The 288,358-nt window shown below is 37.2% G+C and overlaps 1 protein-coding gene across 5 annotated transcripts; it reads left to right on the top strand.

Moving 5' to 3' along the window:
• The first annotated feature begins 10,556 nt into the window (after positions 1-10,556).
• GABRB2 (gamma-aminobutyric acid type A receptor subunit beta2) lies at positions 10,557-150,526 on the top strand. 5 transcript variants are annotated; one of them, XM_053956774.1, is made up of 12 exons: positions 10,557-10,700; positions 10,854-10,972; positions 11,758-11,990; positions 12,117-12,208; positions 13,073-13,140; positions 58,026-58,246; positions 87,668-87,750; positions 128,185-128,322; positions 129,501-129,653; positions 132,689-132,933; positions 146,106-146,156; positions 149,940-150,526. In XM_053956774.1, exons 3-12 carry the CDS (start codon positions 11,914-11,916, stop codon positions 150,285-150,287), a joined length of 1,476 nt encoding a protein of 491 aa, XP_053812749.1. In that variant the 5' UTR covers positions 10,557-10,700; positions 10,854-10,972; positions 11,758-11,913; the 3' UTR covers positions 150,288-150,526. The 5 variants fall into 5 exon arrangements, with proteins under 5 accessions (XP_053812749.1, XP_053812748.1, XP_053812751.1 ...); XM_053956773.1 differs by having other exon boundaries at positions 10,557-10,972; XM_053956776.1 differs by lacking the exon at positions 146,106-146,156 and having other exon boundaries at positions 10,557-10,972.
• The last annotated feature ends 137,832 nt before the right edge of the window (positions 150,527-288,358 follow it).

The raw sequence follows: 288,358 nt of genomic DNA on the forward strand, positions 1-288,358 counted from the left end.
TTTGATATTGTAAAAAAAATATATATCACATAATGTGTGGTCTTATGACTGTATCTATTTCCCAGCCTGTTTCTTGAATAACATTGAAAATTTATGCACACTTTAATTATTATTTCTGCCCATTGGACCCCTTGGATGCTAGTTCATAGAACTGGTTTTAAAACTACTTTCCAGCACAGTTTGTAATTAGGATGTCAGTGACTGCAAAAGTTCAGATAAAACAGGACAAAATATTCTGGGATTCATGGCTGGGCAAAGGGATGCTAAGCACTAGAACATTTTAGTATCCCCAAATCCAGCCAGTTCTCAGGAAAATTCAGGTTCCTGAGTTACTGGGAAAAGCATTCCTACTCATTTTAAGTTTAGGAAGCAAACAGACAACAGACAAGTTGAAATTTGTGTTTTTAAAACCCACCATGAAGATATGTAGAACTTGCAGATGTGCAGCTATTTTAAGTAATTTTAAGAAAGCTGTTCAAAGTACTGAAACAAATCACTGGTTTCTAATCAACTGCTACCTCTTCAATTCTCAAAGAGTTTCTAAAAGTGATTACTAATATTTCAACTCTTGAATTTCTAATCTCAGTTACCACCTGTAGATGCTATTTTATTACTACTTTTACTTTCATCCAGCCTTAATTCCTCCTTTTTCATCTTTATTCTTTTTTATAACACACACACACACACACATACACCTTAAAATGTATTAATATATCTTGAATTTTATATGACTCAATTCTTCTTCCATTATCCTTTATATTCCCATCTCCTCTTAATTAGTGGTTCCTTATTCTATGACTATTTGGAGGGCTTTTAAAAGTCTCTTTTTAAGAACAAAGTTTCCTACTCAATTTGTTGTACTACTTTATGGAACAGCACTGACAATTAAGACCATAAATGTAAATTTTAGTATATTATTTAAAATCTGTGTTTTACCAGCAGCTTATTTGAACTCCTTAGCCTTCCTCTAGAATTTTCTTCTTGAAAATTTACTAATTTTTTTTATATTCACATTTAGGCTAATCTCAAAACAGTTGATGGTTTCCCTGTATCTGTCATGCTTTCTTTATATTTATAATAACTCTTGTTATTATAAATACAATCGTAATCTTATACATATAATGTTATTATAAATATTATCTCTGCATGATCTCAACCAGATAAATACACCTGATATGTTTCATGCACCAAGGTTTTCAAGCTCTGTTTTTCAGGACCTTGTCGAAACCATAATTTGGAAAGAGTAGATTATTCCAGATTTTGGAAGTATTTACCTTTTTCCAGAATTCACTGATCGCTTTCATAAGGGTGTTTTCTCTTTGAGTGGTTGGTTTGGTGATGTGGCAGGTTTGCTTGCTTGCTGGTTTGTTTTGATAAGGGAAAAACCTATTCTTTAGGAATTGTATGTTTTTAATGTATCAGGATCAATCTGCCAAGAATCAGCAAGTTGCCTTGTGAGTGTAGTGACACAGAGGAACATATTTAGAAGGCATATGGTAGAGAAAGCAGGGTGTGCTGCACCCTGGGAGATCTCTTCCTATTTTCCTGAGGTACTTCACTGACTAGAGCACATGCATATGGGGCTCTCTTGAATGTGTATTAATTGAATAAGAGATGATTTCCTAATGATGAATTCTATGCTCATTTAGTTTCTTTCTTGTTTACAAAAATAACACCCTTGAACAGTCAGTATACAGTAATTGCTGGTCTCCCCAAGAGAATTAAATAACATGCTTTTGTTAATCATTATGCAGTTGTTTTGTGCATAACATACAACTTCCAACTGAAGTAAAGCAAAGAAAAAGCCAGAAGACATGATATAGGTGTATGTTCTCTCTCTATATATAAATAGAGAAGACATAATTAAGATATGACAACATGGAATGAATGTATATGTTCACGGCCAGTTGCCTGGTGTCTTGTTTTCAAGCACATTGACACCTTCACACAAGGGCAAAAAGCATCTTTCTGCAGGGTTTTCTCTAGTGCAGTTACACGAAGACCAAATGAGCTGTTTGGGCTGGTGTGTGTTTCAAATGCCAGCAGTGTCTGCAGCATCGCAGGGCTGAGCGTGGCCTGCAAGTGCTTTCTGAGGAACCTGACTAATTAGTGCATGCTGAGCTTCATGCTGCTAGAGCTGAGCTCCTGATACCCAGGCTAAATATAATTCCACAAGAAGCCCTCCAAGGATACAGTAGTGGAGATGTGTGTTTTGAAAGGTACAAAATGCAGAGGCAATGCACTGCTTCAGTCTTCTTATTATACCCACTACTTGCAGACTTTTTGATATCTGTATCTTTGGGAATGCCTCAAAAGCTGCTTTCTACTTCAGTGCTGTATATGGGTTTCTCATATTCACTTTATATCTAAAGAGCAAAGTAAAATGACTGTCTCACTAAAAGATCTCTGGGGGTACTGACACCCCACATGCATTCTGCTAAGCTTCCAAAGCTTTTACTGCATTTAGTTCTTATTTTTGGCAACCATATTGAAATTATAGCCTCCTAGGCAGCCATTGTTAGGAATCTTACTTGCTGCCATAATCTGAGTTTCATTGATAAAAAGTGGCTTCAAGGCCAACTTTATATTTAAACCTACTCTGTTCATTGCATTTTTGTTGATTATACCAGTTTTCAGAGCTTTCCCCTGACTTTCTAACAGCATGGTGTCCAGGCTGCTTCCTATGGACTTTAGTTCTCTATTCTTTTTACTTCATTGTCTTTTGAAATGCTATAGCCTACTCATTTAAAAATAATTTGGCTCCTCAATTCCAGTGTTGCAAAGTACTGCTTAGTTTGGTCTCACAAAACATGTCAAATTTAATTACATTAAGTTTTTTTCTCTAGCAGGTCAATCATACTTACAGGAATTATTTCAGAAAGTTACTTAAGGCAAAGTCAAGAATAGCCTTTTCTCTTTTATGCTTCAGACCTAGCTCTTCCAAGATGCAATTGTTTGTTACTTTCAAAATTGTCTTTCCAATTTATACTGTGATATATTTGGTATGATAGTTGTCCTAACAAACTTTGTTAGAGGCTGTTCTAATCTCTGTGAAAACCAGCAAATACTCTCAACTGTACAAATATTCTCCAGCTTGGATCATGTTGTAGTAGAGTATGGACATTTCTAGATTCTGACAGAAGACTGACATATACAATATTGTTTACTTAGAAATCATTCTAAAATGGCCCAAGGAAGACCATCTTATTCTAAGAGTTATCTCTCAAGAGCACAGAAACAGAAATTTCATGGACCAGTCCAGTGCCCATCTAGTGAAGGAAAAAAGGGCAGCATTATTGGGGTGGGGAGGACAGACAGTTGCACTTCTCGTGTCACATTGACACTGAACCATCTTCAGACAATAGAACTTGGTGTGACCTCCAAAATATTGCCCTGCTGGATTGTGTACATATAGGCAGAGTCACTGCCATCAGGGCAATGCAAAGTGCTGCAGGTAACATTAATAAACAACCTTTAACTTGTAACTTGTATTTTTCTTTTCAGAATTTTCTTTTCAGAATGTCTAACTTTGTATATACAATATGCACACACTATGTATTCCCATATGTTTACATGGACACTGATTTTCTTCAGAAACCTGTTTATGTATTTGTGTCTCTTGTTATTGGCTGAAAATATTTATCTTGTCATGTTTTCGAAGAACAAACTTTGTCCTAAGCCTTTTGAAGCATACCAAAATCTTCTGATGTTTTCAGATGTTGTTACTTGCATACTTCTTGTACTAATGCATATATTTCAAAAGGATTTATTATACTGTTCTGATATAGGCTTTAGGCATGAGAATTTGAAAATCCTTTTATTGGAAGAAAGGGTTACTAGTGAGGATATTCTAACCCATGACACTGCAGTGCTTGCATTACAAGCAACTGTTGTTGCAACAATTGTTCTTGCAAATAAATTTATTATGAGAATGTTTGAGGGAGAAGGAAATGGAAGGTAGTTGTTTATTTTTTTCCTCAAAACCAAGTTTGAAGTGAAGGAATGGTGAAAGAATAATTTTGATTGCAGAGGGAGAATAAATTAGAATCATAATAAACTTTTATATTTTAATGACCTTAAGAAAAACAAGGGCAATTCTTGAAGAATTATTTGTAGCAGTAATGGCCAAATCTCCTATAGCCTGTTCCCCTGTGGAGCTGTGGACTCACAGCACCACTAGAAAACTAATGGATTCAGAAAAAAAACAAAAAAATTGCAACTGAATGACAGCAACATCCATCACCCTTACCCTGAAAAGAGAACTCTTACCCATAGCCCCAACAGAAAGTTGTGACAGTGTCAACTGAATCTCTGACTTAATGTAAAACCTTAAAATAGGGAGTAATACTGGGAAGATGGCCAAGCTCAAACCAGAAAAAATTTAAACTGGACTTAAAATCTAGGAAACTAGAGAAGAAAGTGTTTAACGCATAAGTTCTTAACATGTTCAAGTGATTCTTGATGCCTTATAGTGATGCAAATTATCTGTATTTATAAAGTATAACTGGAGAAATTAAAAGGTATTTGAAAGAAAAGTCGAGCTCTTTTTGAGCTTGAATACTGAGGCGAAATGGGTGTGCAAGTAATTCATGTATAGAGTTAGGATTATCGAGATTTGTTGTGAAATTTGCATAAAGCATACTTAGTTGTTCATAGTGAGCTAAACAGAGGTGTGTCACCAAAATTAGGGTAAATATATAAATAAAGAGGCATAATTATTTTACTCTGCAGAGAAGGTGTTTCCCTTAACTCTATTTTTAGATTGTTTTTTGGTGGGTATGGGTGTGTGGATTTGGGGTTTTTTTTGTAATGATGTAAAACCTGTAGAGTTGCTCCTGATTTACACTGGCAAGAAATGTCCAAAGTTGCCATGGTGAGAGATAAAACGCAAAACAGCGCTTTGAATTTGCTGTGTAACAACATCAAGTATGGGTATTACTCAGCTGCTTTTGCCACATACGAGAATAAATTTACAAAGTTAATACCTTGATTAGTATGACTACCCAGAGCTGCTTCCAGTGACAGATTCTTGCTCTGACTGGTTCATTCACAGCTCTTCCGAGTGGCTCTGAAGACAGTTTTGTCACCCTGTTTAAGATTTCCCTGAACTGCCCATGTCTGGCAAAGCAATCAATAGGAGTTGTTGAAGTGACCTTATGGTTGGCTTGTGTGGAATCAATACAAAATGTCCCTAGGCATTCGAAGGGAGGTCACACAAAACAAATTCATCAAGGCTTCACACCCTCTGTGAGCCCCCATCACTGCTGGAGGACTGAGCATACCTGTGCCTTCGACATCTCTAATAAGACATCTAGTTTGAAAGACTAAGGACCTTAGAGGATCTAAGACGTCCTCTAGTTTGAAAGCTGTAGCCTCAAAAAGTATAACCTGAGGATGTTTTCGTTTCCATCTAGTACTTCATTAGATAAAAATTAAAAAGTATTTTTAATTTCCCTGTAAATGTGGTAGAGACTAGGTTGGTAAAAGATTGAATAATCATGTCTGTTGGGTGTCTTACAGTTTTTAAACACTTAGTGCTTTTTATGATGGGCCTTGATGTTGTTGCTCTTGACTTGAATGTGGATTTTGCCATTAATTTCAGTAGGGGTTGTCTTGGGTGCTGAGGCACTGTTGTGCTTCCTCTCCCTCACCTGTGAACCTGGCATGGTAATATTGTACAAACTTGTCTCAATGACATCTTCCAGATCACAGCTGTTTGTAAACTACCAAGTCTGACCACAAAATGGGATGGGTGGAGAGAATGAAAGACAACTCTCTGCAGTAACACTGAAATATTTTAAAGAGAGATCCTTGAATGCAAAGTGGTAAATTTGCAGTATTCCTAAACCGACAGTATTCCTAGAGGTTTTTGCTGTGTATAGCTTCTCGAAACGGATTATTCCACAGTAAGTTTTGTGATTGGTTTGAGTGTTTTGTTTTTTATTTTTTTTCCCTGTCCTGGCATTCTGAATTTTCCCAGGATTATCATAAAGTCCTCTAGACCTGAGTTCCAGCACAGGTAGGTGCCTTGCCATCTTCACTGGCTCCCAGCCTGTCTCCATGCTATACCCTTTAGGCAACAATACTCCTTCTGTAGAGGATAATGCAGCTCTTTAAAAACACTCTCAACTCAGCAAAACTGGATTGCTGCTGAACAGGAACCTCTCTCAGTGAAATGTCTACCTTTTAATATCTGGAAACAGAGGCAGACCCCAGGTAAAGCAAGTATTGATTCCATGAAACATAACAGGTTTCTGCAATCTGCTTTCAGGCTGAATCTTACACAAACATCACGAAGGAGATTTAAACACAGAGTGACATAATCTTGGTGCACGTTTTTTCTGTCTTTTAAGCGTTTTACTATCCTTACCCTATGCAATCACTCGTTCTGCCTTGCCCTGCCTTCCTATCAAAGGATATGGATGCTGCAGATATTTCTTAGCTAAGTGCCAATGTAGCTAAAATGAAGGAATTAAAAAATTTCTCTTTATATAGCTGTTACACTAATTTATTCCACCACCTTGAAGGAAATAGGGCAGCTTTTTGGTGATTTCATGATTTGATAATAGGACTTCAGTTCTCAATCCATTGTAATTCTCAGTGCCTGACACTTTGTGTTTTGTTACAGTCCCCACTGAGTTGCTTCCAACTGTCTGCAATCAAAGCACTTGGGGATGTTTTGCACAACCCTTTACTTGCCTTTTTTTTTTAAACCTGTAATTCAATTTAATATTAAAAGACTTTCTTCAATATACACTTAAGTTCTGCTGATCTCAAACTACACTAAAGATTTTTGTTTAAAGATATAGCAGGTCCTTGACTCATAAAATACTGCCTGGCTCAAGAACTGGGGTGAGGTCTTACCTGCAGTGTCTTTAACCCTGTGGAGGTGCGTGTAGTGAGTTACAGAATGAAAAAATATGAGCTCCAACATCTAAAGTCCCACAGAATTATGCAAACTGAGATGAGATTATTATTTGCCCCTCCCATTTGCTCTTTACAGTTAAGTGACAGTCATGCTTGTATCAAGTGTTACTTGTTTCCTGAGCAACTTATTGGACTAATTTTCTGTACAATACTGAGAAATTAATATTTTTTAAGGGCCAAGAGCAGTATAACTGGAAAGTCTTACAAAATTGCTTTTGTCAACAAATCTAATGGTTTGGATTCTTTTAGATACACAGTAGTCGAAGCTGATGTGAATCCCAGAAAATTGTGGCTATGAAAAAGTGAATTCTATTGCCCATGAAAAGCAGAATCAAGACACTTGCATTAATATTTTTTCTATGTATGTGATGCAATAGGCATCTTCATGCTGACATGCTGATTGCTAATGGGATGGTGTATGGTGACACACTGGATCTGAAGACCTACAGTGAAAGTAAAGAGACCAAGATAAAGTATATTGAAACCTCGTTCAGGAAATTTCTACTACAGTTGACTATATTGTGTTGTCTTTCACATGAATTCATAGCTTTACAGGATTTGGAAATTGAAATCATGCATCAAAATAGTTTCTTATTAACCTTCTTCTGTTAATTAGAGAATTAAATGTTATCTGATACTCGGAAACAACTTTCACCTGCATATTTCTGATACTGCTGCATCTTATCCAAATGCTAAAAAATTCAGGAAACATCACTTTGACAGAACACAAGAGCCTGTTGAGGTGCAGTGAAAAGAATTTTTTTTTCTTAAGTGGGATTTTGCACTTGTTAGTCACACCATTTGTGATACAGGGCTACTGTTCTTGGGCTACCATCAATCAGCATCTCTTCTGTCTTGACTGACTTGAGTGACTGGATCTCTTGAGAACCTATTGTGAGACTCTTACTCCATCTGAAAGTTTATTTTGCATAACGAACACATTCACAGCAACCCATTTGAAAACTTTTTAGAGTTCTTAGTACATGGACTGGGATATTACTTGTGGTGACAGGAAAATAATGCTGTAGCCAAGGGTTGACAAGATGAATAAGTATGATGCTACTTTATTGCCCATTTCTTGCATAGTACCACACTCTGCTCATCAAGGACTGTGTGCCGTTATTTAAGAGTATTTCAGTTTTGAGGGGTATTTTTTTTCCATCTTGAAAGCTAAGAATCAAAATACTCTGCAACTGCTATTTAAAATAGGATCCTCTTTGCTGGCTTCTCTTGTGAGATTACAGTACTTGTAGTCTAATTGAGATATTTTTAGAACCAGAAGCACCCAGCTGGGAACCAGGTTGTTTGCCCATTGTAAGACACCCAAAATCTTAGCAATCCTTAAACATGCCACAAGAACAGTTCTGCATTTTGCCAGTACTGGTGTTCACACCAGTTATTTCCTCTACTTTTCAATCAAACACACAGACACAAGTGAGAAAAAGAGGGAAACCATTTATTTGACAAGTTGCTTAAAATAAATGGGAGATTTTGAAGGTGATAAGAAATTTTAACTGGCAGAGATAGACCACAACCCCATAGTCAGAGAAAAAGTGGTATTGTCAAAAGTGTAAAGCAAAGCATGAACACATTTGTAAAAGGAAAAGTGTTGTATGACTTTGCACACAGTCAATATATAATGATGAAACCCCTGCCCCATAGGCTTGTCTGGGCACACAGAGCCTGCAGGGTTGCTAAGACAATATTACTCCTATAGACACATTTAGACAGTGGTATATTTACAGCTAGCAAAAATAATGAGTTATGCAGATCAACCCAAACATGGCTCAATGGAACCTTTAAGTGTCCAAAACCCAAGGATATATATTAATTTTCCACACATAATGCACCATGATATCCACATATATTGAATTTGTTTGAGATATGTTCAATTCCTTTTTGCTAGGATAGCCGTACTGAGAGTAGGTTTCACTACACACGGCACTGGGGTACTCTGGGCCTGGAACAAGTGTTCTCTGACTATCAGTGCATACACCAGATCAGATACATTTTGGCATTGCTTGAATTCTTAATATGAAAATCAAAAATTCTTGTCATTCCAGCACCAAATATTACCAGCCTTCCAGCATCAGGTTCATATTGACATCTGGTTATATTCAGGTGTGGCAAATACATTTCTGTGGTGTGATGGCAATTAATAGCAGAGACTCAGAAAGAGCTCAGGAGTGTCAGATGTGCTCCCAAGTTAGCACTTGCAGGTGAATTTCACAGTGCAGGATTAACGTGTTTTATCTTGAGACCTCCTGGTCTTATCATATTATTGCAGAAAGTAAAAAAAAAAAAAAAAAAAAAAAAAAAAAAAAAAAAGGAAAAGTGCCTATTATACATCTAAAGTCAAATGATTCACTGCACAGCATATCCACCATCTTCCTTTCAGGGTTATACTTCAAGAGGTTTGGCAGTGAAACAGCCTGGCTGTGTGAGAACAGAAACCTCCGCTGGCGAACAGGGAGAGTGGCTCTGTAAAATCAGCCACGGAACGAAAAGCTGAAAAATGGGGTGGGGGCCGTGGGTGTTCTGATTTTAAAAATGCTTAAACGTTCTTTAACTTAGTTGTTTGGGGTTTTTTTTCTATTGAATACATAAACGAGAAATTTATCACCCACACAATCTTGTCTGTTTCAGCAGGAAAAGTGTGTTTTCTCTCTCTGTGCAATTCCAACTCTTACAAATGGGAAAAGGTAGTGAAAATGCCTTGACGAATTGACCCCAGCCCCACAAAGGATGGCTAGTTTGTTTCTGGGAGGAAAAACCGAGCAGCTACTTACTTGAGCCGAAAGGCACAGCGCGGCGGTTGGAGGCACCGCCAGGGCGGGAGCGGGGCACGCTTTGCTCCCCGCGCTGGGAGCAGCGCCAGGCTGGCTCTGGCAGGACGGGCGGCGGGGGAGGCCCCGCTCCCGCGGCAGGTGGATGCTGCGGAGCTCGGCGCGGGGCTTCCCCGCTCCCGAGCGCTCCGGCCAAGGTAGCTGTCGGTCTGTATTAAATGGCTGCCTGCTTTTCGGGGCTGCCGGCTGCTTCACGGTTTGGCTGTTTATTTTTTTTTTTTTTTTTAGCAGCTCCGCCGTCTCTCGGGGGCAGCTCCCCGCCCTCCACCCCGCCGCTTCTCTAGGTGAGGCTTTCATCCCACCGCCTCGCCGTCCGCCCCCACCTCAGCCCTTCCTCCCCTCGCCCTTGCCGGGGAGCCGCCGCCGCCTCTTCTCTCCGAGCATCCCCCCGGGCCCGCACCCCTCCTGACTCTCCTGCTCCCGGGCCAGGGTGCGCCTGGATGTGGGCTGGGGCCGGCCCGGCCCGGCCGTGCGAGGCGAATCGCGGCTCTCCCGGGGAGCAGGAGGCGGTGGCCGGTCCGGGGGCTGCGGGGTAGGGCAGGGCAGGGCAGGGCAGGAGCTCCGGAGCGCCTCAGCCCCGCGCCGGGGACCGCGCCGTGCCGGGGAGCGAGCGGCTCTCCAGCCCGCCTCGATCTCTGTGCAACACCTTCAGCCTTGTCCCTCCCCCACCACCCGCCGTTTTTTCTTTTTTTTTTTTCTTTCCTTTTCCTTCTCCTTTTTTTTTTTTTCTTTTCCTTTTTTTTTCTTTTTTTTTTTTTTTTTCCCGCTCCTCCACTCTCCTGCAGCGAGTTAAATGTTAAATATTTCTTTTGTTAATTGACGCTCAAAGTGTTCCCAATCCCTTTCCCGCACCGCCCGGGCCGACCGAGGACGTGTGCACGCCCAGATCCGCTCGGTGAAGCAGCACAGATCCGCGGGGCCGAGCGGGTATGTGCGTGAGGAGGAGGAGGAGGTGGTGTAAAAGGAGCGACGGGCACAAAGCAGATTTGAGAGGAATAATTTAACTCCGGTGTTTGTTGTTTTTCATGGGTTTGTTTTTTCCCTTCTCTCTTTCTCCTTTCTATCTCGTTTTCTGCTCAGGATTTAAATGTCACTCAAAGCATCCCCAGATCAGCTTTCCGCTCGTCTCCGGTTTCTTCCGAGGCATTAATTGGATCACACGCTGCATTTGAAGAGCCCTGGGTGTTTTACCCGCTAAGGTAAGTGGGCTTATGCACCTACATGGGGTCTGGATGGTCACTGAAAGCCTTTCAGGGTGGTGTTTGTCGTCCCCTTGGTCCCCCTCCCCCAGCTCCGTGGGCAGGTTTCGTTCTACCTGAAGAACTCGCATCCCCGGGTTAAACGTCGGTCGATATAGGGAAAATGCGCCGGGGGGCAGCGGGGTCGCGGGGGCCCCGCGCCCGCCCCTCAGGCACCAGCCAGTGACCAGCGGGAGCCGGCGGTCGCAGCCGGCGACCCCCTCAGTTCCCAGCGCCTCTGCTCCGGGAATAGCGCCTGGCATCACAGTAAGGAAAGAAACAGCCTAATCCCCTCTTACAAGAAACTATTCGTCATCATTTTTTTTTTCCTCCGTGAGAAATATTGTAGGCGCTCATCTCCCTCCTCCCCCACCGCCCGCCCCCGTTGCCAGCGCCGGCTCCTTTTGCCCGCACCTCTCCTCGCTTCAGGCGGTTCTTTCCAGGGACTAAAAAGTTAAGCTGCCCCCTCTCTCCCCCCACCTGCCCCCATACGTACGCAGTGCATTCTCCTTTTTAACTATTCTCCCTGTGCCTAATCCGAGTCCGTCCAGCCCCCCCAACGCTTAAACTAGGTTGCAAAGCCGCTGTACCCTGCAACTCCTAAAACTTCTCTTCTTGCTGTGATTTATATTCTATAATAACAAAAAGGACAACAAAAATATACTGGATCCTCCTGTGGATTACTTTTTTTTTCTTTTTTAAATAATGCATTTCCTTCTTCCCCTTTAATTTTTTTTTTTTCCAAGGAAATTTGCTCCATCTCCAGCAGCAACCACTGCTCCTTTTGATGTTGTGGTACGCCGTGCGCATGCGCTTCACATTAGAATTACTGCACTGGCCAGAATAAGTTGGATCTCTTCTTCTCTTCACTGAAACCCTAAATCATATCAAAAGCTAAAGGGATGCTGAGAGTCCGGAAAAAGGGTTACTTTGGGATTTGGTCATTCCCTTTAATAATAGCTGCGGTGTGTGCACAGAGGTAAGTGATTAAGGTATCTCTTTTCCTTTACTTTGAATTGCAGGGCATGCTACTGCTGAGAGAAATGTACAGCTGGGGGCTGAGAAATCAGAAATAATACAGTATTATTCTTTCTTTTTTCTTTAGTGTCAATGACCCTAGCAATATGTCACTGGTGAAAGAGACCGTGGATAGACTGCTGAAGGGCTATGATATTCGCTTGAGGCCAGATTTTGGAGGTAATTTGACTGCTTTTGCATAAGAGAGGTTGCATATCCGGGCTGGGTGCGTTGTGTATGGGGGCGGTTTCAAACGTCTTGTGGGTGCTGTTGCTTTGGGGGGTGTGCATGTTGCCATTTCCTGTAGCTGATCCGAAGTTAAGACCATTGTTTCTCAATTTTCTTAGCAAAGGATGCTCTTAATGCGATCACTTAAATTACTTGGATATTCGTAATCGGTCCCTCATTCTGTGCGTGTGTGAGATGATACTTTACTAACCTGTAATTAAACCCTTGTTTGACTGGTTTTATCGAGATGCAAATCTCTCTTAAATTCACCCATCATTTGCTCCTTGCAGCCTAATGTGCCTGTGATCACAGTTACTATTTTCGAGTACAAGATGTGCCGTTAAGTGATACAAAAATGTCATTTAACCCCCTGCGTGCTCCCACTTCCAACTAGTTTGTTTATTTCGGACGCGTTCTCTGTGGGTGGCCCTGTCCCCCCCATCCCTCCCTCGGGGCTCGGTGCCCGCCGTCCCCGGGGCGCGGTGCTGAGCGTGCCGCGGGGCTGTGGCGGCCGCGGAGGCCGGCGCAGGGGCGCGGAGCGGGCGCGCCGGTGCCGGCACGTGTGCGCTGTTACATAAAGCACCGCCGCGGCCGCGGCCCGGGCAGCGAGCGGTCCCGCGGGCGCGGTGGGACCCGGCTGGGGAGGGCTTGGGGGGGGGGGGGGGAAGAGGTGGGGAGCACTTTCTGCCTCCCTCCTGACTTTCTGCTCGTGTTTAAGCGCTGTTCCATATGCACGCTGTGTTCGCCCTGCTAACTCTGGAAAGAACGAGTTAAGTTCTTCGAGATCACATTGCGGACCATCTTGTTGGTTTGCAGGTCCCCCAGTGGCTGTTGGCATGAACATAGACATTGCCAGTATAGATATGGTCTCGGAAGTCAATATGGTGAGTACTTAGGGTTTGGGGCTGCTTGTTCTCTGAGGGGGTGGCTGCCGCTTCCCCCCGCCCCTGCCAAGGCGGAGCGGTGCCCGCGGGCGTGCGGGGACCCGGCGCGGCCTCCTGCCCCGGGGAGGCGCCGGGGCGGGGCACAGCGGCTGGTCGGGGGTCGGCGGGGGGTCGGGGGCGGCCTTCCCCCGGTGCCGGCGGCGGATCCCGGGCGGGGAGCGGCGGCTCCCGGGCGGGGAGCGGCGGCGCGGAGCGGGGCCGCGCGGGGCCGCTCCTGCGGCAGCCCCGGGGGCGCGCCCGCCCTCAGCGCCTTCCCGCGAGCAACGGCGCCCCCTGCCGGCCGCGCGCGCGCACCGCACCCGCGCCCCGCGCAGCCGCCGCGCCGTGAGCTGAGCGCGGTCAGCGCTTCCCGCTGCCCTTCTTGTGTGCCTTGCTGGAAAAAACCATCAGGCGTTGTCTCTTAGCCGCGCACTTTCGATTAAAAACAAAAAAAAAAAAGAGGTTTTTGCTTCTATGTGTGTTCAAAACTTACCTTTTTTTTTTCCCCCTAGCCTGACATTGTTTTGGATGGTGATGAAAGAGTCGATGATTTTAGAAGTTTAACTTTTCCAGGATGTTTGTCTCTCTTGCCTAAGTACTTGCAACTGACTGTGCTCAAATGCTGAACTTGTTCAGAACGTAGTAATTTGACGTGTTTCTTTCTGTGTTTTACTTACATCCCCTGGGAGACTAATGAGGTGTGGAGAAAATTGGACAAGTCTGATTCATACTTTAGAAAAAGCTGTTCTTGACTTCGATGAAACTTTACTAACATTTAGGTTTATTATTTGGAAATGTCTGGGGTCAAGTTTTGAAGTTTTTATCATAATTTCAATGTTAATTGGTTAAGCACATGGAATTTGGCCTAACACTCATAGGGGCTTATAAAGAATGACAAAAGACACCAAAACATAGTAGCACATGATACAAAAGTGATGCAAAATAAATGTGATTTTGTCAGGTATTTGTGAATGGAAGTTTGTTGCTCAAAGCAAACTTTCCAGTATTCTTGAAGAGGTTTCAAGTAATACAAATGTGATTTTTGGGCTGTTGCTGTAACTGTTAACCATGCATTTGAAAATAACGCTAGCAAAGCTATCAGTTGTTTTAATATCATTGTACTACTAAAATATTTAATTCCTCAGTGTCATGCTTGGGTTCTCAGAGATGTTGCACTGCATGAATTGGCAAACATTTGTTCTCAAACTGAGTGACTTGTGTGATGTACAGGAGTTTTTTTCTATAATGTAAAATAAAGCCCTTGGCCTAATTTGAGGATAACATTACAGGTGATTTTACTGTGAGATAGGGAGGTGTTGGTGACAGAGAGATTGATGCTGGTCTTTTTCAAGATACCAGGAAATCTGAATAATTTCACCTTCTGAAACAATACTTCTGGAAAATTCTAAGTGGCTAAAAGGGGCTTCCAAACTTCGTATCACTAAACTTGTTATCTAGTGTTCTACTACCAGGAGCTTTAAGTACAGAGGAAGAAAAGTACATTGTATTATAAACCTCTTGGTTTTCATTGAGAGAACTGTGGGTAGGAGTAAAGGGGACACTGAGTTGTTTCTTAGCCAGCCCTGAGCAGTGAGGGAAGGATTAGGGTTCCTTGTTGGGGCTGCAATCTACCAGGTCAGTGTTATATCCTCCCATCCCCTCAGAACTGGAAAGTTGATGTGAAAAAATGGTAAAAAATCTTCTGAATCTTTTCTTTGTTTCTTTAAATGGTGTCTAGACATTGGGTCTCCAATTAAAGGTGATATCATATCAGAATACTGTGATCTGATACTTACAGCATAACTATATAAGGCACTATTATTTTTAGTATTCTGTAGTCAGTTTATTGTGTTTCTATAATGAAATGTTTGACCTTTCTGAAAAAAAGTCTTTTCAGACTATCCACAGAACTCAGAGGAGGGACTGCATATACAATTTTGTCCTACTAATTTGCCTAAAGCATTAAGAGTCTTTACTCTGAGAAGCCACCTTTTTCTTAAACCTAGGTAATCATGTTACATAATTTTTTTTCACTTAAAGTTTCAAAAGAGATACCAAACCAAAATTATAATCTACTTAATTGCAAAATGTAACACTTGATTTTACAATGCTCTGTATAACATAGCAAGTCCTAATATACCCTGAATATAACCTGAAATGAATGAGGAGAGAGACATACAAGGAAACAGCAAAATAATTAGAATGCAAGGCCTTGGCTTTTTTGCTTGCAAATTCACCAGAATTTGGAGTAGAAACCAGGAGGAACACCATGGAGTGCCAGCTGATGCAAAGCCTTCTGAGATAACAAGAGACACAGAAAGAATCTTTTGGATTTAAGGACCTGTCTTTTTCTAAGCATGGCCTTGCTGTGGCTTTGTTTGTAGTCATGGCAAACACTACTGTCTTTAGATAAAGGCAGATCATTGCCTGGACTCATGTACCAACATTATTGGGATCAAACTTCTGCCTTGGGAGAAAGGCTAAATAGTCATAGTGATTCAGCTTGAGATAATTTCTATTAATTTTAATGTTTATTTATTTTAAAATTACATTTCTTTCTCAGTCTTGATATATTGCAGCTACCACATAAACTTGTGCCACCCTGCAGGGAGAATGTTTATGTCACTTGAGTGTCATGAAGTAAACAATGAACATGGATTATGAATGAACATAATGAACATCATGAATCATCCTGTTGAATAGGATAATTTAGACTTGTTCTTATAGAAAGTAAAAGTATGTTAAGGATGTTCAAGAATATTATTGTTGACTTTGAATTCTTAAAGAGGTGATAAGTACTTGCATCATAAAGAACTCAGAGTGTATAAGGCTTTACAGGTGCCTTATAATTATTTCTTTTATGCAACAGAGCTGAAACTGTGAGATGTTTACCTTAGGTAGTCAGAAACTTGAACTAGCATTTGTCTGAGTTTACAGAAATAGTTTCAAAGTACTGGTACTTTGTTCCATAATTTGTTCCAGCTCTGGGGAATGCACATGAGAAAAGTGAGAACTTAAAGTTTTTGTGGTTATCAACAAATATCATGACTATTTGGACTAATTTTTTGTGTTCTGCAAAAAAGAAATATACAGCAGGTATTTTATGTGATACAGGAATGATTATGGCTAATTCCACTCACCACCAGGTTCTGCAATATTGTTGAGTTTATCCTTTATTGTAGTTATATTATAGATTTCCTTAGGGGTTCTCTTACTCAGGTGACAATGGAGAATAAAGATGGAGACCTGTGAAGGCTACTTAAATGGTTTTCCTGGCCTAATGAATTTGATGTTATGTAAGATTAGCTATGGTGCAGCGAGTCTAATGCAATGTTCACATTTCCACATTTTCGTCTCAGTTAATTTTTGGAATAGACCCCTTGAAAATGTAGCAATGAAGACTATTCTCCATTCTAATTTTCTCCCTTTTTCTCCCAACTAGTCCCCCATAAACTCTTTGTAAAAATTGTTACAGGTTCATTAAGAAGTACAGAAATAAATTTTCTTCCCTAGCCACTCCTGAAGATTCTGCATAACATGTTGTGCATTTTATCTATCTAGATAAGACATGAGGATTTCTATGGATAATGGTCATGTGTTAGTTTTCAGTGTCTTGACTTATTCCCTATTAAATAGGTCAACATTTCCTTCTTTTTTTTTTTTTTTTTTTTTTTTTTTTCCCTTGGTCCGTGGCTATTCTGGGATTCTGGTACAGAATGTCTTGAAAAGAGAGAGAAATATTCTGTAGCTACAGATTTTACTCAGGAACTATATGCTTGCTGAGATTGGGTTGTATACATGTCCTGGGGTGGCTCTATCATCCACTATCACTATTGTCTGTTTTTTTTGTCTAGATATAAGTATAATTAAATATAACTATTCACACTGTGGGTCATTGGGGTCTGCAGAGAGGAATCTGAAGCGTTTATTTAATTCCCTGTGTTTGCTTGCCTAGTGTGCAGGTTTTGGCAGATGGAGTCAGTAGTGTGTGTGGAGTTAGAGATGATATATTGGTTTGTCTTAGTGGGGCCATTACCGTTGATTGAGAGCATAATCCTTCCATCAAGTGGGAGCTGGAGAAACAAAGGAGCTGTTACCATCTATCAGGGAAAGGTTTATTTCTTAGTGTGTGCCAAGTTTTACATAGCAGAGCCTAATAGCTTCAAAGCTCTAAGAAGGAAAAAAAAAAGCTTTTTATTTTTTCTAATATTATATTTCACTTCTGTATTTGAGACAATAAGTATAATACTCATCAAAATATTCTCAGAAATGTGCAGGCATAGCTGTAATTTGCTGGTAGACCTCTGATTTTTAGTTGCTTTTGATAATGGAAGCCCACTACTGGTTTACTTAAAATATCTCCTTTTTCTTGAGGTATTTTCAGTAGGGGACATTAACAAAGCTCAAGGTTTAGATTATGAAATAGGTTTAGATAATGAAAACCGAAGCTGCGTTGCTGCCTCTCAAGTAGCAGCAATTATCTTTATGTGTGTAAAGGGAATAGATAGCTTGTGATATAAAAACAAATGGGGATTAAGTGGTAAGAAAATAGGGTGGAGCTGTTCCATACCCCAAAACTTCATGGAAAAGTCCTAATAGAGAAAAAACAAAAAGAGGAAAAATCGTCCTATATACACTGGTGTAGAAAGAGATGAGGAAAATAGTCATTAAAATGGTTTCTGTCAGCAATATCTTATTTTTTAAATCCTTCCTAGTTGTTTATGTTGCTAATCATATTCTATAGAGAAGAGAAAGGAGAGAACAGGGCTGAAAATGCATTGAAAATGAAATATTGGAATATTGAGAAGGTGCTGCTTTGCTAAATACTTCTGCTGCCAGAGACAGTTGGTTTTATTAGTTTCTCTGTGTCATGAGTGCATATGTTTCTTCACATAAAACTGCATTTCTCAGCAGACAGTTTGAATTTGGCTCCTGTCAAATTATTGTGCTTATGCATTACTGACTCATACTGAAATGTGTCTACAGAGACTTCTGTGAATGCAGAGCAGGTGATGTAGATCTTAGAAGTGAGAACTTCTTTTTACTGAAAACCTTGTTTCACCTTTTCCTTCAGTTAAACATCACAGGACATTTTTGAACTGAACTAAATTACATTAGTATGGATTTCCAGTTTTTGTTATTACATGCCTCTAATTCAGGCATTTTCCTTTCTTAGCTTGCAGGTATGTGAAAATTAATAAGAGCTCCTATATCAAAATAAAATATTTATTCTTGAGGACTAAAATGAGTCTTCCTATTGACACTCCACGTGTGGATTAAAGTTTTCATGCTGGTTTTGCTAGAATATATGTAGCCACAGCATGAAAAGATTCATCTAGAACATATATGCAGGAATATAGTGAGTTTGTAACTGCTTTTACAAGATAGTTCACAAGTAATAAATTATTATGTATATTTATATATATTATGTGTATCTATGTTATACATCTCTAGAAGGATGATATAATTCTCATTTTTCTTTAAGGTCAATATAAATGGTTTGTTAATTGGATTGCTCTTTCAGGGTGCTATAGTGTTGCAAGAAGTTAATCAGTAGAAAAATCTTCTTCTTTGGTTGTTGGTGGTGATTTTTCAGTGATCACTCTCTTCTGCAGACCAGGGGATGGTTGTTAGTAATTTAAAGAGATTGCCTTGGAGGTGATTTGTACTACTGAATTAATAATTATTGTCTTCTGGGTTTTTTTTTTTTGTTAATTTTGTTTTTTCCTTTAAGAAAGCTCTGATCTATAAATATTGAAGTGTTTTGGCTCTTGCCACAGAAGAAAAGATAAATTTATCTTTAATGTATTTTATGGGCAGTGTCTTGGTGCTAATGCGTGGGAATGAACATGAAGTGCACTTGTTAGCTCCTGCTATAGGCTGCTTTATTTCATAACTCCTCTATTGAAAATCACATAAAATCTTTATAGATGAGCTGTGTAGTAGAATAAAAGATTTTTATGTTGTACTCTACAAACTTGTTACAAGTTTAAGCTGTTCCAATGGTTGTATTTGTGCTCCTTAGTGACTCCAAAGTCTGTCAGTGCATCATGACTAAATCCTTATTATTCATTCCTCCCTTTCTTATCTTCATACATCATACAGCCCTCTGCAAGGTTTATATTAGAACCTTTAGTATTCAGTCATGTTGAAGTACAGTCTTGTAATCCAGATTCCTAGTAGACTTCCAGTGGTTAATGCTGTAGTTCTCTGCTAGTGCTTGTAAGAATTAAGTAAGCAAGGTTCAGTCCCCTCATTTCAAAGGATGGTGCTCATCCACAAGGTCATTTTTGTAAGTCCCCTTTTAAGACATGAAGACGGTATCTTGATTGTCTTTAGAGGTGATAACTTCAGAAATAGTCACATTTCTGGAGTTATTAAAACTGAAAAATTTGCTATTGTGAGTGGATGCAATCTGTCTGTACCCGTTCCATACAATGTATGAATTATAGGCATTAACAAATGATGTCAGTTACGGGTTTGCACAAAGAAAACCAGAACAGAATCAGCCTTTGTGCTCTACTGTAATTACCCTAACTTGTACAGGGATTCCCACCCTGCTCCCATTTCTTGACAGAGATGCTGTGTGCAGTGGATGGATAACAGCCAGGACAGCACAAGCCCTGCAGGAACAGTGACATAGGGCATATTTACAGTTTCAGTCTTGCCTGACTGAAGGCCAGGGAAGTAGCAGTGCTCTCACTTCACAGCTTTTCCCTACAAAAATCTTTGAATGCAAATTTCCTGGCTAAGTATTTTCAAATTAGTTGAACAATGCAAAGATCCTCCCAAGACTTGGAATCGCACCAAGTGCATGTAACATTTTTTGTGAGTTTTTCCAATAAGGGTGTAATTAATTCCACATAAAAACTAGAAGTTCTGTTCTAAATAAGAAAACACTTCATATTCAGGAAATTGACATATATGCAACTGACTATGTAGATCATATTCAGTGTAGTTTATCACAGGCCAGATAAAGCATTGAGAGTGTGAGCTCTTCCACTGTCCCCAGACTTGAAAAAACAGGGGGACTGTGCTATTTCTGTCTATTTTGAGCTTCTTTTTGCATAACTCCATCAAAGCTAGGCCTATTAATTTTTATTCTGTAAATACTGACAGAGGGATTCATTTGTTAGTTTTCAAGTAATAAGATTTTAAGTGTGTGGGGAGAAAAGCAACCCTTCTGAGAGATGCATTTTGCAACTCAAGTGTGTGCTGTTATAGTAAATATGTCATTTCTGAGTCTTTCCACTGATTTTTCCTACATACAAACCACTGATTCTTCGTGATTGTGCTGAAAGACAAACTCAACTTTATAAATTTTGAACAAGTAGAAAAAAATTTTTGAAAGCTTGGCCTTGGACAGGAGCAGTATATTAAATTACCCTAATGAAAGCCTTACTTAAAAAATTCAGCTATTTGAAGTGGAAAGTCCTTGTTCCAGTGTCTGCTCTCTGGACTGTTTATTCTTTCTTTTTTTCTTTAATGAACAGGAATTTCTATTAACCAAACAAATCTGCAACAATGCATTAAACCCCAGAATTTTCCTTCACAATTGGGTGTCCTTATTACTGCTCTTGACTGTCTCTTTCCATGGCCATGTTTTGCATCCCTTGCTGCAGGGCAGCCTGGCTGTAGGGAACTTCCACTCCAGATGGATTGTTAGCCCATGGTGCTTGGGAGTGGAAGAGTTCAGGTGTCAGGGGACCAGAAAAACAGGCCTTGCATGTCATTAATTAACCCATGAAAGGCTGACAACACACCCCTTGCCTTCTCTGTCACTGAAAATGGTTTTGAACGAGAGTAGCCATGACTTTCTGTTACATTAGACATTACCTAAGCACACTGGTTTTGTCTATATTTGCATGAGATTTAAATATTGTCAGCCTGTCTGAATAGGCCTCAGTAGGAACCACATGCCTGCTCACTCTTCCTGAGTCGATGTGCAGTACAGATCTTTGTGAACTGGGAAAGCTAAATCATCAAATGGCAGAAACTTGTGAATGTAATATTTTTCAGGGATTAGTCACCACAATTTCCTTGAACAGTTGGTTTGGGCAAAAGGCCCTAATGTGCAAAATGCTCGAAGTGTTGTTTATTTTTAGATACAGCCCTTGGAGAGAAGTTGTTATTAGGTGTAGAGTTGAGTAAAGGTCATGCTAAGCCCAACTGAGATGAGACGGTCTTCCAGAAATGCGTGTGGATATTCATATATCTGGGATGTCTCAGAATGGTGACTTGTGGTTTAGATTTCAGAAGTCTTTCTCATTCTATTTCTTGCATTACATACAGCTGTGAAGTAGCCAGAAGTTCCTACTGTTTTCAAGGAACTGAAGGCATCTATTTCTCAGTGAGAACCAGCTATTAAAATGTAGTAATTAAGTACTGGAAAAGATACTAAAGCCTTTTTAAAAACCATTCACTACCATGGATGCAGAAGCCTTTGGAAAATCTGATCCTAATTTCTATTGTAAATTAATTTAATTTTTTTTTTCCCATGGAAGTTTGAACTGTTTTTTAATAATTGGAAGAGATTCTTTCTTCTTGACTGCCTAAAATTAGTGTTCAGACTTTTTAAATTTTCTGTATATACCTTTAAAAATCAATTTTGTTTAAAAAAGGAGACACATTACTGCAACCACAGCAAAAGTAGTGAAATACTGTTAATTCCTTTTGGTCAGTAAGGGTGAATGTGTTGTCATTTGCATAACAGTTATCACCCAATAGTCCAGAAATTGCTATGGTCTACTTTCTAATCCTTACTTGTTTCTTTTATAAGTGTATTTTTGAGTTAATAGACCCTGCAGCTCCAAAGAACTTATAGAATATTGAGGAATTTTTTTCCTCTCCAAAGGAGTGGTGACCCAATAGACTCTGCTGGCTCTCTCAGGTGTGTCAGAATAAGAGTGTTAATCCATGTTTGATGAGATGTGCACCAAAGAAGGCATAAAATTTAAATGGAAGAAAAATAGTTTGAAGGTCCAGTAGATTGAATTCATAAATTAAATAATTTAGGAGTGTAACTGTTTCATTATTCCTTATTAGGAAATTATTTATTCTTTTAGATAATATGCAGGGAAGAAAGAAATAGGATTAAACAAATATGTATGTCTTTTACATACGAAAAGGAACATTTTTCTACTAATTCCATCATTGCTTCTCTAATCATGCAGGTCCAGAAATTACCGAAGACTTTTAATCAGCCTGAAATCTTCCTAAAACTTATGTGACTGTTCAATCTGTTTTACTTTCCAGTTGCTCTTTTCACTGATGTTTGCAATGTGAGATACATAATAGAATTAACAATGTAAGTTTGTATCTTGTAGTAAATGCTACCTTTGTTTGCTCTAAATAAAATGCTCAACAACCTCAATAAATAGGAAAATTAGGTAAAATTACTCTCTTAATTCTGAAAGAAACCTTTTCAAAGGTGTGGGATAATTTACTGAATAATGCATAGCTGAGACCCTTCATATTGAGATTCAGCTAAAAGTATATTATTATAGCTGACATATAAATCCTCAAAAAATAGATTTGTAATGGAAATTCCAGGGGACTTATAATCATTCTTGTTAGCATAAATGCCTGGAAATAAATACAGTTTTCATTAATCTACTATTATGTGACACAAGTGACCAGTTACAGAGAAATCTATAATAATTCTACTTAGCTGGCTGCATTCAAATCTACTGTTAAAAGTACCCACCTCTGTGCATAGGCTTTGCAGAATGCTTTTGTGAGCTCAGGTCCCACGTGAGCCTTGTTTTGAAGTCTTAAAATGTGTAAATGTGATGCTGATTTTTCCACAGAGGCTATTTCTGCATGGGTTTCACAGATTTGTGGGCACTTGAGTGACTTGAAATGCAATACAAGATGATTCTTATAATGCCTCAGCCACTAAGTGTAAATGGGACTGGGTAATAGTCTCCAAAAATGTTGCTGTGCAGTAGGTGCTCTTCTGAAGTGAGTAGATGTTACTGGTGGTTTTAATTGGCTGGAAAGTCATAAATAAAACCTTGCTGGCAATTTTAATTTAAGGATATTTAAAACCCAGTTAGTCCAATCATAGGAAGAGTACACTTTTTTTTACTCTTGGTCCTGAGTTTGTGCTATAACCAAATGCATTTCTGAGGCAGCATTAGGAGGTTCGTGTGGTTCCTACCAGGGCCAAACTTTGCCTCTTGTTAAATGGGAGACATCACTTGACATCAAAATCTTTCTGGCACTGTTTTTTCACTTTCAGTAAAATGAATAAAAATGAACTTTTTAAAATCATAGAATCATCTGGGGTAAGCTAGATGGTAGTGCAAAGTCTAGAGTAGAATTAAATTTTGATTAATTTTTTTTATTGCATTGATTTTTTGTTAATGCAAAGGTGCATGAACTTTTGATAAAGCATACAGGAGTTTAGGATAGATACCTATATCCCAGTAATATGCTGTCTGGATAACAGTTTTGTTTATTGATGAAGGCAGCAATTATTTAGTAAAGATTGAGAATATGAGATTTCAATCAAAATTGCTGCTTTTGGATATGTAAAGGGCTTGTTTTAATCAACATCTCAATTGTTTCATTAAGGAAGTATTTTATATTTTATGTAACTTAAATTACCTCTTGAGTTAAACTTTTTGAAAACAAAGCATGTGTATATGTGTTTTCTTGTTGAGTAATTCAAATAAGCTGAAATGCAGTCATGAAGTTCTTTGTATTGTACTTTAACTAGAGTGCAAACCTTTCCTGGTCATAGCTGATCTGTTTCTCCACTGCTTGATCTTGTTCATCCTGTTTGTTTTTCCTTAATTTCTGCCAGCTTGGCCTGGTTCTGCAGTGCCTGTCTCCCCCTCTTCCCCTTGCATGTGTGTGTAAGAGATCCCAGTCATTCACACACCTGGGTCTCTTATTTCATTCTGGCTGATGGAGTAAAATGATGCTCTGTTTGAGCATCGGTGTAAGCATGTTTATAAACAAAACCAGTGGAGTTGTAGTGTGTAAATGTCTGACCATCAGCCTCAGTCTACCTGGCACTACCCTTGATCATGGCTCTGGCTGCAGCTGTGATGACAACCTGAAAAGGGAGTTCTGGGTGTTCTGCCCTCACATCCTCCTTTGGTGAGGACACACCCAGAAGACAGAAGCATATGTTTGGGGTTAGGCTTGTTAAGTGTTTTGCTGAGCTGTGTCCTTTGGATCATCCTGACTGCAGAGTGGAGGTGGATGTAGGGCGAGTTTTCTGTTGTCACCAATGGCAATGTCATAAACAGGATTATGTCTGCAGTTGTAAGTAGCAGATTAGACAACCATCAAGACAGAAAATTTGTTTTCCAGCAAATATTCCAAGTGATAAAGAACCTTAGGAGAAAAAGATAAAATGTGATATATAGGCAGAGTTGTTTCTATGCAGAATATTTTTTCCAAATTTCCCTGGAGGGATCTGCTGTTCTCTGAGTATCCAAGAAGTTCATTGTGCTTCTGATCAGCTTCCCACACTTTCTCACCCACACTACTTTGCTGTGTCATCTTAATGTCATTTTTAAACACTAACAAAAGTATATTGTTTATAATGCAGAAACAAAAATCTTGAGAGGGGAAAGAATGCCTTTTGCATGCTATTTTAGCAGATCAAAGCTGACTCATGAGTAGCAAATATGAAGTAATTAATGTATTTAAAATTCACAATTCCTGAGTTGCAAATTTAAGAAGTGTTTTGATTATAGTCATCAGATTCCATAGACTTTTTAAAATATGATTAGTATTGTTTTTAGAAAGTTTACCTTGCTGCAGAGTATTGCATTTAGAATATAGAGGAGTTTAGCAATTTGTAAAGCTAGGTATAAATGGTGCTTTAAATAATCGGCTGTGCTGAATGAAACAGTGTCCAGGTACACTGAAGACCCAAGTGGGAAGATGGAAAAACTCTTTCTCTGGGGAAAAAATGCTGTTATCATTTAATCTGGTTGGCATGGGAAGTTTTAACCTTTGTAATTTACTGCTTTTTTGATGGCCTGAACTTCCTATAAATACAGGAACATGTCACTGACACCATTGCAGGCAAGCACTCCTGCATGTTTTTATTTGCACCAAAACTAAAAATCTTCAAAATTAGTCAGTTTGCACCACATAGTCAATTTGCAAGGTGAAACAGTAGTTCTTGAGAGGTCAGTAAAACTTCAACCAGTTTCTTCTGGGGAAAAAAGGAGGAAGGTGTTGATTTGGGAGTGAGAGCTTTGTCTTGCTGGCCCAATGTCACAAATGTCTTAAAGAACAGAAAAATAATCCAATTGCACATGGAATCACTGGCAATATATGAATAGCAGTGGAAGAAAAATTATTTGTATATCAAATATTATCAGTAGAATTGCTTAATTTAAGACTTAATTCAATTTTTGTAAAAGTTGACTTCAGCTTTTGACTTTTGCTTGACGGGATTGTGGACTTCCTCTTGTATCAATAAGAGCTTCCAAACTATGGATAATGAAAAGCTGCAGTTTCTTTTTATTTTGAAGTAGCAGGCACCAAGCTGTGGTAATGACCCCTTTGTAAAAATGACAAAGAACTCTTGCTTGAAGGAGATGAACTGCAATTTTTGTCTCAAGTGGGAACTAATAATCCAGCTCCCATGCTATCTGAAAGATTCCCCAAAAGATTTATTTTTAAGTGTCTCTAAAAGCTTCTACAAAAAGCAAGAGAAACATTGTGGGGCTGTCACTAAATGCAGTATTTTATTGTAAACTTTTTTCTAAATCTCACTGCTGAGAAAAGCATTTCTAGAACCAGTGGTAGTGTAGTGCAGATGGCAAACTTTCCACTGTGGAAATATCTCCTTCTAGAGAGGCCAAGTTTTATCTCACCTGGGGTTTTTCTTCTGTATATAAAAGCAAACAAATCAAAACAACAAATTCAGGGAAAAAACCCCACACGACACTTACTTTTCAGAAAACTTAGAACACAGGTAAGTCTATAATTTACAATAGTAAAATGGCTGGAGTTATATATTTTTATGGGCAAAATTTTACTGGGCTATGTTAGTTTATTTTTATCTTCTGTCTCTGCTTTTGTAGCTGTACTCCTCATATTAAGAGAACTTGAGTCTTAGACGCATTGTCATAAAAAACAGTGGTGTGAAAGAGAAATAAGTTTTTAATTCCTCCTGTCTGAAGACCTCAAAGTAATTTTTTATCAATTTGAGCATTGGAACTCTCTCTTGAGTTAGACCAATGTTACAGGAATTTGTTGTTTCCCAGTTTCAAGTGCACCCATTTCAAATCTCTTGTACTAAATTACTGGTTGACCTTCTAAAGCTGGACAAGGTGAGAGAGGGCAGTGGGTTTTTGTTTACTTTCAATTTGTCCTTACATCTACCTAAAGAAAGAACGGGAGAGAGAATGAAGCTATTTGATTACTTTGTGAATGGGCATTCGCTATAATGTCTCTTAGCTTTTATCAATTACAGTAAAAAAGGCACCCCCAGCTGGGAAGAAATGCTGATATCTGGCTCCAGATCAGAAGGCTGAAGGATAGCTTTATTAAAACTATACTATATGACATTTATATACTATTTAAAGAGAGACTGTCCTAGTCTACATATTTACTTCTTACTTACCCATCAGCAATTAACAAACTCATGATTCTCTGCTGAGAGTCTGAGCCACAGCTGGATCCGATTGGTCACTGAACCCAAACAACCTTCACCAGAATCCAACCCAGCAATCACTGCAGGTAAACAATCTCCATACCACATTCCACATGGGGAAAACAAAGGAGCAGAGATAAAGATTGTTTTCTCTTTTTCTCTCTGTGCTTCTCCTGAGAGACAGAATTCTGTCTCTCTGTCCAGAGAATGTGAATGTCACAATCAATAGGATGACAATCATTGCTTATCATTATCTTACCGTATGATGAAAACTTAAAAAATCTTGGGGAAAAAACCATGTGGATTTCAGAAAGACCTCTCCATCCTTCTGAACTGAATCCTATTTCATGGAATTATCTTGTTTGCTAGACTTCTAGCAGTATGACTGTTACCCATCCAGTAGTTGTAACTTATGTGAGAGCTGATTTTTCTCAGATAGTGGAGCTTGACTATCCTATGTGCCTGGGCTTCCAAAATGCTACTTGTATATTTTTATGTGCTATGGAACAATGGTGCTGTTCCCTCTATTACCTCTGTGCACCCTGACACAGGATTTTGCACAAATGGCTACATTATCAACAAAGCTTCAATTTCACAGTTGCAAACCTTAAAACGTGGTTAGTGACCTTAGAAAATTTTCCCATCCTTCAGCCCCTTTTTCTTCCAAAATTATTTATTACTAATTCACAGCTGGAATTTACATAGATTATGAAGGTAATGATCATAATCATGAAGGTAAGAACAGTTGCCACATTGCTTCTGTCTCAAACAAAGTCTTCACCAGCAGAAATTAAATTGCTATGTTGGGCTATTTGCCCTCATGTTTTCTAAATATAACTCAACAGCAGTCTTGTTCCTGAAGCCATCTGCATTAATATGTGTAGAGAAAATAAAATATTATATTAGTCATTTATTTTTTAAGTGAGCAAAACTCGACAAAAATGAAAATAATTTCATAAGGAAATGCCCTTTTAAGCAAAGACAGGATTATTAATGAGCTACAGCAAAGAGGTTTTGTAATACTAGTGATTGTGCTTCTCTCCTGTTTATAGGACCCAACTGTGGAAGTACTTTCAAAATATTATTTTAAGACCTAATTTTGAGAGAGCAGTAATTATTCACCTTGCTCTTAGGGATTTTCACTTCCCCTTTTTTCAGTCTAAAGCATTGTCTCTTAGGAAAAGGGTAATGATTTCTCTGAAGGTGAACCACAGTAGCAGACAGGAGGAGGTTTTAAGTGAACAGGTGGAACTCAGCTAAGCCAATTGTTCCAGCATATCAACAGTATCAGTTTTCCAAAATCACTATTCAAAAATAGTCCTTTAACTAGGCACAGGCAAAATAAAATAACCAGTATTTCTGCTTCTAATGATTAAGCATAATCAAATTTTCTCACTGTTGAGGCCTGCAAAGGTATTCCAGTGAGGGCAGTCATTTAAAAGTAGCATTCTTTTAGTTACTATCACTCAAATTTTGTAGGTTACTATTCAGTATTCCTCTCTTCTACTGAGAAAGGTTATGCTGTCATTACATTGCAAACCAAAACTGTGGACTGCAGTTCTCCCAGGAATTCTGCCTGACAGTGACACACAAAATCCTCAGGATTATATCTCTTTGGCTGGTGCTCTGTTGCTGTTATTACTTTGCAGTTCTTTATTTCTGTGTGATTTTTTTCTGATTTTTGGGTCCATCTTACCTATTATCTTTCTTTTCTGAATTAAGGTGTGGCAATAGCATAAGGAGATTCATGGTTAAGAATTGGGAGAAAGTTTTAGTTTTCTTACTTTTGGTGTTTTTTTACTTTGTGTGGGGTTTTTCTGTTTTGTGTTTTGGTTAAGTTTTTGGTTTTGGTTTCTTTTTTTTGCTTGTTTTGTTGTTGTTGGTTTTTGTTTTGTTTTTTTAACCCAAGTATTTTTTTGGAGGTACTTTTAGTGTATGTAATAATGGGAAACCTTTCGTCATCATGCTACAGTAGAGGAGGTTTGGCTTATGAAATGCCTTCTTCTTTAGGCATCTGTTGTCAGCAGCTTTCTCTGGGGGCTATTAGTTTTGGCTGCATATGCCTCTTTTTTTGATTAAAACTTATTTTTGTTCAGATATCAACTTGAGAGCTGTAACCATCTTCAGAATGGATATAAGACCTTTAGCTTTATGTGTGTTTATCCATAAATTTCAACTGGGTTATTTTAAAAGATTTGAAATGGTTTCTGCATTGACTGCATTTAAAAAGTCATCACTTACTAGTGACATACACGCAGTAGTAATTGAGCTGGAACATTTGTATGTTTGGAAGTAATCACTCTAAAATATCATTGAGTACCAGCTCCAGATAAATACTGCCTTTTCCCTTTATGACCCTTCTAATGCACCCTTTTATCTTTTCATGTAGATAAAGTTTATTTTCATTTTTATCAACGGCATGCTGTGCATGCTATTCCTTTTCCTCTTGCTTCTTCATAAATGCTCCTTTAGTGGAATGTCAGTGTGTGCCTAGAGAAGGAAAAATGTCTGGAATACAGCATGCAATTCTCTGGGCTGATAAAATAATCTGAGGGCAATTTTAGTGCCTCATCTATTGGATCATCTGGACACTGTTGCAGGGTTCCTCTCAGTTCTGTAAAAAAATATAAAATTTCTTGGGTTATTGGAACTGAACCTGAGTTTCCTTTAGCCATATTTCTGCTTTGAATCCTTGAGCTTGAAAGGCAAATTAAATGTCTTGTTAACATTAAATGGCTGATGATGAAGTTTTGTCCTGGTGCTTGGCTGTCTGTAGCACAGAGGGAATCACTAATGTAATGCATGTTTCCTTAACTAAAACGTAGTGACAGCAGCACCTTGGTTAGAGGTTGCTCTGAGTGTTCCACAGTCTGTTTCACAGAAGGGATGACTATGTACTAAATACTACTAACAGATGATTGTTTGTTGACAGTTTCCCCAGATACTGTTAGCCCCTTTTTTTAAACAGCTGGTTTCAAATTTTTCCCTAACACCTTCCAATCCTCTATTGCTGAATGAAAACAGTGCAAGAAAAAAGAAGGAAGATAAGAGCATTAGGAAAGAATGTGAAAAGCACTTCTGTATTACTGTGACTATCCAGTGCTTTGAGAATTTTAATGGAGTACCCATTCATACTGCCTGTAAGAAAACAAATCCAGCACCAGGGGATGTGAGAACATCTGGAGTGCAAGCCAAGTATCTAGGTCAGCAAATGACAGTTAAGTTATTGCTTTTAAATGGTACAAGTTAAGGATAGACAGTGGTTGAGCCTTAGTTCTGCAGGATTATCCCAAAGTCGTGCTTTTTTATTGTTCTTCAGTGATTTAATTTATCTTTCAAGTTGCTGGGAGAACATAATTTTCAGCTTCAGCAGCTTTCCACATGCCATTATTCTATGGCCAAGGTAATTTCATTGATCTTGTTATTAACGTGGATCAGAAAGTGTGATTGCAATGGACTTTGTCACAGGGGAGCAACACATCCTGAGAGACACTTGGAATAAAGAATAATGTGTCTTTGATGTCTGTGTGCTGTTTCTCCAAAGAGGAGAGCTTTTCTTTATATTTTCATAAAATTCTAAATATTTTAAGTGTTTAAGTCCTGTGACATAGGCTTTAGTGCAGCCTGAGGTTATTCTCATGCTGGTAGAGGTCAAGTTTGAGTGGCCTTGAAGATGTGTTCTGTGTATGGGAGGACTTTATTGTGCCCTGGGTTCCCATACTTTCTAATATGTGTAAGTGTATTAGGTTGTATAAAAAATGGTGATGTGAATGGGGAATTCAGTAGAGTAATAATGGACATGTAAAAGTAGTTTTACCAATATGTCAGTCTTTGCTGTCAATATTCTACAGTTGTACAATGCCATGTTATTTTTAGCAGATTGTCTGGAGTTAATGTACTTTTAAAAATTGAAATGAATATGTGTGAAATGAATGTGGTTGCCTTCAGCAGAATCTTACCTGTTCTTCTTTAAGTATATTGAAAAGTGCATTGGTCTTATCTCAGTCTTATCCTCCAAACAGAAAATACAGTTGGACTTTAAAAATAATTCTAGTTTGGGTTTGAGGGCACTTGAATCATACACACATACACTACAAGCAGCCTTTAGAGTCATTACATTCTGATGGAGAAAGAATACATGTAGGAACATGGATAAGAAAACTGGAAATACAAAATTTAACTTAGAACTGTGCACTGTAGCTGTTCTTACATTGGGGAGTACCTTATTTTATGTAGAATTTTATTTATGACTAGGCATTTTTCAGAGTAAGCATCAAGATAGCAAGATACAACATGTATGCCTTATTCCTGTCTAACACATTTATAATCCATAGCATTTTCACTTAGCTGAGAAATGTGTTTCTTTGAATGCTTTCTGCCCCAGCTGATTATCTCTGTTAACTGCAATGTAAAAAAGCTGGCATAGCTTTGTATCTTTGTGTAAGCATGTTTTGTACTCTGTAGAAAGCAAAGCAGGAAACAGATCAGCAGTGGGGCTGTGCTCTGCTTACCTAAAACACAGCTTATTCTTTATGTATTCCTAAATTCTTATAAAGAAGTCTCTTGAAAAATTTATTAATTTTTGTAACAGAAAATAAAGAAAGAAAGAAAGAAAAGAAAGAATGCATAGAACAAGCTAAAATTAGTAAACAGCTAATGGCCTGCTTGTTGTTCAGGGCTATGTGCAGCTGACAAGTGATGTGCTGGCAGACTGCAGCCAATTTGCATTAAAAGTCCACACGGGGTGGAAGCAATCTGCAACTTCTCATGTGGGAAAGCACAGGTGAGCAGTGCCAGGACCTGAGGGGATGGCCTGGAGCTGTGTCAGGGGAGGTGTGGCCTGGATAACAGGAAAAGACTCTTCACCCAGAGGGTGGCTGAGCACTGAACAGGCTCCCCATGGAGGAGGTCACAGCACCAGCCTGACAGAGCTTAAGGAGTGTTTGGACAACACTCAGGCACAGAGTGTGACTCTTGGGGTGTCTTGTGCAGGGTCAGGAGTTGGATTTTGGTGATCTTTGTGGGTCCCTTTTAATCCAGAATATTCTGTTATTCTGTAAAGGAAATTTTTGGTTTATGTATTGTGAAAGCCTCAGAATAACATATATAAAAATCTCCAGAAAAATTCTTGCACTCCAAACCTCTTCTGGCACTTTGGAGTTGTCACATAATTCCAGATCTATACTCCTGATGAAATTGTCACTTTTACTGAGAACAGACTTGTTGTCATCAAACTGTGCTTTAAGCTCTGTGGGGCTGTTTTCAGGGACCAAGAGCTGTGTAGCATCCTTATGGCATGTGCTGGAGCTGATGGCAATTGGGCTTCCTGGGCTCCCCAGGAATTACTTCTTATCTCTCAGCTCTCAATTGGAGATTGAAAGTAATGATGAAAGGCAGAAGTCTGTACTATATTAGAAATCGTCACCTCTGGTTTTGGGCACACACTCCAAACTAGTGTTTGCAATGCAATTAAAAGTCACTGTCATTTCAGAGGACCTTAATTATATGAAAAGTGTGGCTCAAGAAAGCTTCAGTATCTCAGTAATTGAGTTTGGATTTAAAGTTTAAAAAAAAAGTCTAAGTGAAGTGAGTCACATAAAACCAGCAGGCTCTTAGTGATGGATGGTTCCTCTAGACTACAGCTGCATGCCTTAATCCCCTCCTCAGCAGCAGTGTGGACTGGTTCCATTCCATAAATAGTCCTCCTGGTAGAAAATTTTGCCTTTATTTCCACACTTCATTTGCATAATATCTCAGTGGAAATGTTTTCAGTTGAGATAAGAATGAAAACATTGGAGTCTGAAAACTGTGAAACACACATTTTAGAGAAGAAGCCATTAGCTTTCATGTTGTCAGCTTTTCTTAGCTGATGTTTAGTAGTCAGAAAAGTGCTTTGTTTCTTAATTCTGCTTTTAATTTTTATGACAGGAAGTCAAGTGAACCAAGAGCTAAAGAAGTGAATGAAGTTTAACAAAATAAACTCGAATTAGCAATATCATTTTGTTGCTGTGTGCAATGTATAACTGATTCATGATGTGATGAGAGTAAGGACTGATCTCAGTTTTGTCTGCAATCACTATGAATTAATAACTGATCTTACTGGCCATATCACCTGTGTTACCTTTCTGTCCTCAACATTTTATTTTATCTGGACATTTTGGAGATGAGGAATTTTTTTCAGTGTTGAATGTGGATCTGTTCCCTTTTTGGGAAATTCCACCTTTTCCTCTTTGGTCACGTGTTTAGTTTATAAATTGGGAGGTATATAGGAGGAATTAAGTGCTCTAAACCAAGGTTCAGGTTCTTCATTTGTTCTTGCTCACCCTTAGCTAACCTTTGTAAAAAAGAGAGAGTTGGATTTTGCTTTGAGCTTCTGGCATACTCTCCTTCTGAAGGTCACCTGCATTTGCTCCCCCACCCTTCTGTGTGGGCTTGTGACCTGACAGCTGCTGCCTCCTGTTTGCAGGGAATTCACTTTCTGGAATATTCCCCATTTCTTACTCATGACTTCTCATACCCTTTAGTAGAGCGATTGTTGAGGATTTTCTGATGGGAAATGAGAGCTGTGGTTTCATGAGCACATGTCTGTTCAAGATTGCAACATCCTTAGAAGCAGGTGAGTGGTGACACAGGTATCTGTGTCAGAACCACACAGAGTGTGAGGGTTTCTTCTTTTGAAGTGTGTTATTCTCATCTACCTGCCATATTCTGAACCTTATTGCATAAAATGCGTGTTGAGACAAAAGACAAAATGTTGATTTTAAAATGTAAGGTACCTCTGCTTTCTACAGAGGGAAACAGTCATTTCTGGAGCATTCTGCTGTGCATATAATTGCATGTGTTCCTGTTGGTGAATTTGCATTTTAATTCAGAAGCACTACAATAAGAAAGAAGTCATCTGGCCAGTGCTGAAAAGTGCAAAATGACACCAAGGAGGTTCGTTTAGAGAGCGATTTGAGTGAGGGAGTCAGGCCTATTTTAGAAGGTGCATATAGGTACTTAACTGAGGACCACAACACGAGGAGGCCAAGCAGGTGGCCTGTGAGGAGTCAAACAAACCTGATGACTCAGGTGGAAAAAGCTATGTATAATTGAAAAGCACAGCATTTCTGGTTTTTGAGGTCAAAGTCTGTGAAGATGCAGCTTTGGAACTTTGAACAGTTGAATGGTGTGATATGCAATGGGCATTTTGAGGCATAGACCATTCTCTTGTTATGTATTTGGCCCAGTCCACGCCTACTGGGGCTTTAATTTGCAGTGAGTTTTAGAGTACTATCCACAGGCAATAACATTTGCACAATAACATTTGTGCACTTACTGCTGTCACACTAAGATTCTGAGGCAAGTGGACTTGGGAAAAGGCATGACTGTAAACTCGTATGGATAAAGCCATTAATTACCAGCAGATTTATTTTCAGAGCTATTATTATACATCACAATTTAACCTGTAACACTGAGCAGTTTAAACAGACACTGAAACATCTCTATACAGTCATTAGTAAAAGCAGCAGGGATACAAAGAGGCATTACATTGCTAGAAGGTAGGAGGTAGGGAATGCAAGACACCTTGCTGTAAGACTCCCAGTGGCTATATGGAAATGAGTGCACCTATATAGGAACACACTTCAGGAGGTGTGAAACAAAAAAAAAAGATAGCTTGAACAAGAACAAAGAAGATATTTAATGGAGCCTTTTGGTTAGGGGATGAAGAATTATTATCGAGGAAGAAAATAGTAATTTTTCAGAGTTCCTGCAGTAGAGGAAGAACACAACTATGTGAAATTGGTATTAAAAAAAATCAGCCTTTAATGATGTTGCCCAAGTGAAATCAATGACAGAAGATTTATTCAAGTTTATGTACCATTTGTTTTCACTTTCTTAAAACCTATAATAGTTTATATTTCACAATAGGTTTTATTTTTTGGATGTGTGGGAGTAATATTTTTTGCCTAGCCCAAAGCTGGGTAGTTTGGCAGTTTTAGCTCTGGTCTGTCCATATTTGCAGAGAAAGGGATACATTTTTTGCAACTATTTACTTTCTTCTCACTGTAATATTCTTTGTTGTCTCATGATAAATCTTCAGGCAGACAAAGCTGCTGCTCATCTGGAGGAACATTGAGATTAGAAATTTTAGTGGAATCAATATGCTTCTTCCATGCTTTCAGAAGTATTAAAAAGCATTGAATAGCAGTAGTTACAAATCCAAAGCCTCAGATAAAAGTAAATTAATTTTTCACCTCAGTAACAATAAAGATGCTGGCTTTTCTTTGTTTTTGTTTCCCTCCTTTCTGCATCATCCTCCCTTCCTCACTCATTCAACAAGGTGAGGAACTTGTAATCTTACCTGCATCCCTGGGAATGTTCTATGGTGGAAATAATCACAGTTGGGAAAATCTATTCTGTTCAGAGTTTTATTACTTTTTTTTTTTTTTTAAAGAAGAGTAATTTATGTATTAAATGCTATGAAGTGGCTTTTGGGAGGTCTTACTTATAGGCAGGAGGTTCAGAAAGACAAATACCCTGTCGAACCAAAGCAGCACGCATTAGCCACACAAGAATGGTCAAGATAAAGGAGTCTGGACCTCAAGAGCTACTTCGGCACCATTTTTAAGGGGCTTGGGGTTCTGGTTTTTGGGTTTTTTGTTTTTCAATTGACTGACTTCTGAGAGCATTTGCAGTTATATTATCCAGGGTAAAAATTAGGTGATTGGAGAGTTGTTTAGCTTCAAGGGAGGATTCATGTGAGCATCTGTTATTTAGAGATTTGTGTTGCCATGCTATGCTTCTGTTAGAGGAGACATTAAGTGAAAGACTGTTACTTACAGTTACAGGTAAAAGATTTTTTGATCACTATTTTTCTGTAAATACTTGTTTCAGAATTTGGTTTTGCATTGTTCAAGAGATAATTTTCTTTCAAAGTCTACTTTTAAGCATATTACGAAAGTAAATGACATTTTTAAAATTACTAAGAATACTGCAGGACTCTTCCCTATTCACCCCTGTAGATTCTCAGTGGCCAAATTATCACAAATATGCTGTACATTAATTTCACACCTAATTTGAAGCAGGAGGAATCTGAGCAGTTTTATGTACTCTGAAAAATGCATCTGTATTGTGGGGGAATGATCCAAAATGATCAGAGGAAAAAAGGGAAATGTCTGTGGTCTAAGAGCAATTTTAGCAGGGGGAAGGCATTTGAGTTGGTGACGCTGCAGTACCTGTGTTTAAGGGTCTTTTCTGTTCATTTTCCTGCTCTGTTTCACACTGAAAAGTTCAATGGTATTGAGTTTAAGATTAAAGGAGCTTATTTATGACTACATAAATGTGGTCACCAATTTCTTTTCATATGACCTTTTCTGACTTTTTTCCCCCCTTAGATATGTGGTAATCCCCAAGTTTTTACACTTGGAGTTTTTCACAGTATCTCATTAATTTCTATTACCATGTTTTGAAATTAAAACTTGGCATTGTCTCTGCACCCTTTGTGACTATTGCATATTGCTATTATGGGATTTCTTTCTGTAGTATTCCAGTAATATCACTTAAACATTTCTGCAGCAATGGCAGGTCTTAAGTTATTATTTTCAGAAGTGCTTTAGACTTTTTGAAGTACGTGAGACAGAAAAATGAAAGAAAGGTGTTACATTACATTTTTAGAAAAATGAGCAAATTGTGTTCTCATCAAAGCTCTCTTCTTATGAAGAAGAAATATGAGTGAGAAAATAAATTTGGTAATCGTTGCCGTGTAGTCATGTCTAAGTGTGGTCATGCAGCAGTAATATTATTATACATCTCTGAAAAAGAGAGTTTTCTTTGGCTCTCAGTATTCATGTATTTAGTATCAGCAAAATTTCTGGTTTGGTCTTATATGCACAATGATTTTTTTTTTAAATGAGACTGACCTGAAAGGATAAGTGTATTTTATGGATAGATGATACTCTGAACCATCTGAAATGGTTTGGTAAGATCCATAGGAGGTGCTTTTAGCACATAGTAGAATCTATTTAGCTCTGACATTAGAAATGCAGTATTATCTGAAGACGGGTCAGCTTTTTATGAGGAAAAAATTACCAAGAAAAATTGCATGCAATGTTCTGGAAACAAAAAAGATAGATAGACAATGGTTTTGCAATTGAAAATAGCTGCTACCAGCTGTTTTATAGATTGGTCACTGGGGCTTTAATGAGAGATAATTAACTTGACCTTACATAAGGTAAATTATGCTTTTACTCTTTGGGTGCTATGAATGAAAAGCCCTTAGGAACACATAGAATGAACTGTAGGATCAATTTTTAAGTCTGTCTGGTGTTGTTTACTTTAGCTGCCACATTACCTTATGCCACAGGGAGTATAATAAAGGAAATAACCATCCTTTATTCATACAAGCAAAACCACAAACATGCAGCATGTGCAATTTTAGTTTACCTCTAGAACGTTAGTGGAATCTTGGTGTGTGCTGAGATAAATTTAAGTATTGATAGATTTCTGGTCAAATTCTAGCAAATTTTGGCATGTCCACGTCATATTATGTACTTAATACACTTCCCCTAGCGGGGAAATATAGTGAACTTACAGAATGCCTTAACTGGTTTCTTCCTGATCGCAGAAGTTTGTAGTAGAAGCTGAGGTTTAATGACCAAATCACCAGATGAACATTAGACCATAAAACAAGGTTTGCATAAAAAGAGAAGAGGATAAAAATGTCCTGGGCCTAATCTGCTCTCCCAGATTAAAAAAAATAAAGAAAACTTAAACATTATCAAGTCTGTATGCTTTGGAGTTCCTTGAGAGGACCATTTCAAGATTTTTTGTCACATTGCCTTCACAGTACCACTTCATTGTCTGAACTGGATGGGTGCTGATGACATAAGTTGCCTCTGAATAACTGATTAATAGGAATGATTTTACTTGTGACAGATTTGGCGCTTTCACTTATTGTGTAAGCTCCCTGAGAAATTACTCATAATTGAAATGCAAACAGAAAGACAAAAATAATGCAATAGAGTTCTGTGCAATATAATGGAGCTTGAAGTTCCTAACAGGAAGAATTGAAGCTATACAGTACCACGTAATTCTAAACATGAGATCTATGGTAGTTGATTAGAGGTAGCTGGATGACAATTGTACCAAAAAGAATGAACTATTGGAAGCAAGCTTATAAAAATCAACACTTTCGTGAAGTTTATAATGCTGCACTTTTCTATCAATTGCTGAAATTAACATGATTATCATTAGAACAGTCTTATTTTTCCTTCCCATGACTGTCTGTATATGTGTTTTGCTGTGAATATGCATGTGATTTAAGCTCCCAAATTTCAAGATATTTTTAGTTGTTAAAATGTGAAACAGAGCTTTTGTGCCTTTGTTCTCAAGTGCCTGGTGTCTGAGTTATAGTCAAGTTTAATTTTTTTCTCTATTCAGCTGGAGCACGGGGGAATCCTTGCTTTAATTAGTAAATTACTTTTCAGTTATGTTTTTACACAACCAATCATGGTTGAGTTTGCATTGCACTGTGGTGCTTATCTACTCTGTCAAGTTTGTGTTAGGAAACCAGCTCACCAGCTGTTAGGGAAGAAAAGCAGCCAGTTGGCAGTTCTTTCTGAAACCTGGAGGTGCTTATTCAGAACTGAAATACTGGTCTGGGAACTGGTGCACAGAAAGTCTCGGCTTCTTCAGCTCACAGCTCCTGATTGTGTGACACTGCTAAGCCTCTTGGCCCAGCTGCCCTGCCAGCCCACAGGCCACTGTGTGTGTCACAAGAGATGCTGCTGCCCCCTCGTTTGTGTGCCAGGAGCCAGCAGTGGCAGCAGCACTGGACAGACCTTCTTCAGCAGCAGTCATTTGTGCAAGGAGAGTCAAGTGCCTCTGCTGTCACTGAGGTCTTGTCTTATGTGGCTCTGGAATCCCTGATGGGTTTCCATTTTCATATGAAGAGTCTTTGAACTATCTTTAAATATGGAATAAGTGCTTCTGTCTTCAACAGCACTATCCAGCTGTTGCTCTCCCTGCTTGCCCGTGCTCTGTGTGTTTTAGGATGGCTCTTGATGAGCTGACACTGGCTGCAGTTGCTCTTTCTACCTACTGCTGCTTAGTAAGATCCTTGGGCAGGCACCAAGGCAATCACCAACAAGCCCTGCCATCACAATTCTCTCTTCTTTTGCACCAGGCTTCTCCACAGCCCATCCCAAATCTCTGTCCACCTAAAGAAATTGGAAAGCATTTCTGCAGGTACAGCTGCTTCATGGACGTGTAAAGCCTCGCTCCAGTCGTCTGCTTTGTCCTTAGGTGAAGAAGGGTTGCAGGACCTTATCAAGGAGTTGCTTGTTCATCTTGGTGTAAAATTCAGAAAACAAACATTTTTAAAGTAGTGATGGATTCACGCTTCTGAGACTGAACAAATCTGAGTTATGAGTGCTTTGAGGCCCCTCCTGTGCAGGACTGAGGAATGAACAACAACTTGAAGGCAAGAGCAATCTCCTTTCTTTAGATATTCAGAATCCTGGAAATATGATGTCCACTTGCCCTCCATGCCCTCTTTTTGGCATCTAGAATACCTCACTTGGAAGGCTGAAAGGATGCAAACTCTTCATGCTGCTGGTATAAATCCAAGTTTTTATGCGCTAGCAAATGGTTGCAAACCCCAGTAGGAGGGTGTACCTCTCCTGTAAGGTTAAAATATTTCTCCATTTTGTTTCTAGTTGTTCTGCTAAGCTGTACTATAAGGTAGGGCAAGTCTTGGGTTCTCTATGTGCCAAATGGCCATAAAAATATAAATGTAATGTTATTGAAGACTTGGCTGATGATTATGTGCTGGGATTAAATGTTGCAAATGCTGCAGATTCTGTAGGTGGTCAGTTCAAATACTGCAATTTTAGAGCAGCACTTTTGAGCAACTGTTGCTGTGTCACAGTACAGGTATCAGATCAAATGATTGAGTCAACGTACCCTATTCAGTGTAGTAGAAATGCCATTTGTACTAGAATATTATCATTGGAATAATGTCCCGTGCTTTGCAAATGTCTTTGCTGTGCCTTGGCATTTAATAGCAGCAGGAGACCATTATCCTCTAACAATGCACTATTTCATTGACATTATCTCTTAAGTAACACATATTGCACAAAGAAATTTTCCAGGTGTGTTTCCTTCTATACAGAACACAAAGTGTTTATGGTAGTTCGTGCAGCTAATTTCTGTTGATCTGCTTTATCCCTTCATTGCAATACGTTTGTGTTAAGACTTTCTTAAGGTATCAACAAATGGAGAAGGAAATTTTTTATGATGCTTTTAGAGAAATGTGTGTGGGATCTTAAAGCTTTAATTAGAAAGCCTTGCAGCTAACCTTCTACTTTTTTGAAAGCTTTTGCATTATGATACATGGTTGTCTGGTTCTGTTGGTCCTTTTCTGTTTTGGTTTTTTTTTTTTTTGGACTTCAGCCTTGGTAACAGCGAGGCTTTGGCAGAGATGTCACTCCTCACTGCATGAGGTCAGAGTTATGCCATGTGTTATGACACCAGCCTTCCACTTTCTGCAGTAATTTTCTTGCCTGTTTATTTCTCTTTTTCACCAAACTTAAAGTGATTGGTGCAAAATAATCTGCTAGATTTGGAAATCTAAAAAAAAAAAAAAAAAAAAAAAAGGAGAGAATGAACTTCTCAGCCCATTCTATGGCTGAAATTATATTTGTATCTGGAGATGTCTGTAGAATGACCTATATTCTCAAACACCACAATTTGTAATTTGTGCTCATCTATTCCTGTATTTGCCTCGTTGCAATTTTTCTTCCTTGAATGTGCAAATATGTGGTTTATTTTTGTGGAACTAATATTGCTAATGTCCTGTCACTATCAGGTTTTTCCCAGATGTGGAGTACCCTTAGCTAGTTGCAGATAACTTTGCTTGGCTTAATAAAATTATATCTTTAAAGAATAGCCATGCAGAACAGGAGGTGCTAGGACTGCAATAGATGCAGTAAAATCCACCAGTGAAAGATTGGAAGCAGTCTGTCAATTGGAGGTACCAAAGTGATTTCTTAAAACTTTACTATGTCCATGTTTAAGCTTGTTGTTCATGTGTAGCAATAGCACCTCTTGCTTTTAGGTGTGATGTTTGATTCTTCTTCATCAGACATAAAGCAAGGTGGGGGTTTTATGTGTTTTAACTGACATTTTGAAACTTGCTGTTTGCGATGCTTTAGATTGTTGCTGTTCCAGACTTTGTATTCTGTGCACTAGTCTGGAAAATTTCCTCAATTTTCTCATACCAATTTTGCCTTTGTAATGTGGGATATTGTGATCTAGGTTTCAATAACCTGTTTATATAGTCATTGAAATCTCATTTTATGGAAAGACAGAAAAAAAGACAAGAAATTATGTAGACAAATGGATCATTGCAAGAAAAAATAATAAACAAAATATGAACAACTAATTAAAATGAATGCATAGAAACATCCAAACATCAGTCCCTAGCCCCTATTAACTGTTAACAAAATATTGAAAATTACCTGTTTAATTGAAATTCTCAATGAACCCTTCCACATGTGACACGATTAACTTATTTTATAAATATCTATGCATAGCAATATACCTGTGAGTGATTGAGAAAGTGACCTGGAGGAGGATGTCCTGTGAAGAGACGGCAGCACTCAGCTGTATATTATAAACCAAAAGATTCTTAGATGAATTAAGATGTGCTTTACAGCATTATTGGGTCCAGATATAATTTGGATCTGGGTTTCAGAATGATTACTGCTGACACCAGAATGGACAGGCACCAACTCTGCTGCTAAAGACCACAACAACCCACTTGTGTCTTGGTCTGCACCAGCCAGCAAGGCTGGTGCTGCACTGCCTTGAGACAATCTGCTCATGTCAAAGACAACTCTTGACTGCACCATCAAAGTGCTGGCCCATTTACTCTGAACAAAGCCATCATCTGTATGGTACTGCATTTTTCATTATATAGTATTAGGAGAACAATGAAAAGAAATTAATCTGTGTATTTTTAATCGGCTACTTTAAGTATTTAGCTGTAGGTGAAAATGCTCAATATATGTCAAGTTATATGCACCCATGTGGATAAGATAATCAGCTTTCCTGTCAATTTTTGTTTAGAAGTTGTAGATGGAGACATAAAAATAGTGTTTTCTTGGGGCTGTTGCAACAAGGTGTGGTAACTTCACCACGAGTCTCATGCACTTACATGCCACCTATTTTTTTTCACACATTCTGTTGAGCTGACCTTAGAAAGTCCATTACTATTTAGTGACATTATAAAGTGATCTTAAAACTGCAAATTAATAGAATTGCTGTGATCTACAATGCTTCTGATAGTGCTGTCAGTTCTTGAGGTAGAACTTTAAGACACAAGCCACTGAAGTTCAGGATAAAATAATAAGTTTTGACTTTTTTCTTCTTTTTTAGTTTATTTCCTTTTCTCTTTTTGATTAGGGATCACAATTGAAATAATTTACTGCTGATTATATGATGGCACATTGTCCTAAGCAGAACATTTTCCATAAGCATTTGTTTTATAAGTAATTTTAACTTATGTCAAATACTTATGAATCATCCTCTTATCACTTACAAAAAAGAACTTTTAGTCTTCCATCTGTTTCTTCTTAATTTTCAGCTTTATTATACACACAATTACAATTTTCATCTTCTAAAAAATTCACTACACAGTTCATTTCCCACAGAAGATAAATGAATAAAATTTTGTTTTCTTTAATGTTAGCCTGTCTGTTTTCTATGCTTGGCTAGCAGCCAAGGAATATTGGATTTCAACACTCAGGTTTAAAAATGTGACTTTTAGTGTTAATAATAGATAGTATATGTGGATATTGTGTAAATTGTCCAGTGGTTGGAATCTGAATTCTCTTTTACCCCTTCATTTTTGTTTTCTGTTTAATTCTAGGCAGAATGGTTAATTACACTGAACTAAGATGAATGCTAAAAATTGCTATTGTGCTACAAATAAGCTTGAAGTAATGAATAGACTGAGGTTTCCCTTTTAACTAGGAATTTCCTGTGAGATTGTGCTGTTCTTGAACATAGAAGTTAAAAAATAACTTATAAATAGCAGCTTTTCCCAGCTCACTCACTGTAGTTGTACTGTCATGTTCTAAAGTCATGAAAACCCCTATGTTGTGGTACTAAAGTGTCATGATATCCTTCAGAATGATACTGAGTAATTTAGTACTTCTGTCTGTTTTGTTGTAACTTCATCTGGGTAGAAGAAGAGGTTAAATTTTAATTAAATACATATGATGTGATCATAAATGTTGAGGTCTGTGATGTGGAGGGCTACATTTTTGATTAAATCATCCAAAGAGTTATTTACAATTATACATTTCTATATAGCAGAGTGCAAAGATAATTTTTTTTTCTGGCTAAGAAAAATTAGAGATTTTTAATTCCATTTGGCTCAAAGGAATCACACTCATATAAGGATTTAGAATAAACTTAGATTAGGGAATAAAAAAGATATTTACTGTTTATTTAACTGATGAATGGATACATTTTTTACAAAGTATGCAACGCAAATTAAAATATAAATTAAAAGCAAGTGAAATAAAGTTACTAGAAATGGAATAAAATACAAAAAGGCTTTTCTTGCACCCTGATCTGGAGAAATAAGGATCCAGATAAAACCCAGGAATCAAACAGAATCTAATGAAGAATCCATTTTTAAGTGGCTCACATGTATCTCCAGAAGCTCAGAGAAGCTCAGAATTGGCACTTGTGCAATTTTGTGCATCAAAAATCCATGGAAGTTTTGTTTGGGTTTTTTTTCCAAAGCCCTATACTGAAGTGAATCCATGTTTTCACTAGGTACAGGATTAGGAAGCTTTGTGCCTAAAATCTCTGATCCTGCATGAAACTGAGAGAGAGATCTGGTTTTGCCTGTGAATTTGTCTGGTTCGTTTTGTTTGGTTCCAGGGGTGGTTTGTTGTTTTTTTTTGTTTGTTTGTTTGTTTTTTGTTTGTTTTCTTTGTTTTTTTTTTTTTTTTGAAGACACTTCACAGTATTGATTTGATAAAGTACTCTTTTGTAAAGCCCCAGATTGTATGCTTACTTTTAAGCATTTTGCATTTTCCTCACAAAAGGTGTTTTCATGAAGTATTGACTGTATTTACTTTCTGTTTGTGCAAATTTTGCTATAATTAATTTTAGGTATTTTTTCCTGTTTAATCTAAAGAGTCTTTAATTCTCCAGGCTCAGAGAGCATCTCTAGCTGTAAATATTCCTCGCTGAATAGCTCAAACAAGCAGACACTAAATTCATGTTTCAGTGAGTTCCTAAATAATTGTGTGAGAGAGCGCATGCATTCCAAGTGTAATTCGTTAATTGTGAGCTGCTGTAGATAATCATGTTATGCCTTAGGCCAGCTGAGGTCTAGCTTGACTTTTTGAACACTGCAGAGATGAGGAGATAATTTGAGAGGAGTACTTAATTGTAATATTTGGTGACATTAATCACAAGTTGTCTAATAGAAGAAATGAAGCAATTAATTTAGGGTGTGCTTGTCTCAAACCACTCATGGAATAGCCCAGGTTGGGAAGGACCTCGAAAGATCATATGTTCTTCCTTATATTTCCTGTTCTTGCCTCATCACACCCACTGAGGGGAAAAAAAAAAAAAAAAAAAAACCACCACCAAACAAACAAAAATCCTGCCAAATTGTGCACCAGTTTTCTAGATAAGACCATGAGTTAGAATCTGTGTCTGGGCAATATTTTCATTAGTGAAATCACTGCTAATACAACATAACTCCAAGCATCTGCAACATCCTGCCATGTTCAGGAGGAGACCTTTGGTACAGGTAATGAAGAAATGTTTCATTGAGTAACACAGCAAAAAACAAACAGTAAAAAATTTGCATTGATTTAAATCGGAACTTGAAACCAAGTTAAATGCAAATAAGTGCCAATAAATGAGCTACTTGGAGTAGAATCAGTAAAGACATTTTTGGGAGGAGTGTATAAGTTCTGAAATGCTGTTTGGAATGAATAGCTACTGTTTGTTTGAGGATTTTTGTTTAACTTTAGGATTGACTTAGGTACTGGGATAATAGAGCCATGAGAAAACATAAATACCTGTTTATAGGAAGATCTATTCAATAGGATTTTCAAAATCCTTTATGAGTTTATGATTCAAATTTGTGTTTGAAAACATGATTTATTCTCATAATGTTTTTTTATATTTTAAGTCAAAACAAAAAAAAAAGTTTTATTCATGCAAACTATTTTTAGTCTTTGTGTTGATTTAATTCACATCCATATGTCCTCTCTTTGTACTTAAAATGATTTTTAGGCATTTGGGAAGAAAGAATATTGTTACAAGAGTATAATGATTCCTTTTTTTAAGATCTGCAACCCTTACCTAATCTACTCTGTTACTTATTAAAATGAACTGAGATATAACAATTATTTCAGGAAAGCACTACAAACAACAGAGAGAACTGTGGGTAGAATTCCCATATACCAGTCTCATTTGCCAAACAAAGTTTCTGATAAATTTGTACCTTTAATTTATATACCCTTATGTATGGAACTCTTGTCTCAAAATAATTGTACAGCTATTCTCTCATCAAGAACAGAGCACAGCATATGGGGCAGTACTTACCAATTTACTTTTTTAAAAATTATTCTGAGCTGTGTTTCCTTTCTTTTCTAATTATTTCACAGCAAAGAAAGTTTCAAGCTTCCTAGTGGATGGTTATGGATTAGCTGGAAACAAAAACATTCAAAAACCCCAAGCCCTGCCTGTAAAAATAGAGAAGGGCTTCTTATCTGTGGTGCTGGTATCAAATTTGAGTTCTATTGTGTTTGCTTATAAATGTGGATCTGAACGCTTCCTCGTTTGCCCTGTGACTTTCTGGGAAAGACAATGATCAGAATTCAAGAATAGAGTGTTGATAAGCAAAGCCCAGTAGGTAAAAAAAAAATGTAACGTGTTATGCTGGGATGTTAGTGCTTACTTTCTTTCTTAAATACTTAATACTTTTTTAAATGCTCTCTTTCAAAATACTTAATGGGAGGGAGGAAAATGAAGAAGAGAAAGAGATAACTGACACTGGCGAGACACCCTTTCTGACAAGTGCACTACTTAGGAATTCACTTCTTAAAATAAAACAAAATCATTCTTAATGGGAAAATTTTATAGAGCTTCTCTTTCCTTTGGATGTGATGGAGAATGCATCTCAAAGAAGAGTTTCTTTAAAAAAAATCCTATATTTCAAGTAGTGTGTAGCAACATAAGAATATGTTGTAAAAGTACTTTCGTGACTCTTGAGACAGGAAGCATGCTGTTATTTGAAAAGAATAGATGTGTCATCAATCAAACCAGTGAACTGCTATATAAGTGCATTTCATGCATGAATTAACCAGCTACTAGCCAGCAGATATCAAATCGATGTGTGCTGCTGCCCAGCTAATATGGAATGTGCTCAAGCAGAAATACTATATCCAGCACATGAGGTCATGGCTATGAATATTTGAGCTACTGGAGGTTTTGCTTGTCTAGCACCTGCTAAAGCCCTGCACTTACTGCTGTGGCTCTGCACTTATTTACTATGATCTAATAATTTGAGAGAAAAAGCAAAGCACTTCAGCTAATGTCATTTTGAACCTATTGTGACTAACATGTTTAACAAAATCTTTATTGTGAAGGTAGAAAATCCAGTGTAACAAATTCATCAGGACTGATGAAGCTGCCAGGAGATGAGTCATTGTTTTCAGGACAATCTCAGTGGAATCATATCAGAGCTTTTTGATTACTTTTGTGTCTTTGTATGTGTGTTTGATTTGTTTTTTTTTATTTTAATTTCTCTCCAGAATTCCAATAGTAGGACTGCAAAATACGTTTGACATCTATTGACCATTGGAGGGAAAGGGAAATAATGGTTCTGTCATAAATGGGGATTGAAATTCTTTTGCCAGGTCACCTTATGAATGAAAACATGTTTTGTGTAAGCTTTAAGGAATGTTTGATGATTAGTTTCTCCTGCAAATTTAGTGTTTGTTTCTGATCCATGGATTAGTTGATTTCCATATATTTATCAAATTTTTGAGAGTTTTTACTGTAAGAATCGACAGGTTTTTAGTTGGAATATGTTCTTAGACTTCTTTATAACAGAGCACATTGACTTGGTTAATTTTGATTTGTTTCCAAATATATAAAGGTGTGAGAATGATAAGCCAATTCCACATGTCCAAAAAGGAACCAAATGCATTGCATTCTTTTACCTTTGAAAAAATGACTACTGCTGTTGGAAACACTGGTTTAGTGTTCCTTCAGCTGTGAAGAAAAAGCAAAACCCTTTCTCAAAGGGTTCTGAAGTATTCATAGAGCTCTGATTCTTAGGCATTTCATTTTCCAGAAATTTCAATGAATGTTAAGTGTGTGAAGTAGAGAGAAGGCATGAAAGATTGTATCCAGACTGCTGGTATGGATGTCCAGATGGAAGGAATGATGTCAAACTGAGTCCCAGCAGGTTGTGTAAATGCCTTCCAGTAAGAGTAGCTGGAGGGAACTGCTGTGTAAGTTAAAAGTTTGCTCTGTGCACGATCTTAAAATTGCTTAAAACCCATCCATGTCTCTGCCAAGTCAAATACATTTAAAGTACAATTATAATGAAGCAGCTTAGTTTAAAATGTGATCTGTGTTTCCAGAATAATTTCCTGATGCACTTTATGGGTATTTGCTAGAAGGGCTAAAAAGCATGAAACCAGTAATATTTTTATTATTAATTATATTTGGCAATATTTATTGCCATTTCCCCAACAAGCCAACTGACTGGGGGGGGTGGGGGGGGAAGTATGGTATCCTTATTTATCCTTATTTTGTTAAAATAGGCTGGCTTTGTATTAATGCCAAGTAAGAACTACTTTCCATGCCATTTCCATTAACCATATACTTTTCATTCCTTGGAAAAATGTTCTCTTGGGTCTTGTTCTTCATCTTTCCAGATGTCAAAACAGTTACTTCCACTCGGTCACTGAAATACAAGTCTGACTTGAACTCTGGAAGAAATAGTGAGCCACAAAGGAGGTGACAAATTTTGAATGTTGAGATGAGGCATTTAATCAGACACAAATAAATAAACCCATTTGGTAGTAAAGGATGTCAAATTATTTTTTTCTTTTTGATTCTTGGCGTATATTTCTGAACTGATAGTACAAGTGTAGAGACACTATTAGCTCTTGATGAAAAGATAGCTCCAGTCTGATAAAATATAATCAGGATTGTTTACAAAGTATCTATTAACAGTGTTGAAAGTGGAAAGAAATTATTTAATTGCATAGAAAGTTCTTTGGTACAGACAGAAACCTTGAAGTTTAAGAGAGAAAGAAAACGAAAAAAGGCAAAAATCATGTACTGTATAGGAACAGGGAATATTTTCATGGGAAATTGTTGGTGCCAATTCAAGCATATAGGAAATTGTGAACAATGGCTGCATTCAAAACCTCAGTGGTAACTGAATCCTGTTAATTTCTAAGTGTCTCAAATAGTGAAATAAGAGTGGAGGCAATTGATGAGAAAAATACTCAAAAAGACTGGAACAATAATACACTAAACAGAACAGATAAAAGCAGTAGTGTGCAGTGGCTCTAAAAATCAGACAATGGTGATTTTGAATCAAACTGAAATTAAGTTACAGTCACTGCTAGAATAGAGTGACCATCCTGATTTTTCCTTTTTGAAGGACAGGGAGCCTCTCTAAATGCAAGTGGCAATTTCATTTTTATTAGTCTTGCTCTAATCCTTTTCCAAGGGATAGATTGAAAGCCCTGAGCAACTTGGTCTGACCTCACAGTAGATCTTGCTTTGAGTGTGAGGTTGAACTGGAGGAAAATACACCTCTGTGGCAGAGGCACATGTGATGAAATTTTTGCTGTGAGATATTCCAATAGGTTTTGGCTTTGCTGAACCAGGAACAATTTAGAGTATAATTAATTGCTATTAGAGATGCAAAATTTTTTCCACCTGTGTTTTTTTCAGATTTTTTTTTTCACTAGAGCATAATAATAATAATTTTTCTTTCATCTGAATGCATCATTTATTCTCTTGCAGTGTCTTAACTAAGGGTATTCTCTTTGCAGAAGTATTGTGCTGTCATGCAAATCGGACCTTCTTCCAGCTTCCACAGGCTTGTCATCACTGAAAGAAATGATATGTATTTATTATAAATTGTCCTTTTTACTTCAGTGCTGCCAGCTCTCTGCAGTACCTGACATTTTGAGAGGAAACAGGCTGTCACATCTTGGGCTTCAGGGAGGAGAGCATTTAAAATACAGGAACAGGTCTAGGTAACATGACACTATTGGGTTTTTTTTTTTTCATCCTCACACTCTTCACTGTTCAAATTTCATGAAATCTGTACATAAGGTTGCAGTATGCAAGAGATTATTGGCTGAGGAAGGGCTGAATCAGGGTGCTCTGTCTATTCCCACAAGATTGATGTGCAAACGGGCAGGAAACACATCAGTTTGCAGTGCAGCCTCTGGCATGCTGCACCAAGATACAGAAACACTTCTGGGGATGTTTCTGGGGGAGATTTGTGCTCTCCAGAGCACTTTGCTTCCTTCAAGGTGTCAGTTTGTTACTGCTGGATTAATGAACCGTTTTAGAGAGCTGGGAATCAGCAGGGCAGAGGATGAAGTGTTGTGGAATGTGACAGTGTTTAACAGGAGGGAACTGCTGCTGGTGCTTCTCATGGGACTGGGGAATGGCACAAGAAAACTGCCAGGTCACCCTTGCCTAGAAACAGCTCTGTTTCTGTTTCCAAAGTGCACACATTTGACAAAGATTTAGAAGAAAAAGAAAAACAAAACAACACAAAAAATGCCAAGAAAATCAGCATAAAAATCGACAGTGTTTAGTAGTAGTAGTATGTGAGAAAATGCATGCATACAGACAAAGGGAGCTCATTTATTAGAAAAATAAAGCAAAAAGAAAATCAGCACAGACCTGGCTGGTTTTGTCCTGTAAATTTGTGTGAATTATCAGCAGCTTTTAGAGACCATAATAAGCTAAAGTAAATTAGTCTAATTGTGTTTCAGTTATACAGCACATTATTAAAGGAAATATTAGGTATCCCATTCTTTTTGTAATTCTGCAGTGAACTAAATAATAAAGGAAATGTTTTGGATTATTTTATAAATATTTTCCTTCAACTCATGCTCTCTCACTCACTGCATCTCTCTTACATCAGTATTCTCTGTGATTGTTGCTTAATCTGTGTAAACATTGCTTTTTGAGGTGATCTTAAAATTTGCTTTAAAATATTAATTTTTATTAAATATATCCTTGATCTAGTTTTAGAAGAGTTACAAATGCAAGATAATCATAACTACTTTGACAAAACTGTGTAATAGCTGAGCCTGTGTCTTGCTAAAGGATACTCCAAGTCAGAACAGAAAATGCGACTGTGTTCAGTGCCAAGAAGCACTGAGGAAAGCAATTACTTCATGAATTAATAATTTATCTATATAGCCAACTCTTTGTTCAGGGCAACATTGAGAGAAGTACCCTGATTTTGTCCACTTTCCCAGTGCTAATATAACAGGGGTTTATTAACTGTTGGTGACCCAGAATTTCAGTTAAATTTTGAAGAATTATGGGACTGTCCAGCTTGATTAGGAATTTCACTCTGATGCCTCCTAAAAAATCTGACTCGATACTTTCATCTGAACTTCTCTGCTCTCTCTTTAATTTTTATCATTTAAGTGAAGATGGTGTTTGGTAACTGTATAATGCCAAGACTGCTAATATTGGCTCAGAATTGATTAATATTCATATGTGCTCCTTCTTTTCTACAGAACGCTAATCTTACAGTAAGGCTATCTGGGATGTTGGCTTTGGCCCTCTTAATCAAAGGGGAACTTTCACGTTGATTGATAAGATTTTCTATGTCTTAATCTCAGTTATTACATCAGAAGCAAAGCAAAATTAATAGTGTTCTCACGTGTGAAAGAGTTCTTATAAGGAAAATATCAAAGGCCAGAAAACTTAGCTGAAAGCCACTTAAATTGTTCAGGTGCTGTGTGATACAGAGGGAATATGATGTAGGTTGGACAAGCCAAGGGTAACACAGTATTACCAGAAAATGACTTTGAACATATCTAGGAAAATGAGGAATATACATATATATGCTTTCTTGAGTGTATCTGTTTCTTGTTGAAACTTCTCCATTGCTAACTGAGGAGGCAGTTGGCTTTTTACCTGAAAGGAAATACTAGAAAATTAATCTGTTTTAAAGCAAACTAAACATACCAAAGTAAATTCTTTTGCCTATAAAAACAATCCAATAAAATATTTATATAATTTTCCTTTTCAAGAAGTGCATGCTCAGGCAGCCCAATTAAATGAAAGCGCAGAAGGGAAATATTTTTGTTAGAACACTGCATTTCTAAACTAAGCATAAAACTTCAGTCTGAAGCTCAGATATTCAAATTGTTGTTAGCTATTTATCTTAAATTTTTAATATTGAAACTAAATTTACACTTTAAATTGAGATAACTTTGTGGCTTGTTTCAGTATTAAGCCTGTGGTTGAAAATTTAGAGATTGTTACACATCCTTTTACATGTGGAAAGGCACACAGAGCTATGTAGTGTGAAAACAGGAATATTAATGGCACTTTTATCATTGGAGTCTCCATGCCTCGGTGCAGTGACAGCTCCTTGATTGAAGGAAGCAAGGCTATGCTTCTGAATAAATAGGTTCTGGGCATATTTATTCATTTGAAAAATATTGCAAAATATTTATCTTAAAAATAATGTGCTTTAGATTAACACCTATTTGTTTTAGTACTAATTTAGTACATTTTTCAGAAGTTAATTGCAATGATCCAGAGCAGAATTAACTTGCAATCCTTTCAGTCTCTGAATGTATTCTTAAGACTTTGTTGTTTGTGAAGGAACTTAGGGATCTGTAAAGCATAAGGAAAAAGAGCACTTACTCAAATGTTATGCCAGTTTAGTTCTGCATCTAGGAAAAGCTTGAATTCTCACATTTAAGCCAGATTTCATCTATCAATAACTGTATTCTTACCCTGGAGTTCCTCCCTCTGCCCCACTCCCCCACCAAAAGTATCAGACACTCAGGGTTCTGGTTGTTGTTTCTGTTTTTTCACTTTTGAGTCTCTGCTGCAAAACAATATCTTAGGCCACCATCTGCTCTCACCAACCTTTCAGCTGGATCTCCAGTTCTTCCTAACCACAGGTTTATTTCCACTCTTCTTAATTATTATTATGATTTTTTTTTTGTTCTTTAGTATTTTCAACAAATTCTCTACTGTTTTGCAAGGCAATTATATAATAGGCTATAATAGAAAGCAATATAAATATGATTTCTGTTGAAGGTATTTGCCTTTCTGAAGATCTGTGGAATTGCACAATTACATTAGGAATGATCTGTGAGCTCTGGGAAATAACTTGAGATGCATGAGTAAAGAAAACTTTGAAATTCAAATATAAATAAACTTTTTGATGTTTCTTGTGGCCTAAAATATTTTATTTTACTTCAAGGACACAACTAAATAATAATTTCATCTGAGGCAGAAAACTACTGTTTTCTTTACTTCTTTTAAGCGAGAATAGTTTCATTTATGCATTGTACTCTGCATTTGCTTTACTCATCTGAGAATCCTGCAGTGCTGCATTGGGATGATGAGATCCTTTCAGAAGAGAACAATCTGAGGATCTCAAGGCACATGACTCTCCTAACCAGGTAGCAGTTAGATTACAGTTTTCACTCCAGGTTCACTTTACTCAATCTTCCTCCTGTTACCAAGAGACAGCAAACCAGAGAGAGCTCAGGGAGCCGTGGCAGGAGCGCCTTGCTTGCAGTGACATGCAGAGTGCTGGCCCAGGAAAAGTGCAGCGTCACGCTTCGGTCTGGGTCACCTGTCAGAAATGAAAATCAAGTGTCACCGCGTCTTGCTAAACTAATTAAGGTTACAGGAAACATATCAGCCAGAACTGTTTCATTTCACTTGAGTGCATGAAATCCATTGCACTTGCCTAAATCACCATGGAGACACAATATCAATATTGGCTGCCCTCAGTAGTGCTGAGCGGACAGATTCATGCTCTTGATGCTGAAATCCCACAGTCTCTTATTTCAGATTTCATATAATCAGGATCAAAACTTTCATGCTAAGGAGTGAAGCTCTGCTGACAGTCATTTGGTTTCATACCCAAGTCTCTTGCTTGATTCTATAACACTGTTTTTCTGAGAACTGTGGTGGGAGATAAACAGCCCATCTTTGCTGCTTTGCTCAGCTGACAAATGAGAATTGCTGATGAATAATTCCAGGAGAGTCACAGCAAAACAAATGGTAAGCTTGGTGTTGGGATCTTCTTTTTGGAAAGACCATAAACTTGTGAAGATATAATTCCCATCAAGGAAAACTCCCCTAGTCAGTTTCAGGAGAAACTAACTTAACTCAGTTAATTACAAGTGTTCCACAGATTGAAAGCCAGCTTGGGAAGTTGGATTTGATAGACTGAGAGAATTCAACTTGAATTCTCTGTAAGGTTCCTGATGTCATTGTTTGTGGCTTTTTTATTTGTTTTGTGGGTTTTTTTTTTTTTGTTGTTGTTTATTTTGAAGTAAACATTTAAAGAATGTGAAAAATACTTTTTTTGAAAGGGCGTATGACTATTTTGGCATTTCTTTGGTATCATCCATTCCTTCAACAGCTCTTTCTACTTTTTTATAAGTCACTTTGTACACTTTGTGGTGTCTCCAGCGTTAAGCAGACTTTTTACATTATTTTTTCTCAATGAGAGACTGAGACAGATAATTTTGAATCACACATGCTGTAGTGGCTGGTTTTAAATAAAAAGAGGATTAAAAGGATTGTCAATCAACACTTTTAAATGTCATCAACAAACAGTTTTCAAAATGTACATGTTAAATAAATATAGTGCTCAGGCAAAATCTTCAGCTTCAAGCATTTTCAGAAGGGAATTATTTTGTTTTAAAATAGCGATATGTGGAAATGTAGTGAAGCATTTTTTACAAGTTAGTAATAACCAGGAATGTGATGAGGAGTAGACTTAAGCCAAACCACAAATGAGTTCTGCATTTATTACCACAGAGCAATGATAAATAGCTTCTTCAACTTCACTCTGTCTTATACTATGTTTGCAATATACAGAATGTATATTATATACATCAGATATTGCATATTCTTTCTGTTTATTTTATCTCCTCTGAAGTTTCCTGCCTTTATTGCTTCCAGTGTTTGAGTAGCTGTTTTCTAGCCCTGTTAATACAAGTTTTGGTTACAGTTTTAAGCTGCAGTGAGTGAATCAGTCCTGATTTGTGTAATGCAGAAGAAGGAGCTATATTTTTAATGCATTTTCTCACATTGGACCTTATTATCATGCTTTGAAATAATTTACATCTGGTAGAGTCTTTTGCATTAGACACCCACTGTCATTGTGAATATTCATTACTTCTGTTTCCTTTTTTGCCTTGATCCCTTTTCCAATAAAAAAAAGGGGATCAGCAATATGTCAGTTATTGGCCCATGGGTAGGTTTAGCTAAGGCCTGTGTTGTAAACTTTTTAAACTAATAATAGGCCCAAACTGATTTTTCTTTTTTTCTGCTTAAACATTTATTTGAGAGCATGAATGAAATGTGAGAATATAAATAAGAATGCCAGTATTCAGATTTGATGCTTTCCTATCCAGTATCTTCTGTTACATAATTGAAATTGCTGGTCATTCACTGACACCATGTCTGTCTGTAACACTTCTATTTCTAAATACAAGTTTAAATCCTCAGTGTATTTACACTTCCAGCAGCTAAAATGTTTGCAGGCAACCACTGCACAGAGTTAATGTGCAAAATAAAAGTTGCTCATGAATATGCTAATACTAATGAAACTGTTTGATACTTTTTTATTCATATGGAAAACTATGCATAAACATTAACTTTGTCATATATTTGCTGTTCTTTTGTTCATTGTATGAAATAAAGAAGAGGGAAAGTGGAAAGGTGAGGTGAGGAAAAGAGACATATTTCCTTTGATCACAATAGAATAGGGGTAATGATCCATTTCTGATGCCTAAATTTTTACTCTGGACAGAACAAAAAATTTTATTACATTTAAATGTAGGCAAACAATGGAATAATAATGAAATCATTAAAAATAATGAAAACTACAAAATGCATTTACAGAGAATATGTTTGCTTCTTTATATTCTAGGTTTTTCTTGCAACTTTGTCAGCGCTAAGTTTTATACAGCATTTCATGTCCAGGGCAAGTGAGGAACCTCTTTGTTTCTGTGGGAGAAATGTGTCTTTGTGCCTGTGCTGCAAACAGTCAGTACCTTTGTAGTTTGTGTCTGTGCAATGGTTTACACAAACACCATCATCAGGAGCTTTGGGCTTGGAGCTCTCTCAGCTCATTAGAATTAGTTCCTCGTGCAAGGCTGTGAAAATGAATTTGCTCCTGTTTCCTCTTCAAACTTATACTGGTTCTAACAATCCCATCTTGTGAATTTAAAAGGATACTAAACCTTAACAAAATAAAATCATCCTTTACTTCTATTCCTCTACTTCTTTTGTGTGCCGCTCTTCCTAGAGACAAGATATTTACATGTTTGTTTTCATATTTATCCCTAGAATAGAGGGGAATGTCCATATTTAATGTGAGTTTAACAGACTTTTCTCTTGGAGTATTCCTATTAGATGAGAGTGTTCTTAATGTCAACATGTAAAGGGTCTTGGGATCCTTTAGGGACATTTTGTACCTGCCCACCTTTTTTGAATGACACTTTCATTTGGGACTTTGAAAACAGATGCCTCTCCTTTCTAAGGAATAAATCACAGTTTATGTGACAGATTTTGCTTCTTTCCCATCTTATCAATTTCACTTTGGAATATGTAGCTTGGAACATCTTTGGGTTTTTTTGGTTTTTTTTTTAATGATCATTAGAAAAACCCCTAAATTCAAAAGGTTGTCAGAGTTTTATAACAATTTCAAAGGATTTCTGTTTTGACCATCAGAAATTCCAATCACATCTGAAAACTAGGGCCAACAGATGACAAATAATTTTCAGTCAGAACACCAGCTCTTTCTGGAACACAGTGTGTTTGATTTGAGACTCCAGCCTGGTGACTTGGCTTTTTCTTTCAGCAATACCAGTGCTCCAAATTTACAGATTTATGTAATTCACTTCTATGCGATGAGCCATGTATGTTTAGGGTTTTTCCTCCTCTTCTTTTCCTCTTTTACTGAGGTGTAAAAAGGAAAGCATGTTCTATGGATTTATGCAGTATATTAATACATGTAGGTTATTCCTTGGAATGGGAATAAAATGCAGCATTCCAAGGATAATAGTGAAACAACTGCTACTGGTCATTACTTGATGATGTGATATATTAGTATAATGAAGACTAATAAATTTTCCAGCTGAAGATTTTCTGATAGCTGGTTATGAATCAAATCCTGCAGAACAGTGATGAAGCATAACAGTAAAATTCTTCAGATGTAGGTGGAATGCTCTTGCAAGCAGAGTCTCATCCTGACCCTGGGGAGTGGGAAGAGGTTTCAGATTGTTAAAACAGATCAGATTGTAGAACAGCACCAGGTGAATATATTTGGTAGTTAAACAACTGGGAAGGCTTATTTGGTGTTTACCTACTTGAGTCCCTGCAGAATCGCTGTTGTGCCACCTGGCCAAAGGTGCTGGGGTTCCAGGCACGGCCAGGGGTACAGCAAGGGAAGGGGATTGACCTGTAACCAGTGGAGACAGGAGCCCTGGAGGGACAGCAATACCATCTGTGGTTTGTGTTGGTAAGGAGGAAATGCAGTAACTATTCACAACAGAACATGTATTTCCCCCTGCTTCACTGAAAATTGAAGAGGCATTTTCAAGCCCATGTACATGGGCTCTTTTGGGGAGGGATGAGGCAAAAAATAAGTGTCTTTCCACCACAGAAATGCACATTTCTATAAAAAAATAGTTTATACTGATTCATCTGAGTGCACACTGTTCTGCAGAAGAGGCAGGGTCACTTAGTTTCAAGGTTCTGTGTCATTGCTTACAGGCCCTCCCTAGTTCAAGGGTGGGTATTGTACATTGTAAAGAGAATAATTACAGCTACCCAATTACAGTGATTTCCTACTGGGGTGTTCAGTCTGTGAAACTGCAGAATAAGAAAAAATTATTTTTTTCTTTTCTGAGAAGTTCTATATAGTGTTCATATGTCAAATATCCTTTTAAATGAGAATGCTTGTAAAATATACTTGTGGCATATGCTTTTAAAGTAGTTCAGGAGGAAGATAAATTTTTATTTTCCAACTATAATAAAAAATGCTTTAAATAGTGGACTCTCCTTTACAATATAAAACAGGGCATAAGAACTAATATTGCCATGTATGCAAGTCTTTCTCCAGGGTTGCTCTCAATATACTTTTTGTATTATTTGTAGAGGTTTTTTTAGCATTGGCTAAATGTAATGAATATTCTGTATCTGGATAACAATTTTGACAAAGCTATAACCTTTGTAAAATGTATTATTTAAAAAACTAAGAGGTCAAAACATCTCTGAAGCACTCTGGTGGTCTGCATCAAGACAATGCAAGTCTCATAATACTGTGAATAATTACTGAGATGCTAATTGTGCTTTCTGAATTGTCCCCCTGAAGTAAACAGTTACTTCATCTGTAAAATTAAGACTAAGTATATAGCTTAGAAACCTTAAAAAATTCCCATTGGTTTCAGTGCCCAAGGGAAATTTAACAGACTTTGAAGAAATTTTAATTTAGGGAAGTCTCTGGGTAGTGACTGCAACTTCAGAGACAGAAGGCTTGATCCAGAGCTCTGTTGAATATAGGGGAGACCTTGAAATCTCTGAATGTTCCTATTTCCTTGAACTCCCAGGCTTGTAAAGTGCTACAGGCTGTTAAATGTCTACAATTTTTTAAATTTTATTTTTAAATATTGAAGTGAAAACTTCCAAATCATTCATAAAATTTAAATGCCCCATCTTCTTTGTGTTCTCACTGCTGATATTAAGTGCATACACGATATTCAGTACCGTAAAAATAAATAAATCTATTCATGGAAATTCTGAACAGAAATGTTTGCCTTTAGGAACAGTCACAATGAATACATGTGTATTTGCATTGTCATTTTTTTTTTTTGCATAATGCAAACTTTGTTTGTTTGTTTGTTTTTTCTACTCACAGGACTATACCCTGACAATGTACTTCCAGCAAGCGTGGAGGGATAAGAGGCTGTCCTATAATGTAATACCTCTAAACCTCACCCTGGACAACAGAGTAGCTGATCAGCTCTGGGTGCCCGACACCTACTTCCTGAATGACAAGAAGTCATTTGTTCATGGTGTTACTGTGAAGAACAGAATGATTCGTCTGCATCCAGATGGAACAGTCCTTTATGGACTCAGGTCAGTATGAATCATTTCTAACTCTTCTGTCTCTCAATTTAAAACTATGATTAAAAAGGTAAAAATAAAAACCATTCCTTCCTCTTTTTCATTTGTTTGTTTTTTAATGATTTTCCTTTTATTGCTGTATTCTATATAACTGATGATATTCCAGAAAAAGAAAAGTATTCTAAGGTTGTATTCTAAATCTAAGGATTTTCTTTCTATACAAATTTTTGAGATAAACTGCCATTTTTAGTACAGTTCAGAGACTTGTATTAAGAACAGATAAGACTGTAAATATTATTTGAAATACTCATTCTGGATTAAAAGCCTGGTTTAAAGCTGCTTCTTCAAAGGAATTGAAATATGAAATACAAAATGAGGATTAGAGGAAAAAACAGAAAATGTATATTACAGCTGAACTGAGAGTTTAACTGGTATGTCGTAAAAATATTTTTCATTGAATAATAGATTGGTTTGTATGCTATCCAGATAAATCAGCTTTCTGATTTTCACTGAGATGAGGTATAACTTGAAATGTTTTACAGCCTGTTGTTGTTCTGTATGACTCTATGGAGAGGGGTGACTGGAGAAATCAACAAAAGGGCTTCACTCTTGAAGGTCTGAAAACTTGGGAAATTGTCTGTTTAGTGATGTCAGCAGGATAAATAATTGCTGAGAAATGGATTTAACAGTGTAGCTGCAAAAGGTGATGCCAGTGCTGTGTGGGTAGGTAACAAAACAGCAGAAAAGCATTGCCTGGGTTAACAACAGAAAATGCTGCCGAGCTGGGGATTGTAATTACCAAAGTTTGTTGTGTCCAGTTGTGTTTTCTGTGGGAGCAGTTCAGGCTCTGGCACTATGGCTGCGAGCAAGTCTGGAGTTTTTGTGATTGCTCAGTGAAGTAACAGATACTTGGTTCCTTGAAAGGCAGCTGCAGTTTAAAGTGAAATATAAACCAGCTACATAACACACATTTATATTAATGGAGTGAGAGCGAGCATAACAAGGGTTTTGGTGTAGTTTTCAATTTAAGATTCTGAAATCATAAACTTTATCATTATCTTCTAGAATAAATTAGAAATAAATATCAGACTTAATGTCTTCAATAATGCTATTTTTTTTTTTTTTTTTTTTTTTTGCTATTTGTGGCATTTTTTATTCTGAGTACTTAAGCATGTGTAATAAATTCTGGCTTTTTAAAAGGTTGGTAAACAGCAGGTAGAGTTCACAAAAAATTGTCCGTAGAAGAATTAAGTAAAAGAAGGTTTTGTTTTCTGGGAGTTTCTTTGTGATGTTCATTTGTTTTTCAAAAATTTAAAACCTTTCATGAAATATACTTTGTTTAAAGTTTTGAGGGTTTTGTTTGTTTCTTTTCTTTGAGCTGAACAAGTACTGATACTGCTTCATTGTTTTGGGTGAAACGTTTCCTCCTTTTCATTCAGCATAAATAGCAAACCAGTTTTAATGTCTCTTCTGAGATGCAATAAAGTGAAATGGTATCTATTTTTTACTTAAAGCTGTTCAATGTAATTAGAGGAATCATTATTAATGCTTTGAGCCTTTATTTCCTAGAGTTATTTTCTTCAATACTTGCAATCACAATATGTTATCCAAAATGGTTTTAGAATAATTCTAAAATGGGATTTTTTTTCTATTGTAGGACTTGTGCACAGCCCAGAGCTAAAGATATTTAGACAGCGTTTTTCCTAGGTAAAAAAAAATCACTTTAGGAAATAATTTTCTAGTATTCTGATATAACTATCAGTCTCACATTTGAGACTACCAGTTGTTAACATCTCTTTTAAGACTCTACTTGGTGCATTTCAAGAGTTCTCTTTGCCCTGCGAGCTGGCACAAGATGAATGCTGGATGTGAGCTGTGCCCTTGTTCTTCGCTGTGCTGCAGTGGATTGTGCCTGAGGGCAGGGGCAGGGTGAGTGTCACCTAAGGCTGGGGACTGCAACTCCTGTGGCACCTGTGCCCTTGGGCAGCGCAGAGGTGAAGGGCACTGCAGGTTCTTGTGTGTTCTGGGGTGGGGACTGTGGAACACAACAGGTACCTAACAGATGACGTGGTAAGAAAGCCCCTTCTTACAGGTCCTAATTCTTAATGAACCCCAGACAAGTCTTGTGAAGTGTAGAATGGATTCCTCCTCAGACTCAGCCCAGTAGGTCTCAGAAGGAATTTCTGGCTAAAACATACTTCAAACCCTGGGCTGGATGGGGAAGATGCACCAGTGGAAATACAACAGGGTTATGTGACTGACCATATTCTGCTTTTGCCTTCCCTGGATCAAGTGGCAATCAATGATCTCATTCTAATATTAAGGTTTTAGTTTTTATAGCTTTAAGTAACTTTTTCTAGCTATTTCATCTAAATTCAACTCAGAGTTATTGTTATTTCAAATGTCCAGAGTACTGATATATTTAATTCTTGCTTATTAGTAATTTCCACGTCTTAAAAATGCCTGCTTAGTTGTGTTTCTTCCATATCTAAAACCCCCTGAACACTATTCTGAAAATCACTACTGTTGTTGCTGTATTAATTTACTTTAGCTTATCCTTGCAGTCACATATTCTTACTGTGGGATTCATTTTTCAAAACTGAGATTCCTTTAAGTATCAGTCTGAAGTGTTTCACCTCCCCATACATCTATTTATAAACATCATCACATCCACACATATATAAATGCTGCTGTGAATTCAGTTGCATTTACCTTGATTGCTGTAACCAAATTCATTGAACAGCAAGTGATCTTACCAGTACAAATGTAACCATCCCTTTCTTCTGTGTCCCTGTAGTTGAATTTCTATTTCCTACAGCAAGCAGTGATCCCTTAACAGTGTTCCCTTTGTTTTTGTGAGCAGAGCCCATGCATGGTGTGCATGTCACATCTGATTAGATGTGATGTTGGGAAGGTAAATTTCAGGAAGGACTAAGAGGCAGTTTTGTGAGCACCTGGATTATGCTGTCACTGGCAGAGGGGAGAGAAGGAGAGGAAAAACGAGAAATGGCTAATAATGACAGGAGACATCTAAATGGTTGGTATGTTGTCCTCATAGCCTGCCTTCTTCACTGCAGTAGGGCATTAGTTAAGGGCATAACTAAATTCTTGACCTTGTTTTTACAGAGAACATGACATGCTGGTTGCTTTTAAGAAGGACTTTTATTTCTGAGGGATAACTGCCAGCTATTTATGTTTTGGAAAAATGTTTTATTTAGTATTTTTTTCATATTCCATCTGTCAAGAAAATTATTCATTGCTGCCAAGAGCAGGACGTTCAGTAGATGATATACTTAAATCACCTAAATGGTAGAAAATTGTAAACATGTAGTCTTAAATAAAGACTCATTACAGGGAAAATTACTATGTTGGAAATTAAGATGACTTGCAAGAGGATATTAGTGATTTGACAACATTTATAACAGTAAATTTAGACATTCAAATCTAGGATAGCAAATAGTATAGGTTGAATAAAATTCGAATTAGATGTGCAGTCAGAACTGAGGAAAAGTTATGGCTTTAACTAATTTTTTTTGTGTTAAAATACCTGGTTTATATAATACATTTAGCAGAAATGGGTGCTACAGTAGAAGAGTTTGTTATTTTTTTGTATTAATTTTTGTATATTTTATATATATATATGTATATAAATTTTGTATATATATATATGTATATAAAATTTCCCCTGACTTCTGACAAACCTGTTCTAAAATGTGGATGGAAAGTTCAGCTGTCTTCTCCTTTCTTCTGTGTAAGCCTGGAGAAGAATCATTTCTCTGATTTTTGCATCCTCTGGAAGCTCCAAGTTTTTGGAATTTTTTTTCCAGGGATAGGAATGCAAAATTTGAGAATGATGACAAGATCCTTCTATTTGCCAATTTAGAATTACTGCTTTTTGTGTAACTGCTTTATGGTGACTCTCTGGAACTTGCCTCTTTGTTGATAAAGTCTTGTGATGCCATGTGTCAGAGTAAGGGGTGAAATTTAGTTTGGAATACAAGGATTAAATGTAGTTGAAAAAGTGGCTGAAGATGTTTTGTGTAGTTTTGTGTGGTTTTGCACCATTACCAGGCTGCTTACAGAGATATTGACTCTTGCATACACTTCTGGCAACATTCCTCACAAGAGAGCTCTGTGACAGTGGGTAGACAACTGATAATTACTTGACCAAGAGCTTTGTATGCTTCAGTAGGATAGTTTAATGCTTTTTGTAAAGAAGTTTGTGGGTGTTTTTTACAGAAAAATGGAATATATACAGAATTCCTGATACGAACCATATTCTGTGAGCTAATGATGTCCCCATCCTTTTTAGCCAAAAGGAAAACAAAAGGAAGCAGACTAGAGGAATTTTTTTTAGAAATTAAAGACTTTTCCCATTTGAAAGCCCAACAGTTTTACTTGCCAAGATTCGTCTAATGCATTACCAACTATAAGTCTCCAACTCAGCCAGCAATAATTCCTGTTTGACTGATGGAACACCGTTAATCTGCCGCAAATGAGAGAATTATGTGTATGATGGCCTTGCTTTGTTCTCCATTTCCTGCTACCAGCATTGAGTCACAAAATCCTAAACAGGCCTGGATGACTGTATTTTGTGTTGTCTCAGCTGTGCCTTCTGCTGTCTGCTTACTCAGTTTCAGCTGCTTGGAAATTTTCACTTCTGCAAATAAAATAGATTCTGCCATATTTTGCTCTGGTAGAACTGCATTGGGCATTTTTGTTGAATTATTAGTCTTGTTCAGCAGCTTAACTCCTCATAGGCACCCCATTGTTATGAAATCTCATAGACAGCTTTAAAAGCAATTGCTTTGCAAATATCTTTAGTATTCAGATCACATTCTTTAAATGGTGAAGTGTTCACACCAGCTACTCTTCAGTAAGGCATTTGATCTTTATTTAGCTATTTTTTTTCTTTTTTGCTGGTGTTTTGGTTTTTGGGTGGGTTTTTTTGTTTGTTTGTTTTTGTGAGGTTGTTTGTTTTAGGGGTGGGAAGTTTTTTTTGGGGAGTGGGGTTTTTATTTTTATTCTGTTTTTTGGGTTTGGGTTTTTTTTTTTTTTCCTCATAGGGCTTAATTGTAATTAAATCCTAAGAATAATTTGGAGGTAAAGTTCAATTTTTCAGTTTTAAAATCATACAATCATTTGTACTAGCTGGAACTCTGGAAGTGTTCAAGACCAGGTGTGAGGTGAGAGCTGTCCCTGCCCATGACAGGGGGTTTAGGACTGATGGTCATTAAGATCCATTCCAACCCCTTGTGATTCTGTGAATTAAAATTAAGTCTTTGGACTGCCTACAGTATTTCAAATACCCTTGTTATTCCAAAATATCTTCTGCAAGAAAGCAACAGACCTGTCCGTTTTGCTACAATATTTCCAGAAGCTGCACAGAAGGTGTTTGAGGACTTTTAATGCACATTCATGTTAAACAAAAGATTTTCTTAAAATCTTTTCACTCTGGGGATTTCAGAAGAGACAAGAAGAACCTGGACTTCTTTTCTAGGGAGAATATATTATTTTGGATGCTCTGCTCTTGATCATGGTACCTGTCAAGGGGGCAGGTGTTTCTGGTTCCATCACATTCGTGCCTCTCTTGGCTGTACAGCCCTTCACGCCAACAGGGGCCTTGTCCAGCCTCAGGGAAGAAGAAAAATTAAAACATTATACTGAGGTACCCTGTAGCATAAATAGCACCAATAGTATCTCAGAGTAGTGTTGCTATTAGTTAAAAAAAAAGTAAATATGATGTATATTTTTATTATGGTGTCTGAAGTGTCAGTAGCTTTCTGTTCTCCAATTAAAAATACAAGGTTTCTTAATTTTAGATATATAGGCATTGCAAAGAGGAAGTAAAAAGTAATTTTTATAAGACTTGTTTGAACATGAGAATGTCAATTTGTGAAGAAACATTTCCATTGTGTTGAGTGGGTAATTTTTTTGTGCTGGTGCTCACACCTATAGATGCAATTATTGACTTTTCCTTTGCCAACACTTGCCAAAGCTAATTCTGACAGTCTGACATGCAGTTATTTACACTTGAAAAGAAATGAGGTTAATTCAATTTCTGTGTCCAGATTTTCAAGGCTGGTAATATACATAGACATGTGTAAGAACCCTTAAATCTTGTATGCAGGTGGTCAAAGCAAGAACTTTTTGGAAACTTGCAAAAATAAATGCAAATGTAGTAAAACATAATTTCAAACTGAAGTCATGTAGCTGTTGCAAAGACTTGAAAAAAATTGAATACTATACAATTATGTAGAATTTCAAGTACAAAGAATTTCTGCATTAACAAGGAATCATTACCACCCCAATCTCATTATTTAGAAATCCTGGGGCAGGACATGTCTGCTCATGGCTCTTTTCTTGCACTGTCAATATAGACCCAGCAATAAGGAAAGGAACTTAAATTCCAGCGTGTCTCTTAAGTTAATTAATTGTTGTTTTAAATAAACAAGGTATGAGCTCTGGCCCAAGGTGTGCCCAGATGCTGTTTTCTTTTCTCATGCAAATAGTTCTTTTGTAGGTTCCAAGGACTAAAAGAGAGAAATGCAACTACTGTTATTTCTAATAACACTTTTTCTGGGAAGTGAAGATTCGGACATGAAACAAATCATCCAGCTTCTCTGCTCAGTTATTCCATTTGGTAAATTGAATGCTAAAACCTACCTTCTCGCAGGGGTGTTGTGAAGATTAATTAATTAGTTTGTGAAGTGCTTTGATGCCATAAAACACTACACAAGTGCCAAGCATTATTAAGAGGAATTATAAAATGCCAGCCCTCATGTGCACCTTGGGATGGCCGGGTTATAGACACAAATCTGCTTTGTTCTCTCAGAATCACATTGTTGCACTTTCCCTACGTAGCAGCCCATTCACAAAATGAGCCAGTTTTAGGAAAGATGCAATTTCTAGGAAAAAAAAAGGAAATCATTGACTCTCATAAATATCTCTTTTCAGTTAAGGACTCAGAGATTATTATGCATTTTTCTGTAGGATTTGGAATGCCATCTTTTCACCATTCATCCTCAGCAGGAGGGAGAGTAGTTGTCTTTTAAATATCTCTCCTATCTGAAAGAAAACAAAGATATCTTTCTATTTCAGTCCCTTTATCAGATTTTAAGTATAGGATAAGTATTCAGAAGGGTCTTTTTTTATGAAGTGGCTGTTAAGTCATTAGCATGTAAACAATTAATTCAATTAAGCTTAATAATAATAAAAAAGCTTTAAGTCACAGGAATCCTTCCCATTAAAAGCCCTATTATCCAAAATTATTACATTGCAATGAAGTGAAAAGAATTCTGAGTTTTATTGCCTTACAGACAGATTGTGGCATTTAGTCTTTATTAGTAAGAAAAACTCCATCAGCTACAGAACCATGAAATAGTTTAAGTTGCTCCAAGGGTATTGCATATTCCAAAAAACAAATAGAGGTCATCAAACATTTAATCTGAAATTAAAATGTAATAATTTATACCATTTAGAATTACAGCAATCTATCATTTCTCTTCTGCAAATCTTTGATCATATTATTTGAGCTGGTAGTTGGGGATCCTGAGAAGGAAGATTTTCCAGCTGGAAGGACATACTTAAAATCTCAGAATGCTCTGATCAAGACTCAGCTAATGGGATAGATGCTAAATGTGGGTATACAAACACATGCTTAAATATATTATATATATTTCATAAATTAATAGAGTATATTTGCATATGTATAAATTCTACTTGCACATATTGGGTTTTTTTACTAAAATTGGTAAAATCTGAGATGGATCTCAGAAGTAGGAGCAGGATTGGAGTCCTTCATGTGTAAGAAAAAAAAAGCTAGGACACTGTAGAATTAATAATACCTCTTGTGAGTCATGCATAATCACTTTCTAGTTGTGATTTTACAGATTAAGATTTTCTTTTACATTTTAATATAAGACATTGTAGAATACTATTTATTGAATGGAAGAATATGGGTTTTTTCCCTTCCAAATGTCTTATCTGAAGTTGTAAGTACTTGGATTTAGTTTTTTTTCCTAGTTAAATATCTAGTTTGGGTAACTTTTTTCACCCAAAAAAACTTTTTTTCACCCATTTCCTTTATGTTTTAATGCATTTTCTGGGAAGATAATTGCTGATTTGTTCACCCAGTGTTTTATCCTACTTTGTTATTAGACTTTCCAGAATGGTAAAATGTTTTCTGAGAGATAAGAATTATCTAAACTCCTCAAATATAGGGGGTTTGTTGGGGTCTTTTTTATTTGCATCTCATGGGTCTATTTCTTTATTTCTCTGAAAATTCAAATTTCTTGTGGTCTTCAGTGTGCAAAGTAATTGAGGAGAGCTCTTCTTGGAACAGTTTTCAGTCCTGCTTAGAAGGAGAGAAAGTAGGATAAGTTATAAGAAATTCTGGGGGTTTGTGCTTCCAGGTATGTTCTCCAAACTCAGGATGTGTGTAAGCTTCTGCAGAAGAGCACTTTAAAGAAATGTCTATCAGTGATTTTTATAATGCAGATATGAAACTTTTATAATGCAGATATTTCTACTTGCTGTAGAAAGATTGTTTTTCTCCTCTAAATTACTTGTGTAAGATCATATTTTCTTTTTCCTGCTGCTTTTTTTTTCTTTCTGAATAGTCATTCCTAGAACATTTACTGCATCTGCTAGTCTAGAACTATCTGAGAAGAGAGAGAATAGAAAATGTTTGGAAAACCCTTTTTTAAAATTTACATGAAAGTGCCATCTGTACGAGCAGATGGCAAGAATGTCTCAGGGCCAGGAGGAGTCTGTGAGATCAAATCACAAGGAGAGAACTACATGAGGCATGTTCCTTGTGTCAGAACAAAAAGGACCTCAGCAATCCCCTCCCTGACGTGACCTGCAGACTGTGGCTGTTTCAGCAGCACGAGGTCTTTCAAGGTGCTGTAATCAATACAGTAAGGATCCAGGGTTTGTGTTCTCCTGACATGATCTTTTCTGGCAGTTGCTCAGAAACAAGCAAATCTTCAGGACCCTAAACTATTCTCACACAAGGCTGTAAGTCCACATTCAGCATTTCCCAGGGAGGGTTTGCCAGAGTGCCTTATCCTGCTCAGCTTCTGAATTGAGAGGTCACTGTTTTCTCCACCTTCATGTGGTACAGTAGGTCATTTTTGGGAACACTTTTTTAAAAAACCTGTAGCTATTGCAGAATATTGAATATGCATGTCATCCTTCAGTGGCTTACCATATCTTTCTTTGTGGTGGCTGCTGCTGACACATCTGCACATCTTTGAAATTCCTCTAGGGATGGTCACTCCACCTCCTTAGGGCAGTCCATTGCCATATTTAACAGCCCCTACAGGAAAGTATTTTTTCCTAATATGCAATCTACACCTCTCCTAGCTCAACCTGAGCTGTTTACTCTTTCCCTTTGCTTGTTACTTGGTAGAAGAGAATGACCCTCACCTGGATACAACCTCCTGCCAGGGAGTTGTAGAGAGTGAGAAGGTCTCCACTGAGACTCCTTTTCTCCAGGCTGAGACCCCCAGGTCCCTCAGGTGCTGCTCCAAAACCTGTCCTGGCTCCACTGCCCTTCTCTGGTATTGCTCCAATGCCTCTATGGCTTCTCTTCCTTGCAGGGAGGGGCCCTGAACTGAGCCCTGCAGTTGTGTCAGTCTTCCCATTGTCTTTCCACAATGGCAAATATATAATAATTCTTCTGCTGCACAATGACCCCCTGTTCCTCATGTGTGTTGCCCAAAAAAATACATACAGCTTATGGGCTTGTTTTCATTCACTGTCAGGGATCTGTCTCGTGACTGTTTATTAAAATGCTGACATTTTAAAATATGTGCTCCAAAAATTTATCTTGAAAAGTGAAAGGCATATGAAAGCTTAAGACCTTTTAATGTGGAAAAATATCCTTTTCCCAAAGCCCTTTGCCAGGTTTTAAAGCCACTGGGGATTGTAAAGCTAACATTTGTTTTCACATAAAAAATGTAGTGATAGTCCTTAACAATCCCTGCAAGACTGAGATATCTTTACTGTAGAAGGTGTTGCATGGCAGCTTTTTTCCTATTTAAAGTGGTGATGGAAAATTTATTCAGTATATATTGAAAAATGTTATGGTGCATTCTCTTCAGTGTCAGAATGGAGAAAAACAGGGGATGTGTAGCTGTTGGGGAAGCACTTTGAGATCTCAGTTTAATTTGCATTAATGGAAACTGCAACAGTAGGGTCAGGACCAAGTGGTCCAGCATTATTTGGCTGGCTTCTCTCTTAGGGATCATAACTTTTTAACCTACTTCAGTGTGTTGTTTCTGTCAATCCAGAACCTATCCCTATTTGGAAGTATCTAGGTAAGCATCAGAAATATTGGAGTAAGAAGGAAATTGTTCTTTATCACAGTGTTGACATCCACAAATTCTGTGCTGACTTTTTGTCCTTTTCTATTGTGACTTTCTTTGTTGTGCAGGTTTTTATAGCATTTGTTACTGGTAGAAATGATAGCAAAAATTAGCTATCAGCAATAGATCTTTGTGTAGCTTTGTAGTTTTTTAACTTAAAACCAAGATGTGTGCTTTAGAATAATAGTCTTGTACCTTAAGGCAATATGACTGATACTGCATAGGTAGAAACACTCACAACAAAATTTGGAATGCTTCTACTGATGTGAGAAACCAAGAAAACATTCGTTTACTATAATCATAAAGCTTTTTACAGTTTACCTCGTAGATATTTTTACTGAAATATTACAAATTTAAGGCAATGAAAACTACTTGGAAAGAACTTAGAAATCCCTTGAACTCAGATGACTTCAGGACATTAGTTTGTGTTCAGCTGAGGAGGTAAATTATTGTTAGACCTTGCTGGTAAGCTCTATCCTTTCAGGGAGATATCATCATCTGTGCTTTCATCATATCATCCACTCTCTAGAAGATGGCTCATGTCTTTTCCCTTTGGTTCTCTCAGTAAAAAGCAGAGTTGACCATCAGTGCATGAGATGGAAAACAAGACAAAGGCAAGGAGGCAAATGCTGAGTATTCATCCCTCTCTCCTTCTATTTTTTATTACACACAACAGGAGCTTACTTCATTGTTCCATCTCAGGGTATATCTTATTCTTGGCAAACAACTGAGAGTAAAACACCGTGCATCTTTAAACACCAGTCTGTGGGCTGCTTCTCCAAGGGGGTCTCCAAAGCACCTACAGTTGGAATGTACAAATATTACATTATGGTTATCCTGAAATGCCTTTGAATATTGTTTCACAGCATTAGTGTTGCTGGAGAAATGGCACGTACAACAGAGAGGAGATGACTTTTGTTGCTGTTGGATTTTTAAAGAGGTGGTAGAGTAGCTATAAGAAAGATATGCCATTAGTCATTTTCATGTAGCTGTGCTATGCCTTCCAGAAATGCATTCAAGAGCTGCAATATTTATCTGAAAAAAAATTTTTAAGGACACTGCTGCATGTTAAAGAAACATCCACCCCTTCTCCCAACCACAGTAGTTTATTTCTTTTTGAAGAAAGAGATACTGAAGATATAATCAAGATTACTTTTTCATAGCCTTCTCTCTTCATCTTCTAATGCAAGGTGGTTTTATGTTATAAAGAAGTCACGGTATCATTTCAAGTAAATTATTTGCTCATTATTAAAACTGGGATATGGATAAAATGTTGAATGCTGGTGTTCTGGAAGGTGTTCTTATTTTGCAATTATATGTGCCTGTAATAATACAAATACAAAATAGAAGCCTGGCTTTGAAGGGTCCTAGAGTAATTTCCAGATGCATATACTGCAGTATTCAGAATTATGATTTTTTTTAAATGGTTAGTTCAAAAACAAAACAAACAAAAAAAAATGGAAAATCTGAGGAGGCAAGTTACAATCCTAGAAGAAATTGAAATGTAATTCAGGGTATAAAGATCTTTGTAAACAAGGATTAGGAGGAAACCTTTCCCCTGCACAGGTGGTTCTGTAAGTTAGCACTAATGCTGCAGGTGAGGTCCCACTCATGTAAATCAACTGCAGCTGCACTTTGCCATTTAAGTCAGCATCTTTTTTCTGCTCCTCCTTTGATTTAACTGGATAGACCCAAAGCTTCTATCATGGCACTCTTCCTTTTTTATAATTGAACACTTAACAAAACCTTGTAAAAAAGTTTGTGTAGGAATATCACAGAATCTGATACTGGGGTATTATGGTAAGTGTTTTGGTATTGTCTAGTTTTGTTCATTTGCACTTTTTGGAGGTTTTTTCTGTGTTAATATTTTGTTTCCATGAGTACTGAAGGTATTTTTCTTGTATTGAAGGAGATAGACTCCCATTCCAGCTGTCTTATCAGGTTACATCTTCTCTGGTTTACCTCATTTAATTTTCATTAGAGTTCATCTTTCCATTTTATTTCAATATGGATTTAATTTCAGTACAATCTATATTTATAATTTATAGGATTGCTAAGAAAATTGGCTGTGTCCTGGTTTTAGAAATAGGGGTAAGACAGTGGGGAACACTTCCCCACAGAACTGAAGACAAGTAAAAGAGCATGGAGAGTAGTTATTGTTTAATGTCAAGAATGAAAGTAAATATTGAGTGTTACCTGTCATTACAGGTATTACAGTACTTTATTAGTACTTTTTTCAGAGGAAGGTATGGATATTACATCAATATAAAGCAATTAGAAAATACATGACTAGTGGATGAAATGCTCAAACTTCAAATAGGCAAAGATAATTATTACTTACCCATATGAAAGAAAAAAAGCACTGGTAAAGCAGTTATTTTCACTTGGATGAATTTTTTATTAAATTGTATTTTTCAGTGCAATGCATAGTAAAAACAGGTTTTTGTTTTGCTTTGTAAAGTATTGGATCAGCAGGTTGTGTGATGTTAGATGTGTGATGGCCAAGCTGATAAACCCAGAGAGACTGCTGGTCTGAATATCCCTCCGAGAATCCCAAATTTCCCACTCCTGCAAAATTGGGTGGGAATGCAGCAAATTTAATATTGTGCCCATGGCACAACTCTTAAACTAACCCCCTGTTTTTAGAAATAAAGTATCCTTATACTTTGAGACTTTGAAAATTCTCTTTCAGTTGAGAGAAATGAGAAGGGTGTCAGGATTCATTTTGCTCCTTAGGTTAGACAGGGATGAAGTTTTATTCCTCACAGTTATTTGTTGTTCAGCACCTCTTACTAGCCCTGGAAAACATAATGTTCAAAGTGCTTTTTAAAAGACATTGATGGTTCAGGCCTAGTGTGACAATCTATTATCTTCTGTTCTGGAAGTGTGATGCCAGGTAGGAAAACAGGGTGTCAGTTCTGCATCAGGGGATTTATCTAACAAAAAAAAAATTAGTGATGATGGAACATGGGAGAGTTTCTATTTAGTTAAACAAGTCCCTCTCAATGTTGGTACAAAGGATGAATGGTTGCAAAAACCATTCCCTTTCTCTATTTGAGCATAACTTTTGTGCTATTTTCAGTTTGAGTAGTAATGAAAATAGCACCCCTACCCCGCCCCTCTCAAATTTTAATTCATCAAATATAGACTTAGCACTGACCAAGTTTCCCTGCTTCCTTATGATTGTTTTGAAAATGCATTATCCTCTCCCCTTCTGGCTTTGCTTAGTTTTACTATTCTACCTCATCACTGTGCTCATCCATGCTTTCTGTTAAGCAATTTTCTAATGTAAAATCTCTCCAAGCTCTGAAACTTTTGGAAAAGCAGTGTGTTTTTGTAGTCAGTTTTTCATTGAATTACAGACCTTTATTATCCTGAGTTATTGTTTTTCACTGAAATTTATCATGTGCTCTATTTTTTTTTTCTCCTTATTGTGAAAGCTGGGGGGTGGAGGGTTGCCTTAGATCAATAGCACGGGATTGTCAGTGTATTTGATGTTGTGCTTCTGCTTACCAACTACTCTTTCAAAAGGCATCATTTTCATCCAAATCCACTGGGACCATTTTTAAAGTATTGTTTTGGAGCCACTGTGACAGCTTCAGTAAATGTGAATTTTAATTTATTTGTCTAATGAAGATGAGGATCTTGGCTAATGACTACATAGTCATAAGTGATGATGCTTTTCCTCCTACTCCCTCATTGCTTAGAGCATATATTAATTGTGCAGATGGTAGTGGCTTAGCTATGTGATATCTTCTCCTCTGGTGGCATTTACACTGTGCAAAGAGGGTGTGTTGCCCTCGTTATTTAGGAGGGTTTGTGATTCATCACCTGCCTTTTAAACCCAATACTCTGATCACATCCTGTTGCTAAGAGGCAGAATTTGCACGTGCACTTTCTTCTTTTAAGTACCCCTGTGCCAAGCTTTGCCTGAAACCTTCAAGCAAATCACAGCCAGGAGCACTGAATTTTCATCTTTGTTCCTACGGAGAACATGTGACATTTGCAGTGCAAGCTTTATGTGGGTAAATTTAAGTCATTCCTTATGTGCTCAAGAGATTCTCAGACTCTTCAGTCTGTGAACTTGCCAGAATTTAAGTCAGGATTTCCAGATATTGAAGTTCCTCTAAAAGCATTTCTTTTTTAATTTCTAGAATTCGAGTGTAATTTGTATGTGACAGGTCAAAGAAATAGTTTTACTGCTTTATTGTTTTCCTTTTCTTTTCTACTCATGCATTTATTTGTTTTTATGGCTTGCAAGAAACAACAGAGTAATTTAGGCACAACTAATGAAGAAAATACCTTAAAATTTTATTTCTTCTTTGATTTAATCTGTCTTTCATAGCCATTCTGCTCCCAAGATTTTCTATTATTGCTTCTTTCACACAATAATATTGGCATTTCTCTGTTCAATAATTTTCTGGGTTTGTTCTCCAAAGAAGTCACAGATTTTATATATATTTCCTTATAATTTATAGGCTTGTTTTCTTTTAAGTATAACTGCTGTGCATCTGATCATTGTTTGCAAATACTAGGACAGTTTGGTTTGGTCTATTTTTCTTTTTTTTTTTTTCTTTTTTTTTTCCTTTTTTTTTGTTTAGGAAATATCCTGTGCTGCAGGTACAATGAAAGGAAGTTTATAATTACTTTTTAAAAGCGACAGTACTCATCCTAGCAATGGGAGTTGTACCACAGGTGTCCCCTCAGCAAGTACATATTGACTGTTTCTGGCCATACAGGGATGAATTCCCCTCCACTTGAAGCTGCATGCAGGGGCTGGGGGATGGTGAGCCTTTGGGAGTGACACAAAGTGATGCTGAGAGAGAGGGACTCTTAGGGCTGTGCCTGGCATGTGCCAAGGTTTCCAAGATATAAATAGGCAGAAATGTGAATGAAGAAGTGACCTAAAAAGAAGTAGAAAGAACCTGAAGGGAACCTGGTTTTCCTCCATAGAAAGTTGTAGGCTTGAGCCAGAGTATGGTTTCTGTTACCTAGCACAGAAAATGCAAAGGCTTTGCATAATGTGCAGTTTGCTCTCTGAGTGAAGTGCTGGAATTCTGAATTTATGTGTCTCTGCTACTCCAAGAACAGAGACATTACTAATACCCTCTTAAGGCACTGCAGTCACATTTGAATCTGTTGATAGAAGAAGTCTTGGAGTAAATGGAAAGCTGAGACAGATCCACTGCACCACAATCAAACTTGCAATGCTTTCAGCATCTGAGATGGTAACTGTTGAAAATTCTGAAAAGTGGAGCCATTTTGAGCAAGGCAATTTTTGGTTATTGCCTCAGTTTCTTTGTCACTATAAAATGTGGATCACAATATAAACAGACTCCCATCTAAATTCCTAAGAATAATTTCTGAAATGCAGTTCTGATGTTCGTGTGATTACTCTTCTCTTTTGTCAGCTTGGAGGGGCAGCAGGAGAAAAACATTTAACCTTAACAGGAGAGTTGTGAAACTGCTGAAATTGTTCACTAAATTTCTGGTCTATGGTTAGAAATGAGATTTACCATCTGAGAGAGGTTTTGCAGAGTCACTGGCTCTAGCATTAGGTTAAATGAACATGGGTAATGCATGACAGTAGTGATGAATTCTGGCCAATGCTTGAAATATCTGAAAGTAAATTTGTATCAAAAATACTGATATGTTTTGACAATTAAAAAAGCCCTGAATGAGCCCAACAAAACCCAAACAAATGGATGTTTCTCCTAACACAGCATTTGACTGCATACTTGAGAAGGTGTACTGGGAAATGAGAAAAATGCTGGACTGGCTTATAGAGAATTGCCTTACCCTCTTAAAACATGGCACAGATAATTTTCATGTATCATCCCATGTTTGTCTCCTGGGAAACCTGCTTGCCCATAAAAGTGTGTGTCTGTTTTGTTACACAGCGTCCTCTCCTTGTGACCTCATATTGCAGGCAGCACCAACGTGAAGTCCCCATCCCTGCTAAGACTTTGCTGCTGAGTAGTTATTTTTAAAAAGCCCTTCCAGCATATTTCCCACGAGCACTCTGCCTCATGGAGGGAGTGCTGGTTTTGTTACTGTGCTGGGGTTATCCTTGTACATTAAGAAAGTCAAAAGGTCTTGCCAGGTGAAGAGTGGTGACTTTTTTACCACGGTAAGTGACAGCAGTGCTGACATGTCTGTGGTCCTGTAGGTTTTGCTGATGGCTGTGGCTGGATGGCCATTGCTCACATGCCTGGGCTCAGGAGTGGCTGAGGATGTGTAGAGGGGACACAGCAGCCACCAACCTCTGTGCTGTGCCTCAGGGATGGCTCTGTGCTCAACCTGCTGTGCCAGTGGTGCTTTTGCTTTATGCCAGTGTTTGCAGTCACCTCAGAGCACCTGTGCATTTAATCAAGCAAATGCTTCCCAAGGCTCTGAATTTGATTTACTGAGTTGCAGCATGTGTTGTCCTATTGTTGATGTATAAAAGACTTTTAAGTAAAGCATAGGAGTAATTTTAGAGATTGGTTTAGAAAGAAAGAAAGAAAAATGTACATTTTCTACAGCAAAATGATCACTTTATAATAAAGTGAATAAATTTTTAACTTTATAAATATAAATTCCCTGAATTGAAGCAATGGGTCCCGGACAGGTCTTACACATCTGAGATAAACATCTAATTTCTCATCATATGTATGGTTGCTGTGTTGGGTAGGACTGACATTTTCCATCTGACTTTCATCTACCTCAACTCGTTTTAAATTGTTTCTTGGAGAAAAAAAGGTTCATGTAGAGACCAGGTAACAGAAAAAGCTATGGGGGACATGTTTTCTAAATTAAATTATAAAAGTACACAATACAAAGAAACCCCTCATATGTAGCCCATGTATTGATTCAACTTTCAGTGCAGTGTGTAGTGTTAAAATTCAGTTCTGGCTGCACAGAATGTTAAAAGTGATCCTCACCGTCTGCATAAGTCTATGGGAAGCCAAGACCTGATTAAACTCTGATTAGAATCAGTTGAACTCAGACTCTTTGAGGCTGAGGGTGTCAAAGAGAGTCTGAGTTCAACTGATTCTAATCTGCCTCGGGTCACACCCTCTCTGCTAATGGGATTGTGAACAGCAGCATCCTAGGCTGTCTGGCAGGTCAGAGTCACGTATCTTCCAAATCTAATGGCTTTATTGATCATAAATGCAAATAACGTTGACTGCAGAAACTGATGGATCTAACTAGCTTTAGAATGGAAAAGAAGGGACCTTGATAAGATTTCTGAAGCTTGTCTTAAGGGAATACAGATTTAATTTATTTAAAAGTATTTTTTACAGGAAAATATGGTCATGAAGAGGAAACTTCTTTTTTTTGTTTGTTGGGTTTTTGTGGGTTTTTTGTTTTGGTTTGTTGTTTTTTTTTTTGGGGGGGGGGTGGTTTTTTTTTTTTGTTGTTGTTGTTTTGGGTTTTTTTTTGCAGTATGTGGATGAGTGTTCTGGCCTCCGAGATCTACTTACTGAGAATTTTCAAAGATTTTATTTCATAAACAGAACAGGACCAACTGAATATTTTCTATCCAGATTTCCTATTTAGACTTCCAGCATTCAGTGTGTTACATAGCTTATCAAGCTTTCAGCTCTTGCCAGTATGATGCAGCTGATATGTCAGAAGTCTGTTGGGTGGTTTTCCTGTATCTGTTTGGAACAAAGATACAAATGTTCTGAAATTAGGATGAGGAAGAGAAAGGTCGTGACTGAGCATCCTAATTTTGGCACAGGAGGAGATGTAGCCCTTGGGAATTGGATTCCAGAAGGATGGCTGGAGTTAACTTAGATGCCTTGTTAATTTTAGTCATTAGGCTTGACTCATTGTTATGCTTCTCTCACACATCCAATAAACTCTTAGCTAAAGCTGAGTTGAATTGATGTAGGTATGGATTTTGAAATGTTCAGGGAGAACATGGCTTCCCATTTTCAAAATAATATTCCTGCTGCTTTAATAATATATTAAAGCAATAAGAGTATTTGGTGTCCCAAATGGATCAGATACGAAATGGGCAATACAAGCCTAACAAAATAGATGAGGAGAGTGTTGAGGCCAGATATGACATCTGGAATGTAATAGAAGGCAATTCTAAGTAATTTATTTTTTCATTGTCAATATAAAAAAGAATTGTACTGGCTTGGGCATGTCAGTAGACCTATATGTCAGAAGAGAGAAAAGAGGAAGTAGGATCAGAAATAGCTGCAAAATGGGTTTTCCCCACAGATCTCCACTTGCAGATTAGCCTGAGCAGGAAAAATAGCAATGTTTAAGAATTAAAGGAGCACAATAAGCTTGTTCATAATTTGGTCATATCAGACCTATCCTAAAGCATTTATATAAATAAGAAGGATCTTCTTTTTCCAAGTCCTCATAACAATATTTTGTATAAAAAGTCATCTGTATGTGTTTTTCTTGTCTTTTCTTTTCCTGCTCTCTACAGGAGCCTTACATAAAGTCATTTGATGATAATAGAAATTTGTAATTTGAAACTTATTTGCTGTGAGTGTAGGCCTAAAAATATCTCCTAAATCTTTAATCATTTCCTCAATTAAATACTGTTCATATGGAAGTAGTTGTTGAGCTGAGGTGTATAACTACAATGTAAACAGGTGATTTGTTCAAGACACCTTAAACAGCCTCAGATCCAGCTGATAATTGGACAGGAGAAGTCCCACTGACACTCTGGACACACTGGGCTCAAGTGAAGGGTGAAGATCTGTAGCTTTATTTCCCTAGGTGTTAATTCTTAGTGTGTACATTGAGGATGATTTACATACATCTCTTTCATCTGTGCTTTATAGGTAATAATTTAATACAAATTGTCAAATAAATTGTAGCCATTTTTAAGAATTCTGGTTGTCATTTTAAATGAGTGATTTCTCTTCTATAAATTCAAACTGTTGTTCTGGAATACCCACTATCTGTATTTATACTGTCCATGTTGGTCAGATCTTATTTACTCCATGCAGGATTTGGTGTCCTGCTTGATGTACATGTACATCTGCCTAGGTAACTTGTAGGATTAAATATAGGCACTGAACCTTTAATTGGTGAATAATATGTATTTAAATAAATATTAATTATGCATCCATTCTACAGAATAAATTATGTGATATCTTTGATACAACTAAAACAAATCTTCTGGAAAGAAAACATCACTTAAAACAAAATGAGGCAATCCAAAAGCAATTAGCAGCAGAGATTCTTGCCCTCTTTTGTTTGCTAATACTGCCTTTCCCCCCCCACTTAGCAGTGCAGTGTTGGCCTTTCTGTAGATCATGGCAAGTAGGTGAGGAGGAGCAAAAGTGAGAAAAGTAGTTGAAAGTAGTCTGTAATTAACCACATTGGACTGAAAGATCTGAACCTTAGTTGAGGTTCTGACACTGAAGGTATTCATTCTGTCTTAAAAATGTTTTCATCCTGCCCCTCTGTAGTTTTGTGAGGTGTAATGTGCTTAGACATTTGGATCTACAGGTCTTGCAGTCCTGTACTTGTGCAAGAGGGCATGTGAAATACTACCTATATGGTGCAGCCTTAACATTAACACCACTATCAAAAGTACATTTTATTATACATATTTTTTTGGCTTTTGGTTGGGTTTTTTTTCTCATATTCTTGGGATCTAACTACCTGGAGTGCTGTTGACCCACTAAATTTCTCCCTGTTCTAGGGAAAAATGCTCTCATTCCTAAGTGAAAAACTCAACACTACACAGTAATCACCTCTCTATGGACATAACAGTTGCTGCAAAAGAACCATTCAAACCTTCCCCCAAGGGCTTATCTGTAATTTTACAGTGCCTCTTTTAATTCTGTGTGATGTTCCAGGTCGTTATGTATTATGTCAGTTGTACCACTCCAATATCTGGAAATAGGCCCTTGGTGCTGCTGTGTAGACACTCCTAAGGGCATGAATCAAACACAGTTTTAAAACCTGGCCAATGATCTCTTTGTGTGCAGCGTGTGTGATCTGCTGACATCAGAGCTGTGGGGAAAAAAAGAATAATCCAGTCCAATTATACTTATTACATTTTTGCAGTCATATGATGGTAACTTTTTTCAGTAAAAAGCCAAACCTAAAACCACTTGGGATAAGATGATAGGTTTGTTGACAGCAGTTTTATTGTTTATTTTAACAGCTACAGGAATCAGTAAATCAAATGGTGTAAAAAATTAGATACAAACAGTGGTAAAAAGTTCAATTCTTAGGAATGCAATTATAGATCGGTGCTAGGTATTAATTGGGGTCTTGTGACATTAATATTGTGGTCAGCTTCTGTTCTCTGTGTTAAATCTAAAAATTGACTTGGGTGATGCAGTAGTGAAGTACAATTCAGGAATTATTGGTAATAAAGACTTGTATAAAATCAAGAATAAAAACTTGGTCAGATACTTCCCAATTGCTGTCAGCCAATCCTTGTTACCCTGTTTGGCAGGGATTTAAAATGGTATTTGGCCACAAAAAAAAAGGAAAATACAGCTGCAGGGATAAGCCCTAAAAGTTAGAGCATTCATCAAGTATGATGAAGGAGCATATGTTATTTATGTTGTTATGTATATGTGTTTGTGTGTGAATGTATACGTGTTGCTTGTTACTTATGAATATGAACACAGAATGGAATTAATAGTGTTAACTGGTATGGCTGCACAGTTGATTCAATTGTTCTGTGTTTCAGAGCTATTTTTGTTTACTTTTTAAATCATGCTTTCATATACTTTGAGACCCACTGTATATATGGAAGAAAGATACTTTTAAGTATTTCAAATCAGGGGTTCCATTTTCCTTTGAGTTGAGTCCTGAAAGATACGGTTTTTAAAGTATCAAGTCATGAATTTTGCAGTCAGAAGGAAGGGGCAGGAGAGGGAGGGGAAGCTGGTTTCTTATTGTTTCCTTTTAAAAGATTTTACACAGCCCCTGGAGATGCTGATCAGGTGAGGATATGCAAACATGCATGTAATTAGTATTATGTGCACTGGCTTTGTAGATGCAAGATAAATCTAGTATGGACAGTCTCATTCTCACTGAAATATAATAACCCTTATATTATCTTCTATTTTACCAGTAGAAATGAGATACACATACATACATATGTATATATCATTATATATATATGTGTACATATATATGTTCATACATACATATATATATGCACACACATTTTTGTGCACTGCAGAATTTTTTATTTAAAAAAAATCTGCTGTGTAAATCACAACCTACCCATGCACTTCACTATCCCCATCCCCTTATTGCCACAGGGGGATGAAGCATTATGATCTACTAACTACAAATAATTCTCATTCAATAAAATTAAAAGCAAACTGAGATATTAGTGTCAGTGTGCTAATCTAGCCAATGGCAGTGTAATACATTAGCATAGCAGACATAAAGTCTGAGGGCTTTCAGATCCTTTGGAGCTTTAAGATCATGTGTGTTATTTGTTTGTGTTCTGCCTTTATTGACAGTTGATATTACAGTGATATTTGAAAGAATGTCAGTACGGTAAAATTACATACTTGGGTATGTGTCTCTTACTCTGCCCTAAATATCAGAAATAAGCTAAAATATTTATTTGCAAAGCTAGAGATATTGATCTCATGACAGTAGTCAGTTACAAGGATATTTAAGTTATTTTACTGAATGATTGCAGGAGATGTAATCAGCCTGTGCAATAGCAGGACAAAACAGGACAGTTTCTCATTCTCTTTTTTGCTTGTGGCACTGTTTCAAGCCTCCAAGATGCATGAGGGAAGAGGGAAGGTGGGGACAGAGGAGATTTTGGCTACATCATTCTCCTTCTGATGAGCTTAGCAACTGCATGTGTTTCCAGCTCTCATGGGAACTCTCTTAAAAATAAAATTATTTTCTACAGCTGTTGGATAGTGGCTCACCTCTCAGAGAATGAAAGAGGATGTGTTACCAGAGGTAAGTGTGGAGATGCATTTTGCAAGAGCACTCTGTAACAAGCAGAGAGCACATTCCAGCTGCAGGGGCTGAGGGGGCTGTGCTGCAGTGGCTCAGGTTGCTCAGGATGTGCTTCTCTGGGACACAGATCTGTGGCTCTTACTTTGGGAGATGGCATGGCATGCTCTGTTTTTTTAAACTGAGTATCTGGTGAATGACAGTTTGGTTTGAGACCTATTCAGGGAGTAAGGAATGGGAGAACACCATCCTCTTTGACATCAAGAAAAGCAGAACCAAAAAAAAAAAAAAAAAAAAAAAACCAACAAAAAAAAAATTTAAAATCTACATTTTTATAAGACTTGGTCATGGATAGAGGTGGCCTAGTGCAGTGTTCTCTAGAAAGTTTCAGTAACTGGGGCACTCGACATCTTGGGCAATGGTGGTAACTGCAAGGCAGCAGCGTTGATACATAATGATGTCATTGTGGATCTGCTTGGAGGAGGATTTTTCCTTTACTCATTCTCTATTGTGGTGAGCAAATCATGGTTATGTGTGCCATGTTACTTTGACATGCTACTGAAATAGTTTCTGATGCATTTTAGGGAAGGGCAGGTTGTCTATAGACAGAAAATAGAAGATATTAAGAAAAGCTGAGTGAACACTTCATTACTAGCTCCAGTGAAGTTCTTTCAGAGCAGAAAAGAGGAAATATTTGTGAGCTTTCCTTTTTTGCTAGAAATGCAAAGTATATAGGAGATTGTCTAATGGGAGAAAAGGCATGGAAAGTAAATGGTCTAATAGAAATCCTACACAGAGGCAGTGCAACTCTCTTTGCATTCCACTTTGTGTTGGATAAAAATTTCTAATAAAAATTGAGTTAGGTAGTAATAACCTGTCTGGTATTCTACCACGCTTTTTGCAGCTCACCTTCATGCTGACTCTTAACTGTCTCCCTGTTTGATTGTTTTTAAAGTGTGACTCCTGTTTTAGGACAGGGAGAGTTCATTTTTCTTTTGTTTCAGTGTTTTGTAAGAATTGCATGGGTTAGTGCTTTATTGTAAAGGTTGTTGAAAGAAACTTAATAATTTCTGGTCTGTACCATAGAGTTTTTTACTGGTTTTCCCATCTTTTTGGATCTGCGAGTAATTCTGCTCATTAAGACTCCACGTGCATTTATTATTTCTGTTGACATTTTCCTGTGGGAAATGAGTGTCTGACTCACAAAAGCCAGAGGAATGAGAGTTTGGGGCTCTTATCTTACTACTTCTGTAAGAATTACTAAATAAGCTGCAATCTTACTGCAATCTGCAATAAAACTTCTTACTGAAGATTGTTTTGACTTTCACATTAGTTTTTAACTTAAGTAGAACTTTTTTCCTCCAGAAGAGTGAAAACACCTTCCACTCAGTTTCCTGGAATCTGATACATCAAATACATCTAATAAATCAAATACACAGAAACCATGGATTAAGAACATAATCAAGTGGCTGCAGCTTCTGTGTGAGCTCATTATCCAGAGCACAAGATCCTCACTAACAGAAGGAGGTGCAGGTTGTGTCAGCAATAAAAATTGTTATTATAGGGTATGTTTACAATGCAATGTACTTGTTAGAGCTAAGCACGTTATTTTAGGTGGTGAGAACTTATTAAAAACTCACCAAATTCATATGTCCCCTTGAAAAGTTCTAGCTCTCTTGCCTAGTTTGAGAGTCTGTATTTAATGTGGTGTAATATCAGAAAAACTGGTTTAAAAATGTTTTGTAGATATGATTTATTTTATGCAGTGTGACTTGGATGGTAACAATATAATTTTTTTAAGAGAAAGAAAGTGAAATAATGCACTTCTTGTTTCAATGCTGACACGCAATGAAGTAGACATGAATTTTCCCAACCAGAATAAGACGCATGTTTTGTGAAATATTTGAAAGTAAGACTTTCAGGTTTTCAGTGATGTTTAGTAAAGCAAAAGGACTATGAACTCTGGACAGCTGGAGGTTGCTTGTTTCATACTACCCTTCATTCCAACGTTGCTTGTTTGATACTACTGATCATGCTTATGTTGTTCCATTTTCTGTAAGTCCTGTAGTATTTCAGCATACTCCTTTTTATTTATTTCTTTTGAAAGGGAGAAGTGAAGTGAATGCTGCAAGACAAGGATACATTTCTCAGTGATAAAATATTAAAATTATGAAGTGCTCCTCTGAGCTTTTCTGCCATTTTATGTAGGTGTTATTTCCTGGAGAAGAACCTATTACTTCAGAGAAAGGTTTGAATGAATTCAGTCTAAAGCTGAGGTTATTGTAGCAGAAAATTTTACAGCAGTGTGATGTGTGCTTTTTGCAAGGACTTAAATTACGATGGTGCTATGGCTGAATTTTGGACACAGTGACAGGATAGTAGGATATGCTATCTCACTTAAAGAACAATTTATAGAGCTACATCTGTAGCATATAGCAGAAGATGGACTGGAACCCTGCAGCAAAATTCTGATTCTTCTGTGACAGAATTCTTTTACCATGTAAGAGCCCAGTTCTCTGTTTTTCCATGACTCTTCCCTTCTGGCATGCAGATGGCACAATAGGCTGTACTTCAGCAGAGAAATGCAGAACATCTTCCCAAGAAAGATCAGAGGCATACAGATTTTAGTTTCCTTTAAAGATCTGGTATTTCATCAATAATCTCAGCAACAACAAAACTTAACGAGGTCGAAGTTTCTGTGTGGGTTCTGACTCCCTGTGTTTTATGAGCTACAAAAGTTTTTTCTTTTCTTGTATTACATTTAGATAATGCTTTAGTATAATATCCTTTGTATTCTTAACTTGTATTGCGGTTATGCCTTTCAGCTTGTGTATATAAGTATATAAATAAAGCATATATACTCTGAAAGCACTAAGTATATATGACAAATATACCTAGTGCTTTCAGAGAGCACCTTACTGTCTAAGGACTGCACACTATGGAAACAAGGGGGAAATATCTACATGTCATAACTTCCAAATGGAGTCAGAAAAGTGAGCTGTTGGCACTCAGGTTGGAATATTCAGGAAATGTTGAGGAGTAGTGTTCAAAGAGAGTACATTACAGATCTAGGTAGCGTTAACAGCTGGTCTTCTTTTCCTAGAAAACTACACTGAGACTCTATATGCTGTTTACAGTTGAAAGTTTATAGTTGATTTATAGTTGAAAAATTCAGTAGCTGAATTTTGAGATTTAATGTTGAATTTTTAGAAATGTCATTATTGTTTGGAGTTTCCTACAGCCAACCCTTTACCTATGATCACACAAGGGAAGCTTTTCTTTTCTGTGAATAAACAGAAGGAGAAAAATTCTGTGAACTCCCTAATTAGCAATAAGTTTATTTTATTTAAAAGTAGATCTGTTAGTATGTCTATCAGCCTTGACATATGCTTAAATCCAATGTTATCATCCAGGAGATTTATCCCACTGATATTTATCCCATAGAATTTCCAGGTATTTAAAATTGGTTCTGCTGGCTGCTGCTGTCACAGGTATTTCCAGCTGTCATGCACAAGGACTTTTTCCAAGAAGCAAAGGTGAACAGTGGGTTTAGCTGCAGTAAATTATTTCAGTAACTTATTTAAAGAGTTCCTGATGCTCTTTTACCACACACAGAGATTTCGTATAAGGTCCTCAATAAAGAGATTGAGTCTGTTGTCCATGTGAGTGCTTTGGATTGCTCCTGGTGCTGTTAATGGGGAGTCAGTCAGCTTACAGATACACAAAGCAGAAGCAGAATTTCCCTCTGCTTTCAACAGGATATATGTGCATACGTTTAGAGAAAGAATTACTTTTTGTATTTTAATGGGGTTCAGCTCTTTCTTTGACTCCATCGAATGATGGTCTGTTAGAGCTAGAACAGGAGAGGAGAGTGTGACAGAGTTCTTGTACCACCACTCTACTCAGGAGAGCTATCTGAAATTGTCACCCTCTGGCTCCTAATTCCTGTGTGTCTGTAAACCTGTAATTGTAGGTCAGGGCTACTTCCAGGGCAGAGATAAGTTTCTCTTACTGTTTATTCTCCACAGTTTTGCAAAGCTATTGCAGCTCCAAGAGGGAATTGGATTCTGTTCTTCTCCACATGGCATTAGCATTGCTCTCCTGTCTTGCAGTGCTGTTTTTTCTTCACTAGTGATGTCAGAACTATTTAAGTTGCTATTTTGGATTTCAAATCCCATTTGAACTTGTCAGAAAAGCAAAATTTATAGGATTTGGAAAAATTGTTCCCTGCATAGAACTGAAAAATAGGACCTACTAGCACTTCTGGGATAGTACTATAAGAGGGGTATAATTTTCTGCCTCACTTTGTTTGGAAGTGTTTAAAGAAGTTCTTTATGGCCTTCACATTTGCTCTCTTAAAGAAGTAGTGAGAATTTCTGGTTCTTCTTTGAATCACAAACCCTCCAGAGATTTGGAGGTGAGCAGATTTTCAGCTTTCTCAGAATTTATCTGAATTATTTTTAATTATTGACAGCAAACTTTACTTTCCCTGCACGTCAGTTGTGGTGCATATTTTTTGTGCTGTAGCTGTGCTTCTTTTAACATGAGAAGTTTTCTCTAGGTCTACTTCATAATACTGTAGTTAGTTTAGTGGTGCTTCAGGGGTTTCTTTTTTCTTGTGCTTTGTAATCAGTCTACATTCAAAATATAGTTCATAAAAGAGGAAGATGAAAACTCATTTTCATTGTTAGGAATCATAAAATAATCACAAGGTTTCTCTTTCTTTAGCAACAGATGAAAAGATGAATGTATGAGAGAAACAGTTCTGTGATGTGTTTCATTTCATGTGGTGCCTCTCTGGGTCCTGTTATTGTATATCATCCCTAATGACTGCAGTGCATTGAGTCACTGTGTTGTTTTCTTAAAAGCTTTCACTTTTTCACTGTTTGTTCTCAAGGTTACTTTATGCAAAACACAATGTTATATTTTTTGCACTAGTACAGGCTGTATAAAAATATTTTTAATCATGCTGTGAAAATTGAAACAGCTCTGCTCTAGGGGAGAGGCTTTGGGCTTGTTTCAAGTGTTCCCAACTTCTAAGATGAACTGTCTGAATAGGTGTGGGTCATGTCTGTTGCCTTTAAAAGTATTCCAAGGTGGTAATCCTTGCACTCTGTTGCTTTGGTAATTTGATTTAGCTAATCACCATGAATTGTGAACCACTAAGAATTATCCAAAGGTAGTTTTGCTGTTTAATTAATTATGAAGATGAAAGGGAACTTCTACTTTGCTATAAATGTGAGAAGCCAGGCTAAAAATATGAGGGAGGTATGAGGAGAGGAAAGGACAGACTACTGATTTTATTTCGATGGATTTGCATTATGGATAGGAAGGAACAAGCAAGTTGAATTAAATACATTCAGTTATTCAAAACTTCTCTTTTGACTTGATAAAATCCCTGCTCTACAAATCATTTTCCTTGCTGTGCCACTTTTTTTTTCTTTACTTTCTGGTGAGGTGCAGGGCGTTGTGTCCTTTAGTGATTTCCTAATGTTCTCTACAGAGCTTTTGTCCCAGCTGTCTGCAGCATTTGGCCACTCTTGGGTTTTTTGCACCAAAAATCCTCTGGAAATGTGTGAGAATTGTGAGTTCTCCACCAGTGGGAACAGACACTTCACAGAGGGTAGCACGGGCTGGGGGTTGTGTCTGTGTGGAACCCTTGGATCTGGTAGGCTCTAGTAGGAAGTGTTTAGTGCAGAGAAAGCTCTGAGAAAACTTAGTAGTCAACCAGGTTAGCTTTTACCATAACTCTTTTGTGCATTTAAACCTTGGCTGTAAATCTGTGCTCTGCCTTTTCCTCTGTGAACTACCAAAACTCATGTAAAATCCTGGCTATAATATACAACTAAGTATGGAAATACTGAGGAAATCAAAATAAACCTCCCCACAAAAAACCCAAACATAACCCAACAAGAAACACAAGCTGTAATTTTTTTCTGGTCTCACTATGCCTTTCTTGAAGTTTGCCCCAAAATAATCAGTCTTATATTGATACTGGAACAGGGCGATTTCTTTGATTTTTCTTTATATTTAAAAATAAGGAACCAAGTATTAACTGCCAAGAGGTGTTTTTACCAATACGTGCTGCTGCTTGCTCCATTTGCATTTGCTATCAACACACATGTATTCCCCAGCAGTCTGGTTTTGTTAAAATCTGGAAGGCTTTCACTGAGAGGCACCAAAGGAGCCTTTTCCCCTGTGCTTTTGTCCCACTCCAAAAAGCTTTCTTGTGAAGCATCTCTGGTAATGCACACTGATTAAAAACATTATTTCTTCCAAAGCAATTCTGTGAGTACACCTATATGGAATGAAGAAAGAACTTGGTGCCAAAAGATGTTCCTTTTCTCCAAGAGACGAACAGGATAGGACAGTTAAGCATACTTATGAAGATTCTTAATTTCTGCCTTGCAGGAATGGTTGCTACAGTCAATTTTGAGTGAATTTTGACCAGGCAACTGTAATTTTCTGCCACTAATGAACATTTTTAGGTATTCAAGGAGAAAGAATAAGAACTATCAAATGAAAGAGTTCTTTGAAGTCTTTTTATCAGAACAACATACAAGAAGTTTTTGAACTCTTATTGAACATTCTAAATATCTACTATGAAAAGCCAGTAGTAAACCTCATACATGAGACAGGATTTTGAGAAAGAAACTGTCACCCAGTCTCTCATTAGTACCTTGGAAAGACATTGATCCTGTCATGTCTTAATGTCTGCATGTGCTGGAGGCACTCCATCTATTCCCATTGGGTCCCATTGTGGAGATCATCATCCTGGATTTTGCAATTTGAGCTCATTCATTTGGTCAGCCTTTCAGCTTGAAGAAAGCTTGTAGAAATGGCTGCTGCCCAATGCTCTCATTGTTCTCATGGTGTGGAAGCAGGCTGCCCAGGTGCTTTGGCCAGTCAGCTGTGCTTAGCACACAGCAGCAGGCAGCTGTGTCGAGGGGAAGCTGTGCTGGGAGAGCCTCCCTGGGACAGCACTGGTTACAAGCAAGCAGCAGACAGGGTATCCAAGCAAAATCAGGCAGAGCATCAGTCATGTAGCAATACAGTTTCTTCTTTCACCAAAGTGTGATCGAGGAAAGACTGGAACAAGGCACATTAACAACCTGCACATTGACAAGCTCTTCTCTTCCCTTCCCAGAATTACAACAACGGCTGCTTGCATGATGGACCTGCGGAGATATCCGCTGGATGAGCAGAACTGCACGCTGGAGATTGAAAGCTGTAAGTACTTCTGCAAATCCTACTTATTCTCTGGTCAACTGCTTTAGAGTTTTTATTTCTGTCAGTTCTGGTTTTTTCAGGTTTTGTATTCAGGGTTTTTTTGGTTTTGTTTTGTTTTTTTTTTTTTTACATGTTACTAACCCAGTTGTCTTTCTGTAAGATGATGTTTAGATCCTTGTAAACACAAGCAAAAAAATAGCTTTCCAGATGGATTAGTAATTTGTGGCACAAGGATTAGCAAAAGTTATTCTGTGTTTTGATGGACAATTTACAGCTTTAAAAGTCTCATTCACGTGCCTTGTTTGAGTTCATGTGAGGAGCACAAGGATTATTATCAATTCTTTATCCTCCTTTACTGCTGAACTGTGTGGCAGCTTGTTTCCACTTATAAGTGATGGCAAGAGGTTAGAATTGTCCTTGAAATAGGTGTTTTGTGGGTTTTTTTCCTAACCACTGTGCTGCAGTTAAACTTTCAAAGCATGTAAACAGTCTGTTTATATATACTGATTTAATGGCTATTGAACTTATGTAGATAAAGCTTGTGAAGTAAAACTCTCTTTTCTCTGAAAAAGATTCATGATCACTTTTATAATGACAATATTGCAAGCATGTTATTTAACACTCTAAGATTATATAAAAACTTTCAAGATTAATGTAACATTTTAATTACAGTATACAAGTATGTGTATTTTTAATAAGTTCTGTATTATGGAGTATGTGGGATTTCTGTGTTTAATATGTACTACGGCCTGGTAAGAACTCAGTACAGCTGAACTTCTTTTGAGAAAGCATTTATGAGTATGCTTTATATTTGTGTCCAAATTTCATTCATCTTTTTGGAATTTACAGAAATGCTAAAATTCTTGTGGCACTGTTGTCTGAAATAATTTCCATGCATAACTAAACAGAGTTGAGACTATCATTAAAATTCTGCGTACTGATATTCACAAGCAGCAAATGTAGTAGTGGACGTTGCTCTGGGAGTGGATAAAATCTAGTTTCTTTGGGGGTTTTTGTAGTTCTGTGTACAATTTCCATTGATAGCGTTTGATTCAAGATCTCATACCTGCAGCCAGCTATTATGCAACCAGTAGTATATATATTAGGTTGATTATAATGTGTGAGAAAACTATTGGCATAATTCAGGCTTACAGAGATTTTTATTGAGAAAATTTTTGCAGTGACAGTGTCTTTTAATTGTTCTTGTAGCAAGGACCTGGTATTTTTCTATTTTCCAATTATGTGTGTAAGATGGGAAGCTGGAGAGTCAGAGGAAATCTTCTGTCTCTGTTTACAGCATTGTTTAAATGGCCAACAAGGTCTTGCCATCTCCCTGCATTGCTGAGATGACTAAGTCTAATTGGGATTCACAAAGTAGATATCCCTCCTCTCATCCTTTTACAACCTGCTCTGGAAAATATTCCCAGGAAATACCTGTCACATCAGTCAGGCAAAGCAGAAAATTGTGTCTCTGCTTTTCAATGAGAGCACTTGTTCTCATTCAGACTTAGAACGTGGGACTTGTAAATTGAAATTTCCCTTTTATCTGATTTAGAGTAGAGGTTTGATGCAGATCACTTATCTTTCAAGAAGCAATCCTAAAAACTGAGCTATTGAGCGCTCAAAGTTGTTGTTCCATGCAATATGAAAATTTAATGCTTGTTATATCACAGAAAGGGTACAAGTTGAATTTACCATAAAAGTTGGGATGGCTGGAGCAGAGGTCATTTGTGGATTTTTGAGCTCTGTTGTAGCATCACAAAGGTAGAATGGATTTAAATCAGGATATTAAGTGTAGCCAGCCTGTCTGTCATTGCAATAATGAAGTCCAGTAAAAAGTGTGGATAAAGTAACATTTGAACTGTGTTTTGAAGCACTGTCACACTGCTTTGGAAAATGATTCATCTTCATAAACATCATTCTGTCTTGATGAAAATCTGTGTGTCTACTCTTCATGAATCACTTAAGGCAAAAGTGGTGGTAGGTAGATGGGCAGGATGAATAAGATTGAAAGTGACTTTCCAAGTCATTCAATGCAGGTGTTGAAGTCATAATCACTTCTAAAAAGTGGTTGAGCTGCATGCCTGAAGAAGGTTGATTTTTTGCCCTTCTGACCCTCTTGGATGGCTGTTTCACCACTGCTTTCTTGTAGTGGTTAGATAATCTGTGAATTCCTACCCCAAGTCTTTTCATGCCTTATGAAGGCATGAAATTAATACTCACTGTTTGGACCTACAATGCTTTTTAATTCAGTGTCTTCTCTGGCCCTACTGGGACATTTAATGAAAACACTTGTAGTTTCTCATAGACTTCCTTTCATGAAACTGAGTATTCCAGTCTTTTTTAGCTTTCTCATGCAGGAGTGTGTTAAGAGAAATGCAGAACTGGCATTAGTTCTTCATTAGGAATAACTAGTACCATGGACAATGTCCCAGATGAAATCTGTATTACACTATGGCATTAATCCTGCCTTTCTTCAAAAAGCCACCTCTGCCTTTCTTCACAACTGCATATCACAGGTGAGAGTCCTTTCTGAACAGTACAGTAAGGTCTTTCCCTTCCTCGCTTATTTTCCAGCAGTGGGTTCCTGCAACCTTTTTGAAGAATTTTTTTGCATAGTGCTAAGAGCACGTGACTTGGCATTTCATAACACTGTTCACATAAATCAGTGTTCTTAATATTGCTACAGTCCTCAAGGTTATCCAGTTCTTGTTATAGTTGTTCTGATCATCCTTGGTCTTGACAATGCCTGCTGATTTTGTTTCATTAGAAATTTCATCAACACACAAGTACTAAAGAATATTAATGTCAAGAAGGAAGAGCTTTGCTTACAGCCATTCTCTACTGAGCATGACCTTTCAGTACAGTACAATTTCCTACACATCTTTTACACATCTTTACTAATTGTCTTTTCTTTGTTAGTCTTATAACAAATACTTCTATGAAATCCAGCTCAGATATACATTGTTTAAAATAGGAATTATTGTCAAGTCGGGTAATTTGAGCTGTAATGATATTTTTTATCCCATTTCAATTCATGTTAATGTCCCTAATGTCCTTCTATTGTTTCTCTGCTTCCTCCTTCCTTTCTTCCCCTCATCCTCTTACTGATGCCAGAATTGAATGCCTTCTTAAATACCTGGGCTACTTTTTTCTTCATGTCATTATACTTACTGACATTTGTGGCCAATATCAAGTTTTTGTTAACCTAGATTTGCATCAATATAGATTAATTTGCAAATTAGAAATTCTTGTGCAAAAGGGTTGTATATAAAATATAAAACATGACATAGAGGAGGTGATAACATTTATTAAGATGCAAGAGACAGCTTTTTAAGGGCAGTCTTAGTGAGATGTTGAAAGTGTAACAGAGGACTATTCCCCATTAGTTTAAAGAGTATGAGTTTTGAGAAATGAAATCCTGTTTTTCTCCACGTACAGCTAGTTACACTCTGAGGTCCTTTAAAAGCAGAAGCTTGTTGAATATTCAGTTTTGCTAAGATACTTCTAAACCTGTGGGCTATCATGTCCAAGGGGGCCTACTCTGAGCTATTCTATTTCTCCCTTTCTTTTGTTATTCTCCAACATACTGAGGGTTATAATACCAGAGGGAAACCAATTTTCCTATATATTAATTTTTTAGTTTTCCAACTTGCAGGCAACAGAGAGTTTTTTGGTTTTTAGTTGAATATTTACTTAGTAAATACCTATCTGTTCTACACCCTACCTCTGCCACTGCAGTTTGTATTTCTGAGTTTCTGATGATTCTTGAGAATTATTTTATTTCTCTGCTGTTTCCTGCCTCTCTGGAATTGTAACTGTTGAGAGGAATGTCTCAGCTAATCATCCATAAGACTAGTGAGAGCTCAAAGGCAATAAGTACAAGACAATTTGATGAATACCTCATATTCCTATAAACTAATAAGATATCACATTGCACATCCTCAGCCTAACAGAAATTGTGATTCTTTTGAATATTTTTAAACAAAATTATTCAAGATTCATGTGGTACATCTGGACCTTTGTCCATTTCAATTATATGGTGCCACATAAAGACAAAAATTTACTGAATTCCTTCTTGTATTGTTTCATAATGTTTTAGGCCTGGCTATATTTATGTTACACTGAGGTAAAATTCAGAATCTACATTGTGACAGTGGGTTTTTTTTGTTTTGTTTTGTTTTTTTTTTAATTTTCTACATTTCTTTGTTGCCGTGGAACAACCAAGAATGCACTGAGTTTCTCCACAGAAACACTTTCCGTGGTGTGTTAAGGACGAAGCACATCCAAGCCCTTAGCAGACAGCCAGCTCCCCATGTGGCTGTACTGACCAGGGAAAAGCACACAGGCAGGGGGAATACTTTGCTGATGAATGAGAAATAATTGTTTTCAGGACATTTCATTTATGTGAAAGCCTGAGGTGTTCCAAGCAGAAATCATTAGAATTTTTTTTCTGCTTCATGACAAAAACCACCAGAGAAGCACACTAGGTTAAAAACTTCCATTCAGTAAGAGAATCTGGAAAAAGCCAGAAACAGAGTCAAAAGGGTACCATTCCTGCCCGTGGCAGTGCAGCCCAGTACCAAACACTTTCTAATCAGATCATCTGTGAAATCTCATCAACAAGAGAAAGAGAAGTCATCTTTGTGTGCTCAAGGTGACTTTATGAGTACTTTTAAGGTGCTGAAAAGAAATCAAAGCAGCCTTTTGCTGGAGCTTTGAGTACTTTGCAGATGGCTGCTCTGGCCATGGATCAAAGCTGTAATCAGGTCACATGGGACAAATGGTAGAACTCCAGGAGCTGACCAGGCAGGGCTTTTCTGGGTTAGAGGCGAGTGTGTTTGATGCCAGGCAAGAAGCTGCGGGTCCCCAGCAGTGAGGTGTTCAGCACAGGAGGATACCATGGCAACACATGACTTCCAACAATTGCACACTAAGTGGAAAGCTAAACACATGATTCTTGGGCCACTGACAGCTAGAATTTTAAGTTTTTAATTTTTTTTTCTTCCTTTTATCAAAGTTAATGTGTATTCCATCCCCTTTGTCTCTTCAGCTTGAGACTGTTTTGCATCATGGCCCTTGCAGAGAGGATATTCCTCTATCAGCAGATGGTCTTATCAAAGTGCCCCTTTTTTCATCTTGTTCATCATCTCCATATCCAGATTTCCTAGTTTGGATTCTGTGCCAATTCAACCTGTACAGCACTGTGTGTGGAGGAGAGATATGTGTTGTTTAGCAAACAGTGATGAATTCCACTATGTCTGTTGCCATTTTGGCACCATCAGCTTCTAGTGTGGCTTCCTTGGGACAGGTACTTTGTTCTTTATTTGTCCTCAGAAATTTCATCTCAAGCATGCTGAGAAGAGAAAAGGTATAATTTCAGTGGCATAATGCACACTGAAAATGAACAGGAAATCCTTGACTCCTCTTCAGTGTGGAGATAGGATGATTCAGGAAGAGCTAAATTCATCCCCAGCAGTAGATGATTCTTCTGTGTAGTCTGAAGAGAGGAAGGAAATTCAGGCTCACCATCAGTGCATATGATCAGGGTGGGCTGTGTACAAGGGAACCAGTGTTTGTAGGGTTTTGATAAAACCCACCCACACCCAGCTGAGGGTTGGGCTTTCAGGCTGGAGCTCAAATAACACCCCAGATTTATTACCCTACAGGTAGGCAAGGGAGAAGTATTTTCCTTTTTTCATTATATCTCAGTACATCTTTGCAGCAGTCTCTGCATTCTGGGAGTTCTCATAGCACTTACAAGGTGATGCAGTGTTTGCAAATGAAAGGAAGAATTGTACAGGAGCTCTGCAACAAACTTTTAACACTTTCAAGCTACCTGGAGTTAAATCTTAAAGGGAATGCAGTACACAAATATCTAATCTCTGCCTATCAGCCCCAGACCATACTGGCAACATAGATTTCCACAGAGAAACTAATAATTTAAAGTGCCTTTTTTTCTTCTTTATTTATCATTCTATAGTTGAACATAGAGTACATATATAATCAAAAGGACAGAAACAAAATCAAATGGTTTTTAAACTTTTAATGCATTTTGTCTTTTATATTCAGCTTGAACAAGAGTAAATTTTTCCTTATTCCAAATAACCCTGCATTTTATCAAGGGATTATTGGAAACAAAAAAGGGGCCCTTTTTAAAGTCTATATCCAGAAAGTATCAAATGTATTTGCTAAGGTTTGGGAAAAAAAAATTACATGTTCAGGAAGGCATCTCTTGTGCCGAAAGATATTTTCCAAAAGAAAAAAATATATTTCTAACTAAATCCCTGATAATCTTATATCCAATAAATTATGTGGAAGTATGGAAAGCTGATGGGTTAGCACTTTACCATCCTATTTTGAGAAGGTATGAATTTTATGAGGTAAATATTCACCTTTATTTTTTGCTTTATTTTTTAGGATCTCTTTAGTATAAAATATTATACTTTAGGCATTTTTTTTTCTGTAGGTCTGGTATTCTTTTCAGATGACTGTAACTGGTGATTTTGTCAAGAAAAATAAGTATTTATATATGCTATTGGAAAATTCATGTCATATTGTTACATACCTTAGCAGGGTGTAGGGTATGATCTGACATTATACTTTGTTTTTATTATTTTCTTTGGAGGGCACATGTGGTTAGGTCTTATTTTAAAAATTTTTAGACCATTGAAAGGGATGGAGGTGGTACTGAAAACTAATAATGGCTTATTCTTCATGATATCAAGTTACTTAAGTAGTCTACTGTCTTTTTCAAAATTAAATAGTTTCTTCAACATAATATAGCTTTTATGAAATAGTAATATTTATCAGGTACTGGAATCCCTGGACCTCAGGTCTCTTACTTTAGAAGACAGTGCAAACTGTGACTATCACATACCTGTGAAAAGAAGTGAAATATGTTTCTAAAGTCATTTTATTTCCTAAGATAGTGGGCTTCTTCCCTGTATGTAACTACAGTTGTCTTATTTCATCAATTACATTAAAGAATTAATGCTTTTTTTTTTAGATTAGTTTTCAAAACATCTAGGGGCAGGAGGGCACTGGAGTCTATTGTCAGTCTGATCTGTATTTGCCCTTGGTCACTGATAGCAGCAATTCAAACAGTTAATGCCAGTGCTCTTGCTAATGCTCTTCAGCTCTTGCTGAATTACTGAAGTGGGGGAAGAATGAAAATGAATATTTGAGACACTGCAGAACTGTGGATTCAGATGAAATTTGAGTAGGCATTTTGGCCTGTTTACAAACCAACAACCACCAAAATGGGGTCAACTCTTACCCACCCTGGCCAAGGGTGCCTTGTTTCCTCACGGACAGCAGCTGGGCTGGGGCAAGATGTGGCAACGCTCGTTAGGTTCCTTCTCTGACAAGAATTCAATTTGCTGCTTGAGGGGAAAGCCAAGTCACCAGATTGGTGAGTGTGTTCTGTATTTGGGTCACTACTTGTCCATTTGTCTTGTTTCTAGAATAGGAATTGGAATTTTATCTCTCAAATACGAGCTTAACCTTCTTCAGTAGCTCTTGTTAAAGAAAATAAATATCTGTATTCTTCAGCAGGGTTGTAATTTTTTTGTATGGGTGATTTTGTTTTGTTTTTTTCTGAACTCCAAGTTTTCTTTACTTTTTCTTACTGATGCTCAAATGCAAAATATTGCATCTGAACAGGAAAACAATTTAATTGGTTTTCTTTCAGCAAGTAAAAGTCAGAGTGAATAATAAGATCATCTTTAGTTTTGATTATGACATTAGATTTGGGTTGAGGAAGGGTTGACCTTCCAAGTAGACAAGCCTAGGAAATGTTATTTTACTTTGGTGGAATAACAGAGAAGAAATTGACTTAGAAGCAGATTTGGCAAAGTTAAAAAATAAAATATTTTCATCTCTTGATCACACCTTGCTAATGATGAGAGCTTTGTGAGACAAGTTAATTTTGTTTTCATTTGCTCATGTTATTTGGTACTGCTAGCCAGGCTGATCAAATTCCACCAGTATTTAGCAAAAACAAGCTACTTTCTCTTACTGAATGCAATCCCATTTTCCTATGTCTTAAGTTTATATATTGAAGTCAAAGTTAGTATTGCTTATGACAGCAGTCATTCATTGTAAAATAATTCAGCCTTATATTATCCAGCTTTTGGCAGTGCTAGGGGAGTTATCCTCTGGCTGATTCTTCTCTCTTCTATCCATCTGACACCACTATAGTTGATGTGGGAAAGTGCTAAGATGCTGCCTTGCTGTGCAGGTCCATGCAGGGAAACTATTCTAGTTTTAGAGATGTTTGATACCTATGCCACTCAGAGTATCCAATGTGGTTTTTACACACTGTCCAAAATTATTTGGATGGAAATTCAAGATATCTTTTATGTATGAAATATTCTAACTCTTGGATAAACTTTCTCATTTGTTCTGGGCAAAAATGAAACACAAATAATACTGTTCTTACTCTAAGTAGCCTGAAACATGTTTTGTGAATGAACATTTATAAAGGAAAGGGTGTCTAAGTGGTTGAGAGAAATAAAGATTGTAGTCTTTATCATTTATGTTGTATTTATAAAGAGTTGGGGTTTATTTTTGCCCTTTTTCTTATGCAATAATTAAGGTGTGGGGTTTTTTTTAATGTTGCTTTTTATGCGAGGAAAGAGAAGTCACTTAATAGATTAATATGTACTTATATTTCAAGTTGTAGTTCAGGAATAATTCAGGATTGAAGGGACCTCAGGAGATCCTTAGTCTAATCTATTAAAAAAATGGTCAGCTCTGTGGTCAGACCAAGTTACTCAAGTCTTTGTCCAGTCTGGTCTAGAAAACCTCCAAGGACAGAGATTGAGAAACCTCCACAGACAACCCGACCATAACACTGAGGAAGTTTAATTGAAGCTTTCTCTCTGATTTATCCTGTCCTGGGATCCTACATCTGCCTTACAGAATCAAAAATAAGTATTTACCATTACTGATCTGAAACAGAACCTCCCTGCTGTGTGACCTGCATTGTGAAAAAGTTCTGAGTCGTGTAACAGAATGACAATACCATGAGAATGCTCTGAATAAACCACTATGTTGCACAAGCAGCCTTGTAATTTAACAAAGAGTTTATGATGCAGTTTTTCTTCCATATATAATTTGGTGTGGTATTATCTATTCCATATTTCTTTGTTCAGTTACACAGGTACTATTCCCATTACATAGACTGAAGTGTCTCTGTCACTGCTTGTTATGGATTAAAAACTCTCAAAATAAGGGTTATTTTCCCCAGATAATGATCTCAGAATTTTTATTATGATATTTGGCTCAGTAACTTCTTCATTGTTACATGCATTGAAAAGGCAATTCTCTGTATTCTATGACTGTACAACATACAAGTTGTCTTTATTGGGAATGGAACACAGATATAATTAGTCAGTTTTGCAAGAATGTATTGAAAATGCAGAGATTTGGAACTTGAGGTATGTCATACTTCTACTCCTCAGCTGCAGAGCAATCCACTTTGTGCATTCCTCTCAGACAAGCCTGTCTCATCTGGTGACTGATGTGTCACTGCAGCCAGAATTCAAGATGCTACCTGAGCCCAGACAATAATCTCACATAAAAACAGGGTAACATAATAGAAAAAAAAACAATGTGGGGGTCAGTATTTGGCTGTAAGAACACACCTTTCCACTCTGATAGGATGTGAGCTGGTACTGTACAACACTGGAAATAACACCTTGTTAACGGTAGGAGTCTGCAATGGCATGGATGGAATCAAGTACTCTGCTGAATCCAGGCACTTCATTGATGTGTCAAAGTTGATTATTTGGTATTGGTATTTGGTGAATTTTGCATGAACTAATGTGTCAGTTTCCTGGTAAAATCACCACTTTAAGCCATTTTCTTAAGCATACATTAGAAGTGAACATTTATCCAGTGTCAGACCCAGCTTTATTCAAGCCAAACACACTTATTTTGGGCTGCTATGGGAACAAGTTCCATAAAAGCACAGCAGGCACCTGAATCTGACCGTGTGGGAGCCCATCAGTGAACATCTGGGCACTCCAAGGAACCAACAGTTGGTTGGTAGAACAATCATCCCTTCCACGGCTGACTTCTGGGAGAATGACCTGCGCCAAAATGTTGCACAGACAACCTGAGTGATACTGAAATACTGGTAAGTTACATTTTTGCTTGTCAATTATGATTTTATTCTTACGGGGGCTTTTTGTGTCTGGAAGCTTGTAATCTCTTCCTGCCACACAATCTGGGGAAAATTCAGCAAAGGGACAAAGAGAGAACAGTAGATTTTTTTTCATTTTACCTATGGTCCCTCTCTATCTTCTTTTCTTTGCAGACCAGAAATAAGTAATATAAAGAGTAACATTAGTGACTCCTATCCTGTTAGAATTATTGTCATAGGGGTGGAATCCATGCCAAGGAACTTCTCATTCTCCATAAACAGCTAACAGGAATGTGCAGGGGAGCAGATGTGCATCAAAGTGCTGCAAGTGTAATGCCCTTATGCTGTAAGTTGTTTGTGTTGCTGTAGCACAGGTAGGTAGTGGTGGTGCTGTGCACATGTACTAGTTAGAGTATTGCTTTCCTTTCAGGTTTCAAGAACAACTTTCTTCAAGTCCTGCAAGTTCCAAGTTCCACAGCAGTATAGGTAAATGCATGACACTTTTCTCCTACAAAATCAACCTAACTTCCTGTCAAAGTTGTTGTCCCGCTGCCAAGAAGAAATATCTTTTACTTCTCTCTATTTTTATTCATTTTTGGGAAGATGGTGCTAAAGAACTGGGTTTTACATTTTGCTGTGATGGCAGAAAAGCTGGCATCTCACTATGTCCAAAATTAACATTTTACCCTACAGTGTGCTATGTACAGCATAGCATAGCTGTCTCTTTTTTTTTTTGTCTTTTGCCCCTTTGATCTTTTTCTCTCTTTCTCTTCTCCCCTTTTCCCTTCCCATTTTTCCCCTTTTCCCGTTTCAATGACCCTTTACGTACTGCTGACACTACTGTAGAATTGACTGTGTATATGTAGGAAACTTGTCTGCATTATAAAATTACAAGTTGCTTGCTAAATATGTTAACTTTCTTTAAAAAATAAAATTGTGGTTTTATTTTTGATATCTGTGTGTTTCTTTATAAATGTAATGCAATTATGAACCCAGCAAAACATGGAAAATATTTGAAATTTGCTGAGAGAAGATTACTGTGAGGTCTGAATGTCAGCTAATTTTTTTATTTATACATTTAAAAATATACTTTAAAAATATTTATTTTGGATGGGGATTCTTAAAAGTGATGCAAATATTAGTAGCATTTTTATTGTGCACATTCCTGTCAACTTGTGCTGCTGAGTGATCCATGAACAGATTTTAGTCACCTTTTTTTGAAGATAGGTCTTTGTAACTGAACAGTGAGTTCCTATTTGCACATATTTACATATGTGCTAGCTCTTATTTGGCCTTGAAGCTGTACTCAGGGACACTTTGTTCTATGGCTGGATGCCAAATTGCTTTTGATTTTAAGGAATTTTTAAAAAGATATATTTGATAATTTAGGTCAATATGCCTGTTACATATGGTATGGCCATTATTTTGCCAGACATTAAATTGTAAAAGTAGTGATGTAATTATCATTTAAGGATGAGTTTCATAGTTGTAATGGCCACATATGAACAGGCATTATAACATGTTTTCATACTTTATATCTTAGAATGATTTGCTTTTACAGGGAGCTCTCTAGGCTGATTAAAACTGCATTTTTTTTTCTGGGTATGAAATCTGCTGTTGGAAGATGAGCTTTTTTTGAAAGGGCTGGAGCATGTCTTTCCTGTTTGAGCATTAGCCAGCACCTCCCACCAAGTCAAGCTCCTCTGACTACTTTGAGTTTGTTTCTTCTTGGACTAGAAAAATGTTATTGTGAATGAATTCTGAGATGTTAATATGGCTGCTCTAGAGGTAAGTAGGATGACAGAAACAATGACATTTTGTGATTTTTCTTTCTCTTACAGGGAAAATACTGTGGTTTGGAATGTAGCATGTTTTCCTTAAACACAAGGCAACCTAGAGCAGCTGTTTGTTCTATGTGGGTTTTTAAATTTTTCTTTTGCATTGTTGGGGCTTTTAAAAGGCATCTTTACCTTCAGGGATTTGGATGATTGTGGCAAGTATTTTAGCCAGAAGGTAGAACACAGCTCACTAGGGAGACTCCAGCTGGGACTGAGAATACAGCAGTGTTGGTTCCACATGTTCATAAGTCAACACATGAGGCCTCTTGACCAGCCAAAAATTACTCAGCCTCTAAAAAAGGAGGCAATACCTTGTATTGAGGGCTTATAATTCTGTTATTACAAATATATATCCAAATTTCCTAATTTGCTTATGCATAATGGTTATTCCATGAGTGTCTGACCTTCGAAGAAGCTCCGCTCTCAGCTCAAGCACTATCATCCCTAGCGAGTTGTTCAGAATAGATTGCAAACTGCTTCCATAGGAAGGATGAATGTAAGCCCTAAATAATTATGAGAATGATGACTAGGCAAGCCTTTTAGTTAGATCTTTCCTTATCTAAATTGTTTTTCCAATCATGATAAAAATATCAAAGTATGCTATAAAAATATCTGAGCAAAATATCGGAGTCTGTTGCATAGAGGAAGATAATTAGCAGATAGTGTACATCTGTTCTTACAGAATCAAAGAAGGGCAGATGAGCTGATGTGGAGCTCTGTGTACTTTAACCTGGACTATTTTCAGCCCCTTGGTTGTCTTAGAATTTGTCCACTGCATTGCAGCTGTCTGCAGAAGGCAGATCTATCAATAAGCCAGTGCTATTTCCTGTAGTGTGTGTGGCTGATGTCAATGTAGTTTTCTGGTCAACGTAGCTAAAAGAGATTCAGAGTCCTTATCTCTCACTAAAATCTGATCAAATAAATGTTAACCAAAAGCTGTCACCCTTTAGAGAGGTTTGCATAAGAGATGTTCCCATCTCAAGTCATCGTTGCTACAACTGGAACATGCAGTCTGAAGTGTGTTGTACCTCTTTTGAGCTGAGTGTTGCTGGTCTCTCATAAAACCAGAGAATGTGAATGTGTGGTGGCACCTGGAGTCTTTAATAAAAGGGTTTGTATTCCAGATTTTTGGGAACGTATGATCAGTGTTTGGAGTTTTACCCATGGAAGCATTCTGCTGTCACCCGTGTGACAGAGTGACTAAATGAGATTTTTACTGTTCAGAAAAAAATTTTCCCAGTCTTTTTTTGATGGCTACTCATGAATGTCCAAGGTGTGAGGTCAGTCTGTTCCAGTTCCCATCTGGATAAGGCAGGGTTTGGTGCTTTGTGTTGTCTCAAGGAGATCCTGTGTCCTGTGACTGTTTCCTAAATTTGGCATCAGTGCCTCAGTGTACACAGCATGAAATCCTTCTTGATTGACAGTTCTCAATCTATCAGTATAGCAATGTTTGACCATACAGCATTACAATTAAGGGAATAAATGCAAAAATAAATACTAATTTCTAAAATTGGTCTGGTTTTCAAAATAAAAGTTACATTTAATTGAACACATTTAAATATAAATTCTCTTTTGTTGTAACAGCTTTTGATGAGGAAATTATTGGGTGTTATTTACTGTGTGTCTGCAGCTAAATGACATATTTTTGCATTTAAAGTTGTTCAAATTAGTGCAAAAAGGCCTTGGGAAGTGTATGATCAGATAGGTATCTCAGAAATTTATTTTGTAAGGGTAGACATGCTGGCTTATGGAATGCACATGCTTGTGCTTCCATAAATCTTGCTAATGGTTGAATATTTCATCTAGGGGACAGGGTTATTCATTCCATATCTATTTTTTACCTGTCTGTATGCTCTGTATGACTTCTTTGAAAAATGATGATAGTAAAGAATGAAAAAGTTCTGTAACTTCCAGGGTATTTTAAGAGAGAAAGGGTGGTCTATTGGAGTTGGTACCTGTCTCAATATTCTCTTCTCTGGACATGAAGGGCTCTAATATTCCTAAAAATGAACCCAGCCTTCACTTGCTGTGTGCTTGATGTTGATGATTTGAATTTTCAGGTTATTAGAGTGAAATATAAAAATTTCTGAGAATATTCATTCTTGCTTATTAAAGTTCAGTGCAAGAAGAAGAGGAGCATGATGACCACTTTCTTTCTCCTATATAAAAGAAGGTAAGGTTATCACAGACCTCTTGAGCAAAGTCTTGCACATATCTGTAGAATACCACCTACCCCTAAATTATCAGAATATTTTCAAAGCTCCACAAAGTCCACATTCAGCCCAATCATTTGGCAATCCCACAATGTCAGGATGGGAGCCCAGCACCAGCTTTGTAGTTGTTGTCCGTCTGTTATAAACCAGACTCCTTTCACGTTCCCATGTTATTTCAAGGCATGCTGATTACTTGAATTTCTTGGATTTGTGTCATAATTCCAGACACTTTAAATGTCCTGTGAAGTATGTCCATACTTATGATCAGACCAGAAATTCTTTATTGAGTATTTTCCTAAAAGGATGTCAGCCCACAGAAAATTGGTAAGTAACCCTTTTGGCTATGAAAGAAGTTCTGAGCTGTTTGGTTTTTTTTTTCATATTTTTTATTTTCATTGCCTTTTTCTGTTTTCTGTCACCACTTGCCTTTGTAGTACGAAATGCATGTATGTCTTTGCCTCCATGCTCTGTTATGTGGAGTGGTAACATATCTCACTCAGAAATGTTCTTTCTAGATTTTTCCTTGCTGCCTTTAAGAGTCTGTCCTTGGCAGAAGGCTGTGGCAGAAATGTCAAGAATCGATGCAGTTAGTGTGTCTGCTCTGCCACATTGTGTGCAGTGTCCCCATACCTCCATGCTGATCCTGATATTTGTTTTCTGAGTTCTTGTGTTTGAATCATCAATAAAGGACTGCTCTCCTTTCTAAACCTTCTTTAATAAAACATGCACCAGAGTGTTTGCAAAGCTGGCAGCACAGTGAGACCTTGCACCCTGTGTGCCAGCTGAGGAGACTGCTGCCAGTACAGTGGCACTGTTAGAGGCACAGTCTCCAGAGAAAAATCACCTCTGGGCAGTCACAGTAAGAGCTGGAAACGTTAATGGTTTTAAATGAGCAACAGAATTATTAGTCCAATTAGTATTTTTAAACCTCTAGTCTGAAAAAATGGTCAGCTGTCTATATCTCCCCCCTGCCAAAGCAAATATTTCCTATTTTTGTATAATGATTTTTCCATTTTGAATCTAACACTCCTGTTCATGAGTGGATCCCATGTGGTGGTGCCTGGATAATTTCTGAACAGCAAAGTTGTTTGCTGGAGGCAGTAGATGTCCTATATTTTGACATTAATAAGGTTCCTGATGTTCTATTGAATGACATTCTTATAAACAAGGTGGAGAAACATGGATTAGAGAAAACCACATTTGGAAAATAACATGATGTGATTATTGAGTTTATAGGAAGGAAATAATTTTTTATCAAGTCCCTCTTCACTGTTTTCATTTAATGATCTGCAGATTATGGAACTTTCCAAACATTTGTGCAGCTTGAAAAGGTAGAGTTAGGTTTTCATGGCTATCACTAGAGAGGCAGCTTGAAAAAAATCAAATTCCCAATTTTACATCTAATAGTGGCATCTCAGAACTGGGAAATAACGAGGTGCAAATGGCAGCCCAGGGCAGGGGTCTGGGAATCAAAACAAAATAAAAAGCCCAGCCTTGGGGAGATATAATGGATTGTGATTTGACACTGATTCCTTGGCAGCAACAGTAAAGCTGACATCAGGGTCTATAAATGGAAGTGCTATTTGTAAAATAACTGATTTTTTCTGTTTGATCCTGTAGTGGTAATACATGGTGGTCAGGCAATGTCCTTCTAAAGACTGCACCTCAAAGAAGATTTCTATCAGTTAGAGAATATCCAAGGTATAGCAAGTTAACCCAAGTCCTAGAAAACATGACTGAGAGGAAAGAGTTCTGGTAAAGGGGGATTTAAGGAAGAGACGTGTGAGTCTTGTAATATACAAAATGTACTGCAGTGGAAGAAGATAATCTGTTCTCTATCATTTTGGTTAGGACAAGAAGTGAAGATCTGAAATTGCAGCAGTGAAAGTTCAAAGTGGAGGTGGTAGGAATGGGAAGTAAAAAGGTAACCACAGTGGGATGCAGGGATGGATTTTCACCCATTGTGATCCATAGCAGGAGGGCTCTCAAGACAAGCAGAAACCCATTTGACAGGAACTGTGGAGGTACAGTTGCCCCTAACCTTGCTGATAAATAGATTTTGCATGAATGATGGATACACTAGCATGAAATTATCATTGTATAAAGTTGATTAAACCCAAAAGTAAGGTTTGATAAACAGATGAGGAACTCAATATTTACTCCAAGACTATATTTGCATTTTCCTCCTACCAGTCTGAAGCAGACCTAGAATGGGTGTCTCTGAGTATAATCAAGATCATAAAGGTTGTTTTGATTTATTTTCTAGTAGGAGGTTGTCTACACTTTCTCCTTGTGGTGGTGTACACTCCCTCTTCAGGTGTATACAAGGATCAGCAAATAACAAGTATACTGCTGTACATACTGAGTAGTATTTGAATATGCATAGATATGTTTATCTTTCAATATTTGCAGGCACAGGACAGGTTGAGTTGTATAAAAGGCTGTGACTTTGCAAATTTGTCTCAGGTTTTCCTCTGGAATAGCTATGAGAAATAGTTATCCTCTCTGTTATCTTGTGTATGTAATTTCTGTGGTATGAAAATAATTTAAAAGAGAATGAGTACTAGAGGTTTTGGTGGTTGGGTTTTTTCAGTTTTTTTTTCTGAGAGTATCAGTACTGTGTATGTTATCTTTGTTTCTGTTGCTTATAACAGTACAAGAAAAAGCCCATAAGAATGTGCAATGTTATTTAAAATGCCCTCAGGAACTTCCAGTGGCATTGCTGGGTTTTGAGCAATTTCAGTTTGTCAGTATTCCTGGCTTTTAGGTGTTCATGAAATTGGCAGTATTCTGGGTTGCTGTTTAAGAACTAAGGTATTTCTGTTAACTTTGCTTTTCTTCCAATGTTCTGGAAATCAACAGGGGATGTTTATCTTCTTTTTAAGTTTCCTCAGATATTTCTGCTTAATAGGAATCATTCTTTTGGGTATCAGGTATTAGTTCTAGCTAGTCCTAATACCTAAAAGGAGACCAGCGTGAAGAAGTGGGGATGATGTGGTTCCACTTTTCCTTCCAGAGCTGACTCAGCAAGGGAGGGAATGGCATGCTGCATCACTTGAAGATCACGTATTGCAGCGAGTATTTCCAGGAATTTTCAGATAAATATGTAGGAATTAATCAAATCTAGTTTTAGATGCGTTGTGCCCTGCAACTTCTCATTATCTGTAGTTTCAAATCTGGAAGTCATCTTTATTAACCTAAAATTTTTCAAGAAAAAAATTTCAGCCTTCAGCAGGAAGGGAGAACAATATATTTTATTCCAATATGGATATACCAGGGAACTCCCCTGACAGCATGCCTGTGAAATGTGTGCTCTATGCTCTGTGCCATAAAGGGGACAGAGCCTGTCTGTTTTCTGTCTTCAGTCATCACCATTTTATGGCTGTTGTATTCTGTCCTGCTCCTTAGGTAAAGAAGTTCTTTTCTGTGATTAACCTTAGCAGGTTTCTGCTATGATGGGGAAAGGCAGTGATGGCACATTTAAAGAGTCAGTCAGCTTCATACTATTAACATGCTCTATCTAAACAGATTGTAATAAAAGTAAGAAAACGTGTGGAAGCAAAGTCCCACATGTATAAAATAATGCATTATTCAGCTAAGTACTTTTAAAACAATATGCAATGGCAGTCCAAAATATTTTTCTTGTGAAAGACATAAGTCAAAGAGCAGTCTTTGCTGTGTTGTAGCATATGCTTGTGCTTGGCAAAAGTAGTGGCAGAAAGCATGTCAAACGACAGTGCTTAGAGTATTAAAGTTTTAACAAAATGTCAGAGAAAACTGGAAGCTGGTTAATCCACAGAAATCTGTCATAAAGATTGCATTGTAAGGTGGTTTCAGCATGAATTCTAGTGACATATGGGAGCTTAAAATATAATCTAATGATATATCTCTATCGGTGAGATGTTTATGTAACATGATTGCAACAGAGATGTCTTTTCTTGTTAATTTATTAGGATAATGAAAGTTGCCATCTTTGTAGAACAATGCAAAGAACAAGTTTTATTTAGAAAAATCTTAGTGTCAGAACCAAAATGCTTTTTTCTTCCTCTATACATATATGAAAAAGAGAAATGATGCATCTAGTTTGAATCATGCTGAAGACTGGCAGCCTGCTCTGTGGAAGTCTGTGTTGCTGCTGACTTCTGTTCTGCTCTGGGCATTAGCACGTGCGCCCAGGAAGAAGACCTTATAGAAATACAAGTGAAAGACAAAACTTTGTTGAGAGAAAGCTCTGACAGAAGTAATTTCATATGGGAATAATCAAGTGAAGGTCTTTTCCAGTGGAACTGGAATTGAAAAAGCTCTGTCTATAATGCTGATGAAAAATCCTGAATTATTTCAATGTGCTGCCGTTTATAAACTATGGGTTTTATTACTGTGCTGTTTGGTTTTATAGAAATGAAGGAAGAAATTTTGCAGTGTGGTTCCAGAATTTATATTGGTCCTAAGTTTAAAATATTTTTTGTGTTATGGAAGGGTTTTTAATTCAAATATTTTTTAATGGACACAATTTTTTATGTGATGGGCTGTAATGTATCACTAACAAACCATCTGATTTTGTCAAAATCCCATATTTGACACAGTTAAAATGATTCCTCATATCCTTTATGTCAGTGGCAATACTTACACATTATATTAATATTAATTACCTACTTACAAATACTGTGACAGAGAGCAGAAGTCTCTCTACCATTTTTTTCCACAAGAGGTTAACTTGCACTGAACACTGGTGGGCCCTTTGCAGCTGCTGCTCCTTGTGTGTGAGGTGAGGAGGCATCTCCTGGCAGGGCTCTGGGGGGCCCAGGTGCAAAGCACTGTGGAGGGATGGGCTGTCCCTGCCAGCTCAGAGCTCCCTGGGGAGCCACGACAGCTCTGCAGCACCAGGGAAAGGGCAGTGCCCAAGAGGGGAAGCTGCTGTCACCCCTCGTGCTGTCACAGCGAGGGCTTGGAAGGGCTCAGCTCTTCACAACGATCAGGCACGCTGGATTCTGGCTGCTTGTACAGCTGTCTAAATAGATTCCAGCCACTTTTTAAAAGCTAGGTTTTTCATTTAATAATTATTTTAGATAGGTTGCAGGAGGACTGAGGAAATCCTGTCTAATACATTGCTGTGGAAGAGCATCCTTTTAAAAAAGGATGAAAGTTATTACTACATATGTATTCAGAGCACATTTGTTCTGAGTGATTTTCTGGTACCCTGAAAGATGTATGCAACTGAATATTATACCTCTTTCACATATTCTTCCCTTTCTCTCTCTCTTTTTTTTAATAACACTTATGATTGTGTGAGATAAATCAATGCCCAGTTTTGTAGATTCTGTAACAGGAAAACAGAGGCTTGCCACAAAAGATACCCATGTACACAATTACTTTTAGCTGTTGAAATATTTTCTGTATCTGAGAGAACAATAAGTCTCTGTTGGCTTGTTATGTGTGGTAGGGAGAGTTGTGTGGGTAAAATGCCATGTGATTGCCTTGCTGTGGGCTGTGTCATAATGCAAGTGTACAGCACAGTGAATTAAGAGAACAGATTTCAACTAGAGGGATCTACTGTTGGGCTTTGGAGCCCCCATGTTTTATTCTTCCTAGAGTTTAGAGAAGAAAGATGTTGGAGGATATTAGTCCTTTTAATGTTGTTCAGGTACGTGCCAGCAGCACACTCCATGGATCTGTGGTGCTTTACAGTTCTTTGGACTATTAATGTTCACAGCAGATATAAAAATGGCACAGTTCACAGGCAAATTGAACATGTTTGTTTCATGACTCTGGCTTGGCTGTGTCTGCATAATTTTTTTCTTTTCCTCTATAATATGAGACCAATATTAAAAGCAATTCCATCCTTCCATTCAGGAGAATGTCTTTGTATTTTGTGATTCTGCTGAGCTCTTCTAAATGCTAAGAGAAGTTTTAAAAAAGCCTTAGAGTAGCATTTGTCTGATGAGTTAGTGTTTAGATCACCTAAGGACAATGATCTAGCTAAATAAATTGTTGGGTCTACCTGGATTGCCAATGGGAAGTTGTACATCCCCCAAAATCGGGTCATCAAACCTGACTTACAAGGGCATGTACCCTTCTGAAGGTTAATTCTTTCCAGTTTCTGCATATAGAGTCCAGGTGTCTAGTCTGAGTCTCAAGGTTAGGATTGTGAATTTAGGGATACTAAATCTCTCTCTAGCCTGAACTGCACTGTTAAAATCCTCAGAATTCTCAGTATGTTAATTTTGTCCTTTTGCACTATGAACATTTAATATATATTCTGTTGTGTTTACTCTGCTTGTGAAACTGGAAACTTCCTCAAATCCTCATATTCTGTGTCTATGGAATGTACATGTTATATCCAGGCAGCAATTCTATAATCTGGACAATTGATCATGGGTCTTAGTGCTCGTCCATGAGTACCTGTCTTTTTATATAAATACATTTGAATCCTAAGAGGCTTTAATCATGGTCATTCATTAAAAATGAGAATGCTTTCAGGTTAGGTATAATCATGATTTGAAGGACTGTGTGTCTTCAGTCATCTTCTTTTATCGCAGGAGAAAAAACCTCTTATGTGTTATAAGTATTTATATCTCTAGATTCTCTCAGAGAAAATTTCTTAATTCCAAAGTAATCTTTGGAATGATCAGTCATCTGGGCTAGAGGAGCTAATACCATAATGTCAGAAGCGAGGCTTAGTGTCTCTGACATTGTGTGCACTTTTCCCTTGATTTTTCTTTTCAATTTCCAGGGTATCTAAGCGCAGCCCATCACCCAACACTGTTTCCTACATGTTGAGCAGAGCCTCTGCAGCTCACTCCTGTGTGGCTCAGGGATTAAAAGCCAGCCTGGTGACATCATGCCATACTCATATGAATGGTATTTCTTTGGCTATATTTGTGTTCTGTAGAGAAAACTGGTGACTAAATGCTAATGGATATGTGAGTACAATTGTTACAAGAAAAAGGAGCAGGAAATGTTAAATATCTCGGGTGTGTAACACAGTTCCAAGTAGTGCACACTGACACCAGGCCTGGAGACTCCACCTGATGAAAATTCCATTTTAAGGAGTGCTGCTGTATGGTGCAGAGAAAGGTGCATTTCTTTTTGTAGGTCAGGTCACTGATTGTTGTCATTAGGTTGACAAAAATGTGTATCTCTTAAAGAAAGCTCATTTATGAGAGTTGTGTCCCAGTAAGGGTGAGCAGCTGATGTGGAAAAGCACCAGACTGGGAAACAGATTTCTGATTCTACATTTACTACTAATTTGGTCACTTCTGTGACCTGTAGTGACATTTATCTGTGCTATAGTTTCTTTTTATGCTGTATTAATGTTTCTCTGGCAAAGCCACTGCATGAGTTGAAGCTGTTGTAATCTAGAACGATTGTTAGGAGCATAGAGCATTAGGAAGAAGCTGCCCATAGTAAGAGAAGTGAAATATAATACAGCTTCTCATAGGAAACAGTATTACTGTGGGAGAACTCCTTAAGTAAATTGTATTTCCAGGTTAGCAGCAATAATTGCTGTCAACATTATGCCCTTTGCATGTAATTGCCTCTTTATTTAAAGCTGGTTTTGTAAAGCTTTTTCTATTCCACATGTTTTTTGATTCAGGCACCTAATGACTCCCCAAGAGAAAACACACCGTGCACAGATTGGCCCCATTAGTGCAAACTGCATAATAAGATAATACTATAGACTGTTGCACATTAATTTTCCAATTTTTTTTTCCCTTTCTTACAGATTCCAAGCAGAAATTGATAGCATTAGGCAGTGTATGGGAGCACACTAATCTGATTTGTCTCTCCCCAAAGATTACAAGCTATACGCCGTCTGGCCTGCTTGAACACAATTAACAGATTATATTATATTTTTGCTACATTTATTTAATTTTTTTTATCATATCAGTAGTCACATATAACATTTTAAAACTAAATCCAGTATTATTTATGTATGTATTTTTGAGAAAAGCAAATTATTTCAGGTAATCAAGAGATTTTCAATAACAACAAGATTTGAAAAATAGAGCAGGTATATTGAAATCCAGGGGATTAAATGCACTCCACCTGATTGCATTTATGTAACATATGTATGAATTCCTGATTTTTTTTTTCCTATTTCTTTGACTTTGAACAATTTTTTTCTTTTCTCTTACAAAACAGAGAAGTACTTGGAATGTAGCTAGTTAAGAGAATGTAATTTTCAGGAACACTCAAGCCAGCCTTCTTTTATCTGAAACATTCCGTTATTGTCTTTTATTTTTTACTGTATAGTAAGTTGACTGATTAAAATTAAACAATTTGAATATTGAGGGCATTTGCACATGAGAATGGGATTGCAATGAGGAAAAAAATTCCTGCTTTCGTGTCCCGATCAATCTCCACAAGGACAGAGAATATTTTGCCTTTTCTTAGAAAACTGTAGAATATCAAGTATGAGAATAAATGTTTGTCACGGGAACAGACGTTTCTCTGAAGAACTAAAAAAGCCACAAAACACCCCAAACCAGAGATCAGAATAAACCCTGCTGCCCATGTTATTAATAGTACCAGAGCTCAAGGAGACGTGAGGATCTGGAATATTTCAATGAGAAGCCCTCAGGTCAGAGTTTTTAGGAAAACTTTCACAACAAGGTCATGCTGGCTTCTATGCTGCAGTTATGTTCTCATCTTTGCAAGCAGCCAGAGTTTTCATCTCATTTGTAGGATGGATTTGAAAGTGGTTTGTTGGGATTTTTGGGGTTTTTGTTTGGGTTTTTTTCCTTCTCCTGTAGTGTAAATCCCGACAGCACAGGTGGGAGGTCAGAACAATTGAGGGCTGAGGATCTAGAGGAGATATGATGCTGTATGAGCCTTTCTGTTTGACATGGGGTTACAAATTTAAATGATGAGATTATGCCATTACCTACTTTTTTTACAAAGTAAAATCTAAACTTGATGTAGAATGTGTGGAACATATTTGCTTGAGATCGCTGACACTTAAATCTGATTTTGGAAAGAGGCTAAATTTGATGTAGCTGCCTTCACTGTGTGAAAGCCACATATGTTAAGTCTCCAAGGTAAAGCCTAAAGTAATAGAATACTGATCAGCACTGGTAAATCATGAATCAACCCAGCTTTTATTGATTAAATCTGATGGGTTTGATAAATATGTGATGAATAAAGGCAAAGCCATGTATTTAAGCATATTCCTTGCACATTTTTCAATTTTCTTACAGCTGCCTTGCCCCATTTCAGTTATAAGCCTTTTCTTATTAAGGCAATTCATTATTAGGATGAAGAACAAACAATATTATGTGAAAAAATAACATGTTAAAGTGACTTCTCAGCCTTGCATATTGATCAAAGCTATCTAAATGCCAACCAGGTGGGACTTCTCCAATCTTCAGTAACAGCTAATCCATTTTAGTGGTTATTCCTAGACAGAAAAGAAACAATTGGAAATATTATTTTTCTTTTCTATGAATTGAATTAGTGATTGTTTTTCAAGTACATCATTAGGACAGGGGGAAGGGGTCTGAGGGTGGGGGACTTCTGGTTTCCTAGTGATTGCAAATTTTTCAGTATATTCCTGTGGTTCAGTATATCCTTAAGGAAATAAGAGGAATTTGTAAATAGTGGGGAAAGAAAAACTGTATATATAAAGTCAAAATCTGGATTGGTCTGTGTTAAAGATATGCAATGTATATAAATACAGATATATGTATATAAACTAATATGAGGTAGCATTTTTGTTTCTTCTAAAACATTAGTTCCCTATTTAAAGTAGTAGGTGAATGATATATGTATAAATGCAGAAATCTTGGGTTTAGTTATTCAAGTTCATGTACAGAAAATCAATGGAAGAGGCGGAATGTCTGTCTTCAAAAGCTCTGTTATAAAGTAGAGCCTTGTATCTAAATCAAGAGTGATCTCTGCCTGTAAGTGACTCAGAAGTTCCTTTGTGTTCCCACAGAAACACTTATTTACTGTTTAAACTATTGAGCAGCTGAAGTGAACTGCTGACAGATTGTTTTATTATTTTGCTATTCTTGCAGGTGTAGTTAAAAGCATAGAAACTTCATTGTCAGGTAGCATCAACACCAACCTACTTCAGCAAAGACAGAAAGCATGTAACACATTACTTATTTTAATAAGACAGATGAATTAGATGAGTGAGAATTTTCCAGGAATTTTCATTTCATAGTTATTGAATATAAGCGAGAGGAAAGTTAGTGTTCCTTTCCCCTTGAGGTTACTTTTTGCTTTAAAATAAAATAAAAGGGTTTCTCTGGTTCTGCTTGTATCAATCTGTAAAGATCCTTCAGCTATTACACAGTGAAATGAGTAAAGGACTCTGTGAGTCCCAGCCTAATCACCAGAAGGATGTTCCTTTCTTGGCACCTACCTGTCTTCCTAGTTCTAGTGGCTCCCAGAGCAGAGTGGGGCAGCGTACACATTCAAGTTCTCCAGGTCTGTTACTAACAGTAAACTTAGTCTTGTTTTACTATCACAGCCCAGTGGTGCAGAATGAGAGCAGAGTGAAAAAAATAGCAATAATGATCAGCATAAGAGCAATTAAATCTCTTCTGCTGGGAGACAGGGCAATAATGGAAAGTGAAGATTCAGGCTTGTGCTACAATTCTTTGTTCAGTGTGCCTTTTGTCAGCCAGGGTTAGAGCAATTCAGTTTTTAGAACTGAAACCCCCTTTAAGGTATCTTAAGTAATGTTTTAATCTCTTAAAATTGTTGATTCCTACATATTGCTGAGATTTAAAAGTAGTGCTGCTGTAGAAAGAATTAAAATGCCTGATTTTATAGGTGCAGGTTATAATTGATGCTAGGTGCCCACACAGGAATTGAGGCATTTCTTCAATCAACAGCTCGCAGCCACTTTTCAGCAGATAATTAAAGTCACTTGCTGACTGAGCGCTGAGTTAGGGTAACCAAATGCTCTAGGTGAGAAGTGGGTTGGAAGGAAATCCACAGTGCAAAAACAAATAGCAATCACACAGCACATATCATGCCCTAGAGGCTTTCTTGCCAGTGTAAAAACAACTTTACAAAAATAAACATGTTTTCAAAATAAATCAGATTTGTTAAAGCTGAATATATTTAATAAAACCACTTCAGAACATACAGTAATTTCTATTGCTTTGGATGGTTTGGTGAGATGGACTGCTATAGCATTCTTTTTTTCATTCAGGATTACCAGTAATTGCTTTTATTTCATCTACCCTAAGATGTGGCACTTAACTTAGAGAATGAGTAATATATAGATTTAATTCACAATTTCCCAAATCACAAGGCTTTATTTTGCTTTCAGTAAAATTAATTGAAAGCAATACCTTGCATTCAGCTTCATTTTATGATGAAAGTTTTTATTTTCTAAATTGAATTAAAATTCTTATGTGAAAATTACAGTAATGGTGCTCCATATTTCTGTTATTCAAAGGGCAGCCTTGAGGCAAAGATGAATTTTTTTTAAACACTCTTTGCTTCGAGCTTTTAAAAATTATTTTTTCTCTCATTATTTACGTAATTGTCGAAGCTCAAAGCTTTAATCTTGATGCTTTATTTGTCCTGCACTGTAGCTACATATGGATTTGCTAACAGTAGGGTTCATTAATGCTGGGTTTCTGATATGTATTCCTTTCCTTTCATCACTAATAGGATAGGATTTTAACTCATAAGTATAATGCTGATGGATATAATGAACAGCTTAATCAGTGGCTTCATCTTTCATCAGTGAGGTAGTCCAGTTACTTGATGTTAATGATAATGAAGTTGCTAGAGAAAAACATTAACTGCAGTCATTAAAGATAGTAGAATTGAATTTGGATTTTAATTCACAATGTTAGTGAATGTAACAACTTGCCAGATGTAGAAAATGCTCTTATTGGACAATATATCCCTTCTAGAATTGTAAATGAAGGGTATGTTTCCAGGGATGTTTTGCATGTGGATCAAAGCAAATACCAACACTCTCCTAAGTAAAAGAAATATCAGAAGAATATAACAGAAAATGGGGATGATTCAGTTAATGGCTTTAGTTGATTTTTAAGATTTCTACTGTTGGGAACACTTAAAGAATTAGTCATCTATATTTCAGGAGGTGTTCAAATATCTTTAGGTAAGTAAGTGTCCTCATTGCTACTTCGGGCATGCAAAAGGTAAATTTAAGAAAATCTTAAATTAATTAAACTGGGAAAATGTGATAGAACTGAGGGTTTTTTTGATTCTGCATATGTGGCTGGGCAGGTGCTCTTGGCTATCCTCCCAGGTGGGGCATTCTGGGTCAATCCCAGTGAGGAAGCCAGGTTCACTCAGTTTGTCCTCTCTGCCATTTTGACCTTGCTGTCTCACCAAGGGAATGACCTCAGGCTCACTTGCCCACTTGCCAGGTGCTGTGGCCACAACCCTTGTGTCCTGTGGCCACTCACAGCTGCTTCCAGGAAGCTCTGCAGCTTCACAGAGGGGAGGCGAAAGATGCAAATTAATGGGATTTAAACTGTGTGCAGAAATAGGAAAATCAGCATGTCAGTGCTCCAGCAGTACTGCTGGGGTTGGATTAGGGTTTTGGGATGAATCAGAGGCTGCAGCAGCGCTGGGAGCTGAGAAGCAGCACTTCCCCAGTCTGAGGGAAACAAGGGTCTAAATGCCGCTGGAGGAGCTATCTAGCAAATGCAATATGAATTATGACCCAAATGTTTGTTACCACATATTCCTTGTCACTTTACACTTCAGAACAGGTGTTAGCCACAGTCTTCTGGCAAAATTTTATCTTTGCTAATTAAATTCTGCCCTGCTAAACTCCCCCTGTAATTTTAATTGGATTTTGCATTCCTCAATGTATGCTATAAATTGTTGTGTGAGGCTACATTGTGCTATTAAATGGCTGCATTTAATTGGTAGCTGGCATACTCCTCAACCCCTAATATGTATAATGATAATTTGGGAAGTGATTTAAATTTATTAGTTTTAGTAGCTAAAATCCATGATATCTTAATTAGACAAAACTCATTCTTGGTTTCCCTTAGTTTCTCAAGGGATTTTTTTTTTTTACTAAAAACTCAGTTACAGAATTGTCTCTAGGGAATGTACAGGTAGAATTGCAAAGTGTTTCTTTCTTAAAAAAAAAATAAAAGAGCCCACCTTTGTCCATGCTGGGAACTAATTTAAAAAGAAAGTACTGTAGTACAAAAACTGCAAAAGAAACTAAGCTGAAAGATTATTCTCATGAGACAGAAGTCTGGTATTAAAAGTGGTTTTCTCTATGCTTTAGACAAGTTAGCTCTTCATAAGATTTAGTAATTTGCCCATAGCATAAACATATAGTTGAAGTGAATTTAGGTAAAAATAGAGCCATAAACACTTCTAGTCTACCAAAGGTGAAATAAAGACAGGTTGAAAGCAAAATTGTCTCCCTTGGATTTTCCTAATGTGTTTCTGAATAATTTTGCTTTTTAAGAAGGGCCGGCCTTTGTTGCAATGGGTTTTTGCCTTTTCCAAATTTTATTTGATTTTTGTGTATCTTTAATTTCAGTTCTGAAACACATCTAACCTTTCCAAACTAGAATGATTTTTCCCTTGATCATGCTGGTTTTTATATGAACGAGTTTCTAATGCAGCCTCGTTTGTAGTGATGGTAAAAATAGCTGATAATATGCACCCAGGATGAGCCCAACCATTTTTCTAATCACCTTTCTGTGTGAAAAACATTTAGATCCTCAACAGGTGAAAACCCTCTGGAATCTATTGATAATCAACCCCATCTGAGCCACTGTCCCTGTATCATTTCCTTTCATCAAACCAAAATTCTGAGGTTTCTGAGTTACAAATCATTCTGAAATTTTGACGTACAGTAATTCAGCAGAGCACAGATGATGTAAGTGCAGCTTCTCTATTTCTGCTTATTTAAAAGATTATTCTCAACAAAGTCAGGGAAAACCCTTTTCAAAGAAGGTATCATTGCTGGACATGCAGCTCTGATGTAAATCCATGGGAATGTTTCCATTATCATGCACAACAATTAATAATATGCAGCATTTGATAATGACTTCCTGTTTTTCCTTTTTCCTAATATTCATTGTTATTTATATGGGATCTTTCTTGATATACTTGATGTTAAAATTATGTTTGTTTATATTCATAGCTTTATGTATTAGGTTGTGTAATTATGCTATTTAGCATGGTTACACATTTTAAAATCTGGATATTCAGACAGAAATATGGCATATTTTTAAATATATTTTCAGAAAAATGTTTTTTTTAATGTATTCTGCTGTTTTAAATTGATTGTTTGCTAGTGTGCCAGTAGCCTCTTTAACTGTTGGTATTATGTTAGTTCCACATCTTCAGCTACCAACCTTCTTTCAAGTGCAGTGATCCTGTAGAAGCTGTTAACAATATAGAGCTATTTTCTGTATTTAATGGGGTATCAAATAGCTGTAATGGACTGCTCATGAATACATGTGGGTGAGTGAAGAGGACAAAAGTGCAGCACAGATTTTTATTTTTTTTTAATTGTAATTAAGCTGGCAGACTGCCTTCTATGTGTTCAATTTCATCCAAAATCAAAACAAATAAACAAACCTTAGAAGTAAACTTAGCATTTAATATTATTAGGTCCTTTAGGTGTTCTATAGATGTTAATGGATTTTGTAATGTGACATTGGAAGGCTTTTTATTGGCAATCTCAGCCATGTGTACAGTAAACTGCATGGAGAGGTTAGGGTGTGCCCAAGGAGGTGTAGAGGTTGTTTAAAGCACCACAACTGAATGTGGTGCAACCTCTCAGAGAGCTGCTCCTCTCATCCTCCTGGGTTTCGGGTGCTCACCATGGTGACCACAGGAATTTGGGTGCTCTGCTGGGGATGGCCCATTCTTTATGGTCACATGCATTTCTGTTTATGGTACTCATTAGTATTTCCTGTTACTAATGGTGAGGCAGTTCCATCCAAAGGAAGAGTCTAATGGGCCTCCAGGGAGAGCTGCTCCAGTTCATCCCTTTCAGGTTTGTCCTTGGCATGTATCTCTACTGACAATTTTTAAACAGCACTGCATTATTATGAGTTTGTAGACCTGGAAGGTTTTTTGGTTTCCTTGAAGAAAAAGTATCCTGTGTTTTCCCCGTTGACTTGGCAACACTTTTTTGTTTCTATAGCTCTTGATACTTTAAAAAGCAAGAATCAGACTCAGTCTGTCTTTCTGTATCTATGCTTGGTACAGGGAAGGAAATGAAAGAATTTCTTAGCTTCACCATTCTACACACAAATTAGATGTTGTTACAGATCTTGTGCCCAGGAAAACATCGGGTTTGTGTTGTAGATGTCCACAGGTTTGCATACCTTCCATTTGTCTAACAGCTCCCTGAGATGTTCCAAGTCAGAGGGGCAGTTAAAAGCCATTTGGAACAGGTCAGTTTTTCAGTGTTCCCACTCCTAACTTGTGACAGAATGACATGATAAAACTCAAATGAGAGAGATCACTGTCTTCAACTCAATGCCTTCTGAAGATCTTTTGTTTTACATTTATCCTTTGCCACACAAGAGGACTTTCATTTGAAGCTTTGGAAAAATAGTTGCTTTATACAATCATAGTAATAAAATATGTCCTTATAATTACTGCAGCATACACATACTTGTAACATAAACAGGGTACAGCAGTAATTTAATGATGCAAATTTGGGAGCACCACAGATAGGACAATGGTTTGATAACAAGGTGGCTGTTAGATACCTCCCTCAGGGATGTGTCCCTGAGCCCTGACAGCTTCCTGGGCACTGAGGATGCTGCAGAGCAGAGGAGGAATCCAATTTTCATATTTATGGTAGCAGAGCTCACTGTACTTTCAGTTTCTTGCTTCTGTGCTGAAGTAATGTATTCCCTACAAGTGGCAACTTTGCTGATTCATAAAGCCCACAGACACATAAAGGATAACACTTCCAAAGGAAAGACAAAGTTAAAAAATAAGAATATAGATGTAGATAATGGCATGTGTGATGCACATAATCCTTGGGTTGTAAGGATAAGCTAGGAATGAATGTCACTGTGTAAGGGAAAAGGCAGTTTAAATAAGGAGCAGATAGGCACAGGTATGGAATACTGTAGGTTTATTTGAAAATAGTTACATTGGTGTTTTGGTGTTGTTTGGTGTTTTTTTTTTTTTTTTGGTAGCTTGGAGGTGAATTTGACTCATAACTCCTTCAAGAATGATTCTGTGCAGTTGTTAGGAAAGTATAGTGATTATGAAGCACTACTTATAACATATTCCATTGCTGCATGGTTTATTATACATTATTGTATTATTCATGTGTTTTTCTCTTCGTTTTTTCTGAAGAAGGGTATTTATTTCAAAGGCACGAGAGGTGCAGTCCACATGGGGTTCTCAGTAAAAAGTTATAGTTCTTTAACTTTTGTATTTGAGGCTGATTTCCTTTTATGTATGTTAAGATATTGTACTGGGTTCTTCTTAATGAACATTTATATGCAGATATCCTGTTTTTCCAGCCCAAGAGACAACCTTATGTAATACATATTTGCATATTGACACAATTACAATACTAGAGCTAGAAGAAAACAGAATGAAAGTCAACAGTGTGTTAAAATGTGCTTGCAGGGAAAAGTCCCTTTAAGGGTTGGCATTATCTTGTCTCAGTCACATCTACTTCATGAAATAGGCATAGCCTCCAGCAATGCCTGGAGCTGCAGCTCAGAAGAAAAGTGAGTGTTAGAAAAGTTAGAGACAATTTTGTGAACTTATAAACTTCTGAAATGTGGTAATGAAACCTAGTATCTACCTAGTATGGTACATCAATGCAGATCAGAGAATACCAGATACTGAGTAAAACAGTATATTACCTATAGAGAAGGATTTAATGCAGCTTTGTGGTACATAAAAGCTGAAACTTTAAACTTGACTAGAGCAGGTGAACTTTTCTAGTGAAAAAAACGTGGGATGAGGTTGCATCTGCCATGGATTTATAGAAGTAGCTGCTGAATGCTGTGTTTGAGGCTCTCAGGGTTAGTCTCCTGTGCCAGGTAAATGCAGGGAGCTGAAGTAGCTTTCATCCTCCTTTGGCCTTGTCCCCATCTCCTGTTAAAACACTTCCAGTTCCTGCTGCCTTGTGCACACCCATCCAGAACCATTAGCATCTTGTGACCCACCACATAACTTTTCTCTGTATGCCATTTCTGAAAGCTGGAGGGGTGGATGTCAAAAGAATTTATTCTGGCCTCTTCCAGCATCCTCAGAAAGTAGCTGGGATACTGCCAACAAACCTGTGCTGTCTTTTCTGATAGAGGTGTCACAACAGAGTTTCCTGCAGGAAAGTCCTCTGAGCCTTGAGGCACACAGCTCCCACTAAAATATTTTGAGGAGGCAGTGATGTGGTTTCTGATACCAACCAAGCTGTGTGAAGGACATAGAAATGTTACAGGACTATTGCAATTTTTAGAAAATAATGATGTAGTTCTAACAATATCATGGTCTATAATTAAAGTTCCTATAAACTTCATTCACATGGTACTGCATAAATAGTTCTCCACATCAAAGGTAGATGTAATTATCCTTGAAAAACTTGTAGATGACAGAAGACTTATCCAGATAGAAAAGAAAAAGTTCCCAAATTTATACATGTGGATGACTTTAGGAGGAGCATTAATTATAGTTTGCTCATTACTAAAAGAAAATTAATTTCTGCAGGTTCAGTTAACTGTCCAAACCCAACCATTTTTCTACATGTGTAAAAATCTGTGAGGGTTTTTACATTCTAATGAACATTTCACTCTTGGCAATAACAGGTTTTAGCACGTTCTTGCTGGACAGTCTATGAGACCAATGTTCCTAAACCTTCATAACTAGATTTTTACCTTAAAGTAGATGTGGTTTAGATACTGTGATGTCCTTAAGGCAAAGATGGAATAATATTTCAGAATATTACCTCACACTTCATTGCAAGCTAGGACATCATAATGAATAAATATTTTTCTAAATTGAAAAAATGGCACAGCCACAAACAGAAGGGCTTTCTTCTGCAAATTGCATTTTTCTCCTTGTGGCCTTGTATTTTTAATACAGCTATGGAATAATTAAGCAGAGTGGAGTATTAATGTAATTTTATAAATAAGACTAAGGTTGCCAGATGTTGTTCATTTTTCCTCTCTTTTTTTAAATGTACATCAGCATTCAAAATGTAGGCTGGTAGTGGGTTGCAGGAAACTTAGAACATTTGGTCTTACATAGCTAAGGTATTAAAAATTGAGCTTGGGGAGATGATGCTTTGCTGATTCATTTGTTTGGATATACCCCTCATTTCTATTTCCAGTTTCAAAAAGACCAATTCTTAAATCAGATGAGAGAGCAAACAGCATACACAGACTTTTCATGAAGTCTTCTCTGAAATAAGCAAATGGTGAGATTTGTTTGTCTAATAGAGAACAATATTCAATGGTCTTCATAATTTCCAGATTACATATAATTGTTTTGCACAGCAATATTCCTATGCATAAATTAGTTAATGTAGTCAAATGAGATAGAGTATAGGAATCAGCTCAAATTATGAGGATGAAGTACAGGCTGCAGTGATGAAATTCATGGTAGGGTGCAAATATAAGTATTTGGTTTCCCTACATGATCCTTGTCCTTATTGAAGGGAGAGAGGAGAAAGTTATTTGTCATTTACACCCACTCACTATGGATGTACATTTTACTATAAAAGTTCTGTTCCTGAAATATGGCTTTTGAAAAGTAGAAGACAGTTGGTAATAATTCTTTTCAAAGAGCTGAAACAATGTTTAGTTTTATACGTAGAGTTGAGGATTAAGACATTTCCATCAATCTTCAAAAATACCTTTTCAGAATACAATTGAAAAATTCAGTGTGTATATATATATATGCATCAAAGTATCAAAAATTGTTCCCTCTGCACCCATGTTGGCTATTTAATATTATGCCAAAAGAACACAGTACTTCCTATTTGAACCATTACTTACACATATCCCTTATTTAAAAACACAGAAGAGTTTTCATATTTGATTGTGGGGTTGATGAGATTACCTATGCAAATTTATGGACTTTATAAAATGATCCAGTTAATATATGAGAGGCATCATTCATTTACTGAATTGTTCAGTTGAACATTTTTAGCCATGTTCATTAAAGTAGGTGCACTTCACTACCATGCTCTTGAAACTGGAGGGTTTGGGTGTGGCAGAAGGTTCAAGCAGACCTTGAGTAGTCTCTGGGCATTCTGAGTTCTCTCTTCCTTGTAGATCTCCCAGTTCAGCTTTCTGGGACATGTGCTTTGTCTCTGATTGAGATTAAATCTTGTGAACTAGGGTAAACATTTGTTTTCCTGTAAGCAATTTCTGATGCCTGGGTGATATTTAAAGTATTTTTTATTTAACTTGGACTTTTTAAAATTGATTTAAACATGGGAGAAAATAGCTATGAATTATGTAGTAAAATCTTCAGTCTTTAAACATAGGAAATATTTAATATTTTCATTTTATTGATAGTTCTGGAAAAAAAAGCCTGTTGCCTTCCTATACCTGATTGCACTTGTCTTTTCTCAATGGTTATTTTCACTTGAGTTCTGTTCATTTTGTGATTTAATGGCATTGAAATAGATCACTTAAATATTCATGTATTCATTTTTATCCTATTTACATCAGTTCACATTTCAATAGAAATTTATTTCTGCCTAAATGTTGCTTTTCTCAGCAATGATTGGTATCATCTTCATGGTTGCATATTGCAATTTCCTATTGCATCTTTGAAGGTCTACCATTGTGACAAGTGAAAGTAAATTTCTTGGTTTTTCTGTGCTGCTGACGATAAAATTGAGATTTAAGAAAATAGTTCATTAGATTGGGTTTCTTAATATTGAGTTTCAGAGTTTTCTACCATAGTCTACTTTTAATTGCAAATGAAACTAAGCTTCCCACCATCTTTTATGTCTAGGACAGATTTGTCATGTCTCATGTAGTTACCTGTGTGTTCCAGAACTCCTTTTTTTCTGCAGTAGGTGTAATAAGGAAATAATAAACTTGAGTGCACAAGTCTAATGTATACTAATCTGTTTTTTTTAAATTTAAAGATTAAGAGTTTTTTTCTTCATCATTTTAGTAGTGGTGAATGTGAGAAATATGTTTAGCTCTAACTTTATATTGACAACTGTTGCCACCCATGTTTTCCTCACATATTTGTTTAATGTCACCATGCTATACTGAAATAACCTTCAAGATGATCCAGACTTAATCAATGTGCTGACATAATGCTGTCAACCTTATCCTCAGAAAAGGTCATCTGCTAAACGAAGTAAGTGGGTTAGGGAATACAAACTGTGGCAGAAATGGGGGATAGGATGTTTCTGTGTACTGTATAAAACATTATCTAAAGCTGTTTGTTTGCCTAGAGAAATCAGATATGTAGTTTCCACAGCGATGGAAATCCCTGGACTTTAGCCATTTAAATAAATAAAACTAAGCCAGATGTGTTGTACTTTATTGTGTTCTGGGATACATTTAATGCATAAACATGGCACTTGGTCTGCAGGACAAAAGGATGATGGAAACCTGAAGGAAAAAGATGAAGAGCGTCCTTGCGTGCAGGAAGTGGGAAAGGTCTGTGCTCCAACGTACCCAGAGGGTGCCCAGCTCTCCCTGCAGCCCCAGAAGGAGCTTGGCTCTGACGCTCTGGCACCCTCTCTGTGCCACTCAGCCACCACGACCTTCCTTTCTCCAGGCACATTCTGCTCCACAGGCTCTTGTTTCTGCTGCATGAGGAGCTCCTAGGCTTGCAGGATCTCCACAGTGCTGAATCCAACAACTTTTCAGATCATTCATAGTGGTGGGAGTAACTGAACTTATAGAAGCAAAAAGATTGCAAAAAATTGCTGTGTTCCAGGAGATAAATGGTTTTTGAATATTATTGCATGGATACAGTTCTCCCTATCTGATTCTTATCTCTGCTTCTTTTCTAGAAATATTGTAGCAGTGGAAATATATTTATAAAAGCATTTTGCAGGAGGTTCTCTAAAGTATGAATGATTTTCAGTGAAATCATTAGGGAAAAAAAAAAAAAATAAGGCGTTCTATCAGGATACCTATTCTGTAAGTTGCCAGGCTTCCTGTAAGAATCAGCTTGAAATATCTACATAAAAATTAAACTTGATTCTGCTAACATCATGGAAATCCCACTCTAAGGCCTGGAATCAATTTTATCATTTCATTTGTTCATCTAAAGACATTTTCTTTTTTTAAATAGCTGTATATAGTAATTACAGCATCACATTTCTCTTTCTTTGACCTACCCTACTCTCCCCAGTAAGGAGCCATTTGTACAACTTGAAAATGATTGTTTATTGAGAATATTGCCAATTTAATCTAAAAATCAATTGAATTTCACTGCAGTCAGAAAATTGTACATCCTCTTTGTATCCAAATCCTCAGAGCCTTAGGGGAAAAAGCCTTTGAAGTGGAATGTAAGAAGAATTTTAATGTTTTATGCAGAAAGACAGAACTTAGAGATGATGAGAAAGAGGAGAAAGAAACAAGTATGATGTACTTTTTTCCAATTGCTCTGGCACACAAACTCTGCTTTTCCCACTCACCCTTGTATCACCCCGCTGGTTTCAGCACCTCATGTCTTGTGTTCTCCTCAGCTTCAAACATCTCTGCAAATTCAAACACTTCTAACTCTACTCTTTCTGGCTATGTTTTTGAATGAATAAGTGAAGGCTGAAGTGATGCAGTGAAACAAGTTTGAGAGATCTGAAAGGTTTCAGAATTTCAAAATATGTTTGCATGTTATTTACAATTTTATAACTAATTTTGCTGTTTACTCTGTAAATGCAAAACTGCTGAAGAAAATCTTGAAAAAGGAGGGAGCAGTGGTTCTATGTTCAAAAAAAATGACATGCATATATATTGGTACTAAAGGTACTCTACAGTCCGTTATACAAACAGAATTAATGACTTAATATTTCTTTATAGTGCTCATCTCATTTTAAAGGGCCTGTAGATGTCAAATTCTTCAATTACTCTGAAAGTCTATGACCTACATTTATGTAAATTAATGTATTATGATTCCTAGCTAACAATATCTTGTATAGTTGTAATCAAAACATTCACTTGGGTATAGATATCATATATGAGTTCTCTCCATTTTATTTTGGGAAGCTACCATAGTGTGAGTGGCTAGGCAAAGAAAATCCACTTGATAGCAGCAGGAAAAGTTAAGTAGATTGTTACTCATTCCCTACCTATAAGGCCATAGGTTTTTGTATATAGTAATGTACATTTGTGATTTTTTTCCCCCTAAAATCCACATGTATAATACAACTCTGTTATTCTCCACCAGGTATATGCTGTTCATCTTGTAAATGGTTGCTTTGTAATAATCTTTAAGTCCATAATCTTCTGTAGACTGAGTTCACATATGTTTTTTATTGGTGAACAAAAGACAAGTAGCTCAGGTGATCAAAGGTGAGGGCTGTGCTCCCAGCTTTCACCAAATCTCCAGACCTGCTCAGCAAAAATTTTTAAGTAGCTGAGCAGTGCTTCATTATAATTGCATGCTCTCAATGCTCAGTATCACAGGTACAGGTTGTAACTAGAGGAGCAGTTATTTGGATAAGCTTTAGCAGCTGGAGGTGGGATTCAGACAGTTGCCAACAGGATGCTTTTGTCTCCTGTGTCTCCTAGTCAGGGCTGAGGAGGTTCTCCTTTGCTCAGAGGTGATGCAGGACGTGTGCATGGACTGCCCAAGCTCACACAAATTGCTGATGGATCAGAAAAGAGAGAGGTTAGGGCATGGCCTCAGAATCCTCCCTTTGGTATAGGCACATTTTCACTGTTTTGCATGTTTACATCATTTCCCTCTCCCCACCACCCCCCCAAAAAAACCCAGCACTTGCCTTACCTTCAGTCTCCAGGTGCTGCCACAGTGTCAGTAATGTGGGGCATTTGAATTCCTACACAGTGCACTTTCTAGATGTGTAGATGTAAAATATCTCCTGGCTGTCATGTATAAACTGCAGCATTGTGAGGCAGTGAATCCTGATAAATCCTGAGATATTCAGAAAAATCTTTTCTGCCATTGTATGGTGTTTCTGATAATTGTCTTGTGTCTAAATATTTTTGTTTTCAGTCAGTAATGTTACAGCTTTCATTTTAGGTTGTTTTTATTAGAAGAATTTCCTATTTTGGACTTGTCTTGAATAGGCTGGAAAAAAATTGGTGCTTTTATAGTTTCTATGTGAAGGGGGTTTTATTTTATGTTCTATTAGTTGTTTGTTTTTCCTCTACAGTGCTTCGTCATCTGTCATCCCTCAATGCATACAGGATGATAAACTTCCTGTCCCTGTTAATGGGAGTCGAGAATGTTTTGCTTCTCTCAGGATTGGTGCCATATTACCAGGACAATGTATTGATTTGGGTGACTGCCAGTGTGTGATGCATGACAGAAATGAGAAATTGAACTTTCTGAACGTGAAATAAATCGTGCTGATGATGATATATAAATGATTGAGGGAAAAGCAATCAATCAGATGCTGTCTGCTAGCAGGAGAGCTACATACAATTTAATATATAGTAAACCAACAGTTATTTACAGTCTAAATCAAATCATGTTCTGTGCTAAACTCATATTCTTGCAAAGATTACTTGGAACATTTTTGGGTTTAGTATGCTTTCCTTTCTGCTTTACCAACATGTGGTGTCTCATAAATTAGAAATATTGAACTGACTCTATTAATTCTTGTTTTTTCTTGTCAAGAGCTACAGATTGTTTTTTCTAGACTGCTTATTATTACTTTAAATTGGTTGATCTTTAAATAATTTTAACTTGTAAGTAGAGTTGTTTTGAGTCCCAGATACCTGCAGAAGGAGTTTATTATAGCCACAGGTAATTGGACTTTACTGTAAAACATCCACTAGAGACATGAATAGGCCCATTCTCTCTTTTGGCAGATGTTTTGCAGATATTAGACTTATATCCAATTATCTTTGGGTACTTTATCAGTACACAAGAGCATTCATGTGCAGATGACTGTAATATTCTTTGCTCTCCTTCTCCACACTCTGAAATGAACAGGATAATTTATCCTTTTTGGAAAGAGAAGTATTTTAATGAAAGCTTAAAGAGACTTCCTGAAATTCTCTTTATTAATGAGTCCTGTCATTCTGGGTCTGTCTCAGGTTATCATTTGCCCAATGTAAGACCCTTCAGCAGCAGGGAATTCTGCTCAGTTCTCCCCAAAGCCACCCAGAGCTGCAGAGTTTGGAATCTTCAGTTTGAGCTTTGGGGTGGAAGTTTCCAAGGATTCCTGACTCCTAAGCAGTTGTCATTGTTTGCTTCATGTTAAGGCTGTGAGAATCCAGGGAGAAGCTGAACCACATCCTCCTGGTAGAGCGTAATGCCGAAGCATTTGGCAGTCAGCTGGAATGTAAATCCTGGAGTTCTCTTCTGTGAGCCCTGGTATGATTAGACAGCTCAAGGCTAAACTGTTCATAGGCAGCTCAGCAAAAAAGTTCTTCTAACAGGTATTTTAAAAAATACAACCAAAGAAAAAGCCATTTGGGCTTCTTATAACCTTTTATCTCCTACATAGAAAAGTGGGATTTTTCCCTGCTGAAACTTATTTCAGCATTTGCTTTTTTCAGAAATAAAATACTGATTTATTAGCTGTGAAGTTTAACAGTTTAGTTACCTCAGATTTAAACATATTATTTTGATTAATCCAAGTTCAGTAAATGGTATTAGAATCTGGAACTTGCCATTGGAGGGCAGGGTTGATGTCAGAATATCAGCAAGACGTGACAATATCACAAAGATGCTCTCAAAAAAGTAATATCAACCTTTCTAAACTCTCTAAGGGTCTTCTTTTATATTTTTCATAACATGAAGTGCAGTAAGTTGCTTTTACATCTCAACATCAGCCAATATAATTATTCATCTTTATTTTATTTTAGACTTTATTTTATTTTAGACTTTATTTTCTTTCTCTCTGAAAGCCTAGAGAAAGACTTGACAAATATGAAGTTGCTGGCAGGGAAACATAAGTAAGCTGTCTGCCTCTTTTCTGAAGACAGACTTGTGACCAGGAAAGTAAGAGAGTCACTTATACAAAACTCTGGAATTGCTATCAACATACTATATGAATGTATCTACCAAAATACTTTTTTAAATTGTGTGTATTAGATAGATTTTTTATAGTTTCTTCAGTGTTTTTACAGATTATTTGGTTCATGTCTTCAAACTTGCTTGCATTCTGCTAATGCTGGACAGCTGGACTCTACTTGGATTATCAAAAATTAATGATGCACATTTTAATGAACAATTTTATAGATTCTATACATTATTCCTTGAAATTCAGTGATATTTAAGCATTCTAAAATGGTATTTAGTGTACAATTTTGTCCTTTGTCTGTAGATGAGGACTTAAAAACAGTCATGGTTATTATTCTGTGTTTTAATTTCAATGACAAAAATGTTTAGATTAATGCATAATGAAACATTAATGAAAATTGTTTTTCCTGGTTTTGCAATAGATTTATTTCTGATGTCTCACGATCATTTCTGTACACCAACTCTGGAGCATGGAATTTGGCTCAGGTGCCATTTGGGAACCCAGATTCCCTTCTCATGGATATGTTTTATCACTGTGTGAACATGTGCTGGGTTCTGGGGTGTTTTGTTGAGTGGTGGGAATTTTATTTTTCTTTGGTTGTTTCCTTGTGGGTGTTTTTTTGCCACTGGTGGGTGTTGCATCTGCTGTAGTTGCTTCCTACGAGGACTGTTACAAGCCTCACTGAATGTTACTGTCTATTACTGCATTCAAGCCATTCTAGAAAAAGAATTATGCTGTTTTACAACTAAAAATCAAACATTGTGAGTGCTGATGTTTCAGCTCAGGGACAGAAATTACAGCAAACTTGTGCTGCTTTATCCAGCCTCGGGATCAGAAGTTACCTTAAGCTGATCTACAGTTGCTATCTGGAGATGGGATATGTGTAGTCCTAATTTGGTTTTAAAGGTCTGTTTTGTTAATACATTCATGTAATATATATTTTTAAAAAAAATACAAAGCCAACAAATATTAAAATGCACCTAGAATAGCCTTTTGGAGTTATCTCTGGAATGACCTATGTCTGTATGTTTATAAATGGCTTAATTTTAGAAATATATTTTATATGTTTTGATTTAATGAACTTTTCCCCATGATGTCACATGAGATTTGTATCTCACCTGTTTATTCCTGTTTTTATAGATGGCTATACAACAGATGACATTGAATTTTACTGGCGTGGGGGTGATAATGCAGTCACAGGAGTGACAAAGATCGAACTGCCACAGTTCTCCATTGTAGACTACAAGCTTATCACCAAGAATGTTGTTTTCTCTACAGGTTTGTGGAGGGGAGCTTAAAAGGGGAATTCTTTTAAAGACTTCTAAGACCGGATTAATTATCAGTGTGCAGTTGAGGAGCAAAACTTTTAGGAACAGGAATAGAGCATCAACTGTGAAATTGGAAAGCAGAAGTTTTTGTTACAGCTTCCACAGTGTATAAGGCACCATTCATTAACATCTGTAATGTGTCATGTTAAGGCTCATCAAATGAGCTGTATTTTCTGTTTACCTATGAAAACTGATTAAGTCACTTGTACACCTCTGTGCCATAAACCCAACCCAGCATGTAGGATAGTTAGGAACCTTTTTCTCTGTGTTTTTAAATGTTCCTTTTGCCAAGTTGAGGATGTATTAGACTAATTATTTTGTCTTCAACGTAAAATCTTTAAAATGTTTGTTCCAGGATTTCCAGTTTAGCCGATTCTAGCAAGTGCATGGCTTTCTGAAGGCTGAAAAGATGCTTTCTGAGAAGGAGCAGAAAATCAGATTGCATTTCATGAAATAAATAATAATAATAAAAAAACCCCAACATATTTCAATGATATTAAATTGTTCAAGAGAGGCAAGAGTTGGATTGGACTGTTACTACGAGATGTTTTCTACCTACTTGAGAAACCCATTAGGTGTGTTAAAAAATTATCTTCAAAACTCACCTTCCAGATATGAGTAGAAATCATCTTTGGAGGGACTATAGAAGGATTTTACATCCCAAATTCTTCAAAATCAAGCAGAAATGGGACTTCAAGAATGATTTCTAGGCACCCATATTAACAAATGTTTCACACACTACAATATTTCTGGTGTCCAGTGACAAAAGAGGAGTGTTGCATTTCTTGGAGAGAAGTTTAGGATAAGGGTCACGTTAAAGCTGGCATTTGACAGTTTGTCAGGGAAGAGGAATTTCTGTGCTTTGTTGCCCTGATGTGTATTTTGGCTGTTGATGGTTGAATGTTATGATTACCAGCAGATAAGCAACTAGAGCATCTTTGTACCCTTAGCATAAAAGATTATTTAATCCTAATTCTTGCTAGAAATTCTGCAGCTGAATATCCTGGATCTTTCAGCTCTGAGTGTACTCTATGTTGAATGAAAAAATAAAACAAAAATGACAGAAAAGAAAAATGTTTTCAGGCATTATACAAGTAAATTATGGCCATACCAAATATTCTCTTTTAGGTGCCTACCCAAGGCTGTCTCTCAGCTTTAAACTTAAGAGAAACATTGGTTACTTCATTCTGCAGACCTACATGCCTTCTATTCTGATCACTATCCTCTCCTGGGTTTCCTTCTGGATTAATTATGATGCTTCAGCTGCAAGAGTTGCTTTAGGTAGGCATTTTTACACATCTCATGCAGTGTGCATTAGCTGAATGGTTTTTCTAGCTTCTGGCTGAGTGGATAGTGCATGATTTGAAAATAAAAAAAATATACGTGTTAGATGTTTTTATGTCTGGCTTGTTAAGCTTTGCATTATTTGAATCAGCATTTAAAACATCAGAATTTAAATAAAAATTAAAGTGATTTCATGTCTGAATCAGCTAACTTTATAGTCATTGCAATCAAAATTAGCCTAATTGTCTCAACATATTCTGTTGTTCTTTTGCTGCTTGTTTTTTCTCTGAAAAGAATGCACTTAGTTTGCTTTTGCCCATAGCAGTCCGGAACACACGTCCAGCACTGTGTTATGGATTATAAATTGGTTTTCCTTTCAAGAATTAAATAAAGTTTTACTAGGGTTATGTAGCTCACTTGTCCTTATGTTGAGGGAGGAGGCTGTGCCTCAAATCCTGTGTCCAGTTCCAGGCTCCTCACTTCAAGACAGACATTGAGGGGCTGAAGTGTGTCCAGAGAAGGGCAGCAGAGCTGGGGAAGGGTCTGGAGCACAGGTCTGATGAGGAGCAGCTGAGGGAGCTGGGACAGCTCAGCCTGGAGAGAAGGAGGCTCAGGGGGGACCTTCTTGCTCCCTAAAACTCCCTGGGAGGAGTGTGCAGCCAGCTGGGGGTTGGGCTCCTCTGCCAAGTAATAGGTGAAAGGGCAAGAGGAAACGGCCTCAGGTTATGCCAGGGGAAGTTTAGATTAGATCCTAGGGGAAACTTTTTCACCAGAAAGGTTTCCAGCCCTGGCAGAGGCTGTTCTGGGAAGTGGTGGAGTTACCATCCACAAAGGGATTTAAAAGATTTGAAGATTTGGTGCCTGGGGACATGGTGGTCATGGCAGTGCTGATTTAAAGATTGGATTCAATGGACTTAAAGGTCTTTTCCAACCTAAATGATTGTAAGAGTCTGATTGTTCTTTTCCTTACTGTTACCTTATATTCCAAAAGCAAAACTGTTTCCCTAATTAATCTCTAGAGTATTTGTATATCTCATCACTAGTCCTGTGTGTATCTGTTTATTCTGTCCCCTCATAATAAGAAGCATGTTACAAAAATAAGTAACTATCTCTATTGCCAAATTTTATCAAAATCTGGCTGATTCCTGCCAGTACAACTCTTGTATAGCTAAAATAAGTAAAGCCCCGTAAAAGATGCCATTGAAAATTTGACATTTTAATGTTATAGAATACATCTGAGTTTTACCAGACCTTTCTGTGTAGCATTTTGCCTTAAGAATTTCAGACATCCTGAAAATGCTAGAGGAAAGCAAGATAAAGCAACTGTAGCCTGTAATTTTTAACTGAGACTCATTACAGAAGGTTGCAGTTTAGCTGGTTAAAAATATACTTATGGAATCCAACTACTGTTTGCTTGGCTGAGCTCAATTTATTGCATGTGTAATGTTTTTTATGTTATGCAAAAAATACAAGTTCAAGATAAGGACTGAACAAGATGTTCCTGAAAAAATTCAAACACAAAAAGGAAAATGACAGAGGGTGGTGGCAAGATCAGGTAGCCTGTGAGAAACACACAAAAAAAATCTGAGCAGCCAGGGATCAGATTAGGTAAGCAAAAGCCCTAAGACAGAGCTAAATCTGTCCAGGGACATCAAAGGCAACAAGAAAAGCTTCTATATAGCTACATCAGTGCTAAAAGATGATCAGGAAAAATGGGAGTCCTCTCTGAAAGGAAACAGGAGGCCTGGATACCCAGGATCTGGAGAAGACTGAGGTGCTGAACACCTTTATAATGCCTTGCTCTCATGGACAAGTGCTCCAGACACATTGCCCAAGTTGCAGAAGGCAAAGGCTGGGACTGGGAGAGTAAAGAACCACCTGCTTAAGGGATCTTGTTGGAGACCTTCCAAGGAACCTGGGGATTCCAAGCACAAAGTCCATGGGACCTGATGAGATGCATCCACGGGGCCTGAGGGAACTGGCAAATGAGTTGGTTAAAACTCTACCCATCATATTTGAGAAGCCATGGCAGTCTGGTGAAGTTTCACTGACTGGAAAAGTGGAAGCAAAAGCCCCCTTTTTAAGAGGGGGAAAAAAGAAGACTTGGGGAACTACAGAACTGTCAGTCTCACACTGGTGCCTGTCAAGGTCATGGAGCAGGTCTTCCTGGAAACTGTGCTAAGGCACATGGAAACCAAGGAGGTGATTGATGAGAGCCAGCTTGACTTCACTAAGGGCAAGTTGTGCCTGACAGAGTCTGTGGCCATCTGCAGCAGGGTCCCAGCACTGGTGGAATGAGGGAAGAGCAGCTGATGTCATCTACCTGGACTTGTGCAAAGCATCTGACACTGTTATGCATGAGATCCTTCTCTCTAAACTGAAGAGTCATGGATTTGTTGGATGGACCACTCTGGATAAGGAATTGGCTGGATGGCTGCACTTAAATAGTTGCAGTCAACAGTTTGATGTCCAAGTGGAGACCAGTGACAAGTGTCCTCAGGGGTCTGTGTTGGGATTGGTGCTGCTTAACATCTTGGTCAGCAACATGGACAATGGGATTGAGGGCATCCTCGGCAAGTTACTGAGCTGTGTGGTGCTGTCCACTTGCTGGAGGGAAGAGATCCATCCAGAGCAGCCTTAACAGGCTGGAGAAATGTCACAAAGATGATTGTGTGACTGGAGCACCTCTCTCTATGAAGACACGGAGTAGGAATTGTTCAGCCTGGAGCAGAGAAGGCCCCAGGGAGACCTTAGAGCACCTTTGAGAGCCTAAAAGGGCTGCAAGAGAGCTGGCAAAGGACCTGGTCTAGTGGAAGGTTCCCTGCCCATGGTACTAGATGGTTTTGAAGATCCCTTCCAACCCAAACCTTTCTAGAATTCTATGAATATGGACAGAGGTTAGAGATATATTATTGCCAGCAGGGGAAAATAAAAATATTTTTCAACTCCAGCATTTGAATAATATAAAATATTAGTCTAGAAAATAAATTAAAATTATTTAAATCACTAGACTTCTCAATTCTTTTTTCCAGGAATCACAACTGTGCTCACAATGACAACGATTAACACCCATCTTCGAGAGACTCTTCCCAAAATTCCATATGTGAAAGCCATTGATATGTACCTTATGGGATGTTTTGTCTTCGTTTTCATGGCTCTGCTGGAGTATGCATTGGTCAACTACATCTTCTTTGGCAGGGGACCTCAGCGTCAAAAGAAAGCAGCAGAAAAAGCTGCCAGTGCCAACAATGAGAAGTTGCGAATGGATGTCAATAAGGTAAACTGTAATGGGGATAAATTTTTAGCATTTTCCCAGGAAGACAGGCTCTCACTTCTGTCAGACAGTGCTTTAAAATGTAATTTCTTGTAGAATATGAGTGGAGTGGAATTATGATGACCTTGTCTTAGCTCTGCAGAGCAGTGTACTTAGCCACCTCAGCAATGAATGCTGCCCTCCAGCCTGGAAAGCTGAATGACTTGTTTCTAAAGCATGCAGTCAGTGAAGCTTTACTGAGAGATGTTTTCTTAGTCAGGATGTAGACTTGAATATGTACAACCTGTTCCCAAAGGAATAAATCCAAAATGATGGCTGTATATTCTAGTAAGAGCTGCATGGGACATTGGAACTAAAACCTAAATTTAACCTGCTTTCATAAATCTTTCAGATGAGCTGGATAAGAAATATTTGCCACAAAAGTGTTTAAAGTTTGAGAAGTTTGCATATTTTCAATGCCTAATGGACCAGGGTACTATTGACTAAATGAGGAACTTCTCAGAAATAAATCATCAATGTGCTGTGTACTTAATTTTGAAACTAAAAGTGGCCCCCTAGGGATAGAAAATTGAGGCAGAAAAGGTATTTGCCAAGATACACACTTCTTGGAAAAGTATCCATTATGCTTAATGAAAATGGGGCACTTATCATAAAGCACTTGTAATTTATCACTTTGGCCATTTTGGGATGAATTTCACACAGTGGCAAATCTGTGCTGAATGCAAAAATGTTCTCAGTCTAAAATGTAGAAACTTTCACACACATGCAAAGTTGGAAAATTAAATAAGGTTGAATTATCTTAGGGGGTTTTTTGGAGGGGGTGAGAGGTTGTGGGATTGTTTTGTTTTTTTTTTTTTAATCAGGGGAAGCTCTTTGAGTTGTAAGTCATCAGGACAGTCCAAGGAGAAAAATCAAAGTCAGAATCTAAAAAAAAGATATCTGCATTAGAAAAAAAACAAGGGATTATTTGTCAATTGGAGACTTAAGTTTCATACAGCTCTAGTAGTGAAATTTCTAATGTTTGTTCAGAACCTCTACACACATAGTGGGTCTGCAGACAGAAGAACTTCTTATTCCAAAAATCCATCACATATTGATAGCACAAAATAATTTTATGGGTTATAGTTTATAGTCTTTTAAGAAGGAGAGTTATATGGTCATGGTTCATATTTCATCCATTTTTTTTTCTTTTTTATTGGAGAGAAAGATATTTTAATGAATGAAGGCATGTTCATAAGTTTAATTTTATGTTATGTTACCATATATCATCTTTTAACATTATAAAGTTCATGAAGAACATGTTCTTATTTCTACTGGATTTTTCAGCAATGAAAAAAATCTGTTAGTTTTTATTTAAACTGTTAAAGTTTTTTTTCTTTTTTTTTAAATTAAATTTCACTTTAAAAAATGCTATAAACTACCCTGTAATTAATTTTGCAAGACTAGACCTGCATTTACCTGAAGTCTTTCTTCTAACATCAATGGAAATTTAAGATCCATAGGTGTCAGAGTGCCACCAATAGCTGAGGTATATTTTTGCATGCTTTGCTTCACCTGTGGTGTTTTCAACATTCTTGTTCATACAATAGACCTTTCAGCTGTGTAACAGAATTGCCAAAGTCCAGTGGCAAATTGCTGATCATGAAGAAGAATTTGAAATGGCTTTGTTAATCCAATTCATCAGGCAGTGTAAATTAATTTCAATACTGTTGCAGAACTCTACCAGCTTACAGGATTGACACAAGATATACTGTGGAACACAAAGAACAATCTTTTATGATTTTTATTTTTTTCATAGTGAGCCTTTCAGTTAATGGTCTAGGCAAGCATGGTTAACAGTCTATGGCAGTTCTGCTCTGGTATCCAGATCCACTCTGATCTGGTAATCAGGTCTGCAATCCTTTAAGCAATAGACAGGGAATCAAACAGGAGAGGATCAGAGAACTTGTCCTGCTGCACAGGCTGCTCTGGGGAGAAGGAAAGGAGCTGACAGCTGCTCGTGTTGTTTGACCAGCAGCGAGAAAACATATTAATATTTAATGGACCTGAATATTTTATCTATTAAAGGGAGACAAATATTATGTAATTATTTTCATTTATAAGAATTAAAAAGGGGTCTGAAGTGCTGAAATTAGTTCAGAAACAGTTTTTCATAAAAACCAACGTGTTTTTGAAATGGAGTCACAAAACACTCCATCATTAACTAGGCTCCAATAGTGAAGGACTGATTTTACAAGGCATGAGTGTTCTTTTGTGATATTACAAGATTCCTCTTGAATCACTATGTGCAATATTATGAATTCATAAGAATCAGATACTAGACAAGAGAACATTGATGCCATGAAGAAGAAACCTCAAAACATGAGGATGAAAACTTCTACACAAAACAACTTCTGATACTGCATTCAGCATTGACACTGCAGAAGAGGTGGATAAATAGTTATTGGAGCTGCTGTTTGTAGCCCAGCATCTTTGCTTATACTTTATAGACCAGAAAATCTGTAATGGTTTTCTTGCAATTCCAGCACTCTTGTTTGGTAACAATCTCATACAACTTTCAATCAACAGAAGGTGGTGAGAGAAGTGCTGACCAGTCCTCTCATCCACAAAATCAAAGGAGAAGTTAATCCATGCTCCCTTTATGCTGTTGAATTCTCTTCCATGGACAGATTCCAGTGTGGACACGGGCACTGGTAATCTCTCTATTTTTGCTTAGTGTTATTCAGAAGATACTAGGGAGCCTACAACACAGTGTGCAGTGGAAGCTTTTTTCCCATGGCCATGGTATCTGCTGAATCCATTGCAATCTCTTGGAGATTTGGTGACTCTGGTGTCCTGTTTTTTCCACTTGAGTGAACTCCATTTGACTGGCTGCAGAGCTTCCCCAGGGCTATTCCAGATGAAACTGTGGCCAAATCTTTCTTTAAATTTCATATCATATTTTTATCATATGCAAAATCTGGTAGTTTGAGGTTTGTTCTGTCTTTTTTTTTTTTTAATCATGGAATAGTTTTAATTGGAAAGGACATTTAAAGGTCACTTACTCCAACCTCATTTTAATGAGCAGGGCCATCTTCAGTTAGATGCTCAGGGCGCCATCCAATGTGACCATGGATCCCTGTTTCCAGGGATGGGGCATCCACCACCTCTCTGAGCAAACTCTTCCACTGTTTCATCACTCTTATTTAAAAAAGTTCTTCCATATATCTAGTCTGAATCATCACATAAGATATACTCCATTTTCAAAGACTGTTGATCCTGTTTGCAGTAATGGAAAGGTAGAGAAGGAATTGGGTCTTGATTTGCTTCTTGGATACTGAAATCTGAGTAATAAAATTATGTAGAAATTTAAAGAACATAAAACTCAAGGCAGATTCAGACTCAGTTTCCAGCAGATACATTGCCACAGACTTGTTAAATTTTATGGGACTTGCTTGATTTTCTTTGCAGTGAGTTCAGATAAAAACGACTGTGAGTATCATCATTTCACTCTTGAACCTTCTCAGCTGCATTTAGCAGTTTGTTCCTTCAGTCTAACTCATCATCTTTTGCCTTGTCAAGATTAGTTGTTCTTTCTGTAAACAATCATATTGTTGCTTGTAAGTAAATCACTGCCTTTCTTACTCTAGACATCCTTCATTTATTTGAGATAGCATTCACATGGTTTCCTCAATTCTCTTTCCAATTTTTTCATCTTATGTCTTGAAATGCCTTTTTTGCCTAGGTAGTCTCAAGTTTCTTAGTCTCTTCTGTTCTGATTGGCCTAGTACTGCAAGTGTACATAAGGATAGTTACACTGGGAGTGACCTATGTCTGCTTGAGAACCTAGCATGTCATAATTGCATATACTCTAAGCCATTGTTATGTCTCTTTATTCCATGAACTTTTGTATTCAAGAATGTTGATGGTCATCAGTGTCCTTTTGGTCCTTTGCATTTCATGAATCTTCATGCTAATATTGTCTGTGCTTCTTCAAAATGATTAACAGATACATTAAAATACAGGGCCAAATTCCAGCCTCTAGCTTCCCAATATCATTCACCTGTCTTCCTGTGGGTAATTGTACATGTGTCTGGGACGTGTTAGCCCTTCTATTTTAAGATAATGTACCAAAGGCTTTGCTGAAATCCATAAATCATATCTTCTCATTCAGTAGCTACATAAAAATGGTCTAGAAAGATCTGGTCTAGAAGCCTCTATGATCCTGTTTTGCTTTTCATTGTATTTTTTTTTCTTGTTTCCTTTTGGGATAGAAGGGGGCTAGGGGAGGGAAACAAGTTGCTGTCATATAACTCTTCAGGTTTTGTCCCTATGAAGTCTGGTTTTGTCTCCAAGATGATTTGCCTAACCACTATTCCAGCGTAGAGCCTGGTACAACTGCAAATGATTTCTTAGGCAGACCCCCAGTCATTTTAATAAGTTTCACTTCTGTTATGAAAGCTCAGATAATGAGTTTCTTGGTGCTCTCTCAGAGCTGATTTATTCACCTTAATTTTTTTCCAGCATCCAGGAGCCAAGTTATTTTTGATTAATTTTTAAATTTACTCTCAATTTGTAGTTTCTGATAATTTTACCTTGGATATTTCCATCTTTGGACTCTGATTTAGATGGGCTTGCTGATGCTGACCATTGCGATGAGTCTGATATATCTTCTAGACATTTGCTGTCTGATCACCTGCCAAGTTCTATATTTTCCATATGTTTTCCTGTGTTACTAAATTTCCTGTACACCCACTGCATAAGCTGCTGTTACATGTATTAGATTCTCCTGCTGGTTTTCCTACAGTTGCTCATCTGACTCATTTGATCCAAACTACTATGTACATGAATTGACTACTCTTGAGGCATAAGTAGGGTGAAAATGCTTTTCAATATCAATTAAATCTCTATTTGTTTTTCTGGATAGATCAAAAAACCTGCATTAGAGTGGTAAAACCAGGACTGGCACTTTAAACACCATGGTAAATGAAAGGCTGACTCTTCTTCCTGTGTAAAGAAGTGTTTCTTGCCATCTGTATGGCCTCTGTTTGACAAGAGATGATTCCCATGGAAGAGCAGCTCTGTGCCATCCTCTTCCATAGCATCAGAGGCAGCAGAGATGATACTTGTTGTGAGTACTGGGAGGAAGACTCCTATTAAAGGAAGAGCTCTTTAGGATCTGTCTCTTTAAGGAGGTCCTGTTCATTCTTTTCTTCAACATCACTGTTGTTGCCTCACCAGGATATTACCTACAGGATATGATACTTCCTTTTTTCAACTCAGATATCAAACCTTACAGAGGCATTACCACATAATGGTTTGGTGCACCTTCCTTCCATTTCTAGTCTTTCTAATTGCTACCTGTATGTCATTCAGGTAGTGTTTAAGTTATTTCTAAATTATTTAATTTTTTTATTTTTAGTTAAATCATCTAGGTTTATAAGAGTTAATTATTGCAAATTAACATTCCTTATATAGAATTTCTTAGCTACATTCTTTCAATAATTTGATTTGCCACTTCACAGAAGCAGCATTATGTTTTGTATAATGTAAAATACATGTAAATACATCACTAAATGTGTTTTTAGTTTGGAGGCAGTTGCAGTAATCATTAAAAACATACATGTTTCCAACTTAGCTTAAAGCACAGAGAATGCTCCAACGCACAGGCAATATACCTGAAGTACAAGATAACATAAGTTACATAAATAAAACTACCTTTAATTTTGCAATCGTACTCTGTTATTGTGAGCAGTAACAGAGCAATTTCTCTCTGGGAAAGAGGGGAAAAATGTCAGCATATTATGCAATGCTTTGTAAAACTGTTTATGCAGATTTATTCAGCCATTTTCTGTAAATAAATGTGAAGTGACATTGCTAACCTCTGCATGTTTAGATAAGGTTCCTTTTTAAATATACTGAGTGTATTTTTAAAACAATGAGTAATTCTTTACTCAGACCTCTTTCTATTACATAAGGTATTCAGTCAGCACACCTGAAAGGGACAGGGCATTGCTGCTCATAGTGCGAATCATGAACAAGGGAAACTGTCAGACTAATGGCATTTTTCCATCCAAGATCTGGGTACCAAGAACATGGAATATGATCATGAGTTTAAACACATCTTAATAGATTTGAATACCATAGAAGTGTTCTCAAAAAATTAATGAAGGGCTTAGGAAGCTAAGAAAGTTTAAACAAATACAAGTATCTGCAATTCATTGCCCTTCTGCCCATTGTTGTTATATCTGGATTAGCACAGGGCTACTAAAGGAGGTGAGATGGCAAGCCAACAACAAATGGAAGCTTAACTTGCCCTCAGAAACACTTGGTAACGTTCTTCCCTTTCAAGTTGTCTCAGCTGCTATTTTTTTCCTACATAATTTTGACTAAAGAAAAGAGTCTGATGAAGTTTTGCTGGACTAGTTAAGTAGTTTTCCTCAGATTTTTCACTCTTAGAGAGCTCCATTGCATTATCAGAGCTTTGAGAGAAATAAGAGCATACAATCACCTGTTTCACAAGTGATTACACTTAATTATTTCAACTATGCAACTGGTAGGCTGGCAGTTTGTAATCTAGCAAGGAAATGAAGCTCCCACAGCATCCTCCTTCCCCAGACGCCCACTTTCAGATTCACTGTCTAATGTATGGGTGCTCTAGGAGCAGGGAGACTGAGAACTTTCTAGTCCATTGTGCCAGAAATGTCCTCTGTTACAGCAGCACACTTGGAGATGGCAGCACAGTCAGTTCACGTGCTGGTGTGATACCTGACATTTCCCATGACAGCTTCCAAACTTCTTTTTACCACTTTACTAGAGAATAACTGGAAGAGCCTGGTATTTTTTTTTTTAATCTATCATATCAATAGATGTCTCTAGAAAAGGAGGGGTGAATTAGATGAAGGAGTGTGTTAACCTGAGCCAAAGGGAATGCACTGATCTGTACCTGTGGCTTTTTGCAGTTTGTGATGGCTTTCAGTGCACTGCAAACAGACAAGGTCACTCTTCAATTTTCAGGCTCTGGTGTGAAGATGCATTAGCAGGGCTGTAGGCCTGAGATAATAGACCTTGCTCCATAGCAATGCTCCAAAACAATTAGGCTTGGCTAATGCCTTTATTTCCCCACTGATTTACTGCTGGCTTGCCGCTGGCCTTTTCAGTTCATAGCAATATTTGTTCATTTCTATCTGAAGAAATCATATAATGCATCTTCAGGGAGAAGAAACTATTGCAAAGGTACCTAAAACCAGTCAGTACCTATTACATAGAATGGCACTTTATACCCTATGGACTAGAGGTACTTCTAGTATAAAACATGAGTAAGCATATATAACATGTTTACAAGATGTAAAAGCTTTTGGTAAAAATAGGATTTTTCAAATGGTTGTAGGCACAGACTCAGTTAATAAACTGAACAGGATATTAAAACACTTAAGGCAACAGGAAGCTCTTTCGGTCTCAAATCCTTACTGCTCTATATTGCTGCAGCTAATGCTGCCACTGTCCAGATGTCAGTGAAAGAATTCATCCTTTTTCTCTCCAAGGAGAGTTTTCCTTTTGTTTGCAGTACAGGTAACACTGCACGAGGACTGATTGTTGATCCAGGATCAGAAGGTATTCCTTACACAGTTTATTGAAGTCCATGTAACACAGTAGGCATGGATTATAAAAGCTTAGCCTTTCTCCTAAATTTCCATTCATACATTCTCAGGGAACAACTTGCATATGGAGCAGTCAGCAATGCACAGGGTGTCTGGCCAGCCTCTTCGTGTTTTATCAAACCAGAGCTTGGATAGGAGTGAAATTTGAGGAGGTTCCAGTTTTAGCTCACAGCACTTTGCAGAAGCAGTCAGAAGGTGATTTTCCACGATCTGTGCTGGTATTCCACATGACATCTGAATAAAGGTCAAGTCAACTGGATGAGGCTTTTTTTCTCCAGTTGCACTGCTTTGAATGCCATATTTAATTAATGTAAGACCAGTGCCTGTACGCTTGTTTAAAGCACATTCTCCCTTTTGCTTTTGTACTGCATCTACAGCCTGTGACCCTGAGCAGAACACAATTTTTAGTTCATAAAAGAATCTCTTTGTGCAGTTTAGGTCATTAGATCAAGTTGTGAAGAAATAAGACACAAAAAAAGACAAATTATGTACAATGAAGTAGAAGAAATGTATGTAGCTGCAGTCCAGAAGGTGAGTCTGGTAGGGAATTTGGTGAATTGATTTCCTGAAACACAACAGCTCTAAAGAGTTTGTCAAGGTTTAATTCAGCAGCCAGGAGCTGGCAAATTTCTATCCAAAACATAAGTTGGAACTGCAAGTAGTATGTGCTGGAGAAGGTAACCTAGCTGTACTCATGAATTTTAAGATCACTGGATTATGTACACTTGGATGTCACTAAGTGGTAAAAGTATTATTATAATGTTATTACAGTGACTATCAGTCTCTTTATTTGTATGACAACAAATTCTAAAGACTCAATCCATTTAGATTGAAATGGATGCATTTAGAGGCATCCATTTAGACACACAGAAACTGAATACTTACTTTTTTTTTTTTAAAGCATGTTAGGGTTTGTGTTGCTTACACATCTGTTAAATTTAGTGAAACAGTCAAGCTGGCCTATGAAGATGTATGTTTCTTGGTAAATTCACTTAGTTACAAATTCTTTTGGGTTCTACTGCTTTCCCAGAATTATGCATATGAAGAAAGACAGACACCAGGAGTTAGTTTTGTGTAACTTAGGAAAACATCAGGTAGGATTATGCCTAAACTCAAATACGTATATAGAGAAAATATATGCCAATATGTGAATGTATCTTTTTTACTCCTTAGAAGCTAGTTCTAAGAATACTTCTGCAATTATAAAAGGTTGTACTACAACATGGTTTCTATGTCCTTTTTCATTCTTGTCTCCATTCCTCTTTTAAGTGTTTAGAGAGTTTAATATAGTTTTCTTCCCCATGTAAAAAATTGTCAAGACTTCTCCCTAAACTCAGTGCATCTTACAGCTGTGTGCAGAAAGCTCTACATACCTGTCCTTGCTCATGTTCTCAAAACCAGTTCTGCATTCTGGTAATGTGGTTGTCAGAAACTTGTGACCTGAAGGATGCAACAGTACAGGTCACAGAGCCTAAATCAGTATGATTTTTTTTCATGTAATGGGCTTTTTTGACCACTTTCTATCCATGTATTTTATAAGTATTCAAAGTATAATATGTTTAACTAACTGAACTCAAGTTCAGTTGAAATGTACAGACACAGAAAGACATCACATCATGAAGAAAACTATACTCTATTTTTTATTTTTCCTAGAATTAATACATACACAAAAACAATTAAAGTATAATACAATTTTTAAAATACTACATAATATTGGTATATATTTTGCATATACAGAAATTTACTCAGAAACAGATTTTAAATTACTAACCATATCTTGGTGAGAAAGTTTCTTCATTCTTGTTGCTCATTTTGAAATAAGTGACAAAATGTTAGATTCTCCCCAAAAAAAAAACAGACCATCAGTGTAGAAGTAAATCATGCAGGAACATTTTGGGTTTTTTTCCCCATAATTTTAAAGCAGAAGACTTTTCATTTTAATATTTTCAGGACTAGTCCTCTGAGCCTTGCAGTATCTATAGCTGTGGAACTGTCTCTGTTTTAGGCTTCTAAATCAGCAATGAACTGATCATATTAAATACTTTTCTAAATCTTTTTTTATTTGGACATTCATTATAAAATGTTAGAAATTCATCTTTCTTTTCTTTGTAACAAAATCTTCTCAGTGATTTTTCCATAAAAAGATCTCAGGAATATTCTTTTAGTTTTGTTCTTGTTGTTGAATTAGTTGCAGTTTCTCTCCAGAGTTTTATCCTTGGACTTCTTGCTGTCTCTGAACATATTTGTCTTTGGCCTGGGCCCAAGAATTATGTGTTCCCCAAAACCACAAGCCTAAATCTGTTGACAAGTGAGTATATCATGGTCAGAAGGATGAAACTGGTAGACTGCCATTCAGTCCACCCACTCTCATGACAAGGATGTGCTGTGTAGTTCTTTGCACATTATAATTGGCTTCAAACAAGAAAAATTACATCTTTAGTATATTTTACAGAAGCTGCTCTAGAGGAGCAACTTAACAACCTTATTTTTACCATCTAGTTCATATTTCAAAACCATAACTATATCCAAATTTTACCCTAGAAATTTTGCCAGTTGTGGTGATAATTATCTGTTCGATGCATTTTTTTCTCTTTCATGACACTTTTGTATATAACCAATTTTGCTCTGTTTCTATAGTAGATTTTTGATGCTTGATATATCTACTAAATTGTATTTTGTAAGACAGCATAATGGGAGACTTATGATTGTTATGAAGGCTTGATGAAAATATGATTTTATTTGTCACAGATGGAAGTGAGCAGCTTATGATGCAGGTTCTTGCAGATGTATTCTTCATTTATATTATCTTCACAAAAATTAATTGCATACTTGTAAAAGGGATGATATTTCATCAGAGTAGTATTACTAAGAATCTGGACTGCCCAACGCCTTGGTTTTTGTGAAACAGTAGGATTTAAGCTGTTGTTAATTGCTACCCCAGAAATCTTCTGTTCAGATCACCTTCCTGTGCTTCCTCCCAAATGTCTCAGTAGTAAAAAAGTGTTGCTGAAAATTATATTTGAGAAGACATTGATATAAACTTCAAGCTTATTGGATTCTGTGCAGAGGTTTGAACAAGTTTATATTTCATGGGTTTTATTCAAAAGCCATCAAAGCAATGATGCTTTAGTCTCTCACATTTCATCTGGGCACTCATTCTTCAGTGTCTTAAATACAGAATCCCATGTTTAAGTAATGCATACCAACAGGAAGTTATATTTTCAACCATTTCCCAGAATCCTGCAATACTTGCAACTAAGTTATTGATGCGTTACTAAAGATAATGATCAAGAAGTCACATATATCAGAAAGTAAAAATGGATGTCTAGAAATTGATTTACAATTATTTAGAGCAATGTTAAAGCTCCATGTTCAGATCTTGTCTTTTTTTCTCACCCTCTTTTTTTTTTTAACTCTTACAGGTTTCTTGTGGGGGCAGGGTGTGCTTAGCTTTTTAGTCTTTGAAAGGTCAAAAACCTGAAGAAAATCCTTCTGTAATTTGCAGAGTTTCTCTGAATTTTCTGATCTGAAACCATGTGAAGCAATCTGAAATTATAAGTCTACCCCATTACTGTCCTCTAACTGCATTCTTTACACCCTGATCCGAATTTTAGGTGTATAACAATGCATGCTAGCCTGGTTTCATATACATTAACTGCAATACTGGCAGTAAACTGAGTTTTGCACAGACAATGGAAATGCAGTGTTTCTTGCACTATTAAAGACATTGTTTCACATATGGATATTTTGAAATATTAGGCATTTGTGTCTTATAAATTTCTATAGCTTTATTTCGGCAGACTGGCTTATCATGTCAAAAATACCATTATAGCTTTAGGCAGGTGCCCATTGAAAATCATTAATTGTTTTTTCATCCAGAGTGAACCCAGCTTACACAGAGCTATCTACCTCCCACACATTGCCTGTGTACTCAGGGCTATCCCAGAGCTCAGTGGTTCCCATTCCATAAGTCAGACCTTCCTGATGAGGTGGAAGATCCCTATCACACATAAAGTGCATGTCATAATTTCATCTGATCTTGCTAGAGCCCCTGTGACTAGTCAGCAGTGGAATGTTACTGGTTTTCCAAGCAAACCTCAGCTTTTAAGAGGTGGGAAACTCTTCTATAGATAGTAAGGTTTTCATCTATGGCAAATTAAATTATATATCTAGACATGTCATGTAAGTCTTCATTGAGAAAGGGATCTTTATTTCTGTCTTCATTTCTTACAAATGTCACTTCACGGGACATATAACTGCTAAATTTCAGGTTTTAATCTTTATAATAGTCTGGGTACTTCCAGCTTAGACTTTATGGTTTAGCTCACCAGATTTTGTTTTGGTTTAATGGCAGCTCTACTTAGCAAAAAGACATTTCTTTTGAATTTGCAAGTATTTTGTTCCAAAGAGTTTTTCTATCAGGAATTCCATCCCTACTGTCTGTTTTATACAAACAGTTTCTGAACCACTCTACCATAAAATAAGCCATCAGTTCCTGCCTGTAGTTGAAGGTTACAGGTAAAAATGAACAGTGTATGAGAAAGGAGAAGTGTCAATGTTGTATCTTTTTGATCCATCAGTATAAATTTCTCTTGTATTATAAAGCTATGTTTGGCAGAAGAGCAGACCATAATCACCAAGGAACTGATTTACTGAAAGTTAATAATTTCAGAGGTCTGGTCATCCTTGGAGGATTCCTAATGAATGTGTGTGGGAGTTGTAATTTCCTTGTATTTAACAGTTGCTAATGTATTATTGTAAGAGGAATTCCTCAAGAAAGCCATCATTTTGGAGTTTCTAGGTATCAGGAAGAATATATAATGGTAACAATTCTATGCTTTCCTCTGTATTTCCCTTGTTTGAGACCATCAAAAAAATCATGGCTGCTTTCAAGGCTTCAGAGTCCATTTGACCTGGACCTATAAATGAATCATTTGCATCATCTATTTTGTCATTCACATTTAAGATTGATTTATAAAAACCCCGGTGTCTTGCATGTTTGCTGAGCTCTGGTCATTTCTCTTCCACTTCTGCCTTCACCTTTTATTTCCATAGTACTTGCTGCTGCTTTTTCTTCATCTTCATCCTCCCTTCCTTTCTCGTCCTGGGAATTTCTCCATTAAGTTTGAACTCTCCTGTTCACCATAAAGAGTCTAGTTCTATGGTTGAACAATCCTTCAGCACCAAGAGATCTTTTTAATCTTCCTCCACCTCCTTTTGAAACCACTTTTACACTTACTTTCCCCTTCCCAGAATAATTTTAATAATTGTTTTCATATCATCATATCTTCCTTGGTCAAATGACCAGTTGGAAAAAATACATTTACATCACAACATTATGTTACCTTGAGGAGCACAGCAAGGCAGTAATAGCACCTCTGAAGCCAGAATGTATCTATGCTAATTGTTGGCTTAGAGGTCCCTATATATTTTAATTACTTGTCCTACTATTATCCTATAGTGCTTTAATTTTAAATGAAAGATAATAGCTGCCTTATCTCTAAGGAAACTGGTCTTGATTTTATTAACTTACAGGACAGAAGAATAATTGGCACATATCATTGTCCAGAAATGTATTCAACAAAGGTATCTTTCATTGTTTTCTAATGTTTTTATCCTCAGAGACGTAAAATTCAGGTCTTGACCGGTTATGGTCATTAAAGATCCCATGGCACTTTTTTATAGCGTGTTCATCTCAACCCCAAGCACCTGGCCAAATATCAATTTATGTAACTGTTCTGCTTACCCAGCATTCCCCACCACCACTCACCCACCCCATAGTTTTAATTGGCTACAACATTCTCCATTTCTTCTACTAAAATAAAGTGTGTTGTTCTGCACTGTCAGTCACCACATTTCACCTCAGAGGTGATTGTGCTTCACTGGGAAGTGAAGTGGTTCTTCTTTCTAATGCTTGTAAAGCGCTTTGGGATCCTTTTGAATGGGTGGTGCTGTTTACAATAAATGTAGTTCACTGTCATTCTATCTCAGGCGTCACTTTGTTACAAAAGAATGTTTTACTTAGAGTTGGGTGAATCTACTTGGTGGAAAAAACAGTCCCAGCTCTCTCTAATCTGACAGGGAACCTTTTGACAAAGGTTGAAGAGTTAGATTCCCTCCCTCCCTCCCTCCCTCCCTCCCTCCCTCCCTCCCTCCCTCCCTCCCTCCCTTCCTTCCTTCCCTTCCTTCCTTCCTTCCTTCCTTCCTTCCTTCCTTCCTTCCTTCCTTCCTTCCTTCCTTCCTTCCTTCCTTCCTTCCTTCCTTCCTTCCTTCCTTCCTTCCTTCCTTCCTTCCTTCCTTCCTTCCTTCCTTCCTTCCTTCCTTCCTTCCTCCCTCCCTCCCTCCCTCCCTCCCTCCCTCCCTCCCTCCCTTCCCCTCCCTCCCTTCCTTCCCCTCCTTCCCTTCCCTCCTCTCCCTCCCTCTTCCCTCAGGTTGGAAATTCAAAATATCATGAGAAAATGCATTTATTCTTATGGTCAGTTCATTATTCCAGATGAAGGAGGGTCAAATTACTGCTCAAGGAAGAGCTGACCTTTGTGATGTTTATCTGGGTATTGTAACACTTGAAGGTTCACCCATCTCTAATATGTACTGTATTTTGCATTATTCCTTCTGAACAAGTCTTGGAATATTGAAAAATGCTGTGCTTCAACTCTCATATGAGTGTGATATGTACAGAAGAAGACATTTTTCTCTAGAAGATAGTTTAGAATATTGCTTAATGTTTTTTCTGCCCAGCATCACTAATCTTACTAACTGCTTCCAAGATTATAGACATCTGCAGCATTTTGCTGCATTAAGAAAAAAAGTTGACTGGAGTGATATCATGTTGCTAAAACATGTCTGTGTCTAACTCTGGCAGACTGAAATAGCCTTTCTTGCATGTGTGTTGCACAGAATGTATGCAAATATGTAAAGAGCACTCAAATTTCTAATATCATTGCAGATCAAAAGGATAAAATGCTTAAAGTAGATTCATCCTAAGAAGATTTAAGATGTGAAAAAAAATGTTGGCACTAAAATCTTTTCAAAAATAGTATCCTAGAATGCACAACATTGAGGTGAAAATAACCCAGGCTCTGGGCTAAAGGGTAAACCCATTATATTAGTGGATGTTACATCCAACTTCCCCTGATGTCACTGGAACTAAAACTTCTTTTCTTGAGGTTATATGAAAATACAGAAATGTCGTTTCCAAATGACTTTGCACCCCTCATGTAGGAAACTTACCTCTTGTGATTTTAGACATTTTGGGATCAAAGAATGCCAAGTGCCTGTAATTAATTGTTTTATTTGTAGGACCCTGAGAGTCTTATGATTGGTCTGAGATCTAATAACAAAAATGAGTCCACTTTCGTTTTACTCCCAAAATCACAAAATAATTTTCCAAATAAATACACTGATTAGAAAATAATGTTTGAAATCAGTCTTGAGAAGTTTCACAGATCAATTTGAAAACTTTTGCAGATATATGCTTTTGTTAGAATTACAATAGTAGAATACTACTATTACTTGTCCAATGCAGATGAGAACTGATTTGATGACCTTCCTGAATAGAAGCAGTGTTCCCTCACTATGCTCAAGATTATGCTACAGAGCTCTTAAAGGAATTTTTCTTGAGTTCCAGCTCAACTTCCACATTTTTCCAGTGTTTTTCAATTAAAGATTGACTTCCCACATTAGGAATTTCATAAATTTCACATGGCTTTCATGAAAAGCTAACAAAAAAGAAAGATTTTGTCTGTTTCACATTAAGTCATGGCATTTGATTTATAATTAAAATATAATGAAACTAGAGGGGTGCAAACTCACACAGATTGGGGGGGAAAAGTGACAGAGAGGGAAATCTGTCATCTCAGCAACACTAGGTTTTGTGCATCACTTGAACAGATGTAATCACTCAAATAACAGTGTTTCAGTAGGTCCAAAGTACCTTTGTGAGTGTCTGACTTTGCAGTTCAGAACACTGGGCAGGGAGTGCTACTAAAAAGCAACTGGTTTAAACCCAGTTCTCTCATCTTGCCATGGTAAATATTACATAGGGGGTTTAATAATGGCAAATACAGTCTGCACTGGGAGGTACCACTGCAGGGAGGTACCTGCTGCTGACAGCTAGTTTCTAAATATTACAGGATATACAAATACCCTGTTATATTGTTTAGAAATCCACAAAGGTCACAGTTTTTGTCCTTTGAGGAATAACCATAGAATATATTCTATACATGATAAATGAATAATGTGGCTGAGTTTTTCTTGAAGGAGCTCTGGGAGAGTTTTTTCTCTAAATTGGCCCAGATTATATCTGCACTACCATCACTAATTCAGTGTAATTAATTAGCTTCTCATTAGCTATTATTGTTTTTAAGAACTTTTAGTTAATTATAATCTGTTATCACACAATTCAAAATACATGCTTAGAGAAAAGGCTGAGAAGAATTAGAACTTTCTAAATAACTTTTGTTTTCTATAAATGGATTCTTTTTAAAATCTCCTTTCACAGTTCAGATCTTCTCCAGATTGCCTAAGAGTGGAACTTAGTTCTTTATCTTTGAAATCCTCTTGATTGTCTAAGGGGTTTCTCTACAATATTGCTTTAAGATTTTTTTTCACTGAATTGCATTTAAAGAATGCATAGTACCTAAATCTACCCATTGAAACAACTGTTCAATGTACATTTGATGTGATTACATTCTGCTTATCTTTTTTCCTTGCTTGAAATTGCAGATCTCTGCTATTACAGCAGCATGCTATTACAGCATGCACTGTATTGAAGAAATTTATTAGTACTGGGGCATGGAGTTTCCACATAGCTATAGTCAGACTCTGCCATTGCCTTTCCCCAAGTAACCAGCACTCCTGTTTGGAATATGGGGACCTAAAATGTGCATTCTCTTGTGCAGTTCTCTGTACCTCATTCATAGAGGCAGAGAGACCTTGTGAATAATGGAAGTTTGTCAGAGCCAAAGCTTTCATTTGAAAAAAGAAAAACCAAAACAAAGCAGATCTTTTTCCATTTGATTTCCTTCCAAAACCCCTGAAAATTTCAATATTTTCCCCAGATACCCTACTCAGTGACAGAATCTCACTTTCAGGAGCTGAGTGTGTTCTCTGCTCCCAGGTATTGCTTGTGCTTGCTGAGCATCGGGTCTAGGGAAATACCATTTATTGCATTATACTCTGCTGGTCCTATTTCTCCTTGGGGGCAGGAATAAATGTTAATAAATATAATCACAGCTAAGCTTAGAGTCTTTCAGGCTGACATCCAATCAATTAGTAATGTTATATACAGCCCTTACCAGCATGGCTTCAGTTTGCAACTGACTGGGCTTCCTTTCCCTCCTGCTGAATCTGCTGTCTTATTTTTTACAGATGGATCCACATGAAAACATACTGTTGAGCACGCTCGAAATTAAAAACGAGATGGCTGCCTCCGAGGCTGTGATGGGGCTTGGGGACCCTAGGAGCACAATGCTGGCCTATGACACTTCGAGCATCCAGTACCGCAAAGCCGGCTTGCCCAGGCACAGCTTCGGCCGCAACGCCCTGGAGCGACACGTGGCACAGAAGAAGAGCCGGCTACGGCGACGCGCGTCCCAGCTGAAAATCACCATCCCTGACTTGACTGATGTCAATGCCATAGATCGATGGTCTCGCATATTCTTCCCTGTTGTTTTTTCCTTCTTCAATATTGTCTATTGGCTTTACTATGTGAACTAAGAAACAAAGCCACGCAGGAAGAAAGAACTGGATTTCTCTTCAAATCAGTTGTACAGCCAAAAGTGGGACTTGGAAAAATTCTATTCAGGACAAAAAGTTATTTTAAAACACCTTAGTTGCTGGCCCACTCTATGGTCTGTTTTTATAACATTTTGGTTGTATCTGCTAAACCATATATATGTTAAGTTGCAGTATGGACATATCCCCTTATCAAAATATAAGTGCATTATGAGTGTAAAGGCAAATTGCATTTTGAAAATCACTTCTGTCTCATTGTCCCTCGCTATTTTTTTTTTCCAATGGCCATTTGAGTTTAGTGATACAAATTATAGAGCAGCATTTGAGAAACAAGTTTTAATTTCAAAAGCAGTACATGCCATTCTAGGGAAAGTACATATCCAAGGCATGCATATACACTTAAGAGAGTGCACTAAGTTACATGCTTATGAAACACATACACTTTACTTTTTAAATGTGTAAACTTGAAAACATGTAGTGCCTATCATCTTTCCAAGATGATGATGGTCAGAGGTTTCCCAACCATATTCAGGTATTTCCTTTTATTTATTGAAAGAACTGAACCTTTGACTGATAATATTGGGGTTGGGTGTTTGCACAGAAGCTGAAGCAAGAAGCACTAGTTTGTTTGTATTTTAAAGAGAGAATATATACTCAGCCACAGTGACTGTGTTTGGGATCGATAGAGGAATGTAGGGACAGTATAAAAATGCATCAGCACTGAATGGGTAGATGCTGCTGGGTTATGCTGAGGAAAGGGAATCTTTCCAAAGTGCCAAAATTGATTGCCCAAATAGTAATTCTGTAGATGGCTGAAGGAAGCCAGTGGTGCCCTGCCTTTCTCTAGGGCAGGGAGAGTGAGAGAGCAATTACAAAGTGCAGGGGCAAGGAGACAGGAGGCATATATATAAAAGTGAGGGTGTGTATATATATATATATATATGTATATATATATGTATATCCACAGTGCAGATGAATGTTGTCAGTTGTACACACCTTAGTCTGAAATAGTCGTGTGGAGCTGTGTGATTTCTTCGAGGTTTTCATCTTTCCAGCATTATGCTTCCTGCTGTTAGCTAAAGGTTCTGTACCTCTTTCAGCAATCAAAATCTGAGCATATGTATTTCTGTACAAGAGGTACTGACAGGGTGTTTTCTCAGTCTGGATTAGGCAATACCATTTCACTTTTTGTTTTCCTTAATGCACTGTTCTAAAGGAAAGAAATTTCTAGCAATCACTTTAAGAGTTTAAGTACACTCCTGAATGTTTCCTGCTTTAGGGTGATTTCCATTGAAAAACTAGAACATTTCAGTTTTTCTTTGGGAACCATCTTGAATTAAAAGGTTGAGGTATTTTTTCATTCCATTGAGCTTTATTTTTACAAAATAGCAAAACAGAATAGAAAAAAAAAATTAGACAAAAAAAATTGTTACATATTCCACTGTGGAACTCTTCTTGTAATGAAAACAGCAGTTACAAGAACTGTAAAAAAAGTAAAAATTCTTGATGGCTTTTACTAGATCAGATCCCCAATATTGTTTGACACAAAGTTTCAAGAAGCAAAAGCCACATCTGTTGAATCCATACTACCTCTCATCTGTGTACAAATTTTTGAAAGAGACTAGACAGTATAAGTGTTTTTTTTCAGGGTACTAAAAAAATTCTTTAGAATATTTTTCATAAAATATATTTTTTAATTTTTTTGTTCCTCAAAAGAGTGATTTTCTTACAAGTTTCTGTAGTTTTATATTTGGTTTCCCCCCACCATTTGACAGTGAATGACACTAATAGAAGGAGAATAGTTCTGGGAACGCATAGGCAAATATTCTGACTTTTTTTTTTTTTTTTTTGAGCACTTTATATTCTTATTTCTGGTTTAAATAAGAGAGGATATTTTCGGAGCCTGGGGTGGGATTTGCAATACACCCTACCTGCCAGGAAGTTGTGTACATTCACACACTGCCTCCAGGCTCAGACTCTGCAATATGTAGAGACGGGTTTTCCTCATGTGATTAACTTTCCAAATCAAAATTTTGCTCTTTGTTCACATACTTAATTTGTGACTGCATTTCATGCATAATGCAATAACCTTTGTGGATGCGCTTGGGATTTCAGCTGACAGGTATGAGTTATGTTGGATTTTTTTCCCAATTTTAAGAAATGGAGCATATCAAAATTCAGTATTTCTCTTCAAAGTCTGTTCTTTAAAAATTATATTAATTATCCTAAATGAAAGCAGTCTTATGGTATTCTTCTGTACAAGCTTTTCTTTCATTTCAGAAATTGCTGACAGCTCCTTTTATTGTTTCACAGAAGCAGAGTGTGACTGCAGGGAGCTCACAGCCTTTCTGTGGTTGATACACATCAAATATAAAACCTTACAGGGAATATGTTGACTCTCTGCATTGGTAACTGCTTCAGCTATTACAAAAATCACAGAGATCGAATCCTGGAACTGCACATTCACTTCTCTGAAGCTACAGTACAAGCCATAATACTCTCTGATATTGCTATTCAGAGAGTGAAAGAAAATGTTTGGTTTCTGCTCAGGTGTCACTAGGAAAGATAAATTATCTGTGGGGAAGGAGCACTTTTGCTTTTACTATGTTCTTCTGGCTATTAATGTGATGTATAAAATTAGTGAAAGAGAAAGATTCTACCATTTTGTACTAAGGCTTAACACTGTGATATAAAAAGATGGGGGTGAGAAAGGCTGGTGAGGCACTATCAAGGAAAAAGCATAACTCGAGCCCCAGGTAAGCACTTACTCCTGAGATACTTGAGTGAAAGTGGGAAATGATGCCAACAGACATGAGATATGGGGTTTGCTATGTGTGCTACCCTCCAGGTAAACTAGAATAAATTTGCTTTTACTTTAGAATTGACCGAAAATAAGTATTCTAGATCTTTTTAATCATGTTAGTTGTTGTTGGTTTCAATAAACAAAATAGCAAAGTTAATAATTTAGATAAAACTTGTAATATAATTATAGTTGCACATTTTATTGTTCTATTAGACATAATAGCCAGCAATTAAGGTGTTTTTCATCTTTGCGAAATTCATGGGGGAATTATGACTATAACATGGCACAGTTTTAATGAAATCTTTGAGATCAATCTGTAAATATATACTGTACATGACTGCTAGTAAGTATGATACACATTTTCAGAACTGAGAATTCATGCAACATAATTCTGTGTTTGCATAAGGAATGTTATGTTTCTATCCTATTGCAGTTCAATGACTGGGAAGAAAGACTCAAGCAATGACATTGTGACCATTTCTTTTCTCATTCCCAGGGGAGGAAAGCAAAAGTCCTAGATAACAGCAGAGTTCTTCAGAGAGTTCTTACATTCTAACAAAAAAAGACATAAAATCTGTAAGGTACAAAAAGCACAATGCATAGAGAAAATAGGTGGTGGTCTTATACCTGGGGAAAATATCCTATTTATTTCAGAAAAACATGCATTCAAATTAAACCTCAATTTATTTTCACTATAAATATTAGACTGTGTTCCAATCCTCTAACACAGTGCTAAACATAAGTGAACAGATGTGAAATATTTTCCAACTGTATGTGCATATGGACGTACCCCCAAATGTCTGTATGGACATATGTGTGTATATATACACGTGCTGAGTATATATATATATATATATGCACACACATTCACATGTTGGTGTGTTAAAGGAATAAGCTAATAATAGTTTTGTTTCTATCATCAACCAGTGTATGAATATATTTTTGAGAAAAAAAAGAGTAATGTATTTAGGAAAAAACCAAACAACTAACTCTACAGGGTAACTGGGCATTTCTATATCAGCAGATCAATGCTTATGATTCGTATGGAGTATTGCACCGTTTGACATGATGATAGTACTGTACCTCCTTGCATCTGGAATTAGACTAGTCCTCACATTGCTTGCCTATTTCTTCTCTCTCTTTTTATAACAGCATTGTCCACTAGTAAGTTTTCAAAACCAACAAATTCCTTAGGGAACCAAGAAAAAAAAAGGCAAAAATAGTAACTATTTCTAGAAAATTATCTAGGGTGGGATGGCCAGGGTACAATACTATATCAGTAGTGATCAAAACATTTTGCTATGTGTACATAGAACATACAATGTGAGCAACCATAACTTAAGCTGAACGTGTGTAAATATTATCAGATTTCTTAAACATTTTTAACTTCTAATTTGTACTTTATGGTAAGGCAAAAAGCTAATTCTACTTATGGTTTAGGTTAATGTGTCCTAAAATTATGTAAATAATTAAATAAGCTGTAAATGAGCAGTCAATAGATACAGTATTTGTTTAGTGACTTTTTTTTACTAAGTACAATAATTGCAGTGCTCTAGCAGAGTAATTTAAACACCCTTTTGCATAAACAGATTTGGACTCCAGATATAAAATAGTACAGGAAGTGCTGTAGTGTAAAATAGCCACCGTGGCAACGTTCCTGCTGGCACAGCTGATTCTTTTGTATGGTTAAGATGTTCAGGCCACACTCAGTACTCAGATTAGCCAAAACAAACAAGGCCTGGTTTTCACTTACAATAAGGCACCTTGATGTTGCTCCAGTGAGTGGAGAGGTGAAGGTGTCCAGGTAAGTGAGAATTCAGCTGTTGGCGATTTCATTACAGAAGCCTGCATATTGCATCTGTCTGATTCTGAAATCTGTCTCTTATGGTATTTAATAGTAGGCTTATATTTTTCTTTAAGAAAAAAAAAGACAGGATGTTTGACTGTCGTTAGATAGCATAGTCCCCCAAAGCCAAAGAATCTTCACTCCAGAAATTGTTTAAAAGGGAAATCTAAAAAGTCACTGCTTAACACCAAAGGTAAAGCTTAGTAAAATGCACTAGGAACTTTGTCTAAATTTTTAAGAAGCAAATGGAATGTTGTTGATCAAAAAGACTGCCCTATTCTACTTTGTAAAAATACTAAGAATTTAAATATCCATTATATAAAATTGAAATAGATAATCTCTACAAGAATATGCAACACTAGCATTTCATAAATATAAAATTATTTTCTTTGTAAGTGCTTTGACAAAAAAATGAGACTTAAATGATGAAAAATCTCACCTCTACTTTCATACTAAGGGTTGTATTTTTTTAATGTTTTTCAGACATGAGGTCATCTATTCCAGTTTGATAGCATTTTGTATGTTTTCACTGTTCCTGTCATTTGGCAGATACTCACCAGGCTGTATGGTTCATGGTCTGTCCTGTTACTTTTAGTTGAAGACAAAAAGAACATTTGAAACATGATTAATTCTGACAAACTGCCTATGATTTGACTTCTATCACATTTTTATTGGCATGGGTGTTTAAATGGTTCTGTTAGTACTGTCTTTGCACAGTTCTGAGTTATCTTTTACTTAGTACTATTTATTTCATAATGTAGTAATCATCAGCCTTACTAATGACCTTGTAGCCTTTCTTATATGCACATAATGCACATTTTCCAATGGCTAGAAAATGCAAAATACTAGTGGATATCATTGCATCAGATCTTCATGTCTTTCTCAAAAGGACTGCTAACCTCTGGGATTTATGAGGTAGTAAAATGATGATTGTAAATGAGTAGCACATAAGAGATATTTTCTTGAATTTAAAATTATTGCAGCCAGTTTCAGCATGTAAATATATAATAATGTTGCCTAGTGTGTAATTCTTGAATTTAAAAATATAAATAAAGAAAACCTAAAATATGTACATGTAGTTGTGTTATGTTGGACAGGTTCTTTTCTCAAAGCTGCAGATTTCAGTTCTCATCTGAGGTGAATAACTCTGAGTTTGGGCAGAAAGAGATTCAGTTGGGTGTTGAGGCACCTGAAATGTAGGTGTAGGATGGGAAGGAGGATCCATAGCATGGTGTTAATTTGCCCTTGGGGGACTTGAGTGTCTGGGAAGTGTAAGCAACATGCAATGAGAAGCCTGGTGCTGGTCAGTAAGGAAAGGCTGAGAGCAGGGGGAATAGCTGAAAAATTTCAGAGGTTCAGTGACACCTCCTCAGAGTCAACTCTTGTGCAGCTGTTACTGATGGCGAGTTGCTGGTGTCCCCCTTACAGAAATTTGGAAAGGTCTGTTTGCAGGGGAATGGTATTTCCTTTTACAGTAAATGGTCTTAAATCTGAATATGTGGACTTCAGATATGGAAGTCCCAAGTTTCATTCCCTCCTCTTCCTACTTAGGGTCTAACAGGAGAGATTCTGGATGATGAATTATTGTCCATTTCAGGACAATAATTTCAGGATGGTGGATTTAGATTTTCCTGTTGGAGTGGTTCAATTGAAGAACAATTCAAGATGAGCAGAGGAGAGAGCAATCAGGCGTGCCCATGAGAGGCTCTGACTGCTTTGGACAGGGATTAGAACCTGGGTCACTCATTGTGCTCCAAAGAAGTAAAATGTCCACTAATACAGGTGTGGTTTGGCTGCTTCTTTCTGCCTTTGTGGAATCTTAAATATCCTTCAGACTTACACCTGTTTGCTGGCTGTGCTGAGTGAGCAGTATTTGTGTCCATTAGATTTTCTTGTTCTCTGCTGTCCCAGCTCTAATAAAAGGAAGTCCATAGTTGTGTTTCCAAACCCCAAGCATCACGACGTGGGGGATACTACAGGGTGTTTACTGGTAGCTGTAGCTGCACGTTCCCACCGTTGATTCTTTGGCGGATCCTACTGGGGGAGCAGATGGAGCACCAGAAAAGGGAACAAATGGCCACCAGACAAAAGGCTGCCAAAGGCTAAAACTGCCAAATTCTCATTTTTGTCTGGAAATGCAGACAGCAGTTGATAATTCCTTTTCAAGTTGTCCACCTGGCTATTCTCTGTACCAGCCTCACAACAGCACAGCTTTAATGATTGATCTGTTCTGTCTCTCTTTTCTGTGGTAAAGGGCACCAGTTCTGCAGAGACAGAGCACAGGTTGAAGATGGGAAGACTTGAGCCTTACAGATGGTACTGAGGTGAGGAGCTGCTGGGTGCAGAATGCTGACTCTGTGTCAGGAGACATAAAACATGAGAAGTAAAATATTCTAGACTGTTAAGGAAAGCTCAAATATGACTTCCTTCCCTCACTGTTTAAAATATCACATCTTCCTCTGAAGCTTCTGAAAAGGAGAGTGAAATACTGAATAAAGACTGAAATGTCAGCACAGTTGCTTTATTACAACTCTGTGAAATACTATTGTCCCTTATTTTCAAGATTATTACAAGCTAGGAAGCAAAGTATTTCAACTTTAAGACTGGTTCATGATTTCAGAGACTAAAAATATTTATATTAATTGGTGAGTATAATTTCCAAATCAAAAATGTCTATTTACTATTTCACTTGTCTGAGTTTATAAATGCATTAGATGTTATCCAATCCTAACAGGAGTTATATCAAATCAACTGGCACAAAAAAAGGCTAGTAACATAGGATAATTGAATAATTTATTTCCTTTACTCTGTTTTAACTCTTCACAACATGTAACATGGCCTCTCCTTCATTCAATTTACTGGATTGCAAATTATAAACCTTAATAGTGACTTCTTATTGGTAAATTGCACTGTTGAATATATCTTGATAATCTAAAATTAACAAAACATGAGAGAAATTATCTAACATCACAGTTCTTAATTTATAAAAGGAAAATGAGTATTTTAAAGAATGAAATTATGCATCTGTCAAATACTGAACAGCTGTGAAACAGTGAAATAATGGGAACTGGCATCTAACACATTGTAACTGCTGCATATAAATAAATGCAACATTAGAACTACATAGCAAGTATGTTCAGTGACATAAATTCTGCGATTATCAAAATTAATGACCAGCATGACATTATTAATCCATTATGCTTGTTTTTCTTGAGGGATATCTGGAATGACTCGTTTATTATGGTGTTCATATGAGTCTAATCAAGGGATATGTTTTTTAAAAATTGATGGTTATGTCAAGAAATGTGGGTTGGCTATTCAGGTGATGAAAATGGATTGTATAATAGGAGATGTGCTTCCCTTGGCTGAGACTCTGGGCCAGGTTTTCTGGGGAGAGGGGGAGTGCTTGTTTCAATGTTAGGGCAAAACTTTTGAACACCTCTTATTCTTGGAACAAAAGTATTTTTTTCTCTCCTTCTGACAGATTGTCACAGCTGACATACTGCATTTATTTTGGCACTCTAATGGCTAAAGGCATGCTTCCAGCTGAGACCACTTTTTTAAATTTTTCTCTTTTTTGGAAAAAAATGTAGCCAAGGAAATGAAGCTGGCTTTAGTTCCCTTACAAGTGCTTTAAAAACTAAATCGTGTAAACTGCACATTTTTGGTTTTGGTGCTGTTTTGTTTTCAGATAGGACTTTAGTAGAGCTCTGTGTATAACTGTGAGTATTTATGGTCACACATACTCACATTTCTCAGCTTGGTTGATATATCTGAAGTCTGCTGCTTTCTAAGCCCACATGAAACTGGACTGTGACCTTTGAGATCTCCCTGTTAAACGTTCCCAAAGATCTTTTCTGAAGGGTCTCACTGATCATGGCTGTCTTTAATCTTCAACCCTTTGTTGAAATTTCATGGCATTGATGCTTCTGAAGGCGCAGTGAAGAGACATCACAGGCAAGCACAGGAGTGCAGTGTCATGCAGGAGACAGGGGATGAAGTCCCTGTCATGTGCTCTTTGACAGCAGCAAAAAGGGCAAGAGGTGCAGTGATAAACCCACAGCACAAAAGCTCATGTGGTCATGGTAGGGTCAGTGCAGTTCCATTACTGAGGGTGATATTTCCACTTCCATGTCATGCAAAGAAATTGTTTCTTCAAGTGAGAAGACATTGACAGGAGAAGCAATGTGGATAATAAAGAGATCAAAACCTACATGTCAGGACAGCAAGATTTATCTGCAAGATTTGCAGACAAATTGGATTGCTTTTGATGTGCTTCTGTGTTTTAGGTTATGAAAAATCAAGGCTTTTTTATTGCTGCTGTTAGTCATCATTCAGAAGATATCTGAATTGGAAATATGAGTGAAACAGACAGGAAAAAAAATTGCTGGACAGAAAAAAGGGGAGGAAAAACACAAAACAACAACAACAAAAAAAACAAAACAAACAAACAAAAAAAAAAAAAAAAAAAAACAACAAAAAAAAACAGTGTGATGAAATCCAGCAAATTCCCTCCTATTCTCTCAAGCAGCCATGAAGTGCAACATGCATAACCTAATTTATTTTCTTCTTTTTTCTCCCACTTATGACACACATTAAAATTAGAAGGTTTTAAGAGTGTAGGAAGGACAACATTTTTCTTTCTCCTTCCTCAGCCTTGATTTTAATGGCTTTTTTCTTAGACAAGTTTGGAAATTTAGTGTGATGACTGGCTAATTCCAACAAAAAATGTAAGGCTTAATTGGTTTTGGAAGGGTCTTTAGATCTGTTTAAGAAAGGTTAAGCATTATTTATTTGCCTTCGTTACTACCCAAAGCAATGTGATTACTGAAAGGGTTTGACATTCAAACTAAGGATGAGAAAAAGAGGCAGAGGGAAATCTTTCTATGGGGTCCAGACAAAAGGAAGAAACATAAAAATGGAAAGGACAGGCAGATGAAAAGTAAAGGTTGTTTCCTCACTACTTTAAAGATTTTAAAGTAAATACTACCTGCTCCTCTGGCAGACCGTGATTCTCTGTCTTTTAACTGCAGTCCAGCCATCCATCACCTGGGTTTTCCCATTTCAGATAGCTTACAGGAAAATGATATGAGATAACAGCTCCTGGTGTTGATGAAAGGAAAGGATGTCCAGCATCCAAATCCTTTCCTTTTTCCCTAGATGAGTATTTTGCATTTGACAATACTTGAAAGCAAATACCAACTCCTGCTCCCTTTGCTTTGCTGAAAGGATTTCCAAAGGTGTTAAGCACCCATTTCCATTTATTGTGCACACTGAGAAATATTTTAGCCATTGCATCAATGGAGGAGGGGAGGGAAGAACTTTCTCCTTTAAAAACTGAGATAAGACAAATCTGTTGCACTATAATTGAAAATGCTTTGCCTAGATATTGCAAGCACTCATGTATATTGCTGAAATAGAAACTACAATTTATGCAAAATCTGTACACTGCTGAGAGGAGAGTTGGCTTTGCTCATTTCTGAAAGAATTAGAGACTTATTTCATTCTAATGAAACAGAATGATATGCACATTGGAAAATATAAAAAGTCAAACTGTAATGCCCCTGCATCATTCTTTAGCAGATATAGAATGCCTCTTGCTAGATTCTATGTGTGAGGCCCAGCTCTGGAACAGGATGACAATTGTGTGCAAGCACTGGCACTTTGCTATTAGGAATTAAATCAAGATTACCATAGCTTTTGCATACTGTGAGTTTGGAAAGGACTTCTGGGATTTCCAAAAACATTTGTTTGGTAGACACTAAGCCTGCTATCAGATTGGGACTTGCCTCAGGTTTGCATCCCATGTGGCATCCCCCTTCTCTCCCAGACACTTTACCCCCACTATTGTTGAATCAATATTAACTATCACATCAATAATATTGTTATACCTGTGCCTTAATTATATCATTAATTGATAACTGCAAAGTATTATGTAGCTAGAGCACTTTCCTACTGTTATTTTGAAGGAACAAGTGACAGAATGGGAGAATGTTAAGTGAAACTCTCATCATGTTAATAATATCTTTAATAATTTCTCTTGTCATCAAAGGCTTATAAAAAAATTAGGATATAAAATGAAGTTCCCAGGCCTTGAAAAGCAAGAGGTTAACTTAAATTTTCTTTAATCACAAGGTGTGTAGATCACTGCACTGAATGGACACGCTAAATATCCCCATATGCTTTGGAAAAGAGCACCTTTAATCTGCTTATCATTTCCCATACTCTCTGCAGGTTATTAAGTTCAGTCCCTGGCAGCCATGAACAGAGCAAATAGACACCCACATCCTACCTGCAAGGACCCTGTGAAAAAATAAAGTAACAGATACATCACAAACAAAGAGTGCCTTTGTAGACAGCTGGGGCCTAATTAATGTGCAGCACAGCTGAGGAAGGCAGAGCCCTTGGCCCTGCAGGTATCTCTGGATTTTGTTACTGCACCAATTATGATAAAACATTGCCAGCACAAACAGCAGAAAGGCATTTGCTGTGCACTTGGAGAAAAGGGTTGCTAGTTATTAGTCTGCTGGAAAAGTGTCTTGTGATCCTTTGTATTTGTTTTCTTTATTTTAAGTTCTTACTCTAGACAAACAGGAGATTTTCTCTTTTGGTTTCTTCCTTTCTAGTGACCAATAAACTGACCTCTCCACTGTTCCTGTCTGATCCCAGATAAGTGACATCTTCAACATGATGTTCCTATCAGACAAGTAGACCAACATTCCTTATTTCTTTGGAACCAGCTCCTTTTCTTACTGCTATGGTTCATTATGGTTAGTCCATTATAAATTACATGGTGTCTCCAGGGACCTGTTCTATACTTGAAATATCACAAGACAGCTGTCATGCATAATGCTGCAGAGAGCTGCTAAATTTATATCCACTAAAAATGTGTTTTATGTTGCAGAGTGACCCACTTTAACTTTGATGCATAAATGGGTTGGTTTTCCTTTTCTTTTAAGAATTATCTGTTATTTTCTGTTTGTCCACAGACTTAACTTGTTTAGAAAAGGCCTTAGACAATCTGTTATTTGTGCTTGGTGTATTTTGTGATTATCATTATTTTATAAAACTTAGACATACTTCCAAATTCCCCTAGAGACAAAGCATGCAAAGGGCATTTTTTTCTGCCAGCCCATGTAAATTCTATCAGACTACATAAACAGACAACAGTGGCAGATTGGTTCCTGGAGCTTATGGTTTCCTCTGCTCCTAAGCAGTTTGCATAGCAAATAGGCAGAAAAGACACTAAAGCACAAGTTCTCCTAACATATAGATAATGGCAGTTTACTTGTATAGTTTTCAAATGTGCCCTATGAGAAAATTTTAAAAGCTTTTTTGCCCTTTTTTTTTTTGTTTATGAGAATAAGAATCCTTCAAATTCCACCCTGTTTTTAACAACATTTTTAAAATCAAATATAACTCTCTGATTCCATGTTAAATTTTCACCATCTTAGAGGGGAGAAAGGGAGAGGACTTACTCTTAAAATGCCTTCAGGACACTATGTACTATAAATCACTATCTACAAGAAGTATGTCCACAGGAATTCTGGCATAAAACTTACTTATAATAAAAAAAACACAGTAAGACATTTATGCTATTAATTGATATGGCTTCTTGACGGTTAAAGAGTTGATAATATATTCCACTTCATAGAAATTTATAAGTGAACATAGGGAAGAAAAGAGTAAAGAAAATTTGAAATTTTTTTCTAAATCACCTTAAGATAGTCAAAAATTATGACTAGCAATTTTATTCCTTTCAGGCCAGAAATATCTCCTTGGTCCTAAGTGATTGCACACAATCTAAGAAGTTGGACTAGATATTGCTGTAGGCTGCTTCTAACTGAAGTATTCTATTATGTTCAATTCAATTCATTTTTGTCCTGAGAAAATGGCATGGCATCCACTGGTCCTGAAAAACGTGGAACTGAGGTACTGTGATAATGAACTCTTCTGGGCCATAAACTTAATTCTCACTCTTGGACAGTGTCTTAGGTTACAGTGTAAGATGTAACCAAACTTATGTGTTCTGTCACCATCTTAATAAAGTGTTAAAACAGATGGGGCAGTGTTCCTTATCTCATGCCGGATAACTCCCTCTGGGGGGCCAGCTGCACTAAGGGTCATCGAGTCTCACTGCTTCATCCACAGAGTCAGATCATCCCATTGTGAGATGCTCCACCCAGGGAGAGAAGTCAAGCATTCCTACCTAGATACAATCTGATGTCTGGAGCACCACAGGCAGTATTTACCTACTGGATTCCCAGAGGACAAGAGCTCAATAACCACCACTGGACCTCCAGAGGAAGACCAGGCCCTTCCACAGGATCACAGCTTCAACAGAACCACATTGATCATTCCAACAGGACTGCAGCCACCATTTAGTTGGACTTCCACCACCACCCTGACCAAAAGGGTGTCAGGTTGTATCCTAACTTTGTCAGTTTATGCCAGTGTTTTTTGCCTTTATTTCATTTTTCCTATTAAACTGTAGCTCTGTCTTGTAATCTCCCACTGGTTTGGTTTCAAACTAGTACAGACAGGCAGAGATGCTGATGGAAGTTCTCTTCTTCCAGCTGTCCTGGCTTCATGTATTACATTTAGTTGAATTTTGGGCTATGGTACAGTGGTAGTTTTTGCAGTAGTAAATACCAAGCTGTCCCTGTTCTTACCTCTACTTCACTTGGACTCCTTCTTAAGTGAGTAATAATCTCTCTTTTCGAAACAGAAGAGAATTTTGGAGTTACTTAAGGAATCCAGGGGAAGGACTCCTCACTGTCTCTGAATGCTTATTCAAAAGAGAAAACATCATATATCCCAATGCTTTAATTTAAATTTTCAAACTCAGAATGGTTATCCTGATCTTTTTACATCATGTGTCCTGTCTTCTGATTTTTAAAATAGATTTAAATTAGTTGCATTTGTTACCAGCAATGCACAGGAAGAGTTGCATTCAATTGAATTTAAACTACATTTTCAAAATGCGAGGGCTAAATAAGGTTTATTCATGTGAAGATTTAAAAGTAGTACTAAAGTACACACTAAGACATATTCCCTAACAAATACTTTTCTTGCTCAGGCAATTTGCTAAACTTGCCCTTTCTGTGATTGGATTAAAAAAAAAAAAACTGTTTATGCAGTGGTGTTTGCAACTTTCTTTCGACTTTAAAGTATTTTAGGGAGAAGATGTACACAAGTGAGGGTGAAAGAAATGTACATACATATCACCATTTCAAATGAAGTTAGTGAAAATGTCAGGAGTCTTGGGCAAAATGTTTTGAGGCTTTAAAATTTGAACCTTGTAGGTTGTGTGGAGTCTAGAAGCTAATAAGCTCTACTTGATCAGTGGGACCTCATGAAAGTTCATGCATAACCTGGAGGTTTGTAAATAATAAAAAAAAGTTTTTTAAAGTTGACTTTAATGAAGAACCAGAGTGTTCATGGGTTGGCTTTTAAATGGTAAAGGTTAATGTAGACTGCAATTATTTACAGTTTTTTTGTTCCTGTTTGGGCTACTCCTGTATAGGAAAATAGTTCAACAATCTAATTAGAAGTCTTGTCTGACTTGGAAACACCAGAATTCCTTGACTAGATCTGATGACTCCACAGAAGGTATTTAAAATAGTCCAGAAGAATATTAAAAGGGACCTTTTTCAGTAATGTAAAAGAGAATGAGAATATTTTGGGTTCATATTTACACTTTTGCTGGGAGTAGTAATTTCCTACCATTGGAAAGCATCAGCTTTGCAGAAGGTGGCCTGAGAGACCTGGGGACAATCAGCTGAGTGGAGGTCTCTGGTGTGACCTTGCAAGTGACACCACTTGTAGGTTGGGCAGTACTAGGAAGGCTTGAAGCAACAGCTAAAGGAGAAAGTCTCTCTTGGCATATGATGGCTGTGTTTAAACAACACACAGTGGTCAAAAAGTCCTCTTTAAAAAAATACCAAAACCCCAGCAAAACAAGGAGAAAAAAAAGGAGTGGTCTGTTCATAAACTATTGCTCCAAAATCAAATTGTTCATTTTGCCCCATTTCTCTTTTCCATTTCATTGATAAAGGTAGAGAAAATTCAGCGCAACTGGGATCACTTCAAGTTCAATACAAGCAACATAATTAAGCTCATTGTTCTTACAAGTACTTCCTAAAATTATGAGTATGTTTTGTATTCAGTGTCAAATTACTGTGGCATAAGAGGAATAAGGGAGACAAAAGTTTTATTTTTTACTAGACTGTTTCTTTACTCAATTTTATGGAAATTTGAATTTAATGTCATCTCAATGTTAAGGAAAGGAAGTATCTGGAACAATTAATATTACTTGAAGAAATAAGCTACATTTAAGGAAAAACTCTGAGTTCAAGCATTTAGTTCCATAACATGAAACAGAAGCCTACTTATCTGCAAAAGTGTGAATCAGATCCTTAAGCACTGTGCATTTTCTGGGGATTTAGGCTTTAAATGTCAAGCTAGTTTTTTCATACAAGCAACACAATGCTTTGTGGTTTGCTCTTGTTTTGGCAGAAGCTGCATAAAATAATCAATTTTTACTTGATTTTTCAGGCAGCTGCTGTCCTCCATCTTAATAACTGCTGTCTTAGCTACCTCTCAGGTCCCTTGCCTGTCAATATATTCTCACAGAGTTGCCACTTCTTAAGGATAGTAAAGGAAAAGCTGTACTTTTCCCAATTTTCATTCCATAAATTCATAAATGTACTTTTTTAATCCATATAAACTGTATCAATGCCATGTACCAGCAATAATCTCCATAGTTCAGTTTGTGTGAAGTTGCTTCTAATTTTGGTTTGAATTTGTATCCTAGTCATTTTGTTACAACAAAGAGTAAATATTGCTGTTAAGCTTTCTCATAATACTCATAATTTTATAGATCTCTGTTATATCTCCCTTTCTTTTCTCTCTTTACCTGACTAATGAGAAGATCTCGGACTCTTGGCTGTACATTCATATTTGGTTGTATTAGAATTGTTAACAGAAGTATCATAAACAATGTCAGTTATAGGAGCACTATTATTTAGGAAGCTGAAAACAAAAAGCAAATAACCTTATGCTAGACACAACATTTTAGCTGCATCCTTATTTTCATTAGCTTTAAAGTATTTGCTTTAGAAAACTGTTTGATCATTTGTGATGGTCTGAGCCACTCTGCATATGAAATTGTGAGACACAAATATGCACTGAAGAGATCTTTGAGGCTGTGGTCACATGACTGTCCTGGTGTTTAGGAGAGAGGAGGCTGAAATGGTCAGGTGGCTCAGTCCAGGGGGTGTTGTGCCAGCTGGGGTGTCAATTTTTATTCATTAAGGGAGAAACCTTTTTTTTTTTTAATGCTTTAAGCTAATCTCTTGCCACTATTTTTGGAAACTTGTCTGCTAAATGTGACACCAGTTCAGTTGCACTTCAGTGAGTGACAGCAGAAACACTAGATACTTTTACTTACTTACAGTCATGGGGGTTATGATAATGAATAGAGTGGTGGATGAAAAGCACAAGGGAAAAGGACAACATGACAGCAGCTACATCTTCCTCCCCCTAAGCTTATCCGATGAGGGAGATAAAACATACACTTGTAAGTGGGAAGAAATGCAAAAGGAATTAAGGGGCAACCGAGTTGCTGCAATACAAAAATTCATTTTACTGGGGAGGCATGAGAGAAGAGATGTGGTATGGGGGTGAAGGGCAAGTATCAGAAGAGGTGAGGCCATGGACTGAAAATCATGAGTCTTATTAAGACTCTGAATATTTCTGTGGATTTTCCCTGCTTTACCACTGTAATAGCTGCTCCCACTGGTGTTCTCTGAACTTTCCTTGATACTTTTCTTAAGGTGCCACCTGTGCTCCTTGCCTGGGGTTTAGAAGGATGTTTGGAAATACAGGGTCTTGGCTTGGCCTAAATGGGCCAGTGTGCTCCTCTGCAAATCAATCCTTGCCTGGAGCTGACTGTGCTTGGGCTCCCTGCAGCCCCAGGGAAAGGTTTAACCAGATTTTAGACAAATTGCTCATTTACACTGGAGGAGAGCTGTATTTCATGGGACTGTGTTTGGACTTTGTCTCTGACAATGTGAGTCCTCTGGGCTGTTGGAAAAGCCTTCAGAAATGGTAGGAAAGCCTGCCTGAAAAATGGAAGCTCTTTTAAAATTAGAGGGGTTTGACATTTGTTCTTTATTCTGAACTGAAACAAATTAAGACCATGCAAATTAAGTTTGTGAAAACATCAGAGAGTAGCAATGGGCTGGCTGCTGGGAGCCCAAGGTTTGAGATGTTGTTCTTCCTGATTCATTAACGTCACGGGTGATGTTCCAAATCACCCTTCATTAGTTTGATGCATATTTAAAGAAGCATGGGAAATGGCACAGAATACCAATATCCCAGTGATTAGGACTTCAACCAAAGGTACAAGAAAGAAGGATATTTGTTCCTGTTTTGTGTAAATCCTTGGTTTGAGTACAAGTGTCCAATATTCCAGCAGTTTTTCTCTGAATAAAACTTTTTAATTGTTTGTCTGTGCAAAAATTGTTCACAGGAACCTCATATACTGAAAACACTTCTTTTAAAAATGTATCCATATATTCTAATATTGAAGAGCCAAAAAGCTTTCTGAGACTGCTTTGGAACATTTCACAGACAAAAGCTGACAAAATTCTGTAATGAAACTGTACCTGAAATAGGTTTAATCAGACTGTACTTCATCACAAAAAAATCCAATATCTCTTGCAGTGAGGTAACAAGTTAGTACCTTGATCTGCACCATGGCAAAAGATAAATGGAAGTTTGTTACTCATTCCATGTAAAAAGAATTCCTCCTTCAGATGTATGGCAAATATAAAAAATTCACTGAAAACCTGATGTGCCTGCAAATGAATGCCTGAAAGGCAAGAATGTTTATCTCCGTTCAATCCCATAGACTGTAGACATAACTGAATCCTCTGAGAAATCAAATATACAAACTCTGACTTTTAAAAAGCTAGATGTTTTTTCCTTGAATCAAACCAACAATATACAAGAAGCAGCGGTATTTATCTATTTAAAGGCATAATGACAAAGAGAGACTCTGATCCTATGAGGTAATAAGTATTTTTAAAAATCAGGCTTCTTTTTTTTCCCAGCCTTTTCTTTGTCTAAAGTATTTCTTGGAATTTATCCCTTCCTGACTAAATGGGCTCCTCTTGAAGGAAGTTGTTATTTGGTGTTGTCGGAGACTGAAATACTATAATTTATGACTTAAACATCTTCATGAAGCACCTATGCCTATTATGGCAAAACTGTGTGACAAAAGCTGCAGAGAAACCACCACACCCTGAAGAGGCCTCCTTTCTGAGGCCCTGAACTGTTCATTGACAGAGATGAGATAAACTCAGGGCTGGGGGAAGAAGAACACATCCACTGAGGGATCGAGCTGAGCAGCTTCAGGGTGGAGAGCACAACCCTGGGGTCATCAGCTGCCAGGCTGGCACAGACCCTCACACCAAAGGCTGAGGAGAGGTTTGGGTGTGTGGTGAAAAAGCCTCTGGTGAGAGGAAGTAAACACCCATCCTTCCCTCCCCTTCCCTCCCCTCCCCTCCCCTCCCCTCCCCTCCCCTCCCCTCCCCTCCCCTCCCCTCCCCTTCCCTTCCCTTCCCTTCCCTTCCCTTCCCTTCCCTTCCCTTCCCTTCCCTTCCCTTCCCTTCCCTTCCCTTCCCTTCCCTTCCCTTCCCTTCCCTTCCCTTCCCTTCCCTTCCCTTCCCTTCCCTTCCCTTCCCTTCCCTTCCCTTCCCTTCCCTTCCCTTCCCTTCCCTTCCCTTCCCTTCCCTTCCCTTCCCTTCCCTCTTTTACTATTTAATAAAATATATCAATTTTTTGGCACCAACATCTTACCTCATTTGGTTTTATTGCGTATATTTCAAACCTTTCTGGGTTTGATCCGTTTTATCCCCAGAGAATTATTTTTCTCTGCTCTTCTGTGTTTGAACTGGATTGTAACAGGTGTGCTGTAGGGAAATCAGAATGTAGTCCAAATTAAATTGGCAGTTTCTCATTTAGCTCCTATTTGGAGACAATGTCAATGCATAGAGACTTCAAAGATACTGTCTTGATTTGGTTCATCTTACATGAATTTTTGCAGTCTGCATAGCATAATTTTTTCATTCAAACAGCAGAATGGAAGACATTAGGAGCTACATAGAGAAGCTAGGATAAAATACTTCTCGAAACATAGTTTTTCAAATCACTGCAAATTGACAGTGCAATGCAATCACCTCAGTACCAGTCAGCACAGGGCATGATTATGATTGTGTTCCACACCTCACAACCCATGGATCAGGCTGCAGTAGTGGCTCTCACACACTCACCCTGAGGGTCAACTGCTCAGCAAAACCTGGACCCCTGATTTTGTAGTAGCCTACTTTATTGAGTTAGGAATTGATAATGTGAAATACTGAACTCCCCCTGGGTTTTATTGGTTTTGCATAGTGCATACTGAAACAGGCCACAGGGTGCAAGCCTAACTTCCTATAGGTTGGATGCCCATTTTCACATGTTTTATATTTACTTTTATGTTTTTTGATTGTGACTTCAATGGTAAAATATTCAATAAACTCTAGGCACAGAAGCAAGGTTTTTGCTTAGGAAAGTATATACATTATTAATACATGATTGTCTTAATAATATGTAATTATTCTACAAGATACAAATTTAGGTATGAAATCACAGTGGTAAACTTTTACATGTAAACATGACATACTCAAGAGTTTTCTCTCATCTGAACAAAGGGAGTAGTCTGATTGCAGTATCTAAATTCATAGTACAGCAATGCTGACAGCAGAAGAATGAAGTATTACATGTGCATTTCTGGATTATGTAACTGTTGAAAACTTCCTTAAAAAACACCAAAACAAACAGAAAACCTGAGTTATCCCAATTAACTTTGTGCTTTTGGCTTTGACTTTTGTTGGAATTGCTTTGTGTGGTTTGTTTTTACATACATGTAAAACTTCCTGCTATTCTTCTAAGAATAGTTAGGAGACAATAATTATGCACCACGAGACCTACAACTTCACATTCAAGTCTAGAGCTTTCATGGCATCAATGTCCAAATAATGTTGATCCTAATGGCTACTTGGTGCTTTTGAATAGAGTAATTATATTTCACAGGGAGGGGAAGGAGTACTGCCAAAACATTTTAAGTGCTATCTCAGCAATGTGGAAGACCTGGCATTTCCCACTGTTGTTTTTCATTCCCAAAGTACTGTAAACATATGCTGAAGAAGTATTTCAACTACCTTAGCATAGTAACACAATAGAATATCAGTTCAAGTCCTCTGGACTTCCTAATTTGTTTTTCTGAATTAAGACGCTATACTTGAAGAGAAAGTAGTGCTGACCCAGGTAGTCAACACCAAAAGAGAGTGCCCTTTTCATTGTGGTTACCCAGATCTAGCCCAACTCTCCATCACATCTTTTCTAGTATTCCAGGGATATCCTCCTGCCCTCTCCCCACAGCCATGTACTCCAGAACAGATATACAAATTTCTGTATTTTCAGAGAACAAATGATAAACTCCTCTAATTTTCAGATTCCTTGATTTGTCCCTCTATTTAATCCAGGAAACAGCACTAGGAAATGGGATGAGTATATTATTGCAGTTTAGCACCAATGTTTGCATTGACTCAGTAAGTTCCTGAATTCCTGGAAGAGATGTGTTTTACGTATATCCTCTGCCATTTGGAGTGTGGGTGAAAGGCATGCTTGAACTAAAGGTGTTAAAATGATACTATTAATGTTTTTTGCTGATGCTCCTTCTGTAAGAGCAAAATAACTTCAACCAGTTAATTTTTTGTCTGCAAAAAAAAGTAGAAAACTAATTTATTATTGTCCTTGAAAAGGCAAGTGTGTGTATGTCTATGTACAGATAGAAATTTATACATTTAAACAGAAATACAGAAAAGGAGTATTTCATTGCACTGAGAAAGATGGTGACTCAAATGATTTCTCTAGTATCCTTGTTTATTTTTCATGCTTTCTTAGAGGAACTCTGTCCTAAGCTACTTAATACAAATGGAAGAAGCAGCGAGCTCATGGTGCCTCCTTTTTGCCACCCTAATCACTTCCACCTCCAGTGAACACACATTCTGTACTGGAATGACACAATAATGATTTTGATAGAAGGCCCAGAAAAAAATAAACTGGAAACAAAACAGAAAAAAAAAAACAACAAAAAAAAAAAAAAAAAAAAAAAAAACAAAAAAAAAAACAAAAAAAAAAAAAAAAAAAAAAAAAAAAAAAACAAAAAAAAAAAAAAAAAAAAAAAAAAAAAAAAAAACACACCAAAACTGGTATATAGCTGGTGCTATAACTAGAGCATTTTTTCTATTTGTTTTATATAAAAACTAAATTTCCTTTATGTAGTCCATGAACAAAAACTGTGCTTAGCTGCTTACATGCCTCTCGCCAGAGAGAAGTTGGAGATCCAGGTAAGCAGAGGACAAGATTTTGGTGTGAAACAATGAATAAACCAAATTTTGCATTCTATGCAGAGATCTCAAATCAATACTTCTAAAAGAAGGATCACTCTGTTTTAGCAGTAAGGAAACTGTTGCTGGTTTAGCAGCAGTATCACTGAGCCACTCTTCTGGAGCAGTATGGGAAAGGATTCTAAGGTTTATGTCTTCTCTTTACCACAATTTTCTTTAGAAATTATGTTTAAAATACTAGTGAGTTATTCCTAACAGATCTTTTCTTAAACTTCATTCTAGAGTGCGGATTCAGCAACAAATGTCCTGACAAACTGGAACAGAGAAAAACACCAGTGACAGCCAACCTTCCGTAGCAGGCTCAGTGCCAATTCTCCAGAGCCACAAAAGAACCTGTCTCCAACCTCACATTTATGATTCAAGACACACTTTCTGACATACATCAATGATTTCTCCTCCAAAAAATATTAAAAACAACTCCCAGATAGATTTCTGATTACATTCTTTTTCATTTAGGCACATTTGAAACAACAAGAAGAAATCTTTTGCTCATTCTCTCCTTTTTTCCTCAGGTTGGCTTTCTTGTTAATGGCTTTTTGTTTTTGTGGTTCTCACTTCACACTATACTGCAGGTTTGTGTCTCTCAGAGCCAGAGAGAAATTGATACTGAGTCGTGCTGAGAATGCATTGTAGTTACCAAGGAAGTGGTTTCCCAAGCAACAGTAACCACACGGAATCTGACAGAATTTCTTCCTCTGTATCTGTATCATGTTTGCTGCTTTGCAGGAGGCAGTGTGTGGGCAGCATAAGTGATCTCATTGTTAACTTTACTTTTTGAAGCAGATGTCATATTTCTGTATTAGTTAAAGAAAGACAACTTCAGTTAGAGTTGAATGCTCGGTTTTGTGTCTGTATTGTTTTTTGTTTCTTTGGGGTTTGTTTGTTTGTTTGTTTTAATTTACTCTCCTGCTAGCAGATAGATTGTGGATAGGCCAGATAATCCTACAGCATGTGGGCAGATGCTAGAGGCAAAATTCTCAGCTGTTACACATGCAGTGATGATATTTACCATTCAAGAAAGCCATGCCAGCACCTTGGTTTGCTCCAGCAAATTGGATGAGACACTTGCCAGCTTGATGATGTCAAAAAGTGTAGGAAATATGCACATGCTCAGAATTAGTGGAAGACTGTGAACCAAGGGAAAGACAGGGGCAGAAATCCCAACTTCTCTATGGTGGGACAAAATAAAAGACTGTGAGAGAGCTGGGTCTCAATCAAATAAGATTTTTAATAATTCTTCTTAAATTCAGAAGTGTGTCTTAATATCCATTTCATATGCATGACAAAATCTTAAAAATGAAAATGTGGTGGTATTTACATGGGCAGAATCCCAGAGGAAGGTGTGTATTTGAAGCAGGAATTATATTACTATTATACCTTGCATTCATGTTGTACTAGTTTCCTTAAAATGTTTTATGAAAAGTTAGATTTCTGCTTTGTCTAGGATAAAAAGTCCGGGTTTAATTGTCTTAAAAGATCTAATTTTTAGCTCTCTTATCTTCTGGATTGCAGATAACTATGGATAAGGAAATGTTTGAGCTACAAAAGCTTTTAAAGTGTATGAAGAAGCCATTAAGTACATTATGAAAACACTGAGGATGGATCATGGATCTGAGCCAGTTCTTTGTATACCCAGCTCTAATGAACTACTATTTACCCATAATTGTAAGGCTCCAAGCAGAGACAGTGGAGTGAATGAGCAAGAAGATTATTAGACTGTTGGCTCTGGATCTGTATCAGCCTCACCAGGTACAACATAGCTCATAAAACCTTTTATTCTATTCCATCATTAAGATTTTTTCTACCTTCCTGAACTTCATACAAAGAAACCTTTGACTTTTTAACCTGTCTCTCAACACCTCTTCAAGCTCTTAGCTGAGTATCATGTTCTTTTCAGAGAAAGCTGCCTCTGTCCAAGCAAGCCTCTCATTTTACCAGGAAATATGCACTGGGGACAGACCTGATCAAGGTCTACATTCAGTTTCAACTTGTGAAAGTATGTAAAAAGTCATTTCAGATTTAGTGGATAAGATGTTTGAGATCTAGTGCTGCTTACTTAAAAGGTTGGGATTCTCCCTCAGTGTGGTGTTATCTGTGGGACAATACCCCCATGGACTGAATGTCAAAGAACACTACAGTGCCAAGACCTGGAATAAAGTGTCTTCTCCATGAAAAGTCAAATGATAGAGGTCTGAGGCTGCTACTGTAATGGGAGTAAATGAAAAGCTCTTCATTCCAGAAGGAGGAGGAGCTCCTTTTTCTCCTCACCTCCTGGAATGGCAATCATACCTTAATTCCAGGACATGTCAGCTGTTAGGCAGAGTCTAATGCCTGTAGCAATGAGAGGAAGTTAAAGGAACCAGAAAGCTCCAGCTTTGCAGATAGAAAAGTTTCTTATGATATAAATATAAAAGACTTGTAACTGTGTTTCAGGACTTTTTTCTTCCAGATGTGAATATATACCTATGGATAATAAAGTTTTGTGAGAGGCTAGATATGAAGGTTGAATTAAAATTTAAAATCCACAGCACTTTTAAAACTGGCAGTCAACAATTATTCACCTAACTAACCTGCCTATTTAATCTCCAAGCCATCTACCACTTCGCCTTCTCTTCTTGTCTCTGTTCCTCTATACACCACTCATTTACCTCTTTGTGTGAGATGATTTATCACCTGCTCTTCCTATTCTAATCTATCAATAGACAAGTTGCCTCTCCCTTCTCTTTATTCAACATTATTTGCATTCCTTTAACTCAGGAAATCATGATCTGCATTCCTTACTCTTCATTGTCACTTTTTCCCTCCAACACTTGGGCTACAAATACACTTGAGGCCTTTATTCGAAGTCTCTTTTCCTTCACTTCCACCAGCTTGACCTAAATCAAATTTATTTTTCCTAATTATAAGCATTTAGGTTTTTATGGAAGTGAAATAGCACTCAGATCATGGGACTAGACTGGTCACCCTAAATGCCTGCTGTTGAACCAGTATTTTTATGAACTGTCTAATGCAGTGCCAAACCCTGCTGATTTGAGTGCATTATGGGAACAGGTGGTCCAGGCGTAAACAGCAGTGGGAAGCCTTTAACTAGGTATTAAAAGATGGACATTGGCTGGAGGACAAAAACCCAACCAGAAGGGTAGAATTAATTTTTAACCCCGCTTCTTTTTCAAAGTCTTCCCTTCCCCTTAAACATTAGCATCTTTTGTGTTCAATATGTTACAGAATACTGATTTAGTTACTGTTTTGCTTAGAGTAGGGAAACTTCTGTCTCCTGGGAACAAAACATGTAAACATTAATACAGAATCAAACATGGGGTGCTAAAATGCTACACATTCAAGTGGCACCCTGCAGTGAAAGACTGACAGATTTGCCTTAAAGTAATTTATGTTTTCTTTTTTACTTTTGTTATTTAATGGAACTTTATATAATTGACCCATAATTTAATCTGCTTGATTTCTATCTAGAAGATTCTTTGATTAAAAATTAAAAACAAAACAAAGCCAAGCAACAGAAAAAAAATCACCTTGAAGTACTTGATATTTTTTGTTCAGGACTCACTAGTTCCGAGAGGTAAGAGGCCTTTTTTATACAGTTTGCAGGATGTCTGGTCATTCCAAAATGATGTGGTACATTGCCAGTTGGAGCAAGGCAAACAATAGTCCCATTGCAGTGCTCAAACATGTACTTTGTGTTAAGTTTCAAGTTAATGAATTTTAGCATCTCCTTGCGGGGTCAGGTTGAAAATATGAGGGAGACCTCTAGAAGAGGGCAGCTACACAGATGCTTGGGTATCTTCACCAAAATTTAGGTCAGTGAAAACAACATCCAGTTCTTCCTATGTAAGCTTTGCAATACAGATCTGAATGCTCTGTAAGCACCCTGAAATGTTTTAGCTAGCTGATACCTCTTGAAATTGGGAATTCAGATATTCACTCCCAGGGAGCCTCTTTCAGAAAGTGGCAGTAACTTGAAATCCTGTAATTCCAGGTTTAACATACCTGCAGAAATGTTTTGCAGTGACAGGCATTAACCAGAAAACTGTCTCTGGGGGGACAGGACAAAAGTTAATAATTTGACTGGGTTCTGCATATTCATAATATCAACTATTTCCTTATTTTTGAAAAACATTCCACTCTATTCACCTGTTCCACCCTATTGGATTATAACAGTAATACTGTTAGCTGAATGCCATTATTTCAGAAAAGCCTAAATTCCACCAGCCCACTCTTCAATGTTTCCTCCTCACTAGTTGGAAACACCACCTTTCATTGAACCCATGAAGCCAATTTTGCTTTTAAATTATGAGATTCGGAAAGAATGCTGCTGATAAAGTCTTTGCACATTAAAAACCTTGCTTGTTGAAGCCCTGGTGGAATACTAAAGCTGTAAGAATTCAGATCTAATCTATAACATTTGTATTCTTTCATTAACCAGTAACCAGACTCACCACCTTCCACACCCAAATATCTGAGCAGCTAACATCTCTTCATGTTTTCTGTGAGGACTTGTCCAAAATATGCCCATCTTTTTCTCAGATCTTTTTGGAAGCATACCATTACAACGTTTTCATAAGATGTAAATACTTTTTGTTTACTTATTTCCCTCTTGTTTTGCATAAGCCAGGAAGATGAAGAGTATTGCTCTTTCATACGTACAAATCCTTCACTCAGATCTGCAGGGTACTTGGTATCCTTGAAATTCATGGAAAACAGTAGAGGTCTGAAAAAACTATTTCACTGTGGTGGTGCATAAGTATTGAAAAAGCAGAACTTCTTCTGACCTGTGAAAACAGGAAAATCCTTTGCATATTTCTCATAGTTTACATAAGCCACATTTATTGTTAAGGTTAGGGAGAAATTATAGATCTTTTTTACCCAGGCACTAAGGGTAAAGACTTATTGCCACATTCACATCTCACTTCAAGCCAAATAATTTGCCAGGTCCTTTTCTTCCAACAGGTGGAACCACTTAGCTATTCAAATTGACAGATTTTCCCAGCAAAACCTTTGTTTCACTCTGTGCTTTAGCTCACCTATTGTTCTGCAGAGTCACAGCCTAATTTTAAAATAATGTAATTTCTAAATCCAAGGAGTGCTTAGAATCACAACCATTTTCCGTCTTTCACTTCCCAATCTTCTCTTGATTCTATTACACTTTAAAAGGAATCTTTAATATAAAAGTGGGAATGTGTGCCTATGAGGGCTGGCTCTGCTTTCAAGTAGTGCTAAGTCATGTTCTTTAAACGGTATTAGCTTGTTAATTCCATGTGGGTTTTTTTGTGACAGATTAATTCACTTTAAGGCACATTCATTCAAGAACTGTTCAAACAATAATTTATGAATGAAGCTTTTATCTTGAGGATTTAAGAAATAATACCAACACCTTTTGGCATCAGCAACTGCTTTTGTGCATAATTTCTCAGAAAGATTATTCCTGGAGTTTAAATGATAAATTTAACTTTAGACTTAGCCATGTGGCATCAAAATTTTACGGAAGTATTCTTACTGGAAAGTTCCTAGAAAATGACCATCTAGTCAGCTCATACTGATTGATAAGCACATTAATGTGTTTTGGTTTTCATTGAACATATTTTCTAGAACATTTGTATTGATTTTATCATTTATGCTAACTTGGAATTGTCTGCATTACGTTTCATGTTTAGGTTATTTAGTGCTCCTCACAATAATGAAGACATTGCGTCTTCCAGAACAAGCCCTCATGATTACTTATCATTGTTCATGTTTTAAAATGGTAAAAAGTGACAAATATGGATGCATTAATTAGGATGCATTTCATTAAATAAATCAATATACAACATTTCCAGGAATAATTTTTTGCAGTTAGTCTTCAAATAACTAAACATTTTATTCATAACTTCCATTCCTTTCATCTTGGATTGGTAACACTTTTCTGCCTCAGAGAAAGCACATAATCTGGTTTTGAGATATTCAATACTTACTGAGATACCATGAATTTTCATTGGTTGAGATTGAGGTTTATTTCTTTTTAACAGAAATTCACAAAGTTACTGTAAGTCACTCTTAAATTCAGGCACCACTTGAGATTCTTTGTATAAAACACACCAGATAAAGCTAAATTAAATGAAAGTGAATTCACCTGAGTCTATCTGACCAGTCTAACAACTTTTACACTTGACAAGAGAAGATAGAAAATGAAAAGGACATATTAGACAGGAAGACACTGTCCCAACCACTATTTCACCTTTTGTCCAAAATCTTCAAGGCAGACCAGATCATTGACAAGAATTTCCTGGATTATCTTCAATTTGCTGCTGATATTATTGCTGCAACTAAAATATCATAAAGAGTTTTTGGAATTTACTATGATATTAACCTGAAAAATCAAGAGGATCTGTAGCGCACTAAGATCTCACTGAAATTGACTGTAAAAGAAAAAATTACTCAAGTGAACAAAAAGTTAGAATATATTGTAGAGAAAAATTACACCTTATTCAAATCTAAAGGGAAAAAATTGGATTTGGAGAGAGGGAAATATAGAACTAGTTTATTTAAATTGAGTCATATTTATCCTATTTGTGATTGTACTTTACACTGAGATTTATTTTACTCTGAGCTATTTTATTACACCAATAAATGGATATTGTTGCCAAGAAGAGCAATTCTCATGGTAAATAATTTATAAATCATGATAGATAATGTATGAAAATAACTTATTTTCTGAAGTAGAGTTTACATTTAAATACAGTATGGAACTTGTCCTCTATATTCAGACTAAGAAGTCTGGATATAGAGTACAAAGTACATATGGCAATTATGAATGTTCTCATTTAAAAGCAAATACCTGATCAAAAACATTCAAAACCTTTTTAAATCATAGTATTTTTTTACTCTACAGAAATGAAGATGATGTGAAAGGACTAAAGTTGCTGTGGATACAAGTATAGTGCATTTTCTGACACATAAGGGGAGTCTCTTTTCTGAGTCCTATGAATTCCCCACTACCTTTCTGCTCTCTCTCATCACTACCTGATTTCCACAGATGCAGAGTTTTAGTCTCCTGGGATGTTTCAGCTTTAAGATTTTTGTCAGACATGGTGGCCATAACAGCTGATTAACTGTGCATGCATGTACAGAAATGTCCTTTTCTGTGTGAAGCTTTGTTTTTAGCTTACACCTTCTTTGCTTTCTCCCAAATAACTGTCTGACTCGGTTCTACAATTCTAGATAGCATCTGGCAAGCAGAAGGCCCAAGACCTGTGTGCTGTTTATCAGAAAAAGGTAAATCACACACAGATCTTAAAGGAAAATAAGTAAAGGCCACATCTTCAGATGTGTGACAGTGTGATCTCACATCCTGCAGTCTGATAAGAGTTTTTTAAGGCACAGGGATTGAGTTAAAGTATTAGCGTAAGACTTAAATGACTATTGACATTTATTTATATTTGACAACAGTAATTAATACAAATTATGTAAATACATGACAATATATCCCTTTAAATGTGTGAGTTTCTTGGTATGAAATTCCATTTTTGTAACTGCTTTTATATATTGACTTTAAAATCATGTGAAATCTTTGGCATGTGCAGCTCTACTCTTTTTTTTAAGTTTATACTTCTTAATGAGATTACTTTTCATGTTTTTTTAAATGTTTTGTCATAAAATGGTCATTTAATTCTTGTATTTTAATTGTAACAGGCCATTATTGCTGCTGATGTATAAAATATTATCCTCTTACAAGCAAATTTAATCACAGGAGCTCTATTTCCCTCTAATCTTTATTAGTATAGTGGAGAGAAAATTCTGCCACATATATTATTTAGCAAATAACTGAGTATTTCACAAAAAGACAACAATTCCTGAAAATGAACAAAATAAAATTTTGTTAAGTGAAGAGTATCTTGCAAATAGCTGAATGACTCAAGAAAAGAAGCCTAGAAAAAAACATGGCTGTCTTCATACATCAACATCCGACAGGAATTTGACAATTTGGAGTTGAGCTTACATTGTAAAAGAATAAAGGTAGAAATTTACTTGAATAACTTTATCTCTGCTTTTATGTCTAGGCATTCTTACTCCACTAATACTTCAAGTATCTTAGCTTGAGGTGGGTGGTAAGGAAAATCAGTTGTCATATCACACCCTGTAAACTGGACTACCTGTGCTTGATCCTGAGAAGTGTGAATTTTGCATTCATGTTTGGAAGAAGGCAAACACTGAAACATAGGTTACATTCCTAAACATTTTAGTTTGTAGATTTATGGTTGCAGGAAACTTTTTTTTAAGGTTGAGCATTAAAATAAACAATGTGTCAGCACAGAGCAAAATTGATTCCAAACACTGAACCAGAGAAATGAACAAATTCTAATTGAATTCTAAATTGAAATGAGAAACAGTTTCATTTAATAACCAAACATTTGATTTACTTACTAAAAGTTTCATAGCTATCTGTACTGAGAAAATTTTATGCCTTCAAAACAAACAGCAGGAAAAGTAAATGCTGTTAATATAAGCAGTGTGCTTTCAAGATAACATAAGAACAGAATATTTAATAGAAATGCAAATACAGTGCTAATTTCTTGAAGAGATTTATCTTACAAAACAAATAATTTAATTATAGTGACAAAGCTTGCAACTGAAACAGATGTATGAAGAAAGATTTTTTCCTAGAGGTAAGTCGGAATTTTCTGATTATACATTTTTTCAATAAGGAAAAGTTTATAAAAACTGAAACATTCTACTGGAATACACTTCTTTCTTATTTTTACAAAGAGCTGTTTTCCTGTCCTGAGGGTAATTTCTGTTCAGCCAAGAGACTGATTCTGAGCAAAACAAAGGATTTTCTTACCCGCAGTCTTTGTGTGCCTGTGAAAGGAAAAATATCTTCAAAGTTCCTACTCTCAATGCAGAAGATTGAAAACCACAATGCAGGCTCCCTACAGCCTAAGTGAACATCCAAACAGTAACTACAAATGCGGTTTTGGTCTTTTCTTCCTCTTCTGCTCTCTTTCCTTTGTCAGGAAAAGCTTGGAGAGTGCTTTAGTTTGCTGTAGTGTACGGTGGGAATATTCTGAAATTTCAAATGTCCGTAGCAATATAACTCCTGCCCTGCTTCCTTCTGCACAGTGTCATCTTCAGCTCTTTGCTTCCCACAGTTCACTCCAAACAGATCAATATCAATAATTGGTAATGGTTTTATTCCTGTAGTGGATTGGCCCTGGCTGGATGTCAGACACCCACCAAAGCCTCCCCGTCACTGCCTCCACAGCTGCACAGGAAAGGGAAAATACAACAAAGGCCTTCATCATATATGTGGGCCACAAGACTAAAGCAGATTAGGAAGAAACACAGATTAGGATGGCTTTGCAGTTTTAAAACATTAGAAGTGACTCAATAAGTGATAAAAATTAGCATGATCTGGATTTGAAGGACCTGAAATAGATCATATACAATTTCTTGTACTCATATTGTTGCATTCATCTTGTTTCACCTCTGAGTTTAGTTTCAGTGTGGGCGCTTACCAGTCACCATTGAGTAAGAAATGAAAGAATATTGAATTCTGTTGAGGTCTACCTGCTGGGAAGGTGTCATTTTCATTTGTGGTTTTAAATTGATGTTTTATTAAGGAATTAAATACCGTGCTTCCATTTCTGCAGTTTTACACAGACCTTCCAACAAGTTTCAACATGAAACAACAGGGATTTGGTTGATGCTATGCAACAATTCAAACCACGTATTCAAGCATGCTGCCTTTCACTTATTTCCAGCCATTTATGTTGCTGAGGACATAAGCAAAACATTTAGTACAATAACATAAAAAACTGTACACACAGAGCCTGCACTAAAACTATAAAAATACATTAATTTTATCTTACAAGAATTGGATGTAGGGAACCCATTATATTTACCCAGTAGATGTTTGACCTATGAACTGAAATTACTGACAGCAGTAATGGCTCTGATTGGTGTTCATTAGCACTAAATGTGATGGAGGAGCAGCACAGCTAATGGCTCTGCTAGTGTTCAGAACCACAAGTGTCAGGAATCTTGGACTCCAAAGAATTTCCTCTCACAGCCAAAGGCTTTCCTGTTTTCTCTTGCATGAGTTTTGTCCAACTTATTCTGGTTCTGGAATATCTTCTCTACCTCAGCTTGTCTTGCTTAATTTTCTTTACCTATTTACTTATGGGCTCTGTTTCTCAGGCTTATTGATTCCTTTGTAGAATCACTCTTCAGGTCATGGTGTGCTGAGCCCACCAGTTTTTTTTTTTTTTTCTTCATAGTATTTCATTATATTCTCTTTGGTGCCTTATGCATTACACGTCTTCCCTCCTTTCCAGATCACAGCCCTTTCCTCTCCACATTTCACTGCTGGTTCCTCCCCTGTTTTCTCAGAGCAGCAACTTTGATTCCTTTGGGCCTGTCTTGGATGTATTTTGTGTGTGGGCTGCACAATGAGCATCTGGCCTTGTTTCCTTCAGTACATGGCTGCACTGGAATTTCAGACCAAAACAGAAGCAAGACGGTGCAAACCCAGAGCAAGGCAGGGCACGGGCGTCGGTCAGCACTTGGCACTGGGGGAGATGGTGCCTGCCTGGGGAGCATCAATCACTGAGAATTTAACTGCTATGCAGCATTTAGGGAGTCAGGGAGAGGAGAAAAATTCCTTACCTCTTAAAAATGGGAGATGAAGTAGATATGAGTGTGTTGAATTATTGTTTGAACATAGTTTCCTTGCTTCTGATTCAAATTCACAGATAAATTCATCATAATGAACATCTCTGACAGAAAATATTAACAGTGAATATATTACTGAGAGAATTTTGGTGAATGAGTGGCAAACCCAAGTACATTTCAAAGTCTCATCTTGTATTGAAAGATACTAATTTTAAAATTTTCAACCGCAACAGGCCTCAACTTATTTGTCATTCTTTTTAAGCTGTGTTCTCTGTTTCAAAGTCTGTGAGGTGCTTAGAGCAAGGTCATCAGAGCTGCAGCTGAGATTGTAAAAAAATTGTTGTTCCTTTTTTTTTTAACTTTCTTTAATGTTGAAAATATTTTGCTCCATATTTGTCTTAAAGAAACATTATACTCTAAAATTTTATGGGATATCACTAGGGGGAAACCATGATTTCAAACTTTAATTATCATGGAGGAAACATAAGTGGCAGAATAGCTAGTTTAAGCCTTTCTAAAATCAAAATTCTATTTCTGACTGAATCCTAATTGATTATTTTATGATTACTTGACTGAAGACTATTGCTTTAATTGATACTTTTTATTATTATATTAAAAATTTGTTCTCAGTTTCTTTCTCCCACTACTCAGTTAACCCTGAATCAAATTGCTCTCCTTGCCATAGATGCACAGTGAAAAACCATCTTCCCAGTTCCCTAGAGACTGTAAAATGTTTTAAAGGGTTAATTAATTTAAAAAGTCTTCTGAAAGTATAAATATAATTCAAGGTATGTTAGAATTGATTTTGGAATATTATGAACTGCCATAAATTGTTACAGATTTTCAAGTGTCAGTGCTATTTTCCTTCAGATGCAGATGAAAACCTCTCTGATACATTCCTGCTAACTATAGTATTTTCTAAGATTACTGAACTAGGTTGTGTTACAAGGCTAAATGCATGTCTGATTTTTCTTTCTCTAGATCTGCTCCTAAGGTATCTGGCACTTACCTGTGTAGGTGCAATTCCACAGCCTTTCCACCATGGGCCGTGCCCAGGGCTGCCTTTCCTGGCTACCAGCCACCCCTACACATGTGCCTGCAGCTCTTGTAATTCTTTCCTTTGGGGTCCTGTGACATGTTAATTAAACCTCCTTTAAAACTCATGTATTTGTTTTAAAATATTGGCCTTTGATTTGATTTGGAAATCAACTGTATGAATAAAAAAAGAAATTTTCCTGTGTGTAAGCATGTCAAAAATGTATTTTGATAAAGTAGTTTACAGGCATGGTTGAGTCACTTGAGAGATTTGCATACCCTGATAGTAACTAGGTCTGACCTAATTTCTGAGATCCCTTCAGAAGTTGTCTTTGTCTCAGCCTACTCACTGGCTTGAGCAGCAGACCTTCCTGAAGCAGGTTCAGTAATTTCCTACTTCTGTATTCCAGGATGTGTGCCTTCCTGTTTACAGAGAAGATCCAAAAATGTAACCAAGGCATTTTCTGACAGCTACACCTCCACAGAGTGACTCTGTGAGTATCACCCTGCCTGTGTGATACTGCAAATCTAGCTTTACCTGGAAATAAAAGACTTTGTGTTGTCAGTAAGGGAGAACTTCTGTAGACCATGGTAGAGGACTTGGAACTAGATGATCCTGTAGGTCTCTTCAACCCAAACTCTTCTGTGATCCCACGATTGTCTGTTGGGCCACACTTTACAAGTGGGATGCAATCTATGGCAGGACGTGGCCACAAGCCAGTGCTGAGGCTTTCCCACCCAGCCCTGGCACTGTCCCAGCCAGCCCTGGAGTCTTTTCCCTCAGTTCTGAATGGTTTCTATCATCAGCAAGAGATGCTAAATCATGGAAACAAGTGCACAAAAATTAGATTAGATTCGAGTCCCACAAGTATGGATAGGACCAGGATCTCTTGAATTTGTAACTCTACATAATACTTACTTCTAAGACAGTCTGTGCATGTTTAGTGTTGTGTAACTAAAGTTTTATTTCTTTCTGCTATGAATGACAACATTAATTCTTGATCTGCTCTTTACTTATCTATTCAAAGAAATAATGATACCAGTGTATGATGCTAACCTCAGCCTTATAGATCCCACTCCCCATAGATGTTTAGGAACTTCTTTCACTGGCAGTAGCTGATACATTATAATATTCTATAATATTGAATCCACTGTTGCAATAAAGATCTCATTTGAAGCAGTAATAGCAGACTATTATTTTAAGCAGCCTTAATCTTCCTCAGCTGTAAAAAATAATTTAGAATTATTCAGTGTAAAGTATATAGGTGAGATGTTAATAGAGAACCTGTTAGCCCAAAATGCCTTTTTAATCAAGAATTTGAAATTCAGACTGGAGTAGAATTTGATACTATAATAACACCTTTCATACTGAAGGCATTCTGAGGCAATTTCTGTAATGAGCTAGATAGTGTGGGTGCTCTGACTGTGTGGGGAATACAAACACCAGTAGCCACAATTCGTTCAACATAAGCTTTCTTACACAGACATTAGAGTATGGAAATATGAGGGACTAAATAACCAAGTTCTTTTTCTGCATTTTCAGCAGTCATTTCGAGGGCTTCATGCCTCCCAGCACCTCAAGCCTCAAAACCAGCACGCACACATTCAACTTCACTGTAAACAAGGTAGGGGAACAAGTAGTGGCATAGCTAAAATCCAAAAAATATCAAAACAGGGGAAAATCAAAAGTGCATAAAATGTTTCCAGAGTCTCATTACTTTCAAGTTAGTGAGTGGATTGTAACCAAAAACTGTCAGAAAGTGGACAAAAATACTCTTATTTTAAGAACATGAGAAAGAAAATATTATTTATTCTAGTATATGGAAATAAGTATGGTAAAGATGATTTATACAAAGGAATAGGAGAAAAAAAAAAGCAATAAATTCTTCCCAGTTTAATAGCTTATGCATTGGAATTCCTTGTGTATTAGCACCTTGCAGCAACTCTTTGGCAAAGAAGTATCTAGACTTCTGATGGATGCACTACTAGAAAACATCCTCATTGCTGAGGTACAAGTCTGTAGAGCAGAGAGCAATATCTTCATATACTGTACAAAACTGCATTAGCTTCACTAGGCAAAAATGATTAGAATATCTAAAGTAAGAAAAGTCTCTGTTAAATGCAAAGTGGAAAGCAAAAGAATATACGATTTCATTCTGACTGAAAAGCTGAAGTCAGTTTCAAAAAGTGGTTTTAATTAAAAAATATTCAGAAAATCTGGTATTATTTGATAATAGAGACAGGAATATGAAAATGTTTTAAATTTTTTACTTGTAAGGAAGTAGAAATGAAATCTTTGGCCAGTAGAACAAAGATTTTTCTATTCTAAAGATCAAAGATTTCATTCTTTGTGACAAATGCCAGTAACTTAACTATGGATTGGAGCATACCAGTTCTTTGGATAAAATAGGATAAACCAGGCTGACTTCCAAACTTCCAAAAACATATGTGGAATAGCTACAGAAGTATAACTTTTTCTGTACAAGATGGTGGAAAATTGTTTCTTGTTTTGACAAATACATCTGTCATCAGTTCAAGCAAAAATCTGGAGCAATTCATCTTTAGTTGGAAGACCAGATACAAAATATCTTTGTTTCCAAATCTGCTAAATGTTCATGTTGAATTCCTTCCTGATATTGCAGGGAAAGTGTCACGAGTTTCAGCTAACTGATGTGGATGAGATGTTCAATGTCACTGTGAACTTATCACTGACAGACACAGAAATTCAAATGTTTCTTCTGTGGCAGTTTTGTCAAGCGAAACATTTCACTTTGGATCAAATTTCTTTGAATGTTTGGCTTTGATGGCAATCAATCTTTGTTCATAACATATCTGAAAGGCATTTTTGTGCATTTTGTACATTTTAAATGTCTCCTATTCTGTTAGCTAGCTCACTTGAAGAAGTGGCTAATGTGTACCTAGCATGTTCTGCAGTTCTGCTCTCCAGATGAACAAGGTGAAAAAGATAATATTTTAGATTTGAAAGTTTTAAAGAAAGTGTCCTGTGGGAGTTATTTTCCAGCCACATCTGATCTTTCAGTAAAAAGATGAAAAATTAGTGTTGAATTCATTATTCTGTTAATTCCTGCTTGGTTAACACCACTTTGGATGGAATAGAACCCCCTTTGTCCATCAGCTACATGGAAAGCCTTGCTACACTCTTGAAAGTTCTGAAATGTTTTCAGTGGAGCATGAGCAAGAAAAAGTTGTATTCCCAAAGCAAAACCCTATGCTACTAAACATTCATGTTTTCCCCTTTTAATCTTATAACTTCATAAAATTTATAGGGGATTTTTTTTCTGAAGGTTTTTGAAGTTACTTACCTGTACTTATACTGTTCTGATTACCTTTTGTGGTTGCACTAATTTGTAACATATTTGAGCTGGTTGTCTGACTTAAAACTCATCCTATAAGCACACACTCTTTAAAATATATAGGTTTTTTTCAATTGATTTTGTTTGCTTTTATTAATAATTTTTCCAAATGCACAGGTATGAATGTATTTATGTGTGGAGGGACAGAGGATTGATAAGCAGTGATTCATCTCTAAGAACGGCATTTTGGTGTACACTAAATATATCAAAAGCTGCCATGCTCAATATGAAATAATTTCCTCAGTATTTACCTATTATATAAGTAGTTCTTAAACATGCAGTACATTACTGCCTGCCTTATTTGCATTTGTCATGTTCCAGGGCTATTCCCTTATCAGCATAAAACCCTCTGCAGTTGTACTGCTTGCAATAAATTACTTCTGCTTTTTCTTTTGTTCTCAAGGTTGTCCTAACCTCTCAAGAGCACTTAAGGACAGTAAGGCTATGAAGAAACAGAGAATGACAACTGAAGTTCCATTACAACCTAGTAAGTTCAGGATTTTAACATTGAAGAGTGTAGAAAAGATATGGAGATACTGCATTATCATTGAAGAAACTCTTGCTCTCACTGCACTCTCAGCTGTGAACAAAGCACTGCATAATGGTGACACAGAAAACTGTAATAATTTCAAGGCAATCACATGTCTAGTTTTCAAGAATAATTCCTTTATTTGAAAACTGTTGGGCTGGGGGAGAGAGAAAGATAGATATGAAATTTCTCTATCAAATTATAAACATTTGAAGATGCCTGTTCTTCAGTTAGGAAAGGGATTGGGTGTGACTGGTTCACATTTATTAATCTGGCATTTAGATGTCTAAGCCAGACCAGTCCCTCACTGTGCATCTAACTAATAATTTCTGAGCTCAAAACTTAAGCTCCTAACCCAGTAAACAGAGAAATGTAGCTCAAGCAGGCTACAAAATTCAGCCTTTTCTCATAGTCTATGCAGAGGCAAAATATTCAATACTACTCGAAAATGTCTCCTTTGCATAGGTATAAATAATTTTAAACTCACAAAATTTTTATAATTGATTCAGTATGGAACAGAACTAAGCTAAGACTTTGGATATGATGCCTACAGGTCAGACAAAGTATATTTATCCTTAAAAATACAGGAAATCACATAAGGAAGTGATAATTATGTTATATTTTATATTATCAGTATTTAATTTTTTCTAAATAATTTCCAACTTTTGACATCTTCCTGCATGTATTGAAGTTTACAATGTCACAGCTAAATTTCAGGTCAGTCATGACATTTGTGTGAGAATTTTCTCAGTGTTACTGATTTTAAAATGTCATTATTTCAGGGGTTTCACTAAGGATATCCATTATCATTTTAATCCCATTGTTTCATTTCTTTGGCTCTCAGAATGCTGATCATTAATTTCAAACAGATTCATAAAACTTTTGACACTATCTTGAATTACACTGCTGGCACAACTGACTTATTTATTCCTTCTCATCTCAAAACTGAAATAATATTAAGGGCTGCTTTAAATGTTGTCACTGACATAAGCAGTGCTTTTAAGGTACTTTTTAACCAAAAAGAATATTTTTTTGTAAGCATGGTACTGCGAAATTACTGTTCTCCACTTGCCTGAGAAACACCTCAAAATGTGGTTAGTTGTGCCGAACACTTTAATACAGTATTGCTTAACAACCTGCGTCAGGAAGCCAATCTACATCTTGTAGGAAATATTATTTCTTCCTCTGTTTTAAGTCCAACTAAACATTTAGACCATTTTAATTGAGAAAAGGTTGAACAATGTAGCATGAATTGGGAATTGGGAGTAAAAGCAAAATTAGTCGCTCTGGCACAAGCTCTTGGTTTGTTATTAAGTAAGATGATTACTATAATTAGCGGCAGAGAAGATGTACAATTGTCTTTATGAAATAGCTGTGGATGATCTCCAAAAAATTATCGTGCTGTCTGTCTAGCCAAAAAAATATCACAAGAGGACACCTGTGTTCCAGAGAGGAACAGTTGTAGATCTGTTGTTGCACAAGCTGTCGCTGCACTGTCACGAACTGTACTTGCTGCTGGATTCAGCACAGGATGTGGAATGGGGAATACTTTTTGTTCCATTTGAACCAAAAGTAAAAGAAGAGAGATGGATAACATTTAAACTAGATCCCTTTTCCTTCAATTATCTTCCTTAATGTTTTGAATTCCATTTTTGTTTTTATTCTGTAGGTCAGCCTAGAAATCCATCTTCCCGGTTGCCCACTGTTATTCCTAAGTCAGGGAATACTACCCAACCTTTCTCCTTCCTCTAAATACCCAAAAAGTAGTGCCTGATTCTTATATGGAAAATGCCACAGCCTCCATAGGAAGCTGGAAAGCACCTCTGTCTTTACCTCTGTGCATTTTCTTATCTGATAATTACATAGGTTTGAATAGCATTTTAAAGGCAGAAAGAGAATGAACCCTGGGTCACTGTTCCAGAGAGTGAGCTTTAGTCTAAAAGCAAGGGAAATCTCACTTTTTCCTGGTCACTTTGAAAAACAAAACAATTTCTGGGATTTTTTTTTTATAAGAGGAAATGAGTCTGCAGTGTGCTTTAGAACCTTCTGGCACAAGTTCTTTAGAAGGGGAGGCAGAGAGATGCAGGTTAGTCATCTGCAGTGAGGTACATGACACTTAACTCTTTCAGGCATTAGTTATTTGTCATCATTTAGAAGATGTTAGAGGTTTTTTATCTGGAGAACTTTTATATTGAACTCTCTCTTGAGTTTATGCTACCTAGAGTCTGTGTAATCCATAGTTTCAAGGTTGTGTCTTTGCATCTGGGAATTTAAATTCCATGTAATTTATGTATTAGACATTTAAATCCATTTTTGAGCTGGAATATCTGGTTTGGGGTGATTAAAACATTTTATATATGCTGTATTTATTTGCTCAAACAAGACAACTGTGAAGAGACCTGATCTGGTATTTAAGCACAATTTTAATCTAAATATCTGTTTTCTTGCTACTGTGACATACATTAATAGTCCTATATATATAATGTATCTTCTGTCTGTAACTTCCACTCATCCCATATGGATTGTTTTTCTCACTCTTACAGTTCTGATACCTATGGCGTGGAAAGAATGAGGAAAAGCTTCTAATAGCAATGCTACACAAATAGTACTTTGAGACGAGGGAGAGAAATACAGTGCATCCAAATAAAGATTAAAGAGAATTTGTAGAGAAAGAACTACCTGTTTTGGAATGAAATCAGGAACCCTATGGCTAATGAGCTCATCCTTGGGGGAAAAAAAACACACCATAAGGTAAATTATGAACTCAGCCCCAAACTTACAGGCTATCAAAAGTAGACAATTAAATTTATTTAATGAAATACATATATATATATAAATACTATTCAACAGGATCTGACATAGTGACTTCAATGATGATAGTACAGCATTTAAATCTAAAACAAATTTTGATGAGGAATTATGCTGTCCTTCTGAGAAGAAATTCTGTTTCAATAGATGACAGCAGGGTCTTTCTGCTTTCTTTTCTTTAATCAATTTCAAAGGCCAACAGATACTTCACAATGGTGCCTTTCTTTCCTAAAGCAGGCATCTGGTAAGACATTATATTTCCCAAGCTAAAATCCCCTGCCTTAACAATTGTTCAAGGTGAGCTTAAGTAGGGCAGGACACATGCTGTTCTTACAGCTGTATTTGTTCAGGTGCACAGTTCCCAACTGCATGGATGCCAGAAGACAGAAAAAGGGAAATGGGTAGGGAGGAGAATTTTATTTAAAGGTCCTGCTATTGTTAGAACAGTTACAGTATCCAAAAGCATTATAATGAATAGTATCAAACATAACATTTTCTCTTCCTTGCTGTAAAAAAACTCAAATTATATCATTGGCTGCTCATGGTTTGATTGGGTGCGCTGTTCAGTGAGTAAAAAACAAGCTGGATGGCCAGACCCACAGAGTGGTGGCTAAATCCAGTTGGTGGCAGGTGACAAATTATGTCCCCCATGGCTCAGTACTGGGGCCAGTCCTATTTAATCTCTTTATCAATGATCCAGAATAGGAGTTTAGTGCAGCCTCAGGCAGTTTGCAGAGGACACCAAGCTGGGTGGGAGTGCTGTCCTGAAGGGCAGGAGGGCTCTGCAGAAGGCTCTGGGCAGGCCAGATTGATGGGCTCAGACCAGGGGTCTGAGGTTCCATGAGCCCAAGGGGCAGGTCCTGCTCTTGGGTCATAGCAGCCCCCTGCAGAGCTCTGGGCTGGACCCCACCCTTGCACAAGCAGTAGTGTGGCAGCAGGACCAGGGCAGGATTGTCCCCCTGCCCTGGGCACTGTGAGGGACCTCAAGTGTTGTGTCCAGTTCTGGGCCACTCCATTCAGGAATGACACTGAGCAGCTGGAGCAAGTCCAGAGAAAAGCAGCAGATCTGGGGAAGGAACAGCTGAGGTGACTGGGGGTATTCAGCATGGGGGAAAAGGAATATCAGAGGAGGTTTTATTGTTCTCTACAGTTCCCTGAAAGATGGTGGGAAAAAGGTTGTTGTTGGTCTCTTCTCCCAGGTAACTAGTGATTGTACTAGAGGTAAAGAAGAAATGGCCTTAAGTGGTGCCAGAGGAAGTTTTCTAATTGGATACTGTAGGTTGTTCACTGGAAACTGGAACAGGCTCCTAAGGGCAGTGGTCACAGCACCAGTCTACCACAGGTCTACAGAGCATTTGGGGAACCCTCTCAGGCACATGGTGGGATTCTTGGGGTGTCCTGTGCAGGACCAGGAGATGGACTTGATGAGCCTTGTGTATGCCTTTCAACTCAGGATGTTCTATGATTCTATACTACTAGGACATCTTTTTTCACTGACAGGGCTGTCCAGCACTGGAACAGGCTGCCCAGAGAAGTCATTGAGTCTTTAAACACCCTGGAGGTGTTTAAAAGACTTGTAGCTGTGGAGCTTAGGGACATGGTTTAGTGCTGGACTTGGCAGTGCTGGGTTAAAGGTTGGGTTTGATGGTCTTTAAGGTCTTTTCCAACCTATAACACTCTATGACGCTTTCATAGTGACACTGTGCAGATTTGTCTGTGTTTAAGAAACAGAGGAGTGCCCTCCTCTTTCTTCCCAAGGAACTCTACCTTTTCCTCTTTTATTTTTTTAAATTTCTCACAGAGTCTTTATTAAAGAAAATAAATGTAAATGCAGTGCCTCTAGCAGTATAATTAAAACTTTAAGCTTGATTAAAGTATGCAGACTTTCAACTGCTACACCATAAGAGATTCTGCCATTGACATTTCATAATATGTAATGCATTGAATGGAAAATATCCCAAAGAGGGGTTGCTTTCTCCTAAATAAGCAAAATTCACAGCAAATTTTAAAGAAAACCATGAAGCGGACTAAAATAAACACGACACTTCTGAGTGAATCTTAGTAACGTTCGACCAAAAATTGATGCTGTATTCCCAGGATAAGGCACTGTACATTTATATATAACTAATGAGATGTTATATAAAAACCTATGTGCTACAGACTGCATTGGAATCTGGACATCTGCCTTGTTTACTAATGAGGCTAAGACACTGGAGTGAGTCATGCTGCCAAGGAATATGTTCTTGCATTTCGAGAGAGATTTTAAAGTCTGGGTGTTTAATTCAAAAGAAGAGGTTTGTGAGGAAGGGCCAGTATGTGCAAGTGTGTGAAACAAGAAGTAAGAGGTGGAGAGGCCTTAGTGCTGTACAAAATGATTGTGTGTTTTAATACAAACTATCCTTTCAACAGAGAGTAACATTAATTCCCTAGATAGGTCAAGGGACAGTAAAAATGGTTCATTTATAAAACCTTGCAGAAGCTGAAAATTGTTCACATAAAATTACATGAGAATATGATCCTATCACTTAATTCTCTGTAACAGTTCTACTCTTTATTTTTCCTATTCTTCTTTTTGCATTTTGTAAGTGACCCTGGACTTTGTCCATTTTTTTTAGAAACAAAATATACCTTGATTTACTTCAGTTAGTTGTTTTCTCTGTACAGACTGAAGCTTAAACATGCTGTTTAGTATTTAATAAAAAACTAAAAGTTACCCTACAACATTTTTTTTTTGTTTGCTGGATTTTATTTAGGCAGCTTGGGTCTGCAGCTTGCTTAGGACTAAGATGTACAGAGCATGAGAGTGGCTCTGACAGAGGTGTGACACTGCCCTAAGTGAATGTTCTCAGTGACAACCAATTCTTTTGTTACAGCTTTGCACACACCACTCTACCAATGGATCTTCTGAATGTTGACTTTTGCATTTTTTTCTGTATTATGCAACACTTGCCCCTGGATCTCTACACAGATTTTAAAGACTTGTCAGGCAATTAAAAACAACAAAAACTTTTTTTTCACTAAGACACTCTGCAGTAATATGAAAAATCGTTCTTGCTAATGAAACCTTAATATATAAGGCTCACCTTCCGTTTTTGTTGGGATAGTAATAGAATTATGCAGGTGCATCAGGATCAGCCACTCAGAGCCTTCCTTCAGCAGGATGGTGGCTGCTGTGCTAGGCCTTATTAGTCTAAAAGTGAGCTGTTTTCCAGCATGAATCATACCAAGCAGAAATAGCCCTCTGGAATACTTAATCCTTCTCTTGCTAATTTTATTTAAAGATATCTCTGGTGATTCAATTCAACTGTGGTTCAACTTTGAAACTTTTGCCATATGGATTTCCCTGAGTTGTTATGTAATTTCTCATAGGCCGAAGAACCTCAGTTATTAACATTTTTCACTTGAAGCAATTTTTTTTTTAATGAAGTGGGAAAGATAAAGAACTGAAGGAGATTTAGAGCTGTTTATTTCATATTCTTTGAGAGACACAGGATTATGTGCTAGCTTTTAAATGGGCTTTGAGTTTATTTTTCCTGAAGAGCAAAAATGTCCCTGGAACACTACAAGGAAAATGGATTTCAAGACTCAGATCTAAATTTAGAACTGTGATTAGTTGTCAGCTTCTGTGAGAATCAGTGTTTTGTAATGATTGCTCATATGAACTGCTTTCTAACCTATCTTTCCATTTTGAAGACATGTTTCTCTTTTAAGCTTTTGGAGACATAATGATCTTGGCAAAACTGAAACGTTGTCTTAGCCCTGTTCTAGGATGAGCATGATATCAAAAAGTGTTGCTAATATCACCTGTGACTAAACAAAGCACTGTAATAAATGAAAGAAAGAACAAGTTTCAAATTTTAATAGACATTACAAATATGTTCAAGTTTAAACACCTTTGTGTGTTTCATGGAATTTGTCACGATGGAACTTTAAATGTAAACTACCCCTGTGTGGAGAAAGGATAAAAGAAAGTTATCACGATTTGAACTTGAAAGAAATTTGCAGATATTATCTGTTATAAGTTTCTGGTTATCCATTCCTGTTTGTTATTTCATTCACTATGATCTAACAAGGGAGAAAGTAGAAGTACAAGATGTAGATCAAAAAATGCAAATATTTTTTAAAATAATAAATTTTATAGAAAAAAACTGAAACCACTTTTTCCTTTTTAGTCACAGAAGTGATCAAATTAATGAAAAAATTTCAAGTCCTTTAAAGTAGCTCTGAGGCTGAAAGCAATTGTATATAAAAACTTCTGGTACTTGAAGTAGCTGAATTAATATATTTTAATTAACTTAAGATGATGCATGAATAATTTCGCTGTGTTGTACAGATAATTTTTAATTGGTACACACCCATTCTGGAGAATGAAGTGAAGTAAGAATTTGTCACCTACAGTTCCTGATTTTTGCAGAATTTTATGTAGGAGCTCAGTTATGAAATTTTTGTATTGCCATCTTTATATTTCTCCTCAGCTGTTTTTTTTTTTCTGAGTTGAAATGTCATGGTCTAGTTACTCTGCTGTTTTGCAAACATTTAAAGCCAGCATTGTCCCTGAAAGGTTAATCACAGTATCCTTCCATTCATTTAATCCCCATGCTTCTTTCTCACTTGTTCTGGCACAAGAGCTTGTATGACCATATGGTGCATCTGATGGTGGTGCTGACCTAATGAATTACTATTGTTTTTAACCAGATTTGGTCCAAACCACGGTAGTTTCCAATTCATTTACTGTTCAGCTGTATAGTCTCCTGTAATTTGTCAGCCTGGTCCTCACACTTCTAGTTTTTCTGTATAATTTTTTTCATTTGGGTGACTGGAGTTTATAAACATATCATAGAAGTGCTAAACATGCATATTGTTTTGCCATCAGCTCTTTTATTTTTCTAATGTTCAAAACTTTTCATTTTGTTAAAATGAAAAGAACTGGCTTTTTATTGACTGAAACCCTGCACTGTGCTACACACTTGTGCTGAGTTGACAGAAGGGATGAGTCTTTTAAAGAATATCAGTCCTTATTCTGGCTTGTAGTGATATTGGGTACCCAGAGAGGCATCTTTCATTATTCTAAAACATAAATCCCTCCAGTATTTCTTGACAAAGAAATAGAGAGCAGAGCTACTACTCTGGGTTAGTGCGGTAAATGGAATCCCAAAATAAGGAGCTATTAAGAATGCTGGTGACAGTCATTCAGGCTCTCAAAACAAACTAAAGCTTTGAGATTTAGGCAAGAAATCAGGAAATAAGGTCTAGTAGGGACGGTATACATCTAGGAAGATTGAGTGAGTCATGTTGTCTCCAGTGTTTAGATACTACTTCCTAATTTTCCATCTGGCATGTTGGGGGGATGAGTGGGCGGGAGCTTGTGTGCATTCTTTAACATGTCCAAGTTAAGCTTGGTGGATTCAAAGATTCCCTGTGACAGAAAGAGAAGCATGTTGAGAGAAGAAATGGAGGGGAACATCCTTTCAGACAGTGAAGAAACAGAAATAGTTTCCTTCTATGTTCTTGCACCGCACTGTAAGAATGGGCTTGATTAATAGGGTAAGAAAGAGTGTTTCCAGGAGATTAAAATTTTCTTCATTGAGTTTTAGATGATGGTAATTTATCAGAGAATTCAGGCTGGTTTTTAGTTATTCTATGAACTTTTTTTTCTCTCAAAATAAAGAAAGAACATTTGAAGAAGGAGAGGAGAGGAGAGGAGAGGAGAGAAAGAGTGGGTAAAGAGAAAGTAGACACAGATTAATCAAGAGGAAAGACTAAGAGGCAAGAGAACCTCACTGAAAGCAACAGACAAGTACCAGTGGCTGTAGGTGCTTTTGTTCAAATGCAGTCTTTTAAGACACAAGGGACAGAGATTAAAAAAAAAAAAAAAAGTAAATGCAGAAAGGAAATTGAGTTGAAGATGCGGATTTTAAAAAAGGGTACATGAATAATGAGATTTCATCACCCACTACACTTTAGAGAGTAGTTGAATTTTCTGATATCCTTAGACTACCCAGTCCTGGAGAACTTTACTATGAAAACCTTAAATTATGTTTTTATTTAGAGTTTTCACATAAACTTAACATCATTTATTTTAATACTGTTATGCAAGACTTGTATCAGCAGAACAAAACATAGCATTTTTGTTTGTTTATTGGAACTATAATATCAAGACATCATTATTTGGGATTAAATATCCACTGCATGTGCTGGAGGTCAGGAATTTTCCTTTCTTTTCTTTCTCTTAGGGAATTTTCTCCTATTTGTTGCCTAAGACATGATAATAAGCGGTACTTAAGAGAACAAAAGATGTGGATGGGAGGAAAGAGGAAGAGTGCAGCTGGCTACTCTCTTAGCTGAGGGGTTTCCTCTTGGGAAGGGCAGAGACACTGAGAGATTTTGGCTGGGGGTGAGGGACTGGGCTCGGCTCCTCCTCGCTCTCTCTCGGGACAGGAGTGGAGGCAAGTGGGCTTTGGTGCCCCGAGGATTTGCTGACAGTGCAGAGCTTTTGTGCTCCCGATGCTTCTCCTACCGTGGGTGAGCCTTTGCTTGTGAGAGCAGCTGTTGGACCTTATCAACACCTGACCTCGCTGTAAAAGGGCCCTCACCATCTACTGGCTGACCCAGGGGAAAACCCGGGGCCCTAAGAGAGGTTCCCACCTTCCTTAGCAGACACCTGCCTTTCAAACCAAGACAGCCTGCTTTTTGAATGAATTATCTTTGAGAATTCATTCTCATAGGATTGCTTATGTGAAAGCCCACAGTGGAAATAAACTTCCCTATTTACCATGATCCAAATAGAGCCAACAAGTTTTCTTTTCTCTTTAGAAAAGAGGATCTAGTTTCTTTCTCAGTTTGCTTGGATAGCTGCTTTCAGGAACTTATCTTTTAACTGCCGAGAAATGAACAGATTAGATCAAGTAGCTACAGCAGAGAAAGATTATAAACTACCACAATTACTGACATACTTGGTGATTTAGAATCTCTTGACCTTCAAGTGTATTGGAAAGTCCATCTGCTTGGACAGGCTTTTGCCTGATAGGGGGCCACCTTTGTCTAATTTCAATGTCATCCCTTTTGTCATGTTAACTAAAATAAATTTCATATGCATGCATACAGTGCTGTTCAGTGGGTAATACTGTTTTCCTCAAGTCCTGTCCCCAAAAACCTCATGTAACTTTGAATGTAATGTATGCCTGTCTCTGCTACTGACTGGAGACCCATGTAGCTAAAACTGTCTTCCTAAATGCAGGCTAAGGGAGAAATTTTAACAATTACACTGTCATTTCACTCTTTTAATAGCTTTACTATTGGCTGTCCCAATGCATTAATTTAGAATGAAGATAAACTGAATTAGTCATATCTATAAAAGCTCTTCAGGGTTGCACTTGTTATACTAAACTGAAGGATTTCCAGCTGGTGTGGCAGTTTGTGAGGCTTTTTTGGCAGAAATGTCATGTAATTTACCGATGGGTACAAAATAACAGTTACTTCCAATTTGTTTTACAGGCTTTACTAGATCAGTGGTAAGTGCAATTGCTCGAGGAGGTTGGGAAAGATGCTGCTAACACAGTTCATACAAAACACCATGCTCAGTACCTTGCTGTACCCATTTGAGATGGAAAATGGAATGTTCCTCAAACAGCCTTTTATGTAATGTATTTTCCCATACATTTTGGTAAACAGTTAAAGATAATAAACCCCTAGTGATGTGAGTGATTTCTTAAAAAAGAATGTTTTAATTCTTATAGTTGCATATATAAAACAGTGAATCCAGGAATCCAGGTGTGTTATCTTGAGTGGTGAGTGAGTTACTAGTCTGAACCATCACCTTTAAACTGAATGCATAGATTGTGAGTCTTTTCATTTGGCCTGGTCAATGAATGAATTCTGCAGTGATGAAAGCAATAAACAGTGATCATGGGAGTTGAATGATCTCAGGTCAGGAGGCTTTACTCTTAAAATTAAAATCCTTGAATTCATTCTGTTCAAGAGCATTTTGTAGCCCAATGTTGTGTTAAGGACATCAGAAGTCACTGTTCTTTGATAAAGGACAGAGCCTTGCACAGACTCAGACTAGAAGATTTTCCTTCCTCACATGTTATGAAGAAGAATATTTAAGAGTCAGTGATTATTTTCCTCAACTAAATTTTTCACTTATTCAAAACTGGAAAAAATAAGTTGTTGCCTCCAAAATGTTACTGACAGTCAACTAAAAAACAGCAAAATTGTCTACTTTAAAAGAAGTCTCCTTTAAAATGTGCACAAAAAATTTAAATTTAGTATTTTGCCAGTCTACTAAAAAGCTGAATTTAGCTATCTACTTAATAAAAAAGAATATCTAATGACAATGAAGTCTAGGGACAGAGATGTAATGTGACCTAATGGGAAGCACAATAAAAAAAATGGTTGTAAATTTGCTTTAGAGATCTAGTGAACCATCTTCACTACAAAATACAATCTTTCTACCTTAGGATCCTGAGCAAGAGGTTTGCTGCCCTCTCTTTCCTTTATGTGTGGCAAAACCTTGGTTATTCTACTGACTGGATTAGATATTTAATAGTATCAAATTATCAAATACAATTTGAAATATATCAAAGGGATGTATTCTTTTATAGTCTAGTAAAAAGTCTTTAAGTAGCTGCAAAGAAGTCTTGATTTCCTGGATTTCCAGGTACTTAAATCATAATTCCTATTTACTTATAAATATTTAATACATCATATATTTAATTTATAATAATTAATAATTGCAGTGGGTTTTCACAGAGAGCAGCCCACAGATTGTAAACTTGTTCAGTTCGTGGCATTGTTTTTTTTTTTTCCTCAGAAATGTTGGCATTGACCATGGTACTCAATCAAAAAACTCCCCTTTTCTCTTTTCCAGAGTTTCAAATATTTCAAACATTCAATGAAAGATAAGAGCATGAGATGCTACATGCATTTCTGGTTTACATGAAATGAAAATTTTCCACTTGAAGTAGAGCTCATGAGAGAGAACTGCCAAGATTATTCCTATTCTTCCTTGGTATCTGATGAAATTCTAGGTTTTTTTTTCCTGAATTCACTTCAAGGAAGCCTTCCAGTGTTAGAGTTCCAATATCGCTTCCTGCACACCATCTCCACTGTTTTCTCTTTTATTTCCCTACGTTTTATCACCTTGCTATATGTTGTTAAATCTAAGTAAGAATATTAAGTCCAAAACTTTTCCTACCAGTAAATGCTTTTTTCCTTCTAAAATGCATTCATAGCCTGAATTTAAAATAGCTGCATTTTTCAAGGTACTGAGGAGATTTTTGTGAACTTAGATCCAGCATTTCAAAAGGACTAAATATTTTAAATATTTTAGGAGGTTAATTTTGAAAATGTAAGGACAGAGATTAAATTCTGTCCTTATTAAGTTCCATGGAAAAAGGATTTAATTCTGCAGTTTCAACTCTATGGAAACCCTCTTTTTCCCTACTCATATATTAATCAAATTGCCCTCATGAAATCATACCTACATGAAGAAAGTGCATTATGACCAGGCAATATTATTACATGATAGTTATAATTTAGTTTCTCCAAAAGCTCATTTTCTGCCAGTTGATCCAAAGTCAAAATGGCTCAGTTGGCATATTAAAGATATAATAAGGCACTGTTAAAAATACCTGAAAATTTCAGTTTTGAACAGAACTGAAGGCTCCCTTTCACTTTCACAATATAAATTATTTATGTTATCTAGGTGTGATGAATATTATATTATCTATGGAGGAAATCATATCATGAGACTTCTTTTTTTATCAGAATGACTGCAGGGAATTATGGTCAGTCACTTGAGTGAAAGGTAAGTAGGGTAAAACAATAAAATATGGAGATTGGCTAATATATCATTTTAATCAGGTTTGAAAGTAATAAACATACAGGAGGTAAAAAGCTAGCACTTTGCTGAGGCCTTGAATTTCCTACTCCTTATTTCTTCTTATTTCTTGCTTCTGCTGGACACATAAAATTGCAAACATCATGTCATTCTATGAAAACATAGCTATACACTGAGAAAGATATCTACTTTATTTTTTACCTTTAGCATTCTCTTTGAATTCTAAAAGGATGTCAAATTAGAGTATCCTTAGGTTAAGGTGACAAAAAACTTATCCTAGCCAGTTATGTCTTTAAGTCAATGTTGTTTTGACTTGATTGCTACTAAGCAGATTTACTTTCCAAGGAAAGAGAGTCTGAGGTGTAGTACATAGAAGGTAACATTGGGGGGTTTTTTCTCTTTGTCATGATAAATTCCTAGAGCAGGATGAAACACAGTTTTCAGAACATGCTTAATCCCCTGACTCTATTCTTTTGATGTGTATTTATATAAATAGTGTATAGTACATCACTGAAACGAAAGGGTTACTTGGTACTGTAGGGGCAAACTAAAATCTGCTCTGATCCTTGTCTCAGGAAATACTGGCCATATAAAAGTCAACAACAACTTTAACCTGCTTTGCAGCTGCTTAAAAATCTATTCCACAAAAAGTTTGCTAGGCTTAATTACTGTTACTAAAGACTAAATGTACCTAAAATATACTTAATTTTCTATTTTTGTTTGATTGCAACCTATGTTTTGTGCCCTTTTGTTTAACAGTTTTTCTATCTTCCTTCTGCTCAAATAATTTTACTTTCTTTTTTTAATTTTTTTTTCACAACCAGAAGAAAACTTGAAATAAAATGGGAAATATTATTAGACTTGTCACTTTGAATCAAAATTTTCATTTCCCAAAAGTATTTTTAAAGTGAAATTAATTTTTGTTTCTCTTACTGAACTCATTTTATCCAGATAACAGAGGAAAAAAGTTTGGTGTCTTCTCCTTCAGTTCAGAGTAGTAATACCTTACAGGAAGCCAAAGTGAAGTTCCAAAGTATTCTGTCCTAACTGGACCTGTGCTGGTTGCAGATCAAGAATGACAAACCCCACCACATCAGTGATATTGAGCAAATAAGTCTTTACCCAAGACTCTGGAAAGTGCTTAAGGATGCCATATATTAGAACAAGATATTTATTGCCTAAAAATTATCAGTGAGCTGAAAAAAATTGGGGGGGGGGGCGTGTCTTTTTTTTCACAAGAAATAACAGCACTGACTAGAAGCATGTTCTTTATGTGTTTTCTTTAAAAGCTGACTTGTCCTCTGTCCAGTCAGGTCTAATCCACTGTGTGAGCAAATGCCTGGGAATGGAGGGGGCTGTATTTTCTACATTTACTCCTACCTGAAATACAGGTCTACAGAGAACCTACATCTCTTTGTCTCCTTTTTTTTTTTCCTGTCTGAGAAGTAGATTATTAGAGGCTGTTTAACATTTCATCTGATGCTGGCAAACAAGCTGTCCCCCTGGTGTAAGTGTGTGAAATAGAAGGCATTCCATCCTTACCCTTTTTGTGTCCTATCCCTTTGGAGATTGGACCTGAGAGCAGCCCACTTTTTTTCCTCTGTCTTTATTTCTATGCCTGTGCCTTTATTTCTTACTACCTTATATTAAGGCAGCAGTTGGGCTTATAAAGCAGAACTAAAGTATCCTTGTTGAATGAAAAAGGCCTGAAATGTCTGGAAAACAAGGCCTAGGAGAATGAATGAGCCTATTCTGAGGATGTCCATCAGCACCCTGATATTACCTAAGACCTCTAACAATTGCACCTTTGGCATGAAAATAGAGTCTATCCTTCCTGAACCATTAGGGTGAGAGTTGAACAAGGAAATTCACTCTTGCAAAGAAATACTTGAGTTCTCCAGCCATGTAGCTCATGAATGCATCATTAAGGTAATCATTACAATGCCATTGCAGAATTGATCTTTAAAAACTGAAGTTAATCAGGTGTTTGGCTGTTTTGAAATGTTAAAAAATGGGGGGGTTTAAGTGCAATCTGGGGGGGGGGGTTGTTTGTTTTTTTGGTTTGGGGTTTTTTTATGTTCTCTAGCTGTATCATAATAGAGAATGTATTAAAAAAAATGGAGGAATGACATCAATTTGTCTTGAATGACCACACACAGGATTACGGCAATAAAAAAGATAGCAAAATAGAAACCCACATAAACATAGCAATTTAGTCACTGCAGTACAGCTGCCCTCTTCTGTTAATATTTATTCATTCACAATACATACCAACAAAAATCACCTGTATCTTGCTTTCTGGTCACAAACTTATGTGATCTTTTCAGAGCTACCAGGTGGAGACTACACAGCTCGAGAGTCACAATGCAAAACTTGTGAAGCTGCTGTCCCATATTTCTGAGTGCTACAACACCTACACACACACTGCTGTCATGTCCTACTGTCAGAACATACTACAGTAGTGTCATTTTTAGGGTTATTTTTGCTTCTCTTAATACCAAGAAGAACTGTCCTTTTGTTCATTAATTTTACTTTAAAAACCCAAACAGGCTAGCTGGGGGATGATTTCATAGCCCATGTGGGCCATCTGTTTCAGTGCTTAGCAATCCCTGCTGTCTTCCCTGTCCAGCTAAAGACCTTTGGGGTATTTTTAATCTTATCTGTGTTGACAGGAAGAACAGATTATTTTCTTATTCTTTTCAGGCTCTTGCTGTGTATATAAAGTTTTATTCTTCACCTCTTCTCCCTATATTAAACAAATTCCATTTCTTCAAACCATACTTATATCTTATGTTTCCAGGTTGCTTATTATTCTTGCATTCCCTGGATTTTTCTCCAGTCATTCTACCTATTGCTTAAGTTAGACACAGTCTGCAGCTGAGATACAAGTACCACATGCAGTGAATTGATTACTTTGGTTTTCTTATGTCCCACAACGTTTGCTTTTCTTCCAGAAGTGCAATATTCTTGATTTTTCTCTAGTTGAGATCAAACACCTGTTTTGAAGAAATTGCCTATTGACAAATAGAGAACCTGCATTTATAAATAACAGATTGCTTCAATAATATAATAATTTGTTCTAATCCTGTCTTCTGATGTTTTTCAGACTTCAAAGAGTGGTGTTGTTTTGGAACGTAATAAATATATGCATTCATCACTCAGGTTTTCATCGTATTTTAAGATGGCATGAGGAAAACATTTATGGCTCAAAGTCTCCCCATCTTTGATAGTCCAATTTTGAAAATGCCTAAGTGCAACAAACATTAAAATCATTAATGGAATTTAATAATAATGTTTGACCTGTAGGATAAGATTGGTAAGGGCTAATGATAGAGTAGCAACAATGACTTTCTTATTAGTGATACATTCTTTACATACTTAACAACTTTATCACTTACATATATTTGTAAGAGTCATATGAAACACACCCAAACCAGAAGTTAAAGTAGTGCTGAACTTAGGTTTGTGCATCATCACAGGCAATATTCAGGTTCTGTTCACAGTGAGAGAACAGTCAGTACAGCAGCAGGTCATTTATCAATAACAATCTTATAGAAAAAGAGCAAAGTATCAAAAGTCTCTTAAAAGTATTCCTTAACTCATAAACAGAAATGTTTTAAATGAATAGATGATAAACAGCTCGCTGGTTTGACTAGTATCCCTTAAGTACAAGTAACATAAGTTGAACAAGGTGTCACTTAATGTCTGATCTCCCTAGATGGAGACACTATTTGTTCTTCTGGATAGCCCAGCATGCCTTAAGATAATACACTTTAAATTCAAATGATGGTGGACACAGGCCTTCAGTCAAAACCAACACTGGGAGAAGAAATACAGAATGGTTGGCTGGAGGTCACTTTTCAAGTAAGCAGCTGGTAAGAGGGGCTAAAGCCAGCAAAATGACAAGAAAATGTTAGAATGGAGAAAACAGCAAACACAGAATATGATGAATTGTACAAATCAGCTTAAGTAATAAACCAAAGCAGGTTGTAGTAAAAGCTAAGATTTCAGCTAGCAGTACTGAATAATGCAGCAACTAAAGAGGTAAAACTTCTCAGCTCTAGAATGCAGGAGATGTGATGCAGGGAAAACAAAATAAGAGAAAAGCTTATCAATCAACTCAACCCTTCACAATTAATGGCAAAATATCTCGCAAAGGAAAAGTTTATCCACTGGGACTAGCGTGGTTTCCACATTCTTTAATAAGCATTGGATTCAATACCCAGAAGCATTGCTAGAGGTTCAGAAGATAAAAGTGAAAGGGAAAGTCTGCTTTAAAGTTCATGTGTGCTTTTCACTAGCAGGAATTGCTATTTCATGAATTGTTAATCTCAAGTGAACGTTAAGACTAATTTAAGGACGTAGAAGCCAATATGTAACAGTTGACAACTAAAACACTCACAGGAAAATCCTAAGACGTGCATCTGTGCTTCCTGACTTTCTGTAAATGGCTCAAGCTAGAGAATCTGTGTCCACCTGTCTGTGTCTCTCCCCTTCTCTTCCTCTCTCACACGCCATCATGCAGAGATATTATTTGCACGTCAAGTCCTTCACTTTAGTAAATGTGATTAATTATGATCCTGTGAATTCTGAATCACAGATACTCATAATGTGTCTTTTTTGTCTTAATACTCAAGTACGGGTATTGTTAGCTATTTAAAAGTATTAACTTTCCAAAAATAAATAAAAATTAAAAACAAGTAAGGTCATAGACATCTCAGTGCTAATGAACCTTTGAAAATGTGACCTGTAGCTCTATGATTCACGGTTTAAAAGAAAATTTAAAACAAAGGAATTGTAGTCTTTAATAAATACTCAGACATCTTTAGGTTGCACCTCATGATTATTCAGTGGGAATATTGGTGATATGACTATACCAATTCATTCATATTTATTTTTAGTTCTCAGAAACTAATCATGGACCAGGGCACCTCAAGCTGGGCACCTGAATGTCCATGGCCAAACAGATGCAGTGTAATGAGGAAGTCAGTGGTCCTCTGGACTGACCTGGCAGCCACTCTTAACATGAACCATATAAATTATAGTTCTTCTCTTCATTATATTGACCCACACTGAAATGCTCAGACTACAATTCACATTCATCCTCTGATACTGAAAAGTAGAACACATCCCTTTGAACTGCTCCAAGCAAAGGCAATGCAGAAATAAATCTGAAACCCTTTTGCTCCTGTCCTGAATTTGTTTCTAATCACAGATGGCCAAAGTTGCCTATCAGCAAGATAGGACTTGGTGCCTGGTGCTGGCAGTTTGTTCTGCACATACCTCAGAGCTGGGCAGACTTGAGATGGATGCTTGGAACCATGGGAGGATCACCAGCATCGAGTGGCAGACTGTGCTGATGATCCCTGAGCCAGTGAAGGATAAACTCAAGGTCAGGGTTCATTAGTAATGTAGGCAATATGAATGTTGGTTGTGTCTGCTGCTTCCTGACATGTGATTTTTTTCCCTGGGGAAGAGAACATGGAACTGCACAAAGTACTTACATACAGTTTGTTAACATATTCTCGCCTTTTTAACAAACACACAAACTGATCTGATAGTTTTGTAAATGTTGCGTTGCAGGCACAAAACCAGATTTAAGGTTTGGGTATGTATCTCTAATGTCTGTCCCTGCAGGGTATCATAGTAATGATGATTTGTTGTTTGGAGTTTAATTAAGAAAAAGTTAAGCTCTACTTACTTGTGTTCTTACAATTAAATGCAAATAGGTTTAAAAGAACCTGCTTGGCTATGCAAAGCTGAATAAAACTGACAATCCAATAATAAAAAATAAAGTGTTAAAAAGCAGCTTAACTTCTAAATAAAGCAGAGGCAACAAGCCACACAACAGGCTGTTTTGTATTGATTTGCAGGGACTGAACTGGTGGGTAATAAATAGCTTTAAATCTCATTCAAAATAATAGATACTAAAAAGTTTGCTGTCTTAATCAACTATCTTCCTGGTCATTAGATTGGATAACGGTTCGTATTGCCACAGGTCTTTTTCTTAGTGCTTTCACTGACTCTGATATGTTTGTACCTTTCAGCTAGTTCATTTTTCCTTAAGCAATTCTTAGTTTGTTTCCCATTGCTTGTTGAAGTTGCTCATACATCCAAACCATCATATTTGACCTGACCCCAAACAGCATGAATACACATTTTACCATTTTATCTGTCCTTAAGTCATGATGTGTAGCACATTATCCTACACACAAATGCATATGCATGCAAATATCTCATTATGAAAGTAATGAGAAGTAGATGAAAATAAATCTCAGTTTTAATATTCATTAAATTAATAATGTGAAATCCTTGCATTAGCAATTCTATCACATGGAGAAGTGATATCTTAAGTTTCTCTAAGGGAACATCAAGGTCTTCGGTACAATTTTGTATCCCTTTTCAGCTTGGTACCCTTATCATGTGTGTATTCTCATCAAGATAAATCAGACTGACTAGGGCTGGGGACTTATTAAATCAGGATTTTTCAATGGAATTTTCAAAAGTACCAAAGGAATTTTGAAAATCCATTAGAAGTCACTATTTCCATCACATCTGATTCCTGGCTGAATGTGCGTAAGAAAAAAGGCCTATAGGCCTGATGAGGGGCTTTTATGAATATTAGGAGACCACTTTGGTGCAGAGGAATCAAATACAAACAGTTAGTATGTCTGAGTCTATTTGAAAAATATAACTTTTCCATTAAAAGAGTAATTTTCTAGATGAAATATAGTGAAATTGGTTCAGAGACACGTAGTTTTCTCAATTTCCCTGCTGCATGCTCACAAATTTATGATAAATTTAAGGGACCTGTGACTTTAAATGACAGTGAAAAGATGATATTGATGTGAATGGGAGATTCCATGGTTTTGCTTCAGTGACAGTCTATTACTAATTACTGCTGAATATTTTGCCTCCAGTTTATGACTCAGAAGTCTCAACTGGTACACACCAGACCACAACATCAAAATGTGTTCTATCTATTTAACCATAAATGAGCTAGAGAAATAATGAGAAGAAAAGAAATCCTGCAGGTATGTTTTGCTTGGTGTCTTTTGTGATGAGGAATATTCATGACCTTTAGGACCCTAAATGCACTGAGTTTTAGACTGAGCCTGAAAGACTGAAACCTCAAGCTTAGGTTTACTCTAAAATACAATTCTGGAATACGCCACAGGCATATCTCTGTTATATTGTTATTATAAAACTTCAAAACAATTTAATATTCGTACAAACAAATGATTATTCTGAATGCAACTGTTTCACTGTGGGACACTTAAATTTCTTCTACATAGCTTGGAGACAAAATACTGACAGAAACTCCCATGAGTTTCTGGCAATGCCAGATGACAGACTTGTTACCAAGAACAGGCTGCAGAATCATACAGTCTGTTGAATGGTAGGAGATAACTTACTGAAAAGAGCTGCTCCCAGGAAATTATTCCAGATTGAGTGACCCTGAGTTAAGTCCATTTCAAATTAATAGGAAAATAAACCAAGTGGGTTACTAATTACAGTTTTTTAATTATTTCAAAAGGGCAAGCTTGGAGAAATTAAAGGAGCTCATCAGAGAATTCAGCTGTGCTGAAGAGCTCAAACTCTTCAGTGTCAATGAGGCTTGATGTTTTTGAGGTTGTTGTTATTAATCAATATTGCACAGCTTCCCAGTGTTGTCTTTACAAACTTTTGAATTTCTTGCAGGAAACCTACTGGGTGAATGACTGCTCAAGAGAAGAATATCACAGGTGTGAGAGATGAGGTAATATTTTGCTGCAGCCAAAAGGTTATTAGGTAAAATAGTGAAAGTTGTTGGTTCTATGTGTTATTTATGGTTTGGATTTGTTCTAGTTAATTTGTTGGGTGTGGCTGGGAGTGGGGCAAAGACATATACCTACCAGTAGTTTCTTTCTGTCCTTATTCCTGTGTAGTATTAGTTTGTTTTAAGTCTTATGTCTGTTAGTTTTATGTCTATTAAATAAATAATTCATTCTACAATAGACCGAATCAGCCATTATTAAAGAGCCTGTGAATGAGAGTGGGGTTTGAGGTGCTGGCCACTCCAATAAAGCTCCTGCCCCCTGCCAGAGGCCTGGGCAAAAGGCAAAGAATTACCTAAACCCCCACAACTATTCATAACAATTCCTAACATAATTATGCAGAGAGCTTGTAAGGAATGGAGGGACAGGTTGATCAACGGACAAATGTGATTCAGAAGTCAGAAAACTTATTAAAAAGGTAAGAACTGGCAAAAAAAACCCAAGTATTCTGGTAAAATTAAAACAATTAAATCTGATAAAATCAAAGCAAATGATGAATGATCCATGCAGTAAAAAATAACTTCTACCTTCAATGGGAAATACGTTGCTTGTTTTTCAATGAAGGTAATGTTGAACTGGAAGAGACAGGTCATTCCATGATACAATAATCAGAAGAGCCCTGAAAATTTGCTACACTGGGGCAAAAATTCAAGGGGCATTTTTAAAGACTAAAAGACTTACTACCTGATGTGGTATATGCTTGGTAGGAATTTGGAATAGATGTTCTGCTTTAGAAGTGGATGTTGAGTTTCCTTTAATATTGTGATCCATGCAATGGATCTGTGCAATATCTTAATCAAAAAATCAAAGTGTGATTTATTCCTCATGCTGTCTTGAACTGCTTAATTTCCTTGTAATCTAATGATCACAGGTTTTTCATAGCATGCTGTTCCTCAGTGTTCTTTCAGCTTTTCTCATCACTTCTGGGAAACCTGATTCAAGGGCATTGTAACATTGCAGCTATTTCAGGCAGGGAAAGACCAGGAATGCTCTGAGGTCTTTTTGTTTCTGTGCTCCAGTCAAGGGTTCCAACATCTACTTGTTTATTACTTTGATTCTTGGTATTCATAGATGACGTTTAACCTTCTGTCATAACTCACTGTGTGGATGGGTACCGAATGATCTAAATTTAATATCATTTTACAATACTCTTAAATTCTTGAATTTTTCTATGTTGTGTATAGAAAACCTTGCCACTGTGTTGTTTTTTTTGGGGGGGGGGGGGGGGGGGGGTTTGGTTTTTGTTTTTTGTTTGTGTTTGGTTTTTTTGGGTTTTTGGGGGGGGGGGGGGTTTGGTTTTTTTTTTTTTTTGTGTGTGTGTGTGTGGCTTTTTTTGTTGTTGTTGTTGTTGTGGTGGTTTTTTGGGGGGGGGTTTTGTTTTTTTTTTTTTCCCATAAAAAGGGACTGGTAATTGGCTTGTGAAACAAAGAAGTCCCATGCCCCTGTCAAAACAGAATATAAGTTTAAAAAAGACTCTTGGTTGGTATCCTTTCTGAGTGTGGCTTTATCTGTGAGTTTTAATGGAGTCCTTTATGCTGGAAACATCTTTGGAGACAAGTGGAAATAGTCTGTCAGTTGCCATGGACACATCTGTGTGAAACCCTATATTCCTCTTTTGCCGTGTGACTGCATACTGATATGTGACATATAGAACAGACTGTGTCCCCAGCTCCATTCCTAACATGCACTTTTATGCAACTCCCTACACAGCTAATTTACACAGCTTGATTTTGATGCAGTCTGTATCAATTTTGTCAATTTCTTGTGAGAGCCATGGCACCACAAGCTCGGTGATAGCTCATAATAAGTCGGTATCTTTGCTGTAAAGATAACTGTGAACATCATTAAATGAATGCTATGCCAGGGGGAATGGGTATCCTTCCAAAAAGCTTTTCATTTATCCTGTGGTGTCAAGCACAACAAACAAACTGTAATCAGCCTGAGCTGCTTGGGATTTCTGTGATTGGAAATTTCTCCTACCGTGAAAATCCAGTACATTCATACATGAGGACAGCAGTGCACCCTCCACCTTCTGGTAGCACCTTAGAAGTCCTCAGCTAAACCTAGTTTGCAATTTGCTTCAAAAAAATCCAACCAGATGCTCCTTTATTGTTTCATCATTATAATAGTGTTAACAATTTAGATGAAGGGAATTGGGGGCATGCTGATAGATGGGAATAATGTAGACAATGCACTTTATATCCTTATTTTTTTATAAGCAATATAAAAAGGATGCATGTTATGTATGAGATATATTTGTTATAAATATAGTATAAATAAGAAAAGAAATTGAAATAATCTGAGAAAATATCGCTGAATGTATCTCTAATAAGTTCAATTACTATAAACATGATTTTACGATGCCATAACAGTCTTGTGCTGAAATATCCAGCTGACAGGTCTGCTACCCCATTCACCAGATATAGCCTATTTGGTTCAATATGGGAAAAGTCTATATTTAATTCATATTTATCCTATTTATTTTGGCTTAAAGTTAAGTCTCAAGCTTGTAAAAATGCTCAGAGCTCTTCTGAGGCCCTTGTGGAGGAGGGCTGAGGGGTTGCAATGGGATAGTAGTGGTTCCTTGAGATTGTCTACAAGCCAGGACTTTAAAGAGGAGGAAGTAACAAACTTGTGAGCCACATACATGTACAGCAATGTCCCATAATTTAAATCACTGACTGTTAGCCCACATACATCTAATAATCTCCCATTGAAGCACACAAAAAACAATGCTGTTGATGATTTCTACTCCCTGAAAAAAGCTTTGGCAATATTATCTTTAAAAACTCTCACTTAATTGTATTTCAATAAAGGAAAATTCAGCTCCCAGTAGTGAAATTATTTAGTGAAGAGTAGAGAGGAATAAAGAAACTCTCATCTGAAAAATGGGAGACAATATGCCATCCACTAGCTATGTGAGAACAAGAAGTCTTTATGGTGACAAAGGAGAGTCTGCAGAGCAAGAGGAATATTTTTGCACTTTCCTAATCATAGATGCCAAGATACTGCAGCCAGCTGGGCTGCTCTATATTGATGTTGTTGCAATGGCCTCATTAGGAAAATGGAATTGCCATAATGTGAGTATACTTGCCTCCATCTGCCAGGAAATTCCCTGAACCTTTAGTGAAAGCACAGGGGTGCTGCTCCAGCGTCCATTGTGCAGTTCTACGCTGATCTACCTGCTAAAGCACTTTGCTCTGATATGTGTGTCACTGACACAGCAGAGACTGACACTAAACAGCCAGGTGTGCAGAAAATGCAGTTGAAATGCTTGTGCCACAGCTGTGGAAAGCTCACATTCCAGAGGGAGCAGCAGCATTAGTGACCTGGAGGCAATGAGTTACAGGGTCATGAAGACAATAAGTCAATATTTATGCAGTACTATGGTAACTTATGGAAAAATTTCATGACTAGAGGCAGTCCAGTGTTAAAATACCTGCTCCTGGCTGGGCACACTTCTCTGCTTTGTACATTTGCAGCTAGAGATGCTTTCCTCCCTTTTGCCATTTGAGCAATATAAGAGAACAAGATTGCTGTAATATATTAGAAAAGAGAATGTTCTAGACATGGTGCTGTGATTAACTAGATTAAACTCTTGTTAAATTAAGACAGGATTTATAATAATACCAAGTTTGTGGTATGTAAGAATTGCTCTGGATTTGTTGGTGCCTTTCTTTGCTGCAGGTCAAAAGCAGAAGAGGTTTGCATAGGCATTTGGGGAGTTGTTCACTCCTGTGGTACAGCTGATGTATGGAGCTTTCCAGTCCGTTCAGAAATCCTGAAGGACACCTAAAATGGTAATTCCAGTTTATCAGGTTGTGTTTGGAACACAGAAGGCCAGGAAAAGCAAAGGTTTTTGCTTTGTCCTGTGTATCAGGAGAGGTGGGAACAGGAAAATGCAGTAGTGTGTATGTATCTCTCTGCTCTGAAGTTAATAAACTGTTAAATAATATAAACAAAAGTACAAAAGTAGCAGGCAGATCTTCAAGGAGCTTCTTGCTTCCTCTGCATGATCCTGAAAGCTTCCAGCAACTCAGTGGGATTCATGATATCCTGCTTCCGCCAAAGCAAAAGATTCACATCAGTTTATTTAATAATTTTATTATTCAGTTTATTTAATAATTGTGACTATTAAAAATAGATTGCTACCAAAAACATCTCTCAGAAAGCAGTCTGTAAATGCTGAGCTCTTTACATGATATTATTGAAGAATTTTTACAAACTCTGATTGTATTTTTAAAGCAAACGATACTGTTTCATATGAAAAGTGAACTAGCCTTATAAGTCAAAATAAAAAGTCATCCTAAAATTAATATTTTTTAATTTAAAACCTTTCCAGAAAAATATTTTTAATTTGAGCTCTTTTTGATATACAAATGAAATTTCATGGTCAATTAACCATCACTGATGAACAAAGAAGGAATTCCTTGAGGAAATTCATGCATAACACATTGGTGTTTAATTCAGTGCAACCCTAAGGCATGTCAGAGAAGGGATGGAGCCATCTGGAAAAGGGGAAAGGTGGGAGTTATCTCCTGAGGGAATTCCATGCTCACCAAGTGTCTAGTAGGTAAGAAATTTGTCAGCATCATGTAATTCTACCACTTCAATACATTTTGACTCTGCGCTACTTAGAAATAATCATTGGAAGGAAGAGTTAACTTTACCTACCTGTCCTGGGGTCAATAGAGAAGCAGGACCTGCCTTCAAGTCCTTTTGTAATTATGATGCAGAACTGCTGGAGGTCCCTGAATCCAGATCATTACTCTTCTTTTCCTCCCCCTACCTTAACCACCACTTTTCTCACAGGAGAAAGGATCCAGGCTGTCCAGGCAATAGAAGTTCCTGTCTCCCTGCCTGGATTGGTTCTGACTCAACTAAAAGTGAGTTCACAACTGAAATTTAGTGTCCAGATAAAAAAACAACTTCTGAATTAGGTGAGAATGGAAGGGTGTAGTAGTTATGAGACAATTGGTCTGATCAGACCAAGGTCAAAAGGTGTTTGAAAATAAATTGTGCCTATTTTTTGTATTTCAGGGAAATTAAAATAAAATGAAGGATGAGAAATTGAAATTCAGTAGTACTTTTGATACCTCTTACAGAAATTGGATAAATGGAAGCCTCTTAAATTCAAAATGGAGTAACCACAATCTCAGAAGATAGTGATTAAGACATTAAAGGGAAATGTTCTGCCATTAATAATCTGAATTGTCTAAATCTCACATGTCTAACTGCCACACCTGTTTTCAAAATGAGTAATAGTGCATAAGAAAGGGGAAGAAGCAGAAAAAAAAAAGCTTAAGCCATATTTTTATAAATAGTGAAGTTTAAAGAAAGAGTAATCCTTGAGGAAGTTGGGAAGTTAAATCAAACATTAATCCCTAAAAGCAAGCAAGAAGTCCTCAGATGAGCTAAGTAGTAAGAATAATGTTTATTTGTATTTTATAAGTGAGAGGAGAGTGAAGGATGGATAAAGACTTCTTTCATAATGGTGATCAGAAACCAACAGCCATCTTGCTTTTCAATGATAATTTTATTTGTTGACTTTAACCAGTTATTACTGGACTAGTGTCAATATTGAGAAGTAAATTCTACACCTATATTCAGCAGTAGAAGAATATATCCTTAGTGCTTTCACAGGATCCATTTATTGAATTTCAGTATGTATACAATGTGCAAGTGAACAATTCCCATTATTTTATATTCTATTTTCATTGTTTTTTCTTTTCTTAAAAGATGTCTCAATGTATTTTTATATTCACTGCTTCTATCAGTTCAGGTTACCATGGTAATGCTGCAGAAATATTCAGAATCACAAGACATTCATGAATCATTATAGCCAGGTTTCTGAAATTAAAGTTAAAACAAGTAACTTAAAAGTGACCCTGGAATCTGTGTTTCACATCCTGAGATCAGTTTTCAGGACTCAGGATGATGTCTGTTTGCAGATGTATGGATATTCTGTGCACATTGATAGTATGTATAGTAGAAGAGCTCATATACTCATTATATTTTAGGGGTTTTCTTCCCTTCTCCCACATCAGCCCCCCCTATTAAACAGAACAAGGTTTAATCACACGTTTCTTCAGTCACAACTCAGTTTCAGTACAAAAGACAAGCACCAGAAGTTCATCTTGTGTCCTTTCTTTCCGTGTCTTCGGGCAGTGTTGGCAGTGCTGCTCCTCACAGGTTGTGTAAGTCACTGTGGTCTCCATAAGTGGATGGAGGTTCAGCTTTACAGGGAGGCTCACAGAGACATTGTCCTCACGGCTTTTTTCCTAATGTCTCACCTGGGTCCTTCCTGAAATTTGTTGCTATTATTTCTTGTTCTGTTTTTTACCAAGTGGCAAGAGGAGATTGCTCCTTACCACTCCCCAGGACTCTTTTATGAAGCCTCCTACCATATTTCCCTTGTATCTGTTCAACCTGTGCAAGAAATTTAGTACATTTAGGACCTGCTTCTAACTCTTATGTCATTATCCCTGTCCTCTTCTTGTATTCCAGCTGACAGTGCCTAAAATCAGACCTAAAGCATTAGCTGGGGTGTCTTCAATGTCAGCACAAGAGCAGAAAACCACCTTCATGCCTCGTACAGATCTGTTTCTATATCATATTACAGTGACTGATTGTACTCATTATCATGAAATATACTTAACTAAGACTCCATAGCAGTCCCTAGAACATCTTTTACAGAATTGTGGCCTTTAATGCGCCTAAAAAAATTCTTGCTAGGTATTTATCTTACTCTTTTGAATATAATCTTTTTTTTTTTCCAGACCAAATCTCCCTTTTGTTGAGATCAGTATGAGTTTTGAGCATATCTTCCTAACTACTGGCACTCTTTCCTAGTCTGCAAATTGAATAAACCTAGTCTTTATTTTGTCTGCTAGGACAATATGAAATTAGGGACTAAGAAAATACATTTGTGGAACCCCATGCCCATGCTTCCTTTTACGTTGACAATGCTTCTTCTTTCTTCTTTTTAAAATTAAGTGGAGGAAACCTCAAAATCACTGAGAACTGCCTCCATTGCCAAGGAATATTGTATCTCTGTATGTCTTCCAGCCTTGAATTTTATTGAAAACAGGATATAATATGTCCATATTGCTCTGAAATATGTAAAGTAACTGAGGCAAATATCAAGTATCTGAACTTCTTCAGATGTGGCAGGGTGGAGCTCTAAGGGGGATAGTGTGGCTAACCAGACATTTTCATGGTACCCGAACTGCCCTGATTAGGCTGTTCTGGCAATCTGAGCTGTACAGTAAAGTGCAGTGATGCTGGCTGCTAAGAAAATAAGGAGGTTTTGAAATCTTTGCTCCATGACTGTAAGTTCTACAGTGTCCATGAAGTAAAATTCAATAAATTGCAACACAGACATTGCCAAACAGTGCCCAGGGAAAAATGTAACACTTTCTCTATCTGTCTCAAGTGTTATCTACAGAGTTGATTGGTTTTGTGACTGAGTCAACTTTTCTTTCCTCTTTTCCTGAGCTGTACAAAACCCATTTATTCTCACCATAGAAAGTGCATTCCCTTTCAGTGCAGTATCACATGGCAATATTAATTTTGTCTTAACAGAAGGAGAACCATGAGTTATTCCCACTAAAATTAGGAGTCCCCAAAGTTATTTCTGACAGACCTGTGGGATATGTGTGGCAATAGAACATAGAGAATACAGCCCAACGTGCTGCAGGTGCCTGCAGCAGCTATATCAGAAAATTCTGAAAACCAGAAGTTAGAATAAATATTACTGTCTCTGATGAATCACAACATTCTTTCCAAGCCAAGGTCAAAATCAGCACTTCAAAAATAAATGAAGGTTAGTTTGAAGTCAGAAAGGACAAAATAATAGGAAATGGTGAGGAAACATCACCTATTATGTTCAAATTATTTACAGTCTTCAGCACAGCTCCTGCGATGCTCTTTTCAAGACCAGCTTTCCATTGTGGTTGACTTTGCCACTTTTCCTTTTGATAAGAATTTCATTTTAATGACATTGTTATTAAGAAATCTTTTATGTAATACAGTAGAAAAGAGTTCAGCTGAACTAATGAGCTGCTACAGAGCTCAGTTCTTTCAGAGGAGCCGTTCCTATTATCCTCTTCTGGAGGAGTCCTTTAAACGTGTGCTGGAGAAGCAGCTGTACCTTCAATAATGGTGTTTTTCCTGTTGCTGTGTGGTCTGATGCTGCTCTGCTCCTCTTTTAGCCAGTTCATTTCTGTTCAAATGTGCGTGTGCGCTCTGTTAATCTTGAGCTCTCCTCATGGTGTGACTCAGGATCACATGCATATTGAAATGCTGTTACTTTTTTATAACATTAGTTGTCTCGCTTTTAACTTTTGATAAAGCTGCTCTGTTGACTTTTCTTGTGGATATTTCTCAGTATTTCTCAGGTTGATCATCCACTGGAATAGCCAAGAAAATTAACTATAGAGCAAAGGAGATCACAGTAGATGAAAAGCAGTAATTATTAGCAAAATTATATTAACATATAATTTTAAACCTGAATCCCAACTGCTCAAATATATTTCTTTAAAAAGTAGAATAAATATTTATTTCTTCTTTCTTATTCAATATTCTACACTGATTTTGCAATTTTTGAACTATATTACAATTGATGGCTTCTAAACAGTATTTGATAGGAGTCTTAATTGGAATTAATAACTTTATTAAAGGTAGCATAGTCTATGAGGAAAAAGCTTCTCAAATATGAAAATTTATGGGGACTTGGAAAAGTACATTTTCCATTTTATTTTATCATTATAAAATATAAATGTTTGAAATGAGCTGCTTAGTTTTATGTTTTCATCAAAAACCTATAGAAAGCCTCTTACTCAGTTAAATTAAATTGCATTTATAATGTACAATTAAGAAAAGTTTTCTTGTTTGTAAGTATCTCTTACTAATTATTTCCATATCAAAAAATATCACTTTTTCAGCCTAAGCTTCACCTAATTTTCAGAGACAAGTTATCTAGCAGACTGTGTGCATACTTTTCCATATTGAGAAACAAGATGCTAAAAATGATAGGCAATCAATTTTGCCTGCCTGACTTGGAATCTTTTCAGTGTGGGAGGATCTAACTTTATTCAGAATGTGCTGAGTACCAGTCCACAGAAATTTGCCTTGAAAACAAAGGCTGCTTTAAAAAGAAAACCCTATCATAAATATATGTCTTTCCATTTGAGTTTACAAGATTTAACAATATAGACAGTGATCTGCTATTGTTTTAGCCAATAAAAAGGAATAAAAGCCAAAATAATAATATTGCTCAAAAGTTTTGCTAATTGCATTGCAAAGCATTAATTATCTGACAGGGTTTTAAGGGTCTGATTCAAGCATATTGAAATAAATTTTAAAAAGATATTTTGATGTCCTTATGCAATTCAAAAATCACAGGATCAATTCACAATAAAGATCAAAGATTCTTTGGGCTGTTTCAAGACGTTCCTCCTTATCCCCACCCCCCTCTTTCTCTGTGAGCTTTAAACTCTCTGCTTTATTTTGCCTTTTTTTTTTCCCTATTTTTTTTAATGCAAACTGATGATTCATAGTGAGGAATAAAGATATACTTTATTCATTTTCAAAATGACAGCACTAGATTCTGAAACATGGCATAGCTGAGAATGTGTACTTGAACAGAATTTAAAAGCTACTGCAGATCTCTCTGCTGTGCAGTGGTAGGGTTTTTTTGGTGGTTTTGCTTTATGAGTCCCACTGCCTGAAATTTTCTCACCTTTTTTTGCCACATATGATTAAATTCACTTTCTTATTGTTGTAGAAAATGAGGATATAGCAGAAATGCAACTGGAGTACTGTCTATCTTTAATTCTGAATTCAAATGGGAAGAGACATGCTTAGAAAAACTGCCTTAACTTCTGTTTGTTGGTTTTTACCTTTCTAGTACTAATAAGGAGCTATTTTATAGTTACTTTCACTTTCACCACATCCTTAGAATGTGCACTTTGTGGAATCAGTATTTTAAAATGAAAGCCATGGGATTTCCAGGACATTGAAGCATTATTTCATTATATTCTATGTCCATAGATTGGAAAATTATCTCACAAGGAGCTCTACAAAGTAAAGGGTCTTGGGTTCAAGCACCTGTTATGCTGGTTCACTCAGTCACCATATTCCTGTTGAGACTACCTATTTACTTTTATTTTAAAAACATCTGATATAATGGCACGACCTTTAGGTTCCTGTTGGACTGTGTGTCTCATTTTATCCTCCCTGTTCTGTTGTAGCAGCTCTGGTGTATGGTACCCAGAATTAAAAACCCACGATTGACAGAATTGTCAGGATAAACTAAGTGTTTGGCAGGAAGTAAGAGTTCAAGAGGAGACAATCAGATTTTCACAAACAACTTTTTCCCCCTCAGATTAGGGTTATTTTTATTCCACTGCTTCTACTGAAGGGTAAATAATAAAATGACCAGATTGTGCAGTTCCAGAGAGATTCTGTGAGTTGCCTTTGTGTATCTTTAGTCCTCTTTCAAATGCCACTATGTCTGAATGTCACAGGCAGAATCCTCTTATGAAATGCCACTTCAGCAATTATAGTTTGCAAAGAAGTAAGTGCAGAGAAGGAGATGAAAACTGCAAATCAGTTTGGTTTTATGTTGTAATTAAGATTTTGATCAAACATCCAGCTATTTTTCCTGATCCCTGCTGCTAGATAGAGAGGGAGAAAAAGGCTTGATGTGAATATGGAAAAAGGATCTTCTCTTGTAGGTTATAGAAGGGAACAGGCTGCCAGCTCCTGAAGGACTATATCCCCTGAAATTCCAGGCTGCTGCCCTGGAGCCTGGGCTTGGGGTGTCTGTCCCTGGGCACAACAGCACTGACCCATCCTGCTGTGCTTTAATCCTGGCTTTCATTATCCCCCCAGTTCTCTTCTGCTGTGACACTGCAGGAGAGCACAAGCCCTGCTGAGATCAGGGTTAATGAAGAGTGATACTAAACAGCCTGTTCTTTCTCTCACCTGGAAATCCTGATATGATTAGAGATGTGCAATTTGCACCATATTTTTAGTTTCTCCTCATACCGTGTATATGATCTTACATGATCCAAGATTTAAATTTGGATGGTCTTCAGCTGTCCTAGATTCTCTTATAGTTCTTAATCCAGATATTCAGACATATCAATTTTCAATCTCTCCTCACAACATCTAACATCTATAATAGATTCAGTAATTATGTTATTTTCAGCTTCTAAACCAAAGGTTTTCTAAAGCAAATAAGGAGGTTAAACCCAAAAAAGACTTCATTATATGCTTTTAAAACTCCCATGATACTAGACTGTAGTTTGAGGTAATCAAATCCCCAAAATCTCTAAACTGAAGCTTTGAGACTTCCTTCTGGTATCAGAGTCAACAGCAAACTCAGGGTGGTTTGCTGTAAATCAAGACCTGAATTTGTGCTCAGGTGTGGCACATCTGCCTGGATGGAGGAGGGAGGGAGCTCCCTGTCTCTGTAATGAGACCAAAACAAAGATCCCAAGTCTGGTACTCAAGCTTCAAAGTTCTGTCTTCAGGCTATAGGAGGCCAAGGATGCCCAGTGTGACTCCTGTCATTTTAAAACACAACCATTTCTGCAGATCAGGGCAAGCTCATATTAATGTTGTGGTTTAAGTCTATTTTACAGCAATTCAGAAAAAAAAAAAAAGTGGACAACTTTAGCTGTTGTGTACCCAGAGATGAAAGCAGGAGCTCTATTGATGTTGGCAGTTCCATAAATTGATTAGAAAAGGACCACTCCATTTGTCATTTCTTAGAAGAGGCACAGGGCAGATTTGTCTTAGTCACAGTCTGGTTGAATAATGTGACTAAAAGCACAGCACATTAGAATATTCACCCCCTTAGAGATTTTATGTTTTCTGGACCGTTTTTATTGTTGAGCTATATTTAGGATGCATTTTACAGTGTATTCGTGAGTAACTGTTGATGTATATGAGGGCTTTGCCCATGTACTACATTTGAATTTATTAGGAAATTATTTTCTATAATTTTGAAAACAATGGACAAACAAAATTATAAAAGCTACTTAAATTTTTTTCATATGTCAAATCTAATGAATGCTAGAGGTGAAACAATAAAAGGGTTGTTTACATGACTTATGAGGTGAGCTATTATTTTGAAAATAAGATTTTCCCCTGTGAGGATTTATTGTCTATTAGTGTGGTGTGCAATAAATAGGAGTGATGTTAATATAAAAAGATTTGAAGTTAATAGAGGCTTGTTTCTTCTTGTCAAATGTTTCTAGCAAATAATATGTCATTTATGAAAAACTTCAAATAATGCTTTTGTTCTGTGAAAATTCAAATTATATCTAACATTTAAATCACATTGCTATCAATTAATGTAAATAATTATTATTTCAAAACCCATGGGAACAAATGTCACGACACAATAAAAGCAATCATCGTATTTACAAGTATTTCATTCCACTTTATGCAGATTGCAACATGTAATTTGAAGATCTGTTAATCTGACTTCTAAAGGGGAGATGTTCTTTCAATATTAGATAATTTAAGCAATTCCTTGAAGTGGTTGTTTTTCAGCATCAGTTTGTCAGTTAAACTTGGCTGAGCTTTTCTAAGCAAGATAATGCTTTAAATTTAATGATGTGAAAAAGACACTTTGGAATTACATATCTAATTTATACTTGAGCATAGCCATGAGTACTAACACCACGAATGACAGGGCTTTTAGATTATCTATGTGCAACACATTACTCCTGTATATATCAAATAGACAAAGACAGTTTTTTTAAAATTCTGACAGTGCTCTCATTTGTCCTATAGGTCTGGTTTGGTAAGGGATTAACTGGAAAGCAAAAAAGACATAAAAAGAATTCCTATTTTAAAACACTGGTCTTGACAAAAACATGAAATATCAGTTCTGTTTCTTGCATTCTAGTAAATAATATCCTTACCTAGAATAGGAATTGCACTGAATTAGACTAGAGATACAGGCATTTTATTCTTCCAACTGGTTTCTATCCACATATGGCAGAACTTCATGAATAATAAGCCAGATTTGCTCAAAATTTCAGGCTACTGAGTACACAAAGCAATTATTTCACTCCTCCATTGCATTATAAGCTGCAGTGATAGCAAGTTCACCTTAACACAATATGAATATGAAATATGTTTCAGTCTTATCTAGAGTTGAAAAGTTTTGTACAGGAACTTGGATACTTTAAGTAGTTGTTTGGGGTTTTTTGTATATTAAGTGAATATTTTTCTCTGGAACTGAAAATAAATGGACTGACAAAATACCCAATAACATTTCAGGCATTATATGAAAGGTATTCTGTCTTGACTTACTGTAAAGCTTGCTTGTAGTCCCTTTGTCATGCTTGTTTAGGTTCTTGGCTCATCTACCAAAAAGTTCAGTATGTGTTCCAGTTAACACCATTAGTGGTGTGGTTATGGAGATGTGAAACTGGACTAGGACTCTTCAGGCAACACCTCCACTGTCAGTCTGGCTCTTTGTTTTGCTCCTAAGGTCTACTCACCTACTGCCAGAGAGCCTAATTTGCCCCCAGGGTTCTTTCCAGAACAGTTCAATCTGTGTGGGAGTGTGTGCACAGCTGCCCACAGAGGCTCCAGGGTTCTTCCACAGTGCAGGGCTCACACAGTGCAGTGCTTTGGCTCCCACTGATTGTTTTTTCCTCAGATGCTGTTGCAGCTGCTCACACACCCTCCTGCCTCAAAGCTGGGGTGCTAAACACCCACTCAAAGAGACACCCTAAACAAATACTTCTACAGGCCACAGTGGGGAACCTTTGCAATTTTAGGCAATTTAACTAAATGAAAGAATTTAAAAATAATTCTCTTTTGCTGGGCAACAGGAATGATGTGGGATATACACAGACACAGCCAAGTCTTCTTTGGAAACTAATAACTATAGGCAAGGTGAGTAGAAGACCATCCATAACAAATAGTCGTGGCACAATGGACTACATAAACCAGATCCCTTCCAAAAACTTCCACTCTGTCTCAAATTTTCCTTTTTAAAAGAGAGAACTCTGTTGCAATCACACAGTTGGATGACAGCACAAGCAAACTCTCTGACAACCTGAAGCTGCCACTTGACTCAGTTTCACAGAGACGCTGAGAGAAAATCAGTAATGTTACTTGGTCAGGTTAGAAGATGTTTGAGACAGGGTTTTAAAGTAGTTGGGAATTAAGTTAAGAAGACACTGACAGTTTTGATAGCTGATGGAGAAAAGGTTCCAAAGAAGGGCAAATAGAGTATTAGAAAGGGATAGAAAATGCAACTAAGAGTGCTAAAGTAAGTGAAGAACATGAGGGAGAAATGCAGCTATTAGGAGGCTGAAGACAGATGACAGTTGCTGAATTTTGAACAGTCCATGAAGACAAAAAGCCTGAAGACTTGTACAAGGGTAAATAATATGGATATAAAACCTGAAATGATGTTGTAGAAATCCTATTGCTGGACCCTCTAAAACTGACCATTATCTTTCCGTGAGAATAGTGTTTGAAATGCACAAGAGGACTGAGAGAAAAAATTGGATTTCTTGCTAGATGTAGAGTAGTATATGAGAAGTATCAGCTGACAATTACACTGTGTGATAAGTATAAAAAATGTCATATATAAATAGCAGTGAAATTAAATCAGTAAAAGTCAGTAGGACAGTGTTGGGCCAGATTCAGGCCCCAAAAATACAGCTGAATTCCAAACCCCATTTTGAAATATTCTAGAAATATAAGAAATTCCAGCTTCATTGGACTGTAACTTACATCAAAAATTTTAATATAGGAAATTTCTAAATTATTCCAAAAATAAAAGAAATGCTTTTTAAGTTATAAACTAATTCAAGGTATTATTCTAGTCACATAAGTCTGTAGAGTATGAGACTGGAATAAATTAGGTTGAATGAAAAGGAAATTTAAAAGTTATCCAGATTCCTTGATATCCCAGAGATTTGTCTTGTTCCCAGCAGCCATTCCCACCGGCTGAGACTGCAGGCCTGCAGTAAGAGATACCTGGTTACTGCTTCTAAACTAATCAGAGATACACAGCCCATCCTACTTGTCTGCTTTTCAGTTACTCTTATCCAGGTTTATCTACTGCAGAACAGTGTTGCAGTTAGATCCTATCTTTTCTCCAATAAATTTGGGGTGAAATTCAATTGGCATAAACATTGCTGCTGGAATCTAAGATCTATAGGCCAAAAAAAAATACTCACATCCTGTAACATTTGCCAAGTTTCAAAGTTAGGCTATGTATAGGAATACTACCTTTAAATTCTTGGTCTAAAACTGAGATAGTTAAGTATTTATTCCAGAGTTATGAGTTCATCCAGAGTGAGGTCTGGGACTTTTCCCCTTTTCTCTCTCTTTCTGTCTCTGTCTCTCTCCCTCGCTGCTTTCTTATACTGTTTCCTGGGAACCCAGAATTTTCATTGCCCAGGTTCTGTATCCCACTTTAATGCTAACCTTAGAGACTCAGCAAGTCTTGATTGCTTCTATCGTGATTGGAGTTAGAAAAATGTCTGGCTGCTAATATCTGTTACCTGAACTGTCCTTTAGAAGCATTTGTTGCTTTAGTCACCTCAGTTATTTCCCTGAAATCAGTATTGTGAATGCTGTCCACTGGTCCCTTTTTCAAATCTGCTGGTTTCTTCTTCCACTGTAATTAAAGAAGTAGCAAGGCTTCCGTCAGTCAAACCTCAGGCAGTCTGGAGCAGAACACTTAGGAACAGCAGAATGTTGTTCCTTCTGACATTTATGGTTGGAATGTTATGTCAGCTCCTTTGTCACTTTAGAGCCTTTCACTGATGTGCCATTTAATACTGCACCTAGATGTAAAAATAAGTCATTAGTGAGCAAAATGTTGGCACTCTGAGGCCCAAAATTCCTTATGAAGGAATATTTTCAACATTTTTAATTGTTTCTGAGTGACTAATAAGGATAATTTTGTTTCCATTTACATTCTCACTCTTATGAACATGTTTGTCCTGTGAATTCACAAAACCACAAAATAAGCTGAGTTGCCTCAGTAGATGCTATTAGTAATGTACTCCTTCACCATATTTATGCCTTTGAACAGTTTTACTTTCTTTTATTCTTTTGCTCCTAGCAGTCCTTTCTGTAATATAGAATAGGAAAAAAAAAAGCAACTTCAGGACAATAAAGTTCAGCTGCCAAGATGCTACAACACCTGAAACTTTAAACCAGCTGTTGGTACAGATAAGACCAGGCAGGCTGGAAATGTCATTGAAATGTGGCCATTGTCAGTGTGATATAAAAAGATATGATGTGCAGATTTTACCAACAAAGTCAGTTTATTCCACAAAGTGCCCATTTCTATCAGTTATGTTTTCCTCCAAATAATACTTTATCTTAGAGAAGAAATAAAACTATTTCAGTGAAAGAGATGGGGAAAAAAGAGTGAGATGGTCAAGAATTGAAACATATTTTAAACACAAAAATACCTTATTTGTCTTCCCAACAATTCCTGTGTACTATATGTGTCCTTAACTGTTCTAGAGCATGTATTTCCAGCAGTTCTTCTGTGGAATCAAAAATGTTAGGTAGGTAAGAATGGGTAGCTTCAGGAGAGTAGAGAAGGTTCCATTTCAGACAAATGCAGAAGCTTTACTACAAAAGTTTTCAGGCTTTATCTCTGCTGGCAGCTGTGATATAGAAACACAGTGGGGACCCATGATGAAATGCTTTTACAGGTGGAACACAAACTTTTGTGGACATAGGTTCAGTCAAGCATTTCTAATTCATGAAGTGTTTGTCTCTCACATGACTTGTTACAAATATGCAAGGCAATCTCTTTGTGTCATAGCTGAGGGGAACAAGGTGACCAGACTTGCTCACTTGGGGGTTTAGTGTCCAGACTTTCACTTGCACTCCTAAGGATGATGCAGCTGAGCACCCCACAGACAGAAAAGCCTTGGACTGAGTCTTGTAAAACCCTTCAGCATCTGGAGACAAAATGAAGTCAGTAAGCCCTGAGTAAGATTTTAGAGGGGATAATGCTTCTGTCACTGCTTCACTGAATGTAGAAGCATAATGGTGACATTTTATCTGCTTTTCTGTAGTTCTGATAGCACTTCAGTCCCCACTGTGCAACACTAGTGAATTCAGGAGGTGCAATTTTGCTCCATTTTAGAGTACTTATCTCCAAACTGGTAATGCAAAACTCTTAGGAAAATTTTGTTAGATCATTAGATCCTCCATCCACTTTCTACTTCATCTGTAACAACCCTTCTGAAATAGATATCTCTGCTTGTTCTGTAGTTATTATGTAGTTCTGTAGGATGTGTCTGTAGTTATTCATTTCTTTCAAAATTTTCATGAAAGCACACAGATATACAGGCACTTTTTCTTGTACATTAAGGCCATAATACATTTCCTCTCAGCTAGATTTGATCAAGTAGGCTCAGAAATTTTTTTTTTAAATGTACTTCTGTTTTGAGAACTGTCTTATTATATTTTTTAACATTTCTTATGGAGTTATCTGAAGAAATGTTACGTGATGTCTGAAAACCAGCTGTCAGTTTCTTGCTATCAGGGATCTTTTACTTTCTAGCATATCCTTTGTTTCAGGAACTCATTATTTTCAAGTTTAAGGAGTAGAGAAAATGAATTCAAATTGAAATTCTATAATCTCCAAGGTTGTATTTGTAACTAATTCTGCTTCAGTGCTTTCTCATTTCCAATTGGCCTTCATCAAGTAAACTAGTTAGTATTCTGTTCCCAAAGAATTTTTAATACAAATTGTATTTTACAGATGTCTTTTCTAGACATGCACAAATGAAGCATTTGGTCTAGGCTCCCACTATAATCACTGGGGAGAAGAATACGTCTTCATCAGAGATTTGTCTGTGTCTGCTGGATACTGGCTTAGAAGGCAATGGGTCACTCCCAAAAAGCACTTCTCTCTTTCCAGTTGAGAAGTGGAAAGCTGTGGCAGCTGAGCTGGTTAAACTCTGGTGAGATAAGTATTCCTAGCATGAAGTTTGTTACAGGAAATATAACAAATGTAGTACATATAAAAATGCATACAGTGGGAAAAATCTGCCAAATCCTTCTGCATTTGTCTTTTTGAATTTTTACTTTGGACATTCTCAGACATTACTCTAACAAGAATTGTATGTCCAAAGCCATTTCTCCCCATACAGTGTTAAACCTAACTGTCTGCATAAATATTCTCCTTTGCTTGTAGAACATTACATCTGATGAGAGAATAACTTTATCTTTTTGATTCAGCCATAATTTTGCTGAATCTTAGTGGCCTATTCTGGATGAGGAATGCATCCATTTTCTGTAGATTATGTGATTCTTTACTGAGCCCTAAGGATTTCTTACTTCCCTCTTAATGTGACCTGAAATAAACCAGACCATATTAAATAGGAGCATAACTGAGGATTTTGCTCTTTTATGGTTAATAGATAAATTTCAAGATCTGATTGAAAATTGCATTTCAATTCCAACAATTCTGACAATAGACTAATTTCCTTTCTGCTTAAATTACAAAAAAAGATTTCCTGCAAAATAAGCTTATTGAAGTACTTAATTATAAGTTGAGTAAAAATATTTAAGTCTTATGTAGGAAGTCTCTACCATAACGCTTTATTAAAAGCTGATTAATTTAATGTGTTTTTGTGAAATATTTGGGGTCTGTGTAAACAACAGTGCACAACAGATTGCTTAGAGAAAGCAAAGCCTTCCCCTCCCTTCAGGAATGAACTCCCCGCTTGTGCAAAGAGTTCCCCATATATTTGGGATGTAAGAATGTATATAAGGGATGTGAAGAATCCTTTGTATTCTTTCTGCTGCTTCCAATGAAATCTTTTGGCACCGGATTCTTACACAGACAAGAGTTGAAAAGATTTCCATCTCCATTTCATTTAAAGCTGTTAGGATATTTGCATAAAAATATGAATTGCATTCTCTTCTTTTGAGACTCTACTATAAAACTGGCCATACCACAGAATGGGAAGAGCTGACTCACTGCTCTAATTATAAATCTGAAGACTAATTAACCTTCCATGACTAAATTAAATCCCAAAATAAAAACTAACAGACAGAAACCTTTAAACAAAGTTTTAAAGCCCACTAGAATACAAAGTACCAAATACATTCTGGTGGCTGTTTTTGAATATGACATTGATGAAGTTGAACTGTATTTGAAAATGGTACATGCAACACTAGCTTGGGAAACAGGCATTCACACAGCTGGGGCAAAGACTGTCACAACTGAGATGTAGTACTGCAAGGAGCTCTGTAAATTTATAACAAAACACTTTCCTGCAGCATTGTTTCAGATCAAGATTTGTTTTTTTTATTATTTAAAATCAAAATGGATTAATCCTATTTTTACTTTTTTGGATGGGAAACCCCACAGAACATCTCATTCCTGGCAACTTTTTTCCTAAGTTAAACAAAACTGCCTTGTATAAGTGGGAACATATTTGTGGACTGGGCAACAAAATTCCATTTCCCTCACTTGAGCTGAATTGGCTTTATAAGTCCAAAGAGCAATGAAATTTTCCATCTGATTCTGCGTGGATGAATAGAAGGCTATTTGTGGCATTTTTTTGTTCATATATATTCCAATAAAACCTTAATTTAATATTTTAGTATGTCTCTGAAATAAGATCCTGAATAAATTAATAATGGGTAAAATGATTCATTCACTGGTCTTCTTTTCAAGTTTTTATTTCCAGAGATTAAGACTGAGCAAACACCAAAGATATAATGCTTTGCCTCTGAGCCACTGCTTCTCTCCTGAGTACTCGATTACTTTGAGTGGATGTTCTGTATGATTCCTCTTGATATAGGACTGCCAGACACTGTAGATTTTGCCAGTAAGGAACTCATGAGGGGACACCTCAGAGAAAATCTAAGTAGACTGACATTGACCTTGCTAGTCCGTGACTTTCTGTGAGTTCTTTAAGAGTCAGGCAGTGCAAGGGAACGATCAAATATTAATTCACTGCCCCTGGGCGCTTGCCAGGGAAGCCCCTTTTCCCTGTCCCCGCCCACCATCACCCCCGTGCAGAGCGGGGACCGAGCCCGCGCCACAGCGCCCCCTGCAGGCGCGGGGGAATCATTGCCCGCCCTGCACGGCCGGGAGCCAGCAGCGCCCCTGCTGGCCGTGCCCGGAACTGCAGCGCAGGGACAGGCCTGAGCCCAGAGCAGGCCGCGCTCGGGTTTGTGCTCTCGGCTGGCGCTGCTGCCGCTGCTGTCCTTTGTTTGCCTTCTTACACACACACACACACACACACACAGAACTGCTATTGCTTTCCCATGTCTTTGCCTGAAAGCCCCTTAATCTCAAAGTTATAATAATTCAGAGGGAAGGGGGTCATATTTTCCATTCCAAGAGAGGTTCCCACCTTCCTTGGCAGACACCTGCCATTCAAATCAAGACAATGATTAAAAATGTTGGGGCCAAATAATATTCAGAGTTCAAGGAAGTTGTCTAACTTGACATTTATTCTGCATATTTACACTCTGACTTGTTGTTTCTAATAATGACAAAGTGAAAATTCATATGCTCATGCCATATTACTTCATTTATCATGGGGGACAAATGTGCTTGGCTTTAACCTTTCACAGCCATATCTAAAGGCTTCATCCAGGAAAGTTGTTGGGCAGGATATAGGGAATGCCTGTGAAGGACAGTAATGACCTGTAAGCCTTTCCTTGATCTTTTGGTTCATACAGAAAATGGAAAAAAGCATTCTTTGCTTCCTACCTCACGAGTCACTTATTTTATTACAAAAAATTGGATATTTACTGTGGAATAACGGTGGTTATTCTAATCTGAAAGTCTTTTACATTGGGTTTCACACACCTGAATTCTATCAGAGGAGAGCAGACAGGGAGAATTCAAGCAGGTAGCTCCAATGAAGCATTACCCCACCTGACTAAGACAGAGGAGGGTACTGGGCCATTTAAAAGTCATACAAAGCAACAGACAACCCTCTACTGAGTTTTGAGTGTTCAGGAGGAACAGGAAAAAAAATCTGAAAGTAAATTTGTATTAAAAAGGAAAACCTGTATCAGTAAAGAACTGCAAGAAAGATTAATGTTACGGAGGAGAAAGTATTGCTTAACAAGAGCTGTATGTAATCTAATATTTGTCTTGGAAGATACTTTACCTGCTGGAGAGGTAAGGCGAGCAAAATTTCTTGAGAAATTTTGGTACAATTTTGGTAAAAAAGGGCTAAGAAGCTCTTTTTTTTCCCTGGCTTCAGTTTAAAAGCAGTGTTGGCATGCTGAGCATCTTTATTACTCCAAGTTTTAGGCTGGTACCAGATGGTTGTAAATGTAGAGTTTAAATTTTTGAAATAGTTGAGTTTTGGGGAAGATCTGTTCTTTCATTTTAGATAGGAAAATAACTTACAGATTTTCTCAAGTGTTTCATCAAAGCTTGTCATGGTTTCACACTGGCGCAATGCCAGCGCCCCCATGAAAATGCACCTTCCCAAATAAATGCTGTGAGATGGTATCAGGAACAGAGCAGAGCAGGCCCAAGCTTAATAACAAAGGAAAAAAAACTTTATTAGACTACTACTACACAAGACACACAGACTAAATCCAGGATGAAGACCTTTTAAAACACACCCCTCCTCCTCCCAATTTCCAAAACACCCACCATGAAACATCACCCGGGATTCCTGATCAAATTACCACCCTTCAGATAATCAATACTCAAACTATCAAGGGAGAGAGAAGTCTCTCTTGCACCACAGACCCCCCAGGAAACACAGTTGCCACCTCCTGTGTTTCCCTGTCACACATGGCAACCGCCCAGAGAAAATCTGCCAGTGTGCCACTCTCCTTTCCATGGCACAGTGCTCTCACCACCGTGCATGGACAGACTGCTCATAGGGCTCCTTTAAGGATGCTTTGCCATGGACCCAAAGATACAACAGTTCAGCTTCTCATCCTGGGACTACAGTCCCCCCCATTTTCCCCTGGGGCCAAGGGTCCAAGAACAGGAATCATCTTCTTCCCGAAGACAGAGGGCATCACCATTCCCTCCTCAGCTTTCTTCTGTTCTTGCCATTCCTGTGCTGTTAGAAGCTGAAGTAGGTCTCCTTGGGTCACCACTGCATCCCCCTAAAATGCAGTCTCTATTGCAGGAGATTTTGGTTCAATCCATGGCTAACAAGAAAAGTCCAGCCAAAAGCTACTTCATCATCTCCTCCCACCTAAATATTTCTTCTTCTAACATCTCAGGTCCCGGACTATCTCTCTTCCACTACAATTCAAGGAGGAGTAATATTTTACAAAGCCCTCATTTCCCGGAAAGGGTTAAAAGTTCAGACTCCCTGGACAGCTGATATCTCTGTCCAGCATCCCATCTCCCACGCTGGGCATCATCCCCCCCCCCTTTCTCCTTCTCCTCTGCTGGCAAATTTCCAGGTGCTGCCAGGCTCTCTGTCACTTTCCCTCTGCGGGGGGGACAAAGGCATCTCCGCTTCTCTCCACCCTTCCGTCCACAGGAGCTGGCTCGGTTCCAGACCCTCAGCCCCTCAGCCTCCCTGGACAAGGCCGCGTGGCTTCCCCTCCCCCACCCAGCCCATGGCTGGGCAGGGGAGAGTCTGCACTCTCTGCTGACCGGAACCAAAGAGACAGTTCCCCTGGGAGTTCTTGCTTTTAACCCCCTGTGTTCTCAGAGGCGTGTCCATACTTTCAGTGGTCACTCCAGGTGCCAATATCCAAACCTGACCACTGACTGGTTTGACCCAACTTCCTGGAAAAAAATTCACTTCCATGTCAAACCACAACAAAGCTGCAAGTGGTGGAGGCTAAATGGTAGTGGGTAGAGCTTTAACTCATAAAACTGGGTTATTTTACACTATTTTCTTGCTTCTTTTTCATTGTGCAGTGCCTGTTCTTGACAATGCTCCTCCTTCCTGGCTAGCAAATAGTGAGTTAAGAAAGTACAAATTATCTCATAAGTGGAAAAGCAGTTTAATTTTCTTGAAATAATCATTGTTTATTGAAGAAAAGCATTGTTTGCAAAATTTAGTGCAGTAGCAAGAGATCCTGCAGGGAGAATTCTTAGTTAACTAATCTGTTAGCCCTGTGCCTTGGGCCTTCAAGTGTCTTGTCTAGCTACAATCTTTTTTAATTTCTGTATTTGAATTTCTGTATTTTGTATCTTGTGTACATATAGAAATTGATTTTTTTTTTAATCCTGAGCAGACGATCTACCTAGTGAGAAACCACCCAACCTAACAAAAATCCAACATTCCTCTAAATACAAGCTGTCAAAGTTTTGTTGCCTTTGCTAGAGCTTAAGCTGGGTCAGTCTGCCCTGAATTTGAGGAATAATACCTTCGCACTGAAAAGCTCTGTGGGTGTATGTATGTTAATATGTACATTTGTTGTCAAGGTTGTACAGCAGTTTTATTCCCCTTTGGATGCTCTAAGCTGTGACTGATGGTGGCCAGAGCGTGCTGTGTTTCAATAAGCTTTGCTTGTAACCTGCTAGGTGGTGGCTTCCCATTCATGTGCAGGATTATAGGATTATGGAGCTGATAACTTCTCTGAAACAGCCTTCACTCAGCAGAGCTAAAAAGTACTTTGAAATGCTGCGTCCTAAAACAGGTAGAATTTTGGTTGACATATATCATCAGGCTTTTTTTGCATCAAGTTGTAATTGATGAGAGACAATATAATTTGACAGGCTTTGAAATATTTAGTTACCAAAAAAAAAAAAAGTTCTACATATGAGGCCTATTCTTTTCTTTCTCAATTTTAAATAACAGTTTGAAGTTAAATATTTGGGGATGGAGGAATCAAAACTTCACCCTGAAAGATACAGAGCTCTCCTACTTTATACCCAGAAACAAATATTAATTTCTTTTGGAAGTTAGCACAATTTGGAAAAAAGTCCACTATAAATTGCAAAAGGTGTAAATTCTAACTGAGCCCAAGGATCTTACTGTCTCCAACTTGGTATAGAGTCTTCCAGTTCTATTGCATCTTATAGGATTTCATTTTCTGTCATTGCTTTATATTCCTTAAAATAGCTCTTAAATTTACGATATATAAAAATACAGGTACATATTTTAAATATTCAAAATTAATAATATTGTGTGTAACAGCCCTTACTCTCCATGAGCAAAAGATTGGAGGATACAGCAATGTATTCTATTGTTGCACTGAGAAAAAAGATGTAATAATAGTGTTGTCTGTTCAACAGCATTTTTGCAAAGAAAAAAACCATAGCTTTGTCATTTGATTGTTTCATCCAACATTTGCTTATGCCATGTCTCCTTAAGTTATAAAGATTTTTACTTTTTTTCCTGTGGTCTTGGTGGTTCAGAAGCCAGTGGAATGATACAAAATTGTGAGCTGGAATCTAATGTACTGCTTTGAGCAAATCATCCAAACCATCAGAGAAATCAAACATTTACTTCAAGTGCCTATGTTAATAGATCATAGCTTAGAACTTTTAGCCTGCTTGAAAGTTCTAACAATTATAAAAAATGGTCTGAGAAAATTCCATATAGTGTTTAAGTCTGTCATGCCCTCTTTATACTCAGACTGTACCATATAATTAGAAAATGTTTCCCAGGCAGTTTCACGGGTGTTGGGTTTTTTTGAAAGGAGGATGTGGTAGGAGGGGAAAGATAAAGGTTTTAAATATACACTTAAGTATTTGAAAATAGATGTTATAATCTAATATCACAGGGTTCAATCTCCAAAGTTTAGCAGGAAAAACTTCTTGTTCATACAAAAATTACTTTCATGATCCCTTCTGCATGGAAAATGGTTTGCTGCAGTGTTTGTTATTATTTTTTCCTTTCAGGCTCATCACCTGACTACTGTTCTCATTTTGTCATCTTATACATCTCACATGACTCAGAACATTATTCTCTTTCCTTATAGAGATTTTTAATTTAAGTCACTCACTTGTAATTATTTGCATTATGCTGCACAAATTTGCATGAAACACAGCTTAAATAAAAGTAATGTTTATTCAATTGCTTGCAAGGCATTGCTCTTCACTAGGAGCTGGAGCATTCTCTATAGTTACAGTAACTACCCAAATGTGAGCCCAAGTGATTTAAGATTCTTGCAAAGCCCTAGCTACTATATGAAATAAAAGTAAGTGATGAGATTATGGCTGTCAGTGGGAATTGATGACTTCATACAGCATACACTACTTAAGTAAATCTTTGGCAACATTCTTTGTTTTCCCAAATGTGCTTGGCATTTCACTGCCTCTGATACATTCATGTTTTGACAGTGGCAGCTGGAAGAAAGTGAAAAGACCAAATCTTGTGCTATAGGTACTGTTGAAAGGCATGAAGTTGAACTACCAAACTGTGAAAAACACAGGATATTCTTCTAGCACTAAATAGCTTCAATAATTGATTTGGCATTTAGAACTGTCTGAGAGAAATATTTCTGGTTTTGGATATTCTCAGCTAAAAAGCAGAGAGAAGACTCACAGCAACAACCATTGTAGCATAGGATCAAGACTGCAAAAACACTTGAGCTCTCCCATGGGCATATGGAAGGCAGTTAGGTGATGCTACTTTACCTAGATGCTACCTAGTAGCACTCCCACTATATTCTCATCTATAAATTGATGTATAGATCAGGTCATTGGAAAAGAATACAGCATTTGCTTCTAAATGGCATTAGTTCAAAAGGTCTATCTATCAGAAAAATTATGCACTTGATGCGTTGTACTAAGGCCTTGGAAGGCAAGATGCTGTGGCTACAGGCTTAATATCTGTTACCTAGGATATTGGGGACACTGGCATGCTGTATTTAGCTTTAGCTAACTTACTGATCTAGCAGGTTTTCTGGTGGAATTCTACATGAGATTGTTTTAATATCAAAATGGTAAATACTTTGCCTTAAGTTAAAAGATATTTACATTATATTCCATGTACTTATGTCAATGAAATCAATTTTTGTAGACCTCTGGTATTTTTCTTCCAAACAGAAAAATGCTTTCATGGTTATCTGAATAGCAATTTAAATAAAATGAAACATGTTTGGCTTACTCTTTACCACTTTATTCACCATGACAACCAGTCCATTTCCATATTATTGTACCAGACCTTTTCTAACCTCTATTCATTACAGTATTGTTGGAAAATGAGGTTGTATATATATATATAGTGTATATACACATACACAATGTCTGGGTTTTTTTAAACAGCATTTAGCATTTACAGCAAGCTTTAGGGGATGCTCCTCGATGAAATGCAAAGCTACTAAGATTTGTGGGAGGTTAGAGAAATTTACCAGTTAATCTGTAGAAATCTGGACATTAGATTGTCAAAATCAAAATCTGGTGTGAGGCTTGGCATTCAATCTGGCTCCTATCTGTTATTAGAGAAAAGCTGTTTCTTGAAAGGTGAGTGCAGAGGCACTGAGACTTGAAGCACGGCATGGCATGCCATGTAATTTTCTTGGTAACAGAAAAAACTCGGGACAGGAATGAGAACTAGTCATTCCAATGAGTTATCTGCCTTTTTCTTGACTGAAGCCTACTGGTAAAGATTAATAATTTTATCCTGAAAACCTACATCAAGAGTGAATATCTACCTATGGAGGCTACCTATCAAAAATGGTTAAGATATATCTCATAAGTCCCAAGTATCAGCAGCATTAATGTAATATCAAAAATAATGTTGACAGGTATTTTGTATATATGCTTTTAAGGCATTAGTGGGATGTTTCTTCTGAGACCTGGATGATATTTCTCTTTTCTTCAGTGAATTACCTGCTAATTAAATTATTTTAATGGTTAGCTGTTCCAAACTTCTCTTTAGGGGCTAATCTTGAGTAATATATCTTTTCCCTATAGGAAACCACAATAGTGCATAGGGAGATCAGTCCATCTTTACTAACTGGCTGGACATTGGGAGAGAGGGTTATTTACTTATGATCCCAAGGCCAGTAGTGAATGTGAGTGTTAGGAAAACATTCATGACTGTGAAGTGATCATAGATCCTGAGAGTGCTCATTTCCCAAGTACCTTAACAAACCTACCAATTGAAAATAAGGTATCTTCTGTTAGAGCCTGCTTGCACTTTAGTCAAAATTAGTGTGATTTTTGTAACTACTTATCCTCAGGTAAGTCACTTATATAATGTAATTTTTAATGCACTGGAGTTGAACAGTCTTACGATTTCTTGATATTTAGCTCCTATTGTTTCTCTCAGGAAGTAACATGTTTTCCTGTCAGTGAGTTTTTCTCTATATATAGCCTTCATTTTCTTTGACATAATCTAATCTGTTTCTAGTTATGCATTGGCTACCACACTAAGTAATCCATTCCCACTTGGAAGTTAATAGCCTAAAGATATGTTATGCCTGCTATATAATTCATTCTTAGTCATCGCTTGCCCAAACAAGTAGCTTGTGGTGTTTTTTTCTGTTTTTATTTTATAACCTCATTTAATCATCTCAAGAAAAAAGTTGATTTTTATTTTCCAGTTTACTCAATTTTCTTTTTCCAAAACTTCCTCTAGTTTTTCTGTCTTTTTTATCACATACTGCCAAAAATTATTGAAATGTTGTCTATAGTCATTTAGGAGGATATTCTTTAATTTGTGATAGGCGGTTTGAAATAATATCTTTGCCTTGTTTTGGCGGCATATTACATGGCACACAGGTGCTAAATCTGCTGTCTGTCATTACTTGTTGTCGTGGTTTGATACTGGCCAAATGCTAGGCACTCAAGAAAATAATTCACTCACTCTCTGCTATAGTTGAGCAGAGGAAAGGGAAAAAATTAACAAAGGGTTCATGACTTGAGATAAGGACAGGGAGAAAAAAAGTACTCTGAGGGCAATATACGTTCAAATTTATTATTAACAGAGTCAGAGTAGGATAATGAGAAGTAAAATAAGCCCTTTTTTCCCTCCAGTACCTCCGTCTTTCTCACCAACAGCACAGGGAGACAGGGTGTGAGGGTTTTGGTCAGTTTGTCACTTGAGGTCTTCTGTTTGCTCAGGGAGTCTTTTTTCTGTTTTTCCATGGTGTCCCTCCCATGGGCAAGCAGTTTTCCCAAAACTGCTGTGGCCTGTCCACAGGGTGCAGTCCTCTGGGATAGGCTGCTCTAGTTTGGAAGCAAGGCCCCTCTCTCTCTATCTCTGGCAGCAGGAGCCCTCTCTCCATTCGGGTCTCCCGCTGGATCACAGCTTTCTCTGCCATCCACCCGCTCTGCCGTGAGCACTTTCCCATGGGCTGTGAGTGGATCTCTGCATCCCCTGTGGGCTTCCTGCATTACAGGGGGACAGTTTGTTTCACCATGGTCTCCAAAAGAATCTCAGCTCCCATGCCTGGAGCACCTCCTCCCCCTCTTTGTTTTTCCACTGCCCTTGGTGCTGCCATTTTGTTTTCCCTCACGTGTCCTCACTTCTCCTCTTCTCTGACTAGAAGAAAAACTGCTATTTGTGCATACCATTGTCAACAAGTTCTAATTGAAAAATCCTTGCAAGATCCCACAGAGCCAAGAGTTTGATCTCGTCTACATGTTGCGTCAGGGAATCTCTTGCCGTGTTTCCGCTGTCAGCCCTGCAGCCCCCTGCCATCGAGCTGGCCGCAGCGGCAGTGCCTCCCCATACCTGGGGAAAAACTGCACATACACTGTTTTGGTTTTTTTCTTAAATATGTCATCACAGAGGCATCACCAACATCTCTAATTGGGCCAGCAGCATGTCCATCTTCAGAGCCATCAGAGGTTGGCTCTGTTGGACATGGTGGAAGCTTCCAGCAGCTTCTCACCAGAAACCACCTCTGTGGTCCTCCCCCCCACTACCAAAACTCCAGGCTATGCCAAATCAGCACAGTTGTAGCCTTTCATCTTGCAATATGTCTGCTTTTACTGAATATAGGCACAAAAAATATTTCCCTTTCAGGATTTCCTTTACATACTATTTTTCTATAGTGACTCTCATTTATACATTTCTTTTTTAGAGGCCTCATCGCCACTCCATACAAAGGCATAAAACCAGATACATTTTTGAATGATCAATGTGTCTAACCTTCTTTCAAAATACTTGAAGTTTAAGGTGGAATCTAAGTTGCCATTTTGGCTTTACCTGAAGAAAACTGAAGATGCGATTGAATGATATGAAATTAGCACTGGTTTGGTTTGTTGTTTTTTTTTTTTAACAAGTATTCTAAAATGGGTGGGGTTTTTTAAAATATAAAAACATTCTTATCTCAGATAATGCAGATTTCCCCTCAAAAACATTTCAGAAGTTGCCCACGTATGTCTGTTTTGATCAGTACATTTTATTTAACAAATAGCAAATGCTAAGGGTGTTTACTTACTCTGTAATGTGGGGTTCTTTACATGACAGTTGCAAATACAAAACAAAAGATAAAAAGAGCTGAGGTATATTTGGCTTTAAACCAATGAGATTCCTTTACACTGTATATGAAACGAGTAATAGTTCTAAAAAATTAAGATATTCAGATCTTAACACTGAAAGGCAGTGGCTGTGGTTGGCAAAGCTCCGATGCCAGGTATTTGCTGTTTTATACCCTACAGCTATTCCCCTCTTCCCCGTGTCTCAGCGATGTTATCATTACTAATGTAAGGAAGAATTAAGTGCATATGGGGATTCAAAAACTGTTTTGTGTTAGCAATTCACATGAAGCCATCCAAGACTACTGAAAGGGTTGTTTTGTGTCAGATATTATCAGTTAAGTATATTACCACAACCAGTAGAAAATAGTCATTAAATTTACATCTTTATAACCTGGGTGCTTTGAGTTAGTGAATTACCTTGGTTCTTTTATGTCTTTTTTTCAGGATTTTATTTGCTAATGGTTCATTATTATGTACACTAAAGAAGTGAAAATTTGTGTGATCCCCAGTCAATACACATTACTATTTTAAGTTCATGAAAAGTCACAGATCTTTAGCTAATGAGGTGCAAATTTGAAAATGTCAAAAGTTTCTAATTGTCAGGTGAAATTAGTCTGGAACTGGACCTGTGAAGGAAATGACCACTGGAGAGGTTGTTTATGTTTATATCTGAAAATCCAACAAATTATCAGGTTTCTTCTGCCTGATAATAACAATTCTATCAGAGCCTATCAGGTTGTCTTGAATGCCAAGCCTGATAACAATAATTACTCATGATAAAAAAGCTATTGGAGGGCCACACTGCATAATAATGGGCTTTTTCCTACTTCTTCCCTCTCAACATATGGTTTGTGCATTTTAGAATATGAGGAAGTTTCCAGTATTTCAGAAAAACCAGTATGGATTTTTTTGATATCTCATATTCAGCATATAAGTAAAACTTTCTTTTTTCATACATTCTTACTGCATACACCCTTATGTTCACTGAGCTATGTCAAAACATTTAAAGCATAGAAAAGAACCTTTTGCACTATGAAAATTACTCATGTCTTTCAAATCTCTGTGTTCTATTCATCAGAGTTAATGAATTCTATCCATGGATTTGAAAAATTTACTCTAATACTAAAACTACTGGGCAAAATAAAGTGGGTTCCTCAGTATATTAATGAGGAAAGACTTGTAACATGGATCAGCATGACCTTACAAGTTTGAGTTATGCCTCTACAGGTTAACACTATTTGTAAGAATTATCTTATCTAGTACTTCCTTTTTCATTGTTAAATTCCTTGTGCAAATAAGTCACATCAATGCAAACATGTCTAAACTGCTTTCATGTTTATTCATATTACATGCTTATATCCACAAAAGGAGGGGGGAAAGGCAGTGGAAAACAAGGCTTTCATACCTGCTTTTTTTATACCAATATTACTATTGTGGAGAAGATAAGTAGGAGATGGATTATCCATTATTTCTCCCATTGCTTTCATTAACTGCTGTTTAGCAGATGCAGTCTTAAAGCAACGTGTTGGTTTCTTGGGGTTCTTTAATGCAATTAATGTTTCTTCTGTAGAACACATTGCAAACTTTACTTTGTGAGGAAAAAATAAGTTTGAGTCCTTCAGCAAAATCATACAAAAAAAAAAAAATGTTCACCTGTGGCTATAAAACCATGATCTGAATGCATCCTCTGTCTCAGGAATTGATACACACTCAATGCACATGGAGAGAATATATCAGAGATTAATCCCTCCTTTATTGCCTTGTTATTTATGGTCTTTACATCTATTATTGATTCAGGTGAAAAATAGGTCTCAATTTTTTTCTGGCCATTTTTATGTTCCTTACAATATAAATACAGTCATCTAGATACATTGTGTCAATGCAATGGTATTAATCCATAAATTGACAAGAAATTAAGAATGGGAGAGCTTAGCTATTGAGTAGCATATTACCTTTGCATGGAAAAGTGTGGAAGATGACTAATAGTGGCTAGTGTGTCACACAATTGATCTGAGATTTTAAAAGTGTCTCAGGAATTAGAATTTAAGTCTGGTGTCCATACTGGCCAAATAAGTAGAATTAATGGACATGGAGATGAGTACAAAAGGAGAGAGTTGGCAAAACCTGAAAGGCAAAGTCATGGCTCAGAGAAAACCCGTTTATGTTCTGTGAGCTGATAGTAAGAAAGCTGGCATGGAAGATCCAGCTGGAGTTGTCTGAGTACTAAAATAAATTTTACCAAGTTCTCCCCAACAGAACCTCTGGCTAAGCTGTCAAAAGACCAGAAGAGTCGAGTGGTCAAAGGATTGGATAAAGAAGCATGAGCACAATGAAAAACTAATGACCAGTTTTGATAGGGTGAAATGTTTTCAGCAGAAAACCATTGTCACCTGTGTTAAAGGGTATGGCTGACAAAGCACATAGTAAAGAAAAAAATCTTTCATGGTGAAGCAGAAAAGAAGAAATATTTCCTTTCCCTGTGAAAGCAGGAGTCCTCAAAAAATAATGGATAGTAGATTCAGAAGAAAATTGAATTCTACTTCATTAAATGGGTAGTCAAACTACAGAAATTTCTATTACACTGAGCCACTGCTTGGGAGCAGAGCACCAGTGAACCTCTGACCTACAGGCAAAGCTCTTAGGTAGAATGAAGAACAACAGCATAGGGAGGGGAAAATTACTAATCATCAATTTACCTAATTTTAAAAGAAAGAAAGTCCCTTAAAATTCCTTGCATTCAGAGATTTATATCTGCCATCATAAACTTTCACAACCCAATAGATCAGATTTTTTTATAACAATATCTGAGTAGTTTGTCTTTAGAAATCATCTTAATTACTTGTCATGGCCAAACCCTGTTTGATTCTTGAAAATTTGCACTTTGTTTCTATCCTTGTGGACTCTATTATATTCTTTTAAGTCAATGCTTATTGTCTTTTAGGCTCTCTGAGACTTTTTATCTGAGACTTTGATTTCTTTGCCAGTTTCATTTCTTTCGCTATGGATGCAGTGATTGTCTCTACACTGTCTCTTAAAATTTCTAGTGTCCTCATCATTAAGAGGGAAGATCAGGCCCCTTTTTAGGATAGGTTTGCTTCTTTGTGAGGATGTTTTCCATATCATCCCCTTCAGCAATAATGTACCAAGTATTTCTGTTGCACCTAATTTGAATTTAACCATGAGGAAAACCAAAGACAGATGTGATGCATATACAGATGTCATAAATAGATTGGCTTTATGCTAAGATACACCTTCTCTCTGATTTCAGGTCCATAAAATACTGCAGCTCCTTTACATTAAGTTCACTGAGATATGTTTGTATCAGCCTTATTTATTTGCTATTTCATATACTGCTTATCTCAAGGAATAGAGAGGAAACAGCAGAATGTACATTAAAAATTGGCATTCTTTGTTAAATAATGAGGAACTGCTGTGTGCTTACATTTTTAATAACTAACCCTTGCTCAAAGAGAGGTTAATTTTCAGGGTATGTATTAAATACAATTATTGATTGTGTAGAACATTATTCTTAGAAGGTTTCTTACTTAAGATCCAATTGAAGATATGTTTCAGCTAATCAGTTACCATATTTGCCTGGTTATTTCCATTGTAAAATATATTCTTTCTGTATTGAATCCCATAAATCCATTTTAGCTAAGGAATCTGAGGCTATTCAAAGTAATGCTATTGACCTTGTTACAGATAGTCTAACTCAGTCCAATTACTCAAATCCACCTGTGTTGCAATTAATTATTTCCTTAGGTTATGAAGTAACCAGAGAAGTGTAAGTAAAATTTATTTTCCAGCAACTGATATTGATCTAAACTCATACATTTTCATACATTGCATTTATGGCCTTGCATATATTGTATTGCAGGCCTTGGAAGAATGTGAGTTGTAGATGTCTTAAATGTTTTTTTAAAGATTCCTTAATTCATTGGATAGTATTGAGTAGAAAAATTAATTTCTTGACACAGCTTATTTTTCTAATTATGTTCACCCTTAGAACCTCTTAAATTATTATTTCCTGTGTCCCAATTTTAAGTAATCAATTCCACCAAGTGCTTAGAAAGATTTTAGTTAAATCTGACTAAATGCTTGCAACTAACACTAAAATTCTGACAAAGTATTTGGGTTTTGTTTGGTATTTTTTTAAAAACCTCACCTTCACCTGAGGAGCAGAGAGACATGTTTCTCTCCTAGCATCATATGTAAGTGTATATCTAAAAGCCATCATGGCCTTAAGTATAAAAAAATACACATCTGAATAATTTAGAGAAGCTGTTTCCAAGTTGTAAAATATTCAAGTGATTTGGGCAAGCTCTGGTATCCTGTAGCAGTTGACAGCGTTTTAATGTGACAGAACAAGAGTGAAACGAATAATGCCACTGCAAGTGCACACACTATATCTGACCTATATAACCATCCTAAACCCAATCCAGTTCTCCATTTTACAATCTGCTTTATTCCACTCCTTTCCTGCAGGTGCAAAATGAAAAGACTTAGCAGATGGCATTGACCTGTTATCATACAATGCTTTAAAGGAAAACAGCCACTGAAATTTGGCGGTGGCTACTACTTTAAACTGCTATGTAAAACACTAACTCATTGGTTCCAGAAGAGCTGTGTAATGAAATCGAAAATTTGAGGTTCAAGGATAGTAAACTACACCTGGAAAATGCCATTTTGGCAGACGAATTGTAATTAGAGTTTTAAACTCTGAGCTAATGTTTATAAGTAATTTTTTCTCTAGTAAAACTTTTTACTTCAATACCTTAATGGAATTGTTATAAATATGAAGAGTAGAAATCAGGAAGGTAGAACTATTTGTACCTTGTTGATAAAATATGCTCCTGTGTATAAAAACAGTGAAAACTGTCACGTGGCAAATGCTGCTGCCACTTGTCTCCTTAGCACCTGGCTAATGATCCATGACAGGAATATCTGAGCTGAGTGATAACTGTACAGTGATATAACCGGGCATTATGGCACAGATTTTACACTGAGGGCTTCAGTCATGTTTTTTAGCCACTTTGCTGTTGAAGACTAACATTGAAAGGGCTTTCCTGTCCAAATAAATTTGTCTGGGTGACAGAAACAATTTACAAAGCTCTAAATGTGTTGTTTGGCCTGTTATTTGTGAGATCTAACTGTGGAATATTCAACATAAATAACATGCTGGAAGGTATCATTAGGAATGTGTCTGATTTAAACCTGCCTATAAAACTCCATGATCCATAGAGAGAGGTTTTCTCCACACTATTCTGTCAGGCAATAAAAGATAACCAGATATGACTCATCATGATTTCAAGATGCCTCTGATACCATGTTTGCTTAGCTTTCTACCTAAGTTCTTGTCACTTCTCAGAAGCTAACAAAATTTGTAATTAAATAGTTAGTTTCAGAAGAGCAGAGTCTGCCAGAGGAAATTACTCTGGTGGAATAGCCTGCAGTGCATGAACTTTTTTGTTGATCGAATGATTTTTTGAAAAAAAAAAAAAAAAAAAAAAAAAAAAGCACCTTCAAGTCCAACCCAGACTTATCTGTGTTTTTCTAGAATTTAACAGTATAAACTGAATTTGCAAGCAGATTGTGAAATAGACCCTTTTTAATGATAATCCCATGACAATCCAGCATCTCATCACTGCCAAGCTGCCTGTTCTTGAAGACAGCACTTACAAGGGGCATGTTTAAATATGCCAAGCAGACAAGCTTGACCCTTTCAGCCACAGTGATTATGTGTTCTCCTGAGATAAGGCTGACAAGTGATTGAGTAACAGAGGCCAGAAGAGAGAATCAATCCTGTGTTAATGAGCATGCAAGGCTATCAGGGAAGCAAGTAGCACACAATTGGTTAGGTTAAACACAATATTAATCTACTCACAGTGAAAGGAAAGAGTGATGCTGACCCTGTGAAATGCATTGCGCAAGTTAATTTTTATGTAAGTGTTCTTGTTTTCTATGTCTTAACCAATTTTGCCCTTGAACGTTATGGTGTCCCTGAGTTATTCAATAATAACATTTGTCTTCCACCCATATCTTGGTGGAGCTCCTGCAGTCCCACAATGTAATCTTTTATTGTGTGCACCAGTATGGATGGACAAGGGATATTATTGTCGAGTTAGTTCGTAAGTTAATAGCTTGGTTGAAAAACATCCCCTTCCAATAATGAGGACAGATGAAGCCCCTTTGACGAGCTTCATTTGGGCTACAGTTATCTTGGACATTCACTCTTTCCCCAGACAGTGTGAAGGAGATCTAGATGTTGTAGACTGACATTCAAAAGTTGTGGGATAATTGAGCTTTTTGCTTGCTTTATTTTAAAATACCTCAGAGTGCATTAATCTTTTTTGTGATCCCAGTTCATATACTTTTAGTATCCTCAGAAGCAGTTCTATTATTCCTTCATGACCACCCAGAGGTATAAACAGTGTAGGTCCCTCAGGGAGCAGGCAGGCTGTAGATCAGGCACTGAGGGAGTGCAGGATGGGGGTCTCTGCCCAGGATTGTCTTTATTGGTGTTTTCTCATGGTGGTCGCGTGTCTCTGGTAGAAAGCAGGAGACTACAAAGAAGGACTCAGTGCATAAATAACACTTCCTGTTTCATTTGCTATGCCAATCCTTACTGCAAACCTGACCTGTGTATTTTTCTTTGGCAGTGTTCTGTTTCTAAAAATAATCATAGCACCTGTCTCTGAACTGTTGGCAGTGTGGCCTCGCAGCTCACCTGCTTGAGTGACTCATGGTTTCCTTGTAAGGTGAGAAATAACCCTGTTCTCACTAATCATTAATTAGATCATCTTTTATCTGTGATGAACTCTTATCACCTTGACTGAAGGGACAATGACTTGATTTAAGATCCAGAAGCAGCTTTACAGATTTGTGTGTGGTCTGGTGCTGTGCACATAACTCAGAAGTGCAGTCTATGAATGCCAAGCAACCAGCTGTTATTATCTCTCATAAACTGGCATAATTTGTCTTGCAAACATACCCCATTGTCTTTTAAATACACATTCATACTAACAAAAGTTGCAATTATCACTGACTGTTTCCCTGGCTTGTGGCCTCAAACGTGACTTTAGGATATGGCCTTGTACAAAAAGGTCAGGGATAATGTTTCAGAGCGTAAAGATAGCTTGACCTTAGTTTTCTCCACATGTTCTTTGTTCCTTTGCCATCAGTCCAGTTATTTTTAGCTGTTAAACAAAACTATGCATTTAAAAGTTGTTTCATGTGCTTGATTTCTTTGTTTTGTTTTTCCAAAACTTCTAGATGTATGGAACAATAGGGGAGACAACTTGTGAGCTGCTAAGATCATTACAGAAGTTTAGAGAATTCTAGAATAATTCATTTACTTGGATCTGTTTAGCTCAGTGTTCCAATCACAGATGGGAGACCTGACTGAACTTTACCCCTGCTTTGCAGTGAAGTGGTCAGTAACCTCCCCTGGTGTGTGTGAAGAGCAGAAGAGGTTCTCTGCCTGTGTTTTTCGGAGTCAACATCATTATATAACATGCTATTTAAAAGAGCTATAAAGATAGAGAAACAATGAGGAAAAAATCTTGTTTAAATAAAGAACATAAATGACACAAAGGGAAATCTTAGACGCTCGTCATCTGCAGTTTGAGGTCAGTTAGCATGAAACACCTTCTTCTCCTTACTGCTTCCTTTTCTGTGCCTTCACTTAGGTCACTCAACAGTTGAGACACAATTCTCACAATCTTCAGGCAAATATCACCTAGAAGTGCATTATGCACTTCATCATAAATGTTACCATGGAGGCTTATTTAATCCTTTACAGCTGAGCAAACCAAGACTCTGTGGACCAAATAGAATAATTTCAGTGTTACAGCTTTTCCTTTACTGAGTCAGAAACCTTCCCTCTATGCTGCTGATGGAGCTGTTCTCTAAATTTTACTAGGGTGGTTTGAATAACTGAATAAGTCTGTCTAAAAATACCTCCTGGTCCTAGTTTCTGATCTACTACATAGTAGAGCTGTATATAAATTAATTTCATTATTTTGAGGGAGCAAAGAAAATTAGGGAAATGGAGCAGCTGAAAAACAGGACATGGGACAACAAGTAATGGAGAGGAAAAAGAGGAAAAAGAGCTCTAGAAATAATTTTTAAACTATTATGCTGTAATTACTGGTTAGTACATTACCCTCAGCCATTGTTCTTTGAATAAATAGGAAATACCTGTTTAAAGTTTGCATGGATGTAGTAGCCTTAGTGCAGTCTCTACTGTTGACTGTTGCACTGTGTGAATTGGTTTTGAGGCAGATTATGGTGCTTTGAGACCTCTAGTAGACAGATAGGATCTAAGCTCATTTGCTGTAATATAATAATATTTACCAGACTTTACATTTCATCACTTTGGCTGAAACAGAAGAAAATAATTACTTCATGCTTTGGAAATCTAGCTTTTAAATTTAAAGTTAATGAATTGTAATAATTTATATCATAATAATATCTCATAATATATAAAAGAAAAGGATGGGTTAATGGGGTAAGTGACATTATGATGCCCATGTTTGTTCTCAACATATCTTCACATCAACAAAATAATATTGTGGCTAGTTACTATAGGAAGAGTTGACATTCAGGTAATCCATGCAGTTGATGTAACAGTTTGAAAATTGCCTTCTAGGAGTGAAAATGCAGAAATGCAAATAAAACAAACCTTACCAAGAGAATTGCTTTCTGTTGGCTGTTAAGAGCCAGCTCAGGTACATCCCCCCACTTCCTCTCTCTTGTGCACATAAGTGTCAGGGATTTCATCCCATGACAGTTGCACTTATCCCGGCCTTAAAATCTACTCCACAATTAATGCATCTGAAGAATTTAAAGGAAAGCAAGGGATCACTTTAATTTCCCTTATGAACCAAATTTCTCTGATAAAAATAACTGCCTTTCAGATAATATGTTCCATCTGAGAAGAACTTCAGGACTGACAAAGCTTCTGAATAATACTCTCTAAGGTGAAATCTCTCTTTCTTTGTGTTCTGTCAAGACAGTAATGTCCTGTATTTTCACTGGTTTCATTAAAAAAAAAAAAAAAAAAAAAAAAGGAGTGCCCAAATACTCTGTTCCCTGAACACAGAAGCAAGTTAAAAGTACCTTATACTTTGTTACCAGTTAGAAAATATCACATAATACTTCCCTATTATTGCCAAAATATTAAATGACAGTTAAAAAAAAAAAAAAAAAGGCATGCAAGCCAGTTGCGTAGGACTGTTTTTCCTTGATAAGCAAGCAGAATTTTACTCTAAGTTTCTGAATGCCTAATCCTTCCTATTATTCATTATATTTTCCATGTTAGGGATAAGGAAGGATAAATGAATCCTATTTGTATTCAAAACACAAATTGCAGTACATAATTAGTAAAGTTTAGTATTGCTGATTATCTTAAATAGCTGTCATGGAATATATGTAGTCATCTAAATCTCTGATGCCAAATTCTGGGGTTGTTTTTCATATTTTTCCAGGCAACGTGGTTGTATGTAACCTATTCAAACTGGGGAACCTTGTCAGTGGGTACTTGGACGAGAAATTAGGCAGCATAGTGACATTATTTCAACAGTATTAAGCATAAATACTTATTTTACTCTGTCTTGGATTTATTCAGCTCCTCACAAAATAAAAAGTTTTGCAGAAAAGAGCAGGGACATAATTTCTTGGGCCACACTGGATGGCAGGGTCCATTTTTCTTAGTCTTATTGGTTGAAGAAAAGAATGAAACAACAGAGAAAATGAAGATAAAGTATACAACAAAAAATTAGTTTATTGACCCAGATTTGTTCTTAAGGATTTTTTTTTTGCTTGGAAAACATTTATTTAATTATAATTTCTGTATTGATTTGTATAATTTCTGTATTGATTTGTAGTCTTGACTTCTATTAAGGGATTTTCCCATTCTAACAGTTTTTTTGGCTGCTCTTTTTTCCTGTCATCCTCATAGGTTCTTCCCTTCCAGCCCTCTCTAGAGTGCTTAATTTAGATTCAGGATGTACACAGATGCTATATAGATGAGCAGAAGTAAGAAATGCTCAACAGCAGAATTGCTCCAGTGTTTCAGTCAATGGTAGCAAAACCAACAGGTCCTTAATAAAGCAGGGGGAACCCACAGCAACAAAAAAGTGAGAAGTTCATTTGGTTGTGCAGGACATGCTCCCTTCCACATTTTGAGGGTAATGTATGACATTTCATCATCTCAACTTGGTTGCATCTCATGATTCTGTACATCCCTGCACAGGCAGGAGATGTCATCAGCAGATTCTCAGGTTTGTTTGCTTATATGTGAGTGTGTCTCACCAAGATCTCACAGAGAAATACAGGATGTTTCACATGTGGTTTTATGGAGCTTTGTTTCAATTATATCACATAAAAACTTTTCTTTTGTAGTGTTACAGAGATTCATTTCAAAAGGAGATGGTGACAGGGTGGGCTAATTTCTGTTGACTAGAATAGTTTTCTAGTCTAGAAAAGAGCTACATGAATTAGGTCAAATTGTGCTTACTATTACAGTAGCATTCTTTTAATTTTTAACCTTTTTGCTGACATGTGACACATCTCTCAGTAGTAGCTCTACAGATGGAAAGATTAATATGAGGGGAATCATGAAAGGGCAGGACATGTCCTTCACAGATGTCATAAATGTATTTCTAAGGAAGCTTCCATTCTTTCTGGGCATAAAAATTTGTTTGGAGAGGAGATGGGAGAAAGGAGAAATTGGTAACGTTCATTATTTTATTCCTTAAAGCATATGCTCAGCCCTCTGTAAGCAGTGCATTCAGCTGGACAGTCAGGCATTTCACAGTGATTGATTGCTTTTGCAAGTCTTGAGCCAAATCAAACCAGGCAGTTGTGCATTGACAGCACATTAGTCAGGGAAAGCCTAAATTTTTATTGTGTAAATTTCGAACAAAGGAAGTAAATCTGCTCCTGTTTTCATGACAATAAAAATAATCTGTGCTGTGGAATGACTACATTTTGAATTTTTGTGGTTTGGTTTTCTTTTTAAGGTATCTAGCTAATACTTTTGGTAATTCGTGCCAATGAAAGTAACTTTTTCCTGAAGTTTTGAAATCATGAAGCAGTGGTATTATGTGGTATCTGCTTTGAAATTTTAGTACATCATTCTGTACTACAGTGCACTCTAATTTTGTTTATAGCATTTGATTATCATGTCAATTTACATCCAGGGTAGAAGAAATTGGCTGGGTATCAAGCAATAAATTTTAATAGGTTCACCATCTGCATCATTTGGTATAGCATTCAGTGATTTTTGTCCTGATGTGGCAAACAAGTTATCATTCTTAGGCACTGCTGATCTTCAGTTCTGCATGACTGACCTAACTACATGTTGCTCAGTCCCTGATGTCTGCTCCACACATTATAACAACCTCTCAGAAAGCAGACATGACATGAAATACCAAAATGGCACAGGTATATTCTGCAAGGGCTGCCATTTCCAAAATCTCTGCTGTGTTCAGAAGTGGTAGAAAAGAATGTATATCAAGAACCAGATCACCATTTAGTAGTGATGTTTAGGGCTTTGCACAGACAGAAAAAATGTGGAAAGATGATACAAATTGTATGACATGATCAACAAACCTAAGAAAACTGATTGGATTTTGGTGCCTGTGTCAGATTGTCTCACACTTTAAGGCTAGGAGCAAGCACAGTTTGTGAGTTGAGCAAAAGGCATTCCTTGGCAGTGAAGTGTGGTCTGAAATTCCTGGTGCCCTGCGAGATGCTGGACCCCAAAGCTGGGGTTTGAGGGCAGCCATGGCAGAAAACATCAGCACTGTCTGATAGCAGGGATCTCCAGAATCGACCCGTGCAGGATGTTTTCATCTGTTCTGCACCACTCCTGATCACTTGGTCCTGCCTGCAGGCTCTCTGGGGTCCTTACAGGATGTTGACTGAAATGAGGGAAGAATCAGCATCTCTTGACAGTGTACATTCAATTTGTATCTGCTGCCCATGGCCAGGTGTTACCTTGCAGCTTTCCTTTGTTTGCTCCTGGAGAAAAAAAAAATAATTCAACGGCCTGAACTGTAGATCTGTTTATCCAGGTTGAAGTAACTAATTTCTTTGAGATAACTCAGCACTGCAGAGACAAAAGCTATATGTTTACAAGTCATACAGTTATCTACAGTGCTTTCCTTGGTTCTTAAATAGATATTGTAAATTCCAGCTGAGATGCAGAAAAGGATTAGGTTTTGATCTTGTAGCACTGAAAGGAGTCAAGTGCAAAGAATTTCACGTGATTAATGCTGTTGAATAATTTCTTTATGTTAATGGAGAATAATGGTAATATAACTCATTCTCCTAACATAGGTTTTTGAGTGGCATAGACATATACAACATCAAAGGGATCTGCCACAGGTTGATATTATTCACTACAATCAGTGTTGTTTCAAGCAGGCACATAAAGAGGTGAGATTCAACTTTTTTTTTCAGTTAGATGAGAAATAAACCTTTATTAAATTTCTTTTTATACCAAATCTGATATCATTATATAAAGAGACAAATTCTGCCAGTAGCTTACACCTATGAGTTTCCATAAGGTCTAGAGCCCTTGTAGATTCTTCATGGTATAAATATATTCCACTAGATAGCAAGTTCTTGGTAATTAAAAAGTTGAGTGAGCCTGGTCCTATTAATGCCAAAAATCTAGCAAAGGGATTGAATATTTTGCTAGATTTTAAGCTTCTAGTCTTTCCCTTTCTCCCCTGCTTTTTCATGCACTGTCCAAAAGCAGTATTAGACAGTAATTACTGTCATTTGCTGGGAGAAGCAGGAAAGGGGAGCAGATAGAATCAAGCCTGGACATGGTAACAATTTGTTCTCATTATGCTGATGACTGCAATTCAGTTTCTGTTGCATATTCCCTTTGCTTTCACCTTAACTCCTTTGGTTCTGTTTTGAAATAAGAATATAGGGGATATATTTTTTAAATTGTGGGGTTTTTCTTCCACACCATGTTTCAGACTGTCTTTTTAGTATGGCTACTAAAGATGATTTGGAGAATCTTATGCAAGGTGGTGCTAATTTTTTTTTCTTTTAAACACTATTTATACTGTGGAAGCATATAGAAAAACCAGCTATTCCATTTCTGCCCACTGTGCTAGGTAAAGAAAACAAAAAAATCTGTCTGAGCTTACAAATGCTTAATAAAAATTCATCATGAAGCAAGTAGGATATAAACTTTCTTCATATATAAACTGGAATCATTTAATTGTACTAATAAGGACATAATAATTGTATTTTCTTAGTTAAGAATGTATGAGAGAGACCTTGGATAAGAGCTGCTTCTGAAATGCTATATATCCATGATGCCTTTAGAAACAGGAAAATTATAGTTAACACTCTAAAAATGGCTCAGTTTTGTCAGGCTGAGAAACGTATTTCCACAATTGTTACTTACATTAGCTGGATAAACGGTGCAAATGAGTTTTGGCTTCTGGATTCTGCATAAAATATTCCATCTTAGACACCTCACCAGTGCTGACTCTACCTTTTTTTTTTAACTTTGGAAAAGTAATTGCTGCTCCTGGCACTGTTTCCCTGGGGCTAGGTTCCTGCATTTAAATTACTGACTTGCCTAACTCTTGATGGCAGGTACTTGCAGGCAGGCAATATTAGCAGTTCAGTTGCTGAGTACCCTTCTGATACCATTATTTTTATAGAGATTGGAAAATTCATCAATTAATTTCATGTAAATAAGATCTAGTTGGTATGTTCTCCAAAATTAATGTTTCCCCATTATCAGAACGGAATTATTGCTTAGATCATTAAAAATTATCCTATACAATGATATGGAAGATGGAAAGAGAATGGCAATCTTGGTGAACTTATGAGCTTCACCTAATTTGAGAATTTTTTACATATCCATGTTGCTTCCTATCTGAGGTGTATTTTATGTATATATGTATATTTTTATATATATGCGTGTGTGTGTGTACATATATAAGGAAGTTTTAGTTTCTTACATCAAGTGAGCTGACACAAAATTGCAGAAGATGTTACTCTCTCATTTCTGTACAGGATATTCTCATTCTTTACAATTATTCACAAACTTCAGCTTTCAAGAATCCCATGGAATAAGCAAAACTATATAAAATTTGATAGAATGACCATTGCAAGAGTATTGTAACCTCCACCTCAGTGTGCTTCTCTTCTGTGTCTGTGTTCTATGTCACAAACATGTGTCTCTCCTCAGACTAAGAGACTCCATAAAAATAAAACTGCTCAGAGGTTTCTCTTTGGCAGAATAAGCAAAGACATCTATTTGACAGTCAGCTGCTACACACTGTGATTAAGAGAAAATGCTCATTTCTCATGAGGATGTTGATTATTCCCTAACTTTAGCTCAAATGCCTAGATGCTGATTATATTCTAATGTGCTAAAATGCTTTTTCCCAGGATTTCTGTATTTAGAGATAGTGTCTAGGATAGGGGAAAAAGGCTAATGTTTTTTATAAAACAGCAGTTAGTTGTGATTCTTTACAAAGATACCAGCAGGAGTTCTTTGGCATTGAATAGCAATTTTTATCAACATAACCTGCTCCTTTCATACTTTGCTGTTTTACTCTTAGTTTGCACTGATACATTTTCCTTCTTTTACATGAGAAGAAAAATGTGATTGTGGTAAGAGAGTGGTAATGTAATTGTGGTAAGAGAGCGCCACCAGTGTGAAATACTGATGAGAGGGGCACATAAACATGCACTTATAGATGGTAAAACACCAGTGAAATAGTAACAACCACATGAAAATACTTTCAGAAGGGTTCTAAGGGTTCTTGCTGAAAGTAAACAAGAATGAAACACCAGTTTATAGTCCTATGGTCAAAGTGAACTTGGTGGCTTTCTCTTAATTTCCCTGCTCAGCTCAACAATATTCAATCCTTGAAGACTTAAAGGAGAAAGATTCTGATTTACAGAGAGCCCTACTCAAAACTGAGTAGCAATGTCAAATGCTACGCGGAATTAAACACTCATTTCCTGTAACAATCATCCTTGTATCTGCTCATGCTTGTGGAGCTGGATCTTTTACAGATCTTCAGCAAAACTGACTCACACTAATCACCAGTGATTAACACGGGTACTTTTTGTTGTGTTTAGTTGAATGAAATGTTCTTACTCTTTTCTAGATCTGCAAAGAATTTTAAGAAAAATCTTTTATAGAAGTAAAAGTTCATTACAGTGATATAGTGCAGATGTACATGTGTTTTCAGGCAAAAGAAACCAAGTGAAACATGAAAATGGCTCAAAACTGAAGTAAGAATGTTCAGTACATTCCTTGGGGAAGAAAGATGAGGCAGGATCAAAGTTCACATTGCAATTTCTGATGTAGATCTGAGCTGCAAGTGCAGTGCTGACTTTGAGATGAGTGGACAGATCTCAATCTCTCCCTCTTTTAGGCTAGACAATGTCATTCTGCTAAATGGTCAAGACTATATCTGTTCAAAATTTCTATCAGAATAACTTTGTTCACTCAAAAAAAAATGGTGGGTTGTGTTTTGTGTGGTTTTGTTTGGGGTTTTTTATGAAATGGCAACTGAGCGAGAGAAGCTGTTTTGTTCAAGAAGTCTCTCAAAGAAAAGATTCTGTGAGGAACAAAATTAGGTTAGAAAGCTGGCACATGATTGCTATAACAACATACTGCTATATAGTTCTTTCATGTGGGAGAAGTTAAATTGGAAATAAATTAACTTATTGCTGTAGCTGAGGGAGGTTTGGGAGTGGGGGGCATACCTGAGGGTTTTTTTTCTCTTTCTGGTAGGCTGGAAATGAGCAATATCTGCCAGCCAGATGAAAACAGGAGTAAAGTCTAGTATTACCAATTTGAAAGGACCTCTGCACTTCAGAAACAACGGTTGGTGTACCTTCTAGTAAAAGGGGGGTAATTGCAACTTGAGACAAATGAAACTCAAACCTTTCAGCCTCCCTGTCCTAAAAGCTCCTGAGCCCAGCACAATGTTCCCCTGACTCCAATGCTGTGCTTTAAAGCTTGTTCAGTGTTTCAGGGTGACGGGTTTTCTGTATATTATCTCTCAACCTTGGGAAGAGTTTAAGTACAGCGGGAGGAGAGAGAGGAGTGGTTTTGGTCATCTTGGTTTGACACATTTGAAAATGAAACTGATATTGAGGCAGATCACAAAAATAAAGATAGCAGAACATTCAGGGCACCTCTGCTATGTTTTGTGTTTTTACAAACTTGAAAAAAAAACCTCAGGACACCACTGTTGCAAGTGCTGAAATCACTATTGTGGAAATGCATCTTAAAAAATCAACCTGTGCTGTCTATTTCCAGTAAATGATTACTTCTCAGCTTTGGATTACTGTGACAGTATCCATTCCAGAAGGGCAGGCAGTGAGTCTAAGCACTCTGAAGGTGAGGGATCCTGACTTACCTGGCTTGTCTACCTATGGAACTTTATTGAATGCAGCTGTTAAGAACTCATGCTTTTTTTTTTTTTTTTTTTCTGTAGCTTTCTGGTTTGAGAGATCAGATCAACCATTTCATTTTGGAGTGCTGTTGGGCATATCACAGATATTATGCCAATGTAATGTGTCCCTGTGGTATCCTTAAACATGTCATGAAAACCCTTCACCAGTGCTATCATACACAATAGAAGAAAATTAAATTAAAGCATGTTTTCATATGTCCAAATATGCATTTCCCTCAGGAAATTGTGTATGGCTGACTGTTGCTTAATTTCACAAAAAAATATTTTTCTGGGCAACAACTGGAACGTTATACTCAAACTTGCTGTAAGTAACCAAATTAATGGTAAGACATGAATATTGAGATAGAATTTGGGTTTTTTATCAATCATAAACAATACAGATGGGCAGTAGAGGTTACAGGGAAGCATGAGCCAGAAAAATCAGTGGTATACTATGGGTGGATAAAATACTATCTGTTTTCTTGTAGGAAACAAATTTGCTGTGTGCCATAACAGTGTAACTGAACATTTTTCCGTGATCCATTAAAAATATTAGACAAGACATAAGGGATAAAAAGAAAACAGGAATGATTTAGAATTAATTGCACTTAAGAAAATCTGGGTAGATTTCCATTTTCCATGCCATTTTCTGCAACTATAAAGTTATGGCTTAAAAACAAGACAAGAAAAAAGTTATAGCAGACTGTCTGATTAATAAATTGCAATCAATTGCAATGCCTAATTATCTCCTAAGAGGTTTGAAGAGATTGTAATGGATGAAGCGTGTTTTTCTCTCAGCATGAGGAGAGCTGACTAGAACAGCTTCAAGGCTTAAAATAAATAAACCTTTGCTACAAGTGAGAAAAGGACCAAAGTCTTAAATAAAAAATGTGCTGATTTTCTTGTTTCAATCAGGCAAAGCCAAAAGTGTAATGTTTGTGTACAGATGTTTTGAGAGAAATGTCTTCAAAATTATCAAAAAATCCCAGTAAAGGTCATTTTTCTGTACAATATATGGGGGAAATAATTGTGAAGTTTTAGGGAGTTCTGCTCAAAATTTGACATATGCAGTAAGTGGTTTCTAGTTCCCTGTGGTATAGATGGTTAAAGGAGTCTAAGCTCACAATCCAAGACAAAACATCATCAGGTTTTTAGGGTCATTCATGATAAGCTTACCCTATAGGAAAAAAATCATCTGGACATTTATCCTCTTTTGTTACATACAATTGGCTTTACCAATTCCAAAGGCTTTCTCTTCTTTCTTCCTCACAACACACCAAAGGGGGAGTTTCTGAGCATGAAAATAAAACCCCACTTTAACCTCTCCTGTTTGGTTTAAATTTACCCATTTTGGTTTGGCTTTTTTAGTAGCTTGGGAGTAGATGTGGGCAGGTCTCTTGTGATTCCCACTCATTTGCAAAGAGATAAAACAGAAGTACCTGAGAGTTCCTTGGCACAGCCCATGAAGCAGCTGCTGAAGGCTGCTCTTGAATGGGACGTGTCTTGTCAGGTTTCCGTGTGTGACAGCTCAGTGAGATACAACATTTGAGTTTGGAAAAGGAAGGACTGAGAGGCTTAGAAAATGTAAGTAAAATCAGGGATGTAAGAAGAGTGAAAGGGCAGGTTAGGAGGTTTAAAGGTGGTAAAATTGTGTGCTCAGTCAGAAGTGGGAACGAGAGAAGCAGCACTTTGTGAGTAAATGAAGCCTTGGTGTGCTCAGCCATAGGCAGATTTGTTTTCTGCATTTCGAGATTTGATGGAATTAGAAAAAGCACAAAGAAAGGCACTGCAATGTGAAAGGATGTGGACATGGTCTTATAAGGAAATTAAAAAAAAAAAACTATGACTCTGCAGTCTGGAAAAAAAAAGGCTAAATTAGGGGACACAGCCAAGATCCACAAAGTAATGAAAATTAATTAAAAACTGGTGTTCATCAAATCCTTTGGTGCTAGAACAAACATGGATTGGTTGGACTGGTGGGAGGTTGGTTTAATACAAAGGATGCACTTTTTGCACTTTTTTGTTAAGATGTTTATGAATTTAATGGAGTTTGTTTCCACAGCAGGCTGAGGTGACAGCTGAACAGTGTCAGCAAGGAGTGGAAGCAATTGGACATTTCTTCTGTGAAAGGACTAAATTTTTAATTGCTCATTAAAAGGAACCTTGCAGCAATGTGTGCCCTGGATGCACAAACACAGTGGGATGGGGTGCAAGGGAACAGCAAGGCCAGGGCACTATACAAAAGGGAAAGGTTTGTTCTCTTAAAACTGTCTTGTATGGCACTGCCCAGAGCACAACACAGCACTGAGTAATATCTTACTCAACAGGCCATTCCTTATGTTCATATGTAAGAAAATGTGTTTTAATTTCTCTTAACAGGCTACCATGAACTGTGAACAATTTCTTGCCTAGTTAACTTTGAAAGAGAATATTTATTGTGATACATGCTCTCCTTCACAGCAGAGCCTGGGCATTGGATCTGTTTCAGGTTTTCTTCCTTCAGTTCAAGTAACTTATCTCCTTGCTTCAAAACTCTGAGGCATGCACCCTGATTTTTTTTTTTTTAACTTCCTTGAAAAATTCCTCAAGAGTCCCTGGTGATTTTGTAATTATTTTACAGCAAGCTGTAATTCTGGCACTTTAGATCTGCACTGATAAGTATGGATTAAAACTACATTTAAAGCATAAGAGTTTATTCTTTTTCATCCTAATGGGGTTCTCAAGCCTGTAAAAAAAGAAGACCCCTATGCCCTGCATCTAGTGTGAGGCAAAATATGTTGATAAAAACCAACGAAAACAATAAGTCACATAAGTTTCCAAAAAAAGTCTTATTTCAATGAAATAAAGATGCTAATCATTATTTACCCTGAGTAGATGGAACACATCACTTGTTTTTGCTGTTTCCCAGACACAAATAGAAGTTAAAAAATACTAAAATCCCCAGAGTCACACACAGAAAGTGAATAATCACAAGAGTTAAACATTTCCTAAAAACAGTGTTGATATCTCTGACAGACACTGAACACCTGTCAGCATCCTGCTCTTTGAAAAGTTTTTGCTTTTCATAACCAACTTCTCCTTGAGCATTTTCTGTTTGCTCAGAGACCAACTATTTAAACTTTCAGCCATTCATCGGGAGATTTGCCACGTTCACTTTATGAATGCCCAAGTGCACTTATGTAACAAAAAAAAAAAAAATCCTTTTGTAAGGATCTGTTAACAGATTACCTTTTTTCCCTGATACCACGCACTGTGTTATCTTGTCAGAACAGCTTTATGCTCTTTTTGATAAGCTTCCCATTCAGGACACACAAAGCATCCTGCAGACCTATAAATATTGCTTACATTGCAGCTTTCCCTGCCCCATTCTCTCTCTCTTCCAGAGTCTCCCTTTAAACGCTCTCCCTTACCCCTACTCACACTTTTTAATCTGAAATCTTGAAAGGCAAAATATTCCAGCTAGAGAATTGGTGGCTCTGTGCCCAGTTGTCATCTAATTCTTCTGTCTCCTCTCAGTACCATCCTCTGTCAGAAGGTCACACTTCTCCCCGCTCTGCTGACTGTAGTGAGAGGAACAGGAGACAGAATGATTGTGGAAAAAGCTTCCTGGAAATAACTGCTCAATAAATTTAGCCAAGTGCTAAATTTATAGGAGTGGAGGAGGCAGTGTTGGATTTTATTGCTTCCTCTCAATAGAGACAACAGTAGGTTTGAGCTTTGAGATATATATTTTTTTTCTTCTACATATCTTTGCATTTAGTTTGGGCCAAAACTACATTTTCAGATTTTGTCAGTGTTGTTGTAGGTTTTGCTTCCTTCAAGGGAAGGGAAGAAAATTTTTCCCCTGCAATTTGCTTTTATCCATTAAACTGGGGAGGTATTCTCTGACTGGGAAATTCAGCTGAGTCTCTACTTTTAGGAGCTGTGTTGCTATATCATGAGGAAGTATCTTATGACCAGTGTAAATAAAAAGTCACAATTTTTTTTCACTTTGAGCAAGCCTCCACATGGTATATTTTTTTTCTTCCCGCTCAACCCTAAATATGAAAAACTTGTGTGGAAAAATAAAACTAGAAAAACTAGCAGAACAATGCATGTTTCTGCCAAACTTGTATTCTCAGCAATCTGAGGCTGTGCAGTGAAATGTCTCCTGGCAGGAACCCAAAAGGTGCACCCTAAGGAAAACTCAGCGAAATGTTTTCACAGAATTCACAGAATCACAAGGTTGGAAGGGACCTTAAAGATTGAGTCCAACCCATGCCCCAACATCTCAACTAAACCATGGCATCGAGTGCCACATCCAGGCTTTTTTTAAACACACCCAGGGATGGTGACTCCCCAAGCAGCCATTCCAGAACTTTATGACTCTTTCCATGAAAAACGTTTTCCTAATATCCAACCTTGATGCAGTTTTAACATCACAGTTTTCAGATGATCAGTATGGGGCATCTAAGCTTAAAGCAGGTATCTCTGTGCACTTACACATGTGAAATGCTGCTAAAATGAGCTCTTACTCATTTACATCGCTTTGTATTTCATTTTTGCGTAGTATCTATTGCTTGTATTTCTAATAGTTTTTTTTTCTAGTTTCCTAGAAATGAACTATGAGTTTTCATCATTTGGTTTTTGCTTTGCTAGCATTTGGAAATCAGTTTATAAAAGTCTAAGCAGATGTTAAAGAATTCCTGGGGAAAAAAAAATAAACAATTCATCGTTTTCTGGGGTACTTGTCATATTACGAGAAGTAAAAGCAGAAGAAAAGGGCATATGCATTGCTCCTAATTTCAAATAAACTTATCAGATATATAGATTAATGTAAAACTACATTCAAGATACTTATAGTAAAATTAAATACTGATTAATTAGATATTAATGAGGAGACATGTGAAAGCAGGTATGGATGCATTTAACAAAGATAAAAATATGAACAGGGGAGAAAATAACTAAATTTTAATGAGATCTTGGGAAACAGGTGAAAAAGAAGAGGTTGCTAAGGAGATGGTATAATTCTTGTCAGAAAAAATAACTGAAAATAATTTTTATTTCTTCAATTCCACATAAAGAAAAAATAGATTTTAGCAGACATTAAAACCATTAATTGATTATGAAACAAGACAGATGGCTGTAGAGAAAGGGCCCAAATGAGAGGCAGTGGCTTTTCACAGGCACTGAAGTCACTGGTCTGGAATATGCAGCATTTGGTGTTCCAAGTATAAGAGACAGTGGTTTGAAAGAGCTGAAATGGGGCAGATTGACACTGAGCATAGGAAAAACAGACTTTATGGACTTGCAAGTAATGAACTGCATTGAGGATGTTTAGGATGAGCTCAGTGAATTGTCACTGAATTCCTGTTGTGATGGATATAACTATTATCCTTGCCAGCTTAGACAGGAATGAAAGTTTGCTGATGCCTGGAAATGCTAGAGAGCTAAAAGCCATGAAAACCAGCAGTGACACTTAGGATTGTGTGAAACTCTGAAAAACGATGACAGAAGATATTAAATGATCATTTAAGACTCCAAAGAGATCATTAAAAAGCAATAGAGATGCTAAATAGAACTTGGACTTCTGCCTCTCCCCTCTCTCCCATACTATGAGATGACAGAGGCTTTTAAGGCCAGAAATTGTAATGAACAGATGCTTTAAATTATACTTTTACAAAGATGTGTGAAGAAACAGATCTTCTCAATCCTAGTAATATGAACTACTTCACATCTACTCACACATCAAAACTGTAATTAACCCTGCACCACCCCAAACATCTTCCTTGTTCCAAGTGCCCTCGCTTGCTGCAAAGCACAGGGTGCTGTTTGTTTTTTAAATAATAAATAAAAGGCAGAAAAAAAAAAAAAGATAGTTCCATAAACTGTCATAACCTGTTGAAAAGATTGACTCTGAACTGAAAATACAGACAGCTCCTCCACCATCTGTTATACCTGGAGATATCTGGCATGTAGCTACAGCAGTGTCAGGTGGAAAAACTACAGGAGACATTCTAAGGTCATGGATATGATAAAAACAGAAAGAATGGATGCTGTGTAGGTGTTGGATGCCAGAAACGGTTTCCTGATAAATACCAGTTTGTGGGGGGAGAAATAAAGGAACTTCCACAATGCTAAAGGAAATAAAAGGAGTTCTGAATAACCACAGAGGGAATAAGAAGGAAAAGTGAACTCGAGGCTGGAAGGTGATGCAGGGACAGCTGCCAGCTGCATGTATGTTGACAAGTGAGGAGGCTGACTCCTGCTATACAGACTGAGAGCTCTAAACACCTTCCAGGAGGCATTTGTAGGACTTTAAAGGTCTGAGAATCTCTGGGGACTTGGGCTTGGCATCTATTCATCAATGACATCCTACCAATTAATTTAGCTACAAGACAGCCAGTTTAATCTTTTGTCATTGAGTGGGCATCCTGAAAAATTTAACTATTTCCATTCTTGCTGTCTACTACTATTTGGAGCAAATTCTGTGTTTGTTTAGAAAGCACTTTAACAAATACTGACTTGCTTTACTTATGTGCTTGGGTTTGGGATGTTGCTTACATAAACTTAGAGCCAGATCTCTGCTTATGAGTAAAGGATAAGGTCATATTGATATTGAAATACATACATGACTATCAAAAGGAAAAAGAAATTTATTGTAATAGTTATTTCATCAAGTGTTAAAATAATTTCTTTAAATTCAGCTGTAGTAACAGAAGAAGGTGAATTCTGGAATATAAAGTAGAGGGAAAGGCATTGTGAAGCAGAACTAGAAAATATAAAAGATGGTGAGAGAGAGATTCATTCAGCTGGAGTATTTTTCTGACTAATAATTACATTTGAAAGGCCAAAGAACACACAATCCTTATGGTCTCTATGATTGGAAAGGATATGAAAGTATTTGGAATTTGACTTGATGAGTAATTTCTAAATGAAAATCTATAGTGGTAGAAGCTCTCAAATTAGACTGAGGCCAGCTGGGGTTCACTAATTCACACCAATTGTGAGGCACATTCAAATTAGTTTCCATCAGCTGTGAACTTGAGTTGAAGCTCATTTTATTGGCAGAAATCTCTGTGGAAAGGACCCATAAGTCAGCAACAGGCAGGTAGCAAGAAAACTCTTTTGATCTACTTGTAGCATAATTCAAAGAACCTGGGCTTATTCCTGCAACCATGTAATGGTTAAGAAAATCCAACAAGAAGATTTAATGCATGGTTCTGCAGATTTCATTCTAGTTTTCCTGTTATCTTTCTTCATGTAAATCTAAACTTACTGTATGATATTACCTGGATTAGCTCTTATCCTACTTGGGCACTGATTTCATGTCGACAAAAATGTTTCTTTCTGAACTCTCTGATGACAGAGGTCAAATCCAGAGTTTTGGGAGGATCATATAATGATTTGGATGGACTGAAATTGCAGTGATTTGTAGTCCAGCAATGACCTTATCAGATTTTTGCAGACATTTTCAGCTGTAGCTTAATGGCCATAACTATGTACTATCAACAGGGTGGTGTGGCTTAATTTTACATTCATTTGACACTGTTGAAAATAGTTTATTATTAATTAAGGATACATATGCCCCAGTGAAATAAATATCATAGTATTGACATCAGTGAGCCAGCTGGAGCTTAACCCTTGATGTTCTGCTAGTATTTTGTATAGGGAAACTTGTTCAGATGAGTGTTCATCTTATCTCAGACATCATGTAAGTGTTCTGTGAGTCAGAAATTGCCTACCCTCTTCTGAGGCTCCAAAGAGCTGCTATCTCTTGTTCTTATTGATCAAGACTAGGAGGAAGTCTTGGCATCACTGTCTGCATGAAAACAGAGAAGAAAATACAAGCAGTTATTTCATCTTGCAAAATGGAAGAATTTTGGAAAGATTAATGTAAACTGCAAACTGTAATAATTCAAAAATAAAATGAACTTTTCCCTCATGGCTGCTATATGTGGTTGTATACTTGGAGATTAAAGACAAGTATATGTCTCCAATGTACTTTTTCCTTCATCACCTTCTTCTACAATCAACTTTTTTACCTCATGCAGAAAAAGGAAAACCCTGAAGTGCTTTTCACAAAAAAAGGTCAGTCAGAACAGATCACAATTGTAGTGCAAGTAGTGTTTATTTAATTTGATTTTCATGTACCCTTCATTGTCTACTATCTTTAACATTCTGATTTCCATCTGGAAGGCTGGGAAGGCAGCTGGCTTCCCAGCAGACACCAACTCCACAATTAGGTAGCTGGCATGCAGCTCTTGCTTCCCTGTTTGTGGAGCCTGTCTGCCTCACTGGTCCTCATGGCACACTTGCCCACTGTAATCCATTTGCACTGGGAACCTGGCTGCACTTACTGGCCCTGGGTCAGGAATAGGAAGGATTCCATGAGTTTTGTACCAGCAGTGACCTTGTATATGACCAGGCATTAGAAAACATACAGACTATGATGATTTGAAGTTGGGTTAGCAGTACTATCGACTCAGAAGGAAATGTGCTGAGTATTTCTTTGGGGTGTGCTCGGGCTGTCTCATCAGGATGGCAGAACAATACTTTTCTTACCCTGCTGACATTAAATCAGAAACATCCTCATGAAAATATTCCTTGCACAGCTTTCTGGTGGCATATTTCATGCTGCCTGTAACCTCTGAGCAGCATTAATTTTTGAGGCTGCCTTTAAGCCTGTTCTGTTCTTCTCATCCTTTCTATTGCTTTAGGTTTGCATAACTCAGAAATACTCTGGACTTCAGGGCTTGCTAAAGATGCTTCTGATATTCAAAGCCCTTTCAAAGTTTTACTGTGTTTTTTCTTACTTCTCTGAGAACCAGCAGACCATGATCTGTAGCTGTTTGCTTGTTCTGATGTTGGCTTGCCTACAGGTTAGAGAATCAAAGAGTTGCTGTTTGAAATTAAGGGAACTGGATAGTTTGAAATCTAGACATAAGTAAACAAAATACAAGCAATAAGCTTAGATAACAGACACACTTGCAGTGCAACTGTATTATATAACAGTTTCTCTCAAGCCAAAATTTCACAGAAAATACTTGAACGGAGGTTATTTTAGAAATTATAATTGTGCCTCTTCCTGTAATTCCTAGTTCAGCAGTTTTATTTCTTTCTTTTTTTTTTTTTTTTCTTTGGTTTTTGGGGTTTTTTTTGGTTTTTTGTTTTTGGGTAGCCTATGTCCTTTCCTTTTCTGCTCCTAGTTTTCTGTGGTATTGCAGAGCTGCCCAGTGCTCTGTCAAAAGCACCAGATTCAGATTTTGGGACTTCTCTTACTGATTGTGCTTCTGTCCTTTAGCCAAATCCATCCCCACAAAATACTGCAGATAACTTGGGATCTTCAAACTATCACCAGCTATGTTACCTTTGCTATCAAACCAGCTGAGATTTAACCAGTGTTCCAACAAGACGGTGCTCCATACTGCATCAGAGTGAGCATTTCTCTCATTTAGCCCTAATTGTGATGAAATCTGTCAGGTAACGTTATTAAAAGCTAAAACCTTTTGATATTACTATATTGTTGATTCAGTAACAATTAGGAGCCTCATTTTTTTTTGCCTCCTAGTAAATCCAAGCCCAAGTTTAGATTTTATTTTTCCATTTTCATTTTCTGGATTTGTACGAGAGTTATCTAAAGAGAACACAACATTTTTACACATCAGTTACTGACACCAGTTATTTTTATCTTTTGCTTCCCCCAGCAAACACACCTTGTTATCTTCCTTGTACAGAAAGGAGCTCAAGGCAGGAGGAAGGGCCACCTGCATCTTCCAGCTGCCTACAGCCAGGCAGAATTTGAAAGGGGAACTGACTTCATCCTTCAGTGTCGAGCCTTGATTTACTCACTGTCCTTCCACCCTCTTTACTTCTCCACGATAGAACATCTTTTGTTGGTTTTACAGTGAAGAGAGGGTAGAAAAGGGGAGATAGTAAGCTGATTCTAGATTCAAACTCTAATTAATTTGAATAGTTAGAGACCATTATGCCACTAAGCCCAGCTCCTCTTTAAGTAGCATAGGTGCAGATGGGGGTTTTATGTTACAGCAGTTCTGTGCAGTGTTTAGTTTTCAGAGCGTCTGATCTGTTTTCTTGGGTTTTTGATTTGGCAGAGCTAATCTACAGATGAAATCATATGAAAATAAATGTTATTTCATTTAGTCACAGTAAATAAAGTCAGTTTCTGTGGTTATTTCATCTTTTCTGGAAAGTGTAATGAAACCTAACGCATCAAGAAAAACTTGCTCAAATTATTATATCTTTGATGACAGTTTTTCTGACCTTTTTTCCTACACTTTCTGGAGCCAGAGGTCACCAGCCACATACCAATGTGTTCTAGTCCTTTTGTCCAGAAGCTGATTTAAATTCATTTAATTTTTTTTTACTTCCCTTCATGCTTGAGGAAGAGCTGGAGCTGGTTTGCCACATCGTTCAGGCAGACATGCTGTGTGTATCCTACTGGTGGCATCCACCTGGTGTTAGGGACAGTCTGGTTAAGCTTCTGGCTGCTGCTGCCATCCTCCAGCTTTTGATATTGCATTTGCTTAGCAAAAGGAGCACTCCAGGTGTTCCTCGACTTCAGATTCCTTTACAAGATTTTTTCATTGTCCTGTTGCTAATTTGAATATCTTGGCCAGATTCCAATGCAAGTAATTACATTCTGACTGTCTAATTTTCCCCGCCGTTCCCATTGCAGATGTTATTTGTCACTACATGCAAGAGTGGTACTGCTGTTGAATTTCTGGTGCATATTTGGGTAATGGAGAAGAAAACTCTGAATGGAGTCCAAAAGGAGTTTGTCTTTCTCTTTTGAGATCAAATATCACATTCATAATCTGGTTTTGAGATGGTAACAAAAAAAAAAAAAAAAACACAAAAAACAAACAAACCAAAAAACAGCAAACACATTTTGGTCTGGCAAGAGTGGTGCCAAAAATGACATACAGAAACCTTTGCTAGCAATGAGTTTTTTATATAAAATTTTTAATTACCAGAAATAAATTGGATGTAGTGTTATTGCATTTGAACATCTGAGATCCAGAGATCCAGGATTTTAGATTTTCTTCTTGTTTAAACTGATAGGTCACATTTAATTTGCCTTAAACTACATTTATATCAGATAAGGCCACAAACTTTCAAAGACTCCATGTTAAATTTTCATTATCTCTGTAACCTCTGCCCCTGCAGACCATGATCTCTAGGAATTAACTTTTATTTCATCAGCTGCATAGTAGAAATGTTTCCCATTGCTGAGGTTTTCTCTCACATTACCTACACACATGTATTTGGCTTCTGCTGTATGAAATAATTCAGGAAAAAATTACCTTTAAGGTGATCCGGAAGATCAATAGGCCCACTTTGAACCTTTATAAATTTGTTAGGTTTTCTTACTCACTACTTGCTGTGATTTATTATGATAATGTTTATTATGGAATACACTTTTCAGGACCTCTCTGAATCTGTTTTTAACAAATGAGCTTTGTTCTCTAGATTAGTTTAAACTATACATATTCCACAAGTGTTTGAATCTGAATAAGCAGATACCAGCAAGGTGCAGTGTGGCTTCATGAAATTTAAAGATGCTTCTCTAGAAGCTTCAAAACCAAGAATTTACTGTGAGGTGAAAAGCCTTAGCCTGTTGCATTCAACATGGTTTTATTTCTGTGGTTTCTTAAATTATTCTATCTCTCTAGATAAGGAATAAACAGGTAAACCTAAATCCCTGTTTAAAAGAGGACAGGACAATTTTTAATCTTTTTTTAAAATATTTCTTCCTGGGAATGGCATATATTTTCTCTTTTGCCATAACAGCCATTTCCACCTCAGTGGCACGAGGACAGATCTCCTATCTAACTCACCCTATATTGTACAATGTCTGGGGGAGGAAAAGGCATGTAGACATTTGGCATAGGACAAATTTTTCCATTAGATCAGTAGAATCTCTGCTACAGCCAGAACTGCAAACAGCACTGTTTTGTTCTGCATGTGCATGGTAACAAGTGTTATCTTCTCCTTACAAAGCAGTGGAGGTAAAAATATTTTCAAAGCAGGTCTGCCTTGCAAATCCCAGCGTGCTGTAGGGTAGAGGTCTCAGTTATTAGGGGCAGTGAGTTGAGGGCGAGATAAATGATCCTGCCCAAAATCTGTGCCATGTCATACAAGCCAGGGCTCCACAAAGGGCATTTTGCCATAAGAGTCTTTGATTGTGCCCATCCTAAGAAAGGTGTTACGTTGTAAGTGGAACTTGCTGTGCAACCTGACTTGGAGGAGGACAGGGAATCCTAACCTGAGAGTCACTTTCCCACAGTTATTTGGGATGTTTTCTTAGTACTTGGGTACACACAGATCTTTCTGGAGTTAACATCCACCTGCTAAACAAAGCCAGGAGTACTTCACATCTTTACATGTTGCGTTTCATTTAGTAACTGTTTTGAAACACTTTGGGTTATCTTTCAGACCTTCTCAAAAATAGCACTTCCCCAGCAGTTATTTTTAATAACTGTTTTTCAGATAGCCTTTGAAAACAAACTCTGATATAACCAACAGAGTTAATAGAAATGTTACAAAATCCTGTTAAATTTGCTTCTGTCTTTAAAAGCTGGGGTTTTTAGTAATACCATGGCAATACCTAGTTCTAACTGCAGGGGAAAAGTGCCCCGTACATGGACGGGGATGGCCTTTTCCTGTACCTTTTACCAGAGCCAATATCTCAGAAGGAAATACAGACTTGCTGTCTGAAAGTCTTACAGGAACAGTCTTGTGCTTCTTGCTTATGCAAGTACTTGCTGAGATACTTGTGATATAACTATTCTACTTCCCAAGGCATTAGCTGTTCTGCTGAGGTGATATTGCATTACATTGTGTCGTGGAATGTTTCTAAATAATAAAAGCAATATCATTTTGGTAGTCTTCTCTTGGATATCAGACTGCTCTACAGGGTATTCATTAACATGCAGGAGTGGAGCCTGACTGGCTGCTCAAGCTCCCTTCCTTCACTGATTTAAACTAGATTGTATATGTCTGCAATTCAATGAAGAACTTGCATAAAATTCAATCCCTGTGCCTTATTATTTTTTCTCCAGCACCTCAAGGCCCTTGTGAGAAATGCTTTAATTAAAGAAGCATCACCATGGCTTTAGTCTCACTGGTTTAAACTTTAGAATTGACATGGTATTTTTCCCTGCTCTGTAAAGAGAACAGGGGAAAAGGTCTTGAGAGGGAGACAAGAAAATATTCTCTCCCTTTGTCAAAAATGATAGAACAGATTTGCAGAAAGTATTGCTTTGTACTTTTGCTCCTAAACATCCACTTTCATAAAGCCTAGCTTGAGTTACTGAAAACAGGTGCTTTTAGATGGGTGAGTAGATGTTTGCCATTGTTGGGTTAGATCTCCCACCTTTCTCTGCCTTTTGTATTGGAACTGTAATGGTGCCCATAAAGTGTTTATGTTCTATGTAGCCTGAGAAAAATTCATGATTTGTGAGGTTGATACAATTTAACTTCTGTTAAACAGGTTTACTACTCACCAAGTGAGCACAGTACTTCTGCATTAAATATTTTCCTCTGTAAAACATGGAATGGCTGAATTCCACCCTGGAATAGCATCAGTGTCCTGAGTCCTACAAAACCCCAGAAAGTCAGAAACAGGACTAAAATTAGCATCAGAGGTTTCAATCCTTAACTTAGGCCAGAGTGCAGTGTAAATGCTCTGAAGTGGGGCTGATGACTTTCAGAGGAGATAGATCAGAGGGTTAAGCAGGGCTTTTTGGATTTATGACCAGCACTCAGGCTGAAGTCCTGTAGAAATGTAATGTCCAACACTGATTGTCTGTAGGTAACTGCCTACAGCCAACACAGAAAGCTTCACTTTTTAGCTTACATCATTTCTCACTCAGGGCTGATGACATAAGTACACCTTTTCAAGGTGGGATTTTATTCAAACTACTTTATTTATTAAGTGATTAACTCTGGTAGGTTCCTAACTTGAACAAGAGTCATAGTCATACCTTGAGACTTAGAACAAGCACTTTGATGTTGTGTGTAAGTGAGGTGAGGCTGTATCACACCTGTGTTGTTTTCAGGACCTCCCTACTGGAGCATCTTCCCTGCACTGCTGGTAATGAGTGCACTGTGGCATTCCAACAGGAACTGCAATTCAGTAGATTAACACTTGCATAACAGATTTGCAAAATATATATTGTAGGGGCTAGCAGAATTGATGATCTTCAAATTCACAGTCACTGCTCAGCTTAAACTACCATTTTCAAGGAACAGTTAAAGCTAAGGTACTTTCCAATTATGTCAAAAAGATAAGAATGCAAAAAGAAAAAAGGAGGGGAAAAACCTCACACTCAAACCAAACACTGTCTCCCTCAACGTGTTTTTCTATTTTTTTTCTTTTCTTATTGACAATTATAACATAGTGAAAATTTTAACTGTATTTTTTTTCTGTTACAGCATTATTTGGACTTCAATTTTATATTTTAACAATTTCCTCTTTAAAAGTTACATTTGCAGATGTATTCTGGGGCAAAGATCACTGTGTTTTCCTATATGATGGAAGAGGCAGTTTCCTTTCTTGGCAGAGTTGCTAGGAGACTTTATCAACTACTGTTTGTCGATAAATACAAAGTTGCAAAGAGAAGCTGGTAGGCATGAGCAAAAACCAGTCATTTTTTGATACTGTAGGAGATAAATGCTGGAAATGCTAGTCTCTGCTTACCTTGCTATGGCAAAGTTTGTGGGGTTTTGTCTCCTGAATGCTCCTGGAGCAGCAAAACAAGTGTACTCACTAAGGCTGCAGTAAATGACAACAGTTTTGAGCAATTATCTTGAAATCATTCTCAAAAGCCATAGCTTTCAGAAAGATACCACACTGCATTTCTTCAAAACAAAGAACCTCAGTAATTATTCATCTTTATTTTACCAGGTTTAACAAATGGTTCAGTGGCCTGATTCTGGCAGAACAAAGGGAATGGAATAGAAATGTAATTATATATTTGTACTACAGGTTTGGCCATGCTTCTGCATTTCTAGAAAATTTAATGCCTGTTAAAATCATCCATCCTGATGCATATGCAAACAGCTGCGGCTGTCTTACTGTTCTGAAAGGTCCTACTTGTCATAGTACTGTCAAAATATTCCAAAAAAAACCAGAAAAATTTTGCTCTTCAGTCCTCTGCTGGTGTTCCATCGATTCTCAAACTGCTTGGCTATTATAGACCAATGGGTGTGACAACCATACTCTCTTTAAAGCTGTGTATAGTCAGTCAATGACTTTTATAGAAATCAGTGGAAGCTAAAACTGTGCAAGTTCTGTCTCTGCTACAAAGGATTTTCTTTCTTGTGCACAGTACAAATAGCACAGTATTCAGTGTGCAGATCTGATTAACTGCCTTGGCTGATCTAAACAGGCAGCTCTATTCACATCCAAATCATTCACATAAGACTTCTCAGAACTCAGCCAGGGTTTATGTGAACACATTCATTGATCTTTGATGGAGATCACAGTAAAGAATTCTTGTTTGATTAGTACAGCAAAATAATTTTTTCTGGCTTTTGAAAATCAAACTGAATAGACTACAGTAAGGATGACTTTACAACCTACCAACTTAAAATGGTGAAAACTTCCAAGTTTTTATAGAAACTCACTAATTTGGAGATATTTATATGACAGGAGACTTTAGGATAGGCTCTTGGCTTTTAAAAATCTGCTTTTCCTCCTACATCTTCCAGACTTCACCCATTTTCCAGAACCAAATCTCCTTCAGAGTCCTCTCTTTTTCATTTCCTTCAAGCAGTCTAATAATAGAATATAATGTCTCCAGGATTTTTTGGGAGGATGGGGCAGGTTGTTTTGTGAGTTTTGTTTTTTGTTGTTGTTGTTTGTTTTGTTTGGGGTTTTGGTTGTCTTTTTTTTCCCCCAGACTAATTCTGCCTTCTTCAAGAAGTGTTTGGACATTGCTGTCAGACACATGCTGTGATTCTTGGGGGTGTCCAGTACAGGGATAAAATCTGGACCTTGATGATCTCTGTGGGTCACTTCCACTTCAGGGTATTCTGTAGTTCTATGGTTCTTATTTAGAAAAATACAAAAGAGTGGGAGAGCTTTGTCCAGCTTTTCACACTTAAAATGTATCTGTTGGGTTTTTTCTTCTTTCAAGTACAATATTATAAATATAGTTCTGCCTAGTTAATGTCAGGGAGCAGAAGCTAATTTAGTTATTATAGCATTCATTGGTTCCTATTGTTAGCAATTAAATTCCTCAGAGCTCTGAGCAGACATTAACAAGTTAATGTGAGGAGGCCAGCAGTCCCCAAGGTATTTGCTTCCACCCACCAGCTTTGGACAGAAAACTCCAGTGTAACATCATTAAAAAAGAAAGAAAGAAAGAAAGCCCTTCTCAGTGTGACATTCCTGCTGAAGCCCACGTGGTCACTGATCCTTGTCTGGCGTGCTGACATGTGGGAGAGCACAGCCAGTCCTGGTAGGGCCTTCAGCAGCCACTCAGTTCATAATCTCCCCTTTCATCTCATCATTCTGGGCCAAGAACCAGAGAGCAGAAACTGTAAAGCATCATTTGAGCATGTCTGCAAGGGAATGGGGAATTCCAGGAGATGATTTGTTTATAGTGACAAATAAGGACTTTTGTCCATTTATCATCTTTTCCTTTGCTTGATAGCTAAGAGATAGAAAAGAGGTTAAAGATATCAAATTTCTCAACTCCTCCTTTCTTCCCTTCTAGACATGACACAGTACTTCATTAACAAGAAGAAAATTTGCCAAGTATCCTAAGCTTCATCTTTAGTTTAGCTCAGCTCTTTCTTCTGAGTGTCTCAGGGGAAAATTTTTTTCTTTTACTTATATCTCAACAGCTAAGGAAGCTCTCTTCAGTTGCACTTTGTTTCACATTCTAACAAAAGTAAATTAAGTAGGAATAACTTGTGACTCTGAACCAAGTTTGCCTGACCTTGCTAATCGTGGATGCAAATTTCCCTTCAGACAGAATCCTTTCTTCCCAAGTACATGCTCCAAGGAGGTAAGAAATTACTTTTGTTACAATCTTATTTCTGTTTGTCCTGGTATTTAACTGTGGAAGAGCCAAGGCTGGGGCCCTAAAATATGTGGGTTGTTCCATGTCTAGAAAAGAGCTTCCTTTCTTTTCAGGGTTCTCTAACTGTTGTCTTCTTTCTAGCTCCTCCAGCTGGAACTGAAGAGCTGAATATGGAGCTTTATTTAACATTTTACAAAATGTTCGGGCTTCCTTTTCCTGAAACTTGGTGCAGCTCCCTAATTAACTGTTTCCAAAAATCTAAGAAACTATAAATCTTTATCCCAGCAGGAACTGCACTAATGTTCTCAGTGATGAAAGGCTAACAAGACAGTGTGTCACAGCAGCATGCCTCTTTCTGTAGGGATGGATATTTCACCATCTTATTAATAGTAAAGTTTTATGGAACAAGTATAAACATATTTGTTTAGAAAAGAGAAATGGTGGGTTTTAATGTAAATATTATATATTACTTTGAAAATGCTGACAGGTCAAAATCATTGATGGTGTCCTTCATCCAAAGAAATTATTGTCACAGAACATGAGGATTTGACTTCACAAAGATAGAACTTTAAAATAAAAATTTGAATTTGATCCCACTGTACCACAGATCTAAATGCTTTCCATTCTCACTATTGCAGGAAAAAAAATACTGTGACCTTTTTCCATCTTTTTGATTTCAGGCAACCCTGAAATGATAGAAATTTCCCTTTGCCCCTTTAGTGCATGCATGAAAACTGACTGTTTGGAAGGCCATTGTGCTCATGGAATTCCCCATTGAGTAGATGAACAATTCTTTCATTTTGTGGTGGTGACACCTGAGGCACCTGGCATGTTCAGCTGTCCAGCCTGCACCTGGTTGGTGGCTTCTGACCAAAGTGTGTGCTGTAGTCACTGTAGCCCTAGTCAAGCAACCAGAGTTTGACACCTTTAAAAGCTATAACAGGATGGTTCCCTGTGCATATAAGCACTTAAGGAAAATGTGTAGTGGTTCTCCCTCTTCCTGCCAGCAAGGAATCTGTTTTATCACTCATTTCTACTGTATTAGCAGTCATCTCGAAGGTGTGTCTTTGCATATCTTGCATTAAATACTCTCTACCTGGTTAGCACCCGGAACTGATTTTGGAAAAGCCTTCTTTAGATTTCTTGATAAAGTAAGGATTAAATGGGAAGTGCTTTTGTTTGGTTTGGCTTTCCTTTTTTTTTTTTTTTTTTAGATTTTTTTTTTTTTAGATTTTTTTTTCTGGGGTACTGTTCATAAATTCCAGTTATCACCCAGAGTACATTCCTATGAGTTTCAGGACATATCTAGCTTTCAGCTTACTGGTTTTAACTCTGCCCTTTTGCATTCAATTGGAATTGACTAAATGGATTAAGAAGTAAAAATCTTTACCTTAAAATCGGCTTATGGCCAAGGAATGAAGATCCCCAGTTCTGCTGGTTACCCCTGACACACTTGCTTGCCTCTAGCATTTCAGCTATTCAAGATTAAAATCCTAACAGATAAGAAGCAGAAGTAGTTTGCTCACTATTCGTAGATTAGAAGCTTGATTTTCAAACTGCAGGTCTATAAGTTGTAACCTGCAGAATGGTTAAGAAAAGCACATTCTATAGATGGCTTCTAAGCCTGTAAGCAGTTACAAATTCCCTGAACCAATTCTGATAACAAAAATAATTTCCTGTTAGTAGTGATGTCCACTGAGCACATTTCACCTTGGCTTCTTACTGCAGACTGTAGTAAAAAAGCATCTTTTTAATAAATTCCAATTAACCAAAGGCAAACAAAAGTATAATTTAGTCTATTCTCAAACTGTCTCTCTCTTCATTCATGTGTCACAGATGCTGTTACACAAAAAGCTACGTGTCAATAATTTTTCTCCAGTATTACTTTTGAGAAATAATGAAAGATATTAATAGAAACTTGTTGGGGCAAAGATATTGGGCTGAGAGTAATATGAAATGACCAGAGCTATTTTTTGTTCAACTTTTGTAGCAAGAAGTTGCTTTTCTAACAAATGCACTAAGCTTATGCACAAAGGTATAGCAGAGGGAAGAATGATAATATGGATCATAGCTATTACAGCTTGTAAGTGCTGCAATCTAGCATTTAAGACACTGGTTCAGTTCCTGTTTCATGCTGAAATGAAAATTCAACATTGCTTTAGTTTTCATTCGTAAACTTGCCTCTTCAGAGCTCCTCTGGTTTATAAATACATACTGGTTGCTAATATTCAGCTGAATATGCACATATCCATGAATGCTATATATGCACATACACCTAAACACTGGGCTGTGTTTGGAAGGAGGTTTTGCTGTAACATGTATTTCATGATTGCAACTGTGAAATGCTACTTCATCATGACTTAATAAAGAAAAGCTCTGGGCCCTGGTGTTTACGCAGCAGTGCAGAGGAGTGCTTTGTTAAAATGCCAAAGTAGGAAAATACAATATATTTCTCTGGGCTGTCCCAATAGTCTGGGCAGTCTGCTCAAGTAGCAGACAGAGTCTCTGAAACACACTGTAGTAATTATTTATTTCAACACTACTAAGAATATATATCATTTATCAGTATTTCCCCTTTCCTGAAAAGTGATTCCAGGATATTTAACGCTACACTTTCAGAATTTTAAATTAATATTGTATTTAAATTATACTGTAGGTGATCAGCACCTTTTGTTGGTGATAGCGAAGATTTCTGAGCACTATGAGGGAACCTGAAGAAGAGTTATTTATTATATCTAAGACGCAAAATTCCTTTTTCTATTCTGTTCTTTATGCATATTTCTTTAGCTTCTGAAGCATAAACTTTGGTGCAAGTTGGTTTACTGAGAACTTACCTTAAGCATGTGGCTAATTAAGACTATTTTGTGCAAGTTTCAATTCTCCTATCTTTATGATGGTTATGATGAAAAATAAGAGATTATCCAGAAATTCATTTCCTGTTGCAATCTACTTGGCTAAGGCCAGAAAACCAATGTACGATAGACTTTTTCAGTCGATGAAAAATCAGGTGATTAAAATTCATTTAAGGAAAACCACAGAAATTTGCAAGGCAGGAAACCAAAACATGGCTGTGGTTAGACAGGATAAAAATATGGTTTGAGGACCTTCCACCCTGAATCAAAAATGCTATGGCCACATGATACAAAGCCCCGGTCTGGTGTGATTTTCTGTTCATTTGGATTTATTCAGGAATTGTGACGGGTTTATTTCATAGTGGCTAGCAATGCCAAACTTTCTATTTTGTGCCATTAGCATAAACTCTGCATTGAGTATTCTATACAACTTTATAGAAATCACTCTAAATTTCTGTCAATTTTTAGGGAATAATGCATTTTTATGTTTCTTAAGCTCTTGGGATAGAACTGTATGGTAAGAATATAATTATCTATGAAATGTTACAATTTCAGCCTCTAAGCTATATAACATTCTGTTAAATTCCTTAAAGCCAAGGAATTCCTTAAAGGCTCGGTGGAATGATTTCTGACTTAAAGCTCTATGAAAAGTAACAGAATCTGTCGTAGCAGCTTTAGAGGAATAAACTCCTCCAGGTTTGCTTCACATGAGACTTTTGTGCTCTTAGACTTCTTCAGCTGTAATTGATTTCTTTAAACTTTTGGAAAAAATAGACAAGAAAAATAAACAAAAACAACAATTAAATATCTATTATAGGAATAACTTATCTTCGCATACCTGATATGAAGATGAAGTTCTCCAATCTGTATATAAATAGTGTGCCAGATTTCTATAATGCCTGCTTAAGTCAGGTTGATATAATTCTATTTGCTTCATTGAACCCTGTAGTTGCATTCAGTTCTGGTGCAATGCCAGTGAAATGGACTCTCAGGGTTAATTTGGACAAAATAGTTTGACCTTAAAGAGATTTCTAGAGAATAGCATTTCACCTTCACTATCTGCCTTGGAAAAGAGTACTTGAGTTTTAAATGACACTTTGAAATTGGTCCTTTTGCTCACTCCGTTATTATCTAAGTAATTGCTGCATATGATAAATTGATTGATAGTCACTGGGTTTAATCTACGTGAGACTTCATGAGACTTTGAAGAAATTGAGTGTTATTTAAATATAGAAAGCTTCTTTCTATATTTCTATTTCTTTAGGGTAGCTTTTAGTGCTTATCTGAAGTGCTGTTTCAGGGGTGAATGATTTCTCCTTCTAACTTGCTTTGGTGCCGACATTTATATCAATATGTTTGTTACTGAGCGCTCACGTCTCTGACTGTGAAAGCTTTGTTGTCAACAACTTGCTGCTCTCAGAGAGATCCAATTTGTTTCCATTACAGATGAAGGCACAGCCAAACAGGAATTTGGTTTTCTGTTTGCATATGCTGCGTGGGTGCAGGAGCGACAAAGTCTGAAGGAAAATGTAAGGACTTAGCTGCAAGCAGTGACAGACAGAACTTTTTCCAGTGTGTGTGTATGTAGGCTCTGTTTCCTGACCTCATAGCACCGCTGTGGTTTTCATGACTGTTTGACCCTTACAGTACCCCCATCTGTAAGACTGAGAAAATCAACACATGCAACAATTGTCTTATGTCTGACCTGACCTGGATCCTGATCCCTGCTTATCTCAAAAATGGATTTTATAGGTGTTATTTGTTTGATTTTGAGCAATTGTAAAAGCAGGAAAAGAAGTAACTTGAGAAGTGTTGAAAGACAGTCAAACATACTCTATTGATTTTCTAAACCTTGTAATACAACATCTGTAGATCTCAGAGTTTTAAACATGTGGATCTAACAGCAAAAAATAATATTCTTCTTTGTCCTTATTTACCCTAGTGATTAGTAGGAAAAGTTACTGAGGTAATTTGAGAGTGTTGACATATCAATTTCAGGTAGTCAGTGTGAATTCCAGTTTTTCAGAGTTAATTTTTGAGTATTACTTTCAAAGCACTTAAAAACTAGTGTATTTGGTAATGATAATTTTCTTTCTTGATTAGTGGAGTTCAAAACCTCTGTTCTTTGTCCCTTCAAATTCCCAGGCTAACAAACACATTCATTGACATGAAATTGGGCTGGGGCTTGAAAGAAAAGGCAAAAACAGTGAGTTGTGCTCCTTTGAGAGATATCCTTCCAAATAATATCATGCTTAAAATCACATCTTCATGCTGAAACCCACTCCAAAAACTTAGAATCCAAGAGTTTTAAATCTCAGATTTTCACTAGGCTTTGTTTTCTTTCATGGAGTATCTCCCCTGATTGTAGAATCCCCCAGACATAAAACATGGTTACTGCTTTTTAAATGCCACTGATTCAGGACACACATTATCATACATCCATATACAAAATTGTGAATTTAGTCTGCCAGGACTATGCCTCTAACCTGCTCTTGCTGACTTTCATTGCATCTCTGATTCCCCCACACCCTTCTTTTTGCTCAATCTCTGATAAGGTCCATCGTGTCAGAGCTATGAAGATTTTTTCCTCACATTTGATAAGTCTCCAAAAGGTCATTACTATAAGAGGAGACAAGAAGCTTGTTGGACTCTATCCAAAACTTTGTTTTACTTGAACAAGTAATTTGTTCACTTTTCAGCTTCCTCTAAAATGAGGGTAACATTGGTTAACATTGCAGAGAATGTCAGAAGAATTTTTTTAAGCTCTACATGAGCTCTTTCTACAAAGAAACAACACATAGAAATTGTATCTTAATGCTAGAAACTGCCTTCTGTTCAGATTTTAGCACAATACGGTTCTTTGATCTATAGAGTGCAATTTTTTGGATGGAATAGAGACAGTTGAATGGAAATGGTTTTAAAAGATGAGAGCTACCTTTGCTGCCACCAAGTACCCATTAAAGGAGGAAAACCAGTAACAAAGGCAAATCCAGAAGTCAGTGGATTATTTGCTTTTATTCTGATTAGTTTGTGAAAGTTACTTTTGGTTTGGGGTTGGATTTTTTTTTCCCTAGGTGGGTTTGTTGGCTTTTGGGTTTGGGGTTTTTTTTCATAAAAATGTGAAGTAACACTCTACTTTCTTCAACTGCTCTTTTAAAAATATTGAATGGAAATTTACTTGCCCTCTGCTCCTTCAGGCACAAATTGTCTTGTAAAACCAGACATTTGCAGAGAATCTTTGAGAATTGTTTCTCAGGCCAAGTTACTGTATGTGCTCCTCTATGTTTGCAGAATGAAAAAATGATGTTTGACAGCATTGGCAACTCTGTTACAGGGATGATGAATTCTCCTCAGCAGCCATCAGTGAAAATTGATGTAAATCAACTCCTTGAAGGAGGCAGGGCAGTTAATTTCAGGAAGTGCAAAGTTAAATGAAAGCAAACAATTAATCTTTATTTATGCAATGATTTGAATTGGCTTATTGGCAAAAGAAATATCTGTACTTATCACAGTTGCTGTTATTAAAAAAAAAAAAAAGAAAAAAAACCAGCATATGCTGGCTTTTGTGTATATAAAAGCTCCTTTAAATCAAAAAGAAAAATTAAGCAGGAATCTATAATCTCTGTTTAGAGAGTTTCCAAATTGCAGGAAGATTCAGAGCTGGGCTTTAGCCAGGACAGCTTGACAGGATATTGTCAGAATTTTTAAGCTTACAAATTATATTAGTAGCTGTGTTCAACTTTAAGTGGATCTGAAAGTAAACTGTCTTTAACAAAGCACTGGTTTGAAATTTCAGATCCTTGGCTTCTGTTCCTGTTCTTTCACCTGTAGTGTGGCTGTTGCTTTCTCTGGCAAGTTGAGTTTTATTCTAACATCAAATTTCTGGCAGCTCTCTAGAGTTTGTACATAGCCTGTTAATACACTCAATCTGTGACTGTGGTATACACAGTAGTACCCCAGTTTTGGTTTTGGGTGGTAGTTCAGTCTGATCTTGATCCCTGAGGGGGTCCATAAATATGGTCTATTTTCATGCCTGTGATAGTGTTGGGGTTTTCCTCCTATATAATTCTGTGGAAGCCCAATGAAATGATAGCCTACACTTCTCAGATTCTGCAGTGAGCTAAATTTGTAGGCCATACTTAAAGTTCTGTCATGAGTTTATACCAAAACAAGTTTTATTACAAGAATATTGTAGTTCTTTCTGTATATCAGAGATATGAAGCCTTAAGCTACATGGTTTAGACTTCTGAGATGGGATTAACTTTTTAATAATTTGGTCCTTGATATCCATTTTCTTTTTAGAAACTGTAGTTCGTTATGTTTGTCTTAAATTGCTTCCTGCATTAGGTATTTAAATACTAGATATTTAAATTTAAAATCTGCCAACTTTCAGCCATAGTCAAAACTAGATATCTTTTTAAGCTTTGGGCAACTTATAGAGCAGGTAAATACATTTAACATTTTTAAGTTCTTTTAGGATATGTTTTGGAAGGGGTTATACTTTCAGTATGCATGCTAACAAGCAACTTAAATGATTCATAATTGATAATAAATCTACTCTAGCCTACCCAGTGTTTCTGCTATGGATCTGTTCATGTGCTGAGAATATCCAAATCAAACCTTTGCTCGTAGCTCCTCTCTCCATCAATGATGATGAGTAGAGTGATATTGCTTCTTATCCTGCTTGCTTGAGTCCTCTATATTTAATTTGCAAAACACTGCCAAGGGAAGCTAAAGACTGTTTAGAGGACTGGGGTAGGTCTATTTGTTTCCATTTACTAATTTGTTCTGTCCCGTTTGTTTTCTTTAGTCTTCCTGTATATTTGGCAGGGAGCAGACATGATTTTGACTGTGCTCTGTTGAACAGCCGCCACTGCCTCAAGCTGTTTCAGTAACACCTTGCCAAAACACTTTTTCTTTCCAGTTTTGTCTCCTTGAAAAAGGGAGGGGGCTTGGGGCAGAGATTGCCACCTGAGAGTTATTTTGGGACTAACTGGGTTGCTATCAGAAGATGAAATAGTTTCATCATTCTGAAGTGGGGCAGATGATGTTGAGACAAAAAATCCTGCAAACATACATTGTCTCAACCAAAATGGTTTTGCTTTCTAATACTACTGTCTCATCAGTGTATCTTTAAATTGCAAAGTGATGCTTGAAACAGAAACTTATTTAAATTAGATCCATATCCTAATGTGCTATCTGTATTTGATTTAGTAATTGTACTATGCTTAGAAATTTATCACAATTGATTTTATTTTGCTACCTATTTCTATCTGAAGAGTTCTCAAAAGTTTTTAAAAAAAATCAGAAAATACTCCATCTACCCATAGTAGCTGGAATCCTTCCATATGTTGGAAAATTTATAACAATAAGTATATAACTAACTATTTACTTTACCACCTGTCAATGTCTTGCACTTGTTTTAAAATCTTCTGCTTAAATATTATCATCTTTCTCCATAGACCTCAAAATCCTGGTTTACAGGGACAGATAAATTTTTTCATACAGGTTAAGATTTAGGAGGTTTACAAATGCAATAGAAAATTTACAGTTACTTGAAACTATAAAGTAATATGTTTTATACTATGGAGTTTCTGAATCCTATTCCCCCACCCTGTGCTGCAAAGGGAGAGCTGTGTCCAAAGCACGTTTGCTATAAGCCCATGAGAGCCTCATTCCTCCTGCTGTGGAATTTTTAATGTGCTGTCTGATGTGGAAGACAGTTTAATGAGAATTCTGATCATTAATTCAAACTTAACTGCTGAAAATGAACAATTGGTAATTAAGTGAATGTGATGTGATGTAACAAATAGCAAAAATGTAGTTAATTTTTAAGCAAATATTTGAATTGTTTGAGAAAATGTTTTGTAATACAAGCAACAAAACTTTGCTCTATTATTTTTAATTGCAATCTCAACTTACTCAAGAATGACTTGCAGTATTCCTAAGAAGGCAGGCTTCAAGGTCAGACTTAATCAAAAGGTAGATTAAGTCTATCATTACATGTTTGGCTACAGAGATAAAAAAAGCCAACATTTTTTCGTCTCCATTACTATTTAGTCGTTCTCAAATTTACAGTTTTTTCCCTATGCACAGCATGGAGTTGCAAGTCATTAAGAGAATTCAGCCTTTCCTTCAAACATACCATCACAGATTTATTTAAAAGTTTAATCATGTTCCCTCTTTTATCCCAGTTTCCATAGTTTTATCTTATAGAGTAAAAAATGCATTAATGAAGTAATGATTAACAATCCACTTCTTAGCAAGTAGTATTTTAATGGTAGCCATTGTGCATAATAGAGGGCATTCTTGGAAATCTTTTGCTGGCTGATTGTGAAGAGCATTTGATTAGAAATGCAGCCCTGGAGCAAGAGATGCTCCCAGCTGCCTCTGCTGGCAGCTCTGCCCAGGGCAGTTTGGGGACCCGGGGTATCCCCTGAGAGCAGGCTGGGTGAGTGGTACTGCTGCTGGGGCAGAGCTGATCCTCCACAGGCCCTCCCAGGTGTGCTGGGACCTCAGCACTCCTCCTCCCTTCAGCTCTGGATTACTTATGGATACTGAGGTGCTTCTCTGCTAAGCAAGACCAGTAATGGGAGTGGAATTAACCTGCTCATAGAAAAAAATTTTCTCATTCAATTTCCTCCACTGAAACAACTGTGTGAGTCTAGGGAGGAAAATAAAACTGCCAGTGATAGGTTACATTTTGCCTTCAGTCAAATCATATTCCTTCTGTTTCAAGGTAAAAACAGTTAGGGATATACTAGGTTCTCTTGTAATAACCATTCACAGTGTTTTGCTGAAAGAAAATAATTGGCAACTCTTTTCCTAGGGACTTCTAAGCATAGAGTAAATTAAGTCTCAGCTTCTTGTACAAAACAGTCCTTTGGAGGATTCATCATATTTTGGTTTTTTGTTTGGGTTTTTTGTTTGCTTTTTTTTTTTTTTTTTCTTTCCCCAGTATTTATAGAGTGCCAAATAACAAGCCAAGTATGGCATGTATTTCACGTGTATGTCAGAGCGCACCTGAATAGTCCAGAGCATTTTCTTTTTACAACTGGAGGATCTGGTGCAACTCTAAAAGGCAAACCCCGGCTCATAATGTGATTGGGTTCCTCACATTTAGAGAGAGGAAATTTTCAAGTGGATACAAAATAGGATCAGGGATCTAGGCAGTAAGAACGCTGTGTGATAGCAGGGACTTAAAAATTGCCTTTCTGATAGTAGCATGCATTTTTTAATCTATATGCTCAAAAAGAAAACTGGTGGCAAAGCATTTTTGGTTAATAATGAAAGTGGAGAGATTTTCACTTGCATCTCTTGTAGGAAAATAAACAATTCAGAAATGAAACAGATAAATTATGGGAGATAGAAACCCTGTTCAGTCCTGTTCACCCTTGCCTACCAGAAAGCACTCTGGGAAAGGTTCAGCTAACAGTGAGGTAAAAAACAGGTCATATAACCAGAGAACCAATTGTATGGCTAGCACAAGGTCACCTCGTGTGTGAGGCAGTAATTGGCTGGCAAAACACACGGACACCACGAGATCAGAAAGGTGGTTGGTGAAAGGAACGTCAGCAGTGACACCATGATGCAGGCAGTCAATGTGTGCTTGTTTTGGGTGAGTTTAGAGCATAAAAAGGTTTTTGCAGCTGCGGGGGAATCACTAAACCCGCCCTGCCCGGCCGGGAGCCAGCAGCTCCCCTGCTGGCCATGCCCGGAACTGCACCAAAGGGGAAATGGCTGAAAGAGCAGAAGGGACTGTGTGTTGAGTTTTCTGTGTTGAGTTTTCTGTGTGTTGAGTTCTCTGTGTGTTGAGTTTTCTGTTCTTGTTTGTTGTTGTTACCATTGTTGTACTTTGCCTTTTTATACACACACACTTGTAAAGAACTGCTATTCCTTTTCTCATATCTTTGCCTGAAAGCCCCTTAATTTCCAAGTTATAATAATTCAGAGGGAGGCGGTCGTATTCTCCATTTCAAGGGAGGTTCCTGCCTTCCTTGGCAGACACCCGTCTTTTAATCCAAGACAAATACATATTCTCAGAAAGGACAGGTTTTGAGCATAGAAAAATGAAGGATTCCAAAGGGTAATAATTGGACCAAGACGTGCCTCATTTTGTACTTTTCAAGACACAGAGATGAGAAAAACAAAACAGTGCTTCCTACCCGTTGTGGTTTGTGCTTCAGTAATATTGTTGTCCGTTAAAAAAAGTTGTTTTATGAAATTGATTCTTTGAGAATCAGAAATAATAGCATGGCTTTGCTTTTCTTGTTAGATCACTTGCTGCACGTTTTCAAGTGTATGCTAATAACAGAGTATTTCAAGCATATCTCCATTAAAACTATTCAGCAAACTTGGAAGTCTACCTTAAAAACTTCCAACTGATTTAAGGTGTAAGTGATGTATCCGCACTCTGCCTGTCATGAATAATTTAACAACTAAAGTATTCTGGCTCCCAAAAATCATAACTTTTTCGAAAGAGTTGTTGAGTAATCCATTCAACCTGGCTGTATCACTTTTTTCCCTATGTATATGTATAGCTGAATGTCCTATGTCTATTTATAGCTGAATGTATCCACATTAATGCTGCCCTTAGTCACCAGTCTTTTCTGTCTTTACAGTTAATCTCTGTGGATGTAGAATATAAGTAGGTGTTCTATATAAATAAACTCCCAAAAGGGAACTAGATGCTGAACTTCATAGCTGAGTAAACTGAACCACTGAAAGGTGATGTGATATAATATGCTTGGCATCTGTGAGTCAGCATTAAGATGTGCTCCAAATACTATTGCAAACACTGACAGTTTCTGGGTATAAAGAACTCAATGTGCTTTCATTAGCGCTGCTGGAAATTGCTCCCAAGGGTTGTGGTTCTCACTCAATTCAGATCACTTATGTAATTTCAGAGCATGATCTGTTTCAGGCAAATGCAATGTTCACTGATTTTTGCGCTGTTTGATGAACTTTCCATGTAAAGGTTTCCCAGCACTGGGTTTAGAGCTTCAAGTTCAGTAGTCTCAAAGAACTCCCGAAATGTTAGATTAGAAAATGCTACTCACAAGATGCCCTCTGCCCTGCTTAATGATCTGAGTGAAAAAGCAGAGACAGAAGCAGAGACAGTCTGTTGGGTCAGGGCCCTGATTCACCCTAACACTTGTATTCATTAATCTTCTGTTTACATTCTTGAAAAAGTACGTGCTGCCTGTGAAGTGAGATCGCTTCATAGACAAGCTGGATATCTGAATCCTGGCCTGACTGTCAGTGGAATGTAAATGTACTTGCAGTGTGGGAATGTGCGAAGCCCCAGTGATTAGAAAGTGACTGGATGTACAGCAGGGACTGCCTGCAAGTGCTGATCACCCTCACTAATGAGGTTTTTCTCACCTGCGGTAAAACTCACCAGGTGAGTTTTACAGAGAGCCTCATCCATTCCTGGACTTAATTCTGTAATTTAGGGAAACTTTCACCAAAGTCCTGCTCTGAATTCTGTCATTTTAACATAGTTTATAGGCAGGATGAGTAGAGGCAAAAGAAAAGAATAAATTTATTTCATATAAGGGGACAAACTTGAATGCTAGTGAGGATTTAAGCAGCGTTTTACCCTTGTGGGCACTCAGAGAGCTCTGGGCAGAGCTGTGCTGCTGACTTGCACAGGAGGGAAAACAGGTGCTTTGGAAAAGCTGGTGGATAATTATATGGGTGTGATAATGGGGCACTGGTTTGCTTCTCAGTGTTCTTATTCTACAGCAAACTCTTGAGCCTCACCTTCTGTCAATGGGCTAAAATTGTGTAGCCAAAGAACACAAGCATGACTAAGTTTGCAGGAAATTGATTTGCCCTGAGTTTTTGCCTGGTAGTTTTTGCTTTTCCTTCAAGTTCAAACTGCATACTAGTTGCAACACCTCCATAGGAAACATCCAAGGCTTATTTTTCTGTTTTTCCAACTAAAGCCATTGGTCTGTATAATTTATATCATGGCTTTGCATTTCCTCTCTCTGATTACAGCCAAGTACATAGGGCTTTACTAATCTCTTTGCAGCGATAAAATGTCTTCTGGTTTTTTTCCTTGTTGCAGGTTTCCAAGCCACATATTTGGCTTCACTTTGGGGTTTGTATTGACCCAAAAGATCAAAGCAAAAGATGTGTAATTTACCACAATCATTTTGACTTGAAGCCAGTGTTTAATAAGTTGGGAATTTCCACGGATGCAGAAGGGATATAGCTTCCCAAATCTCATTGACATTCTGAGGGTTTTGGACACACTTCAAGCTTCTTTTACAATCCTACGCTGAAATGGCCCAGCTCTGCTTTCCTTTCTAAATATACATTTCTCAGTTTATTTTTTTTAATTGAAAAATTCTCCATATTTAAAACTTGCACCTCCCTGGAAGATATTAATCTTGGTAACCCTTGAGTAGTGTTGACAGCCCAGTATAATTACACATGATAGCAAATGACTACTCGGGTCAACACAAGTTACCAAGTAGGTGATTTTCAGATTACTCCCATTCCTTCCAAGAATGAGGGGAAAATATAGGCCTTAGGAACCTGACTAGAAAATCTTAGGTTTCTGAAAAAATTACCAATTTTTCTTCATGATGTAGTCAGCATGCTCTACACCAAAGACAAGTTTCTGTCTTCCTAAGAAACTTTATCTTTAAGAACATACTCAAGCCTTTTACAAAGTATTATGGAATTGACAGCATTTTCAATAGAAGAGTAAAAAGCAAAATACTTTAAAGCTTATAAAATTTTACATGTTTAACTGCCATTGTTATTAGATCCAGCCCTTCTTCCACCATTTTGGGAATAGAAGAGCAATGACTGCTTATAATAGTTAGTAATGGTCATTAGTTAATTGATAATTACTAAGTTCCCTGACTCTTTGGTGTTTCCTTGACTTTGTATATCCTGATTGCTGAAGCAGCTGGAGTAGGTGAAAAATGTTAGCAATGCAGTCTTTGGTAAAAACTCCTGCAGGTATTTTACTACTGGAAAATGGAAAGTGTAAGATCAAGAAAATATTAATGACAGTTATAGTCTTGGGCACCTTTCATTTCACAGTGCTTGAGATATTGTAGTCTTCAGACATGCCGGCCTTGCAGAAAGCTGAAAATGGACTTTTAGTGTAATTTATATTAAAAGTTATTTAATTATAGGGATAGAATTACAATATGCTTTTAGTATTATATTGTTCAGTTCTCAGTAAGTGAGAACTGAGGGTCATTAACAACACTTGATACATTGTGTGTTTAGCAATTACACAAATACCATGCTGATATTCTCATCTCCCATCCTCATCACTGAGTTGTTAACACCAAAGGATATGTGTAACTTTTCACTCATTTCTAGAAAATTTGCTAGAGAAGGATTATTAATTTCTCAGATTTCTGACTGTGAAGCAGATGTAGCTTGAGGCTTAATAGGCTGACAGTGTTTCCCCATTTTTAAAGGTAGTCCAGCTGTCATGGTTATAGTGCAAGAAACCAGTCCACCAAGTTCAATGAAAGTTTCAAGAATGAAAAAAGAAGCTGAAGTGTTTTGAAGTGATCATCAATAAGAAATTGGTTTTAAAAGAAAGTGAAAACATCTTGCTATTCTCTCCAATGTTATTTTGTATATGTGGTGGACATTGTTAGGCTGGTTGAACTGGATGATTTCTTTCCAAGACACAGAAACATTTCAGAAGAAGAGGATGTTTAAACTTTCACTGTGCTACATGCCATTGATGTCCTTTTCTCTCTCTTTATTCCATTCAACCCCATTATAGTCTTTGTGGCTTCATCTCTTCCCTTCTCCTGCATCCCTACCTTTACTTAGCTCTAGGTAAAGGTTCCCTGCGATATCTCTGGGGTTTTTTGAGTGCTACTCTATTTCTCCTCCTTTCTCTCCTCTCATATGCTCAGCAATCATCAGGCAAGTGCTCCAAGGGAGCAGCAGGAAACTTCTGCTTGAAAAAGCAGCAGCAGCAGCAGTTGGGGTGGTTGAACACTGCTGGTCTTGAAAGGGAATCACCATGAAATATCTGGCTGGGACTTTGAAAATTTGAAAATAAATAGATCTGTGCTTCATACATAAGTGGCCAAGGCCTGAAGGGGGAATCATGACAAAATGTGAGAATGGAACAATCCAAAGGTGTTTCTTTTATAATGGTTTCACAAACTAGTGAGCTGAAAGTGTTTCTTGTTAACATCTCATGTAATATTTCTTGCTTCCAAGCAATCTTATTTGTGCCTGCCTCCTGCTATCTGACTCTGTTTCCTGTGCTGGAAAGAGGGAAGAGCTCTTTTCCTGCTCACAGCTCTCCTGTGTGGTGTCTCAGTGAACTCTTGGCACTAAGTCAGAGTTGGCCAGCACATCTTCACGTCAGTGTTTCCACAAATGCATTTGTTAGAAGCAAATGGGTCCTCAAGGGTCATTTGAAGAACCTCCCCTGAAAGCATTGTCCTTCATTTAAACATTGCAGACTGCTGATGTAACTCATCCTTTAAATGTCCTATTCATGTTATGACATGTGCAGGAGGTGGGGGTCTGCAAGCAGTCCTTTTCTTAGAAATTCTAGTTGTCCTTATTATCAGATCCACTGGGGTTGTTCACATCTTTAGACAGGGAAAGAGACACAACTTCCTTGGGAGTTTCATTCTCTTTCCAGAAGGCTGCAGGCATAGCAGAGGAGTGCTTTTAGGAGTGACCTTTTATCACACCAGAGATAATAATATGTATAGTTAATTCACTGTTGTGATGCTTTAGGCAATTGTGATGGATGGAGAGGCAAGAAATATATTTGGTAATGTCATCCTTTGTAAAAAAAATTATAAGGAAATGCTTTGTTATCATTGCTCACTGTAGAGGCTTTCTGGTTTTCAAAATACCAGCAACATGTCAAATGCTTTCAGAAGAACCCTAAGAACAGCTGTTTCCTCAAACAATTCACAGTCATAGCAGACTATCACCTGCTCGTGTGTATGTGCATTTTCCATTTTTTATTAACCTTTTTCAGAGAAGAAAAAAGAAAAAGCATCTGAATGTTCTCCGTTGTCAAAAGAAGAGAAAAAAAGAGGAGGAGGACTGCAACATGAGTAGGGAGTTGTTATTTATATGATTTGTTGAGAACAAAGTTCAGATGATTACCTTGAATGTTGCAAAGCTTTGCATGTCAGCCTTGATTTATAATGAGAATTTGTTGGTAGATATCCAGAGGGGAAAATGTTTTGAATTCTTGCATTGAATTTTACAGTGTGCTGTTTCTGTTTGAGAGGATGAGTAGAGGCTCATTGTGGGCATATGTGTTGAGCTGTAACCAAAACCTGCAGTGCTGGGGCAGAAAGAAGAGGCCCCTGCTCATGTGGAGCCTGCCCATGTCACTGCCTATCAGGTACCAGCCCATCTCTTCACAATCACTCTGAGAGCAAATGCATTCATTCCAACATATCATGACTGATTCTTCTGTGAGGCTTAAATATTGCAGTACAGCCTTCCAGCCACATAGTATAGGGAAAAAAAAAAAACTGCTCAGACCTCTTAAATAATCTAATCTTGTCCATTTGTTTACTTCTTACATATTTTCCTTTCTTTGTTGCAGCCCTAGAGCTATGCTTCAAATTTTCACAGTGGTTTACTACATATATTTCTTTCTGAAGATTGGCAGTGTATTAACATTGTGTTCTAAAAATAAGTTGGAAAACTTCAACTTGACTCTAAAGTGAAGCTTTACTAATTGTCTATCAGGATTCATTTTGCTAAAAATATAAATGATTTCTCACTGGGTAAATTTCAGCCATTTCTAATCTTTCCTTCTAATTTCTGTATTGATTTGAATTAATTGTTATTCCAGGATTGCAAGCTCTTCCCTATGACTGTTTAATGACTTTTACCAACGCTCTATCACACTTGCTTTGAATTTTAACGATTCAGGAGATGGAGAGTTTCAGCAGTCATTGCTGCCTAGAAAGGAATTTGGTTTTCATTGGTTAAAAGTTATTGAATGTGCTGTTCTTTTTAAACTTCAAAAGTTTGGGTTTTCTCATGATGTTTTGTTTTTTAAGCTTACTTTTTCAATGTCTTGATGAAGTCACATTTTGACCTGAGCAGTATCCTGAATGGTCTCAGAGCTCCTGGTTGGAATCAAGAACTGACATGGTTTACCTTATAGTTTCCTTGACTTTATGAGCAATTATCTACACATACCTTATCTCACCATCTGCCATAGAAACCAGGTTTTAATTGTCAGGTGAGGGAGGGGATGGCAAATTTTCTCTTCTCCCACTTTGCAGAATGCCCTTCCCACTTGTGTTTTGCTGTCTGTGTAACTTGAAGCCTCCCAGAGAACAGCTCAAGTATTCTCTGGGAACTTGACTTACCCTAGTAAGGACTTTGTTTTCTGAAATCTGTAATGTAATGGAAATATAACCTCCTGGCACCATTTAATCTTACTGCATACTTAATGTATGTGGCTGAAGCAGTGAATTCAGCCAGCAGCTGCTGGGGTGGGTTGTGCCTCTGCTTCTGTTGGGAAAATGGAAGAAGCATTTCTGACACAGTGAATGTTGTAAAAACTGATAGGAAAATGTTGCAAGTTCCTTCAACCAGTGGCAATTAGTTTTAAAAACATAGTCACTTTGCCACACAAGCACTTTCAGACAGCCCATAATTGAGGCCCTTAATCATGGGTTGTTGGGTTTTTTTCCCCTAGCAGTACACAGCAGATTGTTATGGGGAGTGAAGAGTCAAGTTCTGTTTGCTCACATAAAAGCACGGGCTAACAAAACCCCCATATTTCTCTTTCTTAAGAAAGCAGAACAAAAGAGGAAAGAGCAAGTGGGGCAGGAAAGGATGGAGAGAGAAAAAATAGACACAAGTGTCAGATGGGAGGCGACTCTGGGAAGACTGAGATGGGTAACACTGCACTTCCTCCAAGGCAGATTTAGGATTGCTGTCTTAAGTACTGTGTTATATTTCACCAAAATTCAGAATTTTAGCAAATCACCTTAGAATGTATATTGCAAATGCAGTTTATCCCAGCTCTGGGAGTAATAGTAATAGAGCTTAGAAATATGAGGAAATTTTGTCTCGCTTTTATTTCTGGGGTTTTTATTCTCTCTTATTCAA

This window comes from Vidua chalybeata, chromosome 15 (assembly GCF_026979565.1).
Source record: "Vidua chalybeata isolate OUT-0048 chromosome 15, bVidCha1 merged haplotype, whole genome shotgun sequence".
Taxonomy (NCBI): domain Eukaryota; kingdom Metazoa; phylum Chordata; class Aves; order Passeriformes; family Viduidae; genus Vidua; species Vidua chalybeata.

Excerpts from the sequence above, each read along its gene's own strand:
- GABRB2 (XM_053956773.1), top strand. The coding sequence starts at position 11,914 with ATGCTGAGAGTCCGGAAAAAGGGTTACTTTGGGATTTGGTCATTCCCT. Across the intron at positions 58,247-87,667 it reads ACAGTCCTTTATGGACTCAG|AATTACAACAACGGCTGCTT; the intron begins GTCAGTATGAAT and ends TTCCCTTCCCAG. Across the intron at positions 87,751-128,184 it reads CACGCTGGAGATTGAAAGCT|ATGGCTATACAACAGATGAC; the intron begins GTAAGTACTTCT and ends CTGTTTTTATAG.